General features: G+C 47.4%; 3 protein-coding genes across 9 annotated transcripts; 2 read left to right on the top strand and 1 right to left on the bottom strand.

Annotated features, from left to right (window-relative positions):
• The first annotated feature begins 5600 nt into the window (after positions 1-5600).
• Positions 5601-18994, top strand: CHRNA2 (cholinergic receptor nicotinic alpha 2 subunit). The gene is made up of 6 exons (XM_055578792.1): positions 5601-5673; positions 6889-7037; positions 7480-7524; positions 12267-12376; positions 16704-17712; positions 18869-18994. Exons 1-6 carry the CDS (start codon positions 5601-5603, stop codon positions 18992-18994), a joined length of 1512 nt encoding a protein of 503 aa, XP_055434767.1.
• A 1066-nt stretch (positions 18995-20060) lies between these two features.
• Positions 20061-159491, bottom strand: PTK2B (protein tyrosine kinase 2 beta). Of its 7 annotated transcripts, none has more exons than XM_055578785.1 (31): positions 159254-159489; positions 85412-85652; positions 56642-56820; positions 56044-56131; positions 54380-54459; positions 51952-52014; positions 51383-51437; positions 50811-50951; positions 50329-50403; positions 49614-49715; positions 48836-48953; positions 48239-48278; positions 47537-47583; positions 46368-46418; positions 45756-45853; positions 44950-45034; positions 44232-44332; positions 43880-43995; positions 40778-40878; positions 40509-40598; positions 39455-39659; positions 36946-37054; positions 35081-35146; positions 32783-32908; positions 27626-27772; positions 27040-27075; positions 26651-26675; positions 24408-24454; positions 23613-23750; positions 23108-23188; positions 20061-21135 (listed from the first exon to the last, which is right to left on the bottom strand). In XM_055578785.1, the coding sequence occupies exons 2-31, from the start codon at positions 85613-85615 to the stop codon at positions 20920-20922; spliced, it is 3030 nt and encodes a 1009-aa protein (XP_055434760.1). In that variant the 5' UTR covers positions 85616-85652; positions 159254-159489; the 3' UTR covers positions 20061-20919. The 7 variants fall into 7 exon arrangements, with proteins under 7 accessions (XP_055434760.1, XP_055434761.1, XP_055434762.1 ...); XM_055578786.1 differs by lacking the exon at positions 159254-159489 and adding an exon at positions 118890-119043; XM_055578787.1 differs by lacking the exon at positions 159254-159489 and adding an exon at positions 118758-118862.
• A 15566-nt stretch (positions 159492-175057) lies between these two features.
• Positions 175058-194673, top strand: TRIM35 (tripartite motif containing 35). The gene is made up of 6 exons (XM_055578783.1): positions 175058-175575; positions 186650-186745; positions 188839-189069; positions 189396-189418; positions 190245-190363; positions 191894-194673. Exons 1-6 carry the CDS (start codon positions 175141-175143, stop codon positions 192469-192471), a joined length of 1482 nt encoding a protein of 493 aa, XP_055434758.1. The 5' UTR covers positions 175058-175140; the 3' UTR covers positions 192472-194673.
• Positions 194674-224213: the final 29540 nt, after the last annotated feature.

Below are 224213 nucleotides of genomic sequence, written 5' to 3'. Positions count from 1 at the left end.
TGCATTCGTAAGTCTGATTTGTTTGTACATCCAACAAGTTGGCCTGAGTACCCAACTAACACAATTGGCTATATAGTACTGTACTGTAATAGGTTTATAATACTTTTCACACAAATAATACATAAAAAACAAACACAAAAATAAAGAAAACATTTTTAATCTTTAATCATTAAAGATTTAAATCATTAATCATTTAATCATTTTTAATCAGTACAGTACCTTGAAAAGTACAGTAGTCCAGTACAACAGCTGGCATACAGAGGCTGGCATCAACTGAACAGGCAAGAAGAGTTACTGACTGGCAGGGGGAGAGGAGGTGGTAGATGGTAGAGCTGAAGGATCATCAGCCATAGAAGATGGAGGGCAAGCTGTGATTTCACTCACACCTGACGTTGATGGCATAGGTTCTGGTTCCTTGCAGGAACCAGATGCATGTTCTCATCTTTGAAAGTTTGCAACTAGAAGGTTACTGTATTCTGTGAAAGTTCCCCCCTTGAAGGAGGCAGAGGCTACCTTCCACATAGAAGCTCTGAACACCAGATTCCTGCTTCCTCAGGCTTCATATAGATAGATGACCAGCACAAGATTAATCAGATGTCTCTGTCCTGACCTTTGTCTTGGGAGCCAGTGACACAGAGCAGCAGGGAGAGAGGAGAAGCAATTCTGGCAGCAGCAGGAGGGGCTGGTTTCCAGGGACAGTGATGACACAGAACCAGTTTCAGATGGTGCAAGCCTTCACATCCAGTTCTGTGGCAGCAGGGCCCACTGTGCAGGGGATGGCTTGTGACTCGGGCTCTACTCCAACAGGCATTTCCCTTACTCTCCCCTGTGCCCCAACGGGGTTCTCTCGCTTTGTAAGTGCACCCGAGAACTTCCTGTTGCCCTTTAATAAAATTGCTTTCTGCTTAATCAATAGATTTTTTTATTGCTCAAACCAAAAACCCTGATTGATACAATCAAGGATTATTTTCCCCTTTCCTTCCTTCCTTTCTTTTATCTTTCTTTCTTTATGCCTTTAATACTTTATGCACACAGAAATATCCATATATATCAATATGAAAGTACATATGGTAAAATATTAACATTTATTAATTCTGGATAGCAGGAATATGGGTAGTTAAATTTTTTGTATTTTATGGGTTATTATCTTTTTGTCAAAAGATAATCTATCATCTACACACATGTAAATATATGCTCTTATATATCATATTTGCATATGTGTGTGCATGAGTGCTTAGTCATTTCAGTCGTGTCCAGCTCTTTGAAACCCCATGGAGTGTAGCTCGCCAGGCTCCTCTGTCCATGGGATTCTCCAGGTAAGAAGACTGGAGTGGGTTCCAATGCCCTCCACCAGGGTATCTTTCCAAGCCAGGGATTGAGTCCGTATCTCCTGCATTGCAGGCAGATTCTTTACCACTAAGTCACCAGGGCTCCCATATTTGTATATATCACACATATGTATCACATGTATATTTACATACCTATATATATGTATCATGTATAATTTCCATTTTCTAAGCCCTTTATTTATACTAATGTATTTACTCATCATTACACACTTATTCAGTGGAACCAGTATTCACATCCTCCTTTCACACATGAGGAAACTGAGGCACAGAAAGCTCTACTAGAGACCTGTCCAAAACCATACAGCTTTTAGGGAGCAGAACCAGAAGCTAAACCTTGGCAGTCATATCCTGGGCCCTTGGCTTTTAACAGTATGTGGTAGATGAGACAGCAGGGAGCAGACCCCAAAGGGTGTATTTAGAATGGAGAATGAGCTTCCTTATGGGCTGAGGGGCAAGAACAAGGAGGAGAGGAAGAGATGAGGAAGCCTGGGTACGTTTGATAGATGGAGTCGCTGTCAGAACCCCAGGGCCAAGCTCCACCCTAAACCATACATGGCAGGAGGAACAGGAGTCCTGGTTTGATGTGGTCCAGAAGGAGGCAAGGGGTCAGTTTTTGGTTTGAAGTCAAGTGACCTTACTTGTCTGGGAAATTGAAGGCAAGGTCACTGGCAAGGGGGCTGAGGAGGAGACAGGAAAGCTGTAGCCAAACCAGGTCTCAGCACGAGTGACCCCGGGGTCCTGCAGGAGGCTGGCTGCGGGGAGGAGGTGGGGCTGGGAGTGGTTCCTAGCGAGGTAGGGGGCGGTAGGGAAAGGAGAGGACGGCAGGTTGCTGACCTGCAGCTCTCTCCGTGGTCCTGCTTTACTCAAAACTGCACTGCTCTATCGACAGATGGACCCAGGAGGTTCCCCATCTAATGGGTGAGGGTCAGGGGCCCAGGAAGCGATCTTGGAGCACAGAATCCTTCAGAGCAAAGAACGAAGCATCCTGGTAACCACGCAGAGGGTGAGCAATCTGCTGTCGGTCCCCACTGGACACGGACTGGAAAGTCAGAGGCTCCTCCTCCTCCCCTCTAGAGTGTGTGTGTGTGTATGAGAGAGAGAGAGAGAGAGAGAGAGAGAGACAGAATACGAGCATGAATCTGTGTGCTTGCCAAGCTGGCGATCCCTCCCCTGGACCTGCCTGACTCTTACCTGCAGAAGCCTCCATGCCAGGCTCTTCTGTAGGACTTAAATGTGCAGCTTCTCTGCCTCCAGAGCTGAGAGCCTGGAAACAGCAGCCTGATTCAGAACTTGCCCAGTCCTCCCCAGGAAGACAACCTGCTGGTCAGAGTCAGACCTCTCTCACGCATCGAGGCGAGTCCTGCCCCAGCATCTGTCTGACCAGGAAGAGAAGTCACCCAGCCTTGGTTTGTGCCTGATTTTCTATTCTTGGGGTGGAGGGGGAACTTTTGCCAGCTGATCAGGACCTCCAAACTGGGCTGGTTTGTTGAATGGCTTGTCTTCTGTGGTCATAGGTAAGAAAGGTGCCCCCCTCCGCCCCCGGCTTGTGTTGGTGACTTGGTGGGTATGCGGACATTAAGTGGGTGATTCAAAGGAATATGAGAGGACTAGCAGCTTCTGGCTACTTGGGGTGGTGGTGTATGTCAGACTGCTGGAAGATGCCTGCCTCTAGAAAAATTTTAGTTTTTTGGTTGTCCTTACTGGGGCTGTACAAGTCCAGTGACAGTCACCTCCTCTCACTGTGAAGGTAGCTCCATCTCAGGCATTATTGGCTTTACTTTATTGAATCTGCTTCTATGTCTTTAATATCACTATTCCTCTTTTGTCATTTATTTATTCACTCAGTATTCCATATCCTTGAATAAAGGCTAACAGACATCCATGGTATTCACTGACTTGGAGGGTAGCAAGTTCTATCATTGCTGTTTCCCCCGCTCCCCACGCGCCCCCCACCCCCGAGGTTGGAATTTGTAGAAGAAAATGACCAGCTGGTGTGGTAATCCAGATGACCTTTAAGATTCCATCCAACCTTGAGAGGTTAAGCTTCTGTGATTAATCAATGTATTGAGCCAATCATAAGAAAGCTAGAAATAGGCTCTGTCTATCACTGCCTAAGCAGTTCTGATGAAGTGATTTGGAAGAAGAAACATTATTATTTCCTCTAACCGAGGGACTTTCTCTGGGGTATTGACAGTTACAGGAGAGCAATGACTCCCGTGCCTGGGGATGTGCCGGGTAATGGACAGGGGCTCAGTGAGATGCACGCAGGTTTTATGGAGAAGGTGAGTCTTGTGAAAAGAGTAGAACAGTGTGAGAAGTTGAAAACCATCTGCCGTGGGAAGATGGACAAAGAAGTCAGTGCATACAACCTTAATTTCAGTGGAATCAGGGTTCAGGACGTGGGCAAGAGAGGCTGACTTGGGTTGGGGTGTGGGGAACTCTAGTCATGACAATGCAAGCCCAGTGAGCATGTCTGAGCCCTTTGAAATGAAAGTGAAAGTGTTAGTCACTCTGTCATGTCTGACTCTTTGCAACCCGCATAGACTGTAGTCTGCCAGTCTCCTCTGTCTGTGGAGTTCTCTGGGCAAGGATACTGAAGTGGGTAGCCATTCCCTTCTCCAGGGGATCTTTCTGACCTAGGGATCAAATTCAGGTCTCTTGCAGTGCAGGCAAATTTTTTACCATCTGAGCCACACAGAAGCCTTGAGTCCTTTATATATGCAATACTTTTTGTATAGCTTTCCCTATGCACCCCCTGCATCCAGACCCACTTTACAAATAGGGTCTTCACCCCACAGGCACCAACCCCCTAACCTGCCAATCCAGGCATGTAGAAGATTAAAGGGTTTGGGGCTCTTTCTCTTTTCATACCTTTCGAACAAGAGGTAGAAGTTTACTCTAATTACTGCTAATTACCTGGAACAGTTTCTCCTTTGGTTTCCAGTGACAAATTAATTAAATTATCATAGTGGACTAATTACAAGATATGCAAGTGTGAGTCTTCTTGCAGGAATATGTCCACCGGAGTCAACTGAATCTCATTTGCACATTCTTCCAGAGGGTCTTGGATGTCTCTGGTTGAATCTTTATATGATGCAAGTTCAGCATGCCTTGATTTCTACTTCTTTTCCCCCTATTCTTATGAGTGGGGGAAAAAAACCCATGCTTTTATTTAGTGCCCTTGGTTGGAAGGTGAAACAGATTATAGTCTTGGGATCGGCAGCCATGATACTGGTTGGAAGGAGAAGGGAGTGAAGCTGTGCATGGAGGAACCTCCCCACACTGGCTTTGGTGTGGGGCACCTGGGCCTTGTCACCACCTGTCTTTCACAGACCTTAGTTGTGATTGTGGCAGAGCAATGACAGTCACAACCTACAAAACACAGGCCAGTACTGGCCGAGTCGCCCATACAAAATTATCTTTCTAGTTGCCATCACTGAGTAGCACCAGAACATGTTATAGTTGAGAAGCTGAGATGTGAGCTTGAATTCCAACTTCATCATGTGTTAACTACGTTGTTGTTCAGTTGCTAAGTTGTGTCTGACTCTTGGTGACCCCGTGAACTGCAGCACACCAGGCTTCCCTGTCCTCTACTATCTTCCGGAGTTTGCTCAAATTCATGTCCATCGAGTCAGAGATGCTATCTAACCATCTCACCCTTTCACGCCTCCTTCTCTTTTTGCTTCAGTCTTTTCCAGCATCAGGTTTTTTTCGAGTCAGCTCTTCGCCTCAGGGGGCCAAAGTATTGGAGCTTCAGCTTCAACATCAGTCCTTTCAGTGAATATTTAGAGTTTATTTCCTTTAAGATAGACTGGTTTGATCTCCTTGCAGTCCAAGGGACTCTTAAGAGTCTTCTCCAGCACCACAATTCAAAAGCATCAATAACTTTGTGGCCTTGGGCAAATCAGTCAATTTTTCTGATCACCAGTATTTGCAATTTAAATAAAAAGGATAATACTATCCCCTTCCCCGTACCTTCCTAGGATTGATAGGAGGCCCAAATGAGGTCACAGGTGTGAAGCACTGGAGGTGATGCCTTCTTGTGTCAAGGAGGCATCACCCTAAGAACACTTTGTTGGGCTCACTCAGGTTCTGAGGTGAGAGGGAACCCCCTCGGAATCCCCCAGGGAGTTCTGCCGTGCTAGCTCCCCAGGCCCTGCTGGGGGAGTGGTCCCAGCTTCAACCCACAGCCAAGCCCAAGCCGGCCTTCCTTCTGATGTCCAGCAGCAGCCAGACCCCTCCTCTGAAGCCATGGGTCCCTCCCGCCTTGTGCTCCCGTTCAAGACAAAGCTCGGGCTCTGGTGGCTTCTTCTGATCCCGGCAGGTGAGCAGGGGCGGTCCCCAGGGCATCCTGTCACATATGCGAGCGCACATGCCTCCGGTTGAAACTGCTGCAAGTGGGTTGGTGGTGACCCGCCAGAGCCTCAGGGTAGCTGTTCCATCGCGGGAAGGTAGGGGGCGCTCGCTGCGGCAGCTGAACCTCCCAAGCCCAGTTCTCCTCATCTGCAAAATGCTATCTGTGCCGGTACCCTCCCAGGGCTCTTGGGCGTGTGACCTGAAATGAAGGCTAGTGACTAGCACCTGAGATACATACATGGCAGCTGCTATCGATGTTTTGAATTTTAGAGCGGGGGTTCTCGACCTGCTCAGGCAGGAGAACCCTGAAGAAGTGAAGCTGTTTGCAGAACAGGGTGAAACCAGACAAGGGGTGATTTCGTCAGACAATCTGGGGACACTTTACCTAGCTGATGAGAAGGAGCAGATACCAGTGGTTTGAGGAAAAACAGGGGAGAGTCTCCGAGTAGCAGAGAATTTCATGGTTAGCATTAGAGGTTCCTTATAAGAGGATGGGAGTGAAAGTTCCCGGGGCCAGCTCACCCCACACAATCAGGTGCCTCTCACGGTTTGCTGTCCCTTGGGTCTCCTCATTTCCAGGCTTAATCTTTTCCCTCTGTCTAACTTCTTCCCACTGCTCTGCACGCCTCTGAGCACTTGTTTTCACCCCTTATCCATTGTTGTTGCTGTTCAGTTGCTAAGTTGTGTCCGACTCTTTGTGACCTCATGGACTTTGGCACACCAGGCTTCCCTGTCCTTCACCATTTCCTGGAGTTTGCTCAAACTCATGTCCATTGAATCGATGATGCCATTCAATCATCTCATCCTCTGCTGCCGCCTTCTCCTCCTGCCCTCAATCTTTTCCAGCATCAGGGTCTTTTCCAATGAGTCAGCTCTTTGCATCAGGTGGCCAAAGTACTGGAGCTTCAGCTTCAGCATCAGTCCTTATCCAGTAGTCATAGAGTAACTGATATTGCTTGAGTGCCGACTATGCACTGATTGGTTGCTTTGTAAGCTCGAACAGACATTATTATATTTCATTCTCAGCAGTGTTTTGACATAGGTACCGGATTAGTGTGCTCATTTTGCAGATAAGGAAACTAAGGTTCAGTGAGGCTGAGTGGCTCTGGTTGGATGGGAGAGGGAGCCAAGTGCCCAGCACCACGGACTCCTGGAAACCCCCATCTCCCCTCCTGTCCAACAGTATCCTCGAGGGCCCCCCACACCCAAGCTGAGGACCGCCTCTTCAAACACCTCTTTAGGGGCTACAACCGCTGGGCGAGACCGGTGCCCAACACCTCGGACGTGGTGATTGTGCGCTTTGGGCTGTCCATCGCCCAGCTCATCGATGTGGTGCGTCTGTCCTACCATCCTTCCCCCTTGGGATCAGCCCCGGACATGGACCCCTTTCCAGGGCTCCTCTGTTCCTCCCCATCTCCAGCCCTCCCAGCCCACCTCAGTCAGAGCATCACCCTTCAGTGTCACAGGTAGTCAGTCTCCCTCCCACTCTCAGCCCTGGAGCCCCTCCAGGGAGGGCATTGATTAGCAGCAGTGGGTTTTCTAAATGCCCTACTTGTGTCACCTGACATAAGCCCGGAGGACCCAGAGGCCTGTGTGATCCTGAAGAATCTGAGTGAGGAGGGCAGTATCAGGAGGGTTGGAGGGCGGGCTGGACTTGGGGCGTCATGTCAAAGCTTCTTTGGTGAGTGGGATCCTGAATCAGCTCCTCCCACTCTGCCCTGTTTTCTGGGACTTGCTCCTCAGTCTAACTGCTTTCTCTCCTGCTGCTGGTCAGGATGAGAAGAACCAAATGATGACTACCAACGTCTGGCTAAAGCAGGTGAGTGTCCCTCCCCGGGGCAAGGCAGGAGCAGGGTGGGAACTCATGAACCCCAGACCCTCCCAGGACTCTTTCACTAGCAGCATGATTCTAAGCTCACCTTTTGCCTGAGACTTGCCACTCAGGACCCTTCCAAAGCCAGCTGATTTCAGGCCGTTTCTCACGAGGGGCTGTGCTGCTGTGGCCAGGCTCTGAGTCCAGTATAGAGACTCCACCTACAAGAGCCACGTGGTTCCCTTTCCTGGAGTAGGACATTTCCAGGATGTAGGACATTGCCTACATCCCCTGCTACATTTGCAGGTCAGCTCACTGAATTGTCACTGGAAACATGGGCAGTTTTATTCTGTCCCCTTTACAGCCGAGGGAAACAGAAGCAGAGTGCATCTTGGCCAGAAGAGAGGCCAGGTGCGTCCCACTCGGTATCCCAGGCTCCTTCTACTGGAGAACACTGAGTGCTCTGTGCCTACACTGCCTAACAGGCTTCCCCAAACCTCACTGGCTTAAAGCAACAGATAGCTTATTATATCAAGAGATTTTATGGCCAGGCGTTTTAGTGCTTTGCTTGGAGACTCCTGGTGGCACTAGGCTGGTGGCTGGAGGGTCCAAGGTGGTTTCACTCACCTGTCCATCCCTTAGCAGGGATGTCTGGAAGACTCGGAAAGATTCTGGAAGCCAGGCCCAGCCATGCCTTCTCCTCCAGGCACTTTGAGGGTCTCTCCACCTGTTCTTTCCAGAAGAGGATCTGGACTCCTCACCTGATGGCCCAGGGACCCCAGAGAAAGGGTCCCAAGAAATAGGAAATGTAGTTGCTGCCTCTTAACCAGAAACTGGTTCAGCATCAGTTCTGGTAATGGGTGAGCGGCCCTCTTTGATGTGCCACTCACAAGGGCAGAACTCGAGTGCACGGCCTTTTTAGATCTCTCTCCCTTGCCCTCCTCATGCTCACCCTTTCCCAGACCCTGAAGTGGAGATGGGAGAAGACAAGAAAGAGGGCCCAGCCCTTTGCCTATGTCCCTCTCATGGCGTCTTCTCCCCAACCCACTGGCAACCTAACCCTCCCCATCTCAGAGGCTGGGACTTTGAAAACTATAACCATCAGAATTTTGATGGACATTTCTTTTTGAGTCATTTTAAAATATATATATTTATTTTTGGCTGCGCTGGGTCTTTGTTGCTGTGCATGGGCTTTCTCTAGTTGCAGGGTACGTGCTTCTCATTGTGGTGGCCTCTCCTGTTGCAGAGTATGGTGAGCACTCAGGCTTTAGTAGTTGCCGCACATGGGTTCAGTAGTTGTGGTACATGGGCTTAGTTGCTCCCCAGCATGTGGGATCTTCCCAGACCAGGGGTCCAACCCGTATCCCCTGCATTGCAAGCCAGATTCTTTTTTTAAAAAATCAACTTATTTTTAAATGAAACAAAGATGAATATTTTTAATGAAAAAAGGTACAATGCACAAAGAAGACACATCATAAACCATTAGACACTTAACAATAAAGAAGCTAAGATATATAAAGCAAAAATCAGAAGAAATATAAGGGAAAAGAAAAAATATATAATAGTGAGACATGTTAACATCTCTCTGAGAATATTTTATCAAGTGCAGAAAAAATAAGAATAGGAGCATCTTGAATGATGTTATTAACAATTTAAATATGATAGATTTCCATTTATATTAATTTTATAAATCTTATATCCTACACAAATATATTTAAACTTTTGTATCTCATATGCTGTTATTAGATGTCCACAGGACATTTAGAAAAACTGGCAAAAAATAAACATAACTAAATTTAAAAAGTAGGTTTCTTTTTTGCGTGGTTCAGTTATACCTATACACATACATTATTTTTGAAATTATTTTCCACTATAGGTTATTATAAGATATTGACTATAGTCCTTTGTCGGAGAAGGCAATGGCACCCCACTCCAGTACTCTTGCCTGGAAAATCCCATGGACGGAGGAGCCTGGTAGGCTGCAGTCCATGGGGTTGCTAAGAGTCCAACACAACTGAGCGACTTCACTCTCACTTTTCACTTTCATGCATCGGAGAAGGAAATGGCAACCCACTCCAGTGTTCTTGCCCAGGGACGGGGGAGCCTGGTGGGCTGCCATCTATGGGGTCGCACACAGTCGGACACGACTGAAGTGACTTAGCAGTAGCAGCAGCATAGTTCTTTGTGCTGTACAGAAGCAAGCCGGATTCTTAACCACCAGACCACCAGGGATACTCTGTCAGTGGCGGGTGTGCCATTCCTGCTCCATAGGCTGTAGATGGTGGGGGGCTGTCTGCTGGCCATTCAGGCTTTACAACTGGATGTTTAGATGGATGGCATGGATCAGACCGCTCTGATGCTATTGACCTTGGAACTGTGGGGGCCATGAGGTTCCTCTTTACAGACGAGATGCAGAGCCATGAAGGGACTTGGGAAGACACAGCAGTCAGTGCAAAGATCAGATCTTGAACCTGGGTGACTGCGATTTTTCCCTGTGGTCCAGTTATCTTGGCTTCAGGGACTGGGGTAGTAAAGAGAGAAAGAAGCACTGCAGCAGGAGTCAGGCCAACAGGACCACCTCTGACCCGCCTGTGATACCATGCAAGTTAGTCTCAGAGCCTCACTTTTCTCATCTGTAAAATGGGGATGCTACAATCTATTTGCCAATTAATATAACCCAACTTGGTGTGGATGTCCCTCCACTGTTGGTCGAATCTGAAAACTTGACACACAATGGACTGGGGGAAAGGGAAATATTTATAAAGACCAATCCCTTTCGAAATGGTTCCTCAATGTCCTGAAAAATCATGACAATTTTAGGAACATTTTTATCTTTTGTATTTGCAATCTGGCTTCTCTTTCTGTCTAAGCTTTCATCTGAAAGTGAAAGTGAAGTTGCTCAGTCATGTCCGACTTTTTGAGACCCCATGGATTGTAGCCTACCAGGCTTTTCCATCCATGGGATTTTCCAGGCAAGAGTACTTGAGTGGGTTGCCATTTCCTTCTCCAAAGCTTTCACCTACACGCAAGTAATTAGCACCACTGCTAAGCCAATGTCTTCCCAAGCATGGTTTTGCTACCAATGGCGGTTTCTTGAGATGATTTTAGTTGGCTCCAAAACCTCTTAAAAAAAAAGTCATACATGTGTATTTTAGTAGATGGGTTCAAATGATGTGGGTTTTCCAGCTACTTCAGTGATGTAAAATTCAAAAATTTATGTAAGCTTAACTAGGACTTCCCAGGTGGCTCAGATGGTACAGCATCTGCCTACAATATGGTAGACCCAGGTTCGATCCCTGGGTTGGGAAGATCCTCTAGAGAAGAAAATGGCAACCCACTCCAGTACTCTTGCCTGGAAAATCCCAAGGATGGAGGAGCCTGGTAGGCTACAGTTCATGGGGTCGCAAAGAGTCGGACACGACTGAGTGACTAAACTAAACTAGTGAATCAGTTTAAAGGAAAATACTAAGTAAATGCTTAATACTAAAGCTAAGTAAATGCTAACACACTGCTAAGGCGGTGCATATATATGGTCAAAACTTAGGAAGTTGGGGCTTGAGTGCTTGAAGTCTGGGAATCATTGAGCAGGATCAATGCTTTTCCTTTCATGTGCCTGCCTCCTGCAAAGCCTTCTGTTTTCCTTCTTGGACCCCTACCCAGTTGATGAGTTTGTGTAAATGTTTCACAGCTATCCTTAGAGGGGAAAGGTTACCATGCACGGGAGCCTTTTCAAGAGTGCTGCTGCTGCTGCTGCTAAGTCGCTTCAGTCGTGTCCGACTCTGTGCGACCCCATAGACGGCAGCCCACCAGGCTCCCCCTCACTGGGATTCTCCAGGCAAGAACACTGGAGTGGGTTGCCATTTCCTTCTCCGATGCATGAAAGTGAAAAGTGAAAGTGAAGTGGCTCAGTCGTGTCCGACTCTTAGCGAACCCAAGGACTGCAGCCTACCAGGCTCCTCTGTCCACGGGATTTTCCAGGCAAGAGTTCAAGAGTGCACCACTGCACTATTTTAGTGCAAATGCACAAAAGGAAAATGACCCCTAGAATTAGGGCAAGTTTGACTACTCGGAGACTTGGGTTCAAGCCCTAGCGCCGCCGCTTGTTGACGGCATACCGTCCAAGCTTCACTTGAAAAACACAGGTTCACTTGAATCATCCAGTGGAATCAGGGCCACTAGTGGGCGCTCTGGAGCACAGTTGGAAAGTCACTGGTTGACTCTTCCTTTCTCAGATGTGTAACTCTTGTGTGTTGTTTTTTACCCATCTGGTCCTCAGTTTCCTTATCCTTATCTGTTAGATGGGGCAATACTTCTACCTGCTCTGCCCTCTTTGCCCAGCTCTTCCCATTGAGGCTGTTTCTAGACAGAGGGTGTGAAAAACCTTTGTAAACTGTGATGCACTGAAAAAAACAAATGTTACTATAAACGAGTGAGGCTGCTTGCCGGGGTCGTCCAGCTAGGGACCGGTATAACAAAGGCGGGAAGTAGGGTTGAGCCATGGTCAGATGTGACCCGGACTTTGAGTACTAGAGTTGGGGCAAACCGAGAGCTTGGTCGTCTTAGACTGAACTCCCCTTTCCCATCTCAGGGCCCTTTTGGGGCATCGTGGCCCCTTCTATGCTGCAGGACCTGGTGAGGAGCTCCGGATGCTCTGTAATCGGCTATGGGGCGTCCCTAAGCTGCCCGAGGTTTTCCCAGGCCCCCTCCCCTGGCAGGGCCGCTTACAGGACTCCCTTTCCCACGCACAGGAGTGGAGCGACTACAAGCTGCGCTGGAACCCGGTCGATTTCGGCAACATCACATCCCTCCGCGTCCCTTCGGAGATGATCTGGATCCCAGACATAGTCCTCTACAACAAGTAGGAAGCGGCTGGGGTCCTGGGACACTGAGCCTGCGACGGGCGGGTAACTTGGTGCTGGGCTGCGTTGGCCTTGGGAGGCGCGCCCCCTCGTGGCCCAGCTGCGTTGCCTTCCTCTCAAACTCCTGCTTTTCTCGACGCTCCACCTTGTCTCTTGATTCTCTTCTTTCATTTCATGCTTTCACTCATGCACCCCAAGTTTACTGAGCACCTACTATGTATCCGTGCCTTCACTCTGCTAGTGGGACACAGATTTGCCAACACTGAATATTGTTTGAAAAATGCGGTCGATGCAGGCTGTGAAAACAATGCCTAAGGGTGGGAGTTTTGCAGGATGGCATGATTGTTGGAACAGGTAAGCAGCATCTCCTGGTAGCATCTTTGAAGGGAGCGAAAGTGACATTTAAAAATATTATTTATAGTTGCTTTGTATTCAGAACCAAAAAAGACCAGTCTTTGAGTGTAAGGACTAGAAGTTCTCCAGGGGATCTTCCTGATCCACGTTCACTGGGTCTCCTGCATTAGCAGGCAGATTCTTTACTATCTGAGCCCCCAAAGAAGCCCCAAAACAAAAGGCAGGGGAATCTAAAGAGAGCCCCAGAGAACCAGGTCGGTTTTTTTTTTAAAAATAGAAGATATAAAGAACTATAACTTCATTTATGTTTCAGTTCAGTTCAGTCGCTCAGTCGTGTCCGACTCTTTGCGACCCCATGGATCGCAGCACGCCAAGCCTCCCTGTCCATCACCAACTCCCGGAGTTCACTCAAACTCACATCCATTGAGTCAGTGATGCCATTCAGCCATCTCATCCTCTGTTGTCCCCCTCTCCTCCCGCCCCCAATCCCTCCCAGCATCAGAGTCTTTTCCAATGAGTCAACTCTTCGCATGAGGTGGCCAAAGTACTGGAGTTTCAGCTTTAGCATCATTCCTTCCAAAGAACACCCAGGGCTGATATCCTTTAGAACGGACTGGTTGGATCTCCTTGCAGTCCAAGGGACTCTCCGGAGTCTTCTCCAACACCACAGTTTAAAAGCATCAATTCTTCAGCGCTCAGCTCTCTTTATAGTCCAACTCTCACATCCATACATGACCACTGGAAAAACCATAGCCTTGACTAGATGGACCTTTGTTGGCAAAGTAATGTCTCTGCTTTTCAATATGCTATCTAGGTTGGTCATAACTTTTCTTCCAAGGAGTAAGCATTTTTTAATTTCATGGCTGCAGTCACCACCTGCAGTGATTTTGGAGCCCCCCAAAATAAAGTCTGGCACTGTTTCCACTGTTTCCCCATCTATTTCCCATGAAGTGATGGGACCAGATGCCATGATGTTAGTTTTCTGAATGTTGAGCTTTAAGCCAACTTTTTTACTCTCCTCTTTCACTTTCACCAAGAGGTTTTTTAGTTCCTCTTCACTTTCTGCCATAAGGGTGGTGTCATCTGCATATCTGAGGTTATTGATGTTTCTCCCAAAACTCAGCAGTGGCCACAGGACTGGAAAAGGTCAGTTTTCATTCCAATCCCAAAGAAAGGCAATGCCAAAGAATGCTCAAACTACCGCACAATTGCACTCATCTCACACGCTAGTAAAGTAATGCTCAAAATTCTCCAAGCCAGGCTTCAGCAATACGTGAACTGTGAACTTCCAGATGTTCAAGCTGGTTTTAGAAAAGGCAGAGAAACCAGAGATCAAATTGCCAACATCCGCTGGATCATCGAAAAAGCAAGAGAGTTCCAGAAAAACATTGCTTTATTGACTATGCCAAAGCCTTTGACTGTGTGGATCATAATCAACTGTGGAAAATTCCTCAGGAGATGGGAATACCAGACCACCTGACCTGCCTCTTGAGAAACCTATATGCAGGTCAGGAAGCAACAGTTAGAACTGGACATGGAACAACAGACTGGTTCCAAATAAGAAAGGAGTCCATCAAGGCTGTATATTGTCACCCTGCTTATTTAACTTGTATGCAGAGTACATCATGAGAAATGCTGGGCTGGAAGAAGCACAAGCTGGAATCATTTATGTTTAGTAGCCAGTAATTATTTATTTAGAAGTCAAGAACTGAAAATTAAGAGATGTTTGGCATGATATTTGTCTAAGAATGTTTTCTAAAGTGGGGCTCCAGAAAGCACTAGCCCCTGGACATATGACTAGATATGAAAAATAGTTTTGTGGTCAAATAATTCTAGATAACCTTGTATGTCATTAAAACCCCTTTGGCACCCCATCTCTAGTCCTTTGGAAAATGTCATTTTAAATGTTGTTAGAAGTTGGACAGACAAGACACCCCCTGAGCCCAGCATTTCCCAATTCGTTTGACCCAAATTTGGAAAAAGCTATTTTTAAACAACAGAATAAAGGGAAACAGATTCAGTTCTGAAGTTTGGTGTCCTTAGGTGGGTCAGGAAGATGACAGTGATCCCTTTACACTGCCCAGCCCCAATCGGGTCCAGAGCCCTTTCATCTGAGCCATCTCTGTAAACACATATTCGGCAGGGATTATCTGCACTGTCTCACACTGCCACTGTTAGACCACTCACCTCACTCAGGATCCCTCTAGTTTCTGCTTCTCGTTTCTGGCAGAGGGCAGGAGCAAAGTCCTCGCATCAGCTAGGGCCTGGAGTTTTAGGATTGCCAATAAGGCCAGTGTTACCTGATTATAACAGGAAGTTCCTTTGATAGAACAAAAGTTCAAATCAAATTCTTATAGACATTTGAAGAAAGGTCTTTCCTCCAGCCAAACCCTCCTCTTCAGGTTAAGAAGACCCGGGACAGTGTTTGGTTCTTTCCTCAAAATAGGGGCCCATGGTGCCATCTAGTGGTCATTGAGTATGATGTCTTCAAAAATTAAACATTTGCCCTTATCAGTTTGCACCTCCTTTTCAAAATTCCGGTTTCCAATCGGCCTAAATCTCTAGCCTGGAACTACTGCAAGGGAAAGAAGTGTCTCTTCCTGTGTATACTGGTTCACCTGCTTTTAGGATTGACTGTGGAAACTGCGGAGGGAAGTATGGCTGGGGCCAAGAGCCCATTGCACGACTTTGCAGCAGCATTCAGGGACTCAGGCTCCCAGGAAGCCGAACTGGACTGGTCACCGCTGTTCCAGTGTCACCAGCATCCTTATGGGCCCTTAGATGGGTAGCCTCAGGACGCTGCTGGCCTCCTCTCTCACCACCCCTACCTAGGACCCACCCTGCCCCCAACTCACCGTCCAGCAGTTCCCCTAGCCCAAGCATAGTCTGTGAGCCATAGCCTTTCATCCTCCATTCCTTATTCCACGGAAGCTCTGCTGGTCCATTCTCCACCCCAGCTTTCTGCCAGATCCTACCATCCATCCATCAAGGCTTTGCTAAAATGGCAGCTTGCTCACCGGAAGGGAGGTCCCCCCAATAGTTCTTGGGGAGCACTCTGACTCTGGCCTCCTAATGCTGTTGCCAAACTGCCTCCCTTGGACTGTAGATGTTCGAGGCTCGTCTTTTCCTTGTGGTTCCCTCAGGGCAGACCTGAGTCTCCCATCCCATCCCCCGCAACAGCCCCTATAGTGGCCCTGGTGGGGGCAGCTGACTCAAATATGGCTGTTAACTGGATGGATTCCTCCTTCATCAGCAAAATTATCAGGTCTATGCTGAGGAAGAAACTAAAATCCCAGGTAGAAAAGACAAGACCTCCAGCAGAGGGGCTTCATCACCACCTGCGGCAGATGGTGGGGGGATATAGTAAAAAACAACCAGGGTGGCTCAGCGGTAAAGAATCTGCTTGCCAATGCAGGAGACAGAGGAAATGGGTTCAATCCCTGAGTCCACTGGAGAAGATCCCCTGGAGAAGGAAATGGCAGCCCACTCCAGTATCTTGCCCGGGAAATCCCATGGACAGAGGAGCTTGGGTGGCTCCAGTCCATGGGGTTGCAGCACAATTACCCTAAAATGTTAAATGAATACAAACAGGCCATCAAACTAGGTATATACCCTATGATCACAAATATATAAAAATTCTATATGTGTTGTCTAGATGATGATCAAATATATGTGAGATATATATATATATATATATATAATCAACAGCAGTGATTATTTTAAAAATTCTTGGTGCTGTCCTATATTCTTCAAAATTCCTACTTTTGTAGCTAAGAAGATGGTGTTTGAAAGACAACTCAGGTAGCTCTAGCTGTCTGTGTGCTGAAGAGTCTTGCTTCTTCAAGTCCCAACAACCCGGCGTGGTCTGGCTGTGTTATTGGGGTCCCCCTGCTGGTGGTTATCTGGAGTAGCCTGGGTTGGGCAGCTGGGGTGCCCCAGCCCCCCACCCCCCAATGCCTCTCCTCTCCTCAGTGCAGATGGGGAGTTCGTGGTGACGCACATGACCAAGGCCCACCTCTTCTCCTCGGGCCTGCTGCACTGGGCACCGCCCGCCATCTACAAGAGCTCCTGCAGCATCGACGTCACCTTCTTCCCCTTCGACCAGCAGAACTGCAAGATGAAGTTTGGCTCCTGGTCGTACGACAAGGCCAAGATCGACCTGGTGCAGATGGAGCAGACGGTGGACCTGAAGGACTACTGGGAGAGCGGCGAGTGGGCCATCGTCAACGCCACGGGCACCTACAACACCAAGAAGTATGACTGCTGCGCCGAGGTCTACGCCGACGTCACCTACTACTTCGTCATCCGGCGCCTGCCCCTGTTCTACACCATCAACCTCATCATCCCTTGCCTGCTCATCTCCTGCCTCACCGTGCTGGTCTTCTACCTGCCCTCTGACTGCGGCGAGAAGATCACCTTGTGCATCTCTGTGCTGCTCTCACTCACCGTCTTCCTGCTGCTCATCACCGAGATCATCCCCTCCACCTCGCTGGTCATCCCGCTCATCAGCGAGTACCTGCTCTTCACCATGATCTTCGTCACCCTGTCCATTGTCATCACCGTCTTCGTGCTCAATGTCCACCACCGCTCCGCCAGCACCCACAACATGCCCCACTGGGTGCGGGTGGCCTTTCTGGGCTGTGTGTCCCGGTGGCTTCTGATAAGCCGGCCCTTGCCACCCTTGGAGCTCCGAGACACTCCGGATCTGAAGCTCTGCCCCTCCTATCACTGGCTGGAGACCAACGTGGATGTGGAGGAGAGAGAGGAGGAGGAGGAGGAAGGCAGATGGGTGTGTGCGGGTCCTTCGTCCCCCTCCGTGGGCATCTACACCTGTGGTAGTCTGCACCCAGCGGCCTCGGGTCCCAGGGCAGAGGCTCAGGTGCCGGAGGGCGGGCTCCTGCTGTCCCCTCGTGTACAGAAGGCCCTGGAGGGTGTGTACTATATTGCTGATCACCTGCGGGCTGAGGATGCTGATTCCTCGGTGAGTGGGGGCTGGGGGAGGGTCCCTCCCCTGGGTGACTCTGCCAGCCTAGAATGGAACCACTCCCCCTCCCCCAAGGGTGTTAGCTGGCACCACCCCAGTCTCCTCCATAAGGACCAACTCCCTTAGTCATGGCTTTGGAATCTGGAATACATTGTGATGGAGAACAGCTGGCTGGCCACGCTTATGACATTTATTGGCAGCACAGCAGTAAAGGCTGTCCCAGCTCAGCTTAACTGGGAGGCAGCAGGACAGAGGAGGAAGGGTCCCCCACGCCATCCTCACGCCAGCCACTTCCCACCAGTGCCCCTAGGTGGGTGGACGGGGTTGAGTGGAGGCAGACGGAGGGAATTCATCAGGAGATCCTCCAAAACCGGCCTGCTCCTTTGTCCTGGTGGGCTCCCCTTCCTTGTCCTTGTCCTGGGCTCGGGTCACTTTGCCAAGTTCACTATTCGCCCACAAACCCTGAGGAGCTGGGGTGGGCCAGGTGGGTTCCCATTCACCCCACCCCTGCTGTGTTCTGCATATTAGGTGACAAGGCCACTGCCCAGGGTCACAGAATTCTTCTTACCAACCTTGGTAAGGATGAAAGGCCAGGAGGTTATGACTGGGTGGCCTTGTTGAGTAGATAAGAAAAATTAATTATTATCTAATCTGGAGACACTTGGCTGGGCTGTGAGCCCCAGTCCCACGAAACCCTCAACCCCCACTGCATATACCCACTGCTAGCCTTCTCTGGGCCATACCCTCATCTACCTTCCCAGTGGCTGGGTGAGTGGTTGGGGAGGCAACTGTGGGGGAAACAAAGTCTTCACCGTTTTGCAACTTCTGAGTGTCGTGCTGAAAATCACTCTCCTCCAGGGAGGGTTCATGCCCCTGGGTGATTCTAGAACCTTCTGTGTCCCTCTAACTTCCATAACCTGGAATTTGAGAGCCCATGGAAAGGCTCTGGGCTATTGTCATAGGGGTGGGATAGGGTGGAAATCACTAAGTGAGGGTTATTTGAGTCTTGAGACATCTCTGTCGTCCCTGCCCCCTCCACTGCCTTAGCTTCCCAAGGTCTCAGTGGGGTTGCCACTGCCCCCAGCACCAACCTCACAGGGGCTGCGTGGATGGGTCACCTCCCCTTTCACTGTGCACCCATCTCCCCCTGCAGGTGAAGGAAGACTGGAGGTACGTGGCCATGGTCATTGATAGGATATTCCTCTGGTTATTTATCCTCGTTTGCTTCCTGGGGACCGTCGGACTCTTCCTCCCTCCCTTCCTGGCTGGAATGATCTGATGTCACATCTCCTGCTCTGGCCTAGAGGTGGCATGGCTGACTGTCGTTCCCTGCTGCCACCTCTGGAGTTCGCCTTTGGGGTCAATGCCATCTGACTGCAGGTGTCTCTCCATGGAGTCCTGACGTGGACGTCTTCTTAGAATGCTTCACTTGACATTTTTATACTATGTGCTGAGAATCTGCTGGGTACAGAGCCCTGTTTGGGTTTTAGGAGTTGGGCGAGGAGGAACTTGCTTTACCATGTTACCATGGTAAAGAGAGTTACCACGTGGTGAGGACGATGTGAAGATGGTGACGTGGTGATAAGATGCTCCTGGGATGCAAGAGGGATGGGAGGCCAAGTTGGGGGACCCAGGGGGTGGGATGGGGCCATGTGAGGAGGCTCAGACATCAAAGGAGGGGTGTGTGGGTTGAGGGTGCCTCAGGGGACAGGTAGCTCAGGTGCCCACCCCTTCCACACCTCCACATGCTCTCCCTGACACTCCAGGGAAAGCTGGCCACCACAGGCCCAGTCCACCTGCCTCAGTTCTTTCCAAGAATCAACCCCCTGGGGGTCATTCTTATTTCTGACCCCTCCTGCTCTGTGGATGCAGCCCCAGCCCTGCTACCCCTCCTCCCACCTCTCCTGAAGCAGGGATGCTCCCAGCCTTGACCTCCTGATATAGAGATGCTCCTTCTGGTTAATCCATCTCCCAACCAACTTGCAAATGAGGAAAGAGAGCAAGTAAAGCCGCAGTCACTACTCAGGCAGCTGGGACCCCTCTCCAGCCACCCAGAGCCCTGGTTTCGTGGACGGCAGCTGGGAGGGTGCACTGGCTTTTCTTTGTGGCAGTGGAAGGGCTGTCTGGGTCCCCACTGGAAAGCCGCCCTCGGGTCAGGCACTGTGGCAAAGGGCTGGAGCACGCAGGTACCTGACCCCACCACCCTGGCTTTACCACGTACCCTGGGGGTTGAACCCTGGCTTCTTTTAGCTTTTTGATCTCTGCCCAACACAGCACAATCGATTCCTTCCAGGGCCTCAGAAGGCCAAACAAAATAAACAATCAAACCACAAAGCAAATGGTACAATTTTAATTCATCCACAAGTCAAATATAAAGGAGGTAAAAGAGTGTTCTGCACAAACACAAGAGAGGGAGGGAGACAGGGCGTGGATGAGAGAAGGGGAGAGAAAAGACAAGTAAGAAAAGACAGTAAGAAAAGAGAAGGAAGGGGCCAGGGAGGGAAGAAAAGCAAGGGGGCGAGGAATGCAGAAGGCGTCCAGGTCCAGTTTGGCCTTGTTTCTCCCCTCCTCCCCTCTCTGTGTGTGGAGGACACAGCCTCCTGGGCGCCAACTCCCAATAGCTTGTCCCTTGACCGTCCCAGGCCTGCTCTGGCCCTCAGTGGGGCACACGGCTGTCGGTTCAGACCAGACTCACATTAAATAAATTCCAATATACACTGTACAAGAAGGCCAGGTCCATCCCTCATGGCACCAGCCACCAGCGTCCCCACTGAAAACCCCTCTCCGCCCCTCCCTCTGTGCATGGGGTTAGGGGAGGGGACCTCCGTGGGCGGAGGAGGAAGGAGAAGGACTAGCTTGGTTCCCCAATCGGCCTGCCCTGTCCCTGCATAAAGCCATCTTGGCCACAGGGGACTGCCATGTGACCTCCTTGGGCCAGGCAGGAGTGGCTGTTGGGCAGCAGCAGTGCTCCCTCGGAGCCTCTTTGTAACCCTTTGGTGTCCTGCAGCCCTGAGTCCCCTCTGTCCAGCTGCGGTCTGGGGAGCACAGTCTGGGAGTAGGGTGGGGGAGAGGGGTCGTGCAAAACGGCAAGGGAAGAAGGACCCCCCTCGGCCTTCCCTCCCCAAGTGGGCCCACGGGACCGAAGGCGAGGCAGGGGCAGGGGCAGGGGCAGGGAAGGGCGGGCGGGCAGGGGCGCCGCCCTCTTCACTCTGCCAGTGGGCGGGCCAGGTTGGCCAGGACCTTGGCTTGGTCCACAGCGTCCAGCAGGTTCTTGGCATCCACGGCCAGCGTGTGGGAGGCAGTGAGCATCTGCCGCTTGCACTCCTCACTCAGGGAAGTCACGGCGTTCTGCTGGGCCAGTCGCATCTTATTGATGAGCTCCGCCAGGTCCTTGTTGAGCAGTTTCTGGGTCCCCTCGATCTGCAGGAAGAGCACACGGGAGGGGCTGGGACCCTGAGGGGCTGCCAAGTCCAGGCCTGGAGGACAGGGAAGCCCCACAGAGGTCCACCTCGGTGCTGGCCCAGGAAGGTGGGGCCGGGGGAGGGGCGGGGGCGGTGGGCAGGTCTGACCCAGCCCTGGGCTGAGTCCAAGGCCCGTGCTGGTTGGAGCCAGGTTGTCTAGGACAAACACTGCAGGCATCCCAGGCCCCAACCTGCCCAAGTCAGCCCGCTCCGATCCAGCCCCACAAACACCCCCTCCCTGGCAAAATGCCTGGGTGCTGGCCTGACATGGAGTGAATGGAGAGAAGTCAAGTGCCTCCACACAGCTGTTAACTCTCTACAATCACATCAATAGATCACGGACTGCGGTCTGGGCTGTAAGGTTTTATTAACCACTATATCCTGGAATCTAGTGCAGTGCTGAACAAAGACTTGGCACTCAAGAGATATTTATCAAGTGAAAGAAAAGACTGGGCCTTCACTGCCCAGGTGTGGCGCTCTCATGCCCGACGGGACCAACCTGGAGGGTGCTCTGCTGGGCTGCCGCAGCCACCTTGAAGGAACCTGGGAAGTGCCCAGGCCCCCCTGCCCTGTCCTGCCTGTCTTGAGTGGTCAAGATGGTGGAGACAGTGGCGGGACGCAGTGGGTCAGCTGTGTGTCACACTGCTGACCACTAGGAAGTGGTAGCTCAAGCTATAGCCTGGCAGGGGGTGTGGGGGTCTGTGACTGGGTTTCCAGACAAAACCAACAAATGCTCAGAGGCACTGCCTCTATTTCTAGTCCCGTGGTAACAAATTACCACACAGTGGCTTAAAATAAGGCAGATTTATGCTTTTACAGTTCTTGGGGGTCACAAGTCTGGAATGGGTCCCCTGGGGCCAATGTCCAGGTGATGGCAGAGCTAAGTTCCTTCTGCCAGAAGGGGAACTTCCTTCTTCCAGGAGAGAATTTGTTCCCTGCCTTTTCCAGCTTCACAAGGCTGCTGCCTTCTTCGGCTTGTGGATCCTTCCAGCAATGGCCTCATTCCAACCTCTGCTTCTGTTATCCCATCTCCTTCTCTTACTCATGAAACAAACCTCTGCTTCCACCTCCTTCTTACAAGGACCCTTGTGACTACATTGGACCCACTTGGATAATCCAGCATAACTTTCTCATCTGAAGATCCTTAACTTAATCACCTGCAATGTCCTGTTTGTCATGTAAGGTCACATAGACACAGGCTCTGAGGACCCAGACATCCTTTTTTTGGTTGTTGTTCAGTTGCTAAGTCTTGTCTGACTCTTTGTGACCCCATGGACTGCAGCATGCCAGGCTCCCCTGTCTTCCACTGTCTCCCGGAGTTTGCTCAAACTCATGTCCATTGAGTCGCTGATGCTATCTAACCATCTCATCCTCTGCTGCCCCATTCTCCTTTGCCTTCAATCTTTCCCAGAATCCAGGTCTTTTCCAGCTATCTTATGGGGGTGTATTATTCTGCCTACCACTGGCACCATCTCAAGATAGAGCACTGGCACTCCCGTTTTGGTTTTCAGTGGTTGCTTCTCATTTAAATAAAGAAAATTAGATTACACGATCAATTGAAGAAAACTTAACTGCTATTTCTGTGACACTCACCTTGGCTTTAGTAAGAAGGGTGACTAGACAAAGAGTCATGGACAGGATGGGGCTAAAAAGGAGTATGTGCGTCCTCCTTTGCCTGTCCTCAGGCATTAAGAAGTCACTGCCACGATCTGAGACCTAAACTAGGAAATTTGCCCCAGAAAGCCGGCAAGGTCCCTGGGTTCCAACTCCGCCCCCTAGTGGTACCTTCAAGGATATACAGTACAGAGCCACCTGCTGAAGTCTCACAGAGGAGATGGGGCTGCCCAGGTGGCCCTTCTGGGTCTCCTGTTGAAACACAGCTGGAGCAGGATAAGGGGGCAAGGGACAGTGGATGACACTGAGACACTCACCTCTGTCCGTGAAGACGATGGCAAGGAGGGCAGGAGGTCATCCACACTGCCAATGAGCTTCCGCAGGGTCAGGCCCACATTCTGGGAGAGAGAGGGGTGGGTGGCTGTCACCCTTTGCTTTTTTTTTTAAGTCTTTATTGAATTTGTTACAACATTACTTCTGTTTTATGTTTTGTATTTTTTGGTCCCAAGGCATGTGGGAATCTTAGCTCCCCGACCAGGGATTGAACCTGCATTCCCTGTACTGGAAGGTGAAATCTTAACCACTGGACTGCCAGGGAAGTCCCACCCTTTGCTTTTTGAGAAAGCCACGTTTCCCTTGAGAAGAGCCCTCCTGGGATGGTGCCTGCCTTCCGAGGCTACCTGGAACTAACTTCTCTTTGACAACCTTGCTCTAACGGGGTCTAATTGGGCAGACTGGGAAGCTCAGCCCCTCCCACGTCCTTCCAGGGATGGGCTGAGTGGCCTCTGTCCCCTAAGTCCACGGCTCCTCCCTGGCTCTCACCTTCACCACCACCACGTAGCCCTCGGGAGGCAGCTGGCAGAGCTCATTCTTGAGATCCAGCACGGCCCGCACCAGCTCCATGACGTTGAGGTACACCAGGTCGTCGGTCCGATCCAGGTTGGCTGTGGGCTGGATGGACTGTGGCGGGGAGAGGAGGAGGAGAAGCAGGTGGCCGGAGGGGAGGGTGGCGAGTCAGAGGGACACACCACTCTTTCCTGGGCATGCACTTGTGGCGCCAACTCAGCCACCAAGACGTTGCTCTGAAATAACAGAGCCTGGTCCTGGCGGGGCCTCCTTCCCTTCTGCTTCTGGGGCAATGGTTCTTACGTGAGAGTCTGCCTGGGTGTCTTAAAAAAGTGCTGGTGGACAGCAAAGCAGCCGAACCATCACCTGGGCATGGGGGCCAGGCACTGTCAAAGCTCTCAGAGGATTCTCATGGGCTTCCAAGGCTGAGAACTGCTGCTCCAGAGTGAAGAAAGCAGCAGCTACCCCCGAACACGAGGGTTCAGGGAGCCAATGGGGGTCCACACCTCCTGCTCCTCGGGACAGGTGAGCTTTCCTCCAGGTCAGGGTGGGGGCTGGTTTTACCCCTGCTTTTTTTTTTTTTTTTAATGAATTAGCTGTGTGGCTTTAATTAGCTGAGAAGGCACTTGCCCTCTCTGGGCCTCAGCTATATAATGAGGATACAGGACTCGATTCTTTCGGTGGGCCTCTGCAGTCTTTGCAGTCCAGGCCTTGAGTCTTGTGGGGCCCTGATTCCAATCCATTACCAGCTTCAGCAGAGCCAGAACATACCTGTGCGCCGAGCCGTGGTGGTTTCTGCGGGGGGGCTGTGAACTCCGCTGCAAAGGAAAGGGACAATGAGTAGGGGATGTCCTCAGCACCCCGACCCCTCCCTTCATAGGTGCTGAGGACCAAGCCCAGCCCTTCTCCACTATTACCAGGAGACCCCGGGGAAACGGGACCTGACACCCAGGACAATGGAAAGTCACCTCTGGTCTCCCTGATCCTCTGTATGCAGGGACAGGCACTATGTCCATTTCAAAGACAGAAAAAGCCAAAGTCCCGGTGGAGATGGAGTGATGGCGATGGGTGTTCCAGTATACCAGGGCCTGAGACGCTGACCTTGATTGTCATGAGGGAGAAACCTGCTCTGAAGGCAGCAGGTGACCCTGGAGCCTCACCCAGTGGGTGCAACAGCCACCGGTGTGGTAGATTTGTGAAGCTTCCCTATTGTCTGCTTTGTCCATCTGGGGGTCAAGGAAATGAACTGCTAGAAGCATGCTGTTCTCTGGCCACTCTGATGAACAAAGACACACAGGCCGCGTGGGACTGCTTGGAGCAACAGTCAGAAGCCCTGATTCCACCTTCAACTCTTCCCCCAGAGTGGGGCGAGACTAGGGCAGCTCACTGACCGGCCCCGGGCCCTAAGTGTCATCTGTCAAGTAGGAGGGTTCGCTTAGAAGGGCCCTGCAGGAGCCAGATGCCTGGGCTCAAATCTAGGCCCTGCTAATCACTAGCTGCGGAGAAGGCAATGGCACCCCACTTCAGTACTCTTGCCTGGAAAATTCCATGGGCGAAGGAGCCTGGTAGGCTGCAGTCTATGGGGTCGCTAACAGGTGGAAAAGACTGAGCGACTTCACTTTCACTTTTCACTTTAATGCACTGGAGAAGGAAATGGCAACCCACCCCAGTGTTCTTGCCTGGAGAATGCCAGGGACGGGGGAGCCTGGTGGGCTGCCGTCTATGGGGTTGCACAGAGTCGGACACGACTGAAGCAACTTAGCAGCAGCTGCAGCAATCACTAGCTATGTGACTTTGGGTAAGTCACTTGCCCTTCCTGTGTATGTTACATGTCCTTTGTAAAAAGGGCATCATGATACATTGTACCTATTGCATAGGAAGGAGTGCTGTGGGGTTTAAACTGACATTTTAAAGCAACTTGGGCCAGTGCTTGTCATTGTCTTTGGTGGCTGCCATGGTCACCATCACCATCATCATCAGCCTCATTCCCCTAGGATGGTGATGAAGAGCCTGGCTCACTGCAGGACTGGGACCTGGGAACCTTTGCAGCAAAGTTTGCACCAGGACAATACAAAGAAATGATATGGGACTAAAAATAGCTGTGTGCATGCCGCAGTTGGGGCAAATTCTGGACCAAAAGATACAAAAAAGTCAAAAAAGAAACCCAAAATAAAACCCAAGAACCATTTCTGAAGAGCCAGGAGCAAAAAACTGGGTGTTGGGAGCAAAAGCAGGGTACTCCTGCATGCTCCACTGCACGCACCATCACAGAGGGGTGGGCAAACCACCTAAGCCACTCCTATCCACACCCCATATAAGGAATGAACTCGCCCCTGCCTCTGGGAACAAGCAAGGGACCCTGTTTTCACTTAGCAAGGGACCCTGTTTTCACTTCCTCCTGCAGCCTGCAGGGCAGGAGCCCCAATAAACTTTGCTTAAATTTCCTGTCAGGCCTCTAGTCAGTTTCTGTTAATTGGGAAAGGCCAAAGATCCTGCCAGGTAACACTCCCTCCCTGCCTTTCAGGGAGGCTCCTGGAAAGACCCTGGGGTGGGGCAGGGGTGGGTGGGAAAGTCAGTTGGCCCCGCCCTCTTCTTGTTTCCGTTCAGCTGGCCCCGCCCTCTTTCTTTTTTCCCTTCCTGGGGCCAAGGGAGGCGAAGAGTCACTTGGGAAATGTGCCCTGGCGCTACTTTAGAGCTTCCGATAGAGTGGGTGGGAGACAGGAAGGATCACCAAGTCCTCCAAATAAATGCAGCAGCAGAGAGGCGGGAACAGGAGCCATGCCGCGAGAGGGGTGGGAGGCAGCAGTCGGAGCACGGGTTGGAGGTGGAGGATAGGAGGTGGTGTATATTGACTCCCAAACTGGGCCTCTCTGCACACTCTGAACTCAGGACAGATGTTTCTTTCTATGGCAAATACACTCCGTTTGCTCTCTGCAAGGGTCAGGGAAGGCGGCTGCACACAAGATGCCACGCCCAGGGACATTCCCGCCAAGAGGAAGGGTGCTCACACTTACTGTAGCCGGCCTCCTTCTCTGGGGTCTGGAAGGAAGGAAAGAGGAGAGGTCACTGGTGCAGCCCTGGGGGCCACCCACGTCCTCCCTTAGCTTGTTCCCGTCCCCCTTGAGTGTCTGAGAGGTTTGGAGGTCATAGCTGCAGGGGGACCTGGGGACTCCCTGACCGGAAGTGACTTAGGGAGGGAGCGGCCTGTGCCAGAGCGGGGTGGCGCTAAGAGTGCAGATCAAGTGTGAGCTCAGCAAGGAGACTCCAGGATCAGAGTGAAATGGAAAAAGGTGCTTTCATGGTGAGAGGCAGAAAGGGCGAGGTGGGCAGGTGTGGAGTTGGAGGTCCCACTAACTACCCTACAAGCCCTCCCTCCAGGTAGAGTGCTCTCCCGGTGACTCACCAACGGGGACTTGTCGTTCATGTAAACCATGGGGTCCTGCAGAAGGGAAAATAAATCAGAGGACTAGGATTCTATAACCAAAAACTCCAAGGATGCCTGGAGCAGTTCACTCCAGCCAGGTGGGGAGCCGAAAGGGGACAAGATGGTATGGATCTCTCCCAGGGGAGCACGTTTATCAGAACATGTTCAGGGGCTTCCCGGCTGGCTCAGTGGTAGAGAGTCCACCTGCCAATGCAGGAGACAGCGGTTTGATCCCTGGTCTTGGAGGATTCCACATGCTGTGGAGCAACTAAGCCCATGCACCACAACTACTGAGGTTGTGCTCTAGAGCCTGTGAGCCGCAACTACTGAAGCCCAAGCTCCCAAAACCTTGTGCTCTGCAACAAGAGAAGCCACTGCCATGAAAAGACTGGGCATCGCAAATGTAGAGTAGCTTGCCATAACTAGAGAAAAGCCCGTGTGCAGAAATGAAGACCCAGCACAGCCAAAAATAAAAAAAATAAGTAAAATTATTTAAAAAAAGAAGGTGTCCAGCAGTGGTGTTGGGGCATGTCCTCTCCCTCCCCTGGCTGGGCTTTCTCCTCACCAGGGCTTTCTCCTCCTGCCTCAGCCACTGGTAATCTTCCACCATCTGCTTCTGCTGCTTGTCCAGGAGTTGACGCATCTTGAGCCTCTCGGCCTCCCACAGCTGCTGGGCCTCCTCCCGGCTGCTGGGCCGGACGAAGTCCTCCTCCTGGGAGCACAGCAGAGGACACAGTCAGCCCAGTCTCCACACCCAGGGAGGACGGTCCTCTGGAGAGCCTTGTGGGAGCCACACGCCTTGGCCTCACTGGCCTCAGATCTGCAGCCATCTATGCAGATGGTTATTACTGTTGGCTCCATCAACCCCAATCACATGCAGTGTGTCTGTGAAATGCTGAATCGCAGGGCAGAGAGTTTAACAGGTACTGGTTTCAAATCGTCACGTGATCCGTTAGTACCATTTTATTTTCAAGTGACTGTCCTAATATTATTTTCTCAGTTGGCATGTGTCATGGCTGCTGTCACTGAATTTACACTTAGGAATGCAAAGCCAGCCTCTCTGGGAGGCCTTGAGTGCTTAGCTAAAACCGAGATGGCAGGTCTGGAAGCTTCAAGGAGCAGTGGTGTGTGGTCCCCCAAAGCTGTCCACTGAAGGGTGGAGCCTGAGAGAAGGAGCAAGAGTGTGCACGCATCTGATTGTGCCTTTTTATCAGAAGATACTCGTTATTTGGGCTTCCCCATCCTAGTTATGGATGGCTCAGACAGTAAAGTGTCTGCCTGCAATGCGGGGGACCTGGGTTCGATCCCTGTGTTGGGATGATCTTCTGGAGGAGAAAATGGCAACCCACTCCAGTACTCTTGCCTGGATAATTCCATGGATGGAGGAGCCTGGTAGGCTACAGTCCATGGGGTCACAAAGAGTCCGACATGACTGAGCGACTTCACTTTCACTTTCACTTTCTGTGGCTCAGAAGGTTAAGAATCTTTCTGCATCATTCTCTTGATTAAGAAACGAACCTGGGTTATGTCACCAAAGGCACCAAAGGTTAAAAGAGATGCATGAGCTAAGAGATAAAGTGAAGCACAAAATTTAAAGAAATAAGGATCTATGGATATGCAATAAGTGGTTCCTCTCCTGAGTTTTATTAATCTAACCCCATTTCAACTCATTTGTGGGGCTTTGGACCTATTTATAGTTCTCCCTGTTATTTCTCCCTGCATGTTTCCCTTTCCTATTATTTTTCTTCCCTCAATCTTCCCCAGGGTTTCATTTATATAAATATCTGCTCAGTCCCTTTAAACTGGCTTGCTTTTTTCTGCTGCACAAGATTACCTGGGTGTCCTGGACATACGAGTGTTACCAGCATTCTTTTGATTGTGTAAAGCCTGGGGTGACCTTTGCTGGGGGCAGGTGACCTTTCTGTGACGTTGAGGTCCGCAGGCTGCTCAGATCCCTTTCTTTGAACTGGCCCGTTTACATACAAGTCACTTACATAAAATGCTAAAAATGATCCTCAGTCTACTTTAACAAGCCATAATCTCTGCCAAGCCTCTAAAAAAGATTATCCCCACTAAAGTCTCTAAGCAGCACAGTTTGAAAATAGTGACAGTGGTGTGTTTTTCCTAGGCTGTCAGCTACAATAACTGCTCTCAATTTCTAACAATACTTCTCCTCATAAGATGTCTTGCTGAAATAGTCCTTGTTCATTACGCTAGTCAACGACTGTTTATTGAGCAACTATTATGTGGCAGGGACAGGGCTGGGCCATGCTGGGCTGGGAGGGCAGTGATGGTTAAATACGCAGTGTCCTTCCTGTTTTCATGAGGCTATGGAACCAATTGCAGACTGGGGTTTCTCAGCCTTAGCACTATTAACATTGGGGCCAGATGATTCCTTATTGGGGAAAGATTTCCTGTAACCTGTAGGATGCTTACAGCAACCCCACTCACTAGACGCTTACAGCACCTCCCTTGTTGTAACAAAAATGACTCCACACATTACCAAATGTCCACCCAGAGTTGACTTACTGAGTTAGACCTTATTTTAAACTAACCTGTGGACATGGTGTGGGGGAGGAGGGTGGGATGAGTTGGGAGATTGGGACTGACGGATGTGCATTGCCATGTGAAAACCAGATAACTAGTGAGAAGCTGCTGCACAGCACAGGGAGCTTGGCTCAGTGCTCTGTGATGACCCAGAGGGGTAGGATGGGGTGGGGAGGTCCAAGAAGGAGGGGATATATGTATACTATAGCCGATTCACACCATTGTACAACATTGTAAAGCAACTATACCTATCCCAATTAACAAATAAAAGCAAATTTCAGAACATAAGACTATTTTATCATCATAGGATTGATAAAATACATAAGATTTACTTCATAAAGGCTTATGCTCCCCAAATGAAAGGATTTTAAGGCTGTAAATATCCTCACTTAAATGCCAGCATGTGCAAACACAATGGTGTGTCTATATCAGGCTACTGACGAATCATGACAAATAGGAACTCAGTGTCAAACGTTCTGAATATGGCATTAGGAATCTCCAGGTAAGAAAAATGTATGGACTGAGGCAGACTAGAGTAGATACTGACAGGAAGAGTTTCCAGACTCAGGAAAACACTTTGTAGTTTTGAAATTGCCAAAGAAGATTCCTACCACTCATATGTCTAGTATGCCCCAGGCTTGATCACCATCTGACCAAATATTTTAACATATATTGGTGGATGTATTCCTATGTCTTCCAATTTTCTAATAAAACTCAAGAAGCAAATGAGATTAAAAAAAAAAACTGGATCTCTTTAGGGCTTACTGTCCAAAATATACTTCAAGAATTCTTATCAGGCAATGGATGCTTACACTGCTGGTCATTTTTAAGAGGAATTAGACCCTTGGGGGTGTTTTAAAAAGACTCTGATAAGCTGTGACCCCTTCCAGGAATTGACTCTTCATCCTGCCAGGCCTATTTCTATTGTAACTAAACAGCTCCTGCACTCATCCTAAATTTTCCCATCATTCAATCTGGGCCCCAACTCATGCTTCTGCCTTCCTCATCCCCTGGGATCCTTCTAATTTTTCCCATCCGTTGAGGCCCAACTGCAAGAGAAAAAAAAAAAAAAAGAAGTTGGAAAGAGTTGTTTTACTCTCTGAACTTCTGCTGCACTTTGGCTGTACCTCTGTGTGCTACTCACAGGTCTCTGATTTACATTACAGGCAACCATCTGCCCTGTTCCTTCCTCCCATGGTAAGTTCACTGAAAGCAATTCTCCCTTCAGCACCTAGGACAGCACCTGGCAAAGTGTCCCTTAAAAAAAAAGGTGCTGTTTACTGAACTGTTATTTCAAACCTCAATTGTGAGGTCTTCAGGAGGGAGACTGCTGCCATCCTGACTCTGGAATCGAATCCCACAGATTCTCAGAAGAGTCAGGCAGTAGAGTTAGTCACTAGAAAAGTTGTTTTTGTGGGAAAACCATCTCTGATTTTTGTTAAATGCTTTCAAATGCTTTGCAGGGAGTCTATTATACCTTTTCAGCATTCTACCTGGAAGAGGCTTTCTTGGTGTTTCTGATGCATACCATAAAATGGAGTTTATATTTTTAACTTTTTTCTTTTTTGCTTATTTTAAGAAATGCATATTATGTTCTTTTAGGTAGGCTTTCCTATGGCAAGTACATCTAAACCCCTGACACAAAAGGCCCTTTTTCCTGCTGCACAGTTTGTCTTTATGAAAGGGAACAAAGTCCTTATGGTGACTCAGGGGTTAGACAAAGGCAGTGCGGACCCTCAAATGTGCAAAACACCTTCTTTCTGAAAGGGCACATTTTAAAGCCAAACTCACTAAAACCCAATTAATTATGAATAAAGAGTTAAGGGCAGGAGAGAGAAGTTGAGTACTGCCTAAAAGATAGTGCATGCTTACAGATGCAGTTTTATTATTGTTGAGTATATGCTAAGACATAAATTGGTTCAGTTCAGTTCAGTTCATTCGCTCAGTCGTGTCTGGGTAAAACTAATGTAAAAAAGAAAAATGAGCTAGGTCAAGGGAAAACTTATTCCACTAAGCTCTCACTGCCTTGAATTCTAAGTTATCTTAATCATTTCAAAGTTTTACTAAATTAAGAAAAACAGCAAGGATATCTCAACATACTTTCCTACATTTTTGTAAATCTATTGTAATAGAAATGTAGTCTCCCCCAATTTTTAGAGTCCTATATACCCGAGTCTGAAATATGATGCATGGTTACAGAGTTAGAGCTAAAGTAATAAGGGGTTTAGTCTGTTATATCACATATCAAGACTCAGTTCAGTAAAATATATCAAATGCTCATGGCAACTGACCACGGGGCCCATTTGTTTTGAAGGAGGAGAAGATGGATGGTGACAAGTAACGAGTGGACAAGCAAAGGTGCACTTTTTTTTTTTTTAAAAGGAGACCTGACAATTAAAAGCTAGTTCCCAGGTGTGCAGTGGTAAAAATCCACCTGTCAATGCAGGAGATTCAGGTTCAATCCCTGGGTCAGGAAGATCCTCTGGAGGAGGAAATGGAAAGTCACTCCAGTATTCTTGCCTGGAGAATCCCATGGACAGAGGAGCCTGGGGGGCTACAGTCCACGTGGTTGCAAAGAGTTAGACATAAGTGAGTGACTGAGTGACCGACAATGAAATACTCAAGGCTTCATTGGTAGTTGACAACAAAGAGGTGACTGGGGAGGGTGTGGCTTAGCCCTATGCTAGTCCCCAAGTTTGTTCTCATATAGCAGCAACTTTTGCAAAGCAGCAGGAGTGGCAACCACAAGGCAGACTTTTCTTTGACTGAGGAGAAATTGAACAGTCACAACAATCAGGCAGGAGGAAGGGCAGAGCGGAGCAAGACCTCCAGGATCTTTTACTTTCTGGCACCATCAGGCTTCCTTGCCCTCTGCTCATGAGCTTTCACACTATCATCAGGGCTGAGGGAAGGGGGTGGTTTTACATCTTTGCCACAGCATCAGAGTAGGGATGGGGCAGGTCTGGGTCCAGCTGGAGTCTCAAGGGCAGTGCCTGGCTTGGCCCTCAAACTCTGCTGCTTGTAGAGGTGCAGGAGGCACAGAGCCCCTCTGTGGCTGACTGGTGCAGGGAGGGCATCCCCTGAGCCTGAGGATGCAGGGTTCCCAGTGTCCCAGGCACCTCCCTCCAGCAGCTTCCTTGTCCTGGCCGGGACCCAGCATGCAGAGTCGTCTTACCCGCATGCTGTGGCGCTTGAAGACATTGTGCCGGTGGAGAGGTGGGGTGTGCAGCGAGTTTACGGGAGATGGATACTCCATAGGGCTGGTGAGCGTGGGTGAGCTGGCACACAGACCCTCAGGGACCTATTCAGGAGAAGCAGAGGAGCACCAGGCACGGGGACAAGGCAACAAGGTGGACAGTTAGCTGCTACGAACACAAGCACAGAGAAACGATACAAGAGCTCCATGGGAGAAACGGGACTTGCGCTCCAGGAGCTTATAAAGAACAAAGTGTGGGCATTTCACTGGTACTGTTTGGGAGACGTGGCGGAGCGACATACACAGCTCTTGGCTAGAAGTCAGCACAGATGTGATGGCTGTTCTTTCATCTAACAACCGTTCCTGTGATGCTGTGCATACCATGGGTCCACGTGTGGCACTGACCTACTGACTACATCTCCTCCTTCAGGACTCTTCAGGGAAAAGTCATCATTGTGTTAGAAATGAACAGATACTGTTAACCCACAAGTATATGTGTATATGGGCTTCCCTGATGGCTCAGTGGTAAAGAATTTGCCTACAATGCAGGAGACATGGGTTTGATCCCGGGGTTGGGAAGATCCCTTGGAGAAGGAAATGATAACTCACTCCAGTATTCTTGCCTGGGAAATCCCAAGGACAGAGGAGCCTAGTGGGCTACAGTCCATCAGGATGCAAAAAAGTTGGACATGACTGAGCAACTAAAACAAACAAACATATGCATGTATATATATGTTGTTGTTTAGTTGCTAAGTCATGTCTGACTCTTTTGTCACCCCCATGGACTGTAGCCCACCAGGCTCCTCTATCCCTAGGATTTCCCAGGCAAGAATACTGGAGTGGATTGCCATTTCCTCCTCCAGGTAGCTTCCTGATCCAGGAATCAAACACACATCTCCTGAATTGCAGGCAGATTCTTTACCACTGAGCCTACATGGAAGTCTATATATATATACACACACATTTTTAAAACCCACTATTTTGGGACTTCACAGGCAGTCCCATGGTTAAGACTTCACCTTCCAACGCAGGGGGTTTGGGCTCAATCCCTGGTTAGGGAGCTAAGATCCCACATGCCTCATGGCCCAAAAACCAAAACATAAAAAATAGAAGCAATATTGTAATAAATTCGACAAAAACTTTTAAAATGGTTCATATAAAAAAAATCTTAAAAAAAAAACCCCACTATTTTAAACATCACAAAGGGGTATGTTGCTTTCTAGGGATATTGTTTCTGTCTTCTGCCTTGAGGTTTGTTTTCTTTTTCTTTTTTTCGTATGAAGAGGGTTTGTCTGTTTGTTCCTGGTTAGGCTTGTTTTGGAGAAGGCAATGGCAACCCACTCCAGTGTTCTTGCCTGGAAAATCCCATGGATGGAGGAGCCTGGTGGGCTGCAGTCCATGGGGTCACTGGGAGTCGGACACGACTGGGCGACTGCACTTTCACTTTTCACTTTCATGCATTGGAGGAAGAAATGGCAACCCACTCCAGTGTTCTTGCCTGGAGAATCCCAGGGACGGTGAGGCCTGGTGGGTTGCCGTCTATGGGGTCGCACAGAGTCAGACACAACTGAAGTGTCTTAGCAGTAGCAGGCTTGTTTTGGCTCAGGAGCATTTCCTTGACCACAGAACACCAAATGAAGGAGCACCAAATGAAAGACACTGTTTCCATTTTTTAAGGAGGGACTCTGAGCTAAGGGATAGAAAGGAAGAAAAGAGAGGGGGCCCCTGGCTCCTTCTGACTTAGATGCAACAGAGAGACACAGGACAGAGACATCCCGAGAGGGACCAACAGCTTGGGCAGGTCCTGTGGTTGGTAACCATGGAAGTGGGGGCGGGGAAGCACAGGGGGAACCCTGCTTTCTCTCCACCAGCTACCAAGGTTCTCAGCAGGGCCCCTGCAAGGAGCCCCAGTGAGCAGCTCCATTCTCTGGGGAACATCACCGGTCCCCAGCTGCCTGGATTCCTTTTCAGAGGCTCTGCTCAGGGTTGGGGAGGCCAGGAATAGAGAATTAGCTGCAGGCAGGTGCACGCAGCAAATACTGTGGACAGACAGATGTGGGTTGAAGTCGTCTTAACTGAGGACAACCTGGTAGAGTTTCAATTAGATTCTTTGATCTCTGGGCACTTTGAGTTCGAGTTCTTTTCTGGGTACTCAAGAAGAACTGTCTTCATTGCCTGAGCAGATAGGACTGCTGCTTTGCTAAGGCACAAGGATGGAAGTTCAGGAAGGACAGAGATGAGGCCTGCACTTCCCCAGCCCTCCAATTATGTGTTTACCTGGAATTGCAGCTTGGGTGCCAGAAGGTTGGTTTGTGGAGGGGGTCTGTACTTGGGTCGGCTGGGCTGCAGAGAGAATATGGAGATGAGTCAGTCCCTCATTCTGTCCTGTTGAGGGAGCACAGCTCACCAAGGGGAATACCAGGTAGGAGTCGGGTCAGGCTTGTTCAGGATGATGAAGACGAGGGACAGAGTAATCGTTAAAATCATTCATGTCCACTAACTGTGCATCTATTACTGCTGAGTGATATGAGGGTACTAAGAGGCCAGTTTTCTCTGCCCTTCTGGAGGTCACTGCTAACTGGAGGCATTACTAGTCTCTGTGTAGCCTCTCTGCATGTGCCAGGCATCCTGGAGTGTGAAGTCAACTATGGCTTAGGAAGCATTACTATGAACAAAGCTAGTGGAGGTGATGAAATTCCAGCTGAGTTATTTCAAATCCTAAAAGATGACGCTGTTAAAGTGCTGCATTCAATATGCCAGCAAATTTGGAAAACTCAGCAGTGTCCATAGGACTGGAAAAGATCAGTTTCTGTCCAAATCCCAAAGAAGGGCTGTGTCAAAGAATGTTCAAACTATCGCACAATTGCACTCATTTCACAAGCTAGCAAGGTAATGCTCAAAATCCTTCAAGCTAGGCTTCAACAGTATGTGAACCTTGGATGTGCAGAGTTTGCCAAATCAGTAATCGGGAGCTGCAGACATCCAGAAGTGAGTCATGGAGGCCCAGGCGTCCACAGCAGCTTCCTGGAGGTGATGAAACCTGAGCTGGGCCTGACTGCGGGAAGGTGCAGGGCACAGCAGATCAGGGGGACCTCGAAAAGAGGCCCAGCACCCACAGGGCTTTGTTATGAACTGAATGTTTGTTCCCCCACCCCACCCCACACACCCCATTCATATGTTGAAGTCTTAACCCCTAGGGTGATGGTGTTTGGAGGTGGGGCCTTTGTGAGGTAATTAGGATCAGATGAGGTAACAAGGGTAGGACTCCTATGATTCTTATTAGTAGTAGCATTAATGAACTTCCCAGGTGGTGGTAAAGAACCTGCCTCCCTATACAGGAGAATAAGAGATGTGGGTTCAATCCCTGGGTAGGGAAAATCCCCTAGAGGAGGCCATGGCAACCCACTCAGGTATTCTTGCCTGGAGAATCCTATGGACAGAGGATCCCTGCAGGCTACAGTCCATGGAGTGGCAAAGAGTCAGACATGACTAAGCGACTTAGCATGCAGTCATATTAATAACAATAACAGACACCAGAGCTCACTCTCCCCACCATGTGAGGACATGTGAGAAGGACACATCTGCCATCCAGGAAGAGAGTCCTCACCAGACACCTTGGTCTTGGATTTCCCAGCCTCCATGCTGTCTGTGTGTACGCTGCCCAGCCTGTAGTATATCGTATGGCAGCCCAAGCTGATTTCTACAGACGTGGTCCCGCCCATCTAATAGTGGGGCAGAAGGGCACTGGCTCCTGCGCCCAGAGATGCCATGGACATCAGAGGCTGGACTTCAGGGCTCCCCATCACGTACCTTCAAGGGAATCTAATTTGTCCCTAAAAACACCAAAAGGGAAAGTGCTACTGTCTCCCGAGGGAAATGTTTCCAGGGTGACTGCCTGCTCCAGAAGCCGCACAAGGTGCCTGCTCTCTGGCTGTCTCAGGTTCCATCTGCCGAGGTGACTGATGGGGGCTGCCTCAGGGCTGATGGATGGTTGGGTGGAAGGGCTGAGAAGACGCAGGGGCCCATCTGACCGCCACTGTAAGGGGAGCTGCACAGTCAGATCTGGGAGGGGTTGGACAGGGTCCCCGCTCTGCTGTGATTCATGGGGCCAATGGGGCCAATGAGTTCGGGGCTTGGCTCACCTTGGGTGGGGGTTCCTGGAAGGCTGTGGGCTCTAAGATTTTGGGAGGTCGGTAGCGAGCATTCCTCTCCTGCTCTAAGGCGATGTCCTTCTCCATCTGGTAAATGTCACTGCCAGGAAGTCAGGTCAGATAAGGAGACAGAAACAAGGTCAGATACACTCCTGGGGGCTCCCCTCTGTGTTCCACTGCAGCTGGGATCCTACTCCCAAGTCTTCTCTGACGTCCTTTGCAGACGGCACTGGGGAGGATCCCTAGGAGACAGGCCACAGTACCGTGGACCCTGCAGCTGTCCCAACCTATGCATTCCTGGTGTGTGCTAATGGGAAAGGGTACACATGTATTCCTGGTATGTGCTCATAGGAAAGGGCCATGGATTTCCTCCCAGGTTAGTTGAATGCATGCTTCTTGCCTTTTTTTTCTTTTACCCAACAGCGGTTCCCAACCTGGGAATCACACACCTCCAAGGACTCAAATAAAGGCAGAGGGTCCATGAATCCACAAGTGTACCAAGCATTGTCTACAGACAGGGATTATGTGTTGTTGAAATACATTTCTAGGCCCAAGATGGAGCCGCTCCTGCCCAGGGGGGTCACATCAGCAGGTCAAAATGCAGACAACTTTTACATCCTTCTAAATGCTATGCTTTATCAGAATCAAAGTACCATTCCAAACGCCAACCCAAATACCAATCCAAATGCCAATTCAGCTTTATGTGCTTAGTTGCTCAGTAGTGTCTGACTCTTTGCAACCCCATGGACTGCAGCCTGCCACACTCCTCTGTCCATGCAGACTCTCCAGGCAAGAATGCTGGAGTGGGTTACCATGTCCTCCTCCGGGGATCTTCCCAACCCAGGGACTGAACTCAGGTCTCCTGCATTACAGGCAGATTTTTTTTATCATCTCAGACACTAGGGAAGCCCATTCAGCTTTATACTTGTTTCCTATTCCCTATTCCCTATTCATTCTCTAATTATCTCTTCTTTGTTCCTTATTCTTTATCCTATAAAAGTGTCCTACCTTCCACTCCCATTTGCCACTGCTCTGGCCCTTGGAAATGGAGATGGCCACTTCACGCAGTGTTAAAGTTTGTCTGTATCACTTAAATTGCCTTGTTTAATCATTTTAAACAGTACTGTCCTGTGCTTAGTTGCTCAGTCATGTCCAACTCTTTGCGACCCCAAGGACTGTAGCCCCTGACTAGGCTCCTCTGTCCATGGGGATTCTCTAGGCAAGAATACTGGAGTGGGTTGCCATGCCCTCCTCCAGGGGATCTTCCCAATCCAGGGATCAAACCCAGGTCTCCTGCATTACAGGTGGATTCTTTATCATCTGAGCCACTGTTTAGAGAAGCCCTAAATAGTACTACAAAACATATAATATTTGGTACCATATTTTCAGATTTATATGCATTCTATTGTGTGCAATACAAAAAGTCGTGATACGGCTTGTTTATAGAGCCATACCTATAAACAAATGCACTATCATTCTGAGAAATGAATATTTCCGGCCATATCAGTAAACAAGGATGTCACTGTCATCAGCAATTGCCTCCACCACGGATAGTGAGCTGGTGAGCCCTGAGGGAACTCAGGAAGGAAAAAAAACCTGCCATCTAGGAGCCATCAAACTGCAGCCACTCCCTACAATGAGCCCTGAGGAAACTCAGGATGTGAAAACACAGGATACTGGCCCCAGAGAGCTGAGATGCATATCAAAGGAATGATTCCAGTGAGCCCAGACTCTTGCATCTTCCCATACATAGAAAAGCACTCAATTCTTTAACTTGGGTATCTGGTTTTCTTGAATTAACAATAATTGTTTGCTGTTCAGACAACCTGCCCTTTGTTGCAAAACTTCTGTATAAGCTGGCTCCCCCTTCACCTCTTCCAAGCAGTTTCTCAAAACTATTTGAAATGTTGTCTCCCAGGCTGCAGACCTCATTTTGCTCGCAACAAAACTTAACTCCTGGCTCTCACACTGTGTAAATTTTTTTCAAAGATTCCCATTGCCTGGACCTGGGATTCCCAGCCTCTCCTGTGATGCCTTCCCATGTGGCAGTTTCTGGGGATGATTTTCTAAAAGAATGCCCACAAGTTGCCTACAGTGTTTAAAGCTGTAGTATTTAATGTTAATTAAGCATTGGGTTCCTTAAAGTAGGAGCCAGCAAACTAGGCCCACAGGCCAAATATAGCCCCCTACCTATTTTTATGTGGCCCCAAATGGTAAAGAATCTGCCTGTAATGCTGGAGACCCTGGTTTGATCCCTGAGTCAGAAAGATCCACTGGAGAAGGGAATGGCTACCCACTCCAGTATTCTTGCCTGGGAAATCCCATGGAAAGAAGAGCCTGGTGGGCTACAGTTCATGGGGTCACAAAGAGTTGGACATGACTTAGTGACTGAGCACACACACACACAGCTATAAACCTCTATGTGCTGCTAAAGAGGAGACTTGCTCTCAGGGGGCCCTGGGCTTGCAGTCCTCCCCCTGACACCCGTCTCCTTGCTCACCTGAGGCTGCACACGAGCTCGGTGAAGCGGGGTCGTTCACTGGGGTCGTAGTCCCAGCAGCGGGTCATGAGGGTGTAGAGAATGGGCGGGCAGAGGTCAGGCTTGGGCAACCGGTCCCCCTTCTCCAGCACCCCAATGACATCCTTGTTCTCCAACCAGAAGAAGGGCTGCTTTCCGAAGCTCAGGATTTCCCACATGCACACAGCTGCAAGCGGGAGGAGAGGGCTCAGGCCCGTGCTGAGGGGACTCGAACCTGGAGAGGCAGCCCATCCTCCCGAGAGACAGCCGTGCGGTCAACACTCAGTGCCTGCTGGGGACCACCCTGTGTTCTCCTCTCTCCTCTATGGATAGCATCCCGGGGGGCCTGCCCACGTGGTAGTCTGCTAAAGGACCAGTCGCCTATGACTGTAAGGGAACTAAGCTCCCACACCCAGGCCCTTTCCACATGGAGCTGTTAGGGTTCTGGAGAAGGGGACCGTCAAAGGAACTTCACTGGGACCACCTGGAGGGAGTGATGGCTCCATCAGAAAGCTGGCATATGAAGCCTAGAGCCAATGCTTGCTGCCTGTGTGATCACTAGCAAGCCCCTGACTTGCTGAGCCTCAGTTTCTTTGTCTGGAAAATGGGAAGAAGAATGATGAGATTGTACTGGGCAGGCTGTGGAGACCTGAGACAGAGGATCTACATGGCTGTGTGCCTTTTAAGTGGCTGTCCATCACCTGGCTTTCGTCTCTCCTCACCCTGCACCTTCTTCTCAGAGAAGAGCTCAGCTCTGCCTTTGAGGCTCCCCTGCGGGGTGGCCTCACCTCTGTCCTGGGGCTGTTTGGGGGAGCTCATGCTCATATCAAGAGCCTTTTCCATGAAGATGAATGCAGGCTGGCTCTTAGCTCGTGTCACCCCCAATCCACCACTGACTCCCCAGCTCTGGGACTCCTCAGTGGTGGCAGCAAAACAGAACCTGAGGGTCTAGACCTCTGCTTCTTGTGCCCCCTGTTATCCTGGTCACAGAGGGGTAATCAAACCCTCATCCACACCCTGTGGAGAGTCTGCTCACCAAACATCCAGACATCACTGGCGGTCGTGAAGCGGCGGAAGTTGATGGACTCGGGGGACATCCATTTGATTGGTAGACGGGTCACAGAGGCTGTGGGCGGACCAAGGATTTATGGGAGCTCTTAGAGAAGAATGATCCAGACTTATCCAGAAAGGCAGCTTACTCTCCAGAGACTGTTGGCCTAGACTTGCCTTATAGTCACCTTCTGGGGGGATTTTGGCTTCAGGGATGCCCTTCGGGGACAATGATGTAACACACCCCCACCTCACCTTTGTAATACTCCTCATCCTCAATGTATCGGGAAAGGCCAAAGTCCCCCAGCTTCACACATTCAGGGGAGGCTACCAGGATGTTCCGGACAGCAATGTCCCTGGAAGGAGGCAAAGACCAGGGTGAGGTGGTTCATAACACTTCAGAGGGACAGACAGATGGACAGATGGACAGAGAGGCAGAGGAGAAGACAGCCTCAGGGCCCCAGCCTCTGAAGGGGAATCAAGCAGCTTCTGTGGGTCAGCCCTTCCTGGTCCCACAACTTGTCTTGCTGGAACTTGGCTCAGGCAGGAGCCTTGGCTGGTCTTCCCTGCTGCTCACACGCTCTGGTTGCCTCCCTGCATCTCGCTGCTGAGCCCTGTCTCCCATCATTCCTTCTCACGCATCTCCACCTCCAAGTCTGTCTTGTGTTCCCCGTATTTGCCCCAGTCACTACATGTATTGTCCCCTCTGCTGGGGATGCTGGGAGGAAGCCCGACCACTTTCCTGATCACAATTAACCTCTCCTTGTTCTGTGACCCCACAGCTGCTCACAGCTCACTTTCAGGGGGCACTGGGAGAGCCAGGACCCCCTAAAGGCTACATGCCCCTGAGCCGTGGCACAGAGTCCCTGGAAACCCCTGGTACGGAGGAGAGCGGGGCAGAGAGCTGAAGGAACACACCTGGCAGCTGGCAGGTGAGAGGCGCAGCCCAGAGCTAAGCTCTCACTCCCCCCACCCCCAAATTCCATCCCCTACTCTGGGAGCCCTTACCGACTCAGTCATCTTGAATCCCCGCATCACTTCTAACCCCAAACTGGCTCATCTCCTGTTTCTCCCAGGCAGGTCCTGCACCCTACTGTTTGTCTTTGTTATTGAAAAGATGACTTCAAAGCCCGACAATGTCACAAAGGATGCAAATCTAATATACCACTTTGCCCCAGGACTGTTCACCCTAGAAGATGCTAGAAGATGAGCTTTACAAGGAAAGGGGTTTCTGTTTGTTTTGATTGTGACTTAATCGCAGAGCTTAGGACACTGCCTGGAGGTCCACAGGAAGAGTTCCACCATATTTGCTGCACAAGTGAGTGAACGAATGGGTGGATGAATATGCACATCCCCCAACATCGCTGTGCATAGTGTCACCCATCTGGCCCCATATCTGAGGAGGATGGCGTTGGACTGAAGAATTCACCTGCTCACCCCAGGGCTTTGAGTTGGATCATAGAAAAAGCAAGAGTTCCAGAAAAACATCTACTTCTTTATTGATTACACCAAAGCCTTTGACTGTGTGGATCACAACAAACTGTGGAAAATTCTGGAAGAGATGGGAATTCCAGACCACCTGACCTGCCTCCTGAGAAATCTGTATACAGGTCAAGAAGCAACAGTTAGAACCTGACATGGAACAGCGGACTGGTTCCAAATTGGGAAAGGAGTACGTCAAGGCTGTATAGTTTCACCTGCTTATTTAAATTATATGCAGAAGTACATTATGCAAAATGCTGGGCTGGATGAAGCACAAGCTGGAATCAAGATTGCAGAGAGAAATATCAATAACCTCAGATATGCAGATGACATCACCCTTATGGCACAAAGCAAAGAGGAACTAAAGAGCCTCTTGATGAAAGTGAAAGATTAGAGTGAAAAAGTTGGCTTAAAACTCAACATTCAGAAAACTAAGATCATGGCATCCAGTCCCATCACTTCATGGCAAATAGATGGGGAAACAATGAAAACAGTGAGAGACTTTGTTTTCTTGGGCTACAAAATGACTGCAGGTGGTGACTGCAGCTGTAAAATTAAAAGACGCTTGCTCCTTGGAAGAAAAGCTATGACCAACCCAGACAGAATATTAAAAAGCAGAGACATTACTTTGCCAACAAAGGTCTGTCTAGTCAAAGCTATGGTTTTTCCAGTAGTCATGTATGGGTGTGAGAGCTGGACCATAAAGAGAGTTGAGTGCCAAAGAATTGATGCTTTTGAACTGTGGTGCTGGAGAAGACTCTTGAGAGTCCCTTGGACTGCAAGGAGATCAAATCAGTCAACCCTAAAGGAATTCAGTCCTGAACATTAATTGGAAGGACTGATGCCGAAAGTGAAACTCTGATACTTTGGCCACCTGATGTGAAGAACTGACTCAGTGGAAAAACCCCTGATGCTGTGAAAGATGGAAAGCAGGAGAATAGGATGGCAGAGGATGAGATGGTTGGATGGCATCACCGACTCAATGGACATGAATTTGAGCAAGCTCCAGGTGATGGTGATGGACTGGGAAGCCTGGTGTGGGGCAGCCCATGAAGTCGCAAAGAGTTGGACACAACTGAGCAACTGAACGGAACTCTGTCTCCTCCAGAGGATCATATCCCCCGTGATGGGGACCTCCCTTCAGGGAAGGGGACAAAGCCGGGTGGAGAAGGGACCAGCGCCACAGTCAGAGGACTGGACTTGGCAGCTTGGAGGTGTCAGAGACCAGGGCAGCGCCACTCACTTGGGCTGCAAGGCCTGGGACCCCAGGACGGGCTAGTGCTGCCAGAACCCAGGCTCTCCTGCTGCTGCTGCTGCTGCTGCTAAGTTGCTTCAGTCGTGTCCAGCTCTTGCAACCCCAGAGACGGCAGCCCACCAGGCTCCCCCGTCCCTGGGATTCTCCAGGCAAGAACGCTGGAGTGGGTTGCCATTTCCTTCTCCAATGCATGAAAGTGAAAAAATAAAGTGAAGTCGCTCAGTCGTGTCCGACTCCTAGCCACCCCATGGACTGCAGCCCACCAGGCTCCTCCATCCATGGGATTTTCCAGGCAAGAGTACTGGAGTGGGGTGCCATTGCCTTCTCCTGCTAGGCTGGGTGCCACCAAATGGAAATGCCAGAGAATAAGTGAGCAGCAAGCAGGGAAGTGATTTCCTGCACCCACAGGGATGCGGGCTACTGAGTTACAGGCAGACACCCCCGATTTCAGATTTCCTCTTCCTAGCAATCCTGGGAGGGACCGCTGGCTGTTGTACTTTTAGAGGGGGACACGGGTCCCAAGAAGGTGCTCAAGCTGTCACCTAAGCGGGACCAAAGCCAGGCCTTCAACCCTGGTCTGTACCTGACCCCTCCTTCTCCAGGCCCCTCCCCAGCCCCACCTGTGGACACAGTTGATGCTCTCCAGGTAGGCCATGGCCTTGCAGATCTGCAGCGAGTACAGGACAAGAGTGAGCACCTTCAGGCTGTTCTTGTTTCGCTCCAGGTAGTGGCCCAGCTGTAGGAAAGGGAAGATGCCCTGAGGATTCTGCCCGACCTGGGTGTGGAGCTGGGGGATGGGGGAGGGGACACCCAGGTTGGCAGAAGAATCTGGCAACTTCCTCTCCAAACAGCCCTGCCGGGAGTGAAGGGCCCCTGGCTCCGAATGCATCCTCCCTGGCCACCCCCTCCCTAGGTGTTGCTCCACTGCAGTCCACCTGTCATCACAGGGGTCCTCCTTGGCCTCCAGCTCACCTCCCCGTAGGGGTACAGTTCCATGATGATCCAGGTGGGCTCCTCTTCGATGATGCCGATCAGCTTCACAATATGCGGGTGGTCCAGGTTCCTCATGATCACTGCAAGTGGGGGTGAGAGGGTTAGGGTTAGGGGTTAGGTTTAGGGTTAGGGCGGGGTTAGGGGTTAGGTGTTATGGTTAGTGGTTAGGTGTTAGGGTTAGGGATTAGTGTTAGGAGCTAGGGATTAGGAGTTAGGGTTAGGGTTTAGGGATTAGGGATTAGGGTTGGGGTAGGTATTACTGTTCGGGCTTAGGAGTTAGGTTTAGGGTTGGGGTTGGGGTTAGGTTTAGGGGTTAGGGTTAGCGTTTAGGGTTATGGTTAGGGATTAGGGTTAGGGTTTGGGCTAGTGTTTAGGTTTAGGTTCAGGGTAGGGTTAGCTGTTAGGGTTATGGTTAGATGTTAGGATTAGGGTGAGCGGTTTGGTTTAGGTGCTAGGGACTAGGGACTAGGGGATAGGGATAGGTGCTCCTGCGCTTCCAAGGCCCAAAGCAAGAATCAAGGTCTGCCTGCTGGACCAAGAGCCAGTGGTGCAGCCTTTTCCCTTTATGGATGTCAGCTCTGTCCACTGCCTCCCCGACCTCCACCGCAGATGCTATGACCCCTTTCTGCTTCCTGGTCTGCATAGTCTCCCGGCTTTTTTCCAGCCCCTGTGCTGGTGTCTCCCCAGGGACACCTACCTGCCTCACTCAGGAACTTCTCCTTGTTATCCAGAGTGCAGTTTTTCTTGCAGGTCTTCACAGCCACGTTGATCACCTCCCCTTTCTGAAATAAGAGTGTGTCCAGGGACCCTCAGTTCTGCCCAGAGCTCCCCACCCTGGCGTCCCCAGGAGACAGGTGACGTCTGGGTCTCTGCAAAGCCTTTACTTCCTATCTTTTCCCCTCCTCTCCTTCACACCCACTTCCTCCTGATCAGGGTACATTTGGACTGGAGGAACGCTGAACATCAGATCCCTTGAGCCCCTGACTGTCCAGGTGAGGACACGGAGGCTGGGGGTCCATGTGACCTGCCCAAAGTTAGCGGGTGTGTGCAGGTCACATGCAAGGCCATCATCAGACATGGCGTCCAGGCCTTGTTCTCTTTATTGTTGGTTTTTACAATTTTGCTTTTTCCCCAGGCCTGGTTGAAGCACGAACACAAAGGCAAACTTGTCCAGCCCCCATTGGCGACCTTGGAGCCCACCTTGCCTTTCTCACAACTGCTTCACATGGAGCTTCCCCTTTCATGTTCTCCCATAAGACTCAGTCCCTGCTACTGGGCCCCATCCCATGCCCCATAGATGTTGCCTCTCTTCCGATCCCTGCAATTGCAGCCTTTCTGGGAAATGACTCTTGTTTTCATCACTCCCTGCGTATTTCATAAACACTGCAAAGGCCAAATGCGTGAAGTACCACACACCACAGCACACCCCCTCCCCCAACACTAGAGTATTTGAGCTCCTTTCTCTTTCTACCGAAGAGCAGAACTTGGATATCATGAACTCACGTGATTTGTGTAGACACCTTCATAGACCTCCCCAAAAAAGCCTTCACCGAGAATACGATTCAGGACCACATCTTCCCGGGCGATGCCATACTGTGGGCCTGCACAGGGGATAAAACAGACAGTCCTGGGGCACAGAAACTGGTTGGTACCCCCTGGGAATCCAAGAATTGACGTCCCCGGGGATTCTGAATGCCCATATCCCTGGGGTTCTGAGTATCCAGAGGCTCTAACACCAGGCTCCGACCCCTCCTGCCCAGGTGTGACCAGACCTCCCCCACCAACACCTCAGTCAGGAACCAGGGGCTAGACTGGGAAAGGGGGTCTAGAAGGTTCCATTGTCTCAGACTTGGGAAAGCTGAGTCCCATGTCCATGCTCTTAGCACACCCCTCCACCACAGACACACCAAAGGTCAATGGTGACGGGATAAAAACAATGATCTCTGCTTTCAAATCACAGGTGCCTCACTCAGCTGTGTCCCTGGCTGAGACACACGTGGAAGACGACATAGGAAGGAAAGAAAGTCCCCCTGTGATGTCATATGTGTCCCCAGATGTCACTTCCCATGGCCCTGGCGGTGGTTGACATGGGGTGGGGGGCGGTCAGGGATCTACCTCCTGGTCTTTGCAGGGTCTCGTCAGGGATCTCAGCATAGATGTCTGATTCTGAAATGACAGGAGGACACCCCATGGACAAGATGCCTTGAGGGGGGCATCACCAGGAACCAGGTGTGAGCCCCCCTCCTGCCCTGCCCACCACAGGTCAGTGGAACTAAGCTGACTGGGAGGGGCTTGGGGAGGAGCCAGGGGAGAACGGGTTTCCCCCAGGTATCTGGGTGGCCACAGGGCCCAGGGTCCTCAGCCTGAGTCCCTCCTTGCTGCTGCCTGGCTATTTAGGGCAAGTTGGTTCATCTCCTTTAATCTGCTTCCCTTTCTGTGAAATGACTATTTCTAGGGAAGGTAAATATTAAAGAAAACAATACCAATTATGTATTTAACACTGTCGTGAACTGAATGCTTGCGTCCCCTCAAATGCATATGTTGAAACCCTAACCCCAGGAGCGGTGGTGTTTGAAGGGGTCTTTGGGAGGTGATTAGGGTTAGATGAAGTCATGAGGGTGGGGCCCCCATTGTGGGATGAGTGTCCTTAGAAGAAGAGGAAGAGAGACTAGAGCTCTCCATCTGTCCACCACACGAGGACACGGAGAAGGTGGCTGTCTGCAAGCCGGGAAGAGAGACCTCACCAGGATCCCACCACACTGGCACCTTGGTCTTGGACTTCCACCTCCAGAGCTGTCAGAAATCAATGTCTGTTGTTTAAGCTCCCCAGTCTGTGGCTTTTTTATGAAGCCTGAGCTGACCAAGACAAACATGGTGCCCCATACTAGCTGCCTAATACATGTTCATGCTCATGCTCAGTTGCTAAGTCATGTCCAACTCTTTTCAACCCCATGGACTGTGGCCTGCCAGGCTCCTCTGCCCATGGGATTCTCCAGGCAAGAGTATTGGAGTGGATTGCAATTTCTTTCTCCAGCGATCTTCCCGACCCAGGGATCGAACCTATGTCTCTTGTGTCTCTTGCATTGGCAGGTCAGTTCTTTACCATCCAGACACAAGGAAAGCCCCGCCCAATACATGTTAGCTATTTATGTTTAGCCGTCATTGAGCAGTCATAGGGGAAGTTCATTTGTCTGTAACTTTGAGAGAATCCTTCAAATTGCCACAAGAGCAGGCAGAAGGGAGGCTTTGGGCGCAGGCAGAGGACAGCAGGTGGGCAGGCTTACCTATGCTGCAGCTTTCTGAAAGGTGGGGCCGCCGAGCCTCCAGGTTTCTACAGGAGGAGAGGACAGGGCAGGAGCTCAGTGAGCTCAGAGCCTGGAAGTGCCCACCCAGGGCGGCCTCATTCCCCCTCTCTCCCTCCCACCCTGCCTGGAGAAGCAGCGTGTTCTGATGGCACTAAGCTGAGAGCATGGCCCAGGCCACCAGGAGACAGGAGGGAGCTTTGCTTGCTAAGTCGTTTCAGTTGCGTCCGACTCTGCGACCCTATGGACTGTAGCCAGCCAGGCTCCTCGGTCCATGGGATTCCCCAGGCAAGAGTACTGGAGTGGGTTGCCATGCCCTTCTCCAGGGGATCTTCCCAACTCAGGGATTGAACCCATGTCTCTTACACTGGCAGGCAAGTGCTTTACCACTAGCGCCAACGGAGAGGACAGCAGCAATTCCCCACCCCGCCCTCCTCGGCCCAAGATGGTGCCAGGTGGCTTTAGGACACAGGAATAACCCTGCACGAATTCACTGGGAGAAATTTACTGGTGAAAAATAACCACTTGTGAAATGCTGGAATTCCATCATTTTCTCCTGGGGGCCAGAAACTGGAAACCGTGGCGGGGGAGGCCCCCTCCCTGTTCGGTCTGCCTTCTTAAGGAAAACAAGGGCTGAGGGCGGGGCCCGTTCTCCCCCTCGGCCTCGCGGTTGGTTGTACTCACAGCGTGGGGATCTGGGGCAGACTGTTCCGCTTCTCACCATCTGGGGAGAGGAGAGGAAGAAGGGGAGCTGGAACCAGGGACACAGGTCCCGGATGGATGACGAACCTCACTGCTTCTACCAGCCGACACACAGGAGACCCCTCCCGCCACTCTATGGCCCCTGAGAGTCAGAGTGGAAGCTGGATAGGCTGTTGCCCTGAACTGGAATCCTTTTAGCAGAAGAAACTCTCAGACTTCCTCTGCCACTGTCACACATCCCAGCCTGACCCTTGCTTTCTGATTCTATCCCCAAACAGGACGGACCAGCCATGTTCTGGGAATAGCTTTGATCTTCCCAGGGCGACAAACATCTCTCCATCAAGTTGACCCCCGCACCCCGTGCCAGCCTTGGTCAGCGGGGCCAGGGCTGTAGCCAAGCATCTGGGATGGGATCACAGGAAGTGTCCCCCAGGGCTGGGTGAGCCCCTCCCCACTTCCAAAGGCTCTTCATTCACATATCCGTCAATGGTTTAGCTTCTCCTGCTCCTCCCCGGAGGCTTGGCTCGGGTATGCCACCCACTGCCTGTTGGGCCAGGTTACCTTCAAGTGGAAACACACCTTTTTTGGTTTGAATGATGAGAGAGCCCTTGTGCTCTCCTTGGAGCCGGCAGTAACCATCTACGAGGTCAGCCATGTTCTCGGCCTCTGCCAGAGAGGAGGTTTTGATGGACAAAGACTGCAGGGAAGAGACCAGCCAAGGATGAGACCCCAGAGCCTTGGCTAGAGTCAACCCTACGGGACTGCAGGACTTCTAACCATGGCCTGCCTGGACTCCACCAGCTCCTCTTCTAGGGCTCGGCTTGCATTCCCTATTGCCACCAGGGGGCGCTCCTGTCACCCCGCCCAACTTACACCTTACACTCCAGGAAGGGAATGCGTTTTTCTAGTCACTCAGTGTACAGCACATGCCTTGCATGCTTGAGCAGAAATGGAGAAAAGGGAAGAGGGAGGGAGTGGGGCAGAGGACACGTGGATGAAAGGACAGGCAGACAACCTGTTTGTGGTCTGAGGTCTCTCCCATTCTCCCACCTACAAAAAGCCCTGGATCCCCAAGGTCTTGGTTCTGAGTCATTGTTACCTGCTCACAGTTAGACCTCTGATCTGTACCTTGATTCCTGGTCACTTTACTCCTGCCCTCCCCCAAACTTCCTACAACTTCTTTCTTGACATTTTTAACAACAGTTTTGCTTCCTAATGTACTTTTCCTTAGTTTGACATCATCCTGTTATCTGGTCTAAGAACTAGGTGCCCTTTACTTAACAAGATCTCAGCAGCCAGGGAAGCCCTGGCCAGGCTGGCCTGAGCAGGCATGCCCAATGTTCTCAGAGATGCTCACCTGGGGAGCGCCTTCGATGCCCAGCTGCAGTACCGCCTGGCCCTCCTCCAGAGGGAGGCATCTGATGGACTTGATCTGCTTGAACTCGGCCAAGCAGGTGGGCTGTGGGAAAGGAGGGGTTCCTTCAGACCATCCCATTCCTGGGATCGGGGCATGAGGATTGATCAGTATGGGGTGGGGGTGGGGAGCGAGGAAGAACCAGGCATTGGAGTCTCTCGGCAGGGATGAAGAGGGAATCAAAGACCATTCAGGTTAGAAGGATCACCTAGCCCAAGCCCCTTGCAGAAGAAAAAAATGAGCCTGGGAAGAGTCAAGGTTTGCCTACGGTCATATGCCAAGCTGGTGGTAGGGCCAGGGCTGGACCTGGTTATTCTGACTCCCAGGGACATGATAGCCCCTATGCCATTGAAAGAGCAACTACTATTGCCAGAAGAGCAACAGTAGTATCCTTCCCTCTTCCCCTCCCCCACCTTAACCACACCTGTCCCCACCCCTCTGTGCCAGGGACAGTCCCAGGGATCTAATGGCCCACGCTCCCCATACCGTTATCCCAAATAGCCTCCGCACGGCTACTGATACCAAAAGCCTCTCTGCTCTCAGCAATGGGGTGGAAGAACCGATGGGACAGGCCAGAATGGGAGGCAGCCAAAAGGGGAAGAACGCTCTGCCTGGAGCTGGGTGGGGCCTGCCCCCTCCCCACCCCATCTCTCTCTACCTTTGCATCTTGACTTGTCAGCTGGCGGATGCCTTTAGGGCCAATGACCAGGTCCACAGTAATGTTCCATCCTTGCTGGAATCAAAGGAGAGACAGGTTGTTGTCTCTTCTCTGTCCGCTCGTGTTTCAGAGGCTTGAAAACAGTTCACTAGCTAGACACAAGCCATGTCTCCTGGGCCCTCTAGCTCCTTCCATCCTAACCTCCCACCATACAGATCACCCCCCTCCCAACACTCTGCCAGCACTGTCCACCTCCTCCCAGAGTTGGAGCCAAGGTTTCAGCTCCCTTCGGCAAGCAAGTAGCTTAGCGTTAGTTGCATTTTCAGATACACTGGGGGAGGTCCTGGTGCCACAAAATCTACAAGCAGTAGGTTGGAGGGTTGTCTTGATCCCCATCCCCACCCTGAGTTGCCCTTGTGGCCTGCTATCCTGAGAGGCTTGAGATTTGGGTCAGGGGTAGAATGAAAAGAAGGTGGCGTTACAATGAGTTCACAGCGATAGGTCTCCTGGTCAATGTTGGCGAAGCCTGCGAGGGTGTTGAAGAACTTCATGACGCACTCCTCTTCCCGGAGCGAGGCGTACTGCTGGAACGTCTGCTGGATCATCTTCCGGAACTGCTTGGGCTGGGCGAGAGGGTCAGGGGTGAGCGGGGCCTGATTCCTTCCCTTAGGATCTCACCGCAGGCCTGCATGCTGCTGTAGGACCGTTCCTTAGGCCTCTGTAGACCGTGAGGGCAGTGGTGATCTCTTACACCATGGTGGTCTCAACGGAGCTCACCATGGCCCTGGGAGGGAGGTGGGGTGGTAGCATCCCCGGTGCTCAGGCCATAGAGCTAACTGGCCTTTGATGTGGAACTAGAGCAGGGTTTCTTGATTCCTGGACACAGATGGGCTCACAGGATGCATGGTCCCAGGTCCAGATGGCCTAAGGCAGCGCAGATACCCTGGCTTTCCTGAGGGTCCCCAGCTCCATCCCTTATAGATCTAATCCTTGGGCGACATAAGGGAGACACGAAGGGAGTCTTCCTGGGCTCTTCATCCACTGGTTTCCTCACCTTTAAGTTCTCCTGCATTTGCTTTGGGAAAAACAGGTCCAGGCCCACTTCTCTCCTGAAAGTAAGGGGGAAAAAGCAGCATTTGAATTCCCTTTGGTGGCTCAAATGGTAAAGAACTGCCTGCGTTGCGGGAGACCCAGGTTCGATCCCTGGGTCAGGAAGATCCTCTGGAGAAGGAAATGGCAACCCGCTCTTGCCTGGAGAATCCCAGGGATGGTGGAACCTGGTGGGCTGCCGTCTATGGGGTCGCACAGAGTCGGACACTACTGAAGCAACTTAGCAGCAGCAGCAGCAACCCACTCCAGTGTTCTTGCTTGGAGAATTCCATGGACAGAGGAGCCTGGTGGGCTACTGTTCATGGGGTTGCAAAGAATTGGACAAGACTGAGTGACTAATACTTTCTGTATGCCCAACTCAGGACTTCGGGCCAATCAGGGAAAGGTGAGCACACCAGGGAGATGGGTCTTGCCTGGCTCTGGTCTGGGGGTGGAGGTGTATAGGAGGTGAGCAAGAAGAGCAAAGCAGGAGCGGGGAAGGGAGGAGAGGCTGGGGCCAGTCCCGGGACTTACTCCAGGAGCTCGAAGTTGGACTTTTTGTCAAGTGCGTTGTGGGGCATGTCCTTGAAGAACCGCCTGCAGAGACAGAAGCCATGGGGAACAGGGCCATCAGAGCTGGGCCACCCAACGCCCACATGTTGGCCTAGAAGCACCCTCCCCTGCCGGATGTGGGAACCACTGGGAGGGAGAAAGGAAGGAGAGGCGAAAAATTCAGTATTTATTAAACTATGAATTTTAGAAAACCCACAAATTTCCTTCCTAGGAAAGACTCCAGTTGTACTCCAGGGTGTCCACCTCTGGCTTATGGAGTTTGTGGGCAGAGGAGGAGGATAGGGGTTCTACCAGTGGTCTCTGAAAATAAATGACCCAAGGCAGCCAACACTCGACTTATAGCTGAGGAACACCGACATCCACCTTTTAGGTTCTGTGTTCCCTTTGTGACTTCCTTTCCCCTCACTTGCTACCTCTGGAAATCTATGTGTATGCATGCAAATAATTATAAAATATACACAAAAAAATTTAGCATTTATGGGACAGAAGAAGAAAATAAATCCATAATCCTACCACCTTGGGTGACATCTATTAAATTTTTATACATATTCTTTAAGTATGATTTTCCCTTAAAATGTATGTCTTCATGGAGATTTTTATGTATTACTCATTTATAATAATTGTTTACATGGAGACCAAATAGCCAATACTATTTGTCTTATCTTCCCTTCCCTGTTTGGATCATTGTGTCTAGTAATTTCTTCAACTGTTGCAGACATTGTCCCACTCCTGATCATACATTAGTAACTCAGTGTTACTTTAACCCACGTGTACTTGTGCACATCTGGGAATAGTTTTATGCTGCTGATACCATAAGCAGAGAAGGGCAACTAACTTATGATTAATAAACAATAAGTTTACAAAATTTACAGTGTTTAGAAAAGAGTATGGTTAGGCCTTCATCTCACACTTTATTCTAAATATTTATTCTAGATAGATTAAAGGGAAAATTTTAATAATAAAATTATTTTAAAACTAGAAGAAAAGCTAGGGAAATATTCTCAAATCATGGAACTGAGAAGACTATCTAAAACATGAAATCATAGATGAGCTCTACATAAAAACTTGAAACATGTACTCTACGTCCTTAACAATTTTTAATAAATGGTATTTTTGAGCATATTGTCAATCAAGATAAGTAGTAATAATTATGGTCTCAATTTTAGAGGAAAAAAAAATGCATTGGAAAAAACCTGACTTGGAGCTACTCTGCTAATGGAGGTTATCTCTCGTTAATGATTTTAGTCACTTTTTCTCCTTCCTTACATGTTCCAAATACTCCACATTGTACAAGGCAGCATGGCCATCCGCAACGCCCCCTGGGTTGGGTGAGCTGCAAAATGTACTTCCAGGTAACTGACCATATTGGCATGTTGCATGTAGTTAAGTAACTCTACAAAATAAATGTCAGCACATGTCCACCAGCAAAGAGGTCTTTAGATCTTTCACAGTTACCCAATCATTCAAATTCATACTGTGCCCTCATGTGTGCCAGGAGAAGGCGGCACCAACCCTGAGTTCAAGGATTTGATGGATTTCAGACTAGTGCATGTGAACCACTCGGCATCTGACAGAGTGGTGCATACATACGGCCTTATGGCCAATCCATGCAGGGAGGGGTAGGTGGGGTGGACCTGGGGAATGGGAGACTTCGAGATGGAGAGACCCTTGAGTGGGCACTGAAGGAAGAGCCCAGGGCCACACTGCCTGCTCTCAAGGTGTGCTTCACAGGCATGCTCCGAGGTTTTCTAGGAATGTTGAGGGAAAGCAAACAACTCTGGGGACTTGCTTGGTGGCTCAGTGGTAAAGAATTAGTCTGCAGTGCAGGCGATGCAGGTTCAATCCCTGGGTTGGGAAGATCTGCTGGAGGAGGAAATGGCAACCCACTCCAGTATTCTTGCCTGGAGAATCCTACGGACAGTGGAGCCTGGTGGGCTACAGTTCGTGGGGTTGCAGAGTCAGAAATAGACTGAGTGTCTGAGCTGGATGATTTACTGACTCTGTACACATCTATTAGCACCTACTGGAGCGGGGAATACAGAAGTGAGCAACACAGATGGAATCCCAGCATTCGAGTATCTCCCAGAAGCTTGCCTAGTATTCAAAGGAACGTTTACTGGATCACCTGGATGGCAGGTAGAAGGAAGAAGCTGGAGCCTGGAGGCAAGAACAATGGCAGCGAAAGGCAGACAGGGGACACCGACCAGAGAGAGGGCTGGCGCCTCTCTTCCCAGGGCCAGACGGTGAGCACCTCTGGGCCTTACCGTCTGTCAGCCACCACTTCCGGCTCTCACATTCCTGCCTTGGAAGAGTGTCCAAGCTGGCCGAGAGCCCAGTGGAGGAGGGAAGGAGCAGGCAACCTCCCTGGAGTGGCCCGGAGGCCACCTACCTGAGCTCCAGACAGCCCAGCTGCAGGGCCATCCCCTCGCTGACCTTGCTGGCATAGCGCTGCATGTAGTCATTCCGGAGCTGGCAGGGAGAAAGGCCACAGTTCAGACTCCCGCCTCGCTCCCCATTTATTTCCCTGAGATGAGCAGAGGCCCCAGGAGGTGGAGGGGGCTTTGAACACCATCCTGCTGCCCTGAGTGGTCTCTCATCCCTCCCCCCACAAATGCACAACCGCGTAGCAGGAGAGGGAGGTGCCCTGGGTAGTGTCGATTGTCCCCCCACAGGCGTGATCGAGTTTTTGAAGCACTTTCATAGCCCGTTTTTTTAAGGGTCCACAAGGCAGGAAGTTCAGGTTCCCCTCTCCCACCCCTCACTTTGGAGATAAAGAAACTGGGAATGGGGGGAGGAGTTAGTCATTTATTCTGGCTTCCCGATGGCTCAGAGTAAAGAATCCTCCTGCAATGCAGGAGACACAGATGAGGGTTTGACCCCTGGGTTGGGAAGATCCCCTGGAGGAGGGCATGGCAACCCACTCCAGTATTCTAGCCTGCAGAGGCGAGAGGAGCCTGGTGGACTACAGTCCTTGGGTTTGCAGAGTCGGACGTGACTAAGCGACTGAGCACACATGCACGCAGTAATTTACCCAAAGCCTTGGTGGTAAGTAGTGATGGATGTCACCCAAGATACAAGAAAAGTCTGGCTTGGTCTCTAGAGGACCAGGAGGGAGATGTAGGCTGGGGCAAAGGCCAGACACAAAACAGCCATGGCGGCTCTCGTGCACAAAGTGCTTATTCCCCGCCATGTCTTGTGCTGGGCGCCTCAGGGGCTCTACAGCCAGGAGTGTGGTGAGCTCCAAACAGCTCGTGCAAGTCAGTTATTAAGTTTTCCAAAATTTTGTGAGCTGCTTGATATATTAGTCTTTTGAAATAGGCCAAGATGGGAGTATTTGATTTAATTTAGTTGCTAAGTTGTGTTTGACTCTTGTGACCCACAGATTGTAGCCCATCAGGTTCCTCTGTCCATGGGATTTCCCAAGTAAGAATACTGGAGTGGGTTGCTATGTCCTTTTACAGGGGATCTTCTGGACCCAGGTGTCCTGCATTGTAGGTGGATTCTTTACCGCCTGAGCTACCAGGGGTTATTTACACCATGGAAATTGGCAAGTACTACAAATCAGAGTTGGTTTACCAGTACACTGCTAGTACTATCGTTAGGTCTTCATGGCAGCCCAATAATGTACGTATTCTTCTTATCATCCCCTTTTTATAGAAGAGGAAACAACCTCATGCAGGTAAATTACGTCCTGAGGGGTTTCAGGTTGAGAAGTGGCAAAAGTGGGCTAGAAACCAGCTGTGTCAGACAGCCAAGCCTGTGTGTTATGACTGCTTCCCTTCTCTTTGGACTTGCTCTGCCTGCTTCCCCAGCCAGGTCTTCTGGGTAGTAAATAGCCCCTAGGAAAATCCAAGAGGGCCTGTGCCTATGGGGAGGGGTCCTTCAGCCCTCAGGTATGAAGGAAGCAGATTTGGATAGCTGACCAGGGACCAAGGAATGTCCCCAAGAGAAGTTTCCTGGAATGGGACCTTCAAAATGCAAGCCTTGTCTTTCCATCTCCCCAGGAGAGGATGGTCATAGGATCCAGGGGACTGGAAGATAAAATACTTTTACCTGCTGGTAAAAATAAAGCAGCGTGGTCTTGTCTTCTTTCAGGCTCTCCATGAAGTCCTCTGGCAGGTAGCGGACTTGAAGGTCATACCTGGGACAGGAAGTTCAAATTCTCTGGTTGACAGAGGGAAGCTGGTCCTACCAGGGGCTGCCCACGGAGCTCCTGGCTACCCATTCAGGACTTGCTCCTTCTTTCCTTCTTTTCCACGGCGGGGTGGAGGACCGCAGAGGACAGAGGGGTGGGTTGCCAACCACAGTGGTCAGTGCTGGTTCTGATTCTCCCTCTCCTCCCCGCGATGGTAGCTGTTCTCCTTAGGTTCACTCCCCAGCCCTTGGCCTGGCTCCCCCTCCTCCTTGCACTTCTGCTCCTCCTCCTCCATAGCTCCAAGAGCATCCAGTCCAGGGATGCACCTAGATATCCATCTTGGAATGCGGATGTGTGGTCAGCCCTTATTAGGTCTTCCCAAACACGTGCATTGGATGCTGCAGAAGGGCCAACCTAATACGCCACTCTGTAAGCGCTCTGAGGAAAGGCCTCCCAGGGTCTCCCCACTCCTAATTTCCCCCTCCTCCACCCCAGAACCTGCGGCTCCTCTCTTACCTCCACTCGGCTTCCACATGTAGACACTCATACTTGTCCTGCACCTCCCCCACTGTCATCAGTGGGTGCAGCCAGTGGATCTCGTCTGACTTCATGTGCTTCAGCCTCAGCCCATAGCAGTCAGCCAGCTGGATGTTGGGCCCGATCCGCCCGCTCAGCAGGATGGAGGCGATGACATCCTACAGAGGAGAAGAGAGGAGGCTTGACTCAGGGGTATGCCCTTCTGGGCTCCTACAGTCCTCACAGAGCCCCTGGAAGTGTGATTCTCTAGGGTGGGATTCTGACTTAAAGGTTTTATTCATTGCTAATTCACTAGCACTTAGTGTAAGGCTTGGTACACAGTAGGCTCTATGTGATGAATGAACGACTTTGCAAAATCAGACAGAAATGGAGGAACTGAGAGGAGAAGCAAAGGAGAAAATGCAGTGAGGCAAACAGCATGGATTCCATGCTAATGCATTTCATTCCAACCCAACCAATCCATAACTACCGAGCACTGACCATGTAAGAAGCACCCTCTGAATGGCTTCCAATTTAGCCAGCATTACTAAGTGTCTGCAGTAGGCATTTCTGGGAACTGTACATACATTATTTCACTGAATCTGTGCAACACAAGGGAGCAGGTATTACATCCCCATTTGGCTGATGGGGAAACTTATGGAGATCACAGGGGCTTCCTTGATAGCTCAGTTGGTAAAGAATCCATCTGCAATGCAGAAGACCCAGGTTCAATGCCTGGGCTGGGAAGATCTGCTGGAGAAGGGATGGGCTACCCAGTCCAGTATTCTTGGGCTTCCCTTGTGGCTCAGCTGGTAAAGAATCTGCCTGCAATGCAGGAGAGCTGGGTTCAAGAGCTAGGTTCGATCCCTGGGTTGGGAAGATCTCCCAGAGAAGGGAAAGGCTACCCACTCCAGTATTCTGAGTCCATGGGGTCACAAAGAGTTGGACACAACTGAGCGACTTTCACTTCACTTCATTTTAATGGAGATCACACAGCTCATGGCATTAAGGTGGAATATGGACTCTGAGCCCTGGACTCTGAGGACTAGTACTAGATCAAGCTGCTTCATGGAAAGGTGGGCAGGGTAAGATAGAAGGGCAGGACTCGCATTAGGGATTAAGTGGCACCATTTCTGCACAAGAAGCATGGCCACCAGAAACAGAGTACTGACAAAAAATTAGGTGCCCTCCTTATTCCTGCTTTCTTGATCAGAAGCCAGCCCACCCCACAGCCTGGTCTGGAGCCTGAGTTGGATTAAGAGGCCCATTGACAGCAACCTGGAAAACCACCATCTATAAAGTCCTGTCTAGTTCTGAAATCACATTGGTTCCACTTTAACTCAGGTTTCTCATGGAGTTCCACACATAATTGGTCAATCAAGCCCACTCCTGATGGAGTAAAAAGTACTCTAAAGGCAAATGAAAAAACTCACACGCACTAACCAATCTCTGTTGAGTATCTTTGCAGTACATGCCACCCAGTCTGAGACCTCTGTGAATATTGAAAACTTCTAATATATATGAAGAAGACAGAAGTCAGTAGATTAGTATAATAAATCTCCATGTATACCCCACCCATCTTCAACAGTTACTAACATTTCGTCATTTTTACTTCTTCTATAACACCACCATCTACTACTTAACTACCACTCAACTATCATCAATTTTTACAGTTCTTCTTTCACAGTGAAATATATATTAATTTAAAGACACAAAGTTTAGCTACACAGTTTGACACATGAACACAACTTGTGCAACCCACATATCAATTAAGATATTTCCAGATCTCCAGAAAGTTCCCTCATATCCCTTTTCAGTCAACTTTCATGGTACATTCCTACTTCTGGTTCTAGGCAACAATTTTTTCCTCCCACTTTTACTTAGCTTTGCCTGTTGTAGAACTTCATATAATTGGAATCATTTCGTATATATTATTCATCCTCCTGTTGCTAAATACCTGGGCTATTCTTCATTTTTGCTGTTGTAAATAAAATTACTATGAGCATTAATGTACAAGTCTTTTTGAGTATGTGTGTTGTCATTTCCTCTGGACAAATACCTAGGAGAGAAATGACTGGGTCAAAGGTAGATGAACTTTATAAGTGATTGCTACGATGATTCCATTATATATATATATTGTGATATATGAGATGTCCATTACACTACATCCTCTCCAACTTTTGGTGTTAGAAATGTTTTTAATATTAGACATTTTAGTAAATATGCATAGTATCCCATTGTGTTTTTAACTTGCATTTCCCTGAAGACTAACAATATTGAGCACTCTTCCATCTGCTTATAACAATTGCTATATCTTCCTTTGTGAGGTACTTGTTCAAATTCGTTGTCCATTGTATGTGTGTGTCTATTGATTGTTGGAGGTCCTTATACAATCTAGATAAAAGTACTTTGCATATGTTTTATGAATATTTTCTCTAGATCTGTCCTGTGAAAGAAAGTGAAAGTCGCTCAGTTGTATCTGACTCTGCGACCCCTTGAACTGTAGCTTGCCAGACTCTTCTGTCCGTGAAATTCTCTAGCTCAGAATACTAGAGTAGGTAGTCATTCCCTTCTCCAGGGGATCTTCCCAACCCAGGGATCAAACCCAGGACACCCACATTGCAGGTGGATTCTTTACCATCTGAGCCACCAGGGAAGCCCAAGAACACTGGAGTGGGTAGCTTATCCCGTCCCCAGGGGATCTTCCAGACCCAGGAATCGAACCAGGATCACCTGTATTGCAGGTGGATTCTTTATCAGCGGAGTTACCAGGGAAGCCCAGATTTGTACTGTGCCTATTATTTATTTCCTTAACAGCATCTTTCAATAAAGTCTCATTTACCAAAATATTCTTTTATGGCTGGTGCTTTTTGCATCTTAAGAAATCCTTGCCTGTCTCCAAATCATGAATATATTATCCTGTTTTCGTGTATAAACTTCATAGCTTTAGAACTTCCCTGGTGGTCCAGTGGCCAATGCAGGGGTCGTGGGTTCAATCCCTGGTCTGGGAAGATTCCATGTGCAGAGGGATAACTAAACCTGTGTGCCACAACTATTGGAGTCCTTGTTCCCTAGAGCCCACGCTCCACAATAAGAGAAGACTGCAGACTGCAACCGGAGAGGAACCCCTGCTCTCCAAAACTAGGAAAAGGCCGCACGCAGCAACAAAGACGTGGTGCAGCCAAAAATTAATTGATTTTTAAAAGGTTATAAAATAAAAACTTCATAGTTTTAGCTTTTACCTTTGTCTCTGTGATTGAGCTTGAGTTAACTTTTGTGTCTGGCATGAAGTAGGGGTCAAATAAAAAAATTTTTTTTAATCATAAAGATCTATGGTTATTCAGCATTGGCTGTTGATTTTCATTTCCTAATTGAATTGTTTTGCTGTCTTTGTCAAAATCAATTGGCCACATAGATTCTGGGCTGTCAGTTCTGTTCTATTGATTTCTGCCTGCACTGTGCCAATGCCACTCTGTCTGCATTACTGTAGCTTTAGATAAGATCTTTTAAATTTTTATTTATTTATTTTATTTAGTTTGGTGTGCTGGGTCTTCATTGCTGCACACTGGCTTTCTCTAGTTGCAGTGAGTAGAGGATACTCCCTAGGGGCAGTACGTGGGCTTCTCTTTGCAATGTCTTTTCCTTGTTTTGGAGTAGGAGCTCTAGGTACCTGGGCTTCAGTAGTCACAGTGTGCAGACTTAGTGGTGCCAAGGCATGTGAGATCTTAGTTCCCAGACCAGGGATTGAACCTGTGTCCCCTGCATTGGCAGGCAGACCAGAGAATGAGTGAACCGCCAAACCATCATTCTTAACCAGTGAACCTTCAGGGAGGTCCCTAGAGGAGATCTTGAAGTTAAACAGCATAAGCCTTCCGCCATTTCTTCCCCAAGATTATTGTGCTATTCTGGGTCTCTGCATCTCCATATACATTTTTGAATCAGTTTGTCACTTTCTATTTAAAATATCTGCTGAATTATGATTGAGATTATGTTACATCTATAGCTTAGCGAGGAAGAGCTGGCATCTTAACAGCACGGAGTCTTCCAATCCTCACACATGGCATATCTTTCCATTCGTTTTGCCTGTCTTTCACATTTGTCAGCAATGATTTGTAGTTTCCAGTGTATAGGTTTTACAGGTCTTTTGTTAAATTCATTCCTAATTTTAACAATTAGGACTGATGCTGAAACTCCAATACTTTGACCACGTGATGTGAAGAGCTGACTCATTGGAAAAGACCCTGATGCTGGGAAAGATTGAGGTCAGGAGGAAAACGGGGTGACAGAGGATGAGATGGTTGGGTGGAATCACTGACTCAATGAACATGAGTTTGAGCAAACTCTGGGAGATAGTGAAGGACAGGGAAGCCTGGCATGCTGCAGTCCATGGGTCACAAAGAGTCGGACATGACTTAGCAACTGAACAACAACATGGTTTGAGAGAAAAAGGTCTGTTTACTGAGAGATCCTAGGACCAATGACACCCTGATAGTCAGCTGGATACCAAACACCCAGTCTTACTTTCCAAATACCCTTCTGTACTAAACAGATCTAGGATTCCTTGGAGAAATGCTGATTCCCAGGCTGGGGCAAAGAAGGTCTGAGATGACCCTGGAATACCTTTTTGTGCTAGAAAAAAAGGAAGTGTTTAGAGAATGTTGGGGGACACATAACAAGGAACCAGTATCAGCTCAAGGGGCTGGATAAGCCAAGTCTGGGAGAACAGAAGCATCACAGTCTACCATGGTGGAGTGCATCCACAGAATAAAACAGAATCTAGGACAGATCAGTAAATAAATGGGGGAGAAGAGGATGTTTTTCTTCAGAGTAGAATACTAACTAGGAAATGTAGAAGAAAGGATGGAAATAGAAAATCACTGTCAACAAACTCAGTGTTGGTTAGTTCAGGCATGATTCATCAATGGAAGATAAGGCTGGAGGGCAGAGGCTACTGACATGGTCTGAGTGTATCTCCTTTCAGACACTAATCAAATACAAAGGAAAACCGGGCAGACACAAGTGACCAGGTCAACAAAGATAACTTCACCAGTGCTAGAACAAGGTAAAGAGGACATGCCTCCCACCTTGATACACGGAGATGGGCACAGGACGTCATGTCTGGGTCGTCTCTGCTCTGAGTTCACGATGAGTCTAGGCACAGACCTGGGTGAGTGGTCTCCTCAGAGACTGATAGATGGAATAAAGGGCTTAACTCTCTCAGACTAAGAAACTCTTTCAGATTGGAGGAGACCAGAGAGATATGACAATCAAATGCAATATGTGTTCCTGGACCAGACAGGAAAAATAGATATTTTAGGTACAGTTGGTGAAATTTGAATGGGTTCTATGGTTTGGGCTTCCCTGGTGGCTCAGTAGTAAAGAATTCACCTGCCAATGCTGGACACATGGGTTTGATCCCTGAGTCAGGAAGATCCCCTGCAAAAGGAAATAGCAACCCATTCTAGTATTCTTGCCTGGAGAATCCCATGGACAGAGGAGCCTGGTGGGTTACATTCCATGGGGCCACAAAGAGTAGGACATGGCTTAGCAACTGGACAACAAATGGTTTAGATGGTAGTGGTGATTGTAGCAATGGTGATTTCCCACTTTAGATGGTCACAATTCTGTAGAAGAGTGACCTTGTGTGGGAGAAATAAACACTGACGTCTTTTCAGTGATGGAGCAGTACTGCTGCAACTTGCTTTCAAATAACTCAGGAAGAGAATAATGATAGTGGGCATAGTGTATGCGTGTTTATGAAGAGATAGAGCCACTACATATGGAAAATGACACATTTAAACAATTGGGAAATCTGGGTGTAGGTGATATGGGACTTAGGCCACGTCTTTCAATTTTTTTATGTTTTAAATAATTTCAAAATGAAGACAGTCTCTGGTAAGGGAGGTTCCCAGCCATATAAGAATTAAAGGCACCATATCAAATGGACTAATAGAATTTCTGCCCAGTTTGACAGGGGCCTTGTGTCCATTTTCTCTTCCACTTAGAGTCTCTGAGAGAAACCAGACTGTATCCACTTTTTGCTCTGTGGTTGTAAAACTCTCCAGGGCATAACTGGTACAAATTTTTTCCCCCTATGTTTCCTTCTAAAACACAATCAACTTCTATCATAGGGGTGTTGGGATAAGGTTAACTCTAGATCCTTAGAGTGGAAATTCATTAAGAGATTCTTCATCCAACAGATTTTCACAGGAAGATTGATCTCAGCTTCAGGTAGGGAAGAGTATAAAGTGTACTATTTGGGGGCTGCCTGGTACTAAGCAGGCTTTTACCAGAAGGCATTCTTCCTAGAGGAGGAAACCTGAAGCTCCTGGGGGGAGGGAGCTTTACGAAATGGCTACTGCACCCACCATCACCATCACCGTCACCCCACCAGTTACTGACGAAAGGATGTTGTACATAAAAGAACTTGGCTGCTCTTTGTCCTTGCTTCTGGGAAGGGAGCCTCTGAACCCCTGAAATTTCCTAAGTATCACTTGCTGCTGCTAACTGCTAAGTCACTTCAGTCGTGTCCGACTCTGTGCGACCCCAGAGACGGCAGCCCACCAGGCTCCGCCTTCCCTGGGATTCTCCAGGCAAGAACACTGGAGTGGGGTGCCATTTCCTTCTCCAATGCATGAAAGTGAAAAATGAAAGTGAAGTCGCTCAGTTGTGTCCGACTCTTAGCGACCTCATGGACTGCAGCCTACCAGGCTCCTCCATCCATGGGATTTTCCAGGCAAGAGTACTGGAGTGGGGTGCCATTGCCTTCTCCAAAGTATCACTTAGAGTATCTTTATTGTTCCTGGTGGGTTCCTTGGACTGAGGTTTATGCTGATGAAGTGATTCATGGTGGGCCCCTGAAAAGTCTCATGATGGGGGCTGGCCTTGTTGGAAAAACCAACCATCTCATTAGAGGTTTAGAGCTTTGAATCATGTGATATTAGCCTGGCTGAGGAGGAGGAGGTGGAAGGTTGGAAGATCAAATCAAATAGATAAAGAAAATGTGATACATAAATACAATGGAATATTACTCAGCCATTAAGAGGAATGCAATAATGCCATTTGCGGGAATATGGACAGACCTGGAGATTGTCATACTCAGTGAAGTAAGTCAGATAGAGAAACAAATATAATATGATATTCCTTCTATGCAGACTCTAAAAAGAAAAATGATATAAATGGATTTATTTACAAAACAGAAATAGACTTACAGATTTTAAAAATGAACTTGTGGTTGCCAAGCGGAAGGATGGGGAGATGGGACAGTTAGGGAGTTTGGGATGGACATGTACACACTGCTATATTTAAAATGGATAACCAACAAGAACCTACTATATAGCACAGGGAACTCCATTCAATGTTATGTGACAGCCTGGTTTGGAGGAGAATGGATACATGTATACATACGGCTGAGTCCCTTCACTGTTCACCTGAAACTATCACAACATTGTTAATTGGCTCTGCTGCTGCTGCTGCTAAGTCGCTTCAGTCGTGTCCGACTCTGTGCGACCCCAGAGACGGCAGCTCAGCAGGCTCCCCCGTCCCTGGGATCCTCCAGGCAAGAACACTGGAGTGGGTTGCCATTTCCTTCTCCAATACCCCAGTAGAAAATAAAAACTTTAAAAATAAAATAAATAAAAAAGGAGACGTTTCTTTTCAGGGGGTGGAAGGGAGAAAGTGGCTTAAGTGGAGGGGGGCCCTAGAGTGAGCTGGGGAATCAATTTAAAAGAAAAAAAACTTTGAGGTTTGACATGATCTCACCATGAGGCTTCTGCATCAGTCCTGCCGCCCCTCTCACCCTTCACTGCCTCTTCTCTCATATCCACACAGCTTCTTGTCCAAACGGTGGGAGCAGCAGTATCAGCTCTCTGCCCACAGCTCATAAACTGTCATTAATGAGTTCCATATTTCTTTGTCTATGAATAAATCACTTTGAAAAACAATGGTATAGGATGTTTACCTACTCACAAAATTGCCATATGTAACATGATAGAAAGGAGGGGGGAAGCTGTCTTAATTTTATCAATTGTTATTGAGCTAAGTCCAGGATTCTTTTTTTTTTTTTTTTTTTTTGCTACAAGAAAATCTTTCCTTCTGCCCATGTGAGGGCTACTGAAAGGCAGGCCCCCAATCAGCCTATGGCTCACAGCTTCGGATGTGCAAACAGTGGGATTTCTGTGGCTTTTCCTCCTGCTTGACTGACATAAAAGTATTGGCTTTATCAACCAGCGTGAAGACTTCAGACTGTCTTCACCTCTCTCCCTGTTCTCTAGCATCTCCTTGTACAGGTCAGAAACAAACAAGGGGCAGGACCAGATGCCTATCCCCATGCCCAGGATAATTTAGTTCTAAAGAAAAAAGATCACCTGAGCAATTAATTCCTCAATCCATCTTCTTGCTCTTTTGTTGGAGTTGAGTCATATTTTTTTCCATCTGAAGTTGATTTCTTTTTTGAAATTGATTTTTATATATAGTGTGAGGGCTCAGACAGTAAGGAATCTGCCTGCAATGCAGGAGACTGGACTCAATCCCTGGTTGGGAAGATTGCCTGAAGAAGGGAATGGCAACCCACTCTAGTATTTTTGCCTAGAGAATCCTATGGACAGAGGATCCTGGGGGGCTATAATCCTATGGACAGAGGATCCTGGGGGGCTATAATCCAGGTTGCAGAGTTGGATATGGCCAGCAACTAAACCATCATGCCTGATGTCACACCCCTTACTGGGGGAAGCCTGCAACCAGGGATTGGTCACTGTGGGGGTTTCAAGCCCCTATCCTTTCATGCCCAGCAAAGCTGTCCCATCCCAGCTCCAGTGCTCCCTGTGACGTGTCCTGTCACAGCCCAACTCTTTTCTCTGCCCAGTCCTGTTTTTTTTATTACTTGCTCCAGGTGAGGTTCATGGGCATGCTCACTGATGCTTCCTGCCTGCAAAGATCATTAGGGTCTGCTTTCTGGGAACCCACCCGAGGCTCTGGCCTTCATTTGCTTTCCAGGCTTGATCTAACTCACTTTCCTTACTTCTTACTCTTTGGCTTATGAAAACAAAATGATGGAACTTAGGGACTTCCTTGGTGGTCCATAGTGAAGACTTCATCTTCCAATGCACAGGGTTTGGATTTCATCCCTGGTCAGGGAGCTAAGATCCCACATGCCTCTTGGCCAAAAAACCAAAACATAAAACAGAAACAACATGGTCCATATTTTTAAAAAATCTTTTAAAAATAGTAGAAATTAAAATTTTAATAACTTGAAACTTTGGTTTTATAAAGTCCTGCTTGAATTGTACTTTAAAAGTTACCCCTCTGAGATGAAAGGCACATTTAAGGAGGTGACTTTTGTTACTGGGTTCTCATTTTCTAGACAATAAGATCCAGACTCTTTAACATGAGGCATAAAAGGCCCTCTGGAATTTTCCTCCGTGTGTTTTTTCCAGATCATCTCCCATGCTGACACACAATGAATTTTAAGCACCTGCCATCTCCCAGTATTACTCTCCATGCCCAAGAGGCTCTTCCCTCTTGGAGGATGCCAGGTCCCCTCCCCTCCTGTCCTCTCCTGATTGAGTTGCATCAAAGCAGTCAGTCCTAAAGAAAATCAACCATGAATATTCATCTGAAGAACTGATGCTGAAGCTGAAGATCCAATACTTTGGCCACCTGATTCGAAGAGCCGACTCATTGGAAAAGACCTTGATGCTGAGAAAGACGGAAGGCCAAAGGAGAAAGGAACAGCAGAGGATGAGATGGTTAGATAGCATCACCAACTAAATGGACATGAATTTGAGCAAACTTCTGGAGATAGTGAAGGACAGCAAAGCCTGTTGCAAAGAGTCAGACAGGACTTAGCAGTTGAACAATAAGAACAAGCTCTCTGAGGTACCCTGGGAAGCCCTGCCTGAATTGCCTTGACAGGGTTTGTTTTTGTCCCTGGGTTCCCAAAGAAGTTTGCACACTCTAAGATGCTGTTGGGCTTCCCTGGTGGCTCAGATGGTAAAGAATCTGCCTGCAATGCAGAATGCGGGAGACCTGGGTTTGATCTCTGGGTTGAGAAGATCCCCTGGAGAAGGGAACAGCTATCCACTCCAGTATTCTGGCCTAGAGAATTCCACAGGCAGAGGAGCCTGGAAGACTACAGTTCATAGGATTCCAAAGAGTCAGACATGACTGAGTGATTTTCACTTTCATGTTTGTCTTTCAGGTTGCTGTTATGGATTGAATTTCCCACCCTCCCCACTGGGATATGTTGAAATCCGAACTGCCAGACCTTAGAACATGACCTTATTTGGAAGCAAGATCTTTAGAGACTAATCAACTTAAAATGAAATAGTTAGAGCGGACCTTAATCCAGTGTGACGGGTGTCTTTATAAAAAACAGAAATTCAGGCACAATGAGAGTTACACACCCAAGAAGAATGCCATGTGAAGATAGGGGATCTTGTTGCAGAAACCAGTAATCGAGAAATCAAGCATCACACTCGGTAAGTTGGAGAACTCAGTTTTATTAGGCTGGTGGGCCCAGAGGAGTTAACACTCTAAGCTCTGAGATCCACACAAAGGGGTTACAGAGTTTTTATAGACAGACTATAGTGGGCAATGTTAGCTGCTAATAGGCTGGTTTAAACTAAGGGGTTTCGCGCACTGGGAACAGCAGTCAAGATGGGGAAGGGGTTCCTGACCTCTACACGGAGAGGCATGATTAAGCAGGTTTGCAGGGGCTTGCAAAAAGCAGCACAAGGGTGAGTGAGATAAGCTCCAGTTTCTAGTATTTTAAGTCCCTACTTTCTGAGACTACATGATATAGGTGATCCAGACTTTGCAAGGAGCAAGCTGAGTTACAGAGGCAGAAAGAGCAGGAGGTTATGTAAAATTTCAACTTTTCCTTTTCATTCTGAGTGATACTTCTGCAAGCCCAGGAATGGTAATGGTTGCTAGGAACCACCCAAGGTGAGGAAGATGCAAAGAAACATTGTTCTCTTACAGGTTTCTGAGGGAGCATGGCCCTGCCAACAACCTGACCTTGGACTTCTAGCCTCCAGATCTGTGATAAAAATGAATTTTTGTTGTTTTGACTCACCCCACTTGTGTTACTTTGTTAGAGAAGCCAGAAGAAATGAATACAGACATTCACCAATTAGAACTAAGACAATGGTTGTTATTTGTATTTCTAACCTTTCAAATGCAAGGTCGGAAGCCAAACCTTACATACAATATTATCCTCTTGACAAGCCCAGTGCTTGGCCCACAGGAGAGTCTCAAATACTTCAGGGATGAATGAATGAGTAAATGAATAGAAGCCAGCTCTCTGGATAACAAGTCAGGGTTATGAGAGACAGGGACCAACATTAAAAGATGTTCAAGAGATCAAGAGTGTGGTGACTAATGACATCACCAAGACTTTGGCATCTATCAGATCCAGCTAAGACTGTGCATTAGGCCATGACCAGGTTACCTAACCTCTACTTCCTCATCTGAAAAATTGGGAGAATACCTCTTTCGTTATGAGATTTTTGGATGGGATTAGATAACGTGGTATAAATATAAGGAGCAGATATAAAATTATAAACATGTAAAAAAATAAATAAAATTATAAACATGTAACACTGTTCCTTTTCCACCTTCTAAGGAGGTTTCCATGGACCACTCAACTCTTGAACTTAGGTAGCATGAACTTGGTAATGGGGAGTGTGAAGCAATGCAGTTGAATTTGAATTATACACTGGAAGAAACAAACAGTTGACTGTACGTGTGTGTGCTAAGTCGCTTCAGTTGTATATGACTCTGTGCAACCCTATGGATGGTAGCCCGCCAGGCTCCTCTGTCCATGGGATGCTCCAGGCAAGAATACTGGAGTGGGTTGGCATGCCCTCCTCCAGAGGATCTTCCCGACCCAGGGATCGAACCGGCGTCTCTTACATCTCCTGCATCGGCAGGCGAGTTCTTTACCAGTAGTGCCACCTGGGAAGCCAAAGAATTGACTAAGGGAAGAAAAAGAATGGATTTTGCCATGAGCAGTAGAGGGAAGGAAGATAAGCGCCTTCTTGGGCTGGATTTTAGAAATTTTAAAAAAATGCAAGGAAAGATATTTTTGGTCTGCCGTCAACCTGATTGGATATTAAGACATGGTTATAAAAATGTTTAAGAAATGTTGCTATTTTTCATAAAAGTGATCCCTCAATGATATTTTTTCCCTAAGAGATTACAGTAAAGATTCAAACTGATTTCTAATTATTTTTAGATAGCAGACTAATAATTTTTTGGAGTGTGAAACTACTAAGATTGGCTTCAAGGATAAGCAAGCTGGCCAAGCTTTTGGTGGGTTCCAGACACATAAAGAGCTTACGTAGAAAGCTTACGTAACAAGCTTACCTAGCCTTAAAGTAACACAGAAGAGTAGGTGCTTAATAAACGGTGGCCATTGTCAGGGTGGGTCGGCAAAGAAGAAGAGATGAACCTGGCGCAAGGTCAAGTTATCCTGGGAGTTGGATTAATGAACTCAAGAAGTCTATTTTGTCATTGTTTTCATCACTAAGTGATGTCCAACTCTCCTGAAACCCCATGGACTGTAGCATGCCAGGCTCCTTTGTTCATAGCATTTCCCAGGAAAGAATATTGGAGTGGGTTGCCATTTCCTTCTCCAGGGGATCTTCCCAACCCAGGGATAGAACCCATGCCGCCTGCATTGCAGGCGGATTCTTTACCATTGAGCCACCAGGAAGATCCCCAAGAAGTCTATAGCTGAGACATAAAATTTGAGAGCCTGAAATAGAGTCTAAAGTTGCCTGATCAGAGGCTCCTCTGACTCCCAGCCTGAGTGGGAGCTGGAGCCCTGGGAAATGGACCCATGGAGAAACTGTCTGAGTAGAGGCTGAGGGAGAAGGAGAGAGCCATGGTTACCAGTAACTTCCGGTAACAGCTCTTCAGCTCCATCAAAGGGGTCCAGATGGCTAAGGAAAGCTGTCACTGGTAAAAGGATCTGAGACCATTTCTAAGCTGAAGACAGTCCTGGTGGGAGCAGGCAGCTGATGAACGATGAATGAACCTCAGAGGATGTCAGGTGATGGCTGTGGAGAAGTCGCCCGGGAAGAAATAATGCAGAGAAAAATGACTTCCTTCTGCCTGGAGCAAGAAAGCCACAAAGGGTTTTGCATTCCCAGGGCAAAGCTCACGATAGCAGGCTTCTTCTTTTCCTCTTCAGCCACACATAGAGGCAGCAAGTGAAGTTCTGAGAAAGTGCAGAAATAGGTGGAAAAGGACTTCTTTTTAAATGACTTGTACAGAATATAAGAGGTGTCTCTGGAAAATATTCTGTTAAGAATAAGACTGTTCTGTCAAATGTTTGGATTTACTAATAAACCCCAAGGAAAGACTCTGGCTGCCAAGCTGAGATTTATTAATAGGGGGAGGAGGAATGAGACAATCCATTATGACAGAACCAAGAGGACTTCATGTACTTCTTTTTTTCTTTCTCATTTCTTTAAATATTAATTTTTTTCATTTGTTCATTTATTTATTTTTGGCTGCACCGGTTCTTCATTGCTGCACGCAGGCTCTCACTGCATGCAGTGAGTAGGGGCTACTCTTCGTTGAGGTGCATGAGCTTCTCATTGGAGTGGCTTTTCTTATTGTAGAGCACAGGCTCTAGGTGCCCAGGCTTAGTTGCTCCATAGCATGTGGGATCTTCCAGAACCAGGGATCGAACCCACTTGTCCTCTGCAATGGCAGGCGGATCCTTCACCAGTGGATCACCAGGGAAGTCCCTGTTCTTCTTTGAAACAAGTCTTCCCACCAAAATATCTCTTGAAGTCATGACTCAGTGATTTGTTTGTGTGGCATATAGTGTCTGCCTTAGAGCAAGTTTGCTTCAGTGTGACTGGTGAAGCTTTATTCTCACATAAGGCGATGGGTTCCAGGTTGTTCATTTTACCATAATGCTTCATAACTCACATCAGTGAGTGCTAACAGGCATTGGCATTTGGGGCCAGATGATTCTTTGCTGTGTGGTGCCATGTGGCACCCATGGCTGCAGCCTACTGAATGTCTTGTCCTGGTCATTCCGACAATGATGATAACGTGACAAGCCAAAAAGAAGGCCCCTACATGTTTCCAAATGCCAGGTTCCAGGAGATGTGGAACAGCCCTCAGGGTGAACTGTCAACTCATCTATTCGGTACTGTTTTCTTCTGCATGTATTGATACCAAAAATTACACAAGAAAACCTCTCAATGATTCTCATCCATGCATTCAATAATTAACATACTCTTGCATCAGGCTCCCTTCTAGGTGCGGTGGATACAGCAGAGAATGAGAGAAAGTCCTGTACCCGGGGAGCTCCCATCCTAGTGCAAAGATAGATAGGAATATCTGTATTGTATCAAGAATCTGAAGGGCTTTCCAGGTGACTCAGTGGTAAAGAATCCGCCTGCCAATGCAGGAGATGAGGGTTCAATCTCTGGGTCGGGGTGATCCCCTGGAGGAAGAAATGGCAATCCACTCCAGTATTCTTGCCTAGGAAATCCCATGGACAGAGGAGCCCGGTGGGCTACAGTCCATGGGGTCATAAAGTGTTGGACATGACTGAGTGACTGAGCACAACACAACATCAAGAATCCGAAATGTGTTTGTATCTTGGATTTAGTTCTATGCCTGGAAGTGTGCTATAGACTGCTGGTGTCACCCCCAAATGCATATTCTGAAGCCTTAATACTCAATGGGATGGTAGCTAGAAGTGAAGCCTTTGAGAGGTGAATAAGTCATGACGCTGGAGCCCTCAATTAGGAGACTAGTGCCCTTATAAGAAGAGACAAAAGGGTGATGAACATTTTCTCTGTCATGTGAGGACAGCAAGAAGTGGCTGTCTGCAAGCCAGGAGGAGGGCTCTCACCAGAACCCAGCCCTCTTGGCACCTGGTCTTGGGTTTCCAGCTCCCAGAACTGGGAGTAATAAATCTCTGTTGTTTAAGCCCCGCAGCCTGTGTTATGTTCTTACAGCGGCCATGTTGTTGTGGTGGCCACGCGGTTACAGCAGCCAAAGCATAAACTGATGAACTGATTCAAACCCCAGAAATATTCTGTATACACAGAAACTCACTGTAGCAGTTATAAAAACAGCAAAAGCCCCAGCATAAGCCACCAATCCAAATAGTTTGAAAAGGCCCATGAAAGTGATGGGAGGACCACATGGGGTTTATGTGCTAGTATAATTTTACAAAAGTTGTATAAAGAGCTTGTAATCACCTTTGAAAACAGCTTCTATTATAAATGAGAGGTGTAGTACATATATACCCTGGTGGCTCAGTGGTAAAGAATTTGCCTGCCAAGCAGAAAATGCAGGTTCAATACCTGGGTCAGGAAGATCCCCTGGAGAAGGAAATGGCAACCCACTCCAGTGTTCTTTTCTGGAGAATCCCATGGACAGGGGAACCTGGTGGCTATAGTCCAAGGGGTCACAAAAGAGTCGGACATGACTTAGTGACTAAAAAACAGCAACAACAACAGCAAGTACTATTATTGAATGAACATGTATTCCATTCTACATATCGTTGGATTCAATTTTCTAATATTTTGTTGAGTATTTTTGCCTCTATATTCATGAGAGATAATGATTTGTAGTTTTCCATTCATGTCTGTCTTTCATATATTCATGTTATACTTGTAAAAAACTTTGAAAATAAATGTCTAAATTTGGCTATTATATTAGGCTTAGTTTAGCAGATGAGGCATAAAAAACCCACAGTGAAATAAGAGCAGACATCAGCTTTCAGTCCGAGACAAATGGTAACTTTTGCCTACATGCTTGGCTCACATGCTACCCAGTAGAGATCTCCTACCCAACTTATAGGATCAGCTCTTAAGAGATACACAAACTCCCTGTGCAATATAACACTTTAAAATTAAAATGCTGACTGGACAGCAAATGTCACAGGGTCAGAGAAAAACAACGGCCAAAACTCACTCAAGTCTTGATGAAAGTTACGTTGAACAACTATTTTGCCTTCTGGATCCTGGAAGCTCATATATAAAAGCAAACCTCACTGATGCAACCACAGCAATACAATCTACAGCTCCACAGATATTCAAATATTCAGACATTAATAAGCTCATAAAACTTAGACCATAATTCTAGAGTCTTAAGTAAATTTAGAGATCACTTAATTTGATTCAATTTTTAAATGAAGAAACTGTGAGCCTGGGAGGTCAAGTGACTTGCCCAGGAATATACAGGAAATTCTATTTTAAGCCAGCTGAAATGCTATTAACTCTCTTATACTTAATCATTTATGAAGGCCAAGCTTCCTTGACGTCAACTTCCTCCTTGTCTTTACATCAAGTGATGTAGGAGATTCCTGGTCTCCTTTGTGGTCTACAGGCTCAGCTCATTCACTCATTCATCCATTTATTCTACAGACATCTGAGTGTCCGCTTTCTGTTAGGCACTAAGTAGCCAGTGGGGAGACAATGGTGAATGAGACACAGTCCCGGCTTTCTAGGAAGCCACCTCTGTTTAGAGGCTGACGAGAGGCAGGCACCGTACAACCTTTCTAGGGCTCAGATTAGGGAAACGGGAGCACAGTGGCACCACCTCCAACCCCATGAAACCCACCTACACCCCACCCCATCCCACCTACTCTTGTCACTTTTTCACAGATCCTCCAAGACTTCTAGTATCTTAAGAGCTCTCAGATCCTCTACCATGACTCCGTAGCCTGGGCTCCGCCCCACCTGGGTAATGGTTGATAATCCTTCTCCAGGGCACGTGAGCTAGGTGGGCAGCCTGCAGGCAGAAGTGGGTACTTCGGGGCAACGACCAGTCCCAGCACCCTGAGATTTCAAAGCAGTGAATTTTGGATGTGACTTGGAAAACTGATAGTTTCCGTCTCCCTGGTGACTGAGCTTGCCTGCCTCAGCTGGGAAGACTGCAGTAGTGGTTATATGAACCCCTCTACCTGCCCTATTCACAGCATCTCTTGGCATTCAATGCCACTGACCCCAGACACTGCCCTCTGTACACATCAGGTCAGTCCCAAACTCTCTCTCCCTTGCTGGAATCTAGAGTTGAGACATGGAATTCCAGCCAGTCTCTGTTGACTTTATAACTGGAGTTCATCCATCTACCCATCCATCATTAAGTAACTACTCAATTCAGCAAACAGGGAAAACAAAAGCTTGCTCTCTCATGGAGCTTATTTTCTGTTGGAAGGAGGGTTAACAATAAACAAATAAGCATAATAATATCATGGGTCCTAATAAATACCAGGAAGACAAACAAAGAAGGCAGGGCAGCAGAATGACGGTCAGGAGAGGCTGCTGTTCTGTGTGGTGTATTCGTGTGCGCTCAGTTGTGTCCAGGTCTTTGCAACCCTGTGGATTGTGGCCTGCCAGTTTCCTCTGTCCATGGGTTCCCCGGCAAGAATACTGGAGTGGACTGCCATTTCCTTTTCCAGGGGATCTTCCCAACCCAGGGATCAAACCTGGGTTTGATCTCCTCCATTGTAGGCAGATTCTTTAACATCTGAGCCATTCTATGTGGAGTGGCCAGAAAAGTTCTCTCTGATAAGGGGGCATTTGAATGTATCTCTGAAGGAAGTCAGGGAGAGAGGGATGGCCTTGTGAGGGGAAGTATCTTCCAGGCAAAGGGACCAGATGTACAGAACCCCCAGGGGAAGCATTTATGAAGCTCTGTGTGCTTGGCACATTTGGGGAACTGTAAAGAGGCCAGTGGGGCTGAGGTGGGGAAGGCACAGAGGAGATGACGGCAGAAAAGGTCAGAAGACCAGGCCAGAGGTCAGCAGACTTTTTCTGGAAGGGGTCAGGTAGCAAATACTTCAGGTTTTGTGGCCAGATGGTTTCTGTTGCAACTACTCACTTCTGCTATTGTAGCTCAAATGCATCAGAAATAATACACAAGTGTGGTTAGGTCCCCCCGAAACTTTGTTAACAAAAATAGGTAGTGAGCCATATTTGGCCTGCAAGTCCTGTTGCAGGTCAAGGCAAGCACTTCGGATTTTACCTTGGGTGAGGAAGGTAGGCACCAGAGAGTTTAAAGCAGAGCAATGATATGATCGAAGATATACCTTAACTATATCCCTCTGACCTGTGTTTGAAAAATTCACCATGTCTGCTGCCTGTGGAATGGAGCACACAGGGATACAGGCAGAGGCAGTAAGGAGGTGAATGCGTTATTCTAGGTAAGAGATGCTGTCGGCCTAGACCAGGGAAGAGGCAGCAGAGGTGCTGAGGAGGAATGCTCAGAATCTGGATATGTTTTAATAGTCAAGCAGACAGGATCTCCTAATGCATGAGGTACAGAGTGTGACAGAAAGAAAGAATTCAAGGAGGACTTGGAGGTTGACAGCTGGAGACAAGGTCACTGAAAGAACAGCTGCAGTTGGTGGAGCTGGAAAGACTGGAGGAGAAGCTGAATTTCAGGAGAGGATTCTGAGCTGTTTCTTCACACGGAGGTGGGCAGCCAGTGGAGATGGTGGGCAGGTAGGTGTACCTATGGCCTGGGGTCATGGAAGGAGCCAGTATGACACATTTAGGTGCCACTGGGTAAAATCAGAATTTCAAGCTCTGTGACTGGATGAGGTCACCTGCTGAGTGACAAGGGACCAGCCCATGGTGTCACCCGGGCTGACTGTCATGGAAATCGGGCTGGGCTGGGGACGGCCCATAGCAGGCCAGCAACTGGGAGTCCCAGGAGAAGGCAGGGCAAAATGATAGGCCTTCATCAGCCTGCGGCCACTTTCTGCCACTTGGCCTTGTGTCGGTGTGGATGTAAAAAGGTTGCAAAGTACTCACACCTCCCTGTGTACTGTGTACACAGGCCTATGGGCTCCTGAATGAGGGTACCAGCATCTGCCATTGTGATCCCACTGAGGGTTTGAATGGTGGCCCCCTGAAGATGGGTCTGGGTGTCTGGGAACCTGTGATCATGACTTCATTTGGAAAAAGGGTCTCTGCTGATGCCATCAAGTTCATCTCAAGATGAGATCATTCTGGACTATCTGAGGTAGGCGACAGCTCTTAAATCCAATGACTAGTGTCCTTACAGAAGACACACAAAGGAGTGAAACAGTGAGAGAAGAGAATGGAATGTGAAGATGAAGGCAAAGAGTGCAGTGATGCAACCATAAGCCCACAAGCCAAGGAAGTCTGGAGTAGCCAGAAGCTGGAAGAAGCAAAGAAGGATTCCATCCTAGAGTCTCCAAGGCAGCCCAGTCCTGGGACCCCTTGATACAGGACTTCCAGTCTTGGGAGCCATGCGAGAAAACACTTTTGTGTTTTAATCCACAAGGACCACAGTGATTTACAACAGCCGCTCTAGAGAACAAATAACAACAGCAGGACAAGTTCTGAGTTTTCCACGCACCTAAGGGATAATTTTTAAAAAGTGCCTGAAGAGCAAAGTAATAAAAGTTAACATGATTTATCACTCTGAAAGCATTCATTTAGATGTGCTAAAAGCCTGTACCTAACAAGGACATTCAGTGATGCGACTGCCATTTAAAAATAGAAATGTGAGCACTGGCACCTCACTGCTAATTTGTGGACGTCATGAATCTGGGTGCGCAGTGAATAAAGGGCCCAGAGGTCTGCACAGCTGCCTCGCGTTCACCTCTGTGGGTGTTGGGGGTGGGGGGGCTGGGCTGCCAAGCACACACAGGAAATGCGGAGAGGGTGTTGAAAGGAGGAGGTCCTTGCGAATGTACCTCTTTTTGTCTCACTGTGTCTCTGTGGTGTTGATCTGTGGTTTCCTGGCTGAACCCTTTGTCTTGGGTTTCCAGGGACTGGTCTCATGCATGGGGGGCTGGTCTTGTGTGGCTCTTTAGGGTAACCTTTCTCTTAGCAATAGCAGCTTCCCAGGACATGAATTCCTTTCCTCTTACCCCTCAGCCTCATGATCTTGCCTCCAGAGACACATGATAAGGGCAGCTTGGTTTGTTCTGGAAACAACCTGAGCCCATGAACTGTGGCCTGTAGACCCTCCTCTGACCACAAAGAGCTGTTGGTCCTGTGTCTGCTGAGGCTACTGTAACACAGGACCACAGATTGGGTGGCTTACATGCCAACATGTACTCCTCAGAGTTGGAGAGGCTAAGTCCAAGGTCAAGGTGTTGGCAGATCCAGTTCTTGGTGGGCGTTGTCTTCCTGGTTTGCAGAGAGCCGCCCTCTGGCTGTGTTCTCACATGGCAGGGGACAGAGCTCTGGTCTCTTCACCTTCTTCTCAGCACACTAAGAACTCATGGAAGCTCAAAGGTCACGACCTCAAGCCCACCTTGTAGTACCACTGCACTGGGAGTCAGGACTTCAACATACAGATTTTGGAGGGGGCATGCCTGCTCAGTCACTCAGTCATGTCTGACTCTTTGTGACCACCATGGACTGTAAGCCACCAGGCTCCTCTGCCCATGGGGATTCTCCAGGCAAGAAGATGAGTGGATTGCCATTCCCTTCTCCAGGGGATCTTCCCAACCCAGGGATCAAACCCACATCTCCTGCATTGGCAGGGTGGGTTCTTTACCACTGAGCTACCCGGTGGGGGGGGGGGGGGTTGGGGGTGGGGACAGGGCACATGTTCAAGCCATAATACCCTGTGCCTGGTTAAGTGATAAGTTTAAACTCAAGAGTAACTGGGATGAATGTCTGACAAGATAGGGCAGGGACAATGGGTGGCAGCATCTTGGATCTGCCTCTCTGGGAATATTCTGGGATGTACTGTAAGACCACTGAATCTACAGGGAGGGCAATGAGTCCAAGCAGGTGTACAGCAGGCTACCTTTGGACTGGACTGTGCTCTACTCACACGCCAGGTGAGTGGCCTTTACTGGCCACCCCACAGCCTGGAAACACTGCTGTAGAGGGGAGGGGACAGAACTGGACCAGCTGGGAAAGGGCACAAGATGGCTCTGTCTCTAACCCTCCCAGGGATGTAGGCATGGATTCTAAGTAGGGTGATGCTTTGGGACTAAGTAAGGATGGATCTTTTTGTTTGTTTGTCTTCTTTTGTACACATGTCATGCGGGATCTTAGTTTCCTGACCAGAGAGTGAACCCGCGCCTCCTGCAGTGGAAGCACAGACTCCTAACCACTGGACCCCCAGGGAAGTCCCAAGGACAGATATTGATCATGGCTTTTCAGCACAATAGAGGCTGGCCGAGGGAGAGGGTTTTAATGTGGGGGCTCTGCTGACATCCTTGGAACCACACCGAATCACAGACAAGTGCCTCATTTTCTGCTTAAGGCCCTCCTGTGTGAGACACAGATGGTCCACTGATGGAGAGAGATGGGTCCATGCAGGGTGTGGGTCAGCTGGTGTCAGCAGGGGAGAGAAAACACCACACACCAGCCAATCAGTGTGTTATGCAGAGAGGAGTGAGAATGGCACTTAGCTGTAGGTGATTTATCCTCCGAATCATGATGCTCTTGAGATTGGCAGGGGTACTGTTCATATTCTTCCCTGGATAGAGTGTGGAAAGAAGGACTCTCCCATACAACTGGGACATATGGTCAACCTACCCTAAAGAAAGAGAGGAGAAGGCAAAAAGAGGAGGGAGAGGGAGATGGGAGAGAGAGAGAAAGAAGAGGCTGTAAGAGTCAAAGAGACGCCCTGTGTGGGCACGTCTGGGTGGCACTCAGCTGGTTGTTTGCAAAGTGTTATCTTAACCTCTTTCCTGACAAGCAAATTAGCATGTTAGAAAAATATATGATGATAGAAGCCTCCACTTGCTCCAAAGCTCCCCCCACACACAATTTCCTATGAATATCAAACAAAAGAGAAACAAGAAATCAAGAGGAGCAATCTCCATTTCTCATTCAGCACGTTGCTCCATTCTCTCCAACACCTGTCTAATTTCTGTTGGGTCCTAAACACAGGGGCCAGGGCTTATTTACAAAGCTTTTAACAACCTAGAGAAAACATCCTGAGGCAACTGTATTTATGTAGAAAGAGGCTGAGAAAAAAGGGGAAAACACGAGATCAGCAAGTAGACATGGAGTAACTATGTTTTGGAAATGTGTTGCCAAGTGGATTGTGCCAGGGCCATTCTCCATGGCTTCTATGGAAGGACAAGTGCTTGGCAAGCTTGAAAGGACTGGCAGTACTTTGATGCAGAGAAGATGGTGAAAGAAGATACAGAGCTGCAAGGAGAAAAATCCATCAGAGGATGAAGCCCAGCTGGGGAAAGAAATACTGGAAGCAGAGGGTGGGAAGGGCCAGTCCAGGAGATTCTTGGGCAGGGAAACTGGTCTGGATCTAAAAGGACTGGAACACAGCATCTACAAACAGGCCATGAAAGGCTAAACAGTTCCTTGAGGTTTAGACCAAGCTCTTTTGTACTCTGTGCTCTCACAGAATTTCTGTCTTCCTGTCGGAGCACTTGTCTCCATTTGTAAAGGTTCATTCATCAGTGGGGGTCAGTGTCATTCATTACTGTGGGTCCTTGGCCTGAAAGCCCATTGAAAGCAGGGATTGTATTTGTGTTTGGGGGTTTGGTTTTACTTCCAGGCCATAACCGGCATGGTGCCAGGTACATGGGGGCACTCAACACATCCTTGTGGAATGGATGATGAAATTATTCAGGACTTCTTCATTGATGATTTTACCCACATTCCTGGCTTTAACCACCACCCAGAGGCTGACAAGATCCAAGTGTCTATCTCCAGCCCAGTTTTTCCTCCAGAATCACGTATCAAACAGTCTACTCAACATTTTCACATATATAACGTAACATGAAAACGTCAGAGCATCCCAGTTGCACTCGACAGTCCACAACTGGTTCTGGGATCTCCCTACTCTCCAACCAGTTTCTCTTCAAGTGTCTTTCACCTTAGGGAGTGGGACCCTGACCACCTGAACTAGAGCTGCTGTTCTTGACACCTTCTTCTTTGTTTCTGAATCTCTGGTTCATTAGCAAAACCTTTCATTTTCATCTCTTAAATTTTCTGGATTACAATCACTTCTCTCCATAAACCACGGCGATTAAGAGTGCAGGCTCTGGAATTGGATTGCCTGGGTTTGAAAACAGGTTCCACCCCTTACTGGCAATTTGCTTAACACTTCTGAACCTTATTTCCATATATAGAGAATGGAGATAATAGTAGTATGTACTTCATAGGTTTCTTCTGAGAAGTTGATGAGATAATACTTATGATGCACTTTCAAAATTGCTAGTTGCTATTATCATCACCACCACCAGAAGCAGGACCACTATTACATCACTACCACCATCATCACCATCACTACCATCACCATACCACCATCATCATCATCACCACCATCAACACCATCAACATCATCATCGTCATCGATCCTCACCATCACCACCGCCGTCATCATCACTATTACTGCCACCATCATCACTGTCATCTCCATCGCCATAAATGCCATCACTATCATCATCACCATCATTACCCCCGGCACCATTATCACCACCACCAGCACCATCAACCCCATCAAGATTACCATCGCCATCATGATCACCACCATCACCTCCATGGCTACCGCCTCAACCTAAACTACCATCATCTCTTATCTGGATCATCACAATAGCCCCCTAACATCTTCTCACATCCATTCTTGCCCTCTCCAATCTATTTTCCACTGCGTAACCCAAGTGATCTTTTAAAAACACAATCTCATGTCACTCACATATTTAAACTATATCAGTTGCTCTCCATGGAAGATGGGGTAAAATCCAAAATTGTTAACATGGTTTAACTAGTCAACATTGGACATCCTTTAGCCTCAAAACTAACAGGTGTATTGGTCACTTCAGGATCTTAGCAAAAGCTCTTTCCTTCGCCAGTAACACTGTTCCTCTTGCCTTTTCCTCTTTCCTTCCTTACATGAGCAAAGCCTCTCTGGAATGATAACATTCACTGTCTCTGCTCTCCAACTGACTGCACAATGGCTTCTTCCCCCATCTTTTCATTGAAATTGACCAGAAAAAGAGCATTATAGCACCTGCTGGTGAAGTCAATGAGTCTAAATTTAGCCTTATCTGACTTGACCTTTCTGAGAATCTCACACAGCTAACCACTCTTTCCTCAACGTTTCCTCTGCCTTTGTCTCTCCTTCCTGCTCTCTTAGTTCTTTTCATCTTCCTCTGGATGATTCTTTGTTTTTCCTTCATTTGCCCCTCTTTATCAGCCCCTTAGAAATTGATTGTCCAAGGTTTCCTACTTAGAACCTTTCTTTTGCTCTTTTCATTCTCCGTGGGTGATCCTACCTATTCATATGATATCCACTGCATAATGACTCCCAAATCCTCATCTCTAGGGCCTTTCTCCCTCCTCAGCTCCAAGTCCATGCCCCTCTATGAGGGTGTTTCATAAAGATGTCAAACAGAACACTCATAGAGCTGAAATCTCAGAACGTCCTTTCTTTCTCTGTTGGTATCTCAATGAATGGTAACAACGCCCATTCAGTTGCCCAAGCAAAAGCTTGAGTCATCCTTGTTTCCTTTCTTTCTCTTCCTCCCTACATCAAGTTAATCATCAAGTTCTATTGACTCTGCCTGTTTAGATGCACTTGGATCTGTTGACTTGTCTTTGTAACCTATGCCACTCCCTTAGTTCATCATATCCCACCTACACGACAGCCATGGCTTTCTAATTCCTCTGCCTTTCACCAGCCTTTCCTCTCTCCTACACTTTTTGTACTTTGGTCAGAGTTGAGGGAAAACAGATCCCTAAATGATTTCTTAGAGAACTGGTTCTCCAACTTTTACAAGAAAGGGTTTCTTAGGCAAATAAGAAATGACTGACTTAAGAGAACAGCCTCAGATATGCAGATGACACCACCCTTATGGCAGAAAGTGAAGAGGAACTAAAAAGCCTCTTTATGAAAGTGAAAGAGGAGAGTGAAAAGTTGGCTTAGAGCTCAACATTCAGAAAACTAACATCATGGCATCTGGTCCCATCACTTCATGGGAAATAGATGGGGAAACAGTGGAAACAGTGTCAGACTTTATTTTTGGGGGCTCCAAAATCACTGCAGATGGTGATTGCAGCCATGAAATTAAAAGCCGCTTACTCCTTGGAAGGAAAGTTATGACCAACCTAGATAGCATATTGAAAAGCAGAGACATTACTTTGCCAACAAAGGTCCATCTAGTCAAGGCTATAGATTTTCCTGTGGTCATGTATGGATGTGAGAGTTAGACTGTGAAGAAAGCTGAGCGCCGAAGAATTGATGCTTTTGAACTGTAGTGTTGGAGAAGACTCTTGAGAGTCCCTTGGACTGCAAGGAGATCCAACCAGTCCATTCTAAAGGAGATCGGTCCTGGATGTTCTTTGGAAGGAATGATGCTAAAGCTGAAGCTCCAGTACTTTGGCCACCTGATGCGAAGAGTTGACTCATTGGAAAAGACTCTGATGCTGGGAAGGATTGGGGGCAGGAGGAGAAGGGGACGACAGAGGATGAGATGGCTGGATGGCATCGCTGACTCGATGGACGTGAGTCTGAGTGAACTCCGGGAGTTGGTGATGGACAGGGAGGCCTGGCGTGCTGCGATTCATGGGGTCGCAAAGAGTCGGACACGACTGAGCGACTGAACTGAACTGAACTGAACTGAACTGAAGAGAACATCATTGCTGTGGCTCTTTATTAGAACCCATCATGCAGAACAGCATATTAAAGATTCTAAGAAGTCCTGTCACAAAGGAATTGGTTCAGAATTATTTAACCAAGGATCTCCAAACTCCTTTGACCATAAAAAAACCTTTTCCAGAATGCACTTCCTAACATCTTGCAGGACACTACAAACTGTTTCAAAATACAAATCTGATCATCTTACTTTACTTGAAGATATGACAGGTAAGTGGATAAACACTAAAAGAAGATGATTTTAATTTTATTCTACAGGCAATTAGAAACCCTTGGGGATTCTTGAGCAGGGTAAAGACATAATACCCACACAGTCAATAATTTCCAAGGACTGAGCTCCTGCTATATTCTGGATGCTTCTCATCTACCATCTCTGATCCTTAACAATGAGGCTACAGGCAGGCATAATCCTTAGGTGAGGGAACTGAGCCAGGTCGGCTAAGTGTTGGGTCTAAGGCCACACAACCAGTAAGGGTGGAGTGGTATCAAGCTCAAGGTCTAGATGATTTTAAAGCCATGGCTGTTTTCAGTGAGCAGGTGACATGTTGCCTCTAGGAGAGATGTGAAACAGGAAAAATCAGCAGGCTGGGACATAAACTCCTAGGAGGCTATCACTTCTTTGTTCTTTTTCCACCTCTGTTTTCATACTTCTCCAGATAATACTTCAAGTACTAGCCATTCTTCACTTTTTCTTAAGATTTTTTGATGTGGATCATTTTAAAAGTCTTTATTGAATGTATTACAACAGAGCTTCTTTTGTGTTTTGGTTTTTTGGCCACGATGCGTGTGGGACCTTAGCTCCTTGACCAGGGGTTGAACCTGCACCCCCTTCATTGGAAGGGGAAGTCTTCATCACTGGAGGCCAGGGAAGTCCGTGAGCCATTCTCTCTAAGCTCAGGTCTCCTTGCCCTTTCTGTAGGCTTTTGAATTTTTTCTCCTTAAGCACCCAGCAAGACATCAGACAGCTCCAGGAAAGCCTCTCTCTTGCTTGAAAGCTGTGTGTCTCTAGTGCCTGTTTGAGCCCAGATTCCTCAGCTTGATATTCTAAGCCCTCCCTTATCTACCATCAGATTTCCTTTCTGATCTTGACTCTAGATACTTTTCTAAATATAACCCATGCCCCAGCCAAACCCAACTACCCACGGTTCAGCAGCCTCTCTGTCTTTGTTCTTGCCATGTCCTCCTCTTAGAAAGCCCTCTTCAGTACTGCCTCTTCCAATCCACCAATCCTTTCGGGTCCCCTTTCACCATACCTCCACAGAACACGGGCTTCCCTGGTGGCTCAGATGGTAAAGAATCTGCCTGCAATGCAGGAGCCCTGGGTTCAATCCCTGGGGTGGGAAGGTACCCTAGAGAAGGGGATGGCTATCCACACAAGTATTCCTGCCTGGGAAATCCCATGGACAGAGGAGCATGGGGTTGAAAAGAGTTGGACACGACTGAGCAACTTAGCATGCATGCACATCACAGAGCACATCCTAATCTGATTAGTCTAATCACATGCTCTTTGGGTTTCAGCCCCAAAGGGCAAGAAGGTGCTCCAAACATGGAAAGTGGGTTGCCTTCTGAAATTAAACTAGTAAACCCCATTGTAGATGGCATCAGCTATCTGCAAAGATGATATACCCAAAGGAAGGCTCAAGAAGTAGAGAGTTAAGGAGATCTGAAAACATCCTTTTGGAGGGAAGTGCCTAGGACTTACTTCTGGGACACAATTGTACACACATATCTGGAACCATAAGATGCAGACAAGGTCCTCATCAGATCGGTTATAGGAAACAGAGGGAAGAACCAACCCAGAATCAATTGTAACAATAGGTCAAGACAGTGACCTAATCAATTACATTCGGCTCAGTGTGTTGAAGCGCAGCATGTGCACAGACAGAAAGCAGCCAAATGCACAGATGTGGAGAGGCTGCTGCCAGTGCCGACTGGAAGAGACGCTTGCTGAGTCTGGGAAATGCTGACTTCTGGGACATGGCAGGGTTGCTGATTAAAGGACTGGAGATGGTTCATCCAGCTCACTCAGATCTGATGAGTGTTCCCAAGATCCTCCTGCTTCCTTTGTTCAAATGACAAACCCAGCAAAGCCAGCTCTGGAGAATCAGTTTGGCTTTGGCTTACTTTCGCATCATCAGAAAGGAATACTCTGAGCAGTGGAAAACGATATCCTTGCTGTATCTATCTCAAAGGTTCAACCAGATAATGTAGAGGGATTGATTTAGGCATGTATAGGAAAGAAAGAAAAGTGTTAGTTGCTTAGTTATGTCCAACTCTTTGTGACTCCATGGACTGTAGCCCGCCAGGCTCTTCTGTCCACGGGATTCTCCAGGCAAGAATACTAGAGTGGGTTGCCATGTCCTTCTCCATGGGATCTTCCTGACCTGGGAACTCAACCTGGGTCTTCTGCATTGTAAGCGGATTCTTTACCATCTGAGCCACAGGGAAGCCCCATGTATATAGGAATTGTTCAATAAATGTTGCATTTAAAATTAATCGGTGTATTGTGGCTCTGCTTCTGATGACAAGCTCTCATACATTTGGTTAAGGTGAGTTAGCTTCCTGGTGTCAAGGTGCCCTGGTGACTGTGGGTACTTGGATTTGCAAAACAGATTCTGTGACTCTGGATGAGAATGAACCTGTTGAAGTACAGCCTCAGAAAGGGCCTGGCAACCAGGTACCTGGTCAAGGGCATCTCTAGTTTATTACCATCCTCTAAATGTCTCCACAGCTCCCTTTTCTAAGCATCCAGGGCATGTCTAGGAAAATCACTCTTGTTCTGTGTTCAATGCAATCACTTGTGTTATTCCAATTCCATGAGAGTGTGAACTCTTTGAGGGGGGAGGGAGCATGTATATCCCTTGCAGAGCCTCAAATGTCATAAATAAGAAACAAGTTGAAATGAGATAAATCAAAGCTTGAGCAAATGATCTATGGTTTGAAGGAAGGCTACACACTCTGCCCCCACCCCTAGAGCTGCAGAGCCTTGGAGAGGAAGCCCAGAGCTGCAGGAGGAGAGCATCCCTCTGGTGCCCACTCCTCCCCCTCCATCCAACGAGTGGATACAGGAGAGCTGTCAGGCTGAAGGAGAGATGCTCAGCCACCCAGAAAGAGTGAGGGAGACACGGACAAATGGATGGAGCAGGTGGCACCTGCCACACTCACCCGGATCTCGGACTGCACAGTGCATTTAACCAGTTTGAAGTTCTTCCCAGAGTTGAAGCTGTTGCCATAGAAGCAGACCTTGAGGATCCTCACGTCTTCCTTTTCCACGTCTACTGGCACCACCACCATGGGCTCTGGGGGGCCTTCAGGCCGACGTAATGTGCCCACCTTCACTCGGCTCAGGGCCTCAGACACCCCGGACATCCTCTCTGACGGCGGCTAGGACCAGCACATCGCAGTCCTGCGGAGACAGCAGAGGGATAGCCCTGAAATGATGGGTGTGGGCCCACCTGCCTCACTCCCCAGGGGCAGCACCCAGCAAGCACACATCCTCCTACTCCTGAAGACTCCCCTTAAAGGCATCCGGCTTGGAGGATGGGGAAGCGGAAGTGCAAAGGAGCAGTCTGAATGAACATCCAGGTACCAGCCAGAGGACCTGGTGCGCGCAGGCGGGTGCTCTCTGTGGGGGGCCCCTTCTCCCCATCACTTTCCTCCTCCCACACTGGCTCCTAGGCAAGGGGCCCACACTTTGCAAACGCAGCTGTGAGAGGAGGCGGCCCCAGCATGGTTCCAAGGCACAGCTGAGCAGAAAAAGTGAAGAGCAAGACAGTAGAAAATAACAGGAGAGAAACAGGGACAAGGAGGGAGAAGCCTGGAAGAAACAGAAGTGGCAAATGGGTAGCCTGGAGGGCAGTGGGATGGGGAAGCCAAGAAAGGGTCCAGGTAGGGGACCAGTCAGGGGCTGATGGCTTTGCCCGCACCCACCTGCAGCCGCCAGCCTGGGTTTCAGAGCTGGCAGCCTCAGTCCCATTGGAAGTCATCTCCCAGAGCATCTGTCACCATATCAGATGGCACCCTGGCATCCCAATCTGAGAGGTCTTTCTGCTGAGGGAGGGGTGTCGAGGGGGTTGGGGGTGCGACTGGGGCCCCAGAAGACCCAGCCCAGTTCTGATGACAGTTTGGTTGACATCTACATGGACTATAAGTATCCTAGGAATCTTCAGTTCACCCCGAATCTCAGCCAACATTGGCCTTGGCTTCTTGATCCAACAACAGCTCTGTAGGGTTTACTATCATTGGTCTAAAGCTATTCCTGCTTTAGGGATACTCAAAGGGAGCAAAGGAAGTCTGACACCAGACTGGAGATGCCAACCTTGGCTCTGCATTAATATCCCCTGGGAAGCTAAATCCAGACCCATGCCCAGAGATTGTCAGTGAGGTGGTCTGGGGGAGGCCTGGCATTGGTATTTTTAAGTTTCCAAGGATGTTTCTAACATTCAGGCTAGGTTGGGAACTTCCGTTCTAGACTAAGTTTAGTTCTCATTGAAACCCATTCCTACAGAGAAATCTCTCCCTTCTAACAAGAGACTGTGATTTTAGGGGGACATTCCTAGACTAGGAGTTGGGGGCCGAAGGATGGAGTTACAAGTGAGCTTATTCATGAAACAGAAATAGAATCACAGAGGTAGAAAACAAACTTCTGGTTGCCAGAGAGTAAGGGGTGAGGAGGGATAAATTGGGAGATTTGGACTGACACACACACTACTACATATACAATAGATAACAGTAAGGACCTGGGCTTCCCAGGTGTCTCAGTGGTAAATAATCTGCCTGCCAAGCAGGAGACGCAGGCTCAATCCCTGGGTTGGGAAGATCCCCTGGAGAAGGAAACGGTAACCCACTCCAGTATTCTTGATGGGAAAATTCCAAGGACAGAGGAACCTGGTGGGCTACAGTCCATGGGGTTGCAAAGAGTTGGACATGACTGAGCGATTGAACATACATCACACACCAGAATGTAATGAATGTACCACTCTGGTAGGGGATGTTGGTAGCCAGGGTGACTATGCATGTTTGAGGGCAGGGGGTAGATGGGAAATCTCTGTACCTTGATACCACTGACACTGGCACAAACTCCATGCAAGAAAAAAAAAAGTGTCAGCCCAACATGGAACATCCCAGTCTGTGAAGAGTCTTGAACCCTCCTGGCTTAGAGAGTGTCACCCCTTCCCAAGCTAGGATGTGGTCATGACAGGTCCTGGAGGAACTTAAGAGTCTGGACAAAAGACCTCAGTCCAGAAAGGTGGTGCCCAAATCTCTGATGACACATGGCCACTCCCTCAAGGGCATCCGAGACCACCAGCTGTCAGTACAGATCTGCAGTGAACTGCCAAAGGGGTCCCTCCTGAACTCTCTGAAGCTGAGTAACTGAAAGGTGTTCTATAATCAAAGCCTCAGTTACCTGCCTTTGGGGTCTTAGAGAAAACAGCCCTCAGCCTCATGCATGGTCTTCTCTCCCAGCCCTCCACGGCTGATTTCAATCTACCAACTTACAGCAGTGGACGCAGTGTGGAAGACAGTGTGGAAGACAGTAGAATAACCCACTGACTCTAGCTCATGCTTCCTGACAGCACAGCCTGCCTGTTCCTCCAGACTTTGCCTGATAATGTGAATCTCTCACTGACAGCTTGCCTCTGGATTTTGATGATCACAAAATCCTCTGGCTTTCCATGTGCGAGTCAAAACCCCTGCCCTCCAGTCCAGACCTGGACCACAGCCTGGTGACCCCTTCTCCCTGCGTCCTGGCCAGCCCCAGACCCTGTGAGCACTGGCAGAGCAGAGACCATCCCACCACCCCAGGGAGAACCCTGGCAGTGAGCCAGTGTGGGCTCCGGGCTGCCTCCCAACCCCCAGATCTGCCCAAGTCAGAGCCAAAGAATAACAAACACAAGGAAATGGGCTCAAATTAAAACAGGAAAAGTTTTGATTGGCTCTAAGAACGTCTTGGACAAGACCTGCCAAGGGCACTGACGGAAGCTGAACAGTCTTTGCGTCCCTGAAGAGTTCAGGAAAAAAATACAGGACACTCAACACGAGACATTCACCTACCTGAAGGGGGCAGGGGGAAAATTAGGAGATTTATTTATTTATTTTTAACTTTGTATTTTATATTGGAGTATAGCCGATGAGATGGTTAGATACCATCACCAACTCAATGGACATGAGTTTGAGCAAACTCCAGCAGATAGTGAAGGACAGGGAAGCCTGGTGTGCTGTAGTCTATGGGGTTGAAAAGAGTCAGACATGACTTAGCAACTGAACAACGATAGCTGATTAACAATGTTGTGATAGTTTCAGGTGGAGAGTGAAAGGACTCAACCATACATATACATGTATCCATTCTCTCCCCAAATCCCCTCCCATTCAGGCTGCCACACAACATAGAGAAGAGTTTCCTATGTATACAGTAGGTCCTTGTTGGTTATCTATTTTAAATATAGCAAGGTGTATACATCCATCCCAAACTCCCTAACTATCCCTTCCTCCCATCCTCTTCCCTGGCAACCACGAGTTCATTCTCTAAGGCTGTGAGTCTGTTTCTGTTAGAAAAATATACTCTTGTTTTTGAAGATGTTGCAGGGTAACGTTACATCTTACTGAACACACACGGTGTGTTAGGGAGCTTGTGTAAGCAATCGTTCGTTCTCTAGAAAGAGTCTGCAGGATAGGTAATGTTAGAGAGGTCCAGTGAGGTGACTTTGTCCAGATCACACAACTGGTAAGGGCAGAGAATTAAGGCCACTGAATTGCCAAAGATTAGAGGGCCCGTGGTATCATGTCCTGCCAACCAAGTGTCCGGCTCTGCCACCAACCAGCCCTTGAACCTTGAGACGTCAGGCTGGGATGGGACAGAGTTCCCAAACAGCAGCTGGCAGGTGGATGATGGCCTTTGGTGATATTTTGCTGTGTCCTTGGCAAAATGAGAAAAAATAAGGACACTATAGAGAATCCACCATAAAGCTCAATGTATTCCATTTGAGGTGCAGGGGCAGTCTTTCATTCTTTGTCTTTACACCTTTTTTTTTTTTTTTTTTGGTTTGGTTTTCCAAGGTTCATTAATTTATGAGATGACAGTAATAGCCTTTGGCAACTGACATTGAAGCTGGGCCTCTTGGGCAACCAGACTTGAGGTGACACTGGGAGTTCCAAGGGTAAAAGGCAAAGTCTTGAGGATTGGAAGTTCTGCCCTGGATTTCAGGGAGCAGAGACAGGGCACCATTAATCAGGAAGATGGCACAGTATCAGGAAGAGAGCACAGACACCTGACTCATTTGAACCTGGTTTAAAACTCATGTCCTCGGGGCTGCCATGCTGCACAAGTCTGGGCCATTACTCATGAGGGATTTCACAGTTAGGCAATGTGGTGGCCTTCAGTCTCTGCTGCTTATCAGCTGTGCGATCTGGACAATGATACCTCTCAAGACCTCAGTTTCCTTTCTTGGGATAGGAGGCTAACATTACCTATCCTAGAGAATTTTCTGAAAAAGCAGAGATTACTTAGATAGACTCCCTGGCATGTGTATTTTTTTTTAAATGCCTATGACTTGGCAGAAGAAAGAACCAGAAACCCAATACCTGTGCCCACTTGTAAAAGATTAAACAGAGCCAGTAAGTCAAGGCTCAGAGGGTTGTGACAATCTTTCTCATCTCCAGTACCAGTGCCCACCCGCTCCATCCACCTTGGCACCTGAAAAGATCACCTCCACCTCCAACCCTCTGCTCACACTTAGGGCCATCGTCTGTTCTGTACGTGGAAGGACGCCCCCCAGGACATAGTTGAAAGGCCAGTCCTCTGCGTCCAGCAGAAGCCAGAATGTCATGAGACACACACTTTATTTCCACTCTGTCTCTGAGTCACTTCCTCTTGCCGTTTCCACATCAACAAAATGGGGAACACATGCCTTTCCTCTGCAGAGGCCTGCTGAGAACAGCCACTTAACGAATTGGCAATGACCTTGCAGTCTTGGGGAGCCAGGCCTGTGTTTCTGGGAAGCCAGGCCGTACTGGCTCCACGCAGTGCCCCTCCCCAGCCCAAGCCCTTTCAAACCCCAGTTCCCACTGGGTGGAGGCATTCTGCTTGCCCTGGGGAAGCCCAATCCATCACTTGTTTAATCCCTTCCCCTCCTCTCCAAGCATCCCTCCCCACTATCTTGCAAAGGAAGGACCCAGGAAGGTAGTGATTAATGCCAGCTCTAATTCAACGTCATTCAAACAACCTCTACTGAGACTCTATCGCGTTTTCAGCCTGCCACCTCTGCACACAATACCCACTCCGGCTCATTCTCTTGCCAGCACTTTGTGACCAGAGGTCCCCTGACGGGGTCTGGCTCTCGGGGGGTGGGAGGGGGCTGGCTGAGGTGCTGCACCTGCCCTTTCTTGTTCACAGAGCCTCTGTTCTCTCACTAGTTCAAAGGCTCTGAGCCTCACAGCTGGGCAGAGCATTTTTACCTTCTGTGACTTCTGGGTGCCCCTGTTTCCCCAACCCTTCACAAAATCCCCCTCTCCTTGCTTCTAACTGGCCAGTTCATGAGTGATTTGGGCTGGCCGGTTTTTCTCCCCCTCCCTCCCTTCCTTTTTTCCTTCCTTCTTTTTCTTCTTCTTCCCTTCTCCTCCTTCCCCTTCCTTCCCCCCACTTTTCTCTCTCCCTTTCTGCTTTGCTATGTTTCAGGAGGCATGCCAGAATCCAGAGATAAGAAGATAAACAGAAGAAGGAAGAGGGTCCCCATAAGCAGGGACTCATCCAGTAAAAAGGAAAAGGATTAAGCAAAGCAGCCACGACATGATACAGGACCTAATGGGGTCTCCTCTAGGTGTCAGAGGATCACAGAAGAGGACTTGCCTCTGGGCCCCTGGGGTCTCAGGAAAAGGGGACACAGCAAGATCAGGAAATCATGTGACATGATACAGGGCTGGCCAGGAGGGTGCTGAAGGGCTGTTGGGAAATGAGGTGGTAGCAACATACCACCCTGTGGAGACGCAGATTTTCATTTAGAAAATAGAATTTGGGCCATACAATGAAGCATAGGTGGGAGATGGGAGGCAGGAGGAGAGGCTCAGATAATGCCTTTGTATGAGTTTCACAATGGGCTTCCTGGGTCGCTCCGTGGTAGAGAATCCACCTGCCAATGAAGGAGATGCAGGTTCCATCTCTGGGTCAGGAAGAGCTCCTGGAGATGGGAATGGCAACCCATTCCAGTATTCTTGTCTGGGAAATCCCATAGACAGAGGAGCCTGGCGGGCTACAGTCCATGGGATTGCAAAGAGGTGGACACGACTTAAAGTGACTGAGCATGCACATGAGTTTCACAACCAGCAATCCAGAGGAAAGATGGCTCAATTTCAGTGTTTCCTGATTTCTCTGGTGTAAATGCTTCTGGCATCTCTGATTTCAAGCTACCAGTGTGACCTCACTGACAGCAAACTCGGGGAGAGTAGGGTGTCTCATGCTGGTCTCAGCACTGCAGGGCTTTATCAGGGAGAGACCTGGGAATAGGATGGGGGCAGAGACTAGAGCACTTGCTTCAAGCCCACCTCTGACCCTGGATGTTGCCTGCTCTTGGCAGTGGCATGGCCAGCAAGTGCTGCAAGATAGCAACACACTATAAGGTGTATGGAAGCACAGAATTTTTAAAAAATATATAATTATTGTATTTATTTGTTTGCTCCTGGTTTCAGTTGTGGCAGGCAGGACCTTCGACCTTCATTGCAGCATGTGGGAACTTTAGTTGGGGCAGGAGAACCCTTAGTTGGGGTATGTGGGATTTAGCTCCCTGACCAGGGATCAAACCCTGGCCCCCTGCATTGGGAGCATGGAGTCTTAGCTGCTGGACCACGAGGGAAGACCCAGAAGCACAGAATGTTAAGATTCACTCCTTTTTTCAAGGAACTTCTGTTTCTCTCCAGTTTCCTAAAAGTTGTAGTTTTCAAAGCCAAACCCTGTCCTCATTAACCATCAACTAAATTCTCCAACTTCTCCACTATCAGTCCCAGTCTCAGCCTTTTCCATCTCTTCCAGCTTTCAGCTCCAGCAAACCCCATTTCTCTTTTTGTGCGTGCTTAAGTGTTGGTTGTTGGGCTGGGAAATTCGGCACCATGATGAATCCGTGCTCCACTGGGTGTTTTGAGCTCTTCCCCATTTTCCTGAGAAGTGAATGAAGAGGCCAGATGACAAGCAGGTGAATTCACAACTGGTCAGATGATTTCCCCAACAACTGATCAAACGTCTGTGTTAACCTGAGGAGCAATGGCTGTTCGAACTGGCCCTTGTTCATACCGCTGCGCTTGGCTTTAAGGAGTTTGTGGTTGTCAGACAAGAAGCACCAAGATCAGCACAGGATTAGGGGAGATTGTGGCTCTGGCTGAAGGACCTCTGACATCTGCACGAGAGGGAAGACATACCAAGGGAAACAGAATGCAACCAGTGAAATGGGCTAAATGTGAAGTTCTTCATGTAGAGAAAAAAGATCTCCTCCAGTCTGGGATGAGGAAGATGTGGTTGAGCAACAGCATGGATTAAAAAGTGGGGTTTAAGCTGTGTCACCATGAAATAGCTGCCAAAAAGTTAACACTGTTGGGGTTACTAGAAAAATCCCTAATATAAGGATGGTGATTTCCCCCCGGGGCTCTGCATGGGAACAACTGCATCTATGGAACTGGTGGTCTAGGGTCCCAAGGTTTGACAGGCTGTGTTCCAAAATAAGCATCCCAGGACACTCAGAGCCCTGGGAACCTGGAGGGCTGACCCTGAGGCTAAAGGGAGACGGCAGTCCTGGGAAGTGAGGACTGGATGGCTGATCTCAAATGGTTACAGGGCTGCCATGCAAGAGATGGACTCACTCCCCCCATCCAGGTCATTGTTTTAAAAAAAGTACAAAGGGACTTCCCTGGTAGTCCAGTGGTTGGGACTTCGCCTTCCAAAGCAAAGGGTGCAAGTTCAATCCCTGGTTGGGGAACTAAGATCCCACATGAGTTGCGGCCAAAAACCAGAACACAAAACAGGAACAATGTTGTAACAAATTCAATAAAGACTTAAAAAATTTATCCACATTAAAAAATATTTAAAAAGCGCAACAGACGGATGGGAGGAAAGAGGGTCTTTATACACACAGAATACCCACTGTGCACCCATTTCTGGAGCATTTGCACCCTCACTGGGTATCTTGTTGCTCTCTCCCAAGGCAGACGTCACTCCCATTTGGAGGATGAGGAAAAGTGATCAAGTAGCTTGCCCGGGGTCACTGTTGTTAAATGTCAGAGGCAGGACCAGAACTCAGAATTTCCCATTTTAACCCAACAAATGAAGCCCGCAGCCCGAGTCTTCCCAACTCTGTGCTTTGTCTCCTCACAGCAAGTGATTCCTGTGCTCAGGTGGACACTGCTTTTCTGGTATGGCCCCCAGAATGCTGCTCAGATGAAAGCCCACGCATAAACGTCAATTTCCAGCCTTGCCGTGCCAAAAGGGATACTCGCCTTTTGATATATTAATATTATAATCATGGTGTATAGAATTTTATCTTTGATAACACATTTAATAAACAGGAAAAAATTGACCATGAAAAGAAAACTCAAGTTTTCTAATTTTCACCTGGATAGTACAAACCCAGGTCTGACAGTACAGATACTGTCTTCTTATCTAGTGCCGCTTGAAAACAACCCAAACATCCTCCTGAACAAGCTGCTCCATCTGACAGCCCCCATATGCTGCTCTTTGCAACTTCAGTAGACACTACAGATTTGCTTTTTGTACACAGGTATCCAAGCCATTAGACATGCTGGTGGCCCCAGTCTGTACACTGCTGTGATTGCCTTTCACTTTAGTGAAATTAGATGCCCTGTCAAGTAAACAGGATGCCACCTGTGTGTGAAATGACTTGGGAAAATTAAAAATAGAGGGGAAAATCTTCAGCAGTTAAAAATACTAATAAAAAAACACTTTGAGGCACCACTACAAACCTTTTAAACAAGCCAACATAGCTGGAGAAAATAATACAATCTTATGTTTATGGGCCAGAAATAAAACTAGTACAATTGCCAGTTGATTCAGAACCAGCTTCCTGAAGAATAAGCTAGTTGAACAGAAAACAACTGATGAAGGGCAGAAGACCTAGACAGAAATTTCTCCAGAGAAGACAACAGGAACATGAAGAGATGCTCAACATCACTAATTATTAGAGGATGCAAACAAAAACTACAATAAGGCATCACCTGACACTGCTCAGAATGCTGCTGCTGCTAAGTCGCTTCAGTCGTGTCTGACTTTGTGCGACCCCATAGACGGCAGCCCACCAGGCTCCCCCATCCCTGGGATTCTCCAGGCAAGAACACTGGAGTGGGTTGCCATTTCCTTCTCCAATGCATGAAAGTGAAAAGTGAAAGTGAAGTCGCTCATTTGTGTCCAACTCTTAGCGACCCCATGGACTGTAGCCCACCAGGCTCCTCCATCCATGGGATTTTCCAGGCAAGAGTACTGGAGTGGGGTGCCATTGCCTTCTCTGCTGGTCAGAATGGCTAGCATCAAAAAGTCTATCAAAAGTAATATATGCTGGAGAGGGTGTGGAGAAAAGAGAACCCTCCTACACTGTTGGTGGGAATGTAAATTGGTGCAGCCACTATGGAGAACAGTATGGAGATTCCTTAAAAAACTAAAAATAGAGCCACCATATGATCTAGCAATCCCAATCCCAGGTATATATCCAGAGAAGATGAAAACTATAATTCAAAAAGACACATGTGCCCCAGTGTTCACAGCAACATTATTTACAAAAACCAAGATATGGAAGCAACCTAAGTGTCCACTGACAGATGAATGGGTAAAAAAGCTGTGGTGTATACATATATATACAATTGAATATTATGCAGCCATGAAAAAGAATGAAATACTGCCATTTGCAGCAACATGGATAGACCTAGAAGTTATCATACTAAGTGAGACAAACACAAATATATGACATCATTTATATGTGTAATCTAAAAAAGAATACAAATAAACTTATTTATAAAACATAAACAGACTCACAGACGTAGAAAACAAACTTATGGCTACCAGAGGGGAAAGGGGGAGAGAGAGGGATAAGTCAGGAGTTTGGGATTAACAGAACAACCTTACTATATATATATATGTATATGCTGCTGCTGCTGCTGCTAAGTCACTTCAGTCGTGTCCGACTCTGTGTGACCCCAGAGACGGCAGCCCACCAGGCTCCCCCATCCCTGGGATTCTCCAGGCAAGAACACGAGTGGGTTGCCATTTCCTTCTCCAATGCATGGAAGTGAAAAGTGAAAGTGAAGTCCCTCAGTCGTATCTGACTCATAGCAACCCCATGGACTGCAGCCTACCAGGCTCCTCCGTCCATGGGATTGTCCAGGCAGGAGTACTGGAGTGGGGTGCCATTGCCTTCTCCGACATATGTATACACACACACACACACACACACACACATATATATATATAAAATAAACAACAAGGATTTACTGTATAGCACAGGGAACTATATTCAATATCCTGTAATAATCTCTAATGGAAAAGGATCTGAAGAAAATACACAATACACACACACACACGTATGTATAACTGAGTCATTTTGCTGTATACCAGAAACAAATACAACATTGTGAATCAACTATACTTCAAACACAAAAACAAAACAAGTAACTGACATAGGTTGACATGGCTGTTCAACTTTGGGAAATGCACACCCCACATATCTAAAGAGGAAGCAAGGATCATGTGCACAGAAATGTTCATAACTATAATATTTATAATAGGGTAAAAGTGAAATCAGAACAAAACGCTCAGGGAAATGCTGAAGGGGAATTCTATCTAGGCAATATCCATAATGATAAACCCCATTTAAAAACATGAACAGTGGTAATTCATGAAAATACTGGGTTGGCCAAAAAGTCTGTTTCCATACAACATCGTATGGAAAAACTTGAATGAATTTTGGCCAACCCAGTATTTATATTAAAAATGTGAAGTGACAAGGAATGGGGCTTATGTACAGATTGTAACTATGTAAAAATACATTCTGAATTACATACAGTAAGGACTGATGCTAAAGCTGAAACTCCAATACTTTGGCCACCTCATGCGAAGAGTTGACTCATTGGAAAAGACTCTGATGCTTGGAGGGATTGGGGGCAGGAGGAGAAGGGGATGACAGAGGATCAGATGGCTGGGTGGCATCACTGACTCGATGGCCATGAGGTTGAGTGAACTCTGGGAGTTGGTGATGGACAGGGAGGCCTGGCGTGCTGCAATTCATGGGGTTGCAAAGAGTCGGACATGATTGAGCAACTGAACTGAACTGAACTGAACTGAAAAGATGTTAAGATCTTTTGTTGTTAGGTTGCCTTCCCAGGTAGCTCAGTGGTAAAGAATCCGCCTGCCAATGCAGGAGACATGGGAGTCTTGGGTTTGATCTCTGGGTTGGGAAGATCTCCTGAAGGAGGGCATGGCAACCCACAATAGTATTCTTACTTGGGAAATACCATGGACAGAGAAACCTGGTGGGCTACAGTCCATGGGGTCGCAAAGAGTTGGACACGACTGAGAATGCACACGCTGTCTGTCTCTCTGGTTAAATATAAGCAAATATTAAGTGGCTCCCACAAGGCTAGAAGCTGGCCCTGTCTCTCCTTCCAACCTCCAGCTCCCCTTCTGATGGTCTGACTTTCTTATTTTCTGTGCTCTCCACATAGCCCAGAATGGCCAATCCTCCTACTCCAGAGCTTGACTAGAGAGCAAACAGACCCCATATCTAGATAACAGCATCCCACTCAAAGCAGGAATCGGGGTAAAAAGGCAGAGAGGGAGCTCAGTAAAAGCTACCAAGAGAACCTGGAGCTACAGAAAATTACCCTCAGGCCAAGACAGTCCTCCAGTAGACCAGAGCACATGGCAAGGCCTGGTGGGGGGCTCTTTGCCACAGGTCTCCAGCCTGAGTCCATGCTCCCTTCCTTCTCCCCTGCACACTCGTGGAAGGCTCACTTCTGAGAACTGGCAGCAGTTCACACAAAGACTGTTCAGCCCTAACAACAAATTGAGAAGGTAGGTACTGTTATCACCCACCTCATGGATGGGACCGCTGAGGCTGAACAAAGTGACTTCCCGAAAGTCACAGAGGAGGCAGAGACCAGATGGGATTCCCACATTGTCCTGAGGGCTCTGAGTGGGGCTCTTGACTGCCACAATTGAAGTAACTGTGTCTGGGATGACTTGGGGAGGGGGCCTCGGCACACAGACAACACCAGGGTAATTCCCTTTGGGGTTCTGAATTCTAATGGTGAAAACAGTGGACTATTTGCCCTGATACATAACACCTAACAGCACTTGGACTCTGCCTTCTTCAGCTGGCTGTGAGCTCATGTGCTAATACACGTATGGATGAAGATTCTCTCCTTGACCAAACTTTAGTCTGGCCCCTCTGAGCCCCTCTGCTCTATTAGGCCTGGATATCAGCTTCTGTTCCTGTCTTTGTAGAGTCCAGATTTTAGTAAGAATCTCACTAAGTGGGTTTAGTCAGAATTCCCTACTTTCTATAGATCCCTACTCCCACCCCCAAGGTAATATCTGATCGCTGTAGCCTGCCTTCGTAAGAATCCTGTTAGGTTAACTTAGAAAAGAAATACCCTGTCCTCTTACTCTGTCTATCCACTGACCCCCATCCCCCACTGTGGTTCTTGGCAATAATTTCCTCTTTCCCTTGTTTTGTTTCAATTTCTTTCCCCTACTGCAAAAACCCACTGTAGTAGTGCCCTTGAATAAGGTCTGCAATGGCACCCCATTTCAGTACTCCTGCCTGGAAAATCCCATGGATGGAGGAGCCTGGAAGGCTGCAGTCCATGGGGTCGCTGAGGGTCAGACACCACTGAGCGACTTCACTTTGACTTTTCACTTTCATGCATTGGAGAAGGAAATGGCAACCCACTCCAGTGTTCTTGCCTGGAGAATCCCAGGGACAGGGGAGCCTGGTGGGCTGCCGTCTCTGGGGTCGCACAGAGTCGGACACGACTGAAGTGACTTAGCAGTACTTAGCAGTACCATTCTTTAGCGAGCCTCTGAACGTTAATAGTTTTGCTTTAACAATTTACAAGTGTAAATATCCCAAAGCGTGGTGGCTCAGTGGCAAAGAACCCGCCTGCCGATGCAGGAGACTCAGGTTTGATCCCTGGGTCGGGAAGATCCCCTGGAGAAGGAAATGGCAGACCACTGCAGCAATTTTACCTGGGAAATCCCATGGACAGAGAAGCCTGGCGGGCTACAGTCCATGGGGTCACAAACAGTCGGACACGACTGAGCAACTAAAGAATAAGAAGCCTCATCTTAGTTTCCATGACTGGGCCCTCTGAACTGGGGCCCAGTCATCTACTTTTTAAATCACATTCTAGGTGATTCTGATACATAACACTGAGGGTGCAGAACGGCTGGTTTGGCCTTTGTCTCCCTACTGAGCACTTAGTTTCAGAGAGACTAAAATCTGAGAACTCTTGGCTGAACCCCAGGTCTCCCCATTCCCAGGCTGCAGGCTCCCACTAGCAGGGTGGTGTCTGATAAACACTTGATGCCGACAGGTCTCAGTGAGTTATGATTCTTAAGTGTGGGACCTTCCTGGCTGTCATCGAGACTGAGTGCAAAGCACAGTATTGGTTTCTATTTCAGTTTCTTGTTGTTACCCAAGCCTATTATTGGGAAATGGACTGAGCGACAAGAGACAGGTGGCTTCAGTTATTTAGAGCTCAGAAAAATCAGAAAATTTGGGGGAACTCTGGTCTTTGAAAACTCTAGCCACAGTAGTTCCAAGGGAGGGAAACCCTCAGTGTAGTGGCAAGAAATCCCCCAGCTTATACCCCTTCTCTCACTATCTTCTCAACCACTTCTCAAAGTGTGGTAGGATATTTTTTTCCTCCCCTGGTTAGAAAAATAAAACAAAATACAAAGGGAAAACCCAAGCCAAAATTCCCTGAGCCCAAAAGGTAGCAAAATTACTGTTAGCCTTTTACAAGGGCTATGCCAGGAAAAGGTCTCATGTACCCAAAAGCCGGCATACAAATGATGCCAGGTGGCCAGGCTAGGATGGGGAAGAACTGACCCTTAGAGACCCAAATTTGAGTCATGATTTGAGTAGGAGGCCCTGAGAATGTGGGTTTATGGGCAGAAAGCTCAGCAATGTGACGTCAAAAAAAAAAAAACACAAAAAAAACAAGGAAAGGAAGGAAAAATGAAAGAGAAAGAAAGAAGGAGCCTGGTATTTCTCCATAGTTTTGTCTTTCTCACCCAGGTATAAAATTTCACTCATATATTACTTCTCGTCTGCTCTAAAAAGTGTTTAATAAAGAGACTACTTAGGCATATACAATTAAAGTAATATAAAAAAAAAACTCCAAAGATTCGATGCATATTCGTTACACAAATATATATGCTCCCATGGTTACAACTAGCTGCATGCAGAAAAGGAGACAGAGAAATTAAAATGGTTGTGGTAAAGAGGTAAGTAAGCATTCTCTTTTAATGTGTTTGATTTCAGTGATACATATTTCTCAAGAACCATTTGGGCTACCTCCCGAGGCATAGTGGACCCAAGCCTGAAAATATTGAGGATCCTATTACCTACTTCCAGGCGTTTGTGTTCCCTAGAGGCCAGGTAGGGGTCAGAACCTCGGGGTCTGGTTCTATAAAAGTCATGAATCTAGCTCCCCACATGTCGGATGTAAGTCTATGTTTGGCATAACGGTTCTTGGCCCTTTCTTCCTTTAGTTGGTCTTTCACTGAGGTTTCCGAAAGCACACAGGAAGTCAGAAAAAAGAACAGCAACCCCACTCCTCCACAGCTTCACCACAGATGAGAGGCGGTGGGGGGTGGGGTGCAGAGCACAGCAGATCCCAGAAAGGGCCCCCTGTCAGAGGAGGGGCGTGGGGACCAGTGGGCCTTCCGTGCCCCACAGGGCAAGGATGGGAGATGGCAGAAAGAGGTGGGAGGGTAGCATCAGGGGTTATGTCCACAGCCAGGTCTTGTAGGGTCTCCAGAGGAACCCAGCTCTGGTACCTCCCTCCTTCTGTTGGCTGAGAATTTTCTGGTTACCTCACATACACCCACAAAAGCTATAGCATGTGAATTCTTTTGAATCACATCTAATTTAAATGCCAAAGAAATGCTTGGTTAACTATGCCAAGTCACCTCACCTGCTGGGACCTCAATTTTCTCATCTAAAAAGTGAGGGTAAGAGGAAGATTTTTTCTAACAAAGTCTAGAGCATGAACATTTCACTTTAAAAGGGGTTCCTGGGGTGGCTCAGCTCATTGTTTGGCTGAAAATGCTTCCATTTTTGCAACCCCCGACCCAAGTCCTTTTCAATGGCCCTGAGTTCCAGGCTAGAACTGCTGGACTAGGTTAGATGACTCTCAAAGGACCCTCTTAGATGGAAAAGTCTGGAAGCTGAGGTCATTAGCCCCAAGGAGAGTCCCTGGGTCATTGAAACAAGGGCAGGGAAGGGTAAGTCATGAGTACAAAAAGAAAAGGAATGATTTGGGATATTGATGAGGGAGAAAACATAATGACTCTGATTATAAACTCATTGGTGGTGAGAACCAGAGCTGAAGGGGCCCATAAATGATATATTTTTACTTCTTCTGTCTTATTTTTACCTCACCTGTAGGTGAGGAAACAGGTCGGAGATGTCAAGTGACCTTCCCAAAGACGCAGAGCTGAAATCCTGATGTGGGGGAGCAGAGCAGGGGCCCTTTGATGTGTCAGCCACAGAACTTGGAGGGCCTGAGTCTTTGTCAGGAGGTCCATCTCACCAAAAGGGAATCCCCTGTGGGTGCTAGAGTCCAGGCGACCCTATAGGGACTGACTATGTAGGTGATGCCAGCCAGGAACAGGGTTAAACAGAGGAGGACTCTGCCTTCTAGAACCTTCTGTATCTCCCTCTAACACTTCTGTGGTCTTTACCTTGCCCTGCCCATCGTGGACAGCCCTCTTGGGAGAGCTGCCCAGAAAGGAAGTCTACATTTCAATGGCGACCTAAGCTAGAAACAGGGCTTTCCCAACGACTTAGTGGTAAAGAATGTCCCTGCAATGCAGGAGACGCAGGAGACACGGGTTTGATCCCTGGCTCAGGAAGATCCCCTGGAGAAGGAAATGGCAACCCATTCCAGTTTTCTTGCCTGGAGAATTCCATGGACAGAGGAGCCTGGTGAGTTACGGTCCATGGGGTCGCAAAGAACTGGACACGACTGAGTGACTAACACTTTCATACTTTCAAACTAGAAACACTCCCCCCTCACACAAGTAGTCGAAAGTAACAGTCCACAGAGCAATTGTCCTTCTCCTTCCTCCTCTCTCTGGAGGTGGTCCTGATCCCTTTACAGAGGAAGAGACACTGGCTTAGAAAAGTTAAGGTCCATGCTCAGCTGGAAACAGAACTGAAGCCTCCCAATCAACAGCCGAAGGAGGCCTTCCGGGAGAGCAAAGTTCATATCATGCTGGAAGAAGCACATGTTTGGAGGTCTGTCCTGGTTCAGGGCACTCATCTGGGACAAATTCTGTTACCTCTCTGCATCTCAGTGTGCTCACCCACAAAATTTAGGTATGTTAATACTATCTTCCCTAGAACTGCTATGAAGAGGAATGAAAAAAACTGTATATAAAAGCATTTCGGAGGGGCTTCTCTGGCAGCCCAGTGGTGAAGAGTCTGTCTTGGTATGCAGGGGACATAGATTCGATCCCTGATCTGGGAAGATCCCTCACTGATGCAGAACAAATAAGCCCGTGCACCACAACTACAGAAATTCAGACGCTCTGGAGTCTGTGCTCCACAACAAGAGAAGCCATCGCGACGAGAAACCTGCACACAGCAACTAAAGAGTAGTCCTGCTGTCTGCAACTAGAGAAAGCCTGTGGGTAGCAACGAAGACTAGCACAGCCAGAAATAAATACATAAGTAAAATGAGTGAAGGACAGGAAGCTGGTGTGCTATAGTCCATGGGGTCGCAAAGAGTCAGACATGACTTAGTAACTAAACATTACAACAATATTAAAAAAAAAAAAGCATTGGGGAAACACTAAATCCTTGAGCTTTGGTCATAATCATACCTAATCCACAATCCCTGGGTTCCTTCAAGCATCTGCACAAACATTTCCATGACAAGGACTCATTCCTGTCAAAGAAACTCATTTGTCCCATGTTGGGGCCAATTTCAGTACTAGAGAGGTTTTTCCTGTGATATGTTAAAGCACTTTTCTGTATCAGTAAGTGCTGGACCTGCCTCGGGAGCTGCTAATCATGAGCTCTGCCCCTTCACCTATCCTTGGCACAGCCAGTCCTGGTTCCAAACACAAGGCTGCAGGGAAACAGGGGGGTTTGCAGGACTCTCGGATCATTCCACACCAGAACCACCTGCTGTACATACACATCTTAATGCCAAGAAACCCATAGAAATCATATGGAGCTATGCCAGCACCAGTGTGATGGTAACTGGACACCTCCAGAGACCACTCATCCTGCAGACTTGCCCGGCCTGAGCCTGCCCCAGGTCCCAGGTCTCTGGATCTAGACTTAGGTTCTTAGGATTTTAGAGCTGCGTATGTGTTGGCTCAGATGGAAAAGAATCTGTGTACAAAGAAGGAGATGTGGGCTCAATCCCTGGGTCAGGAAGATCCCCTGGAGGAGGAAATTGCAACCCATTCCAATTTTCTTGCCTGGAGAATTCCATGGACAGAGAAGCTGGGTGGGCTACAGTCCACGGGGTTACAAAGACTCAGACACGACTGAGCGACTAACTCTTCACTTCACTTCATGGGTTTTGAAGGGCTTCCCTGGTGACTCAGCAGTAAAGAATCTGCCTGCCAATGCAGGAGACATGGGTTTGATTCCTGGGTCGGGAAAATCCCCTGGAGGAGAGAATGGCAGCCCACTCCAGTATTCTTACCTGGAAAATTCCATGGACAGAGGAGACTGGCAGGCTACAGTCCATGGGGTCACAAACAGTGGGACATGACTGAGCAACTAAACAACAACAGACTTTGAAGACCAGATCTTCCCCATGGCCTTGTAGTCACCGATGTGGCTCCTGGGGACATTCAGTCCACTCTGAGCACTGGTCCCTGCTCATCCTCGAGCTGGGGTGGCAACCACACCTGCCCCCTTTAGTCCCCATAGCACCCGTTGAGCAGACTCACCTCCCACTCGTTGTGCTATTCTCAGCTGTCAACATCGCCATCACCACCACCATCGTTTGTCAAGGCCATGTGCCAGGTGAGGGGGAATAAAGAACCCAGAGCACGGGCTGCCCCACGTGCCATTGCAGCCCACAGTCCTTCTGAGGGCAAACAGCTGGTATGGGCAGAATGCTGAGCCTGATGTGGATGGACACAGGGCACTTGTTGTATACACTGGGCTCAGTGGGGAGCCGGGCTAAGTGCATAATGGGGGATGGTATTCGGGTGGGGGGAGGCCCACTATGGGAGAGACGTGTGCGCCAGAGCAGAAACGCAGCCTCAGGAGACAGGGCTATGGGCTTCCTGTGCTGAAGCCCTCTCCACAGGTCCTCAGATGTGACTGCATTAGGAGACTCGGCCTTTAAAGAAGTAATTAGGGAAAAGTGAAGTCAGTAGTGGCTCAGTGATAAAGAATCCATCTGCCAGTGCAGGAGATGTGGGTTTGATCCCTGGTCCGGGAAGATCCCGTGGAGAAGGAAATGGCAACCCACTCTAGTCTTCTTGCCTGGAGAATTCCACAGACAGAAGAGCCTGGTGGGCTACAGCCCATGGGATGGCAAAGAGTCAGACATGACTGAGTTACTAAGAACAGTAGCAGTAGCACAGTAGAACTCAAGGTCTATCAGGCAGAATGAGTGGGTGGGGCAAAGAAAGAGGAAACTTTATTTTAAAAGGGGGATATCAGGCAGCAGGTTGGGAATGACTGGATCACAGTTGATAAGCCTGATGATAGGGAGGGAAATAAGCTGCCCAAGTGAGACACTTGGAGCAGGGCCAACAAAGCTGAGACCAGTGTGGCACCTCCTCCCCGAAGGCTGCATCTGCTTGCAGACCCTGCTTCCAGGTCTTCCTTGTGCCTCTAGGGCAGAGAAGGGGAAATCAGGAGCTTTGCTGCACTACCAGAAACTGCACTTCTGACCTGCCCTAGGAACCCCAGAGGCTTCCCAGGTGGTTCAGTGGTAAAGAATCCACCTGCCAAGGCAGGAGAAGTGGGTTTGATTTCTGGGTTGGGAAGATCCCCTGGAGAGGGAAATGGCAACCCACTCCAGAATCCTTGCCTGCGAAATCTTATGGACAGAGGAACCTGGCCAGCTACAGTTCAGGGGGTCGCAAAGAACTGGACACAACTTGGTGACTAACAACAACAGGAGCCCCAGATGTTGCTAGCTAGTCCACATTCTTCCATTGTGGACTTTTATGCATGAGGAATCCATGCCTGCTTCCTCTAGCCCCTTCTAACCACAGAGAGTGACCAAAGGGGCACTGGGTTCCAGGCCCTTCTCTGAAGCGAACCTGAGACTTTGACTGAGTCTGTTTACCCCTTTGGGTCCAGGGTCCCCTCTGAACAAACCAAGAGTAAGGCTGGACTCTTGGGTTACCTCTGGCTCAGAGGTGCTACCTGATTGACAGCACCTCTGGGCTAGAAGGAGACGCGGGCACCACTTGGTCTGGCGCTCCCCTCCTGGTGCACCTGGAGAAACCCATCTCCCCAGCCCCCAGGCACATGGGCCGAGCCTTGTTAATCACCATGTTTCCTGGTTTCTGTGTTTGGTGCTCTGACTCCAGGGGCTGCGCTGACTCTGGAGGGACTGCTCCTCCCTCTGCTAGCAAATTCTTGAGAAGGTGCTTTTCATGTACAAACCTGCCAATCCTGAGTCCCTCAGTTCAGTTCAGTCGCTCAGTCCTGTCCGATTCTTTGTGACCCCATGGACTGCAGCACGCCAGGCTTCTCTGTCCAACACCAACTTTTGGAGTTTATTCAAACTCATGTCCATTGAGTTGGTGATGCCATCCAACCATCTCATCCTCTGTTGTCCCCTTCTCCTCCGGCCTTCAATCTTTCCCTGCATCAGGGTCTTTTCAAATGAGTCAGTTCTTCTCATCAGGTGGCCAAAGTATTGGAGTTTCAGCTTCAGCATCAGTCCTTCCAATGAATATTCAGGGTTGCTTTCCTTTAGGATGGGCTGTTTGGATCTCCTTGCAGTCCAAGGGACTCTCAAGAGTCTTCTCCAACACCACAGTTCAAAAGCATCAATTCTTCAGTGCTCAGTTTTCTTTATAGTCCAATTCTCACATCCATACATGACTACTGGAAAAACCATAGCTTTGACTAAACGGACCTTTGTTGGTAAAGTAATGTCTCTGCTTTTTAATATGCTGTCTAGGTTGGTCATAACTTTTCTTCCAAGGAGCAAGCGTCTTTTAATTTCATGGCTGCAGTTACCACCTGCAGTGATTTTGTAGCCCAAGAAAACAAAGTCTGTCACTGTTTCCATTGTTTCCCCATCTATTTGCCATGGAGTGATGGGATCGGATGCCATGATCTTCATTTTTTGAATGTTCAGTTTTAAACCGACTCTTTCACCCTTCTCTTTCGCTTTCATCAAGAGGCTCTTTAGTTCCTCTTTGTTTTCTGCCATAAGGGTAATCTGCGTATCTGAGGTTATTGATATTTCTCTCTGCAATCTTGATTCCAGCTTGTGCTTCATCCAGCTCGGCATTTTGCATAATGTACTCTGCATATAATTTAAATAAGCAGGTGAAAATATACAGCCTTGATGTACTCCTTTCCCAATTTGGAACCAGTCCATTGTTCCATGTCAGGTTCTAACTGTTGCTTCTTGACCTGTATACAGATTTCTCAGGAGGCAGGTCAGGTGGTCTGGAATTCCCATCTCTTAAAGAATTTTCCACAGTTTGTTATTATCCACACAGTCAAAGGCTTTGGCATAGTCAATAAAGCAGAAGTAGATGTTTTCCAAGAATCCTCTTGCTTTTTCGATGATCCAATGGATGTTGGCAATTTGATCTCTGGTTCCTCTGCCTTTTCTAAATCCAGCTGAGTCCCTAATCACTCCTAATCACCTTATTTATTGGGTTCTCATACTCTGGTCACTACCTCCCTCTCCTCATCACCCCAGGGCCAGGTATCAGACAACCAGAGACAGTCCCTATGCCCCAGAGTCCTCTGATGTTATTCAGAAAAAAAATCACAGGGAAGGCTCTTCCCCATGTTTCCCCCCCTCATTCCCTCTGCCTCCTGACACAGCCTGGTGCTTCCCCGTGTGGCCCCCTGTGTAGCGTGTTCTTCCTCTTATTCTAGAAACCCATATGTATAAACTTCTTCCTGCATGACATGCATGCTAAGTCACTTCAGCTGTGTCCAACTCTTTGCAACCCTATAGACTGTAGCCCACCAGGCTCTTCCGTCCACAGGATTCTTCCTGCATGACTGTCATCTCCATGTCTGCACATCTTTCCAGACCTGCTTAAATGTAATCCCTGGTTGGGCTTCCCTGACGGCTCAATAGTAAAGAATCTGCCTGCCAGTGCGGCAGTCATGGATTTGAGCCCTGATCCAGGAAGATCCCACATGCTGAGGAGCAACAAAGCCCGCACACCACAACTATTGAGCCTGTGCTCTAGAGCCTGGGAACCATGACTACTGAAGCCTGTGCACTTAAAGTTCATGCTCGGCAATGAGAGAAACCATTGCAATCAGAAGACCACGAACCACCACTCTTTACAATCAGAGAAAGCACATGCAACAATGAAGACCCAGCACAGCCACAAATAAATAACTGAAATTATTAAAAAATAATAATAAGCCCCGATCTCCTCAAAACTGCAATGGCTTAGAACCCTGGGCCTGTATGCAACCCCTTTAGGGTTAAAATCCCCACTAGTCAACCTCCTATTGTCATAAGAATATTTTCATTGCCTATGTGTACCACCCATGAAGGAGGTTTGGGACTCTTGATATGGTCATCCTCCAGTCTAAAGATCAAATCCCTCTGTAGTCCCCATGGCCATGGGGCTTTAATGTATTATGCATTATGCCTTTCTACTTCCAAGGAGCCTTCTTTGCTAGAAAAATATGCATTATGCTCACCACAAACCTGCCTTCTCATGACTGTTGGTCCCTGGTTTGATGCCTGCCCTCTGGGGATGTACCAAATTGGTGCAATCCCAAACTTCCATATGACATCCCTTCAGCTTTTTAAAAAGCAGCTCTTGGTTCCCTAGAGGCTTTTCTTCTCCCATATCAACACCCCTAGTTCCTTCACTGTGTCTCATTAGTAGAAAGTCATGTTTTTCATGATTCTGTGACTCTAGAAGTTTCCATCCCAAGGTCCATCTCTGAGCATTGGGCTTGATCCTGACCTTAAAGATGCCTGACTTACATGTGACCACTTCTTCTAGGTTTTCACGAGATTTTGAATGTGAAATCAAATTTTTAAATGTTGCTATGAACTCACAAAACATGGTAGCAGCATGGGGCTGCTGGTCCTCTCCCAGCCACTCGCTTAAGGCCAATTCCCTCTGGATGGCTCGGCTGTTCCCTGGTTGGAGGGAATCTAGAGCTTTCCCACTTCCACCCAAGATCCTTCCCAGTCATAGAACTCTGGAGGGCCTGTGGCCATGGGTCTACTTTGGATAGAAGCTTGTTAGAGAATCTTGTGAGGAGACCTGGGCAAGATCTCGATGAGTGCTTTGAACAGTCTTATCCTTGCTTCTCCCTCTGCTCTCACAAGGAAAGGACACAGCCTGCTGTTGGCACAGGCTCTCTGCTAGGGGAAGTGGGGGGTGGTGGTGGGATGCTGATGTTCAGGTCAGGTGTCTCTGTTCCTATAACAGTGAATAAATGAAAGTGTTAGTCACTCAGTCATGTCCAACTCTTTGTGACCCCATGGACTATAGCCCACTAGGCTACTTACTCTTTCCACGGAATTCTCCAGGCAAGAATACTGGAGTAGATAGTCATTCCCTTCTCCAGGGGATCTTCCCTACTCAGGAATTGAACCCAGGTCTCCCACATTGCAGAGTGATAGTAATAGACATGAGAGCAGCAGGTCAGGAGTGGGTGATGGAAGCTAAGCCAACAGGTTGGGGGTACCTCACGACAGGGGGGTAGCAGCCCCAGCTCAGATGTCTAACCTCTACACAATCACTTCTGTTTTTTCATGTGCTCAGTCATGTCTGACTCTTTGTGACCTCATGGACTGTAGCCTGCCAGGCTTATTTGTCCATGGGATTTTCCAGGCAAGAATACAGGAGGGGGTGGCCATTTACTTTTACAGGGCATCTTCCCCTGGCCCAGGGATCAAACCCACGTCTCCTGTGTCTCCGCATCTCCTGTGTATTGCAGGTGGATTCTTCACCCACTGAGCCACTGAGGAAGCCTTCTATTTTTTTTTTATAAGAAGCTAGAAATTCAGACTTTTAATGGGAACTCTTCAAGATGTTGGCACAAACTTATAAAGTACAGCATAAACCATCAACAATACATCTTTGGATTGGACAGAGCTCCAGGACATCTAGTTTGCATCCTGTCCTGACCTCAGCCAGGGTTACCCTCCCCTTCAGGATAGGGTGGTCACTCAGTGATTCCTCAAGGACTTGCTCAGCTAAAACATCCTCCAGCCATAGGTTCCGGGGCTGGTTGATTGTGATGTGTCAATTTGACTGGGGTGCCCAGATATTTCATCAAGGATTATTCTGCATATTTCTGTAGGAGTATTTTGGATTAAGGTTAACATTTGAATTCCCTGGAGAAGGAAATGGAAACCCACTCCAGTATTCTTGCCTGGAAAATTCCAAGGACAGAGGAACATGGTGGGTTTGCAAAGAGTCAGCCATGACTGAGCACATCAGCACATAACATTTGAATTGGTAAACCAAATAAAGCAGATTTCCCTCCCTAATGTAGGTGGGCCTCATCCAATCAGATGAAGGCCTAATAGGTTAAAAAAAAAATGCTGAACTTCCCCCAAATAAGAGAGAATTCTTCCTGTCTTATGGCCTTGGAAGTAGGACATTGGATTTTTCCTGTCTTTTGATTTTGACCTAAAATATTGTCTCCTTCTGAGTATTGAGGCTGCTGGCTTCAACTATACCACTGTCTCTCCTGGATTTCCAGATTGGGACTTCAGATCTTGGGATTTGTCAACCTCCATAATCACATAAACCAATGTCTTATAATAAATCTCTTTATACATTCACATATACATGCAAACCACTCCAGTATTATTGCCTGGAAAATTCCATGGATAGAAGAGCCTGGCAGACTATAGTCCAGGGGTTTGCAGACTTGGACATGACTCAGCGCATAGCACGTATACACACACACACACATATATATATGCATCATATATATGAGATACATATATATTACTATATATATATATATATATATATATACCCATCTCCTACTGTTTCTGTTTCTCTGGGAAACCCTGACTAATACAGTCTTTCCTTAATCAAAAGAGAACTATAAGTCTGAAGAAGCTATATATTTTACTGAATGAAAACATCATTTCTGATTCTCTGCCTGGCCATTTACATCATATTTTTAGTGTTAGATGTAAGAAATATAATAACAGTAACAACTACCATTTATCAAGCACTTTTGTGCACCATATATGACGATAGGGGACATGTACATACACATATATACACACACATCCATACACGTGTACTTTCTTAATCTGAACATCACCTAGTCCTTTATTGGAATACATGAGTATCAAGAGGACAAGAGCCATATCAATCCTTCCCACCAATGATGCTCATGCCTGGCAAGTACTTACCAAGAAGAGGGTGGTCAATAAAGTATGCATTGAATTAAATGTTCTTAAAAAGAGATACAGTTAATATCCTCATGTTACAAGTGGGGAAATGGAATCTCAGAGATGTTAATACCCAGGGTCACAAGACTAAGGAATGGTGGAGCTGAGACAACCCCAAGATCACTTGAGTTAGCATCCCACATTCCTGACCCTCTACCCTCTTCCCAGTGAACTTGGAAGAGCCTGGAGTCAGGGTGGTGGTCTCCAGTGCCTGACCTTGACATTCATGCCTACCTCTCTCTCAGCCAATGTGGATGCTTGGCGTGAGAGCCTTCACAGCTCAGCACCCCTCACCTGCCTGCACACTGATAGCCCTGTTGCCAAGCTGTCCACTGAGGTTTCGAAAGACTAATTTGAGCATCTAACCACAGTTTCATCTTTAAAAATAAGACAAAAGCAAGACAGGAAACTGGCTGCAGAGGTCTTTGTTCACCTCCTTTTTCAGAACTGCCTCAGGGAACAGAGGAGACTGAGCAGACAGACGCCTAGGCTGAGAGGCCAGATCATAGAGTGACTGAGGGGAGGCTGACCATTCTTGGCTCTGGCAAGGAAGAAGGCTTTGAGGAAATGTGCACAATTTCTAGAAACTATCCCATCCTTACATTTGGCCTCTGTAACCCAACGTGGGTCAAGCTGCACAGCAAGCTGGCAGATAAACAGTGGGTGGTGAGTGCAGTTAGGTAAAGCTCATGAATGGCAAAACACAGCAAGCACAGGAAAGAGGCAGGAGGGGGACAAGAAGGAGGAGCTCCAGATGGACCACAGAGAGATGGGAGGTTTACCAAATCATGGATGCCCATGGGACCCATCTGGAGTAGAAGGCACAGCAAAGGATGACTAAGAACTTGGTCTGGAATGTGGCTGCATACACTAGTATCTTCATTTGCTTCTTAATGACCAACCCCTCCCACCAGCATGTCTCTGGAAAGCATCATTGTCTGGATCCCTCCAGGGGGCCATTTCAGTCCATAAGTACCCTGGGTATGCCACTTTTGCTTTATCTAGAACAAGCAACAGTCTGGTTTCTCCTTCTGTCCCAGAAGCAATGAGCTCTCATTTCAATGATTGCAATACAACACAGCCAGGACTTCCTTGGTGGTCCAGTGGTTAAGACTTTGCCTTCCAGTGCAGGGAGGACAGGGGGCTTCCCAGGTGGTACTAGTGGTAAAGAAAGTGAAGTCGCTCAGTCATGTCTGACTCTTTGTGACCCCATGGACAGTAGCCTACCAGACTTCTCTGTCCATGGGATTTTCCAGGCAAGAATACTGGAGTGGGTTGCCATTTCCTTCTCCAGGGGATCTTCCTGACCCAGGGATCGAACCCGGGTCTCCCACATTGTAGGCAGACACTTTACCCTCTGAGCCACCAGTGAAGCAGTGGTAAAGAAGCTGCCTGCCAATGCAGGAGACATAAGAGACCTGGCTTCGATCCATGAGTCAGGAAGATCCCTGGGAGGTGGGCATGGCAATCCACTTCAATATTCTTGCCTGGAGAATCCCCATGGACAGAGGAGCTTGGCTAACTACAGTCCATGTGGTTGCATAGAATCTGACATGACTAAAGCGACTTAGCACCCATGCATGCAAGGAGTACAGGTTTGACCCCTGGTTGAAGAGCTAAGATCCCATATGCCTCACAGCCAAAAAACCCAAAACATAAACCAAAGCAATATTGTAACAAATTCAATAAAAGACAAACAAAACAAAAAAACCCACACCCATTCTGAAAACAAAATAGGAGGGTTTGAGGACAACTGCAAGTCAGGGTGTTACAGTTCCTACCTTAATTCTTGGCACAGGACATCCCAGCAAGACATTAGTTGCTTATCTAAGCAGGAGGGACTGAACCAGTTCTTAACAGTCTATGACTCAAGTCGTTAGTATATGAACCTTTGTATCACTTGACATTGGGTTCTTTGTAGGCCCAGGAACCCCCAGGCCTAGCACAGGCTGGCTATAGCAGGGACCCATCCATGACTGGGAGGGGATTCTGTGATTACCAGATGGTTGAAGGAGGGCTACAGGGCAGGGAGGGAGGTGGAAGGATTTTAGGGGAAGACCTGTAAAAAGAGGAAAGTGAAGACTAGAAAACATTGGGAGGAGTGAGGGCATAAAGAGGAGATGATATTCCTTTCTTCTTTTATCTCAATATCACAGCTCTGTTTATTCTGAGAAGCAACCAGCTGCAGCTCCAAAATAGATATGCCAAGAAACGCCTCTAATGACAAAATGTTTCTGCAGGAACCAAGGTTAGAACAGCTCTTTTCAAGCAATGGGAGCAGGAAGAGCCTAGAAGGGGACACTGACGGCTTCCCTCTTGTCCCTTCCAGTCCAGGGCAGTTGTGGTTCTTCCCAGAGTCCCCAGGGCTTGGAGCTGGACATGGCTCTGCCATCACTCGCATGGGTAACAGTGATCAACCCTTCCTCATGAGGGCTCCCATGGCAAGGTGTGACAGATGGCTTTCCTCTCCCTGGGCCTGAATGTCCTTTCCCAGCAGCTTTCCTGAGCTCAGGAGAGATAATGAGATGACCCAACAGAACCAGAGAGTTTGTTAACAGTGTGTTGGTACGTGTACATGAATAAAACAATGCACAGGAGGGAGTCCAACAGGCCAGGCAGACTTTTCTCAAGACTACTGCAGCAGGGGAGAGAGAATGAACTCATCTCAATACAAAGAAGCAGCTGGGGGCTTACAGCAAACAGGCAGGAGAGGGAATTAGTGGATGGAAAATGACTAAGAGGAACTTGGTTAGGTGTCAGGGGTGGGGATATTCCAGCACTGAACTTGTCAGGCCCAGGATGGGGCCCCATTGAGAGGAGGGCTCCTGACTCAAGTTCGGTCAAGGACAGGGTCCTTGCCAGCAGGATGGAAGTAGAGAGTAGTTTTGGGATGAAGAGCTGCTGCCTCCTTTCTTTCCTTCTTCAGAAACAAAGCAGAATGAGCATCAGCTCTCCTAAGGGCCACAGGACGCTCATCCACTCATCCTGGGGCAGAGTGAAAGGACAGTTCTCACTACCTGGAACTGGTCACATGGGCAGTGTGGGCCATTCCCCACACAGAACAGCCCAGCCTAGGCCTGACTCCACTAAATCTTGATTCATGGGGCTTTCCTGGTTCCTGGCTCTGGACCTTTCTATTAACTACCCAGAATGCAAGGTCTCCTTCTGCACCCCCAGTGCCCCCAAGATGGTCCCTCAGGGAGGACTGGGCTGCCCCAAAGCCAATAGGCCCACTGGCTCAGGCTTCACAGGACAAAGGGCCTCTGTCATGATTTCTCAGTGAGTCTATTCACAAAGTCACCATGTATCTGTGTGTGTGTGTCTTGTATGTAAAACTATTAGTTGATGAAAGTAAACATTTAAACCACATCATGATATCTGTTGCCCTCCTTTGATAGTTCTGCTTTTTTAATGCAGAGAGCCTCCAAAAATGGAAGTAGTCCAGACTTCTCTAGAATCCGAGAGGCCCCATCATCAGGGAACTTTTACTTTTTGAAAATGAAGATTCGAATGCCAGGTAAGCCAGAGAACAGTCTCTCACTCTCTCCCTTCCCATCTTCTCTCCTCCACTTCCCTTGCTGTTTATCACTCTCCTCTGCCCAGCACCCACCCCACTCCCACCCTACGGCCCCCACACACTGACCCATAAGCACAAACACCCTGGAAAAACATGAGCTGGAGCCCTGAGCTGTCCTCTCGTGGAGTCTGTTCCACTGCCTCCCTGGGGGATACAGGCTCTGTCGTGAGCAATTTGCATACTGTGCAGTCTGACCAGACGAGCACAGGAGTTCTGCTCAGGCCCTACGTCCCGGGGGGGGGGGGGGGGGGGGGAGGGGGTGGGTGGGAAGGGGGGGAAGTGGGGTGGGGAAGGTTAGGTAGCAAGGGGGACAAGGAAGAGGCTGCAGGTCTCTGCCCCCCCCCAGATGCCACTCTGATATTGGCCTGGGACAGACTCTGCACCATTCAAGGCAGATGCTGATTGGGCAGCTGAAAGACCTCCTGCACTGAATGAGGCCCCCACATCTTTAGAAGCTGGTTTTGCCTGGACAGACTGTGCCATTTACACGGGAAACAAACTGGGTTATTGGAAAATCTACAGCACCACAAGAGGGAGGGGTGGGAATTAGTCCAAAGTCTGAAATAAGTCTGAAGCCTACAGGGACATGGTAGGGTGGCTGAGCAGCCAGGTGGAGGCTGGCAAGTCTGAGATCAGGGTGACAGTGTCCTCTTCTGGGTGGGCTGACAGGTTTCTCACTCTGTCCTCACATGGGAAAAGAGGCTAAGGAAACTAGGAGGGGGTCTCATTTATAAGGGCACTAATCCCGTTCATGAGGGCTCCACCCTCATGACCTCATCACCTCCCAAAGGCCCCACCTCCTAAGACCATCACCTGAGGGGGTTACAGACTTGAACACATGGATTCGTGTGTGGTGGCAGGGTGGAGTGGGGTCACATATTCAGATCACATCAGATGGAGGGATTGAGGAGATGGGAGTGCCCAGGGGATACCTGTCCTCAGGGAGGTTGAATTAATTCTGGAGTCCCCTAAGATTTTCTAGAATGTGCTTGCTTTCCCTGTGACTCAAGTCCCTAGCCTGATTTGCCTGTTGGGTTTCAGATTTCCTGTTGAGCACAGGAAGTGGAATGTCAGGTGGGTTACTGTCCTATTTGAGAAAGAGGCTGAGCAAAGGAGAGGGTGCTGGTAGGACTTCTGGCTGGAGGTCTTGTATTTCTGGGGTAATGCCAATGGGAAACATTATAACATGAGATCTGATGAGTGTTCCGAGTCCTTCTCTCAGGACCGCCCAGTCTGCAGCCCCTCTTGACCTTACCTCACATCTGAACCCTCCCAGGGTCTGTTTTGTGGTCAGGAAGGTACATTTCCAACAACTATCCCCAACAGTACCCATCACTTGGGCCCCCTTCAGGATCTCTAGTTCTCAATATGTGCCTCTTGCTTGCTGGGAGGAGGCCAGGTTATTAGTAATGTATTATTATTACATTATTTGGGTTATAGTATTCCCAGGTTGTGCTAGTGGTAAAGAACCCGCCTGCCAATGCAGGAGACACAGAGATACAGGTCTGATCTCTGGGTCGGGAAGATGCCCTGGAGGAGGGCATGGTAACCCACTCCAGTATTCTTGCCTGGAGAATCCCATGGACAGAGGAGCCTGGTGGGCTATGGTCCATAGGGTCACACAGAGTCAGACACCACTGAAGCGACTTAGTACACACATGCACGAACACAACTATAGTTATAAGGTTAATACAATAACCTTAGAATAATAACATATATTGGGTATTTTTAATACATCAGTGACATAAATATTAACTTAATTCTCAATATGAAGCAAAGAGCTCAACACTATTATTCTCCTGCCATGTTACTTGTGGGGAATAGAGAGGTTAAATGATTTTCCCAGGGTCATGGAGCTTGGAAGCTGCAGATCTGGCTCCCACTTCCTTCACAGTATATCACACATCTCTCAAGGAAACATACAGGACTTTGTCACAAAGTGGAGGAGAACAGCCATGGCAATGGCAGGTCCCTGTTCTTGCTAACTTGTTTCTTTTCCGATAGATAGCGTGTATGGCACTCTGCCAAGGTCAAGCCCTGTGTGCAGCTGCTTTCCCAGGGTCTCCATCTGCATCCCTTCAGTGTGGGGCTGGGCCTCAGGCTCTGTGATTACAATCAAATCCATGAGCGGGCTGACAGAGGAGGGACGACAAAGGCAAGTGACTCGCCATGTGGGAACTTAGAGCCAAGTTAGGCAGACAGGCAGGTGTGTCCACAGATTAACTCCATGTGGCAAAGTGTCCTATGTGCTAGCAGAGGAGCATAGATCCAGTTATACCCGCGAGCAAGGAAACAGGAGTTAACTTCACCTGAGGAGGCGCGGCATTGGGAGGCGGGAGTGGTGAGGTTTGTAAAACAAAGGAGATGGGCAGGTAAGGTTGTCAGCAAAGCCTAGAATAAATGTGGGTAAAACATTTGGGAAAAAAAAAGCAAAGGGAAGTCTTGCTGTGGATTCAGTCCAAGTGCCAAGGTTTATAAAGGTGACTCTACGCACAACTATGCGTAAGGTGGATTTGCAGGAAAAGACTCTGGAGCCTGATAGGTTGATTTAGGCAAGAAGCACGGGAGTCTCGGCTAGGATAGGAGGTAGCAGTAAGGGATGGATAAAGGGAGGTGTCTGCAGAGAAGCTGCAGGCATCGGTAGTGGTTTGGAAGAGGCCCTGGTGTCGCCTACTACAACCTCCAGTTGCTGGCAGCCTGGTGAGGCTCTTTGTCAAGTCAGAGGAGGAGAAGCTTGGGTTGAACAGTTCTGTTGGGGGCTGGGGCCACCCAAGGGTGGGTAGAGAAAATATGAGGGTCAGGCATGCTTGCTTAACAACAGCTCAAGACTTCACAGGCCCAATTCTGTTACCCAAGGCTCCTGTTGGCAAAGTCCATTTCAAGTTCCATCTCTGTTATGAAGCTTTTCCTCCTGTCCTTCAATACGCTGACCTCTTAGGCCCAGTGAGGTGCACCTGGCTTATTGTGAACACGCAATGTTCATTTTTGGGACCACAGCTTTCTCATAAGCTGGAAATAGTACCTCATACTCTTCCTCCCCACACCCCTGTTGTATTTAGCACAGGGCCTGGAATCTATGGAGAAGGTCACACCTTCAGGAGTATGGAATTGAACTGCTCGGTCCTGAACCCTGGAGTACATGCAGGTAGCTGCCTGAGGCTCCCTCTGGCAAGTCCACGGGATGTCCCTACAGCTCCTGGTGGAGATGCTAGCAGCACAGCTCTGTCCCTTACTAGCTGTGTCCCAGGCACAGTTCCAACTATTCTGAGCCTTGGTTTCCTCCTCTGTGCAATGAGATGATAACACAGCTGTTTCGGACTGGCCTTAAGGATTTGACTTGAGGTTGCGTGTAGGATGTACAGCATGCAGGCGCCCCATGAACAGCGTCAGAAAGAGCAGGCCAGGCTCTGGGGCTAATCTTAGCCCTGCAGTGGCCTGGATATCTCCTTACTTCCTCATCTACAGCCTGAGGGAGAGTAATCTTGACCCACAGGACTGGTGGGTGGGTGAGATGACCAGTAAGAATTCACAGACATGTGTCACAGAAACGCTTGGTGACTGGACTGGCTCAACACATGGCAGACTTTTCTGGGGCCTCTGCTAAGAGCTGTCACCCAGCCCACCCCAGGCTGGTGTGTGTGTTAAGTCGCTTTAGTCATGTCCGACTATTGGTGACCCTATGGACTGTAGCCTGCCAGGCTCCTCTGTCCATGGGATTCTCCAGGTAAGAAGACTGGAATGGGTTGCCATGCCCTCCTTCTGGGGATCTTCCCAACTCAGGAATCAAACCTATGTCTCTTGTGTCTTCTGCATTGGCAGGCAGTTCTTTACCACTGACGCCACCCCAGGCCAGAGCACAGGCCAGACTATGGGCCTCTGTCTCGCTCAGGGGAGGAGTCCGACGATGAGAAAGATGGAGATTTGTGGGTTTGGAAGACAGGCAGAGCTAGACCCGATCAGAGACTCTTGGAGGTGAGAGTGGAACAACCCTGCAGCCTGAGCTTTAGCCCAGTTGCAGAAGCTCCATCTTAGCCAACTTCTGCTTGAATTCCTCTAGCAATAAGAAGCTCACTATCTCAAAATGTGAGCAGTCTGTTCACACTATTCAAAGCTCTCATTATAGGCAGGCGTTTGTTTCCAGTCAGCCCAGATACACTATTCTGTAACTTTCTGAGTCTGTCTCCTGGACTTCCACTTGACAAAGCGCACCTCACTTTCATGAAACAGCCTTTTGGTAGCAGAGAGCAGCTCACCTGCTCCTCCAGGGGTTCGCCAGTCCTTCAGACATTTCTCGCGAGATGCGACCTTCAGCTCCTTCATCTCCCTAGATCCTTCCAGCAAGCTTTGTTCCATTATATGGAGATGGGGCCCTCAGAACTGGGTCCGAGACCACAGAAGTACCATGGCCTCCTAGACTGTGCTGGCCCAATCCTGGTCCCTCTGCCAACAGGGAGACTTCCCTGAGGTCAATGGGACCCTGCCCTTTTCCCCACTTCCCACTGTGAGCAGCAGGATGGCTGCTCTCCTCAGAAGACCTGCCTCTGGAGCCCACATCACAAGGATTCCTGGCTGAACTCTGGCTGCGTGGGCATCACAGGCATCATAGGTCACAGAGAGGTGGGACAGTGCCTACAGAGCGGTGCCATGGCCGCATGATGGAACCTCATTTCCACCCAGCAGTTCCAGTTTTCACATGGGAACGGCTTTTTGCCTGCTTGCTGGTCTCTCCCATCCTGCTCTAACCAGGAAGGCCGGGGATGGACTTGTGAGGCTGGATCCTTCCTGCCCAGTCACAGCGCCTAGCATCACCCCACTGGCCTTCCCAGGGAGTGGCAGGCTGCCACATCAGGGTTGCCCACAAGACCAGAGGATGCATCACTGGTGGGAAGGTGAGGAGAAAGTGGAACAGTTCTGGGGACTAGTGGGGAGGGTGTGGGGATGGAGGTGGGGGTGGGGGTGGCAGAGAACAAGATGAAGCCCACTGTCCCAGGCCCCTACTTTTCCCAAACACCTCCCAGTGGAAAACACAGACCGCCTCTCCCGTAGGTGATAGATAAATTCACTCCAAAAATAAATCCCTACCAGGATGCTGCAGTGGGCTTGAAGGTCCAACCCTTTCGGTCCTGTTCAATCAGATCAGAGGGGTCTCAGAGGTAGCGGGGGTGGGACACGCTCAAAGCCTGGGTCTCAGAGCAATAAGGAAATGACACATACCTGCCATGCTGAGAGGGAGCCTCTGGGCGAATCACGCCCCGGAAGTGGAAAGGGGAGAACTGGTTGGCCCAGAGGAGGTCGGGGTGGGGGAAAGGGGAGGGGAATGAGGCCCTGGGAAGCTGGGGCTCCTGACTGCTGCAGGCTCTGACTTTTCAACTCCATCTGCCCTGCCTGCAGGCTTATAAACTGGGTCAGCAAAACTGGAGGAGGGAGAAGGCTTGGGGCCAGCCCTGGATTAGTACAGGCCTGCAAAGGGTTGATCAGCAGTCTGTGTCCATAAATGGAAGTTCCGAAGGGATACCAGGCCCGGGCTCCCCACCACCTGACGTGGGTAGGTTGGTAAACACCGAGAAGGTGCACACTCACACTCATGACTCAGAGACTGTGTTTTCTTGGCACAAAAGGGCTGAGCTGGCTGCCAAGATGGATTTGAAGACGAGAAGAATTACTAAGGGAGGGTGTTGGATCACGGGGTCACCAGTGACAGGAAGTGGCGGGGGGGGTTGCGGAGGTGAGCTGGGAGGCTGCTCCATAGCCCCAAGAATAGGGGTAGTTCACTGGGAACCCTGGGGGAGCAGGGTGGCTGGGCCTCCCCAGCACCCCATTTCCCCTGGGGAAGCATCTTGAACATTAGACGTAGAAGGGTCCTTCCAGACCCAGAGCCCTCTTCACCTTACAGAGAAGGGGCCTGGTGCCAGGTGCCCCTGACCGTGGTCCCATCAGGAAGTTGGAGAAAGAGCTGGGCTGTGGTTCTCCCATGGCTCTTTCCTGTAAAACATCCTCCCCACCTATCCTTCGGGTTTCCCAGGTGGCACTAGTGGTAAAGAACTTGACTGCCAATGCAGGAGATTAAGAGAGGTAGGTTCGATCTCTAGGTCAGGAAGATCCCCTGGAGGAGGGCATGGCAACCCACTCTAGTATTCTTGCCTGGAGAATCTCCTGGACAGAGAAGCCTGGTGGGTTACAGTACATAGGGTCCCAAAGAGTCAGACACGACTGAAGCGACTTAGCACGCATGCACGCACCTATCCTTCATCACCCCCCGGGCTATTTGAATAACCAAAATGTTGTACTTGGAGAATAATCGAGGACCCTTTCTTCTGGTCATCATCTGGAAGGAGAAGAAATCCCCAGTCCTAGACCCATAAGACAAAAGAAACAGTTCTGTCTGGTTTTTTTTTCCCCCTCCATCCTGCCAGTCAAAATATACCAGGTGCAGTGTTCCACAGACAAGTCTTTCACATCCTTTTTCTTTTTTTGTACACGGCATATATGGCATCATATGTGAGGGTATTTTGCAGTATTTTAGGGCATCGTGCCAGGGGAAATCCTGCCCCTGCCACCCATTCCCACACCTGTAGGGTTGGATCACATCAGGTGCCTGGTCCTCCAGCCTTTGTGACATTTGGGCTGCTTCTCTCCTGACTGCTGGCTGAATCAGGCCTCAGTTGGGACAAAATAACATGCCTTTCCTTAGCTAAGGTTGCAAATTTACACTTATCCCTCAGGCTACCTGATTCAAGGCTTTCTCCTTCTCTGGGTGTCACCTTCTGGGAGGGCAGGGCAGATCTTCACTCTGCACCGTAGCCCTCTGATCTCATTGGCTCAGTGATGTGTGCTGACTGAAAAGAATGAAAGTGGGCTTCCGTCAGGGTTAAGAACGTGAGATCGGCTGATTTACAGTCATAGTGAGACTGACCTAGGATAGATCTGGCCCGCCCTGCTCCAAATATGCAGAAATGCTGGACAGAATATAACAGAAAAATCTTATCACAGCCAACGTCGAGAGAGGATTCTTAGGTATCAGAAATGGAAGGACTCACAACCAGAGTAGATGAGTGGGGGCTGACACTGTGGAGACCCCAGGTCCTGGGGATGAACACACGCAGAGGGTGACTTCCGGGTCCAGATCCTTTCAAGGCAGGGGTGGAGCACAGAGAATAAATAGAGATGGGCCCTGGGAACACCGTTTACCAGCCCAGAGAGGTGAGAAAGCTTGACCTCTGTCTGGGGCCTGATTAAAAAAAGAAAGAAAGAAATTTTTCTTAGAAACCAAAGCCTGTGCCATTTTAGCAATGTGCACCAAGAATTCTAATACAAGTAATTAAAACAAACAAATTCAAGGACTTCCCTGGTGGTTGAGCAGTTAGGACCCCTCACTTTCACTGCTGGGGCTGAGGGTTTGATCCCTAGTCGAAGAACTAAGATCCTACATGCCATGGTGGTAGCACGACTAAAAATAAATCAATGAAAACAAATGCAGAAATGGTGACAAGTGATTCTGGCAGAGGAAAAAACAAAACTCTTTGCTGAGGGGGAAGAATTCAATCAGAAATGAAGTGGGAATCCCCACCCTTCACATATACAAACACACAATTCAAAATTACAAACCATGCAGATTAACAAGCCACCTGTGAAGAAGGCTCAGCAGACAAAATTCATAACTTTGAAAAGCAAGACCTGGCCAAAGAACAAAACAGACATTTCTCCAAAGAAGACATACAGATGGCTAACAAACACATGAAAAGATGCTCAACATCACTCATTATCAGAGAAATGCAAATCAAAACCACAATGAGGTACCATTTCACGCCAGTCAGAATGGCTGCTATCCAAGTCTACAAGCAATAAATGCTGGAGAGGGTGTGGAGAAAAGGGAACCCTCTTACACTGTTGGTGGGAATGCAAACTAGTACAGCCACTATAGAGAACAGCGTGGAGATTCCTTAAAAAACTGGAAATAGAACTGCCATATGACCCAGCAATCCCACTGCTGGGCATACACACCGAGGAAACCAGAATTGAAAGAGACACGTGTACCCCAATGTTCATCGCAGCACTGTTTATAATAGCCAGGACATGGAAGCAACCTAGATGTCCATCAGCAGATGAATGGATAAGAAAGCTGTGGTACATATACACAATGGAGTATTACTCAGCCATAAAAAAGAATGCATTTGAATCAGTTCTAATGAAGTGGATGAAACTGGAGCCTATTATACAGAGTGAAGTAAGCCAGAAAGAAAAACACCAATACAGTATACTAATGCATATATATGGAATTTAAAAGATGGTAACAATAACCCTGTATGTGAGACAGCAAAAGAGACACAGATGTATAGAACAGTCTTTTGGACTCTGTGGGAGAGAGCGAGGGTGGGATGATTTGGGAGAATGGCATTGAAACGTGTAATATCATATGTGAAATGAATCACCTGTCCAGGTTCGATGCATGATACAGGATCTTGGGGCTGGTGCACTGGGATGACCCAGAGGGATGGTATGGGGAGGGAGGTGGGAGGGGGGTTCAGGATGGGGAACACGTGTACACCCGTGGCGGATTCATGTTGATGTATGGCAAAGCCAATACAATATTGTAAAGTAATTAGCCTCCAATTAAAATAAATAAATAAATAAATAAATATATATATATATATATATATATAAAGAAAAGCAAGACCTGGGGTTAACAGAATAATTCCAGGACCATAAAGAGTCTATTTCAAATATGTAAATGTGAGAGTGGGCAGGGGAAAGATATGAGAAATCGAAGATGATAATTCTTTTAATACTAGGCTAAATTTGGGAGGGAGAATTTTAAAAACAAGGTGACATTAAAATGCTTGTCTGTAATAGCTTGGAAGATGGACAGTCAAAGATTGGAGCTGAGGTGTCCTATCTTCCACTTTGGGGAGGAGGACAATGATGTTGGCTAATGCTAAACTTTCAAATCAGAAAATCCCATGGACGGAGGAGCCTGGTAGGCTGCAGTCCATCGGGTCGCTAAGAGTCGGACACGACTGCGTGACTTCACTTTCACTTTTCACTTTCATGCATTGGAGAAGGACATGGCAACCCACTCCAGTGTTCTTGCCTGGAGAATCCCAGGGACGGGGGAGCCTGGTGGGCTGCCGTCTATGGGGTCGCACAGAGTCAGAAGCGGCTTAGCAGCAGCAGTAGCAGCAGACTTTCAAATCAAGTAACGTGTTAAAGATGAGGTAAATCACTAAAATAATAGAACTGTAATGTATAACTTCTAAAGTAGGAGGGTAAAAGAGGAGGAAATTAAAGAAACACAGTCAATCCAGTGAAAGACAATAAGCCAGGAAAAAAACAAAGGGAAAATGGATTTCCAAATATACAATAAGATAGTAGAAACATACTGAATATATTAGAAGTCTTAATAAATTTTTTAAAAAAAGCTTAAATTGCCTGTTAAAAGAGAAAAATCTTTAGATTCAATTTTTAAAAAACCAGTTATATGTATTTTACAAGAAATAAAACTAAAATATTAGAAAAGTTGAAGATAAGGGGAAAACTGCAAATCAGACCATTACTAAATTAAAGACAGTTGATACAAGTATATAAAATTACAAACTAGCTGGATTTGAAGAAAAAAATAAAAATATGATTATGATAAAGAATGATTTTTAAAAGAAAACAATTTACCAAGAAGATACAATAATGAACATATCAAAACACAATGAAATAAAAATATAAAGCAAAAGTGAACAGGAATACATAAAGAATTTTCACCGTCCATACTTCATTTGGTCTGAGCTCTACAGAACTGTGCAGATGCCCAAAGTGATGGAATTAGAAGCCAAGTCCTCTAGGAGGTGATTAGGTCATGAGGGTAGAGCCCCAATAATGGGTTTAGCATCCTTATAATAGAGATATTAGAGGAATTACTACTCTTCCATCACCACGTGAGGACACAGGGAGAAGACAACTGTGAACAGCAAGCAGGTTCTAACCAGACTGCAGACACCCTGATCTCAGACTTCCCAGCCTCCAGAACTGTGAGAAATAGATGTTCGAAGTTTAAGCCACCTAGTCTATGGTTCTTTTGTTACAGCAGCTTGAACAGATAAAGATGCTTGCTGAATAAATGGATGAATTCAGATAATACTCCAAGTTTGTGCTTTTTCCTATTAAGTTAAAGCACCTATTTTACCCATCTTAATCTTAACCATCTGTCTCTTCCCTTCTCCCAGATCTCCCCCCCACAACAAAGGCTTCTCCTTTCTCCAGTCTGTTTACTGGCCATTTCCCCTCCCTCACCCAGAGCTGGCAGAGGAAACAGAAGAAAGCCAGGCTCTCATATGTCCAGTGTGTCTCATAAACACAGCCAATCTCACTATATACCAGGAAATGATGCTCCCGGTGGTTGTTGAGGGAGAAGGCAGGCATGGAGTGTTGCACAGCACTAGAGATCTGGGAGGAGGTGAGTTTTCTATTCTCTGCTGTCAGTTGCTAGCATCATCTCCCCATCCTGAGCAGATGTCTAAAAGTGATGGGGGAACCATGAGGTGTTTAAACAATAACTGAAATGGACCCAGAACTATTTAAGTGGTGAGGAAGTTCTTGGGGATAAAAGAAATATCATCAGACAGATGAATTTTAGTTGGTAGCTTTTAAAAAATTTCTTATTTTGAAATAATTGTAGACTCATAGGAAGTTGCAAAAGTAGTACAGAGTCCAAGTACCCTTGATCCATCTTCCTGTGATGCTGAAATATCTAAACCAGGAAACTGACATCGGTTTACTGCTGTGAGTGGACAACAGACCTAATTCCATTTTCACCATTTTCCACAGGGATTTGTATGTGTCTCTGTGTGTGTAGTACTATGCACTCTTATCCCATGCATATGATTGTGTAACTATCTCCCCAATCAAAATGCAGAACTGTTCCAGCACCATGAAAGAACTCACTTGTGTTACCCTTCATTTCTGCAACTATTGCTTTGTTCTCTATCTCTACAGTTTTGTCTTGTAAGAATGTTACATATTGGGATCATACAGGAATCTTTTGGCATTGACTCTTTTTTTCACTATGTATAATGCCCTCAAGATTCATCCAGGTTGTTGTGTTTATCAACAGTCCCTTCTTTCTTTTTACTGAGTAGTTTTGGGTTGTGTGGGCCACCCAGGTGGCTCAGGGGTACAGAATCTGCCTGCCAATGCAGAGATGTGGGTATGATCCCTGGGTCAGGAAGATCCCCTGAAGAAGGAAGAAGGAAGAAGGAAATAGCAACCTGCTCCAGTATTCTTGCCTGGAGAATCCCATGGCCAGAGGAATGGTTGCTAAGAATCAGACACAACTTAATGAATGAGCACAGACACAGATACACAGGGCTGCATTCCTTCAGAAACCCTTTCGCTCTCTTTTCCAACTTCTAGAAACTGTTTGTTAGCTTGCTGGTCCCTACCTCCATCTTTAAAGCCAGCAGAATAACATCTTCATCACTCTCCATGTGAGCCATACTTCTGACATCACATCACCTTCTTTGACCCAGACCCTCCTGTCACCCTCTTATAAGACCCCATGTGATAGGCAACCAGGTAACCTAGGATCATTTGCCCATCACAAGGTCCTTAACCTAATCACAGTTGCAGAGTCCCCTTTGTCCTGTAAATCAACACATTCACAGGTTTTCAGATTAGGACCTGGGCATCTTTGGGAGGTTCTGATTATACACCAGATATACAGTATTAAAGCATTAAGACTCCTTTTGAACAAGAGCAAAGTGTAGTCTAGAGACTGAAGAGGCAGAATTGAAAATAGTCATTTACTCTAAAAACAACTTTCACTCATGACAAAAGGGCACGTTGGTTTTAAAATTTCAGACATAGGCAGTACAATAAAAATGTCATTCTTGAAAATCGAGGATGGGACTTCCTTGATGATCCAGTGGTTAAGACTCTGGGCTTTCACTGCAGGGGGCATGGGTTCGATCCCTGGATGGAGAAGTTCCAAGTACTGCATGGTGTGGCCAAAAAAATAAATAAATATAAAAGAAAATCACTTTTAGTGTCACCACTATTAGTCACATTGCCTTCAAGTCCAGGAAAGAAAGACCAGTGAACAGGTGACTTGGTCTGGGAAATCCTACAAGCTTGGCTGCATGACCAGGAAGTCAAACTCAGTCATCTCCTCCTTCATATAATAACTGTTGTCAAGCAGTTCAGCAGTATGTAAATGATTTATGGACATATAATTTATGACCTTACAACCCGTCCTTTCTGCAAAGCTGTATTTAATCCTTGGCTGTAACATAATTCTACATCGTCAATTCCCAAGCACTTTAGATGTCACCATTTCCCTCCATTCCTCAAATTGAATTATCTTCCCAACAGACACACACACCTGCCAGCAGATGTAACTTTGTTGTATGATCAAAGTTGGCAAGACTACTGCAGGGGGACCTCCATTGTTTTGTCTGCCTTCAACACCTCCTTCCCCTTCTTCAGAATTTCCCTAGTTCTCTTTGTGGGGAGCTAGTCCTCCTTCCATGGCAACCAGCTGGTTCTAGTGGAGGCTGGCCATCATGGGAGACCATCTCCTTCTCCTGTCTGGACCACAGATAGGATACAGGACACCCTCGCTAGGGCAAAATGGCACCCGCCCTGTTGGCCAGGAGGTTCAGTTCAGTTCAGTTCAGTCGCTCAGTTGTGTCTGACTCTTTGTGACCCCATGGACTGCAGCATGCCAGGCCTCCCTGTCTATCACCAGCTCTCGGAGTTTACCCAAACTCATGTCCATTGAGTCAGTAATGCCATCCAACCATTTCATCCTCTGTCATCCCCCTTCTCCTCCTGCCTTCAATCTTTCCCAGCATCAGGGTCTTTTCAAATGAGTCAGTGGCCCAGAAATGGACACATGACCTTAGCCAGACCAATCATAGTTTTCTTTGGCATTTTTCAAACTTTGGCTTAGGGAGTGGGGATTTTCCTTGTGGGTGAGAAGGTTGTGGATGAAAACTCGACACAGTTAGTGGCAATGCCCCTGGCTTTTGGAGAAGTTGTTCTGAAAGAATGAAGCCAACATGCAATGAGAGCCAGAGAGGCAGACGGGCAGAGCCAGGAGTCCCTGGCCATGTCTAAATGCCTAGCTTGAGTTGACCTTGAGTTCAGTTGTTTTCCTGAATCTTCCCTTAGTTTGGATATGTGATCCTGCAAATCCTGTCTTTGGACCAGCATCTTTGGGGTTTGTGTCATCTACATCTACGAGGCTATTGACTGTGGCGATGACAGGTGTGGGATGCCTTATTTTTCTTGCTCTATCCTCAACAGCAGGTTCTTTTCTGTGGATGCTTTCTTGCTCTTGCTTTTGGGAAACTTATTCCAAAGCCACCCTTTGAAGGTCTATGTGACTGATGATGTTTCATGAGTAGGCACTTGCAGGCTAGTCATCCTCAAGCAGATGAATAGTGGGAGATCATACCTTCAAAGCAGCATCACCTTAGAACAATCCTGTGACCAAAGTGCCTCTTTTACTTAAGCTTTGATCTTGATGTAAACTGCCATTACAGGGTACACATGGAGATTGTGTTGTGGTAACCAAAGCATGAGTGTATGTGTGTGTGTGTGTGTGTGTGTGTGAGAGAGAGAGAGAGAGAGAGAGAGAGGTTGTGAATGTGTGAATGACTGCACTAGGGACTTTGCTTATTCATACTCACAGGGCTTCCCAGGTGGCCACAGTGGTAAAGAATCTGCCTGCCAATGTAAGAGATGCAAGAGACACTGGTTTGAGCCCTGGGTCGAGAAGACTCCCTGGAGAAGGAAATGGCAACCCACTCCAGTATTCCTGCATGGAAAATCCCATGAACAGAGGAGCCTAGAAGGCTACAGGCCATGGGGTCTCAAAGAGTCAGACAAGACTGAGCAACTAAACAGCAACAAGAACAATTCATAGGTCAACATGTACAATTAGTCCAAGCTGGGCCCTTCCTTCCTTAGACTTCCCTGGTAGCTCAGACGGTAAAGCGTCTGCCTACAATGCAGGAGACCTGGGTTCAATCCCTGGGTCGGGAAGATCTCCTGGAGAAGGAAATGGCAACCCACTCCAGTATTCTTGCCTGGAGAATCCCATGGATGGAGGAACCTGGTTGGCTACAGTCCATGGGGTCACACAGAGTCTGACACAACTGAGCAAATCCCATGAAAAGAAAGGAGGGAGAGAAAACTTGACAATGGATTAAAAAGCAATGGACACTGTCTCTGAATTGTCCTAGTAAACAATAGACTTTGGGGACAGGCAGCCCATCCCCAAATTAAGGGTGACTCACTGGCTTGGCCTGGTAGCTCTTTATCTGCCCCACTGCCTTCATCTTGAACATCTGATAGAACAAACCTCCAACAGGAACAACCCCATCCATGAAGAGCTCACGGCAAACTTGTGCTCTAGACTTTTTGGATCTCTTTTGGTGTAGGATTCTGGAATGAATCCCCTTCAAGCCTGAGACTAGATAGGCAGTCCTGTGAGCATGCAGTTCTCTGCCTTGTGTCTCCTTGAGGGGGCATGGCCTCCTCTGTCTCAGGGGAAGGAGACACACTTCTCCTTCAGTGCTTCTTGCTGCTCTCGAGATAGAAAGTGCCAGGACACCATGCCATCCCCTTGGGTTCAAAATCACGTGCCTCCCAATTAAAGTTCCTCTCTTGACTCTTAGAGCCAAAACAAGTCCGCAAGTGTGGGCTGGCCCTGATGACACGTCCCCTCTGCATGGTGAGGATAGTGTTTTTGCTCTAACAAGCACTGACATGAGGCAAGCTGGTTGCAAGGCTTTTCCTGTCTTTTGTTTTCCTTGCTCACAGGAACCCATGTTGACCTTGACTTAGCCTTCAGGGTATCATGCTTATGTTGCCTATGCTGGAGACTACCAATTCTGAGGATGAGTAGGTGAGTGAGAAAAAAAGCTTTGGCACTGTCAGGATATGTGTAGAGTATATTTTAAAAAGTGGGGTGGTAGGGGGACACCATTTGTATTAATGGGTGAGCATTTTGAAAGGTGGGAAGGGTGGCGGTCTTGGAGCTCAGAAGAACAGAAAGGGGATCAGCAAGGGAGAGGGGTGGTAACTCAATCAGGGTCCCACCACCCCCCCGCAATATGCCCCCTGAGTCATGCATGACAGGCCCTGCAAAGCAAGTGCCGAAGTCAGCTCCCAGCTTGAGGAAGCGGGGCCTGAACAGCGAACTGAGTCATACTTATTGAAGAGACCATGGGAACAAAAGCTGTCACTGGGAGCCTGTGCGGGGGCCAGCATTCACACTGCTTTTACCACCCATTAGCAGTGTTTCTTTTTCCTCAAGTGGACGGGCTATGTGGGCTGTGGGTTAAGAAAATCAAACACAGGTTCCATTTTGCACAGCCTCCTTCAGTGGGCGGATTTAACCCCATAAACCAGGTGTGTTTGGAGAGACTGGCTTACAACTGACATTTTACTTTTAACATTCCCCAGAGTGAGGTGGCTTCCTGGTGGCTCAGCGGTAAAGAATCTGCCTTCAATGCTGGAGACCTGGTTTCAATCCCTGGGTCAGGAAGATCCCCTGGAGAAGGAAATAGCAACCCACTCTAGTATTCTGGCCTGGAGAATCCCATGGACGAGGAGATTGGTGGGTTGTGGTCCATAAGGTCACAAAGAGTCGGAGACAATTGAGCGACTAAACAACAGCAACAAGATCAACACAGAGTGAGACTCCTTGGTATTCAACAGTAAATGTTTATAAAATGAACCTACTGCTACTGCTGCTGCTAAGTCGCTTCAGTTGTGTCCGACTCTGTGCGACCCCATAGACAACAGCCCACCAGGCTCCCCTGTCCCTGGATGACTGGAAAATGCTGATCATTTTAGGTTTTAAACTGTGGAGTCTCATTGGAGGCATGATTCTGTTCTTATTGTAAAGGATCTTTTCGCAAACCCAGGTCTAGCCCTGGGTGGAATCCTCTGGGGACAAGCAGAGGAACAAAAATTGACAGCGGGGCTTGGCAGGTTCTGTCCTGACACTGCTACAGGGCCTCAGGCAAATCACTTTCCTGGTTTCTCATTTTTGTATTTTTATTTGAAAAGCAAAATTTAGAAAGTGGTGGTCACCCACATTTCCACAATTCCAAATGAAGTACTGTTTACATGTTGCAGACTCTTGCCTTGTTTGTTGACCAAAGGACTGTCATGGGTGATGGCCAAGGTCCCTTCCAGCTTAACTTTCTCTAATTCAATGACTAATTATTCCACATGTATGTGCAAAGTCGCTTCAGTTGTGTCCGATTCTGCAAGCCCACCAGGCCCACCAGGCTCCTCTGTCCATGGGATTCTCCAGTCAAGAATACTGGAGTAGGTTACCATGCCCTCCTCCTTCCAGACCCAGGGACTGAACTCACATGTCTTATGTCTCCTACATCTCCTGCATTGGCAGGCGGGTTCTTTACCACTAGTGCCACCTAGGAAGCCCAATTATTACATGGGTCCAGTCATAACAGAGATCAGATCTGTCTCCCTGGTGCTCCCCCACCAAACACCTATATTTTTGAAAAGTTAGTGGTAATATGTGGTTAACCACTGATACTTGTACAATACAGGATCCCTTGTAGCTTGATTACAAAGCAAGAATTCCCAACTTTTTTTGTTGACTCTTAAAAAATATTAAATTTTTATTATAAAATTTTAAGTGTTTTGCAAATAATTGCTAAAAAATGATACCCCATGGGCTGAGATTGTTGTTTAGCAAAGCAGCTAAGTCGTGTCTGACTCTTTTGTGCTTCCATAGACTGTAGCCTGCCAGGCTCCTCTGTCCATGGTATTTCCCAGGTAAGAATACAGGAATGGGTTGCCATTTCCTTCTCCAGGAAGAATTCCCAACTTTGTAATGTGTTTATTCATCTTTCCCCTGAAGCCATGGGCTTGGAGAATGGGTAAAGGCCCCGAGTGAAGTTGACCCCTCTATCCTAAGGGCTTGGAAATAGATCTTCCGGGCAAAGCCAGAGCTTTGAGAGTCACTTGAAGTATCCATCTTTCCTCTTGGAATCTTCCTTGTATGAAGACGCTGTGCTTGCCTGGGGAAATCTCACTGAAGAAACTGCAAAGGCTCTGGAATGTTTGTTCATCCTTGGCCAGACTCCCAAGCTCCAAGGTTTTTGTTTTTGGCCACACCGTGAGTCATGCAGGATCTTAGTTACCTGCATAGCCCAGGGATAGAACCCACAATCCCTGCAGTGGAAGCCTGGAGTCTTAACCACTGTACTACCAGGGAAGTCCCTTCAAGATTTCAGTAATATCCAAATTCTATGGTTTGGCTACACTTTTGTTAACTTCCTGTAAACTGCTGATGTCACAAACTTTTGTATCTCTGGCTTACTCCTGTATTTGCAAATTCAGCCTTTTCAGGTCACTATTAAACAAAGAAGCACCATGAAGTCTCCATGATACCCACCCAAATGCCTCTTCCCCAGCACCTCTGTCACACCTCGGGCACGTTCTCACTCATTTATTTTCATTATTGAAAAGACAGAGCTCTCTATATACTTCCAAACTAGAACTAGAAGAAGACTCTAACTGGATAATAAACAGCCACCTTGGTCATGAGGTCCAGAGATGAGGAATCTATTCTTCTGGCCACAGGACAAATACACTCTGTAAAGAAGGATTCAGTTCTCTCCACAGAGGCTTTTGAAGGTCACTGTCATTTCTCAGTTTGCTACAGTTTAGGCATTTTTTAATCTCTTTCATTTGACAAGGAGGGAAATGGGACCAGGTTTGTCCAAAATAATCCTGATCTCTAAAATTTATGAAAGACTTTAAAATGTGTAAAGGATATTGATGGGCTTCTCAGATGGTGCTAGTGGTAAAGAACCTGCCAGTGCAGGAGACATAAGAGATGTGGGTTTGATCCCTGAGTGGGGAAGCTCCCCTGCAGGAGGGCATGGCAATCCACTCCAGTATTCTTGCCTGAAGAATCCCATAGACAGTGGAGCCTGGTGGGCTATGGTCCATGGGGTCGCAGAGTTGGACACAACTGAAGCGACTTAGCACGCACACAGCTCAAAGGAGATAACGTGCATTTGAATATGCATTCGACAACTCAGGTGTTCTTAGTTCCATTTTACAGGTGAACAGAGGGAACCTCAGGGCTATTGAGGCAGGACCCAAGATCAGAGGAACTGACCCAGAGACCTGGAGCGTGTCCACCCCCTCTGGGCCCCATGTCTTTGTCACTGCACAGTGGTGCCACTTGAGAATCCAACCAGAAAACTGGTTTACCCTTGAGAGAGAGAAGCTGCCAAAGAAAGAGTAAAGAGATCGAGATGGAAGGAGAAGGACAAAAACGGAGTTCTCCAGCTCTCTGCAATGTATTTTGCTGGGCTCTTTCTATGTTACCTTGTATGACTGTCATCATTGCCTGGTGAGGCAAATATTCCAATCCCCTTAGAAAACAAAGACTTGGAGAGGTTAAAGAAACTTGATCTAAATCACAGAATCAAGGGGGAAAAAAGAGGATCAGGAGTTGGAATATAGGTCTTCAGACTTCAGACTCTCACCTTCTCTACTGTTTCATGCTACATACACCACATCTGTGAACTCCATCTCGCAAACATCCGGTTCTGATCAGGACACCAACAGCGGGTAGGAGGAGGACTTCAGTCCACTGAGTGGTGTCTGGCCCAGTGGCCTGAGGTTGGAATGTAAAGAACACACAGGAATACAGGAAATGGCGGGGAGGGGGCGGGGCGGTAAGGTGAGGGGAATTGCCGATCTGAGGAACTGGGGGCTGTCTGGTCACAGGAGCTGCATCTGAAAGGCAGAGGGACCAGGGACTGGAAGAACAGAGGGCTGCAAGGGGGTGGGGTGGGGAAAGGGCAGTGCCAGCACGTTGAAGAACCATTTCCAAATGGAAGAGAGTGAGGGGAACTGTGGCGGCTGGGGACGGGGGAACGCGGGCCTGGTGCAGGGCAGGGCTGCGTGGGAGCAGAGAGGATCTGCAAGCTGCCCTGTCTGCATCACAGCATCTTGAGAACAAGTGCAAGCAGAGAGATCCGGCCCTTCAAGAACCACCTACCCAGCCGCCCCCACAAAGACATTACCCAATGCCAAGTAAGAGCGAAACGGCAACCAATTTAGGGCTCCCGGGGGATGAGCCAATATCTCTGGAGCATGATGCTGGCCACCTCTGACAGTTACCTTCCTCTTGTTGCACAGAGAAGCCAGGGAACTGTTTGTATTGTCTGCAGTGCTCCATGGACAGTGCGCGGAGGTGTGATCACACTTCCCCAGCTCGTTGCTAAGCAACAGCATTAAGATGATATGCCAGGCTGAAGCTCTGGGAGATGTGTGTTGGAGAGTGTGCATGCTGGGAAAGAGTTGCAGAGTGGAGTGGAAAGAGAAATAGGCTCTGTGGATTTCATTTTAACTCAGGCATCTCGACAGGTGAAGTCTGGGAGATCCTTGTCTTGTGGAGGGAACGTGGAGGAGACTGCAAGACTCTGAATTGTGAGGAACCAATGAAGAAACCTAACTATTCACCATATGAGAAGAGGACCGAGTTCTGTTGAAGTCTGTATCTCAAGAACAATATCTCAGGATAGACAGTTCTCAGGCATCTAGTCTCACTAGTTATCAACTTCTATTTCAGATTTTTCCCCCCACATGCTATTCAGTTCTCATTGTGTCCAGAGATCATTTTACTTATTTGGGATCATTTTATCTAAATTGGAAGGGGAAGCTCTTTCTGTTTGTGAAGCTTGGAGCTTCTAGGTACAGGTTGCTCGTATAGAAAGCTGTGGAAGCCAGGAGAATGGACTGGTTTAGGAGAACAGGAATTCTTCAACTCTGGGGTGTCTACACAGACTGGACAACCACTTGGCATGACAGCATCTTTGAAGAGTGGCCTTGAAGGAGAAGCAGGGTAGGCAGGGCAAGAGGCAGTAGGAACAAAGGCAGGAGAGATGAAAGTAAAGGATGTGTTCTGAGAAGACCGGGTCAAACCAGCAAAAGGTAAGGTAGAATGTAATGGGCTGAATTGTCTTCCCCCACATGCAAATTCACATGTTATTGGCCTAACCCCCAGGACTTCAGAATGTGGCTGTTTATTTGGACCTATGACTTTTAATGAGGTAATTAAGGTAAAACAAGGTCATTGGGGGTGGACCCTCCTCAGCATGACTGGCATCCCTATACGAAGAGGAAATACAGACAGGGATATGAACTGAGGAAGGAACATGTGAGGACACAGGAGAAGCTGGTCACCTATCAGTCAAGGAGGGAGGCTTCAGAAGAAGCTAATCTTGTGAATATTTGATCTTGGGCTTTCAGTTTCCAGAACTGTGAGAGAATAAATGTTTGTTTAAGCTGCCCTGCTGCTGCTAAGTCACTTCAGTTGTGTCCAACTCTGGGCGACCCCATAGACGGCAGCCCACCAGGCTCCCCCGTCCCTGGGATTCTCCAGGCAAGAACACTGGAGTGGGTTGCCATTTCCTTCTCCAATGCATGAAAGTGAAAAGTGCAAATGAAGTCGCTCAGTCGTGTCTGACTCTTAGTGACCCCATGGACTTCAGCCTACCAGGCTCCTCTGCCCAGGGGATTTTCCAGGCAAGAGTACTGGAGTGGGGTGCCATTGCCTTCTCCATTAAGCTGCCCAGTCAGTGGTATTTGTTACACAGCTGAGCTGAGGAATAGAAGAATGATGAGAAGCAAGACTGAGAGAATGGACCAGAGAGAAACTGATGGGAGTTTCCGGGAACATGAGATCCAGGCTGAGGAATTCAAAGGGACTGTCAATGGGTTTTACTTTTTTAGTTTAATGAGGATGTTTCAAAACAGAAGTCCCACTTGGGCAGGGGAAAGATGGGAGTCCACAAGTGATGAAGAGGCTGGAACCAGCTAATAGGTCTCGTTTCTCATGGAGTGTTAATGTCTATGGCTGGCTTTGGCATTTTTAAGATGGCAACAAAATCACTCATGCAGAAGTGGAGAGCCAGAAAGGCAAGGCATCTGAAAACTATGTCATGCAAGGAAGAGGTGAAACAGTTCTTTATGTGAAGCCTTCAACAAGAATCATGGGGTGGGTGGTCCCTATCTTTCAGGGTAGCCATATTGAAAAGGTCATGATCACAGCTGTTGCAGAGGGCAGACCTAGCACTGGTGGGGTGTGTTTCAGAGCTACTTCAGCTCAGTGAAAGGAAGAACCTTCTAGCAATAAGAGTTTTCCAACAACAATGAATTCTATGGATGAGGCATTTCCCACAAGTGCTCAAGGAAAAGAAGAGTTTTCTTCACAAGTTTAGATTAGATAACTTCATCAGGCCACCTGCTCCTTCCCCAAATAATGCTCTCATCAGCAGGGTAGTCTCTGGTCCTTAGGGATGCTCTGCTCTTCTGTGCTCAGAAGAAATTCTCCATCACTTTTCTCATTACTCACAGCAACATGGGCAAGTAGTTCTATAAGAATAGACTAGAAATAAGGATCCACAGAACATCTTTATTGAGCTCTTTCTTCCCCATCTGCAAGTGGGAAGTGGAAACTCCATGAGGGCCAACTGCCCATGACACCAAATGTGGTCTTGAGTGACCAGACTTTCAGTCGAAACTGAAATTTCAGAATTTCATTGAATGGATTTCTAAAAGATTTGTGGAGACCTTACTGCATTCCAGACACTTGAAGCCACTAGATAGGGCTGAGAGTGGATTGGAAAACAGGTTAGATTGTTTTACAGAGTTCGCTGGAAGTTGGAAGGAGGGGAATGCACACTGTCACCCAAGGCTGTGAGCTAGGAGACCAGTGAGAACAGGGCGGTTCACTCTGATGATGGGCAAGAGGAACTCAGGAAGGCCCCCTCAGGAGTGGTGTGGGGGAAAGATGAGAAGAATTTTAAGGGGTGAATAAAAAGAGTGAGATGCGGGGTTGAGGAGCATTTGGGTAGATGAAACAGCGCATCTGGCAGAAAAAAGTGAAGTGATGTGAAAGTTCCTCAATTGTGTCTGACTCTTTGCAACCCCATGGACTATACAGTCCATGGAATACTCCAGGCCAGAATACTGGAGTGGGTAGCCTATCCCTTCTTCAGCGGATCTTCCCAACCTAAGAATTGAACCAGGGTCTCCTTCATTGCAGGCGGATTCTTTACCAACTGAGCTATCAGAGAATCCCCTTCTGGGAAAACGTGTGAGAGCAAATAGCACTTTGGGGGACTAGGAGTTTGGATCCCTGTGATGGAGTAAGTGGGATAGGCTTAGTCCCTCCCTGAGCCTCTCCTGCTTCTCAAAATTCCATACCACAGCCTGGAGTCCTCGCTGAGACCTCTAGGGTCGTGAGCTCCTGGCAGCTGTTTCTACATTTTCATCCAACTCACCTGCCCTGGGATGCATCAACCCTGTCTTAGGTTTGGTTTCATTTTCCAAGTCTGACTCATCCATATCTAACAGAACCTCTCTCTCTCTTGTTGACTTGTTTGATCAGGAAGTCTATGTGGGGGTTAACAAGTCTCATCGCCAGAATGTCCAGTCTGCAGTCTGCCACCCTTCACAAGCAGTAAACACTCCAACTAGGCTCAGTTTATCTTCACAAGGAGTGGGCACCTGTTTCATAATCTCTGTTCTCCGACTGCTCTGTCCCCAGCCATGGGCAGCTGTCCCACGTGGCCTTGTTCACCATTTCGACTCCCCAGACATCAACTTTGGGGTCCTGTTGGCAGGATGTGGCAGCATCTTGTGTTTGCTTAAACACATGTAGAGAATAAAGAGGGACTTCCCTGGTGGTCCAGTGGTTAAGAATCAGCCTAGCAATGCCGTGGATGAAGGTTTGATTCCTGGTCTGGGAACTAAGATTCCACATGCCGTGGAGGAACGAAGCTCATGTGCCACAACTACTGAGCCCATAGGCCACAACTAGAGAGTCTGTGTGCTGCGAGGAAAGATCCTGCATGATGCAACAAAGATCCTGTTGGCTGTAACTAAGACCCGATGCTGCTAAAGCAATCAATCAATCAATAAAAAGAATAATGAGATCTCTACTCTCTCAGGAGATGGTAACAGAATTCCTCCAGGAATAAAGCTGTAGTTATTTAGAAATATGTCTGCTATGGTCTGAATATTTGTGTTCCTTCCAAATCCATATGTTGAAATTCTAACTCATAAGGTGATGTACTAGGAGGTGGGAGATGATGAATTCACAAAGGTGAGGCCTTCGTGACAAGAGACCCCAGAGAGATCTCTTGCCCCTTCCACCATGTGAGGACACAGTGAGAAGACTTCTGTCTAACCAGAAAGCAGGGTGCCCATGAGACACAGAATCTGCTGGTGCCTTAATCTTGGATTTCCAGGCAACAGAACTGAGAAATACATTTCTTCTACTGATAAGCCACTCAGTCTATGGCATCTTGTTTTAGCTATCAAGTGGACTAAGGTAATACTCTACTGCATCACTAGACTTAGAAGGTGAAGCTCAGGGAATCCTGGCAAATATACTTTGCTCGCTGTGTTGGGAAAGAATGGAGACAATGAATGGAAGGGGGGGTGGGGGGAGACCAGAGAATGAATGGAACATTGTAGGATCTGTGTGTAGGGAACTGGGGAAGGGGGCTGAGCTCTGGGCCTTGGGGTGACTGACAGAACAAGACCTGATGGCACAGAGGTGATCAGAGGCACAAGGAGGTGAATCTAAAACTGGCAGAGGTCATGGGCAGGCATGGGCTGTAGAACTGGGGTTTCTGTCAGCAGTGACCGGACAGGTGAGGAGCAAGGGCCCCCAGAGTCACTTCGGTTGCATCTACTTCTGTCTCCCAATCGTAGGTGCCATTAATAAGAGCAACTGCTCCATGAAACTTGTTACATGCCCTGCACCCAGGCTGAGTGCTTTACATACATAAACATATCATGTCTCTTTAATCTCTGCAGTATCCCTTTAAGGAAAGCACGAACTTGATGACTGTTTGGCTGGGAGGAAAGTTGAGGATTAGCGACCACATGGCTGGGGAGTAAGGAGCCACACCTTGGGCACAGGATGCAGACCACTGCTCCTTCCTGTTACCAACGCTGCTCGCTGATGGACTGTCACTGTTTGTGTGCGAGCTGGGTGAACCTCTGCCTCCTTGGGAAACTCAACTGCCCCATGTTTAAGGGAGCAATAATGTCAGACCCAAGCTTGTGCTGGGAGCGGGTAGGGGCTGGGGAGGGGAGGATTTGGAGTGGTGGGGGTGGGGGGGTGGTGGCACACAAATAAGGCAGCTGATATGCTTGCCATTTTCCTGAGAAGTGAAAGATGGGGTCAAGAACAGAGTCCGGGAGCCCATTCTCCAACCTGAGGCCATTTTTAACTTAGTCACAGCTCTCAGAGGAACAAAACAGAGAGGAAAAGCCAGAAAGCAGGGGACAAGGTTAATGAATAATGTACAGCTTGTAGAAGGATTACCAAGGGCACCCCCTGCAAACTGTGGTCTCCTCCTGGCTGACTTTGTCATTTGTTGTTGTTTAGTCGCTCAGTTGTGTCTGACTGTTGCAGTTGTATGAACTATAGCCAGCCAGGCTATAGGATTCTCCAGGGAGAACTGTCCCTGGGATTCTCCAGGCAAGAATACTGGAGTGGGTTGCATTTCCTTCTCTCCAGAGGATCTTTCCGACCTAGAGATCCAACCTGAGTCTCCTGCTTTGGCAGGTGGGTTCTTTACCATTGAGTCACATGTCATTCAGTTCAGTTCAGTCGCTCAGTCGTGTCCGACTCTTTGCGACCCCATGAGTTGCAGCATGCCAGGCCTCCCTGTCCATCACCAACTCCCGGAGTTCACTCAGACTCACGTCCATCAAGTCGGTGATGCCATCCAGCCATCTCATCCTCTGTCTTCCCCTTCTCCTCCTGCCCCCAATCCCTCCCAGCATCAGGGTCTTTTCCAATGAGTCAACTCTTCACATGAGGTGACCAAAGTACTGGAGTTTCAGCTTTAGCATCATTCCTTCCAAAGAACACCCAGGGCTGATCTCCTTTAGAATGGACTGGTTGGATCTCCTTGCAGTCCAGGGGACTAAGAGTCTTCTCCAACACCACAGTTCAAAAGCATCAATTCTTCGGCGCTCAGCTTTCTTCACAGTCCAACTCTCACATCCATACATGACCACTGGAAAAACCATAGCCTTGACTAGATGGACCTTTGTTGGCAAAGTAATGTCTCTGCTTTTTAATATGCTCTCTAGGTTGGTCATAACTTTTCTTCCACGGAGTAAGCGTCTTTTAATTTCATGGCTGCAGTCACCATCTGCAGTGATTTTGGAGCCCCAGAAAATAAAGTCTGACACTATTCTCACTGTTTCCCCATCTATTTCCCATGAAGTGATGAAAATCAATAACCTCAGATATGCAGATGACACCACCCTTATGGTGGTGTCATGTGAAGAGGATGTGAAGAGAATGTGAAGAGGAACTAAAAAGCCTCTTGATGAAAGTGAAAGAGGAGAGTGAAAAAGTTGGCTTAAAGCTCAACATTCACATGTCATTAGACAGTCGTAAATAAACGGCAAAGGGCAGTGGTCCCAGAGATGAATGCAGGTCACCCAGGGCTTCTGTGATTCACAAGGGGTCCTCAGGGCAGGGAGACCAAACTCCCGGCGAACCTCAGCAGCCCCACTGGAAAGGAGTGAGTTCTCTTAGCAAGAACTTCAAGACAGTGTTGGGGGAAGGCAACTATGTTGGAAAGTTTTTTGAGTGTTGAGAGGGCAGCATGGGGGTTGGTTATATGTCAACTGAGAGATCTGGAACGAGTACAGGAAGGAGCAAACAAAACAAAACAAAACAAAAAAACAGAGAGAAGAATCAATCATAAAAAGAAATTCCTGAGGCTGCCTTGAATGCCAAAGACAGCACTTTTTTTTTTTTTTTTTTTTTTTTTGGCCTGAGAAAAACATTCTTAATACAGCTCTGGGGGTGGTAGTTCCCTGAGTGATACAGATTAGTAATCAAATTAGTTTCAAGGCTGATGAGCCCATCCACAATGCTGGGACCTGGCCATATCAGCTCATGGATGGAGTTTAGCAAATGCCTTCTCTTCTCCATCACCTCAGTCTTTCAAGAACAGGGACCCAGGTAAGGCCAAAGTAAACAGGTCTCAGTTTGTTTTGGTTTCTTTCAGACGCTCAGTGTGATTCAGCAAACACAGATTGAATTAGTCCTCTACAGACCCATTGAGGGGCATGTGGGCACCATGCCTGTGATCTCCCAGGTTTCCAGTCTAATTGGGAAAGACAGTGTTATGGACAGAGTGTTTCCTGTTATGGACAGAGAGGCCTTCCCACTGCGTCCCACTCCCTCTACCCCACCCCATCCATATGTGAAAGCCCTAATGGCTCATGCAACTGTATTAGAGATAAGGCTTTTATGGAAGTAATTAAGGATAAATAAGATCTTAAGAGGCTTTCCAGGTGGTGCTAGAGGTAAAGAACCTGCCTGCTAATGCAGAAGATGTAAGAGACATGAAGTTAATCCCTGGGTCAGGAAGATCCCTTGAATAAGGGCATGGCAACGCACTCCAGTATTCTTGCCTAGAGAATCCCATGGACAGAGGAGCCTGGTGGGCTACAATCCATAGGGTCACAAAGAGTGGGACGTGACTGAAGCAACCTAGCACACATGCAGGAGGTTTTAAGGGTGGGCCCTGATTGGATGGAATTAATGTCTATATAAGAAGAGCAAGAGAGACCAGAGTATGCTCTCCTCCCTCCTTCTCTCTTTCTCCCTCTTCCTCTCCCTCCCTCTTTCTTATACACACACATCCACCAAAGATAAATCAAGAAAGGACACACAAGAAGGTGGCCATCTCCAAGGCAGGAAGAGAGTCCTCACCAGAAACCAACCGTGCAGACAGCCTGACCTCAGCCTCCCAGCCTCTAGACCCATGAGAAAATAAAGGACTGCTGTTTAAACCACTCAGCTGAGTTTGTTATGGCCACCCGCACTGACTCGGACAGATGGCACACACACAGTAAATGACAAAACAAAGCAGGAAGAATGTGCTAGCAGAGTCAGGAAGAGAGTGTTGGGGATAGAGAGGATGGTGAGCTGAAGCCAGCCTGAGGCTGTGGGCAGGAAAGGTGTCATGTCAAAGTCTGTGGAGATGCAGTAGGTATTTCAACCTTGGTGGGCATCAGAACCATTTGGGGAGCGTTAAGGACAAAACAGAGCAAAACCAAAACAGGAAACAGATGTCTGTGCGGGTCTGACTGCAGATAGACACAGGGGTTCCAGGGGAGCTCTAAGACACACCTCAAGTAACAGAGTGGTCACAACACACAGAGTGGTCCCCAGGCTAGCAGCATCACCGTCACTTCTAAACCTGTCAGAAACGCAGAGGGAGCTGGAGCCCAGTTGCCTGTGCTTTTGAACGCTCTCCAGCTGATTCTGAGGTGGCACTGACAGTTGATCAGCACCTCTGTCTACTCCACTGGAGGACCTAGGTTGCTTCCGCCCTGAAAGTTCTCCGAGGTACACGTGGCCTGGGGTCAGGAAGTCCTCTGCCCGCCTGTCTCTTTCAGCAGCTGATGAGATTTTTCACATCCTGCTTTATCTGAACTCCTCTGATGTCCCCCATTTTCACCAGTATTGGAGAGCATCTCTAAATAAAGCACTTTTTCCTCTGCTCTTTTCCCTAAAATCTCCTCTGTCTGTACAAGTGTTTACTGAGCACGAGTTTGTAGCCTGACATTTGCTGAAATAGTACCGGGAGACACAGGGGCAGGAGGCGAGGTCCCCGCCTTCCCCCATTCCATTGAACAAGGCGTGTACGTGTGAAAAAATAATTTTATCTCAAGATAACATGTGCCTGGCATAAGTGGAGGGTACAGCCAAGAGTTCTGGGAGGAGGGGGGCTCGGGGGAGGCGGAGTGTGAGCTTCCATCCTGTGACAAATCCCTCTGCCCACCACTCCCCGCCCAGAGTCTTCCGGTCCTGAATAGCCTACGTGTGCAAGCATGCTCAGTCTCTTCAAGTCGTGTTTTACTCTTTGCGACCCTATTGATGGTAGCCCACCAGGCTCCTCTATCCATAGGATTCAGTCTCCAGGCAAGAATACTAGAGTGGGCTTGCCATTTCCTCCTCCAGGGGACCTTCCCGACCCAGGGATCAAACCTGTGTCTCTTACGTCTCTTGCATTGGCAGGCAGGCTTTTTGCCACTAGCACCACCCGGGAAGCCCTGAATATCCTATACATCCCATAATACCTGTGGGACACCCTATTCCAACTGGAGGGGCCAACAAGGGTGCTGGGCATCCCCCTTGCTTTGCAGCAGGCATCCTCTCCTAGATTCCCTATTCCTGCAGCTTGAGTCTCACCCACTGCACCTGCCCACTGAAGGCAGGCTAGTTCTTCTTCCCCTGGCCAAGCCCCTCTCTGTCCACTCAGACCCCTCCTCACTGCATGAGGATGGATGTCCGGGGGAGGAAACGAGAAGTAGGCTCTTTCTCAGAGCTAGCCCTCTGGGCCAGCCCTCGCCACCACTGTCTCTGGCCAGCCAGAGGTGTGGGGAGCTGCGACACCCAAGCTGACGACGGGAACTCTGGGCCATCGGCACGGCACCGCTGCCGACCATAGCCATGCCCCAGAAATGCCTGTCTACAGGTCTCTGAGCCAATCCTTGTCTGCACTTGGCGCAAGAGCCACTCTGGTCTGGGGCCAGAGTCCTCTTTCCCAAAACAAAAATCTGACTCGCTTCCCTGCTCGAAAACTCCTACGACTACACATCCTATAGACACACTCTCTTATCTGTCTTGTTGCTTCTTGTTGCTAGAGAACAAAGTCCAGTGCCAAGTGACCATAATACAGTGCCTCTCTGCATCCCTCCAGCTTTATTCCCACTGCTGTCCGGCCAGCTCCAGCCTCCCTGAGCTATTCACAGCTTCCCAGACCATCCACACTCTTTGATGCTTTGTCTTTAAATTTGCTGTGCTCTCTGCCTGATGGGGCACCTCCCTGCCCTTTCTCTGCCTGGTACACTCCTATCAATTCTTCAAAACCCTTCCCAGCATCATCACCTCAACAGTGTAGCATTGTTAGCCTCCCCCGATAACGTGGGTGGCCTTGGCCTTGTGTATCTACAGCATTTGGCCATCATCTCGCAGCCCATCTGGTTTTACTGCGGCTCTTGCATGGTTCTTTCATCTTGAGGATGCTCTCTTGTGCACCCTTGTAACCCTGGCACCTTGCTTATCACTTGGCCCAAGGCTGGTACTAAGTGATGAGGAGCTGGGCTTCAGATTCACCACGTAACACTCCCACTGATCCCACATTCTTAAAGAAGGAAACAGCACGTCAAGGAGGAAGAATACAGACTCTCCTTCCTTGCAGAAGTTTAACATCAAGATAAACAATCACATGGCAGGTGGGAGAGGGGAAGAGAGCTTAGACTCAGTCCCGTCTTGGCAAAGAAGTAAGGATTAGCTGTCTCTGGAGGATGCTGGGACCCTGCCTAGGAATGGACTAAGTGGTGGAGGGACTTCCCTGGGAGTTCAGTGGTTAAGACTTCACCTTCCAATGCAGGGGTTGAAGGTTTGATCCCTGGTTAGGGAACTAAGATCCCACGGGGCAAAAACAACAACGACAAAAAAAAAAAACATAAACCAGAGGCAATATTGTAACACATTCAATAAGGACTTTAAAAATAAAAAATATACCTTTAAAAGAAAATAAGCCTGGGAAGGGACCCAGGCTTTGCCTGATTTACCAGATGTGCCTCCCATTTCCCTTAGGACCACCATCTGTAAAGGAAGGGGGGACCAGGCCCATCAACACTTCCCTTCATCACCCCTTGCTCTCCGATCCCAACTCTAACCACACGCACTCCAGTAGAACTGCAGTCCTGCTGGGTCCAGGATCCCTGAGCTGTTCACAGCCCCCCAAACTGGCCACACTGTGGCTGTCCCTCTGTGGCTGCTGTGAAGGTCTTTCTAAAGCGCAGTCTCATCCATCACTGATTTCCCCTCCGGGGTCTGGGCCTCTAAAAGCCACCCCTCAAGCTTCCATCCCCGTCTGTCACTTCTTCACACGTCTGGCCACAACTTCCACTCTGGTCTTCCTGCCCGTCAATCTTCCTCTTTCCCTTCCTCACTCTTATAGCAAAGCTGGGCATCCCAGGTGGCACAGTAGCAAAGAATCTGCCTTCAATGCAGGAGATGTGGGTTCAATCCCTGGGTCAGGACGATCACCTGGATAAGGAAATGGCAACCTACACCAGTATTCTTGCCTGGAGAATCCCATGGACAGAGGAGCCTGGTGGGCTACAGCCCCTGAAGTCAAAAGAGTCAGACACAACTCAGCAGCAGCAGCAATACTCCAAACCCAGGAGGGCTATATGCTCCAGCTCACATGTGTCCTAAGAGAAGACCGCAAGGGACGTATGGAAGGGCCAGTCTCTCTCTGAGGAGTCTGCTGGTGAGTCACCAGGGGATGTGGTTTGTGAGGTGGTCAGACCATCCCACCCCTGAGAAGCGAGGGAGAGAAGCCTCCAGGGCTAGACACCCCAAGTCCTCACGCTAGTGGGAAGAGCAGTGGTGGACTTGGAGCCTGATCAGGGCAAACCCAAGAAAACCCTTGTACCACGTCACATCCCTAAAGGTCCTGCTCCACCGATGCGTAGCCCTCAACCATGCAGTCCTGTTACATGGTCTTTGGTTTCTCAACCACTTTCAGAAACCAGGCAGACTGTGCTTCTCGCATTTTAAAGAAGGTGAGAAAGACTGTCAGACAACAGAAAATCTAGTGTCTTGTTTCCAACTTGGAACTACAAGTTTTCAAAAAAAATTAATAATTTATATATGATTCTATAGAGTAGAGATGAAAGGCCAGTGCTGGTTTTCTCCATGAGAATAAAGAAGTAAAAAGAGCCAGATTGGTATGGCTGCTTGATCGACTTTCTCACCAGCTTGCATTCCTTCCTTTGTTCATTCATTCATTCCTAAAGTTATTTGTCCATCCATCCATCCATTCAGTCATCATCTGTTTTTAAATATAATGTGTGCTCTTTCTCTCCCCAAATTATCTGTCAGAAAACAGGAAGTTTGTATTCTAGTCCTTATATAATCTTTCATTTTATGGGCTGCCTTCACAATCACCCTATTTTGAACAAGCTGGGAAAACATAGTAGTTTGACGCCACTACAATACATGTTAGTTTGGGCTGTTTACAAAGGTTGCCTGATAGAACTGTTTTAGAGAAGAATTGCAGGACTATAATATAGATTTCACTTACAGTAATGTTTTTAAAGTTTATCTCCATATTATAGTACTATAATATAGATTCAGAAACTTTGTTTGAGGGTATAGCCTCGTAATTACAAGTGCTGAATTTTGTTAAAGACCATTTTTTCAAAAAGCAATGCACTAAGTAGTTATGCTCTAGACATCTAAAAGAAATATCTTCTATAGGGTTTGATTAAACATTTTTCCAAAGTGCTGTATGAATGGTCAATAAATACATGAAAAGATGCTCAACATCCTCAATCATTAGGGAAATGCAAGTGAAAACCACGACAGGGTACTGCCATGGCTACTGAGTGAAGTCACTCAGTTGTGTCCGACTCTTTGCGACCCCATGGACTGTAGCCCACCAGGCTCCTCCATCTGTGGAATTTTCTAGGCAAGAGTACTGGAGTGGGTTGCCATTTCCTTCTCCAGGGGATCTTCCTGACCCAGGGATTGAACCCGGGTCTCCGCATCTCAGGCAGACACTTTACCATCTGAGCCACCAGGGAATCAAAATTATGAACAATAACAAGAGTTCCAAGAATGGAAACCATCACACATTGCTGATAGGAGTATAAAATGGTGCAGCAGCTGTTGAAAGCAATTTGGCCATTACTCAAAATGGTAAACATAGTTATCACATGGCCCAGCAATTCTACCTCTGGGTTTATAACGAAGAGAAATGAAAATATAAGTCTATGCAAAAACTTGTACATGAATGTTCCTGGCAACATTACTCATAATGCTCAAAAAGTAGAAACAACTCAAAAAGAGAAAAGAAAGAAAAAAGAAACAGTTCAAATGTGCATCAACTGATGAACGGTTAACTGAAGTGTGGAATATACAAATAGTGGACTATTAACTGGAAATATTAACGGGAAATACAGGGGATCTTCCTCCAGGACCAATACACCCTACAGCATGGATAAACTTTAAAAACATTACTGTAAGTGAAAGAAGCCAGTCACAAAAAGACCTACGATTTATATGAAATGTCCAGAATAAACAAATCCACAAAAACAGAAAGTAGATTAGTGGTTGCCAGGGACTGGGAGGAGGGGAGAATGACGAGTGACCACTGAGAGGATGAGGTTTCTTAGAGAGTGATACAAATGTCATGCAATTAGACAGCCATGATGGTTACTCAACTCTGTAGATCCAAAATTCACCAGACTGTACATTTTAAAAGGATGAATTTTATAATATATGAATTCTATCTCCAAAAGGCTGTTCCTAAAAAACATACAAACATCTTCTGTGTTTGTAAGAAATAGCCAACTCTCTTTAGACTGTTGGGACGGTGATATAGGCCCCAACACAGACAGTTGATTCAAAAAGTGAAGAGGACACTGGTGTTAAGATGAGAGTCAAATGTTGATTGTTTCGTAAACAGGGAGAGTTGGGGAAAAGCTATACTTTAAATGTAATATATTATTTTATATAAATAGCAAGTACTTTAAAATGTGTGCCTCTAAAATTATACATTAAATATTTTGAAACGTTTGTGTGGCTCCTCTGTCCATGGGATTCTCTAGATAAGAATATTGGACTGTGTTGCCATTTCTTCCTCCAGGGGATCTTTCTGACCCAGGGATCAAACCCACATCTCCTGCATTGGCAGTCGGATTCTCTACCATTGAGACACTTGGGAAGTCCATTTTGAAATGTCTACATATTTACATTAGCTGTGCTGTACACAACCCTCCTTATCAGGAGACACATGTGCCCAGGCATGAAACATGTATGTATTAAATGTCAACTGTGTATCAAACACCATCTGTCCATTTCATTCTCAGTATAAACGCTGAGACCTGTGTTCTGACCTCCATAGAGCTTACAGCCTAGTTCACCTGAATTAAAACAGAGCTTAAGTTGGAGATCATTCCTTTAAAAATCGATAAAATTAATTACAAAACCCTGTGGGTCGTTCTTAATATTTGGTGGAGGGGTGCCATAGGTTCCTTGGAGCTTAGATGAAAGCTTTGGACTTTATTCTCATAAACATGTGCATTTCCTCAGAGGTGGAAATTATGCATCTTCTCCAAGGGTGTTCATGTATGCAATCCCCCCTCAGCTCCTGCAGTACACACACCATGCCCCAGATTGCATTCCTTACTTTGAGTTCATTCTTCACTGAATGCACCTGAATCTAGACCTGCTGTCCACTGTCTGTGTGTTTGGACACATAAACAATGAGGACCTCAGGAACTGGAGGCCTGGAGAGGATCCCAGATGATCTGGGCCCCTCGAGATGCATGGAGGAACCTGCCCTCCCTGCTTGAACTTTGGGAAGATCTACTGTGACCTGGTTTCAGAGAAGGCAATGGCATGGATGGAGGTGCCTGGTAGGCTTCAGTCCACGGGGTCGCTGAGTCGGACATGACTGAGTGACTTCACTTTCACTTTTCACTTTCATGCATTGGAGAAGGAAATGGCAACCCACTCCAGTGTTCTTGCCTGGAGAATCCCAGGGACCCTGGTAGGCTGCCATCTATGGGGTCGCACAGAGTCGGACACGACTGACGTGACTTAGCAGCAGCAGCAACAATTTTATAATACATGAATTATATTATAAAATGTGACCTGGTTTACACACTGGGCTTTCCCCTAAGATCCATGTTGAAGAAGATATCTTCTGGTTAACAACTCCCAAGCCCCCTTATTCTAAGTACAAATAAAAACACTGAGGCTTGAAGCGGTCCACCCAAGTGACTCACCCAAGGTCAAGTGACAGGGAGGTGACTGAGCAGCCACTTCTTGGGTCTGCTTCCCAGGCAGCGCTCTCTCCGTCCCCATGCCTCTCCCCAGGAGTGAACTCAGGCTGGCCGCTAAGCGTTTAGCAAACAGGTACAGGAAAAGTTTTTCTAGACTAGGAGTCAGGTAGAGAAAGAGGGAGGAGGTCCAGAGGCCACTCTGGGGACCATGGAGAGCCACCCTCTGGACAGCTCTGTTGCAGCCACCACGACAAGCCCCAGGCCTGTGCACAGGTGGGTGGAAGTCCAAGTGGCTAAAAACTGTGGCTCTCATCACTCAGGACCTCCTTATCACTCAGGCTCTCAGTGGAGGAGAGACTCTTTTTCCAGCAACCAAAGCTCGAATCTTAAGTGAGATTCTCATTACCACCATGTATGTACTCCTGAAGCAATCACTTTGCCAACCTGTGCCTTGCAAATCTCTCCTGTATCCCTAAAGTGACTTCACCCTCGACCAGAGCTTCTGGTCTTTTTTCCTACTCCCTGACTTTCTACTGTCACTCAGCCTGGCTAGGATGATTTCGAATAAGCAGGAAGATGAGAGGGAAAAGAAATCAAGGATCCAATGGATTAGAGACAGGAGCAGCTCAATAAAGGGATTATCAAGCTCTAAATCACCCATTCCCTCTCTCTGGGCTCTGGAAAACCTGCACATTCCCTGAGAGGCCAGGATAGCATCCTGACCTTAGGGGGTTGGGAGGAAGAGGTAGGGGATGGTGGGTGGGCATGGAGAATGCAGTCCTCTCTCTGTTGCAACCGGCTGTTGTGAAGCCCAGGACAGAGAAGGACAAAGATTGCATCTGGCCCCAGGGAGCCAAGCCAGATGAGTGTGTAAAGGAGGAAGATGGAATCTCCAACCCTTGGAATTTAAGGGAGTTTGGAAGGACAGATGAGTGGGTGGGGCTTGGCCTGAGCCCTGAGGGAGGAGTCTGATTGAAGAAGGGTGAAGGGGCTGGCAGTCCTGGCAGGTCATCCAAGAGGATTTGGGCAGAGGTTTGATTTGGGCAGAGGTTTGATGGGGAAGCAGACCAGGCTACTTGGGGTGAAGGGCTTATTTTGGAAAGTATGGGGAAGTTAGGAGAGAAGGTAAACAGAGGTGAGATTACAGAGGGCATTAAACAGTAAATGTAAGGGATGCAGATCTGCCTAGAGGCACAGAATCTTCTGAGGAATCTAGAAGCAAGGAGAGGCAGTGAGGTAACATCCGGTGATATCAGGTAACATGGCTCAGACTAGAGTAGGGGCCTGGGAAGTGGGAGGAAGGAATGAGAGGCATGAAGAAAGAATTTGCAGGATTAGTGATGGGTAAGATGTGAGCAGAGGAGAAAGGGGAGATAACCCAAAGTTTCTGACTAGGAGAACTACAACTGCGTGCCCAGGAGAACTGCAACTTTGTGCAGAGGAGGCGAGCCAGAAGACAAGGCTTTGGGGTAAGAAAACAGCAAGTTTTGTTTTTCAACCTGCAGCATTGAAGATAAGTTACTCAAGTGGACATCTCTTACAGTTTCTTGGAAGTGGAGAGCTGAAGCAAGGGAGAAGGATCAGGCAGGAGGAGGGAACCAGGAGTTGTCTGAAGTGATGAGGGTGGATTGGAGGCGGTAGATAGAGCTGCATGCCTCTCCAGAAGGCCGCCATTACCAAGCTTGCCATAGGATCTCAAGACAGGATGACAGAGCATCTCCACCAAAGATGAGGTCCACGGGAAATGGCTTACATGTGAACCAAGAACATGGAGAAAGGAGAAGATTAAGGGCAATGACGAATTACTTATATAACCTAAACAGTTTGATGCTCCCATAAATGCTACATCTTTTAAATCCACGTCAGGACCAATTTCAATTCAGAGAACACAGAAGCCTCCAACTAACCAGCAGACACTCTCCAGGACCTGCAAATCATCCCAGATCACAGAATTTATCCAGACTCTTGAGGCAGGAGCTATAATAATAGACTCCTTCATGCCCCTCTTTCCAGGTCAAGCTCTCTTCTTTCTGATCTACTTTATACACTGCTGCATAAACCTGATTATTAACCCTTTACCCATGTTCAGAACAAAGTTCAGTGGCTCCCAATGGCCTGCAGAATCATGTCCAATCCCTCAGCCATCATGTTCCAACCTTATCTTATTCTCCACCCTTATCTTAATCGCCCTTTGATACTCTTGGCTCCAGCCAAAATGAGTCATTCAAATCATGCCTTCCAGCCTCCCTCTTATTCATGCTCTTTGACCACAACCACCATTCCATGTTTCCAGTTTTATACTCTGGACATCTCTTGAGAGCTTTTTCTTTTTTTTTTTTTTTTTTGTGTCTTGATTGGTTTTTATTTTTTATTTTATTTTATTTTTAAACTTTACATAACTGTATTAGTTTTGCCAAATATCAAAATGAATCCACCACAGGTATACATGTGTTCCCCATCCTGAACCCTCCTCCCTCCTCCCTCCCCATTCCATCCCTCTGGGTCATCCCAGTGCACCAGCCCCAAGCATCCAGTATCGTGCATCGAACCTGGACTGGCAACTCATTTCATACATGATATTTTACATGTTTCAATGCCATTCTCCCAAATCTTCCCACCCTCTCCCTCTCTCACAGAGTCCATAAGACTGTTCTATACATCAGTGTCTCTTTTGCTGTTGAGAGCTTTTTCAAATGCCACCTCATCCAGGAAGCATTCCCAGACTCCCAAGACAGAAGAATTCTCTCTGTTCTCTGACCTCATTGTACTTTATTGGTGCCTCCTTTATGGAACCAAAAGTCCCTATCCGGTCTCACAGTTATTTATCTTTATGTGTTATGGTCAGGAATATCCCCCAGAGAAGGGAATGGCTTGCCCACTCCAGTATCCTTGCCTGGAGAATCCCATCGACAGAGGAGCCTACAGTCCAAAGGGTCGCAAAGAGTCAGACACAACTGAGAGACTAACACTTTCACTTTCATTATGTCCCTAAGAAGACTGTAAACTCTTTGAGGAAAGATACAATCCTTCAAACTCGGGGAAATAATATACTCTGTGAGTGACAAGGGGGCTGAAGGAGGGGAGAAATGTTGAACAAACGCCAAGAATGAGTCACAAGTGCGAAAACTCAGGCTTTGAGAGGTTACATAACTGGCGATGTCATCTAGGGAAAAAAGTGACAGATCAAAACTCAACCCACGGGGATTCCCTCATGGTCCAGTGGATCAGAATCTGCCTGCCAATGCAGGAGATATGGATGGGTTCGATCCCTGGTCTGGGAAGTTTGCACATGCCATGGGGAAGCTAAGCCCATGCTCCACAACTACTGAGCCTGCGTTCTAGAGCCTGGGAGTCACAGCCACTGAAGCCAGGGCACCTGAGAGCCTGTGCTCTGCAACAAGAGAAGCCATGTAATTAGAAGCCTGTGAACCTCAACGAGGTAAAAACCCACACAGCAACGAAGACCCAGCATAGCCAAAAAATAAATAAATAATAAGAAAAAAAAGACTCAACCCATGTCTTTCTGACCCAAACTCTTCATCTTTCCAGGAATCATGCCTGGGGTGTCTTATGGGGCAACTTCACACAAGTTAGGTGTTTCGCTCAACAACCCTATCAAACTTGTGGTACTATTTCTTCATTTTGAATGAGAAAAGCGAAGTTACTTTGCCCGAAGTCACACAGCCAGTGACTGGAAGAATCTAAACCAGAGCCGGGTCTCCTGACCCCTGATCGTTTTCCCACTCACCCAGGCTGACAATCTGCCAGTGCTGAGCTGGGGACTTGAGAAGTTCAGCTGGGGACAGCCACTCACAACTGGCTCAACGGGCATGGCCGTGTTTCAGTGCCTGGTGTCTATGTCATAGCAAACACAGGTAAGCCGATGCTGTTAAGAGCATCTTCGAAGGCGCTGGAGTATCAGATCTCTGGTTACCTGCCGGAGCAGGAGCTAAGGGTGGGAAGAGCATACACCTGAGCCAAAGAGAGAGGAGCTGGGTTCTCACCCTCAAAGCTCCTGAAGAACAAAGAGACTACTTAAGGCTAGAGAGGAAGTTGGGGGGGGGGGGGTTGTTGAGGAGGGACAATTGACATTAATTTAGAAACCCGGAAAACACATGATGCTCCAAGTGGCACGGACCAGAGGAGGGACTGTTCTCTCACTGGTGGGAAATGGTACCCATGCCCTCAGAAGAGCAAAACCTGAACTCGGAGTAGAATTCCCCAATGGGCCTGTTAGGGGAAGCACACTGACTGAAACCGCCCACCCTGACCACCATAGTAGCCATTTGTGTGTGTTATTTTACGGCAGGAGATCCTGTCTTAAACTAATAGGCCATCCCCAACCAGAAAAGTTGGGGAAAAGTCAAAAGGAGATGCCACATGTCCAACTACCTCCCAGAATCCTTTTTGCTGACGTCCATCTTGGCTGAGCAACGTGTGAGCCACCGGGAAGGACCCTGAGCCAGAACGATTGGCCAAAGACAACCTAGAAACAAATCCCATCACCATAAAACCTGAGACTGTGAGTCACGTGGCAGAGCAGTTCTCCTTGGTCCTTTTACCCTAATGCTGTCTGCCCAGGCACCCCTTCCCAATTAAGTCTCTTGCTTTGTCAGCATGTGTGTTTCCTCAGACAATTCATTTCCAAGTGTCAGACAAGAGCCCACTCTCGGGCCCTGCACGGGTCACCCTGCATGTGTCCCAGGGGGGTTGCAATAGCTGGGGAGTCAGTGAGCCAGCTGGAAGACTGTCAGAGAAAAGAGGGGCATGAAACAGAGTGCCCTCAAAGTTGTTGGGAGAATTGGTCTATTGAAAGGGAGATAGTCCACGAGACAAGAACTGAACCCAGGAGTAAGCTCTCAACACCAGGCCAGTGGATTCCTTGAACTCTTGTCTAGGCAGTGATGGTGCCAGGGGCTGTGAGGGAGAATTTCAGGACACAAAAGGGAAGAACCCAGAAGAGGAGGAAAATGTTAGTGGAGGTCACCAGGATAGAAAAGGGGAAGGTTCCATTCCAAGGCACTGGAGGTGGCTGATCTCGGTTCTAATCATACTGACTGGCTGCCTTTAGTGCTGGGTAAGGTCAGAGCTAGCTGGGGTCTGCAGCCCACCCAGAGGGTCACTTGGAGACAAAATCTTGCACTGCTATCAACCCACTCCTCGGGTCTAGGTAAAAAGTACATCGGAGCACACAGTCTCCAGCCTGCTCTCTTAATCAAACCATCATCATGAGTAATAATTATACCCTGGGAAACAGCAGAGTGACTAAAAAAGCTGCACCCCTCCCCCAACACCACCCCCTCACACGGCTCAGAGCTTTGTGCTGGGTGCCTAGCGCCCCGGAAGCTGAAGCCACCATTTTCTCCTGTGAGCCCTCTGTGCACCTTCGGTGACTGTACAGGCTCTAGTGTCTGATGCATGGGAATAGAAAGGCTCTCAGTTGGCTACAGAGCTGATCCTGCCAGGCTGCTGACAGAGTGAACTGGGGGCAGGAGTAAGGGGTACGGGTTGGGGGCAAGATGCAAATTCTGTCTCATATGTGATTGCATGCTGGTGAGACAGTCCATGTGAGAAGCGGATTTCAGCCCCTCAGAAGAAGGACTTTATCACCAGGAAAAAAAAAAAATATTCCTTCCCCATCAGCTCAGATTAACTCTAAGTGTGAATACAGAATGATAAGGAGAGCTGACACTTATGGGATGCCTACCATGTGCCTGATAAAGGACTGAATGTCTTATGTACGGTCAAGGCGATGAAGCTGGTGCCTAAGTCCATCTGGGAGATGAAAACACTGGACTAGTCCATCCAAGTTGGAGGGCCTCCCAGGTGGTGCTAGTGGTAAAGAACCTGCCTGCCAATGCAGGAGACATAAGAGACATAAGTTTGATCCCTGGGTCGGGAAGATCCCCTGGAGGAGGGCATAGCAACCCTCTCCAGTATTCTTGCCTGGGAAATCCCTTGGACAGAGGAGCCTGGTAGGCTACAGTCCATGGGGTCACAAAGAGTCAGACACCACTGAAGTGACTTAGCACAGCACAGCAGTCCATCCAAGTTAGTAAACGTCCACTCCCCCAGCGCCCTGACTGCCTACCTGGTCCATCCCCCAGGTTACCCATGACCACTGACATATTGGGCTGGGTTCTGTTAGATTCCTGCCCAGGCCTTAGCAGCTCTTAATATTTTGACTATTACTCCTGGTATCCCCTCACAGAAAGCCCTGTCATCATCTCCATCTCAGAGACGAGGAAGAGAGGGAGACAGGGCTTGGCCAAGCCAATGTCATACCATGAGTCCCAGAGCTGAAGCTGAAACCTGGGCTGGCTGACCAAGTCCAAGCACTGGCCCACAAAACCACCAACCACATTAGTGTTTCGGAGACCATTACCCATCTCCCTGCTCCTCCCCTTTTACTCTAGAACTGGCCCAGAGTCTAAGAGAAACTCTCGATCAGGAGCCAGCAAGAACTTGTGTTAATTACCATCCCTTCTGCCCGCACACCTTGGCGATTGCCCATCTCTACTCCAGCCTCCTTGGATTATCCATATCCATTCCATTTACCTGGGAGGCTGGGACCACATGGTCCCCGAGCCTAGGATTCCTGGGCAGGGAGAAAACTAGGGGTCGGGAGACCTACCATGCAGGGTTCGCCCAAGATACACTCCTTCCCCTCCCCTACCTCCGTTGTTCTTAATAGTATCTGAACACATGGAACTCCTCCATCACCCCAGAGGGCTTATGGGCTGAGAGACATACTTTTCCAGGGTCCTCTGAGCCAGGGGAAATGGGTGGGAACTGTCGTAGGAGGCTGTAGACTGACACATGTGGGGGTTTGTGTCTGTGAGGCACGAGTGATGCTAGGACAGGCCACATGGTGCCCAGTACCCGAAGATCTTCCATAAGCTGGACACTGCTGAGTCCAGGCTAGAGGTATGGGATGAATGATGTCCACGGAAAGATCTGCTCGGTCCAAGCACTTCACTCACATCAACAATCACTAGGTGTGGATTGGCTGTTTTCCTTGAGAAGGTAATAGTGGCCTCCCCAACCCACTACGCACACGGATGTGAGGGTTGGACCATAAAGAAGGCTAAGTGCCGAAGAACTGATGCTTTTGAACTGTGGTGCTGGAGAAGACTCTTGAGAGTTCCCTTGGACTGGAAGGAGATCAAACCAGTCAATCCTAAAGGAAATCAACCCTGAATATTCATAAGAAGCAGTGATGCTGAAGCTGAAGCTCCAATACTTGGGCCGCCTGATGCAAAGAGCTGACTCATTGGTAAAGATCCTGATGGTGGGAAAGATTGAGGGCAGGAGAAGAAGGGGGTGACAGAGGATGAGATGACTGGATGGCATCATCGACTCAGTGAACATGAGTTTGAGCAAGCTCGGGGAGATGGTGAAGGACAGGGAAGAGTGCCGTGCTGCAGTCCATGGGGTTGCAAAGAGTTGGACACGACTTAGCTACTGAACAACAACAACCCGCTACAAGGGGTCTATAGCAAATTTAGGGACTTCTGGGGCTTCCCTCATAACTCAGTAAAGAATCTGTCTGCAATGCAGGAGACATGGGTTCAATTCATGGGTCAGGAAGATCCCCTGGAGAAGGAAATGGTAACCCACTCTATTCTCTGCCTGGAGAATCCTATGGACAGAGGAGCCTGGCAGGCTGCAGTCCATGGGGTCGAAAGAGTCAGACATGACTTAACAATTAAACCACCACCACCAAGGAAGTTCAGTGATACAGATGCCTTTTCTGTGGAATTGACCATGGTCTAGATCATGCAGACATGCGGGACAAATGCATATTTATCTGAGAGTGGGCTCCTTGGAACGTGTCACCAGTGGAACACCTGTAACCATCTCATGGCACAGAGTTCCTCTGAATACTGTTTGGTAAATGCTGCTCTAAGAGCTGGGGACAAAATGCTTATCACTGGGCAGGAGGATGGAGAGATTCAGCCACTGGAAAGAGGGGCCATTTTTAACCCAGCGGTTCTCATAGGGAAACACACTTTCTATTTCCTCTTTCTCTTAACAGATTCTTAGCTCCTTCCAGGTTCCCTTTCAGGGTGTCAGTTAATTTGCCCTTACAAACACCCCCATAAAAGTCAAAACAAGGCATCCTTACTTCTACCCCTGAGCTCTATTTTCCTAATAAGTTACTCAGTATAAAAATGGGTACGTTGGGCTTCCCTAGTGGTCTAGTGGTTGACTGCCAATGCAGGGGACACAGGTTCAATCCCCAGTCTGGGAAGATCCCACAGGCAGCAGAGCAACTAAGCCCATTCACCACAACTACTGAAGCCCATGCACCTAGAGTCTAAGCCTGAACACAGCAACAAAGAGTAGCCCCAGCTGGAGGCAGCTAGAGAAAGTCCAGGCACAGCAATGAAGACCCAGTACAGTCAAATAAATAAATATTTTAAAATATAAAAATGGGAATATTGACAGCCAAATTTTATGGCACATTTGTCTCTGTCAGCCACTGTGCTAGCTGTTTACCTGGATGCTCCCTGTTACTTCACTCACATTTCCTTTCAGTTGATTCTTTGAATCATTCCCCTCCCCTCGCGCCCCTCACCCCACCACCAGTGTCCTCCAATAGAAGAGCTGGTTATCTCTTCCCTTGAAGCAGGGCATCTAGGCAGCAGGTCAAAGACAAAGTTGAAAAATGAGCCAGGCTCTCCCTCTCAGGAGCTAACCCACTCTATCCCTCGGAGCGAGATCCCCACCACATATTTCCCCTGGGACCTCTGTGTGCTCAATCACTCAGTAGTGTTCGGATCCACATGACCCCATGGACTGTTGCCCGCTGGGCTCTGTCCATGGGATTTCCCAGGCAAGAATACTGGAGTGGGTTGCCATTTCCTATTCCAGGGCAACTTCCTGATCCAGGGATCGAACCCACATCTCCTGCACTGGCAGACGGATTCTTTACCACTGTGCCACCTGGGAAGACTTTGGTATCTCTGCTGCTGCTGCTGCTGCTGCTACTTCGCTTTAGCCGTGTCTGACCCTGTGAGATCCCATAGACGGCAGCCCATCAGGCTCCCCCGTCCCTGGGATTCTCCAGGCAAGTGTACTGGAGTGGGTTGCCATTGCCTTCTCCATGCTACCTCTGAGCACTCAATAAATAAAAACAGAAATAAATGAGCCCCAAGTCCTTTGAGGATGCTACTTTGGTCACCCCTGGAAAAGTGTTACAAAGATTAATATCTACCACTTTTTCTTCAGCATTCCCTGGGTAATTTACATACATACCAGGGATCCAGCCTATAACCTGGACAAACAGGTACTCTCATCCTCATTTCTGAGAAGAGGTTCTGGGGCTGTTAGGAGCTAAGTGGTTTATGGGGGTCTCACAGCAGGCAGGTGGCCAAGCTGGCATTTGACCAGGTCCACTCAGCTCCAAAGACTAAGGAATTGTTTTTGTTTGGTTTTGTTTTTAAGAGACAACATGGTCAATTAGTGGACAAGCCCCAAAGTGGAATCTAGGAGGACTGACTACAAGATGATATGTCCTGAGACTGTTCCCTTGGTGCCTGCACACTACCCACCCCTCACTTCCAAGCACAGTAGCATCCTCAGCTTTCTCTCAGACCAGTGGTCCCTAGCCTCCGGGATCTAATGCCTGGGGATCCAAGGTGGAACTGATGTAAAAGTCATAGAAATAAAATGCACAACAAATGCGCTTGAGTCATCCTGAAACCATACCTCCCCCCTTCCCAGTCTGTGGAAAGATTGTCTTCCATGAAATGATTACCTGGTACCCAAAAGATTGGGGACCACTGTACTGGAAGACAGATGCCAGATAAAATACCAGACGTCCTGTTACACCTGAATTTCAGATCAACAGTGAATAATGTTTTAGTACAAGTATGTCCCAAAGAGTGCATGGGACATACTCTTACTTGACAAATACACTGTTGCTTATCTGAGATTCAAATCCAAGTGTTCCGTATTTTCATTTGCTAAATCTGGAAGCCCCGCCCTTGAGTCAAGTCAGAGGCTGCCGGCTCTAGGGCTTGAGTGACAGGAGTTGCCATGGCAGCCCGAGCAGACCCTCCTGGAGCTTCTCTCTCCACCTCTGCAGCGCCCCTGCACTCTCCACGCACTGAACACCCCGAGCTACTTTCAGTTTCCTGGGTGCATCATGCTGTTTCTGGCCTCCAAGTCTCAGCACTTGCTGTGCCCTGTGCTGTTTATCCCCCTCTTTCCCTCCCAGACTAATTCTACTGATCTTTCAGGTCTCCACTTAGAGCCACTTTCACCAGGAAGCCTTCCTGGATACCCTGACCAGTTAGTTCCTCCCACAGTCCCCAGAACTGGGCGGTCAGCACCTGCTGCTTTCCTCCCCACAGCACTGCTGGTGGGTGGGTGGGTTGGGGGGTGCGGATGGTGCACACCGTGGTCCCCGACGCCCAGTGCTAACACCTGGCCTGGGGTAGGAAGTCAGCCAATGTGTACAGAATGAAGGAATGAGAGCCCAGTGTCCTGCCAGAGCTTGTCTCTTGGTGTGTCTACTTCCCTCCCTCCGTCCATCTTCACTCACTTTTTCATCTCTGCCTCCTCTCACCCGCCCCCAGAGGAGTTGTGAAATCTGGGGTTAGGTCCACAACTGCATTCCTTGCCCTCGAGGGAGGGGCCTCCTCCTGCCCCTTCCCTCGTCTTTGGCACCAACTGCCCCTGAGGGCTCATGTCCAGCTACAGGTCGGGGGAAGCTCTTCTCTGCTCTGGCTTCTGAGTGCCCCTGGTGAGTGTCCCCTGCGTTCCAAATTCTGTTCCTTCCTCTCCTGACCCTTGGAGGAGTCTAACTGGATTGAGCACCAAGTTTGGGGTGCAGGGAGTAGAGAGTGTCAGATGGCTGAGGGTTAGGGCAGTTGGTGGGGTTCTTGCTGGGCTCAGAACAGCACCCATATGCTGCCTGTTTGCCCACGCACCGCCTGCCAGGAGGAGAAAGCGGCAGGGAGCTTAACTCTTTAGAGGTATTCCCAAGTAGTTCAACAGAGACCCAGGGCGGCAGCGGGTGTTAACTTTAGTCCCCCAGGGCACACAGGTACTCTTTCTCTCTCTCTCTCTTTCTCACACACACACACACACACACACACACACGAGTCCTGCCTCTACGCCCTTGCAGAGCCCTGCTCGCTTCCAGTCGGGGGTGCAACATACAGAAGATGCCTCGTGGGGTGATCAGGTGGGGGAACAAGAATCCAATGCGGGGAGCCGCGGGGTGTTCATGGGCCCGTGACCGGGGTGGGCGCGCTGTCTTCAGGGGCAGGGGCGGGGGGTGGGGGTGCAGCGCGGGGCGCGGGCAAAGGCTCTAAGGCAGGAGTGGAAGGTCTATTCTGAAAGCTCTCTGATCTGACCTTTGCAGGCAGGCGGCCCTTCTGAGTCCTCTCATCATAACCCCGGCCTTCCCTGTCTGAACCCGATAAGAGAACTAAGAGGGGAAAGAAAACACCCTTGAGTTTCAAATTAACTCCCCAAATAGACTCCTTCTCCCCCAATAGACTCCTTCTCCCCCTGGCCGAGGGCTAGCCGGCCCAGAGGCTCCCACTTTCTGGGTCCGCGGTCCGGGAGTCGCCCCCCACCCCTCCTTCGTCCAGCCTCCAACTTCTGGCCGGGCGCTCGGCGCCGATCGATCGCGGGAGGGGACTCACTCGGGACGAAGCGCCGGCTCCAGTGGCGGCGGCTGCGGCTTCTCCTCTGCTTGGCCAGGTGCGGCGGGGGCTAGGCAGGTAAGGGGCGCTTCCGAAGGGGCTCGCGGCGGCTCGGGAGGCCTCCGCTGAGTAAGAGCGCTGACAGGTTTGTGTTTTCCCCTTCTCCTCCTCCGGCTTAACCACACCCCTGCCGCTCTCCTCCCCACTTCCTTAAAGGGTGGGGTGTGTTGTCTGCGGTGCGGAGCGTGTGTGGCTCCAGCCTCTTACCATAAACTCTGAAATAGACGCCGCTGCCAATTCCCGGAGCTGCACGTGCCCACCTGGGAGGGGGCCGTCTCTGCCACTCCCAACCCCACGTGGGGTCTCCTGATTGTCTTTGTCACCACCGCTTCCACCTCGTGAGCAGTTGAGTACCCCCAACTCCACCCCTCCTCGCTCTACCTTCCTCTCCACTGGGAAGCTTTCCTCTTAGCTCCCAGGTCTGTTGCAGAGCTAGAGACTGTTAGCAGCCTGCCACTCCCAGCATCGGTGTCCCTCCGGGTCTCTTCAAGTCCTAAAGTGCTGCTTTGGTGGGGTGGAGTGGGGGCACCAGAGATCAGGTGACTGTCACCAGGGGCTTTGGCAGAACTGGTCCAGGGGTCTGAATGCCATGGACCGGTTCCTGCACTGCAACAGCCAGGACCAGAGGCACAATAGTCATAGATGCTGGGCAGCCTTTCCTCGTCCCCTCTCCACATCAGTCCACTTGGTTTGTTGACCAAGAGTCTGATTTGCCTCTTCACTTAGGCCAGGAGGGCAGCAAGAGTCGAGGCAGTGACTCAAGGGCACTTAGTAACCCCTTTATCTGTCACTAGAAAGAGTCTAGACTTTTTCTTGAGTAGGAGCAGGTGAACAGGACTTAGCATAAAGTCAAAAAGCTGGTGTGTCACTGAGCATTCCTCACCTTCTCGAAGTTCCTCTCCAGAGCCCCACCCCAAACTTCTTCATTCTGTATCCTGAGAAGAACTGGAATCTCCCACACTGTTAAAGGATGCTCTTCACAAAGGCGTCTCTGAGCACGGCGCCCCCTGGTGTTGTGCAGCTGCCTATGACAGCCCAGTGTACACTACAACCAGCCCCAGTCTTCCTCCCCCCACCCCCAGCACTTCCAAACTCAGAGAACAAGCCACCCCAGGAGAAAAGCCAGCATTTGGTTAGTATGTCTAAATGCCAATCACTGTGCCAAGGAACACTCAGTTTACATTTTATCTATGTTAACATTTCCTTTCATTCTTCCCATTTTCTGAAAAGAAAACAGATTTAGATTAAAACGTCCAAGGCTGCAAAATCAGAAAGTCAAAGTTTCCTGTAAGTATGATCAGTGGACTGTCTGTAGCTCGTAAAATGCAGATACTTGGATGTGACTCTGGGGCTACTGAAAATCAGAATCTCTGAGCCTGGGACCCACCCACTCATGCAGGGTAACTTACAACCCATCTGTTGGAACTCACAGCCTTGTTAATTGCATACACTGATCAGCCGTGTTCTCAGCACCAAGTATTGCCGGGGTCCACAAAGCAGTGAGAAGACACACAAGTAGGTATCCAGGGATACCTTGGCTAGGGCTTGGGCAACAAAGCGAGTCAGATAGGGTAAACTGGAGTTAGTAGGGGACTTATGGGGGACGATGAGGCGCTAACTGACCACTCTATGAGGAACTTGTCAGAGGGCATCAGAAAGCGGGTGACCTGATTGTCTTCCTGGCATGGGAATGAGGTGATGAAGGTCCAGTGGTGTGAAGGCACAGGAACCTGTGTAAACTGTGGAGAGTTTGGTGCCAGGTCTTGACAGTGGGTACTCAAGAGCAAAGCTACTCCAGACTGGTTTAATAAAAGGTGAATTTGTGTATGCTGCCTCTGTGTGGCCAAATCCATGAACTACATGAAGACGTTTTCAGATATTTAGATTGTTGAAGTCTTTAGCAAATTTTTTTGAAGCTCCAAAATCTAGCTCCTGGAATTGTAGCATCACAGGTTTTATTTGTGAAAGAGGCCTTGAGGAATTCCCTGCAATGTATAACTCCATCTTCAGATCTTCTTATACTCTGTCCAATGTGTGTGTGCTCAATCGTGTCTGACTCTTTGCAACCCCATGGACTGAAGCCCACCAGGCTCCTCTGATCATGGAATTTCCCAGGCAAGAATACTGGAAGGGGTTGCCATTTCCTCCTCCAGGGGATCTTCTAGACATAGGGATAGTACCTGTGTCCGTTGCACTCCTGCATTGGCAGGTGGATTCACCTTTGACTCTCCTTTATTGCCCCATAGTCATTCAGTCCCTAGGTTCTTGGAATCCTTCTAAGCATCTTTCCTATTCATCATTTTCATTCTAGTCCTATTGCCCCTACCATGGGTCACGGTCTGTTTGTTTTATGCCTAGACTTTAGAAAAGAATCCTTTTGATCTTCCCACACTGCTATCTGGACTTCAGTAAAGTGGTCTGATCAGGTGATGAGCTTCCAGTTGGCATCTGAAACCACAGGAATAGGTGCGATGGTCTGGGACAGCAGTGAGATGGAGCAGAGATCTTAAGGTCTGGCTCTTGCCAGGAGCAAACTTAGTGAAGAGGCAACAGTTGGGTCGGGGGGGGGGGTTAATGAATGAAATAGAAGTGTGAACATAGAGGCAGCATGTTGGCTGAAAGGAAAATTGAAGACATGGGGTGCTGAGGCGCTTGTGGGTTGAAACATGGCTATGTAATCATTTGCTTAAGATGCAGGTTTAAATGCACATGGAAGGATCCAGTCGAGAAGGAAGATGTGAACTTGAGCAGGTGGAATCCTTCTCTCTGAGCTCATATCTCCTAATCTAGAAGATTAAGGACTACCTTCACTGCCTATTTCATAAGGTTCTGTGATGCTTAAGTTAACAACTACGAAAATGCTATAAAATACTATAATTATTATTTTTAGAGTGATAGGAATTAAATAGGATGGGATTAGTGGGGAGATTTACATATGTATCTGTTATATGTATACAGTTTATTGAGTGTTCACTATGACGAGCACTTTTACCCATCATATAAGTAATCTTCACAACAGTTCAGGTTGATTATAATACTCCTATTTTGCAGAAAGGTAAAGGAGGCTTGGAGAAGGTAAATAAAAAATTTGTCCACCACCCAGGTGGTAAAGAGAGAAGCTGAATCCATTTGCTGGGCCATGATGGTAGTGATTGGAATCTCTCCACTATGGACAATGGAGTTAAATCACATAATATAAATTTACTATTACAATTCATTTCATTTTAAAAGGACAGCATGGTTATAAATGTCCTGAACAAAAAAAAAAAAAAGAAAAAACTCATGGGCACAAGGACTAAATAACTAAGTTGTTCATGACCCAAAGCCATCTGCCTCTAATTTAACCAGGTACCACTAAGTGTACTAAATGGGCCACGGCTGAAGGCAAGATGAAGGACTCAAAACCACACCCTTGACTTCTAAAGAACCCTTTATTCCATCCACAAAAGCATTCCTGCTTGTCCTCCTCTCTTCACTTATAGTGGTATCCCTGATTTTTAGTTGGCCAGAGGCTGCCCAAAATAAAGACTGCCTTTCCCAGTCTGCCTTGCAAGTGTGACTGGGTGATTATGTTCTGGGTGATGGCTGGTGAGTAGACATATGTGTGCAGCATCAGGACCAAGTCCTTCCTTCAATGGGTATGCCCTCCACTAGTCCGTTTTCCACTTCCACCTGATGATGGAACCTGAAGCAGTCTTCTTGGCCTGTGTGTTTGAGAATAGCTAAGCAACATGAGAGATGAAGCCTGGGTCCCTGTTGAATGCCATCAAGCCAGCATGCTGGCCCCAGACTTGGCCTGGACCTGGGTAAACTTTTTACATGAGAGAGAAAGAAACACTTCAGTTGTTCAGGTTACTACTGCCTTGAGGCTTTTCTGTTGAAAACTAAAGCCCAAACTGCATCTTTTAGCCCATTTGAATATACCATCATTTAGTTCATTTTTTAAATATACAAATTAAGGCAGAACCTCTACATCCCCATATATAAAATGGGAATAATTGACAGAGTTGTGAGAAGACTAGAAATAATACATGGAAGTTTTCTTGCTAGTGCTATGGTTCATAGTGGACAATAATGGGAGGTATTATAACCTGATGTAAGTTTAAAAAATGTGTTCCTGAAATAAAAATGATGGTTACTTTGAAATATTCCATATCCTGCTTCCAAAAGTGTAGGGAAAAGAGAAACAAAAACAGCAAAATTTAGAACTGACATAAGATGAATGATGGGTATGTGGGGGTTAATTATACTATTCTCTCTAACACTGTGTTTGAAAATATTCATAGTAAAAAAGTTAAAATAAATAAAATCTTTCCACAGAGCGGGGGAAAAAGAATTCCGGGACATAATCCAAAGTATCTCCTTTGGAAAAATAAAATGATATTAAATGAACTGAGAAATTAATTTGGGTACCCAAGTGGAAGGGCAGATGGATAAGGCAGAAGAGTGTTTTTGTTTTCAGCAGTTTCCACAGCCTGGGGCACTGCTGCCAGCCCTTCTGTAGCCCCTCAAGGTGGAGGCAGGTCAGTGGGCCCTGGGATGCTCCTGGAGGGTGCCTGCATGGAAGGGGAGCCCGCCTTGCCCACTCGGGGTCAGCTCTGTGTCCTGTGACTTTGACTTTGGTTTTCAATCCTTAGCCCCACCTGTGGATGAACTCACCAGGTCCCCTCACCTCCAGCCTATGGAAAAGCTCTGAGGTAACAAATGACTGTGTGAATCTTGTTTTGCCATTGCTAATGCCAGAGATTCTAACACACATGGCTATCAGCTCCCAGCCCACACTATGCTAGAAGCATCAACTAGGAAGAAGTGCAGGTTGGTATAGGCAGGCTCTAATAAACAGAGAAAGAAAGAAAGCCCAGCCAATGCAAGAACCTGCAAATCACAGGGATCTGTGGCCACTGAAGGGGCAGAGAAAAAGAATCCTGCACACTTCATTAACTTCTGAGGGCACCCCATTATTACCCAGCCTAGCCCAGTGATTATTGTCTATTTTGGTAAGTCATGAAGAAAAGTTTAAATGATATTCTGCATCCTCTATTTTAGAGAGAGAAAAGCACATGATGTAATTAAAAAAAATTTTCTGTTGAAAATGTTTGCCATAAAATAATTGAGGGCTTAAAGATAAATTTTAGGAACATGGAACATCGGTTTAGATTTCATTTTGTCAAGTTGTCAAGTTGCAGTCTGTACCAGAGTATTTTTACCACCCTCGCTCCTCCACAAGGAGTAGCAGTAATGTGTAGCCTTCACTGGGGACCTCCAAGTGTTATTGTTAGTCGCTCAGTTGTGTCTGACTCCTTGAGACCCCATGGACTATGGCCTGCCAGGCTCCTCTGTCCATGGGATTCTCCAGGCAAGAATACTGGAATGAATATCCATTCTCTTCTCCAGGGAATCTTCCAGACCCAAGGATTGAACCCAGGTTTCCTGCACTGGAGGCAGATTCTTTACTGCCTGCGCCACCAGGGGGGACCTCCAAACAACGGGTCAAAACCCCAAATGCTGATGGAGGCAGGGAGTGTGAGGGAAGCTGGCTAGATGGGGAACATGGCAAACAGGAACAAATGTTCCTCCTACAGGGAGCAGCTGCTATTCAGCTCAAGTCTCCTGCCATGTAGAAGAGGGAGCTTAATGTGGCAATTGTAGACAGATCTTTCCTTCTTTAAGAGCAAAGGCAGACTGGTTATTCAAAAAGGAAATTAAGAAAATATTTTCATTTACAATAGTATCAACAAGGATAAAATGAAGGTGAAAGACTTGTACACTGAGAATTGTAAAACACTGCTGTAAGAAATCATCAGTTCAGTTCAGTTCAGTCTCTCAGTCGTGTCTGACTCTTTGTGACCCCATGGACTGGAGCATGCCAGGCTTCCCTGTCCATCACCAACTCCTGGAGATTCCTCAAACTCATGTCCATCGAGTCAGTGATGCCATCTAACCGTCTCATCCTCTGTCGTCCCCTTCTCCTGCCTTCGATCTTTCCCAGCTTCACAGTCTTTTCCAATGAGTCTGCTCTTCTCATCAGGTGGCCAAAGTATTGGGGTTTCAGCTTCAACGTCAGTCCTTCCAATGAATATTCAGGACTGATTTCCTTTAGGATGGACTGGTTGGATCTCCTTGCAGTCCAAGGGACTCTCAAGAGTCTTCTCCAACACCACAGTTCAAAAGCATCAATTCTTTGACACTCAGCTTTCTTTATGGTCCAACTCTCACACCCATACATGACTACTAGAAAAACCATAGCTTTGACTAGACGGACCTTTGTTGGCAAAGTAATGTCTCTGCTTTTTAATATGCTGTCTAGGTCAGTCATAGCTTTTCTTCCAAGGAACAAGTGTCTTTTAATTTCATGGCTACAGTCACCATCTGTCTATCACTGTTTCCATTGTTTCCCCATCTGTTTGCCATTAAGTGATGGGACCAGGTGCCATGATCTTCATTTTTTGAATGTTGAGTTTTAGGCCAGCTTTTTCACTCTCCTCTTTCACTTTCATCAAGAGGCTCTTTAGTTCTTCTTCACTTTCTGCCATAAGGGTGGTGTCATCTGCATATCTGAGGTTATTGATATTTCTCCTGGCAATCTTGATTCCAGCTTGTGCTTCATCCAGCCCAGCATTTTGCATGATGTACTCTGCATATAAGTTTAATAAACAGGGTGACAATATACAGCTTTGACGTACTCCTTTCCCAATTTGGAAGTAATCATAGTACACAAGTAAATGGAAAGATATCCTGCATTCATAGATTGGAAGACAATATTGTTAAGATGGCAATACTACTCCCAAGCTATCTACAGATTTAATGCAATCCCTATGAAAATCTGAACACCATTTAATACAGAAATAGATTAAAAAAAAACCATCCTAAAATTAATATGGAATCTGAACAGACCCCAACACTCAAAATAATCTTTAAAAACAAAAACAGAGTTGGAGGTCTCATACTTCCAGATTTATAAACTCGTTACAAAGCTGCGGTAATCAAAACAGTATGGTACCAGCATAAAGACAGGCATATGCTACTGCTACTGCTAAGTCACTTCAGTCGTGTCCGGCTCTGTGTGATACCATAGACAGCAGCCCATCAGGCTCCCCCGTCCCTGGGATTCTCCAGGCAAGAACACTGGAGTGGGTTGCCATTTCCTTCTCCAGTGCATGAAAGTGAAAAGTCAAAGTAAAGTTGCTCAGTCGTGTCCGACCCTCAGCGATCCCATGGACTGCAGTCTTCCAGGCTCCTCCATCCACAGGATTCTCCAGGCAGGAGTACCGGAGTGGGGTGCTATTGAGAGTTAAGAAATGAACCCTTGCATATTCGGTCAAATGGTCTTCAACAAGGGTGCCAAGACCATTCAATGGGGAAAGGACAGTCTCGTCAACAAATGGTGGTGTGAAAACTGGATATCCACATACAAAAGAATGAAGCTGGACCCTTCCTTTACTTCATGTACAAAAAATTAATTCAAAATACAATGAATACTTACACATAAGATCTAAAACTATAAAGTTATTAGAACAAAACATAGGGAAAAACTTTCATGACATTGGGAATGATTTCTTGGATATGACATCAAAAGCACAGGCAACAAAAATAAAAAGAGATAAATTTGACTGCATCAAACTAAAAAAAATTCTGTGAAGCAAAATAAAATGGATGGTAACAAAATGATATAATGGGAGAAGATATTTTTCAAGTGATCTGGTAAGGGGATAATACTCAGAATATATAAAGAACTCAAACAACTCAACAACAAAAACATCAAATAACCTGATTTTAAAAGGGGCAAAAGACTTCATAGACATTTCCCTAAAGATGATATCCAGGTGGCCAACAAACATGGGAAAAGATGTTCAACATCACTAATCAATAGGGAAATGCAGATCAAAAACACACGCAGATATTACCTCACATCCATTAGGATGCCTACCACTAAAAAAGAAAGAAAGAAAGAAAATAACAAATGTTGGCCAGGAGGTAGAGAAATTTGGAATCCTTGGGCACTGTTGTTGGGAATGTTAAGATGGTGAATCTGTTGCAGACAACAGTATGTCAGTTCCTAAAAAAAGTAAAAATCAATCCAGGGATTCCACTTCTGGGCATATACTCTAAAGAATTGAAGACAGGGTCCCAAAGAGATATTTGTACACTCATGTTCACAGCAGCATCATTCACAATAGCCATAAGGTGGGAGCAACCCAAATGTCCATCAATAGATGAATGGGTTAGCAAAAATGTGGTACATATATACAGTGGAATATTATTCAGCTTAAAAAAAGGAGGGAAACTTTAAGATACGCTACCAGATGAATGAACTTTGAGAACATTATGCTTAGTGAGATAAGCCAGTCACTAAAAGACAACTATTATTTGATTCCCCATATCTGCGGTACCTAGCCTAGTCAAATTGTTAAGAGACCCAAAGTAGACTGGTGGTGCCAGGGAGAGGGGAAAGGAGGAAGAGGCTATTTGTTTAAAGGGTTCAGAGTTTCAGTTTTACAAGATGAGAAGTTCTGGGCATTGTGTTGCACAATAATGGGAATATACTTCATACTACTGAACTGTACTTAAAAATGCCCGCTGCTGCTGCTAAGTCGCTTTAGTCGTGTCCGACTCTGTGCGACCCCAGAGACCCCACCAGGCTCCCCCATCCCTGGGATGGACAATTTTATGCTTATTTTAGCACAATTAATTTTTTTTTAAACAATGGGAAAGCAAAGTTAAAAAAAATTTTAATGGAAAATCTCCGAATTTGCATATGATGGCAACTGTTTTGAGCCCCTAGTTGCCTATTTCGTGGTGATTTCCCCCTCTTTGGTAATAAATAGCCAAGCCCCAGATGTATCTCAGTGATGATCTCTGCAGCACTTGATTCAGGTAAAACCTAATTGATTCAGGCCAGTCATAGTAGCCTCATCTCCCTTGCTGGTGATGGATTTAGAGGTGGGCATGTGACCCAGTTCTGACCCATAAGGTGTGAGGGAAGGTCTTCTGGAGGTTTGTAGGAAAGGTTTCTTGGCTCTGAAAAGGAGACATACTAAGGAGAAATGGTCCTTTCCATTACTGGACATTGGTTTATATCAGGATAAGATGCCTGGGGCAGTGCAGTAATTTTCCAACCCTAAGGCAGCCATGGGCAGACCAGAAAAATGGAAAGAATCTGGGGGTCTCAGTGTCACTGGGTTGGACATAGCCTTCTTGCCTCTAGACTTTCTGTTACGTGAGATCATACAAGCTCTTACTGTTGGGTTGCAATTTACAAGTGGCAGCTTAGAAGATCATAAGTGAAACAGAGGGGGAATATGGATCCAATAAAAGAAGTCTGCAACTGAATCTGATCCAGAGGGCAATGATTTACTACCTCAGGTGTTTCTCTTTTGTTTTTGTTGTTTTGTCATTAAGCCATGTCTGACTTTTTGCCACCCCATGGCCTGTAGCCCTCCAGGCTCCTCTGTTGATGGGATTTTCCAGGCAAGAATACTGGAGTGGGTTGCCATTTCATGTTTCCCTGCTACTGCTGCTAAGTCACTTCAGTCGTGTCCAACTCTGTGTGACCCCATAGATGGCAGCCCACCAGCCTCCCCCGTCCCTGAGATTCTCCAGGCAAGAACACTGGAGTGGGGTGCCATTTCCTTCTCCAATGCATCAAAGTGAAAAGTGAAAGTGAAGTCGCTCAGTCGTGTCCGACCCTCAGTGACCCCATGGACTGCAGCCTTCCAGGCTCCTCCATCCATGGGATTTTCCAGGCAAGAGTACTGGAGTGGGGTGCCATTGCCTTCTCCCATGTTTCCCTGCTGCTGCTGCTGCTGCTAAGTCATGTCAGTCGTGTCCAACTCTGTGTGACCCCACAGACGGCAGCCCAACAGGCTCCTCTGTCCCTGGGATTCTCCAGGCAAGAGTACTGGAGTGGGGTGCCATTGCCTTCTCCACATGTTTCCCTAGTCACTTGCATTAAGGACTATTTCTTAGGACAGTTCTCCCTGCATTAGTCAAGCAAACTCAGAGCCCCACCGCCACCCCCCAGCTCCTTTTCTTCATGGTGTAGGCCTGAGAGAAGGCCCAAGCCACCAGTGTGTCCACTATCAGGTGTGAGACTACAGTGATTTCCTCAAAGATGTCCTTGGTAATGTTGCTGAACAAGTTCAAGTATGTCGGCATCTCTGGTTGCTTGTTTCTAAAAATGGTTCATGCTACTTCCAGCTCTGTAATTGTCAAATATAGACGTCTTCTTCCTTATCCCTATAATATTCTCCAATAGTAAATCTGCTTTGTCTGGTATTAATGGGGCCACTCCTAGGACTCCCTGGCAGTCCAGTGGTTAAGACTTCGCCTTCCAGTGCAGGGGGTACGGGTTCAATCCCTGGTTGAGGAGCTAACATCCCACACCCCTCTTGGCCAAAAAACCAAAACCAAAACACAAAACAGAAGCAATATTGTAACAAACTCGATAAAGACTTTAAAAATGGTCCACATCCAAAAAAAAAAAAAAAAAAAAAAAACCAACTTAAGATATAGGGCCACTCCAGCTTTCTTTGATTCATGTTGGTGTGGTATAACTTTTCTTATTCTTTTACTTTTAGCTTATCTGTAGGTTTACATGTGAAGTGGTTTCCTTATATAGTTGAGTCTTGCCTTTTTATCTAACCTAACAATCTCTGCTTTTTATTTGCAGTAGTCACTTTCTAATCAACTGCTTTAAAAAAGGGAGAGAAAAAGTCGCTCTTCTTTCTGCACCTAGGAATATATATTTTTTCTCCTAACACAACATTTAAGAAAGAGAAGTCATTCCCGACATACATTTGTGTGATATTGCCATATATAAAATAGATAGCTGGTGGGAATTTGTTGTATGACACAGGGAACCCTAACCCAGTGTTCTGTGACAACCTAGAGGAGTGGGATGAGGAGGGAGTGGGAGGGAGGCTTAAGAGGGAGAGGACATATGTTTACCTAAGTCTGATTCCTGTTGAAGTATGGCAGAAACCATCACAATATTGTAAAGTAACTATCCTCCAGTTAAAAATAAAATTAAAATAAATAGAAAAATGTATATGATGATAGCAGGGGGTTGGAAATGTGGCATTGCCTGGCAAAAATGCCTGGGGATGGAGTGGAATGGAATGGGGCAAGTTATAGCACTGAGAACTGCCAGTCAAGTTTTGCAATAGTTTAACTGGTATACAGAGGATCTGAACTTCAGGGCCTCTAAGGAAGGTCCTTTCTACTGGAAGAAGAAACAGGAGCTGCTGACACATGAATTATGATCACCAAGACTTCTCTTTCCTGGTTTCTATGTCTTAGTCACCCTCTTTTCTGAAATTATGCAAAGAATTAAAAAAGTTCAGAGTGTTGGAGCTAGTAAGAATTTGCAGCAATTAGTCCAATCTTTCCTTAACAGTTGAGGAAAAGGAAGTAAGAAAAATGGGACATTATTCCCCACGTCATGCTCCTGGCTAATGGTGGAGCTTGGAATAGGACCAAATCCTTTCCAGATTTCCAAAAAGACAGGAGGACCTTACTGGTTTAATGTTAACCTTTGTATTCTACTTAAAGGAAAAATAAAAATCCATTTGTTAATATATAGTCTTCACCCTTGCTTGATTTGTGGCTGTACTTAGAGAGTTGAGAAAAAACCAACAACAAAACAAATAAGGAACATCATAAGAACAGAAGGAAACAAATATATAGCAAAACAGATTCAAAGAGCAACTGGGACACAAAAATAAAACAGTGAAAGGAAACAAGACTAGAAGATAAGATTTTCCAGCAAGGTGCCTGGCATGTGATTTCCCCATTGGCTCAGTGGTAAAGAATCCACCTGCCAAGCAGGAGACATGGGTTTGATCCTGGGTGGGTAAGATCCCCTGGAGGAGAAAATGGCAACCCCCTCCAGTATTCTTGCCTGGGAGTTCCTATGGACAGAGGAGCCCACTGGGCTACAGTACATGGGGTCACAAAGAGTCTGACATGACTTAGCAACTAAACATGTGGGGGTTATGAGCCCCATCTTGTGGCCCTTTTGGATATTGCTTAAGGTTAATTTTTAAACCAGTCAACATAACTGGAGCAGCATTCCTTGGCTTCCCTGGTGGCTCAGATGGTAAAGAATCTGCCTGCAACGTGGAGGAGGCCTGGGTTCAATACCTGGGTTGGGAAGAACCTCTGGAAAGGGACTGGCTACCCACTCCAGTGTTTTTGCCTGGAGAATTCCATGGCCAGAGGAGCCATTAGTTCACAAAGACTTGGACACAACTGAGCAACTAACTCTTTATACTTTCAAACTCAACTGGAGTACCGGAAAAATCACCTGGGTGTGAAAATGCAGATTCCTAGGCCTTTTCCTCCAAAGAGGCAAATAGATCAAAGAGTCTGGGCTCAAGAATCTGTGCTCCTAGAAAGCTCCCCAGGTGATGATAGGGGAAACAAACTGGCACTGAGCAAGAAACACTTGTCAACAACAAACTGGCACTTGCCATCTCCCTCTACAAGGATTAAATCATGTGCTGCTGCAGATGCTGACTTTCAACACCTCTGAAAGGAGTACAGGGTAGAGAGCAGAAATGAGACTCTGTACTCTGGGAAAAACTAGCGGGATAGATCTTCAAATAGATATTTTCAGGAGCTGATTTTATGAACCCAATTCTTGTATCTCCTCATATTTAGAAAAGCATTAACATTCTTCACGGTGACAACTGTTCCTCCTGACTAGCAGATCCCTTTGGCAAAATGTATGTGCTTGATTTCATGTACTTCCCCCTCACCAAAATCACATATGTACTGTCCTTCCTCCCTACCTCTTTGGAGCAACGTCTCAGAGCTATCTAAAATGCTAACTCCCCAGCTATAGTCCTCTTTTTTTTTGTTGGTTTTTTTTTGTTTGTTTTTTTAAACTCAGAATATAGTCTTCATTTTGCCCCCAATGAAATTTAACTCACAACTCTCACATTGTGTATTTTTTTGTCAGCATACTGCAGACGGCAATAGGAATTAGTGGCATCCATCCCCTAGGCATTGTGGCTACAGGTCTATTCTGAGTACAAGTTTGGAAGGAAATTGTCTAGCACTATAAAGGTCTGAGATTTTAGCCTGCTTGCAAGCTAACAAATTATCAATGAAAAAAAAAATGGTTCCTGCCTTATCAGTCAACAAAGGATGCTGCAGCCATCAGGCCATCATAGTAATGCTGCCCCAACCTAGCGGTCAACTACTGCAGCCACCCATCAATGATGTACCCTGAAGAGACTCAGCAGGAGAAAGCACAGGGCACTGGCCTCAGACAGCTGAGGTGCATACCAAAGGAATGATTTCAGTGAGTCCAGACTGTTGCATTTTCCCGTACACAGAAAAAGTGCTAAATTCCTTGAGATATCTACCTTTCCTTAACAGCAATCTTTTGAAGTTTTGACTACTTGGTCTTTGTTGCAAAAACTATATATGGCTCCTCCCTTACCTCTTTGGAGCAGTCTCTCAGAGCTGCCTGAGATGCTGTGTTCCTGGCTGAAGTCCTCAGTTTTGTTCACCAAATAAAACATGATCCTCAACTTTTAGATTTTTTTTTTCAGTTGACACTTTAGTATGCAAGTTTCAGGAGTGCTGGTAGATGAGACTCTTGGTTCAGAGACAAAGGACAGTTTATTACTAACAGCAATTTCAGTAGTCAGATTATAGTCACTTGAGCCAGTTTCCTGACTTAATTCCCAAAAGGCATTGTAGAGTGGGCCAGAGGATGGAGCTTAGAGAACCTGAATCTTTTTTTTTTTTTAATTGGAGAATAATTACAATATTGTGGTGGTTTTTGCCATACATTGACATGAATCAGCCATGGGTTGCACATGTGTTCCCCCATCCTGAACCCCTCTCCCATCTCCTTCCCTACCCTGTCCCTCTGGGTTTTCCCAGAGTTCTGGCTTTGAGTGTCCTGCTTCATGCATCAAACTTGCACTGGTCATCTACTTTACATATGGTAATATACATGTTTCAATGCTATTCTTTCATATCATCCAACCCTTGCCTTCTCCCACATAGTCCAAGTCTGTTCTTTACACCTGTGTCTCTTTTGTTGACTTACATATAGGATTGTTGTTACTGTCTTTCTAAATTCCATATGTATGTGTTAATAAACTGTATTGGTGTTTCTCTTTCTGACTTACTTCACTCTATGTAACAGGCTCCAGTTTCATCCACCTCATTAGAACTGACTCAAACACGTTCTTTTTTATGACTAAGTAATATTCCATTGTGTATATGTACCACAACTTTTTAAACCATTCATCTGCCGATGGACACCTTGGTTGCTTCCATGTCCTAGCTATTGTTAACAGCACTGAAATGAACATTGGGGTACATGTGTCTCTTTCAATTCTGGTTTCCTTGGTGTGTATGCCCAGCAGTGGGATTGCTGTGTCGTATGGCAGTTTTATTTCCAGTTTTTTAAGGAATCTCCACACTGTTCTCCATAGTGGCTGTACCAGTTTGCATTCTCATCCACAGTGTAAGATGGTTCCTTTTTCTTCACACCCTCTCAAGCATTTATTGTTTGTAGATTTTTTGATGGCAGCCATTCTGACCAGTGTGACATGATACCTCACTGTATCATCATTTTGATTTGCATTTCTCTAAAAATGAGTGATGTTGGACATCTTTTCATGTGTTTATTAGCCATCTATATGTCTTCTTTGGAGAAATGTCTGTTTAGTTCTTTGGCCCACTTGGGTTGAGAATCCAAAACTTTTACAATGCAGAAAGACTGCCTGCCTGAAGGGAGACGTTGTCTGTCTCTTCCCAGGCTCTTCATCATAGAAACATCCTTGAAACGACAGTTCAAAATGGCAGTGTCTCTGGATAAAATACAGAAACACCATAGGGGTGGAGAATTGTCTTCCAGCAGAAACCATTAATGAAAGGAATCCTACATCTGAATGCTATAAAATGATCCTGAGGCAAGTTGAGTGACTCAGACCTGTTGTACCTGGCAGGAAAATTCAGCCTGGACTGTATAGTTTCCATAGCTAACTTTGCAGACGTCTTTGATCTCTGTTTCACTCAGGAGGAAATAGATTTTGTTAAAGATTGTGACTTGCCCGCCTATCCAAATAAGACAAGAATTGGGTCTTCTCAGAGGTCTTCCACTGCCCCCTGCTCTCACTTGTTTCTTCCTTACCCCAGCAGGCAGGAACTAAAACAGGCCAAAATAAGTAAACAACTAATTCAAGGGCGGGCATAGATCTTTCAAAGGGGCACTGCAAACTTAAGCGGTGAAAACGCTAACGACGTTGCAAGATCACACTCCACTAGGAACCACAAAGTAAGGAGCTCTGGCTTCTCCCACCTCGAGGGCCTGAGATTTCCGGGAACTAAGGAAGTAGTGGCAACCCACTCCAGTACTCTTGCCTGGAAAATCCCATGGACGGAGGACCCTCGTAGGCTACAGTCCATAGGGTCACAAAGAGTCGGACACGACTGAGCGACGACACACGTGACTACATCACAAGGAAGTGGCTCATTTTCCATTTGAAATCGGAAGTAGGTTTCAATGCTACGGAAGCCCTACAGCACGGATGGGTAGTTTCTTCTTGACTAAACTTGACGGGCACGCCTAGAACCCGCGCGGACCGCAGAGCAGATGGGCTCCGCCCCACGCTTCCGGGATTTCCCGAGCTGACCGGAACTGGGGCGGAGCCTCCTAAGCACACCCCGAGCAATTGGCCGGGGCCGCTGTCGCTCAATGCTCCGAACGGAAGAGGCTGGGCCTTTCTCTCAGGGTCCGGAGAGCAGTCAGGCGGGTGGGAGCGACTGGAGCGAAAGTTACCGGCTCAAGAGCCGGGAAGGCTATGGAGCCGGGCTCCGCCGCGTCCCCTGGGCCTTCCCGCTCCTTCAAAGAGGAGCTGCTGTGCGCCGTCTGCTATGACCCCTTCCGCGATGCCGTGACTCTGCGCTGCGGCCACAACTTCTGCCGCGGGTGCGTGACCCGCTGCTGGGAGGTTCAGGTGGCGCCCACCTGCCCGGTGTGCAAGGACCGCGCGGCCCCCGCCGACCTGCGCACCAACCACACCCTCAACAACCTGGTGGAGAAGCTGCTGCGCGAGGAGGCCGAGAGCGCGCGTTGGACCGGCCACCGCTCCCCGCGCCTCTGCCGTCTGCACCGCGGCCAGTTCAACTTTTTCTGCCTCGACGACAAGGAACTACTGTGCTGCTCTTGCCAGGCCGACCCCCGGCACCAGGGACACCGCGTGCAGCCGGTGAAGGACACCGCCCACGACTTTCGGGTAAGAGTTGCTGCGGGCGGGAGTTGGCTGCGGGCGGGAGTTGGCCGAGCGCGCACGTGGACCGGAACCTAGGATCCTGACCCCGCTGCTCCTGCACTCCAGCCTGCCAGGGCTGGGTGTGCCCAGTCCCGTCCCTCTTGTCCCTGCCAGCTTGCTGGTGCCTTCTCAGGACCCCATCTTCCCCTGGTAACATACAGAGCCTACATCGAGCACCGCCCAGGGGGTCTGAGATAAAGGAGAGACTGTCAACAGGAAATCTGAGAATTGGGGTTACAAGATGTTCTTAAGACCGCCCGCCCACCTCTGAAGGGCTGAGGCTCGGCACCCTTTCTACCAGGCGAATGTGGCTCATGCCCATTTTAGAAGCACAGGTTGAGTAAGCCCAACAACCCTGGAACTTGGCACACAGAGGGCAGAGGTGCAGCACCCGAAGTCCTGGTCAAGGATATGGAGTTTTTAGGTCTCCCCCACATCCCTCACCTACTTCCTAGGCCCCATGTATCGGATAGCTCTGGGGAGGCCTCTGGCCCTGGCCAGCTAGTTTATCCTAGATCACTCTCTCAGCATCTCCCATGCCTGGAGTTTCACTGGTTATAAATAAAGGAGCTCCAATATTTTGGCCACCTGATGTGGAAAGCCAACCCACTGGAAAAGACCCTGATGCTGAAAAAGATTGAGCGCAGGAGGAGAAGGGGACGACAGAGGATTAGATGGTTGGATGGCATCATCGACTCAATGGACAGGCATTTGAGCAAACTCCAGGAGATGGTGAAGGACAGGGAAGCCTGGAGTGCTGCAGTCCATGGGGTGCCAAAGAGTTAGACATGACTGAGTGACTGAACAACAAGAAAAGGAGCAACTTATAAGGGAAAACTAACATGAAGTTTTTGGCATAGGAAGGAAAATGATCAGGAAATAAGGGTTAGCCAGCTCAGGAGTTTTCAGAATTTTTGACCTTTGCTGGCCCATGGTTGTTGTTCAGTCGCTCGGTCGTTTCTGATTGTGACCCCATGGACTGCAGCACACCAGGCTTCCCACAGTGAGAAATATTTTTTTTTTCCATTGTGACTCAGAAAGCCACATGTATGTATCATGTTCTGTATCAGTGGAAACAAAAGTTCTGTGAAAATCTCTATTGTAGTCTGGCATTTTCTGTCATTATATTTTAAAAATTTCACAGGCTGTAAAACATTATTTTATCACCTACTAATACCAATTAATACATAGGTCAGACCCACAGTTTGGAGAACACTGGTTAGCTAATCTGAAGATGAGTGTATTGAAAATAAGTGTATTTCAAAAAGTTGAAAATAATTCTATAAGAATGCCTATTCTTCAGATACTGTTTTAGTTTGTTTTAGTGCCTTTGTTGTTGTTGTTTAGTCACTAAGCTGTGTACCAGATGAACTGTAGCTTACCAGACTCCTCTGTCCATGGGATTTTCTAGGCAATAATACTGGAGTGGATTGCCATTTCCTTCTCCAGGGGGTCTTCCTGACCCTAGGATTGAACCCACGTCTCCTGCATTGACAGGCAGATTCTTTACCACTGAGCCACCAGGGAAGTTCACAATGAAAGTAGACAGTTCCATTACATTTTGGCAAAGTTCAAGTGAAGAAGAGTGTCATCAACATGCTTATTTGAAGAGTGTTTGAACAGTAGTCCACAGCGATGCTTTTTCTTATTTCACCTGGCAGAACCGCCATGTCCTGATTTGAGACAGCCGATGTATTAATAAGTGTGGGCATTCTGGGCATCCTGGGGGCTGAGGTAAGGGAACACCATGAATCAAGTCGTGATGAGTCACTGTGGGGCTGGCAGATATAGATCAGGAAGATGGGTGGGGGTCAAGGCCAAGAACACTAAGGCAGAACCTCCAGGTCTGGGCTAAGCCAGGATTCAAGATCAGTGAGCCAGGTACCAGGAAGTACATATGTTCTAATGACCTGTTACTGTTTATTCAACAGATGTCTTATACTGCTAGGCCCTGGGATACTGCAGAACAGGAGCTGAGCAGTAATTCATACCTTCAAGGAGCTTTAAGCAAAGACCCAGGGAATAAGAAGGTGTTAGCCAGGTGAAAGGGGTCAGGGAAGGTATTTCAGGCAGTGGCATGTGTAAGGGTCCAGAGGAGGGAGGCCAGATTTTCCAGGTACCTAGAGAATTTCAGGGTGAGAAAGAATGAGGATGGAGATGCAGAAGGAGCCAGGAGGTCCCAGGCTTGTCCTTTATCCTGAAGACTGTAGGGAGAGGACTTCCCTGGTGGTGCCATTATTAAGACTTCACCTTCCATTGGAGGGGGTGCGAGTTTGATCTCTGGTTGGGGAGACAAGATCCTACATGCCTCGAGTCCAAAAAAAAAACAAAAAAAAAAACAACCCAAAACATAGAGCAGAAGCAACATTTTAACAAATTCAGTAAAGACTTTAAAAATGATCCACATCAAAACAAAAAAATCTCAAAAAAACCCAAAAAAGACTGGGGAGTAGCGGGAGTGTTTTAAGCAGAGGAAGGATGCCATCAGAGCAGTGGGCACTCAGGACAGTGTCTGAGGGGCCAAGGAGTCCAGTCCCAAAGATCTGAGGAGTGTGCTCAGCCTGGTGCCAACTGGCATCACTTGTATTAGACAGCTGTGCGCCAGGGCTGTCCTGGGTGCTGAGGCTGCAGAGGTCAGTAAACCAGAGCCCTCGCCCCGTGGAGCTGGGGGAAGTCAGCCAGCAGAGTCAAGTTGTAGTTCTGAATGATTAGAGTAGGTGGAGGTGTGGGGAGAGTCGCATGGGAAGGCAGGAGAGGTGAGAAGGGGCCAATGGGGAGCCCAAAAAGCTTTTACATAGGGGTTTGGCAATTTGATTTGTGTGTTGGAGACTATTTTGAGGAACTCCAGCAAAAATAGCAATCATACCATACAACACCCTTTTAAAAATACATTTTGTATTTATTTTTGGCTGTGGTGAGTCTTCGTTGCTGCATGCAGGTTTTCTCTAGTTGTGGCAAATAGGGGCTACTCTGTAGTCACAGCACATAGGCTCAGTTGCCCACACTTCTTTGCTCCGCAGCGTGTGGCATCTTCCCAGACCAGGGACTGAACCTGTGTCCCCCGCACTGGCAGGGAGATTCTTACACTGAGCCACCAGGGAAGTCTGCAGCCTATACTTTTTGAGCACTTACTATGTACCAGGTACTCTTAAGTGTTTTTGTCAACACATTTAATCCTCACAAAAACTCTATGAGGTTGTATATTAGTTTCTAGTTGCTGTTGTCATAAATTGCCACAAACTATGGTTGAACACAGCACAGATTTGTTATCCCACATTCCTGGAGGTCAGAAGTCCAAACATCAAGATGTTGGCAGGACTCTGTGCCTTTTGGAGGCCAGAAGAGGGTTTCTTTCATTGTCTTGTCCAACTTTTGGAGGCCCTTTCCTCCATCATCCTGAAGTACATCATTCCAGCTTCTGCTTCTGTTGTCTCCTTGTCTTCTCTGACTCCCTCTTGGAAAGACCCTCATGATTACTGGGAGCCCCTGTGGACAATCCAGGATGATCTCCCCGCCTTAAAGTCCATATTTTAATCACATCTACAGAATCCCTTTTGCCACATGAGGTAACACATTCCCAGGATTAGGATGAGGACATCTTTGGAGGAGGGTATAGCAACCCACTTTCACTGCAGTATTCTTGACTGGAGAATCCCATGGAAAGAGGAGCCTGGCGGGCTACAGTCCATGGGGTTGCAAAGAACTGGATGCAACTTAGCACACATCTCTGGAGGAGCTGGTATTCAGCTTACTACACCTGGGTACTATTCTCCCCACTTTACAGACAGTAATACTGAGTCTCAGAGAGGTTAACTTATCCAAAGCCAGAGCAGTTACTGTAAAGTTCACCTGGGGCCTTGCTCAGCTCTTACTCCAGTGAGTGACATTGATAGACCCTTCTCTGGTGTCGGGCTAAGGTCTTCCCTACCAGCCCACTTTTCTGGGAGCTGTGAGGGCAGCTGCCTCTGTGTTTGGGTTCTTAGAGGCTTGTGTGGATGAGGGCCCCCATCAGTGGGCCAGCAGGTATGGACTGAGTGGCTGCTCCATGCCAGGCTGATCCCCTGCCTTCTTGGAGTCAGGTGGGCATGATTGAATACGTGCATGCATCCTCAGTCGCTCAGGCATGCCTGACTCTTTTTCGACCCCATGGACTATAGCCCATCAGGCTCCTCTGACCATGGGATTCTCCAGGCAAGAATACTGGAGTGGGTTGCCATTTCCTCCTCCAGGGCATCTTCTGGAGCCATTTCCTGCATTGACAAGCAGATTCCTTACCACCTGAGCCACCAGGGAGCAGTGGATGAAAGCCTCTGCCTTTGCAGAGCAGGCCTTCATTGTCTGCAATTTATGGAGCATCAGTGTGCTTGGTGAGAGGATCAGGCATGAGGACCTACCCCCAGGAAGCCTGCAGCCTTTCCAGGAATGTGAGACAATGATGCTGGGTATGAAGTAAAGGTGTCCATGGGGGGCGACTAAACTACAGTGGGGAAATCAAAGCAGGGTTCTAGAGGAAGTGGGGGAGGGGCCCAGTCGAGTTTTCAAGGCCATGTTGGGATAGTTGCCTGAAGCAGGTGGGAATCATATAGAAGCAGCGGTCTATGCGAGAGGACATGCTGTAAAGCTTTAAATACTGTAGAAGATTATCTTTATGACCTCAGGAGAGGGAGGCATTTCTTAAAACCAAGGAGCACTAATTCTGATTTGTCACCTTGGATTAGTGTTGCTGATCTTGATCTTCACATAAATGGGATGAAATTATATGTACTTTCCTGCAAAATAATACATACATATACTTTTTGACTCGTCTATGTATCAGTCAGTTCAGTTGTTCAGTCGTGTCTGACTCTTTGTGACCCCATGAATCGCAGCACGCCAGGCTTCCTTGTCCTTCACTTACTCCCGGAGTTCACCCAAACTCATGTCCATCGAGTTGCTGATGCCATCCAGCTATCTCATCTTCTGTCGTCCCCTTCTCCTCCTGTCCCCAATCCCTCCCATTATCAAGGTCTTTTCCAATGAGTCAACTCATCGCATGAGGTGGCCAAAGTATTGGAGTTTCAGCTTCAGCATCAGTCCTTCCAGTGAACGCCCAGGACTGATCTCCTTTAGGATGGACTGGTTGGATCTCCCTGCAGTCCAAGGGACTCTCAAGAGTCTTCTCCAACACCACAGTTCAAAAGCATCAATTCTTCGGAGCTCAGCTTTCTTCACAGTCCAACTCTCACATCCATACATGACCACTGGAAAAACCATAGCCTTGACTAGATGGACCTTTGTTGGCAAAGTAATGTCTCTGCTTTTTAACATGCTATCTAGGTTGGTCATAACTTTCCTTCCAAGGAGTAAGCGTCTTTTAATTTCATGGCTGCAGTCACCATCTGCAGTGATTTTGGAGTCCAGAAAAATAAAGTCTGATACTGTTTCCACTGTTTCCCCATCTATTTGTCATGAAGTGATGGGACCAGATGCCATGATGTTCATTTTCTGAATGTTGAGCTTTAAACCAACTTTTTCACTCTCCTCTTTCACTTTCATCAAGAGGCTTTTTAGTTCCTTTTCACTTTCTGCCATAAGGGTGGTGTCATCTGCGTATCTGAGGTTATTGATATTTCTCCTGGCAATCTTGATTCCAGCTTGTGCTTCATCCAGCCCAGCATTTCTCGTGATGTACTCTGCATATAAGTTCAATAAGCAGGGTGACAATATACAGCCTTGATGTACTCCTTTTCCTATTTGGAACCAGTCTGTTGTTCCATGTCCAGTTCTAACTGTTGCTTCCTGACCTGGATACAGATTTCTCAAGAGGCAGGTCAGGCGGTCTGGTATTCCCATCTCTTTCAGAATTTTCCACAGTTTATTGTGATCCACAAGTCAAAGGCTCTGGCATAGTCAATAAAGCAGAAATAGATGTTTTTCTGGAACTCTCTTGTTTTTTCGATGATCCAGCAGATGTTGGCAATTTGATCTCTGGTTCCTCTGCCTTTTCTAAAACCAGCTTGAACATCTGGAAGTTCACGGTTCATGTATTGCTGAAGCCTGGCTTGGAGAATTTTGAGCATTACTTTGCTAGCGTGTGAGATGAGTGCAGTTGTGTGATAGTTTGAGCATTCTTCGGCACTGCCTTTCTTTGGGACTGGAATGAAAACGGACCTTTTCCAGTCCTGTGGCCACTGCTGAGTTTTCCAAATTTGCTGGCATATTGAGTGCAGCACTTTCACAGCATCATCTTTCAGGATTTGAAATAGCTCCACTGGAATTCCATCACCTCCACTAGCTTTGTTCGTAGTGATGCTTTCTAAGGCCCACTTGACTTCACATTCCAGGATGTCTGGCTCTAGGTGAGTGATCATACCATCGTGATTATCTTGGTTGTAAAGATCTTTTTGTACAGTTCTTCTGTGTATTCTTGCCACCTCTTCTTAATATCTTCTGTTTCTGTTAGGTCCATACCATTTCTGTCCTTTATCAAGCCCATCTTTGCATGAAATGTTCCCTTGGTATCTCTAATTTTCTTGAAGAGATCTCTAGTCTTTCTCAGTCTATTGTTTTCCTCTATTTCTTTGCACTGATCACTGAGGAAGGCTTTCTTATCTCCTCTTGCTATTCTTTGGAACTCTGCATTCAAATGGGTATATCTTTCCTTTTCTCCTTTGCTTTTCGCTTCTCTTCTTTTCACAGATATTTGTAAGGCCTCCTCAGACTGCCATTTTGCTTTTTTGCATTTCTTTTCCATGGGGTTGGTCTTGATTCTGTCTCCTGTACAATGTCATGAACCTCCATCCACAGTTCATCAGGCACTCTATCTAACAGATCTAGTCCCTTAAATCTATTTCTCACTTCCACTGTATAATCATAAGGGATTTGATTGAGGTCATACCTGAATGGTCTAGTGGTTTTCCCTACTTTCTTCAATTTCAGTCTGAATTTGGTTCATGATCTGAGCCACAGTCAGCTCCCAGTCTTGTTTTTGCTGACTGTATAGAGCTTCTCTATCTTTGACTGCAAAGAATATAATCAATCTGATTTTGGTGTTGACCATCTGGTGATGTCCATGTGTAGAGTCTTCTCTTGTGTTGTTGGAAGAGGGTGTCTGCTATGACCAGTGCGTTCTCTTGGCAAAACTCTGTTAGCCTTTGCCCTGCTTCATTCTGTATTCCAAGGCCAAATTTGCCTGTTATTCCAGGTGTTTCTTGACTTCCTACTTTTGCATTCCAGTCCCCTATAATGAAAAGGACATCTTTTTTGGGTATTAGTTCTAAAAGGTCTTGTAGGTCTTCATAGAACCGTTCAACTTCAGCTTCTTCAGCGTTACTGGTTGGGCATAGGCTTGGATTACCATGATATTGAATGGTTTGCCTTGGAAATGAATAGAAATCATTCTGTCATTTTTGAGATTGCATCCAAGTACTGCATTTTGGATTCTTTTGTTGACCATGATGGCTACTCCATTTCTTCTAAGGGATTCCTGCCCACAGTAGTAGATATAATGGTCATCTGAGTTAAATTCACCCATTCCAGTCCATTTTAGTTTGCTGATTCCTAGAATGTCGATGTTCACTCTTGCCATCTCCTGTTTGGCCACTTCCAATTTGCCTTGATTCATGGACCCGACATTCCAGGTTCCTATGCAATATTGCTCTTTACAGCATCAGACCTTGCTTCTGTCACCAGTCATATCCACAGCTGGGTATTGTTTTTGCTTTGGTTCCATCCCTTCATTCTTTCTGGAATTATTTCTTCACTGATCTCCAGTAGCATATTGGGCACCTACCGACCTGGGGAGTTCCTCTTTCAGTATCCTGTCATTTTTGCCTTTTCATGCTGTTCATGGGGTTCTCAAGGCAAGAATACTGAAGTGGTTTGCCATTCCCTTCTCCATTGGACTACATTCTGTCAGACCTCTCCACCGTGACCCGTCCATCTTGGGTGGCCCCACACGGCATAGCTCAGTTTCATTGAGTTAGACAAGGCTGTGGTCTGTGTAATCAGATTGGCTAGTTTTCTGTATTATGGTTTCAGTGTGTCTAGACACACATTGAAACCATTATCACAGAAAATGCGTCTGTATATGTATCAGTAATTTGTTCCTTATTTATTGCTAAGTAGCTTTCCATATGTAAAAGTTAAAGTGTTAGTTGCTCAGTCGTGTCCAACTCTTTGTGACCCCATGGACTGTAGCCCACCAGGCTCCTCTGTCCATAGAATTTCCCAGGCAAGAATATTGAGTGGATTGCCGTTGCCTTCTCCAGGGGATCTTCCTGACCCGGGGATTGAACCCGGGCCACCTGCATTGTAGGCAGTTTCTTTACCATCTGCACCACCGGGGAAGCCCAGCTTTCCATTTAATAATATCATCATTTATTCACCCATCTCTTGTTGATCGACATTTGGGTCATTTTCAATTTTTGATTTTCCTTAAGTTTTTAAGATGTGTTGTTCAGTTAGACATTGACGGGAGGAAATTTTCATTAACATGCTAGGTTATTTAAGGAGTTGGGCAAAGTATGGCCAGAATTATAAGCTTTTATGCTCCAGAATTAAAGACATTGACAGTATGTTTGATGTTAACAAATTTGGAAATAAGATGGCACATTTGGAAACACAGAAGTCAACTGGACAACATAGTAGTAGCTCCCTTAATGAAACAGGATGGGTAATGTTGTGGTTAACACTGTGGCCTTTATTTTTGGGCAGTTCTGCAGACAGTGCCTGGTTCTGCTGCTCACTATAATTTTGGCAAGTTACTTAATTCTTCTGGGATTCTTTTCTCTTTTATGTGTTAGGAATATAGTGCCTACCTCACAGAAATGTAAGAATTCAATAGAATGATATCCGTAAAGGACCTGATTTAGTGCTTTGTGCAAAGTGCATGCTCAGTGATCACTGTTCATTAGTGATAATACAGACTTTCCAGGTGGCGCTAGTGGTAAACAACTTGCCTGCCAGTGCATGAGACATAAGACATGTGGGTTTGATTCCTGGGTCAAGAAGATCCCCTGGAGGAGGGCACAGTAGCCCAGTCCAGTATTCCTGCCTGTAGAATCCCATGAACAGAGGAGCCTGGCAGACTATGGTCCATGGGGTTGCAAAGAGTCAGACATGACTGAAGCGACTTAGCACAGCACAGCGATAATACAATCATTGGTAAGTCTCACCAGCGAGCAACTCAGAGAAGGGCACATATTAGGGCTGGGACTTGCTGAATTGAAGCAGAACTCTCCAAGTGATTAAAAAGTTTGAGAAAGACAAGGGACTGTTACCCACTTTCCTCTTCATTGCCCCATAATTCCCTAACTCGAGGTTGAAGGGCAGAGGGTCAGGGATGTGTTCTTTGGGGCCAGCACAGCCCTGGGTAACGTGTGTGGACCGTTGCTTTACCCCTGACATTCACAGTAATTTCACAAATCATGGAATTTTTCTTTGGGATAATATTACATAACTTGGCTACAAAACATCTCGTCCCATCAAATGACACATTGGGATGACGTTTCAGTGGTTTTGTGGGACACTTATGCTGATGTTATTTTGCTGTTGAAGTGACACACCTTAGAGATATTATAGAAAACAATATTTTTTAAAAATCTGTTACATATTGTCAAGAAGAACATAAGGATGACCAGAATGAATTGAAAACTAAACCTGGAGTAAAGGAAGTCACTGTTTATTTTCTGTAGAAGTGTGGTTAAAAGAATAGACTGTGGAATCGGACACATGGGCTAGTTATCTACTGCTGTGTGACAAACTCCCCCAAACATAGTGGCCTCAAACAAAAATGTTTACCATCTCATGGTGTCTGTGGGTCAGGAATCGGGCATGACTGGATGGGTGTTTCTGCCTCAGGGTCTCAGTGGTGCGGCAATGTGGACTGGGGCTGCAGTCTCATCGGAAAGCCCGAGGAGGCCAGGATCCCCACTCAGGCTCGCTTGTGTGATTGGCAGCAGATTCAGGTCTTCATGGGCTGTTGGTCGGACACCCTTACTTCCTAGCCCCCTGGGCTGCTCCGTTGGTTGGGTCACTTCCATCTGAGAGTGAGGGAGCAAAAGAGGGTGAGAAAGGGTCAGTGCAGGCTTTTTGTCACCTCAGCTCATCTCCCATCACTTTTGCCATATTCTCTTGATTAGAAGCATGTCTTTTATTGATCCAGCCCTCAGGGAGGGGCTTTCAGCAGTGCAGTACTGGGAAGTGGGGATCCTTAGGGCCATTTCCAAGGCTGCTTCCTCCAGTCTGGCCTCAATGATTGATGTCCCTCCCACCTGCAGAGCATGCTCACTCCCTCCCAGGATCCCCAGTCATCTTGTCCCATTACAGCATTAGCTCAAAGTCCAGAATCTTGTCATCTAAACCAGGCCCAGGTGGGGATGAGGCTTTAGGGACTAAAAACACAGCTTAAATTTACCACTCTGTTAACTATCTACATAGCATTTACATTGTACTTACAACTACTTACACAGACTTTTATACTAGCACTGAAGCATTTTTACATAAGGGACTTGAGCATCCTGGGATTTCAGTATCTGTGGGGATCCTAGAACCAACCCAGGATGATTGTGGTTTAGACAAGGTCCTGTGGGAAGAACTGGGTTAACCTCGTGATCAGACCTGTTCTTTCATGACTGTAAACCAGTCCAGTTCACGAAGTCGTGAAGGGGGCCTGTGAGCACATTGTTGACCCCCCAGCTCGGGTTCACTCCTCCGCCTGCACCGGCCTCAGGCTTAGCAGGATGTCCTTCTGTTCTGTCCTGTGACCAGCATGGAAACTAGTCCCTTTACCTCCTCAGCTGTTTCCCTATCTGTTTTCGGGTATAAACACAGGTGCTGGGTTGGAGGGTATCGGTGGCCCTTTGTGCTGTACACCATCAGGTGGAGGGTCAGAGCTATGCTTTCCCCACTGTGTCCCCCAGCATGTGGCTGGACTGGGTTCAGTAAATAATGGTGGAGTGGTACCCACAGTGAAGTGCATCTCCAGCTGTGATGTGGCGTGCTGCGTCCCTTCCCGGCCTCTGCCCCTAACCCACCTCCTTCTGGTCCCTCTTGGCAGGCCAAGTGCAGGAACATGGAGCATGCTCTGCGGGAGAAAGCCAAGGCCTTCTGGGCAATGCAGCGCTCTTACGAGGCCATCGCCAAGCACAATCAGGTGAGTGAGCACTGGGGCTGAGGGTGCAGATGGGCACACTTGGACTACCGTGGGGCAGAGGTGCGGGTGGGCTGGCCCTGGCCATGGCTGCTGCTACAGGGTCAGCCTTCAGCAGCCCTGCTGGCGGGCACAGCCGTGCCCTTGGATGCTGATTGTGACTTCATGGCATCTTTAAACACCTGGGCGTGGCCACGCCAGCAACCACCAAGCAGCTTCCGCAGCCCCCTGTGCCTGTGAACTCAGACTGATAACAGGTGCCATGCTGCACCACCTGCTGGGGTGCTCAAACCAGCGACACCCCCATTCTCACACCTCACATCCACTGTCTCCAGAATGCACCTGTCCATTGATGTGCCCTCTCCACTCCCAGCATCTGTTCCAGGTCCCCATCGCCTCTGCCTGCCCTCCTACCTGGGCCCCATGCTTTTGCTCTTGTATGCAGTCCACACTCCTTGCAGTGGACTGATCTTGTAAATAAAATAGATTGGTTGTGTCACTCCTCTGCTTAAAACTGTCTAGTTCAAGCTCCTCACCATGGCCTCCAGGGCCCTCATCCAACCCCCATTCCCCCCAGCTTCATCTCCCCCCAGGCTTGGCCAGTGCCATCTGCCTGGCTGGCCTGATGTGGGATGCATTGAGGATACCTGGGTTGTGTCCGTATGTCCAAGTGACAGCCCCTGTCTGTCCATCCCAGCTGCTGTAGAATTCTCATGTAGTCAGTCACTTGTGGAGAGTCCAGGATACTGGTTTGACTAACACTTTTCCTCTCAATTCAGTCCATCCTGGTGAATGAGAGGTGAAAGTGTGTCTTCCCCTTTATTGAGAGGCTCCATGGCCAGGGTGAGGCTGGCTGGAGCTGACTTTGCACTGGCTGGCTTTTCGTGTCCACTCTGTTTTTTATCCCCCTGTGTGATAAGAAGCCTCCCAAATTTCACTCTCTTCCACTGTACCTTGTCAGTCTTTTTACCTGGTATTTCAACAATGCCATCTCTCCTCCTTTGCTTTTCTTTGGTTATTAAAGTAAGTCAAACAAAGTGTGTGCTTCCTTTCATAAGAATAACAGCTATCTGTATTTTTCCTGTGAATGTTCACATTCTTTTTCTTGGGATGTTTGTCTTTTCTTCTTGTAGAGACTTAAGAGCACTTTGTATATGAAGAATAACAATCTCATATATGTTGGAAATATTTTTCCTCGTTTGCCCTTTTTCAATAAATTATGCATGCGTGCTCAGTCATGTCCAACTCTTTGTGACCCCATGACTGTAGCCCTCCAAGCTCCCCTGTCAATGGGATTTTCCAGGCAAGAATACTGGCATAGGGTTCCATTTCCTCCTCCAAGGGATATTCCTGACCTAGGGATCAGATTCTTTACTGTGTCATCTGGGAAGCCCTTTCAATAGATCATTTCCCTCCCTTTCTGGTCATTTCCTCCTGTTCAGTGAATCATTTTGTCATATTAGTATGTTACTGATTCAGTTTTAAAATACATAGTTTCTACTATTTTTTTAAGCATCTATCAAATCTATCAAATTTGAAGTCCTAATATTGGAAGGCGAGTGATTTTTAAAAATCGTTGCTGTTTGCAACAGTTCACTTGTGTGATTCAGAGTTTCCCTCACTATCGTACAACCTATGCAAGTACAAAATATTATTGAGGAATTTATAGAATTACAGTTGTCCTCTATAAGCACTGATTTTGTTTTATTCATTGATCTAAACAATCTCATTATGCTGTTTGACTTTTTAATTTAAAACATATCTTTTTTACAAAAATTTTTGGCCGTGCTCCCGGGTTTTCCTTTTGGAGGACCACTTAGTTGCCCCGAGCCATATGGGATCTACGTCCCATGCACTGAAAGGGGGATTCTCAACCACTGGGCCACCAGGGAAGTCCCTATGCTGTTTGACTTACTTTAAACTTACAAATATGTGCTAAGAAAGCTGCATCCATATTTTATCTTCAGAGGTTCTGCACGTGATTTCTTTTTTTAAAAAATGGAGTTCCTTTGCTAAACATCCGGGGGCCTCCCGCTGGGTGATGGCTGAGGCTCCGCCCCTCCTCTGCCCCCCCCCGGCCCCACCCTGTGCTGCAGGTGGAGGCAGCCTGGCTGGAAGCACGGATCCAGCAGGAATTTGACAAGCTCCGCGAGTTCCTTCGCGTGGAGGAGCAGGCCATCCTGGATGCCATGGCCAATGAGGCAAGGCAGAAGCAGCACCTGGCGGAGGAGAAGATGAAGCGGCTGACGGAGGACACGGAGGCCTTGGCCCAGGAGATTGAGCGGCTGCAGATGGAGATGAAAGAGGATGACGTTTCCTTTCTCATGGTGAGGAGTGCAGCGTCCAGATCTAGTGACAGGGGCCAGATTTCAGGGGCCAGTGGGGACCCTGAGATCAGCAGCCCTGGCTATATTGTTTTTTAAAATATTTATTTATTTATTATTTTAAAGTATTTATTTTTGAGGTGGTATTGCCATCTTAATAATATTATTAATAATTTAATTATAGCAATATTAACCTTAATATTATTATTAATTTAATAATACTAAACGTCTGATCCATGAACATGGGATGTATGACTCCTTTTGAGGTCAGAGATTTATATGTTTTCTCTGTGTCTGTGTTTGTGTATCTGGTTTTTTTTTTTTTCTAGAAACACAAGAGCCGAAAACGCCGGTAAGTTGCCAAGTCTGGTAGGGGGAGGGGAAGCGTAGGCAGAAATACCAGGGGTGCAACCTCAGGTGGCTCCCGGGCCAGGCAGGTGGTGAGGCCAGCTGGTGCAGTACAGAGGCAGCAGTGGGACCAGCCAAGTGGAGAGCCCTCTTTCAAGACATGGACTTCCAGTTCGCACTGGTGCGGTGTTGTCTTCCTGAGGGTGGAGTGTGACCATCTACTATGTGGGGAGAGACTGTCATCCTGCATGGGGCTTGTAGTTCTCTGACGGTCAGCCCAACATTTAACCTTATCCTTTGGTCAGCCCCCTCCCTCTGAGAGTCTCAGGACATATTAGTCTGTGTTGATGGTTGTTGGGGTCACAGAGATGAATAGGGAATAACTGTCCCAGTCAGAGCTGTACAAAGATGGAAGAGAATGCTTTGGGTGGTAGTGAGTTCCCTGTCACTGGAGGTGTTCAAGCAAAGGCCACTGACGCTTTCAAAATGTGGGACTAGAGGGCCCCTAAGGTGCCTTCCGGCTCAGACATCCTATGAGCTGATGTGTATGTATCATTTCTGCTCACATGAAATTAAACCATGTCTGAGAACCTCCTGTTTATATTTATTCCGGCAAGGGCAGGAAGGGCTCTAGTACTGAGTCCTGAAGGATATGGCCACCCAGTTGATTCCTGGCTTATCTCCCATCAGAGCCCAGTGTAGGTTTGTCTTGAATAAGGCAGCCAGGGAATGCAGACCTGAGGCAAGGGATCCTGTTTCCAGCTGACTCAGTTAGGCCCAGAACACCTGCCCCTGGCCCTGCCCCGCAAAGCCCACTTCTCCTTTCCTAGCCTCTTCTGCACGATGGAGCCGGAGCCCATCCAGCCCGGCATGCTCATTGACGTCTGCAAGTACCTGGACTCCTTGAAGTACCGCGTCTGGAGGAAGATGGTTATGTGTGTTGAATCTGGTGAGTGGGGGCCCCAGGCAGGTGTAAGAGGCCGGGGGAGGTCATGCTGGGTAGAGGGCCTGCTGAACGAACTCCTTCCTGCTTCCCGCCCCGTAAGACCGCCTTCTCCCTGCACTGGTCACATTTCCAGCCTCTTTCATGCAGGTCCCTGTGCCCTGCTGCGCTCCATGTCCTGCTGCTCAAACCATTCCTGACAGAGCGCTTTCCTGTTTTGGGTCCTGACACTTGGCCACCTCTCCGGAAAGAGCAGCTGACTTCCCTTTCTCTTCAGAACCATATTATATATATAATGAAAGAGAAGAGCTCCTCAGTTTAGGGCTGCCTCTCCCAAAGTGATTGTAGCCCATGCAGGTCACTGTGGACTGAATATGTCCCCGACCAAATTCATATGTTGAAGGCCTAACCTCCATGTGATGGAATTTGAAAGCAGGGCCTTTGGGAGGTGATCATAGTTAGAAGAGGTCATGTGGATGGGACCCTCTGATGATCAGATTAGTGCCCTTTTAAGAAGAGACACCAGAAAGCTGGCTTCTTTTCTCTCTCTCCCTCTGCCTTATGAGGACACAGTAAGAAGGCAGCCATCGGTAAACCAAAAAGAGGGCCCTCAGCAGAATGTAAGCATGCTGAATCCCTGGTCTCAGAATTCCAGTAGCAGAACCATGAGAAATATTGTCCTGTTGTTTAAGCCACCCCATCTCTGATACTTTTGCAGTAGCATCCCAAACTGAGACGTGATTTTATGGGGAGAAATGTCAGTGACCAGGGGCATGTCACATGCTTTTCTAAGGTGGTACAGGCATCTTGTGAGGTTCACTGGCTTCCTGTGGCTATCCGCACAAAAGACTGAAGTCTGGATGCTTTAAAATGACAGAATTTTCTTCTCATGGTTCCAGAGGCTAAAGCCAAGGTGTCTGCAGGGCCACACTGCCTCTGAAACCTGTAGGGGAGGGTCCTTCTTCGCTTCTTCCTAAATTTTGGTATTTTCTGGTGAGCTCTGCGCAGGCAGTTGCAGCACTGCGACCTGTGCCTCCATCATCAGAGGGCTTTTCCCCTCAGGTGACTGGTTTTCTCCTTTTTAATAAGGACAGCAGTTATATTGGATCAAGGGCCCCTTCTCTTCCTGTCTGATCTCATCTTAAATTGTTAACATCTGCAAGAACCTCATTCTCAGATAAGGTCACCTCCTGAGGTGCTGGGGTTAAGACTTCAACATACCTTTTTTGTAGGGCACGTTTTATGTTGTGTTTTTTTTTTAACTTTATTTTGTATTGGTGTGTAGCTGATTAACAATGTTGTGATAGTTTCAGGTGAACAGTGAAGGGACTCAGCCATATATATACATGTGTCCATTCTCCCCCCAACTCCCCTCCCATCCAGGCTGTGCAGGGCACATTTCAACCCATAGTGCGACCCCCAGCCCAGGGCAGCCCCCTTTGTTCACTGGGCCAGGTGGAAAACAGTGGGTTATTTTAGGGGGACCCGAGGCCACAGGCGGGTCTGATTTCCCCACTGTCTTCTCTCCGCACCCAGTGCCTTTCAGCCTTGATCCCAACACCGCGGCTGGCTGGCTGTCCGTGTCCGACGACCTCACTACCGTCACCAACCACGGCTACCGGGTGCAGGTGGAGAACCCAGAGCGCTTCTCGTCGGCGCCCTGCCTGCTGGGCTCCTGCATCCTGTCACAGGGCTCACACGCCTGGGAGGTGGACCTGGGGGCACTGGCCAGCTGGCGCGTGGGGGTGGTGCGGACGCGACAGGATGCGGGCACCGAGGGCCACGCGCACAGCTGCTACCATGACACGCGCTCGGGCTTCTGGTATGTGGGCCGCACGCAGGGCGTGGACGGCGACCACTGCGTGACCTCGGATCCCGCCACATCGCCCCTGGTCCCCGCCATCCCGCGCCGCCTGCGTGTGGAGCTGGAGTGCGAGGAGGGCGAGCTGTCCTTCTATGACGCTGAGCGCCACTGCCACCTGTACACCTTCCACGCCCGCTTCGGGGAGGTGCGGCCTTACTTCTACCTGGGCGGCTCGCGGGGTGACGGGTCCCCAGAACCACTGCGCATTTGCCCGCTGCGCATCACCATCAAGGAGGAGCTGGACAGCTGAGGACCCTCAGGCCCGCTGGACTCTGCTTGCATCCAGCAATCGATCCCATTTCCTTCCTGTCCCTTCCAAAGCCACGCTTGCCTTGGTACCTCTCTACCGCCTGCCTTCTTACCAGGATCTTCCCACTGACCTACCTTGTCATTTTCTGTGGCTCCAGGCCATGAGCCTTTCCCTCCTTTTTTTTTGGTCCCTTTTCTCCCCTCCTTTGAAAGTCAGCCAGGAGACACCTCCTGGGTCAGGCTTTTTCCAAAGTTGTGGCATCCTCTGGATGTGAATTTCCTGATCCAGATTCTAAGATTTCTGGGGATAATGTTTGTTTCTAGAGTGGGTCTGTTTAAAAAATGTAGGTTTTTGTTTTAAAATCATTTTTCAAGTGTTGTGAGGCCAGCAGATGGGAGGGGACTGCTGTTGAAAAGAGTTTGTTACTTACAGTTCCTAGGAGAAGGGGTGCTGCGGTGGGGGTGGCGTGGGGAGGGGGGCACCAGGGGAAGCAGCAAAATCCTTAGGAGGCAAGAGGCATGCTTTTCATGGAAAGGAACAGAGGAGGCAGGGTACCGGGTGAGTGGGTTTGTGATCGGCAAGTCAGTATTTTTCACAGGTTCTGGGGCATGGTGGCTGCCCCTAGTTGTCCTGAAACCTGGACGTGGGTTGATTGTGCATATGTGCGTGCTCAGTCATGTCCTACTCTTTGTGACTCCATGGGCTGTACCCACCAGACTCCTCTGTCCCTGCAGTTTTTCATTCAAGAATCTTGGAGTGGGTTACCATTTTCTGTTCCATGAAATCTTCCTGATGCAGGGATTGAACCCTCATCTCCTGCATTGGCAGGTGGCTTCTTTACCGCTGAGCCACCTGGGAAGCCTGTGGATTGATTAGCACAGGGGATTATTGGCTTGGAGTGGATCCTGGTGAGAGCCTGGCACAGGAGGTGGTTGGGGTACTGTTTTGCATGTAAAAGATTGACTGCATTCAAAAGGCACACTCACAGGGAAGTTGTTTGCTGTCTGCAGGAACTTGCTGGCCAGGGAGGCTCCACGAGCCAGAGTGGCCCCAGGAGCCAGAGTGTCAGGAATTCAGAAAAGAAGAAAATATGGTTATTCTAGCACCATTGCCATGGCTTTGGGCAGGACCCATGCCCTGGCTTGTCTGTGGAGCCCTTCAGAGTGGGGGTGGGGACAAGGCTGCCCATCCAATCGGCTCTAACTTACAGATTAAGACTTCTTGCACAATTTCCTCTTGAACAGAGTTTCCAGAGCACTTTAAAAAACACAATTTAAATAGCATAATTTTCACTTTCCTCATCTGCAAATGAGATGGGGAATCTGGAAGGTGATGGATGCGCTGCAGTTGTGTGGAGGACCTTTCTCGGGTTCCTCTCACAGAGGTACAGAAGGAGGAGAAGAGGGCCCCTTTGTGTTAGGAGGGAAGGGAGGCAATTCTGTCCAGGGAGGGGGGGTTGGTGTCAGGAATGAGGAGGGGCTCCGGGGCTCCGGTCTCTGCTGACCTCAGCCTGCTCATTCTTGTTCTGCTGCCTTTTACATCTTCATCCTGATTTCTTCTCCCTCTGCCTTGCCTCCAGACTCCTGCCTTACCTTTTCGTCTTCATGTGCCTGTGGAGGGTTTTTAATTGTCACCTCCTCACTTGTGTCCTGGGACAGGGAATGTCTCCCTGTAGGAGCAATGTTCTAATGGAGGTGTTTTTACCTAAGACTCACAAACTTTCTCCTGCTTGTATCTCCTGGTTCACCGAAATGGACATTTTAAACAGAAATGATGATTCAAAACTAAAAATTGGTTATAAGTGTGATGTGTCCATCATTGGTGGCCAGGGGAGGGAGGTGGTAGGATATACCATTGAGTCAAGGGGACCAGATGCAGGAGAGGGGTGAGGATGTTGGCAAAGGGGTGGATGTGAGCTGAGTGGCCCCTCTAAAGATGCTCAGATTCAGCAAAGCTCAAGGCACTTTGGACCCAACACATCTGAGTCCAGTGTGCACTTTCTACCATATTTATGTAGCCTGTTAAATGCAAATCACTACCTAATAAATCTTGACCTGAAACTATTTTGTTAGTTGTTGTAAACTTTTAAAAATGTTTTTTCCTTTCCATCCTAGGTGTTGAAAGGGCTTTGTTTTATTTTTACAGGATATTGTGGATTGCCTAGGCCCCTTTTTACCAAAATAAAGTGTTTGAGCCAAAGTATACTTTTTTTTGACATTTCCTTTCAGTGTTCTCATAAGCAAAAAGTTTCATTCACCTTGTAGCATGTATTCAATGTTTTTGTTTTTATCATTGGATAACCTATTATATGGATATATACTGCATTTTACTTACCAACTCTTTAGTTGGTGAAAACATTTTGATTGTTTTCACTTTTTGCCATTATGAATAATGCTGCTGTAAACATTTATGTGCAAGATTTTGTGTGGACGTATGTTTTTTGTTCTTTTGGATAGGTAAGTAGGTGCAGACTTGCTGGATCATGTCCTGACTCTCGTTTAACCTTTTGAGGGACTGCCAGGCCGTTTTCCAGTGTGGCCGCACCTTTGTACAGTCTTATAATGTAGGGAGGTTCCAGTTGGTCCATATCCTCGTTAGCACTCGTTACTGTCCGTCTTTTAACTTGGGCATCCTAGTACATGTGAGGTCGTATCTCATTGTAGTTTTGACTTGGATTTCCCTAATGACTCATGGTATGGAGCCTCTTTTCAGGTGCTTATTGACCATTTGTTTACCTTCTTAGGAGAGCTGACTTCAGATCCTTTGCCCATTTTAAAATCTTTTTTTGTTGTTATTGTTTTTACTATCTAGTTGCAAGAGTTCTTCATACATTCTAGACACAAGTCCCTCATCCAGTACATGATTGCCAAACATTTTCTACCACTCTGTATTTTCACTTTCTGGAAGGTGTCCTTTGAAGCACGGAAGTTTTCATTTTGGGGTCTGGTTTATTTTTCTTTTTGTTGTTTGTGTCTTACCTTTGACATTGCCCTTAAGCCAGTTCTAGGTCTTGGCTCAGGCATGGGCAGCTATCTCAGCATGGGTAGCCATTCTATTGACAAGGAGCCCTAGTTCAGGAGCCCATTTCTTCTTCCCTTGAGCCCTCCTACCCACATAATGTGATAATTGAGTGTGTGCATGGCAGCCCAGGTAAGCTGTACCTGGAAGTTTTATAAGCTGGAGGCATCTTTGGTAAAGAGATAGCAGCCGGAACCAGAAATCCAGATTCCTACACCCAAGTTCCAACTGTATGATTTATGAGCTACTGAGCCTTCGATCCTCTGCTCCCTCATCTAAATGAGGATTTAGGGTACCTACCTCAGGTTGTAGAGATTAAATGAGGGGGGGGTACAAATGCTTTGTATTATGTCCTAAACATACTATAGACTCAATGCGTGTTGGCTAATTCTTCAGAAAGTGGAAGATTTTGAATGTTGACATTATGATTCATGTTAATGAAAAATCCCAAAGGAAATTGAGAAAAGAACTTATATTGGGAGTGCTTAAATTTCTTGAGACTGGAAGGTTATAGACATAAAACTTATGTTTATTAAAACAACATGGGAAAATGGTTATGTTGTAATGACTGAGAAGACTAGGATTTATACATATAGACATGCAACACACAATTTGTCTCTAATATGTGTGTGTTGTTTGATGAGATCACCCACTTATGTGGCTGTAAATCCAAAAGGTACAAAAGAACAGCCTCTCCCACTTCTGCCCAGACACTCAGCCTTCTTCTTTGTGGACAATCATATTACCATGAAAAAAATCCAGAGGAATTTCATCAACAGCAGTATTCTGTTGTGAGTATATTCTGGTTCCCCCAATACACTATAATTTAAAAGCAGATACTTTTGGGGGCTCCCCTGGTAGCTCAGTGGTACAGAATCCACCTGCCAGTGCAAGGAGACATAGGTTCAATCCCTGGTCCAGGAAGATCCCACATGCCGTGGGGCAACTCAGCCTGTGTGCCGCAACAACTGAATATACACCCCTAGAGCCTGTGCTCTGTAATGAGAAGCCACCACAATGAGAAACCTGTGAACCACAACTGGACAGTAGCCTGTGCTCGCAGCAACTAGAGAAAAGCCTGCACAGCAGCAAAGACCCAGCACAACCAAAAATAATAAAAGCAGATACTCTAGGTCTGTATCTCTAAGCAACCCAACAAAAGGAGACAACTCAAAGGATGTTATTAAGATGATTTTCCTCCCCTCTAAGAGGAGGTTTGTCATGGATGTTCTCATATAGTCAGTTCAACTGGTGCATTCAGCTTCTTGTTTATTTCACCCTAAGGTTTTAAAACGGAAAAAAAAAAAAAAGTGGAATTTAGCTGCTCATGACATAGAAGACAAACCTTACACTTGAGACCTCAACATACGTTTTTAAAATCTCAGTCCTTACCAAGGTATCTAGTGATCTACATAGCTAGTGTGTTAGTGGGGGATGAATGATCTGGGTTCGAAGTCTGCCTCAGCCACTGTGTGACCTTGGGAGAGTTACCTAACTTCTCAGTGCCTTAGTTTCATTATGTGAAAAATGGAGATCTTAAGATGAGTGGAGATAATAACCTACCTCATAAGGTGGTCATGAGATTAAGTGAGCAAAAGTGTAAACCAGGACAAGATCTGACATGTACTTGGCAGTTGAGAGTTCACTTGTTTTGCTTGGCTGTGCTACTCTGGTACTTCACATAAAGCCATTCAACTTCTCATCTGTAAACAGGAAAAGGACATGTGCATGATTTTTTCAAGGTCTTTTCCAGTTCTAATGTCCTTTGATTTGCAATTTGTGTCACTAGCAAAGGCTGGTATCCTGCACACGGTAGGGGCTGCTGATTCCAGGTGCTGCAGCTGACCAGCATTCAAGAACCTGAGTGTGGCTTGGTACCAGGAGCCTTGTTTCTTCATGTGTTGAGTCTGGAGGAAAAACTAAATAGTCGTCATGTTTGAAGGATGGCAAGGTTGTTCCAGAGAGGAGCAAGTCTTGGGAAATTGTTCCTAAGATTAGTAATCAATCATGCACAATAAAATTGGACAGTCATGTTTCACAGATGGTTCATGTGCTTGTATGTACAAGATTAAAGATGTCAAATATTGACTCGAGTGCACCGTGAATATGATCTTTGTGGCCTCAGAGCTGCTGGATTGGGCAAAAGATGACTGATCGTTCGTGGTAGGGACTATAGTAGGTCCCTTCAATTTTCAAAAAGAAAATGCATCTTACAAGGTTCTATGCCTCCTATTCCTTCCCCAGCCATGCCTGGAGGACCCAGCAAGACAGATCACTGGCTATTAAAGCCTGATTCCCTAGCACATGGGAAGTGCTGCTGTGGGTGCCATCAGTCCCTGTTTGTGGGTGTTGCTTGGGTGGGTTTCTTTCTCTAGGGAACAGGCTGAGGATGGGAAATTCAGGTTTCTATGGATACTGGGCTAGCTGGGATTTGCATCATGTATTTCAGAGACAGTCTAGGAACAACGTGGGCTCAGGAGGAACATAGAGGCACATGGAAACAGTTGGAGGGCCTGGGTAGCTAAGCTCCATTTCAGCCCTTCTCCGGGGATGCAGATCTGAGATCCCCACCCTTTGGAGAGGCTGCAACTTGGAGCATGAGGATCCATGGAGGTGGTTGAGAAAGGCGCCCCCTACAGGATGTGGCAGGTACCGAGAGCTCTACAAAAATTAATACCCTTTTGCTTCCCTTTTTATCTCAGCAATTCCCTCTCTAGGGGGTCTTCCCTACCCAGGGATCGAACCCCAGGTCTCCTGCATTGCAGACAGATTCTTTACCAATGAGCCACCAGGGGAGCCCCATTGACTGAAGGGTCCATCAATAAGAAGGTTTAGCATATGAAGTCTCCCTTGTTTGTTTATAAAGCATTCCACCATGCCCCCACTTCTCTGTTATCTTATTTTTAATTTTTATTGTAAAATACACATAAAAATTAGCATCTCATTTACTTTTAAGTGTACAGTTTGATAGTGTTAAGTATATTCACATTGTGGTGTTTCCTTATCTTAACCCCAGTGTTAACCACAGTTATATTTTTCCATGTCCTTTCAGAAAATGATATTGTGCCCTCTTGTTTTAATCCCCACTCTCCCTTGACCACCCTGTGAGATAGATTCACCAGGTCAAGAGATTGGTCTATACTCATGTGACTAACTGGCAGCAGATCCAGACCTCAATCCCAGGTCCCCTGGAGTTAACATCTCCAAATCCAAAAACATCTTCTGGGGTCCCCAACATCAAATTTGGCATCATGGAGGCAGTTCTGTTTGTGAGGCCTGAACTGAAGGATGAGGAGTAGGGATAAAGAGGAGAAATAGGCATTAGATATCCTGGAGGAGGTAAGAGGGTCAGGAAAGGTCCTGGAGGAATGTCCTATATGAGGAAAGGATGTCCTATATCAGGAGTCTGATGGCTGCCAGTTTACTAGCTTGAGTGATGATCTAGTCTCTGAGCAGTGGACCATAGGAGAGCAGGTGGGTTCAGTGTTGTGTAGGGGACATCGGGTGGAATTACAGAGAAGCTCTATAGCCCAGAATTTGAACAGCGAGTGGAATTACAGAGAAGCTCTATAGCCCAGGATTTGAACAGGATGGGAAATAGGAGTCATTGGCAGAGTTGTCTTGTTGAGACTACTGGAGTCTGAGCTCTTGTGTAGAGAGTGTCTGGAATAAAAAGAGCAGAGACAGGGTCCTGGGGGCACTGACATGATGGAGGTGGGCTGAGGATTCCAGGTTAGAGACATGAGGGAATAGAGAAGCAGAAGCAGGGCAAGGTGGTATGGCCGAAGCAAATTGAACATGTAAAAGGTAGAACAGAGGAAGCCACAGCATCAAAAGACCCAGAAAGTCAGGTAAAGGGAAGATGAAAAAGAATTCATTGACTCCAGTTTACCTGCAGCCCCTGGCACAGCTTCTCCCAATATCAGGGAAAGCAGAGAAAAGATGAAAATGTACAGTATCCACAAGAAGCAATGGGTGACCAGTCTGTTGGTAGAAATTAGGAGGGATGATCCCAAATTATAAAGCAGAGGAGGTTGAGTTTTAGCTCCCACCCAGACTTTGCTTCTTGAAATGTCCACTCAGGAGACATCAAAAGCTACTTTATCATAACTCCCCTATCTATCTGTACAATGTGAACCAGATGTGTCAAAGTTTCTGCCAACGGGCTTTGGGGCTCTAATGGGGTGGAAAGGACAAAGTGGAATTTAAAAGAATATTTCATACTGATAAAAGCATCAAAGTATATAAGGTAAGTTGTTAGACATACATTACAAATTTGCTGCTATAATATTTGCCTGTAAACCCAAGAAAATCAACTGAAAGCAGAACTAATAAGAGATTTGGTAAAGTGAATCCAAGTTGACTGACCAGTCATAAATCAAAATAACTAAGGTTTGGCTTCAAAATTGAAGTGATTTAAATTTAATTTGGAGTAAGTAGAAAGGAAGCTTAACCAAAATATTTGTGGCAAAAAGTCTTTAAGGTAATCCTATCACTAAGATTGCATCTGGAAGAAAACTAATGATATTGGGTCCAGAAATTATGTACAAAAGACCCCTCATTCAACACAGATTTAAAATAGGGGACAGTTGGAAATTACCTAAATATGTAAGAATAGGGGTATAGTTAAATTATTCTGTTTGCTGGAAAACTGTGATGCCACTAAAACAAAACAAAATCAAACCACTAAGAATATTTAAAGACATGAGGAAATGCTTACATGAGAAAAGCCAAAGAGGAGAGAGGACAAAGTATTTATAATCAGTGCAATTCCAAATTTGCAAATCTATCATCTTTCTAAAGTGACTGATACTGTTAACCATGGGTATCTCTGGATAGTGTTCACCCTTTTGTTTTCCTCCTCTGTTTTATAAAAAGAGAAAACATTACCTTAAAAATCAGAAAAATGTAACGTTATGAAAAGCAGAGCCTGTTACAGGTGGCTGTAAAATGATGCCGGGTTTTATTTTCAGAACTGTGAGGCTAGGAGGGCAATGCCTGAACTGACGAGGGACAGGAATCATCCGACGCTGAACTCGGTCCCCACAGAGAGGATGAGTGACAATATGAGGACAAACGGAAGCAGTCACGTTGACTTGTGAACCTTTTATTGTTTTCAGCCGTCTGCTGAAAAAGCAAGCAGCAGAGGTGTTTGGAAAAAAAGTGATGACACTCTGGATAGAGTGGCTGGGGGAGGAAGCCAGAGCCCTTCAAAGACCTGCCGCACAAGGGCCAGCACCGCAGACTCAGAGGAGACCCTAGGCTGGCGCATGTCTAAGCCCAGCCTGGGTGCGGGGAGGGAGTGGGACGGAATCCAGATCCCCAGGTCTGGTCCATAGCATTCAGCCGCCCACGTCTCAGGTGGAAATGTCAGTTCACTAGCTGGTCCAGACGCCTCTTTAAGGCATCCGGGTCTTAAGGACACGTTATAGGCAGGGATGCTACTATTGGTTCCTGCTCCCGGCATGATGTCACCATCAGCCAATCTGAAGTCAGCATTTTCTCCTAGGGAAAGGAATTAATTACGAATTAATTAACTCTTCCTAAGCCATGCTGCTGCTGCTAAGTCGCTTCAGTCATGTCTGACTTTGTGCGACCCCATAGACGGCAGCCCACGAGGCTCCCCCGTCCCTGGGATTCTCCAGGCAAGAATACTGGAGTGGGTTGCCATTTCCTTCTCCAATGCATGAAAGTGAAAAGTGAAAGTGAAGTCGCTCAGTCGTGTCCGACTCTTAGCGACCCCATGGACTACAGCCTACCAGGCTCCTCCATCCATGGGATTTTCCAGGCAAGAGTACTGGAGTGGGGTGCCATTGCCTTCTCCTAAGCCATAGAGGCAAGAAAAAGCAATGCCCGTCATCTTTTCTGGTTTCTCTTTGCCAGCAGAGTAAGGAGATGGAGTTGGAAATAAACGGAATAAGAGCAGATGCTAGGTTTTGTAGATACGTGCTGTGCTTAGTCTCTCAGTCGTGTCCGATTCTTTGCGACCCCATGGACTGTAGCCCGCCAGGCTCCCCTGTCCATGGGGATTCTCCAGGAGAGAATACTGGAGTGGGTTGCCATATCCTTCTCCAGGGGATCTTCCCAACCCAGGGATCAAACCCAGGTCTCCCGCACTGCAGGCGGATTCTTCACCGTCTGAGCCACCAGGGAAACCTTTTGTAGATGTAAGCATAGATACCATTTTTTAAGGTATAAAAATAATGTATATTCACTGAAAAAATTGTGAAAAGAATTACTTAAATTCCACCACCTAGAGTTAATAATAATAAGCATTTCGATGCAGGTTCTTCTTACATTTTAAAACTCAGAAGTGTGGGATTTTTATGGAAATTAACTCCCACTATAATTTTTGTAGTATTTTAAATTTATTTTCTGTGAATAATTAATGATCTTCAAATGAATAGTACTTAATGGCTGCAAAACTTTTCAACTAAATGGACATTCCATAAGTGTCCCATTAAGTATTGTATGGGCATATCATAATATATTTTAAAAGTACCCTGATCACAACTGAAAATAATACTGTCACAAACACTACTGTATATACTTTGTATATTTTGTTATTGTTCAGAAGCTAAGTCGTGTTCAACTCCTTGTGACCCATGGACTGCAGCACACCCGGCTTCCCTGTCCTTCACTATCTCCCAGAGTTTGCTCAAATTCATGTCCATTGATATACATTGTCCAATTAATTCCTTAAGATAAATTCCTAAGAGTGAAATTCCTGTGTCAAAGATTAAATAAAATGCATGTTCCCAGATTGCTCTCCAGAAATGTCGCCAACAATCTACAAGAGTGTTCAATTTTTCACATCCTAAACAAACCAGTCAAAATGATAGATAGCTCATGAAGCTTTTTCAAAATTAATCTTCTTCATTACTAGTGATATTGACCATGTTTTCATGTATTCAGTGCCCTCCTATATTTCTTTTTCGCATTCTCTGTCTTCTTTGCCCATTTTTATATCAGGATGTTTGCTTTTTTTTCTGACCCATGTGCAAGACCTTTAATTCAACTTGACAATATTTTCTTGAGTGTTTTTTTCATAGGTACATTAGTGGGTGTACATAGGTACATGGTTTTCTTGTAATATACTATGTTTGTTAAGCTATTGTTTCAGGATTCAGCTCTTTTCGTAGTGCAATTGAACAACTTTCTTGTTTTTTTCTGTGCTATGAAATAGTTTATGTAGTGTGTTTCTGGAAAGTTTAAAGAATCAGAGTCATTATTGAAAGAAATTCTTTGTACACTTTAAAAATATCTTACATAATTATTAGTCGACCAGGTGGCACTAGTGGTAAAGAACCTGCCTGCTAATGCAGGAGGTGTAAGAGACGCAGGTTCAATCTCTGGGTTGGAAAGATCCCCTGGAAGAGGGCATGGCAGCAAACTCCAGTATTCTTGCCTGGAGAATCCCGTGGACAGAAGAGTCTGGCTGGCTACAGTCCATGGGGTCACAAAGAGTCAGACACGACTGAAGCGACTTAGCACAGCATGGCACATCTTTGACCAACCAACTGGGTCTTGAAAGGTGGTCCACATGTAGCATGGGTCTGTGTATGGCAGGAATGGAGGGCAGGAGGGGAGAATGGTTTCCATGGAAGATTCGGGGACCCAAAGAGAGATTTGGACTCTTTTCTGTAGGTTCTGTGGAGCCACTGGTGATTGTAAAGGAGGGTCAAGGTATGATCAAGAGCAGGTTTCCCCTCTTTCTCTTTCCCCTGGTCCCCAGCCCAGTGAGATTGTTCTCCCTATGAGGAAAGGATGACAATAATGACCTGACTTCCAAAGCTATGGTGCTCATTACTTAGAGAACTGCAGCTACTCAGGGTCCCTGAAGGACCTGCCCCATGAAGTTGCTGGGGGAACTGAGGGCATCACTGGAGTCTCAGAGGTTCAGCAGTCAGGATGATGTCATGCTCACTGTGACCTGAGGCCTCCTTCCCCCACGGACAGCTCTCACTGGGCTTGTTACTAGCAGGCCTCTCCCCAGGTACAGAGAACATGCCCATTGGCCGAGGAAGGTCACAGATGGTGAATTGAGAGTCAGGCAGAGATAAATGCCCAGAGATGACTTGGGCAGTAATTAGACAGTAATTTTTCAGATTCTTTTTCCATATAGATCGTTATAGAATATTGAGTAGAGTTCCCTGTGCTATACAATAGGTCCTTGTTGATTATCTACTTTAAATATAGTAGTGTGTATATGTTAATCTCAAGCTCCTAATTTACCCCTCCCCTCTGTGTTTCCCCTTGGTAACCATAAGTTTCTTTTCTACATCTGTGACTCTGTTTCTGTTTGGTAAATAAATTCATCTGTATATACTTTTTTAGATTCTCATGTAAGTGATATGGTATTTGTTACCCCATAGCGGTTTTTTGAAAAATCAATTTTATTGACATATAAGTTACCAACAATAAAATAAACTTGAATTAAATTTGATGAGCTTTGACAAACATTTAAACTCATGCAATCACTACCACAGTCAAGATAGGGAAGATTTCCATCACCCAAAGTTCTCCTGGGCCCCTCTCCCAGAGAGTCCTCACACCCCAACCCAGCCCCGCATACCCTCTCATCTGCCTTCTATCCCTTCAGATGAGACTAGTCTTTCCTGGAGTTTCATATAACTGAAGTAACATGTGATAGTTCAAGAAAGAAACCTGTATAGATAAGAAAAAGCCAGTTTCTTTCTGAAAAATAAAATCATTTAAAAAAGTGAATCATTTCCTTCTAAGGAGCAAACCAATATTCATTTTTTTCTAGAGGGCAAACACAGAAGTGTAACCTCTTGACTGTGGATTCCAATTAGCTCCACATCTCTGTGCCTCCTCCCGCTGTGCCCTTCCTTCAATTTATCTGTTGCTGTTTTCCTTTGATGTCTTATTTATTTTACTACAGTATGAAAATGCTATTGGCATTCCGCTTATGGCTATTTCTAATTTCCTTGGATTTGGGGACATAAATAGATTTTTCATGGGCTAATATGTCTTCAAGACTGCTTGAATTTGGCCTGTTCATCAATCTAAAATGGGTTTGAAGCCTTTGGACAGAATGAGGCAGATGCTAAACTACATGGTGAATGAGAGTCTCCAGGGCTTTTTGTCATTGTGGCAGGACTATGTGTATTTCTTCCTATTCAGCTCTTACCCTATTCCCCATCCCTATCGTACCTTAAGGGTTTCCCAGGTGGTGCAGTGGTAAAGAATCCGCCTGCCAATGCAGGAGATGCAAGAGATATGGGTTCGATCCCTGGGTAGGGAGATCCCCTGGAGGACGAAATTGCAGCCCACCCCAGTATTCACGCCTGGAGAATCCCATGGACAAAGGGTCACAGGGTCGTGAAGAGTCCGTCACCACTGAGGCGAATTAGCACATACACCACTGTTCTCTTACCCTCCTGAGTGGAGCAAGGAGGGAACATATCAAGATGACCCCAGAAGTAATACTAGCTTCCTGATTCTATATACATGCAGAAACATGCAGCAAGCAGACCTGGGCAGCTGGGCTACCTGTGACCTTGACTGAGGGGGCAGGTGGTTCCCTTATTTCCCAGGCCCCAAACCATCTGACACCCTGTGTTTGAAGCATCACTTCTTTTCAGTTATCCTTTTTAAATATTGATTGATTGATTTGACTGCACTGGGTCTTAGTTGTAGCACATGGGATCTTTGATCTTTGTTGCAGGATCTTTAGCTGTGGCATGTGAACTCTTTGTTGCAGCATGTGGGACCTCATTCCCTGACCAGGCTGGATAAAACCTTCATTGGGAGCTTGGAGTCTTAGCTGCTGGACCACCAGGGAAATCCCTGAAGCCTTCCTTCTTAGCTCCCTGCTCTGATACCAGTCAGAGGAGGAATCTTTCTAGGGATTCTACCCTTGCTTCCCCCAGGAATTCTGCACTGGGGATGGAGCTGGCTCTAGTGCGAGAGGCCAAACGATGCAGAAAGGCAAATACTCTTCTCATCCTTAGCATTTCTCTTTTATACCTGTCCTGATTCAAGCATTTTGCTACTGGCAGTTAGCTATTGTTCAAGGATATTTTTGCAGTGAACACAATACTGCTCTTTTATTATGAGTCACGAACCCTGGAGGGGTACCTGTATGGGATACCCCTCCACTCTCCACGATGCCCCACTCTGAGAACAGAACCCTTATTCCCTGCAGATTCACAGAATGAAACCCAGCCCCTGGCCCAAATCCTTGACCTCAGACACACACACCTCAATGAAACTGGGCCAGGTGGATTCTTTTCCCTAGACATTTGAGATGGGGATTGAAAGGCAGCTAGTCTGTCTCTCTGTCATCCCAAGAAACATGAGATGGCCAGGGCTCACAAAGCAGAGGGAATCTGTCATGGAGATGGAAGGAAATAGCCATGTAGATGGGGACAGGAGTGACTACATGATGACAGAGGTGGGAAGGTCATCAACATCCAGAAAGAAGGAGAGAGGCCGAGAGACAGAGGGAGAGGGGGAGAGACACTGGCTGCCCAGATTCTGTCGCTTTCCTAATTCCTAGTTCCTAGTTCCAGCCCAGCTGGTCTTTTGTGTTAGTTTCTCTGTGATAGCCTGGTAAACTTGAATGAACTTCCTGTTTTTGCCTAAGGTAATTTGGAGTAATTTCCTGTTAATTTGCAGCCAAAAGACTCTAAATAAGATGCAACCTGGTACCAGGAAATGAAGCTGCACATAACCACAGAAATGGCCCATCTCAGAACTTAGGAATAATAAGGATTCTGGTGTCTTGGGATATAGAGGAATGTTGTTGTTCAGTTGCTAAGCCATGTCCGACTCTTTTTGACCCTGTGGACTGCAGCATGCTCAGAGGAATGTTGGTGCAACAGAGACTAAAGCAGCCAGGGAGATTAGTGTCGGTGGTTTGGGGGGACTTGGATAATTTTCCTTCTGAGGCTGAAGCTTTAGGAGGCTCCAGGGCCAACTTGAAGTATGCAGGTGATTCCTTGGGACTCCAGTATGGTGTGTGGGAGACATGCACCTGTATGAGGCTTAAAGTGGATGGGGGAAAGCAGGTCAATTATGCAACTCTGCTCCTGGAAGTCCTTTCTGCCTATATATAGTATGGGAGCTGAGACCACTTCCAGTCCATTTTTGAAATTCATCATAGAATTTACTGAACTGCAGCACTTACACTCTGTGTGGCAACAGACATCAAAAAACTAAATTGGTGAACCAATTATGAAACAGTGATGGTAGCAGTTAGAAAGAGGACATCTGGGGAATCTTGATCCTTTAACACTTCTTCCAAGTGTCTGCTCTGCCCTCTTGCTGGAGAGAGGTACTGATACCCCGTAAAACCCACCATTGGACAGATTCAGGGTGCTCTATTCAGCTAATGAGGTGAAGCAGGCTCTGCATTGCCCTCTGCACCCAAAGGTGAAACCCATTAAGCACAGAACTGGGCACAGCCTTCTGAGAAACTGAAGTCCCCCCAGGCATGGCCCACCTCTGGCTGCCTAGTTGCGCAAGATGTCTAAGAAAGGTGTCCAGCAAGTTGAATCTCTAACTTAAGTCAGTGGGCTGCCAGTTAAGGTCTTACAGGCATTACACTGCCAAGAAACCTCAAGCATGGAGAGCAGGGTCTTTGGAAGGACACAAATCCATGCCACAGGGCTTTTTGGTCCCTCAGGAAGGCCAAGCTCAGAGGTGGCCAGTTCCATTCAGAAGGTGTCTCATGCCCCACAGCCAAGTTCTTCTCAATCTCCTTTCAGGGGTGGCCCTGCGGCATCCAGTACAAAGGCCATGTTCCCCGGGGCAGAATTCGGAGTGGTTCTACTGGAGAACTAAGGAGCTCCTCCTACTGGAGTCAACATGCGATGGCCACATGCTTTGTCAGATATCCAGTGACTGCCACGGGGTTACTGCTTGGAGGTTCCTCCTTCTTCATTTCTAAGTGGTGGCTTTGTGGGTATTGTTTGATTTCTCTGCCTTCTATATCAGATAGAATGGAGATGGCAGGCTGTTGTCATCTCTTCTATAGGTTGTACCAGCTGGGGACTGACTTGGAGACTGGGACTTTGTTTGGGAACAGGGCCCCCCACGGGAGAGGTGAAGGTCCTGACATTGGTAGGCACGTCCATGCTATTGTGACCCCCTGCCATAGGATGAGGCAAGACTCCAGGACCAGACAGTCTCTAGTTGACTTTATTTTCCTAGAAATTTTGAATTGACTCAAAGAGAACTAATGGATTTCTCTGTGCAGCCCAATTACAAAGGATACTGGCACAGCCGGAAGGCAATAAGGTCCCTCATGGCTGTGAGGCAGCCATAGGTACAGAGCAGCTGAGATAGTAGAGAAGGAGGCAGGTTTACAAAGAGAAGAGAGAGACAGGGATTGAGATAAGGGAGACAGACTGATCCATGTTTGCTTTCCTGGTTTTTGTTTCTTGGGAGAAGGTGTTATACCATGCTCAGGTGCCATGAAAATCCCTGACCCTCCCTCCGCCTTAAAAACAAAGGTCTAGTTTTGGAATAATTATAGATACAGAGGAAGTTGCAAAGACAGGACAGGGGGATGAGTCCATGGGTCCATGTACCCATTAGTGTTTCCTGCATGGTTACAATTTATCCAACTGTAGGACAGAATTAGAGTAAGAAATTGATACATAGTATCATGTGCTGATTTATCATCTATGTGGATTTGTGTAACCACTTCACTACTGTCAAGGTCTAGAACTATGCAACCCATAAAGATCTTCCTGCTACCTCCTCCCACCATTCCTAACCCCCAGCAACTACCAGTCTGTGTTTCATCTCTATCATTTCGTCATTTTGAGAATATTCCGTAAGTGGAATCACAGTTTGTGACTGAGACTGGCTTCTATTCCTCAGCATCATTCCCTTGAGATCTATCCAAGCTGGTGTGTGTCTCACTCATCCACTCACATTATTGATGACTAGTAACCCATGGCAGGGTGACTTCCCAGGTGGCTCAGTGGTAAAGAATTCACCACCAATTCATTCGCCAATGCAGGAGATGCCAGTCTGAACCAGGGGTCAGGAAGATCCCCTGGAGAAGGAAATAGCAACCCACTTCCAGTATTCTTGCTTGGAGAATCCCATGGACAGAGGAGCCTGGTGGGCTACAGTCCACGGGGTCACAAAAGAGTCAGACACAACTGAACAATTAAAGAACGGATAATTGAAGGAACAACCCGTGGCAAGGATGGACCAGTCAGCATTTGTTTAACCATTAACGCAGGAAGGCACATTATGGTTGTTTCTAGTTTGAGGCTATTACAAATAAAGGCTGCTGTGAGCATTTGTATACAGGTTTTGTGTGAACATATATTTTATTTCTCTGGGAATAATGCCAGAAGTACAATTACAATGAGGGTATTTTTTTTTTTTAAGAAATTGACTATTTTCTGGAGTGATTGTATTATTTTATGTTCACACCAGCTCTGCATGAGACCTCCAGTTTCTCTGCATCCTTGCCAGCACTTGGTACTGTCATTTTTTGGATATTTATTTTTATTTTTTTATTTGATTGCACCGGGCCTTAGTTGTGGTGCGTGGGATCTTTAGCTGTGGCATTTGAGATCTTATTTGTGGCTTGTGGGATCTAGTTCCCTGATTGGGGGTCGAGCCTGGCCCCCTGCCTTGAGAGTGCAGAGTCTCAGTCATTGGACCACCAGGGAAGTTCCAGTACTGTCATTTTTTATTTTACCTGTTCTTCTAGGTATAGAGTGATACCTCCTGGGGGTCTTGAGTTTCATTTTCTTTATTGCTAATAATATTGAGCATTTATTCACATATATATTTGTTGTCTGTATGTCTTCATTGATGAAAGGTCTCTTTGTATCTTTTGCCCATTTTATAATTGGTGTGTGTATGTGTTTACTATCAAGTTTTGATATAAATTATCTTGTTTCATTAACAAGCTTGAAATGGGCTGTTGGTACTTGCAGACTCATGGGTAGTGTACTTTGTATTTAGTGACAGAGCAGTGTACGTTGTTCTTGCCTGGAGAATCCCAGGGATGGGGGAGCCTGGTGGGCTGCCGTCTATAGGGTCGCACAGAGTTGGACACGCCTGACGCGACGCAGCAGCAGCAGCAGCAGTGTACGTTGTATTTAGTGACAATCGTAGCAACATCTAATGCACACATTTTGTCAGGCACTGACCTAGGTGCCTATGTGACTCACAGGCTTTAGCTCCGTGTATATATGTTATTTTACAAATATCATGTGTTCCTGTCCTAAATTGTAATCACCAATACAATTTATTTATGAATGACCGTCAGCATAAACAAACAGCTCTGGTAACACAGCATTGCCCGGATTCGAATTGGCTCAGTCTATTTGTGTTTAGTCAATTGAAAAACTTCTAAGCCACTGATGTACAAGTCAGGAGAGCCGCTCTTCAAGTGAAAAACGATTTCCACAGTCAAGACATATCACACAGGACACACCTTTATTATTTGTTTTAAGTAAATATCTGTCAATGTTCAGTGCAACACATTGTGCAAAAAGAAAAATCCCCCCAAGCTTTCATCTCTTCCTAAAACAAGGCAGAAAATAAATGCCTGTTTACATTACATAGTTTTTAAAAACCACATTGGTGTGAATAAAGCAGATACAATACAGTGATCAGATATTCTGAATTCCTGGATGAGTTTAGGAGCGTATTTCCTGAGGTTTTGAGAGAGGTGGGAGGTTTGGGGAGGGTCCTGAAGGCAGCTGCGAGTTGGCCCTACAGTAGAAACACCGCTGTGACAGGCAAGATCCCTTTGGGAACAGGACACACTCCTCTGTGCCTTAGGGCTGTGTATGTGTTGCCGGTGAGTCACTGAGCAGGATGCCTTGGGGCCCCTGGCTTCTGGACAATCAATCATCTGTGCTGCTGCTTCTTTCCACACTTCCAATCAAAAGGAAGATGCAGGAGTTCCCTGGCAGTCTGGGATTCCAGTGCAGGGGGTGTGAGTCTGATCCCTGGCTGGGGAACTAAGATCCCACTTGCTGTGCTATGCAGCCAAAAAGAGAAAAAGAAAAAACAAAAACCCAGGAGGATGCAAAGCCCAGGGGACTTGGGCGTCATGCAGAGTGAAGCCACAGATCTGTGCATTGTTAGCCCAAGTCCCCTGGACCAATGTTCAGCAACTGCATTTTGATGGATTGGTCACAGTCATTTATCCCAACCCCAGCAGACCCAGCAGGTCCTGGGATATCCTCTGCCTGCACATCTTTCTCAGCGAAACTCAGGGAAGTGCTGGTGGTGTGAGAAACCTGTAGCCCACTGCCCTCTTTTCCATCTCTTCCCTGATCACCACCCAGCCCTCTGAACCTCCCAGGTTTGACCTTGCCCCTGTTTCTCCTCACCCTTTATGCTTTGGAATTGAGGCTTGACCCATTTTCTTACAAAACTCCAGACCGTGTTTTTCTCTTTAGTCTACCACCGTGTTGCCCTATGCCATCTCAAAGAAGCAGCCCTGGTGAGACAGGAAAGGGGCAGGGCACAGCCTTTAAAAGAATGATGTAGCTTGAGGACCCTACGTAAATGGATCAAAACCACCTAAGTCCAAGTCAACTTCACACATTGTAACACATCAGCAAGCTATATGACACATCCACAGACACCATGAACATGAAGGTCAAAAGTGGGCATGACCCAATTCCTGGAAATCCCCATCCCTTCCCTAAAATAGCTGTTATACCCTTCCCACTCATTAGACTATGAAATTTCCCACTCCTTTTAAAAACTGACAACCCCATTCCCTCATGACTCTCTGGCCTTCCAAGATGGCCCACAATCTGTCTGCAGACTGTGTTTCCCCCCTAAATGAAGCTTTCTCTTTACCATGGCTCGCTTTTGAATTCTTCCCTGTGCAAAGCCAAGACCCACACTTGGCAGTGGTCCCAGGGACTGAGATGTGGCCTGGGATGTGACCATCCTCTCATGCCCCACACTTTCCTGCAACACTGGGACTCTCCCTTCCAGAAAGGCTCCGGGGACGGGGTGGGGGGGCGGTTCTGCCCACCTCCCTCTTCCCAATATTATTTTCCCTCCCCCTTACCAGCTAGACTGTCTGCAAGTTATCTTTCCTAGCTGACTCTGCTTCCTTTATGAATGGGGTCCCTTTTTAGTGGGTCCCTTTCTCACAAGGCTGATGTGAGATTGATGGATTCCATTATATCAGGGGTTGTGATGGTATAACGAAAGGGAAATTCTTGTTTAATGGGCACAAATTTTCAGTTTCTGGAGATGCATGGCAGCACATCATTGTAATTATATATCCCATCACGTCTTAGTACTCAAACCGTAGTTAGATAATTCTAGAAATGGGCAGCCCTTCCTTTTCCTGTCCCCGTCTTGATCTCTGCTCTCAGATCCTGATAACCTGTCCTCCACCCTCTGGCCCCAGTCCCACCCTCTTTTCAGTCACTCAAGGGGACTCACAGAGCGCCCCTCTTACCCAGCAGTGGAGGACCGCTCCCTGACTGCCATCACCATGGCAACTCACTGTCTCCTCCTTCCTCCCCACCCCCCATTTTCCAGTGCTGCTGGCAGATTTATGGAGTTCCAGACTTCTCGGGGCTGGCAGGGAAGAGGAAAGAGGCTGAGGGAAAAGGGAGGCTCCCTTGACTGCAAAGGCAGCTGGCCACACAGCTCAGGTTGGCTTGGGTTCCTGATCCCAGCCTGGTATTCAGTGTTCCCTCTGTTGTCCCCACACATTGTAGAAACCACTTGGGGATCCCTAGGCACCCCCAATTCCCTCTGAGAAAGGGCCAGCATGGGACCCAAGGGTGGGGGATTAGTGGCACATGGCAGGCATGGTAAGCATGTGGTTCAAACAGAAGATGGGTCTTCTGCTCTTGCAGCATGGTGGGGCAGGGGCTGGGGAATTACCTGATTGAACCAGGGGCAATGAATTTTGCAAATGCCAAAGGCTGTCAGGGGCATTGGTTATTCAGCTATTCCCAATGTGGTTGGCCAGAGTGGGGCAGCCTAAGGAATACTCACTCCTGCTGACGTGAAGTAGGGAGTTTGGAGATATATTTCCGCATGGGACCCCCTGGAGGACAACACAGGGACAGTGGGCATGAGATGCCAACCAGTTGGGGAGTGCAGCCTGGTGGGGGTCAGCACCAGACCCTGAGAACCTACCTTTTCCCCAGCCCACCTGTAGAATGAACACACCCATGTCTTATACATGCAGGACCTGCAACGTGTAGATAAACTCTCACTGGTGCTCTTGTAGTTAGAAGAAATCATTTCAAGGCATGAGCTGAATTTAAGGTAACTTAAAAAAAATTTTTTTAATTTATTTATTCATTTTGGCTGTGCTAGGTCTTTGTTGTTGTATGGGCTTTTCTCTAGTTGCAGAGAGCTTGGACTACTCTACTCACTAGTTGCGGTGTGCGGGCTTCTTATTGCGGTGAATTCTCTTGTTGCAGAGCACGGGCTCTAGAGTGCATGGGCTTCAGTACTTGCAGCATGTGGGCTCAGTCGTTGCGGTTCCCAGGCTCTAGAGCATATGTTCAGTCATTGTGGCATGCGGGCTTAGTAGCTCCACAGCATGTGGGATCTTCCAGGATCAAGGATCGAACCCATGTCTCCAGCATTGGGAGATGGATTCTTTACCATTGAGCCAACAGGGACGCCCTCAAGGTAACCTTCTGTCATGATGTGTATTCTTAGTCAGCAGGGCTGTGGTGGTGGCAGGTGAGAGCCCATGAACATGATGGTGGTTGAACAAACCCTCCTCTGAAAGGTTTCCCAAACGTGGTGGAGTTGAGACCCAGGCTACAACCTGGATGAACCTTGAGGATGTTCTGCTGAGTGAAGTAAGCCAGACACAGAAGGACAAATACTGTATGATTCCACCTACATGAGGTAATAGATGAGGTAATGAATTTAATAGAATAGGTGAATTCATTGAGACAAAAAATAGATTCGAGGGTATGGGAGGTTGTGGGGGGGAGGGGGAGTTAGTGTCTCATGGAGGCAGCGTTTCAGCTCAGGAAGGTGAAAAGGATCTAAAGATAGGGGGTGATGGTAACACAGCCTTGTGAATGTGCTTAATGCCACTGAACGGTGCACGTAAAAATGGTCAATTTTAGGTTATGTGTATTTTACCACAATAGCAGAAATCACCTCCCCCGCCCAAAAGGAGGTGGTGAGGTGAGGCTGGGTGGAGGATTGGCCTGTCCCTGTCATGGGACGTGGGGGTGCAGGGCTCATCTGAGGCTTTGACGGGGAGCAGTGTTCTGTGCCCCTAACTGCCTCACTCTGCCACCTCCAGCCGCCTGTGGTGTTGAGAAGGCTGTGTCCCGGGGCCCTGCCCCTGATTGCTGAAGCCACCGTGGATGCCCCGTCACCTCCCTGTGGGGTTCCACCTCGTTTGGGAAACCCCAGGGTGGTGACCACCCTCAGCATCAGTCACGTCTCCCTCCCTCTGGAAGGCACAGGTATGTGAGGTGGGCTGTGAGGACCCACCAGTGCTGGCCAAGTGGCTACAGCAAATGTGTGGCCCACGTGCCAGCCAGCTGGCAAGAAGGTGGCTCTGCTCTCCTAGGACCCCCATGTTGCTCCCACACCAGCTCGAGGGCCTGGGGTGCCGGCAGCCCCTCCTTGCCTTCTGACTCACTGTTCAAACCCACCAGCCCTTCTGAAAGAGCCGGAAACAGGCACGAAGCCCTCCAGGGAGCTATTTTTAGGGTTCATCTGTTCTTTTTGATTTCTCCTCTAGATTCTATATTCTCCCACCCCCAGATCAGAAAAAGCTAAAGATTCTGGAAACCAGTCATCAGTCCCTCTGTCCAGGTGCCCTTCCTTTGCTGGGCAGCTTAGTTTGCAAGCTGGGCCCTCACCCCCACCTTCCCGTACCACTCCTTCTCTCTTTCTTCTTCCCCAACCTCATCCTCTGGTTCCCCAGCTCCAGAGGCAGTGCAGAAGGCAAGCTATTTGTCTGACATCATCTTCTACTCCCTGGTCTGCTAAGAGTTACTCACTCAGGCAATCCCTGTTCAGCCAGAGGAGACTGTCCAATTGCCAAGCAACCCACTGTTGGCCAATCACAGAGCTCAGAGGTGATGTCATGGTGAGAGCTGAGCAGTGGTGCTGATGTGGAGAGAAGCCCAGGGTACCACTAATTGAGGGAGTGAAGAAGGCAGCAGCTCGCTTCTAACTGGACTGCAGGTAAGTAGAAATGGAATGCAAATTATTTGAAGCTTTACATACAAAAGAAAAGAAAAACAGCAGCTGTAGAGAGGAGAAGCGAGGAGTCTGGTATCTATTGTGCTGCCTTTTGGTTTCATTCAATTCAACTTTGCCAAATCCTGGGGGCAATGGGGTGAGGCGAAAAAGATGGTGCCTGGCAAAGGGGCAAGGGTGGGCTCCAGGAGTCTCTTCTATTCTGGACCTCAGGGGACAGAGGATGGGTGGGAATCGCCAGAGCTTCTTACAGATCAGCCATCCACAATGAGTTCTTTCTGCATAAAAATGTTTTGTTGCTGAGGGAGAAGGGTTTTATTCAGAGTCTGGCTTTCCCTGGATCATCTCTGGCCCTCCAGAGCCCTTACAAACTGAAAGCAGACCTGTGGTTTACATTTCCTTTCTCAGCCACAGTTATTCTGTCTCCCTTGCCCATTGGCAGCCTCCTTTGCTTTCTCCTCAGTCTGTACTGGGTTGCTTTTTTCTCTTGGTTCTAATAATACAATGAGCTCACCATCTCTTCTCGCCCCGCCCCGCCCCTGAGGTCAACCTGGTCCTACCTAGGCAGGGACAGATGGCTGTGAGGCTGCAATCTGTGGGAACCCACACCTGCCACACCCTGTTCTCTGCCTGTGGCCCCAACCAGGGCGCGACACCTCCCCAGCCCCAGTGCTCAGCCCACTGCCTTCACCAGGAGTTTAGGCATTGTCCCCACCTCATCCTTGGGGACACAGGGTTGTGACAGCCAGCGGCCAGCTGTGTCCCTGCGTGGCATGCTGCCTTTGTTTTATTCCTCTTGGAAGGCATGGTCAGTTGTGGAGGAGTCTCATTGTCCTGAAAAGGTCAGGACCCCCTAGGGCAGCACAGAAATATACCAATAGCACCTGTCCAAATGCCTGGAGAAGGGACCCCAGAGGCTAGAATAGTGGTGGTGGGGGAGAGGCGGCCAGCAGTGACCTGTGGGGTGGGTGGGAGGTTGAGGGTGGATGTGGGGGAATCTAGTCTCCACCAAGGCTGAGGCTCCCTCAAGGGGGCGGAAGCCTCTCCTACAGGCAGGAGTCAGGGTGCCAGTGGGGGATGAGATCATCCTTCAGACTAGGGGATAATCCTAGTGCTGGAGCTAGCAGAGAGGAAAGGTCTAATCGGCAGTTCCACCGCAGGGAGGTAGAGTCGACCGGAGACCCTGCCCCGCCCTTCAGGGCCAGCCAGACCTGCGTTGCCTCGGCTCTCCCATGCCCCTACCTTGCCGCTGGGAAGACCTGTCATTTTCCCTGAAGCCCACTTATCATCGATAGTGCTGGAGCACCTGTCAGCAAGTCCCAGCCCATCTGGGATCCCTGGCTCCACCCAGGCTGCTCTGGGAACAGGTTTGAAATGGGCAAGAATCCTTAACTACTGAAGGTTCTGCCACAGAGCAAAGTAGAGAATGAGTCCCCTATCACCGGAGGCATCCAAGCCAAAGTCGGATGACCACCCAGCAGGGTAGCTATAGAGGAGATTTCTGCATTGTCTTGGAGATTGGTCTGGATCAGTGTTTTTCAAACTGCAGATTGAGACCTGTTTGTGGATTTTGAAATCAATTTTGTGGGTTGTGACTTGTTATTTTCTTTTTTTAGATAAAATGGGATAAGATAGAGTAGGAAAAAAGTAAAAATTCATCCCATACAGTAGTATTTTCCTATACCATTTTTAGTTGCATATTCTCAGTTATGTTAAATATAAATATATTATTATGTTTATAAATAATGTAATAACATTCATAAGTAAATATGAATATACTTATGTTTATATTCCAGTTATATATGTGTGTATGTATATACATATACATAGATATATACATATGTGTGTGTGTATATATGTAAATACATATATATGTCAGTATCATGGCATATACATATTGGATCATGATATAAAATGTGGTTCTTTATTATGGATTCCAGTAAGAAAAAGGATTGAGAAAAACTGGCCTACATAACCTCTTACCACTTTTTCTAACTATAAGACTGTAAACCTTAGGATAACTCTTACTAGACTACGAAGTTCATTTAAAATTTTAAAAAATTCTTGATTGTGGTAAAATACACATAACATGAAATTTACCATTTTAGCCATTTTTAAGTGTTCAGCCAGTGATATGAAATACTTTCACACTGTTGTATAACCATCACCACCATCTCCAGAACTTTTTTCGTTTTCTCAAACTGAAACTGTCCTCACTAAACAGTAACTCCCCATTCTTTCCACCCCACCCCTGGCAGCTCCCCTTATACTTTCATTATTGTGACTCTGAGTACTCTAGGTCCCCCATCAAAGTGGAATCCTACAGTAGTTATCTTTTTATGACTGGTTCATTTCACTTAGCAGAGTGTCTTCAAGGTTCATCCCTATTGTGGACTGTGAGCTTCCTACAAGAAGAACTGTTTTATTCATTAGTGCTCCAGGTACAAAATAAGTGCCCAAACTCCAAGTATTGCTTTAAGTGGAAAACTATATCTCTTTAGGGAGAGACGATTCTAAATGACCCATCAAAGACAGAGAAGTCTGGTGTAAGATGGTCCCTTCTGAGCAGACTATGGAACAGATACTATGCTGATGGGTAGTGGGAGTGTCTTTTATTTCTGGCTTCATATCTAGATTTTACTGTGGCTCAATCATAGACATTCTAGGGGCATGTGACAAGAGAAGCTGTCTTCTCTTGTCCAACTAGGTCGTTTTAACCACACTTTCCCTGTGGGACAGACGTGAGCCACTGGCAAGATTTAAAATAGAGCAATAAAGACATAAGCTGAGATCCAGTGAGCGAGGTCCTGGAACAGAAAAGAGAGACAATGGCAAAGAAGGAGCATAAGAGAGAGCTAGAGAGAAAGTGCCTACATGAAACCAACCATATAGAATGGGAAAATTCAGATCTTTGGGGTTCTTGGTTTTAAATCATTGAATATTTTTTAAAAAGTCAAGATCAGAAACAAAGAAAGGCTTCATTTTTCCTGAATTCCTAAGATCCTCTCTCCAGATCCCCTTGATATTTTTATATTATTTCCTACTTACCTGGAGACTATCGTTTGGAGATACAGAGATACAGAATTCCCAGAGATTTTGAAATCCTGAGTAGGTGGACATTTTGGAGGGTGGGGTGGGGAGGAGAAGAGAAATTCGGAGGAAAATTCTAAAACATGCCATGTGTAATGGCCTGTAGGGAACCAAACTTTTATAATGCCCTGTAGGGAACCAGACTCTCTCCCTTCCCATCTTACCTCCCTCCTTTTTTGGCTTGGGAAATAAACATGCATCATATACAACTTAATTTACTTTTAAAATTAGAATTTGCTGTATTTAGAGATGTGGTAGTCTTGGAAAAAGGTTAGTTTTTGTCCTTTTCTTGGGGGGAAGAGTGAGAATCAAAAAAAAAAAAAACTTCCTTGACATTTTAAAAAGCATTTTTGAGATTTGTACATTTTCAGTCCCACGATGAAGACAAGGATACACACAGATAAAGGTATTGGGTTGGCTAAAAAGTTTGTGCGGATTTTTCCATCACATCTGGCTAAAAATCAGAATAAATGTTTTGGCCAACACAATACACCATGCCTGCACCTCAATACACACCGATTCTGCTTCCCCAGTAGAACTCACTGGTTTTTTCTATCATTGCAGACTGATCATTGTGTGTACACTCTTTTAGGGTCCTGCTTTTAGTGGTGGGCAGAAGCCAGACTGAACAGATTAGAAGGGGCAGGAATCTGGGGGTGGTGGCCTAATTTATGACAGGGCACAGGTGACCTGAGAGCTCAGAGAACAAAGTAGTGAGTGTGAATCCTGAGAAAGGAGCTAAGCGCAGACTCTGTGTTGAAAGACCCAGCGGGGTGGGGGTTGGGCAGAGTGCAGCGTTTCAGTGGGTCATTTGGGTATGGGAGCCCAGAAATCCAGACCGGGTAGAGAGCATGGTTCAGACTGTGTGTGTGTGAACAGGTGGACCGACTATCTACTGACTGCACAAACCAACTGGGCTGTTGATCCCACAGTAGGTCTGTCTGTTTCCTACACCTGCCACCAAACCAGATAGGCAAGGACTCAACAAGGATTCCATGAACCCCTCCTGGAAAAGAATTACTCCAGCATAGTCTAGATAATCAGAGTTTTATCACATTAAAGGACTCAAGTACAAAAAAGATGGGGTATTGAGAATGACCACCAAGAAAGAAAATGCTGGAATTTAGAGTCATTGCCTAATTATAATCAACGTGCTCAGAAAGGTGAATGCAAATGTTAAACATCTGGAGGCCAGGGACTATATATATATATATATATTAAATTCATCATCGTATTTCTCCTTGGTACCTCGCCTTGTGCTTATAGTAAATATTTCTCCAAAAGTATTTGTTGAATGAATAATGTAAGAAAGAAATCAATAATGATACTCTAGAACGGAAAATCCAAGTCACTATGACAAAAGTCAGGTTTGTAGGGAAAGGAAGTAAAAGTGTGCTAAAGCTCTTATCTCCTAAAGAAAATCATTAGATACTGTTCTATTCTTCATGTAATGAAATTACATGCATTCCTCATTTTATTGCGCTTCACAGCTATTGCAGTTTTTACAGACTGAAGGTTTGTGGCGACCCTATGTTGTCAGATGATGGATAACCATCATTTTTTAACAATAAAGTATCTTTTAGACAAAATGCTATTGCACATTTAGTAGACTCTAGTATAGATAAACATACCTTTTATACCTACCAGGAAACCAAAAAATTCATCTGACTTGTTTTATTGCAACATTTGCTTTATTGTGGTGGTCTTCAGTTGATCCTGCTACGTCTCCAAGGTCTGCCTGTAGACATAAATGATTTTAACTTCAAGATAAAATCAAGATGTAAAACTTACAAAGCATCGGAGAGGAATGAAAGAACAGAGAAACAGGAGTAATATTGCAAAAGAGAAGAGTCTCCCTCTCATGTAGCTAGATGTGGGGCCAGAAAACAGGCTCTGCCCCTTCTACTTAGTCTTGGGAACAACACTGGACCTCTTGGGTGCTCTGTCTTCTTATCTGAACACAGATGTGAACCAGACACACTGTAAGATCTCCATGGCTCCTCCTATTTATGGGCACAGAACTTGACCCCTGGAAGTGTTCACAAATCTATTGCTTGTTCTCTGCTGGCAGTGAAAATGATTTAATTGATTGACTTGGTAGGTCATGTGTGTTCATTTTAACAGAGACTTTCTGAAGCAATGCCTAATGCAAAAGAGGGCTCAGTAGTTGAGACTAAGGTACTTGTGGTTGGGAGGGAGAGTTGGGACAGGCAAGCTTTTGTGTGCCCTTCAAACACATGCCCCAGGCAATCATTCATCTTCCTTATGTTTACACTTGGCCTCGAGTCTCAGGAAGTGCCATGGAACTGTGATGTTGGGCTGACCAAAAGTTCATTCAGCACTATCCATAACATCTTATGGGAAAACCTGAATGAACCTTTTGGCCAACCCAATATAAGAAGACTTTGATAAATCCCATCTTTATGGGATCCCATAAATCCCATCTTTGTGATTTATATGACTTTAGGCAAATCAAGTCACCTTCCTGAATTGATCATCTGTAAAGTGGGTTTAATAGAATAGAATAGAATTTAATTCTCTCTAAATTCTATTGGATAGAATTTAGAGAGAATGAAAGGATAAAGTGATGATTATGATGTAAAAATAATAGACATAAACAGAAAACTAGAAGGAAATACCAACAGCAAAGAGTAGCAAAATGCCAGAGATTTATTTCCTTTTCTCTGTCACATAGATGATCTGAAATGTATTAATATATTTGTAATTAAAACATTATCAGTAAAAGGAATATATATATACACATACACACACACACATGAAAGTGCCTGGCAAGCTGTAGAGCACTATGAAACATTTCTGTTGTGACTAGGAGTAAGATCACAGGGATTTGCTCTATGTGCTGATGCTTCCAAAGGCTTTGACCCCAGGATGTGACACAGAGCTGGGTCCCAGTTCCTTGTTCTCTATCCAGCAGCCCTTCACCGAAGCCCATGCCCCTGACTTGTGTGTGTGTGAGTGTTTCTATGCTTAAAAAAATTTTTTTATTGGATTATAGTTGCTTTACAATGTTTTGTTAGTTTCTGCTGTATAGCAAACTGAGTCAGCTATACGAGTATACATATATCCCCTCTTTTTTGGATTTCCTTCCCATTCAGGTCACCATAGAGCATTGGGTAGAGTTCCCTAAGTATACAGCAGGTTCTCATTACTTATCTATTTTATACATAGTACCATGAGTGTATATGTGTCAATTCCTCCATGTGCCTGATTCATACTTCTAGTGTGTTGATTCTCCTGTATCTATTGAATGGAAAATAAAACTAGCCCCCAAAGCACCATCATGGTGGATCATTTGGGGCTGTCTGTTTTCCAGACTTCATTTTGCTCCTCTGGCTTGCCAACAACAAGGAGGGACCCCTCAGACTTAGGCCATCAGAGCTCTGCATTTGCCAGCAGGTGATGTCTCCTTGTTTCCTAGAAGCACTGTTTCTAGGAAATGAAGCTGCATTTCTCAGCCTGCTAGGGACAGTCTGGAGGTTATTCTCGGCCAGGGCTCCCACCATTTCTTCCCCTTGGAGCCTCAGACGCAGACCTAAGCAGGTGCTGATCAGACACTTGTCAGTTCCCCAAATCACTTAAAATCACAGGTTGCACATACACGGACAGGCAGGGCCCACTGAACCACACCAAGGACTTGAGCATCCAGGGATTTTGGTATCCACAGGTATCCTGGAACAGATTCCCCCATGGATCCGGAGGAATGACTATATTCTTCTTTGTCTAGTGTCTCTCTGCATCTCAACCATCCGTTCTTGGCCCATACCCTAATACCCACTCTTTCTCCCTTTATGACACGGTCCTTATTACTGCCAGAGACTTGCCCAAGGCTAGCAGAAACTTCCAAGACTCTAAATTCACACCCAGGGGACCCATTCATTTTTTTCCTTATTGAAAACCCTTGTGGTTATTTTGGGACCTGGCTGAGGGCTTGTCACGGAATTAAATATTCAACAAATATTGTGGAAAGAATGAAAACCACAATCATGAAAAAATAATTTATCTCTTCTTTTAAAGAAAACCCAAATGAGACACATGACTTCCAATCAGAGCCTTTGGATCAACATGAAATAACCAGGTTTACTGTACGGACATGATATGATTCCATGACATTTAGGCAGCTCGTGCAGTATATTTCAGGTTAATGTTATAATTTCAACAGGACTTTAAAAAATACTGGTAATTGGCACAAATCAAAAGAGCCAGCTTCCTCTACTGCTTGTGGTTAAAGGAACTGGGTCAGAACTCAGAGCTTCTACAGCATGATTCTATGAGTTCTTTTACTGTCTCTGAACACTCTTGCCAGGGACCACTCTATTCAAACCATTTGGATGCACATTAGCTTTTTTCCTCTGGAAAATAGTCTACAGGGGATTTGACACATCCTGATGGCATTTTCTGGGCAGAGCTTGCAGTGATAAATAAAATGCTTGTTCACTTGGGACATATGGATGGTCAGAGATGCCTCCGGAGGTCAGGCATGCATCCAGTAAATGGCCATATGGCATCTGAGAGCTGGATGCTCTTCTCTATTGGCTCTTGGCTATTGATTGCTTTATAGAAAGTCTGAGGGCACGAGTCGCCATTTCTGGTCTTGTAAAAAATGTCCCTATCACCATCAGTGGCTCTGGTGGACCCTCCAAGTCTCCCGCAACCACCTTGTGGGATGTTCCTGTTGTGTGGGAGGAGAGAGGGAAAAGCACTGACTCTGGAATTCAGAGGTTTGGTTCCATCTCTGCCACCAACTCAGTGTGGCGTCTAGAAACCCAGTCCCGAGGGAGGAACACACTGGCGTTATGGAAGGGACAGTCGTTGGTTGTGTGGGATCGTTGTGCGCCATGAAGGACATTTAGGCTACCTGGTACCACAGGGATGCCTGTAGCACCGCCAGTCAAACAGTCCTCCAAAAGTCACATGTATTTCCCAGGAGTGAGGTTGCCCCTAGTTGATAATCCCTTAGCTAGTGACGGCCAGTTCTTCCTTCCCTGACATTTTCATGGTCTTGGGGGAACTGGAGGCTCTGATCTCTTCACTTTCATTTTTCCCTCCCACCAAGAGATCCCTCCTCTGTCAATAGCCTTGATTCTAGATCTTCATGGTCAGCTGCCCTACCCCCAACCAAGATTTCTTCCTTCTGTGTCTTCTGATGACCTGGACCTCAGCTCTGTGGGATTACCACTAACTGATTAATTTTATCAATTGTGCTAATGGTTCAATCCATCAACAAAAATGTGTAAATGCATGCTTTTCCATACACAGACTCTTAGATGCCAGAGCTGGACTAAGAGTAGGGAGCAGTTTGCAAATGGGAAAACAGAGCTGCATGGCATGCAAACAGTCCAGGGTTAAGCTCATTTAGGCAGGCCCTCATCCCTTTGGGCCTCATCTCAGCTCCTAGTCTTCTTCTTCTAGTAGTATAATCTAAAGAGAGAGATGGGTTTTAGACTGAAAAGTCCAGCTTTGCCCCTTACTACCAGTAGGACTTAGTGTAATTAACCTGACTCTGTTGAGCTTCAATTTCCTCATTATAAAAGGACCTCAGAAAATAAAATTGAGATAGTGCCTATGATTTTTCTGGTACCAAGGCGGTGCCCAAGAAGTGGTAGCTATTATTATTGCAATGATCCTCAGCATCACCATTTTCCCTCTTTGTTTGTATTCAAAAGATGCCAGTGGCTTCCTACTGAATAGAAGATAAAGTACCTTTCCCTGGTCTGCAGGTCTCTGATCTTCCTATTCCAATTCTAGCAACTGGTCCCAATGCATCCTGCATGCAGCCCAGTGGGTCCTCTCTGTTTCACCAGTAAACCCAGTCCACACACCCAGCACACAGGCAAGTTCTAGAGCCACTGCAAGGCTAGAAGCACAGCAGAAGCTACATTGCATCATAACCCCATCACCCTCTGACCTTTGCCCCCTGAAGCATGAGTCCTCTCGCCACTGGCTGAGCTTGATCGTACCTGACAGCACAGGGGTTGGGCTGCCCAGGGAGGCCCTGCCTCTCCAACAACCAGTCTGCACCCATCAGAAATGTGTGGGAGTGAGCACCAGGGGATGGGACAGGGGAGGCGGGGGTGATTGGGAGGCTGTGGTCCTGAACTCTGGCTCTGGTTCTGTGGTTATCGGCTGAGTGATTGAGACATGTTCCCATTCTGTTGCGGGCCCCTTTGAGCTTCTATTGGTAAATATGGTCAGTTTCCTGGTCTTCCTAAGGGGCAACCAAGGAAGGTTAGGGGCAACCCAAGGCCTGGAATTGGCCTCTGCCTTAATAGAAAACATGCAAGGACACTCTGGGAGGGCCAGAGCTGTGCCTCAGCAAGGGTTTTTGCCAGATGATGTTCTGATATCTGGTGTCTTGGATAGAATCTCCCACTGATGGGCCTGACTTCTTAGCTTTACCCCCTACTCTGGCCTCTATGGTCTTTTAAACTTCACCT

This window comes from Bubalus kerabau, chromosome 4, assembly GCF_029407905.1.
Source record: "Bubalus kerabau isolate K-KA32 ecotype Philippines breed swamp buffalo chromosome 4, PCC_UOA_SB_1v2, whole genome shotgun sequence".
Classification (NCBI taxonomy): Eukaryota; Metazoa; Chordata; class Mammalia; order Artiodactyla; family Bovidae; genus Bubalus; species Bubalus kerabau.
This window is presented reverse-complemented; position numbering and strand designations above follow the sequence as displayed.

Bases quoted from the DNA above. Each gene is read 5' to 3' on its own strand.
- PTK2B (XM_055578785.1), bottom strand. From the start codon at position 85,615: ATGTCCGGGGTGTCTGAGGCCCTGAGCCGAGTGAAGGTGGGCACATTA. The intron at 48,954-49,613 runs GTGAGCATCTCT...TCTTCCCTGCAG, and splicing joins GCATCGAAGGCGCTCCCCAG to TCTTTGTCCATCAAAACCTC. The intron at 21,136-23,107 runs GTGAGTGTCTCA...CTCTTCCTGCAG, and splicing joins CATCGTCTTCACGGACAGAG to ATCGAGGGGACCCAGAAACT.
- CHRNA2 (XM_055578792.1), top strand. From the start codon at position 5,601: ATGGGTCCCTCCCGCCTTGTGCTCCCGTTCAAGACAAAGCTCGGGCTC. The intron at 5,674-6,888 runs GTGAGCAGGGGC...CCTGTCCAACAG, and splicing joins GCTTCTTCTGATCCCGGCAG to TATCCTCGAGGGCCCCCCAC. The intron at 7,038-7,479 runs GTGCGTCTGTCC...GCTGCTGGTCAG, and splicing joins TCGCCCAGCTCATCGATGTG to GATGAGAAGAACCAAATGAT.
- TRIM35 (XM_055578783.1), top strand. From the start codon at position 175,141: ATGGAGCCGGGCTCCGCCGCGTCCCCTGGGCCTTCCCGCTCCTTCAAA. The intron at 189,070-189,395 runs GTGAGGAGTGCA...TTTTTTTTCTAG, and splicing joins ATGACGTTTCCTTTCTCATG to AAACACAAGAGCCGAAAACG. The intron at 190,364-191,893 runs GTGAGTGGGGGC...CTCCGCACCCAG, and splicing joins GGTTATGTGTGTTGAATCTG to TGCCTTTCAGCCTTGATCCC.